The sequence below is a fragment of the Pristis pectinata genome, chromosome 4, assembly GCF_009764475.1.
Source record: "Pristis pectinata isolate sPriPec2 chromosome 4, sPriPec2.1.pri, whole genome shotgun sequence".
NCBI lineage: Eukaryota > Metazoa > Chordata > Chondrichthyes > Rhinopristiformes > Pristidae > Pristis > Pristis pectinata.
In genome coordinates, this window is record NC_067408.1 from 13,880,429 (window position 1) to 14,168,786 (window position 288,358).

At 40.1% G+C, this 288,358-nt stretch overlaps 3 protein-coding genes and 2 long non-coding RNA genes across 5 annotated transcripts; 1 reads left to right on the plus strand and 4 right to left on the minus strand.

Annotated features, from left to right (window-relative positions):
* Positions 1–27,303: 27,303 nt before the first annotated feature.
* Positions 27,304–28,562, minus strand: pou4f3 (POU class 4 homeobox 3). The gene is made up of 2 exons (XM_052014525.1): positions 28,443–28,562; positions 27,304–28,194 (listed from the first exon to the last, which is right to left on the minus strand). Exons 1-2 carry the CDS (start codon positions 28,560–28,562, stop codon positions 27,304–27,306), a joined length of 1,011 nt encoding a protein of 336 aa, XP_051870485.1.
* A 20,711-nt stretch (positions 28,563–49,273) lies between these two features.
* LOC127569944 (uncharacterized) lies at positions 49,274–54,009 on the minus strand. The gene is made up of 3 exons (XR_007956268.1): positions 53,860–54,009; positions 52,854–52,952; positions 49,274–49,497 (listed from the first exon to the last, which is right to left on the minus strand). It is a non-coding gene; the product is annotated as an uncharacterized LOC127569944 (long non-coding RNA).
* A 7,291-nt stretch (positions 54,010–61,300) lies between these two features.
* Positions 61,301–168,050, minus strand: rbm27 (RNA binding motif protein 27). Its single transcript, XM_052013296.1, has 21 exons — positions 167,652–168,050; positions 148,239–148,357; positions 143,227–143,363; positions 142,058–142,152; positions 139,859–140,061; positions 134,025–134,291; positions 133,195–133,449; positions 124,107–124,238; positions 114,482–114,631; positions 112,600–112,744; positions 109,206–109,365; positions 107,294–107,503; positions 106,532–106,675; positions 104,609–104,734; positions 103,187–103,261; positions 100,827–100,997; positions 97,083–97,187; positions 94,044–94,229; positions 83,430–83,513; positions 77,935–78,045; positions 61,301–64,996 (listed from the first exon to the last, which is right to left on the minus strand). The coding sequence occupies exons 1-21, from the start codon at positions 167,708–167,710 to the stop codon at positions 64,913–64,915; spliced, it is 3,018 nt and encodes a 1,005-aa protein (XP_051869256.1). The 5' UTR covers positions 167,711–168,050; the 3' UTR covers positions 61,301–64,912.
* A 6,997-nt stretch (positions 168,051–175,047) lies between these two features.
* LOC127569034 (uncharacterized) lies at positions 175,048–183,849 on the minus strand. Its single transcript, XR_007956133.1, has 3 exons — positions 183,740–183,849; positions 178,637–178,696; positions 175,048–176,843 (listed from the first exon to the last, which is right to left on the minus strand). It is a non-coding gene; the product is annotated as an uncharacterized LOC127569034 (long non-coding RNA).
* Positions 183,850–183,929: 80 nt separating this feature from the next.
* On the plus strand, positions 183,930–228,496 carry LOC127569033 (NEDD4 family-interacting protein 1). Its single transcript, XM_052013297.1, has 8 exons — positions 183,930–184,102; positions 193,157–193,247; positions 206,582–206,712; positions 211,960–212,047; positions 215,098–215,222; positions 218,103–218,169; positions 226,770–226,875; positions 227,810–228,496. The coding sequence occupies exons 1-7, from the start codon at positions 184,073–184,075 to the stop codon at positions 226,871–226,873; spliced, it is 636 nt and encodes a 211-aa protein (XP_051869257.1). The 5' UTR covers positions 183,930–184,072; the 3' UTR covers positions 226,874–226,875; positions 227,810–228,496.
* The last annotated feature ends 59,862 nt before the right edge of the window (positions 228,497–288,358 follow it).

The following is a 288,358-nucleotide window of genomic DNA, read 5'->3' on the forward strand; positions in this document are numbered from 1 at the left end:
AAAATAGTTTTTAACACTGAATCATGCTCAGTGTGTTTCTTTTGTTGCTGGTTTGTGACAAAATTGGGGGCTCGTCCGGGATTGTTCCCAAGGTTAACGAGTGTCGTCTGGGATTGTACCCCAGATTGACGAGATTTGTTCGAGATTCAATCCAAAGATTTTTGAGGGAGGTCTGATAAATTCTTTTTAATTGGCTTGTGTGTGTGGAAACCAGCAGCAATGGATATTAAGGCATTTTTGGAGTCACCAACCCAAAAGGGATTGGAGGTGGCGAAAAAGAATGATCTGATAAAGATTGCTACAAGGCTAAACCTTACAGAAGTAAAGCAGTCTATGAGAAAGGCAGATATTCAGAGACTGATAGCTGGCCATTATGTGGAAAAGAAGGTGTTTGAGAAGGAAGTGTTAAAACAGTTTCCTGGCAGTGAAATAGCAATTTCTGAGGCACAGGTGCAGCTGGCAAAGATAGAGGCTGAACGAGAGCAAAATAAATTAGAAGCTGAACGAGAACAAAAGAGATTAGAGGCCGAACGAGAGCAAACCCAGTTAAAGATAGAGGCCGAGCGAGAGAAATTAGAGGCCGAACAAAAGCTAACTCAGATGAAGATAGAGGCTGATCTAGCAATGAAGCAGATGGAATTGAAGAGGATGGAGCTGGATAGTGAGGAGAAGGAGAAACAGAGGCAGCATGAGTTACAAATGAAGCGTAGGAGTTCGGAATCTGATTCTGATGATGGTTTTTCAGCCAGCAGGGAGGTTCGATTAGTCCCTCCGTTTGAAGAAGATCAGGTTGATCAGTATTTCCAACATTTTGAAAAGGTTGCTGTGAGTTCAAACTGGCCAAGGAAAGGATGGGCTCTTATGGTACAGAGTGTGATTAAAGGTAAAGCTCAAAAAGCTTATTCTGCTTTGTCTGTTGAGGATGCAGCTGATTATACCAAGGTAAAACAAGCTATTTTGAAGGCCTATGAATTGGTCCCTGAGGCTTATAGACAAAAATTCAGAGACTTGAGGAAATCTGCAGATCAGACTTATATGGAATTTGCCAATGGAAAGAGAATATGTTTTGAACGATGGTGCCTGGCTAAAAATGTAGATGGGGATTATGATAAATTGACAGAATTGATACTAGTGGAAGACTTTAAAAGATGTGTTCCAGCTGAATTAACAACATATTTAAATGAAAAGGCAGTGGAAACTTTACAAGAAACTGCGAGGTTGGCAGATGATTATGCTTTAACCCATAAATCCAAATGGGGACAACCTAAAACCTTTCAAAAGAGTTACAAAGACAATCCAGGTAAACCGGAGATTAAATTGGGAGGTAATCAAAAAGGAAAGGATGAAAAGAAGCCAGGGCTGGAGAAACCTGTTGAGCGTACTTGTTATTACTGTAGGAAACCTGGCCACGTGATATCTAATTGTGCCCTTTTGAAGAAAAAGAAGGAAGCTGGGCCCAATGCTTGCTTTCAGGCAATTAAAAATCAAAAAGGTTTAGGAGATGCTGTTAAAGATCAGTCCTTGCAAGAGGGAAAAGCGGAAAAGTTGGAGGAGGTGAGAAAAGAATTCCGTTCGTATGTATCAGAGGGTTTTGTTTCACTGAATGATGAGTCACCCCAGGTGCCAGTGAAAATTCTTAGAGATACTGGGGCTAGTCAATCTCTCTTGCTGGACAGTGTTTTAAATTTTGGTGAAGAAAGTGACACTGGTGAAGTAAATCTAGTACGAGGCGTTACAGGTGAGACCATGTCTGTCCCTTTTCACAGGGTGATTTTAAAGTCAAAGTTCGTAGAAGGACCAGTCGAGATAGGGATAAGACCTAGTTTGCCAGTGGAAGGAGTTTCTTTGTTATTGGGAAATGACCTTGCAAATGGAGAAAGTGATCCTGTGGTACGGTTAACAACCAAACCAAGGATTGATGAGTCTGAGGATGATTCAGATGTTTACCCATCATGTGCGGTGACTCAAGCTAGAGCTAGAGAATTAGCCAAGACAGACAGTCCGATGCAGTCTGATGTGGTTCCTTGTGACAGTCCTAAACAGGAAGAAAATTTTGATGCCTTATCTGAGACTTTTCTGTCTTCACTGGAGGATCAACATCCTTATAGTGAGCCTGAATTTAAAGATTTGTCTTTGTCGAGGAAAGATTTTATGGTGGAACAGACAAAGGACCCTGAGTTGACAGAATTGAAAGAAAAAGCACTCTCATGTGAGGAGATTGAGAAAGTGCCAATTGGATACTATGTCAAAAATTGGAGTGTTAATGAGGAAATGGAGACCTCCCCATGTCCAAAAAATTTAAAACTCGGTTGGAGAGAGTCTGCCAGCTAGCGAGAGAGAATTTGAAAACTAGCCAGATAAGAATGAAGACATATTTTGATAGACGTGCTCGGCCTAGGACATTTGCAGTGGGGCAAAAGGTGTTGGTATTTTTCCCTAGCCAAAATAATCCCTTGCAAGCTCGTTTTTCTGGACCCTATGTTATTGAATCTCGAGTGACTGATCTAACATATATAATCAAAACACCAGATAGACGCAAGAAAACACAACTCTGTCACGTAAACATGCTAAAACCTTATTATGAGAGGGATTCAGTTGTGGCCTTGGTGGATGGTGTAAAGGTTGTTTCTAGAATGCCTGATGTTGATGTTGAGGAAGGCCAATTTAGACCAAATATTGTTCCATCGAAACTAAAAAACCAAAATATCATGGAGAACCTTGAAACGAAGTTGGACCATTTACAAGTTTCACAAAAACAACAGATGAGAGAATTAATTTTAAAATTTAAAAATCTGTTCCCAGATGTTCCAAACAGAACATCGATAATTACCCATGATGTTGATGTTGGGGATGCAAAACCAATCAAACAACACCCATATCGAATGAATGTGGAAAAAAGTAAACTTGTTGATCAGGAAATAAAATACATGTTGGAAAATGATATTATTAGACATTCTACTTCAAATTGGAGTTCGCCCTGTGTTATTGTACCTAAACCTGATGGAACTGTTAGATTTTGCACAGATTACAGGAAAGTGAATGCTGTAACGAAGTCAGATGCTTACCCTATTCCTAGGGTGGATGATTGCATAGATAGAGTGGGAAAGGCAAAATTTCTTACAAAGATTGACCTATTAAAAGGGTACTGGTGTGTTCCATTAACAGATAGAGGAAGGGAGATTTCAGCCTTTGTAACCCCTTCTGGATTGTATGAATACAATGTTTTGCCATTTGGAATGAAAAATGCTCCGGCAACATTTCAAAGAATGATTAATTCAGTGATTCATGGGTTAAAACATACAGATGCCTACATTGACGACTTAGTGACTGGGAATGATACTTGGGAAGATCACATCTCTGCGTTAGAAAGGTTGTTTGAAAGACTTTCCAAGGCTAACCTTACAGTTAACTTGGCTAAAAGTGAATTTGGCCATGCCACTGTGACGTATCTTGGTTATGTTGTAGGTCAAGGCAAGCAAGCTCCTGTTCAGGCAAAAGTTCAAGCAATATCTGAGTTCCCTATTCCCACAGGTACGAGGACTGTTAGAAGATTTTTGGGAATGGTTGGATATTATCGAAAATTTTGTAAAAATTTTGCTGATATTGCTCTTCCCCTAACTAATCTTCTGAAGAAGGGAGTAAAGTTTGTTTGGACAGATTCTTGTCAAGAAGCATTTGAGAAGCTGAAAGCCATTTTATGCTACCATCCTGTGCTCAAAACACCTGACTTTGAAAAGCCATTTTCATTAGCAGTAGATGCCAGTGATGAAGCTGCAGGAGCTGTGTTGTTGCAGAAGGGTGACCTTGATGATATTGACCATCCTGTAGCTTACTTTTCAAAGAAATTTAATGAGCATCAAAAGAATTATTCCACCATCGAGAAAGAATTACTGTCGCTTATTTTAGCCTTGCAACATTTCAGTGTATATGTTTGCACCGCTCAGAAACCATTGACTGTGTATACAGATCATAACCCATTGGTGTTTCTGAGCCGAGTCAAAAACAAGAACAGAAGGCTGTTAAACTGGAGTTTAATTTTGCAAGAGTTTGATCTCATGATAACTCACATTAAAGGCAAAGATAATGTGATTGCTGATTGTCTTTCTCGATGTTAAATGGGAAACATGTATCTGTACTAATCTGATAGTCTGTAGTTGTGTAGCATGATAATTATTAACATTACTAACTGTATGCGCGGTTAAATTTTTCTTGGAAAAATTTTTTTTTAGGTGGGAGGTGTTACGGACTCAGTGAAAGTCCCTTTAAGATAGAGAGTGTGTGTGTATGTGTGTGTGGGGCGTGCTTACATCAATAGAAGATAAAGGACGTAATGACGTTGTTGAAGAAGTGTCACGAACCAGCAACAAAAGAAACACACTGAGCATGATTCAGTGTTAAAAACTATTTTATTAATCACTACTTATGATAATACGTAAAATAAAAGTAAAAATGTTAGTATGTTAGAATTCAAAAATGTTAAACCTCGAACGTTAACCCCAAAACTAAACTCTTCGTGTGTGTGTGTGACAAAGTCCAAAACTCCCAGTTCCTGAATGGTTCTTAAAGTTCAGTTCCGCAAGCCATAAGGTGAAACATGAGCAAGGGCTTCTTCAACAACCACCGTTGTCTGAAGATAAGATGTAGATGTAGAAAAACTTAGAGAGAGTACATACGAAATCCAAATGTTCCACGATGGAACCCAAACGACACTTCAGTGTTTACTCGGTAGTGACTTCCTCACCCCGAAAAGCATCCGAACCGTGGTCGTCCACACACAAATACCTGTTTCCTTCTACAGGTCAGCAACAAAGTGAACTCCACCGGATTACTTCCAACTTCCATACATGGATTTCAGTGGCAAACACAGTTATCGTTTCTCATCCATCGATAGAGAAAACAAGCAGGCTGGTGTCTCTCTCCCTTCTCTCTCTCTCTTCTTCTTCTTCTTCTGACTTCTTCAACAACGTCATTACGTCCTTTATCTTCTATTGACGTAAGCACGCCCCACACACACATACACACACACTCTCTATCTTAAAGGGACTTTCACTGAGTCCGTAACAGAAGTAAGAAGAAGTCAGAAGGAGAGAGAGAGAGAAGGGAGAGAGACACCAGCCTGCTTGTTTTTCTCTATCGATGGATGAGAAACAATAACTGTGTTTACCACTGAAATCCATGTATGGAAGTTGGAAGTAATCCGGTGGAGTTCACTTTGTTGCTGACCTGTAGAAGGAAACAGCTATTTGTGTGTGGACGACCACGGTTCGGATGCTTTTCGGGGTGAGGAAGTCACTACCGAGTAAACACTGAAGTGTCTTTTGGGTTCCATCGTGGAACATTTGGATTTCGTATGTACTCTCTCTATGTTTTTCTACATCTACATCTTATCTTCAGACAACGGTGGTTGTTGAAGAAGCCCTTGCTCATGTTTCACCTTATGGCTTGCGGAACTGAACTTTAAGAACCATTCCGGAACTGGGAGTTTTGGACTTTGTCACACACACACACGAAGAGTTTAGTTTTGGGGTTAACGTTCGAGGTTTAACATTTTTGAATTCTAACATACTAACATTTTTACTTTTATTTTACGTATTATCATAAGTAGTGATTAATAAAATAGTTTTTAACACTGAATCATGCTCAGTGTGTTTCTTTTGTTGCTGGTTTGTGACAAAATGCATTGTGTAATGAATTGACCAGTATGATTGGTACGCAAGACAAGTTTTTCACCGTACCTCGGTATAAGTGACAATAATAAACCAATACCAATAAACCAATACCAATTTGGGCATCAATTTTCAGTGTTTTCTATCACTGTACAGCATCGAGACTTACAAATTATGAACAAGGTGTCAGTGTAAGTTGATCACAATCAATAAAGAGCGACATTGTAAAAACACATCTTTGATAGCTTCCCCTTTAAAACTCGGTCACTGTGCAGGGTGTTTGATTAATCCAGATTTTACAGCAGCCTACCCATCATGTTCTAATTTGTAAACCAGTAGGACCTGTGTGGATCACACCAAATATAAAAGAAACACCCAGAAATGTTTACATGAGAGAAAGTGCGTACTTAAAATATCACTGCTCAGGGGTACACTGAGCACAAATTTTTTGTAGGGTTCCAGAGGAGCCATTATAAGGATTATATTCAAGGTAGTGAGCACGTAATTATTGTGAATGATAGATCTTCTGCCATGAAGTATAGTAAATGAGATCGATTACCAAAACCTTGTATTAATCACCAACTTAAAGTGATCTCCCACCATAGCAAGACCTCTTAAAGTTTCTAATGGGTGGATTTGGGTAGTTTTTGCTCAGAGTGGTGGGTAGGAGGTGGGAACAGATAGATTTAGGGTGCGAGGGGTAAGATTTAAAAGGGACCTGAGGGGCAACTTCTTCACACAGAGGGTGCTGAGTATATGGAACGAGTTGCCAGAGGAAGTGGTTGAGACAGGTACAATGGTATCATTTAAGAAGCACTTGATAAGTACATGCAGGGGCAGGGCTTACAGGGATATGGGCAGAAAATTGGGACTAGATGGGTGGGCACCATGGTCGGCATGGACTAGTTGGGCCGAAGGGCCTGTATCCATACTGCATGTCCGTGATGACATGTCTCTATGACTCTAGAACATGTACAATGCATCCCTAATGGATGATGGGACTTTGTGGCATCAGATGAGGCCATATAGAGTAAGGGGGAGAGTTTCCAGACCACATCTGCAAAGAAGGAAGAAACCCTTACTTGCAACATCAACCATGTTTAGAGTATTACTGAAATTTTAAGTCAAGTTGAATTTATTGTCATGTGCACAAGTACAGTGAGGTACAGTTACAATGAAAAACTTGCAGCAGATTCACAGGGACATGGGTTCAATGGTCACCTACAGTGGTGGACACTCTGGCAATAGCTCAGATAAGGACTGGCTGTTTAATTTGCATCAAGCAGGACTTCCTCCTCCCATTAAAGTCTGTTCTTGCAGTCAAGGCCCAACCAAATTGCAAAGTGCACATGTTCACAGCACCAATGTCAAACCTGCATTGTAGCACAACAGACGTCACTGCCATGTACCCAGTGCACCTATGATGTAGGTATGGAGAACCATGATACAGTTTCCCATGCTTGATGTTCAGTTTCAAATCTGTTGTGCAGAATGTACAAAACATGCAACACAACCTCTACATTGTAAGGGTAATCACACTTCAAAAATATTTCTTACAGAGTCATACAACACAGAAACAGGCCCTTCAGTACATAGCGTCCAGGCCAATCATCAAGTACTGAGTTACCCTGATCTTATTTTAATTTCCCCACACTCCGCTCAACTCCTCCCAGTTTCTACCACTTACTATACACTGGGGGCATACATTGCAAAATATTACTTTTTGAAGGAAATCCTATTGATTTGCATACCACGAATCATCGTAATCTGCTTTCACCATCACAAGGGGAAACCTCTTCTACAGGAGACCACCACTTACTGAAATACTGTTGGTTTTGAATCTATCCTTCTTTAAGCACAGGTCTCCATCCTCCAGTTCTAGCTTTGAACAAGCTGAAGTAGCTTGTTATGGCACCCACATTTTTTAATATTATTCATTTATGGAATAAGGGTTTCAGTGGCAAGGTTAGCATTTATTGTCTATCCTTAATTGCTCTTAAGAAGATAATAAGGAGTTGTCTCAAGCTGCTGCAGTTTCTCCGGTACTCCCACTTGCTGATGAGTAAGGAATTCCAGGATTTAGAAACAGTGATGAGGAAGGTATGGTGATGTATTTCCAAGTCAGTGTAACTTTGGCTGATGTCTCCATGTGTCTGTTGCCCTCGTCCTTACTAATAGAGGTCACGGGCTTGGAAAGTGCCGTTGAAAGCGGTTTTTTCAAGTATTCACCATGGGGAGTATTGATTCATCAGCACAGGAATCTGCTAAGTCCAGCAGAGGGGGGGTTACATCTCTTCTCAGATTACATGTAGTTATATACACATGTCAATAATATTCTTAGTAATGTTCTAGTCTCCAAGACACACATGGTAATTTTTGACAAGATCCAGTTCTGATTTACATTGACTGATGGATTCTTTCTGAGTCCACATAAAAATGATATTAAATAAATTAACTGATAGTAAAATACTTTTCTCAAGTTTCTTCCATTCTTTAATTCCCTCGAAAATATTCTGAACGAAAATCAAGGTAGAACAGGGTCAGAGGTTAGAGGAGGAGAATCCAGTATTAAGCTATAATTTTCTCTTAGTGTGCCTAAAGATATGAGGAATTATATCGATGAGGGCAACAAGATTTGGGAATAGGCTTTCCTTGATACCTTTTTGGGTATAAGGATGCACTTAGGTAGAGCTTGTCCTCAGGACAGAAGGATTGAAATGGAAGCCATGAGAGAAAGGATTGTACCAAGTCTATGTAACAGATGTCTTGTTAGGGTAGGTGCCCATATCGATCCAAGTTTTCTCATTTCCATTTGTAGATGGCATGTCTGATTAGTCCAAGCAATGCATTCATCAATATACAAAGTACATCACAACTCAGGGATGGGAAAGTCATGTGGGAAACTAAGAGATTTCTTAAGTGATTCCCAGAAATTGCTTCATATTGACCTTCCTCCAGTGAGAATCCCAGACCTGTTAAGGGGAGTCAGTCCACCCTAGCTCTGGTTGCATGATGTTAGTTACCTTATGGTATGTCATTCTAGTGTCCATTGGGTATGGGGATGGAGGAGAGGGTGGCAGAGGGTTACTGATTGTCAGCAAAGTTCCATGTCAGCCATTGTTGATGTCTACGCATGTGCATTTTGAGTAACAATTGCTGAACAAGAGCCAAATAAGGAACCTGAATGATTTTGGGTTCCCAACACAGTACAATATAATCGAATGTAATGTCTTTAATGGCATCTCAGCAGCACTAGCTAACTGAACACAGACTGTGATCCTCTGATCTGAATAACTCAGTTAACCAATGTGTTAACTGGCTCAAACCATTACAGTATAAATTTCCTTTTATAATGTCAGCTTGGCTTAGTAGCAGCATTTTCATCCTTGATTTATAAGGTCATGAATTCAAGCCACACACAGGATACTTGAGTACATAATCCAAGCAGAAACGAGTGTAGAAATGGGAATTGTGCATTATTGGAGATGCTGAGGTAGATTTTCATCTCCATTACCTGGTTGGTAGACTGGCCAACTGGATTTACAATTTTTTTTTCAAAAATCTACCTTGCTATCCACCAAATCAGATATTAAATTGAATTTGTTTCCACCACTTCAGGAGGAGGTAAAACAACTCAAGTTACTTTTTCAAAGAAAATAGAACCCTCTTGGTGTCTTGACCAAAATTCAGTCCTTAATCAACACAGATCAATGAGTAATTCATATCATCACTGTTGATGGGATCCTCCTGTGAACAATTTGGCAGTCACATTTACATTCAAAACATTGTGGTTGCAACTTAATGAATGAAACATTACAGGGCATTCTGTGAAATGCAATATAACACAAGTCTTTTATTTCATTGTAAAATCATCTGTGAATTTACAAGTCAGTTTACAAAGATACAGAGTTAGAGAAGTATTCATAATTCAAAATTAATTTATTGTTAATTGAAAATTAAGAAAAACCAAAGGTGAAAACATTAAAAATGTTGCTATGGTGACTTTCTACATCAACCTAATTCCTGCTCAAAATCACATAAAATAATAATGAAAATAAATAGAAGAAACAAACATCTTCTGATTAATAAATGTCTGTCTATTACTTTACTGCCTTTTAATAAAACCAATTGTAGGTATTCACTATCTAAGAATTCCCTCTCAATGACAGGAGGAGACCTCGGTGCCTCCCTTCAAATTGATAAGATCAGTGTTGATGTCCATAATTAGGGAGCAAAACAAAAGCTGTCCACCTTATCTAGTAAATAATGTTGATAACTGGGTCCTGAAACATTAAAGGCCAGGATAAAATCAGCCCATTCTAAATACAACTGGAGTACTTAGACAGGAAACCTAATGAATAATGTTGTCCCCACAATATCACCAATTTAAAAAGCAGCACCCATTTCTAATTCCCAGGAATACATCTTTATGTGCTAAATATCTATCTGCATTATTATTCATCATCAAGACAAAGGACAGATTTGTCCTGCAATGTGCATCTTTGCTACACTGCCCACTAATCTCCTTTTTGCAGCCTGCAAATATCAAATGTCCTCAAAGTACTAGACATGCCATGCACATGGCAGCTAGATATTGGAACCCTGGAGTACAAGTGTGTGCACACCACAGCGACCACTGGGTGTGACACTAAGCTCAGGCCTTTCAGATGTTGAAAGCATGATCCCACTATCAAATAGCTTGGTGCAACCATTCTGGTTTGTTGCCTGTTTTAATTTGCTTCTGATACCAAGAGAGCCCCTATCGATTTTCTCTGTGCTTTTGTTTGGGTTCTGAATAATTAATGAGATAATTTTTCCATCAACATTATCTGTGAAGGCAAATTTTATGTAAAATGAAAATCAATCAAATGAATGCCATGGGTCTCTTTGCTTTGCTTTGCTGCTTTCATCTCCATGTTAAACAACTCCAGGGGCCGAGTGGAGACGATAAGGAATGCAGGGAGAAATCTGGATCATTAATTGCTAATAACACTTCATAAAATATTGGACAGTGTTAGGGTGCTGACACCCAAAAGCAGCTTCCGTGAGGTAAAAAGATTTATGTTGTGAGAAGTTTCATGATCAATTTACAAAAAGATCCAGCTTTAACTAGTTTGTGAGGGGGATGGGAACCAGAGGGGTAGGTCAGAGGAAGAAGGGGATGGGGAAAAGTCAGATCTAACATGTAGAGAGGCTTTGAGGAAGGAGAAGCAGAGTACGGGGTATAAAAGTAGAAAGGTGGATGGGCTAAAGTGCACTTACTTAAATGCAAGAAGTATCAGGAATAAGGGTGATGAACTGAGAGCTTGGATAAGTACATGGGATTATGATATTGTGACTCTTGCAGAGACTTGGCTGTCACCAGGGCAGGAATGGATACTGAATATTCCTGGATTTCAGTGTTTTAAAAGGGATAGGGAGGGGGGGAGAAGAGGGGTAGGGGTGGCGTTACTGGTCAGGGACACTATTACAGCTGCCGAAAGGGTGCATAATGTAGAAGGATCCTCTCTATAGTCAGTCTGGGTGGAAGTTAGGAACAAGAAAGGAACAGTTACTCTACTGGGAGTATTCTATAGCCCCCCCCCCCCCCCCGGTAACAGTAGGGATATTGAGGAGCAGATTGGGAGGCAGATTTTGGAAAGTTGCAAGAATAACAGGGTGGTTATCATGGGAGACTTCAACTTTCCAAATATTGATTGGCACCTGCTTAGTGCCAAAGGGTTAGATGGGGCAGAGTTTATTAAGTGTGTCCAGGACGGATTCCTGTCACAGTATGTTGACAGGCCGACTAGAGGGAATGCCATATTAGATCTAGTATTAGGTAATGAACCAGGTCAGGTGACAGATCTCTCGGTGGTTGATCATTTGGGGGACAGTGACCACCACTCCCTAACTTTTAGTATTGTCATGGACAAGGATAGGAGCAGAGAGGACGGGAAGATATTTAATTGGGGAAGGGCAAATTATGAGGCTATAAGGCTAGAACTTGAGAGTGTAAATTGGGATGACAGTTTTGAAGGGAAATGTACTGTGCAGATGTGGTCATTGTTCAGGGATCTCTTGCAGGATGCTTCTGCCTCACCAGGATAAATTTGTCCCAGTGAGGCAGAGAAAGAATGGCAGGGTGAAGGAACCGTGGGTGGCAAGAGAGGTGGAACAACTAGTTAGGAAGAAGGCGGCAGCATACATAAGGTGTAAGCAGCAAGGATCAGATAGGGCTCGTGAGGAATATAGGGTAGCAAGGAGGGAACAAGAAGGGGCTGAGGAGAGCAAGAAGGGGACATGTAAAGGCTTTGGTGAGTAGGGTTAAGGAGAATCCCAAGGCTTTTTTCACGTATGTGAAGAGCAGAAGGATGACGAGAGTAAAGGTGGGACCGATTAGAGACAAAGGTGGGAAGATGTGCCTGGGAGCTGTGGAAGTGGATGAGGTTCTCAATGAATACTTCTTTTCAGTATTCACCAAGGAGAGGGGCCTTGATGACGCAGAGGACAGTGTTGGTAAGGTTAATGTTCTAGAGCACTTAGATATCAAGACAGAGGATGTGTTGGGGTTGTTAGAAAATATTCGGACAGTTAAGTCCCCAGGGCCTGACGGAATATTCTCCAAGCTGCTCCGCAAGGCAAGGGAGAAGATTACTGAGCCATTGGCTAGGATCTTTGAGTCCTCGTTGTCCATGGGAATGGTACCAGAAGACTGGAGGGTGACAAATGTTGTCCCCTTATTCAAAAATGGTAGTCGGGATAGTCCAAGAAATTACAGACCAGTGACCCTTACATCTGTGGTGGGCAAACTGTTGGAAAGGATTCTAAGAGATAGGATCTATGAGCATTTAGAGAATCATGGACTGATTAGGGATAGCCAGCATGGCTTTGTGAAGGGAAGATCTTGCCTCACAAGCCTGATAGGGTTCTTTGAGGAGGTGACCAGGAAGATTGATGAGGGTAGTGCAGTAGATGTGGTCTTCATGGATTTTAGTAAGACGTTTGACAAGGTTCCACATGGTAGGCTTCTTCAGAAGGTCAGAGGGCATGGGATCCAGGGGAGCTTGGCCATGTGGATTCAGAATTGGCTTGCCTGTAGAAAGCAGAGGGTTGTGGTGGAGGGAGTGCATTCATATTGGAGGTCTGTGACTAGTGGTGTCCCACAAGGATTGGTTCTGGGACCTCTAGTTTTCGTGATATTTATTAATGACTTGAATGACGGGGTAGAAGGGTGGGTTAGCAAATTTGCAGATGACACAAAGGTTGGTGGTGTTGTGGATAGTGTGGTGGGCTGTCAAAGCTTGCAGAGGGATATTGATAGGATGCAGAGCTGGGCTGAGAAGTGGCAGATGGAGTTCAATCCAGAGAAGTGTGAGGTTGTGCACTTTGGAAGGACAAACTCCAACGTGGAGTACAAGGTTAATGGCAGGATACTGGGTAGTGTGGAGGAGCAGAGGGATTTGGGGATTCATATCCACAGATCACTGCAAGTTGCCTCACAGGTGGGTAGGGTAGTTAAGAAAGCTTATGGGATGTTGGCTTTCATAAGTTGTGGGATCGAGTTTAAGAGCCGCAAGGTAATGATGCAGCTCTACAAAACTCTGGTTAGACCACACTTAGAGTACTGTGTCCAGTTCTGGTCACCTCATTATAGGAAGGATGTGGAAGCATTGGAAAGGGTGCAGAGGAGATTTACCAGGATGCTGCCTGGATTGGAGAGTATGGATTATGAGGAGAGACTAAGGGAGCTAGGGCTTTACTCTTTGGGGAGAAGGAGGATGAGAGAAGACTTGATAGAGGCATACAAAATATTAAGAGGAATAGATAGAGTAGACAGGGAGCACCTCTTTCCCAGGGCACCAATGCTCAATACAAGAGGGTATGGCTTTAAAGTAATGGGTGGGAAGTTCAAGGGAGATATCAGAGGGAGGTTTTTCACCCAGAGTGGTTGGTGTATGGAACGCGCTGCCTGGGGTAGTAGTGGAGGCAGATACGTTGGTCAAGTTCAAGAGGTTGTTAGGTAAGCATATGGAGGAATTTAAAATAGGGCGATATGTGGGAGAAAGGAGTTAGATAGTCTTAAATGAGGTTTAAAGGTCAGCACAACATGGTGGGCCAAAGGGCCTGTATTGTGCTGTATTTTTCTATGGTTTCTATGGTTCTATGGTTTTCTTCTATGGTTTATCAGCTCAAAGAGAGATGCCCAGATGCTTGTTCATCCCCATTATTCATATATTCCGCACCTTAATTTTAAAATATTCACATTGATTCTCAAAAGAAGAAAGATCAACAAAAACTTACATAAACAAATGCCTTTTTCCTGCAGTTTATTGATCTCGGTTTTGTTTGCCTCCTCTGCTTGTGGCCTTTTCAGATTAGGATCTGGACAAGTCAGGACTGACTGGTCCCATTTTTGAGTGGGTTGGCTTTCTGCAAATTTGTGAAAAGTGAACAGGACATTGGAGAAGCAACCATTGGCCACAAGCCCTGGGTTGAGAGACTCACCCACTATCAGGTACCAGAAATTCCACTTGAGTCAATCTATCACAGTGGAAGTCAGGCCCACCTGCATTTTCAGAAGTTACCTGATTAATTGACATTATACACAATCCATACACTTTCAAAGCCCTGATTCAGAGCGTGTCCACTCTGGGATGAGCAAACTATTGGTTCCCTGTAAAGCTGCTGGGTTTAAAAGCCTGTAGCAACTCTAAGGGAAGGCATCATTTAAAACAGGATGCTGCCTGGCCTGCTGAGTTCCTCCAGCATCATTGTGTTTTTCATCTAGATTCCAGCATCTGCAGTCCTTTGTTTCTCCAGTTTAAGTGGAAACTAGTCAGTCAATATTTCAGGTCAGGACCCTTCTTCAGGACTGAAGATAAGAAAAGGGGAAGCGCAATATATAGGAGGGAAAAGTAGAGCAGTGATAGTTGCCCCAATATATAGGAGGAGGACCTATCACCACCGCCTGGCCTGCTGAGTTTCTCCAGCATCGTCATGTTTTTCATCCACTTAAACTAATCCTATTTATTCTCCCCACATTCCCAACAACTACCCACAGATTCTACCACTCACCTACTGTCTCAAGACAACTTACATGAACCCATGAACACTACCTTATTATTTCTTTTTTTTGGACTATTTTTTGTAATTTATAGATTTTTATATCTTTGCACTGTACTGCTGCCACAAAACAACAAATTTCACGTCACGTGTCAGTGGTAATGAATCTGATTCTGATTCTGATTCTGATTCTGACAGTGGCCAAATAATCTACCAACCCACACAACTTTGGGATGTAAGAGGGAACTGGAGCACCCGGAGGAAGCCCACACAGTCACAGGAGGAATGTGCAAACTGCACTCAGACAGCACCAGAGGTTGATATTGAACCCAGGTTGCTGGAGCTGTGGGTCAGCTACACTCCTACTACAAACGTTAACGAATATCCCCACTTCTGAACTTATGATGGAAGGAAAATCACAGATGAAGATTTCTGGGCCCAAGACATGGCTCTAAGTAATGTCATATTAACACTTAGTAACTGAGAAGCAGGAAGAATGTTCACAGATGAAGCAGTGAAAAACTACTGGCACCAGTGAAGTCAAATCAAGAACTTCAGAGGTACAACTACCCACTAAATGAGTGGGGACAAGATCAAATGCCTGCTCAAGGTTCACTCAAAACCGATTAGTATCTGTTGAAATGTGTTCAAACTTTATCTCAGCTTCTCTTTCTCTGCTGTCTTGGAAGTATTAGCTACCAGTGTACAGGTGCCAGAGGACCCACCTTTGGTTGCCCACCTTTGACTCACTTAAGTCATCTATGTCTCTTACCTTCTCCCGCTCTGATCCCCTTCCATCCCAGCCCAACTACCACCCTCTTCTCCAACCTTGCCCTTGGCTACAAGGCACTCTGCTCTCAATATCCTCTGTGGTTACATTTAGTGTTTGTGGATTTCTCTGTGACAGTAGCAGATATAGGAATCAGAGCAACAAACCAAGCATCAAGGCCAAAAACCTACTGTTAATATCATTGCTGTCTGAATGTTTACGTATTCTTAATGTTATGCTTAAAATACTCTTAAAGTACATTCAAAAGTAAGGAAATGATGAATTATTGATAGTGGCAGTTTATAGATATTCCGATAAAGATAAAACTCAGTGCTAAGCTACAAGACTGCAACTGCAGGCTATAAGGTTCAATAACAATTGGACAACCTTGAGAGAGAGTGCTTAGTGATTGTAAGGCGTGTGCTGTTGGGCTCTGCCTGGAGCTGGAAACAAGAGCAAATGAAACTAACATAGCCCAAGAAGATGAGGGAATGATCATTGAATCCTAACAAAGCAGCACCAGAATGTCCACAAAACATCCATGAATATAGCAATCATTATATCCCAACTTTTCCAGATATTTATCCGACCTAGAACAACTGTAGGTGCAAGAAATCCTACACAAGGTCAGGGAATACCTGAAGTCCCCTGCAGGATAGGCAGAGGGGAGAGAAACAAGAGTCAATGCTTCAGGTCACAGACTGTTCATCAGAACTGGAAAAGTGAGAGAACAAGTGTATTCAAATTGCAGAGAGGGGGGTGGAGAGAACAAAGGGAATGCCCGTGATAGGGTGCAGTTCAAAGTCAAGGTAACAATTACTTTAAAAAAAAGTAAAAAGCCTCCCTATAATGGCTGCATTCCATTCTCCCAGGTTACCCATTTCCTTTGTATCTGTTCTGTTGACAAGACTTTCTACATCAGTGCCTTCTTTTTCCTTAATAATGGCTTTTCCCCCACTATAGTTGACGGGGTTCTCAACCATCTCTCCCATATTTCCTACACATCTGCTCTCACCCTGTCTCCTACCAGCCTGAGCAAGGGCAGGGTTTTTCTTGTCCTCACCCTCCATCCCACTAGTCTCCTCATTCAATAGAACATCCTCCATAACTTCCACCACCTCCGACAGTATTCCACCACCAGACTCGCCTTCCATTGCAGCACTCTAATGAGATTGTTCCCTTCTGTGTGCTGCCAATCCCACCCTCACTTCTCTATCTGCCTCCTAATTCGCTCCAATGATGCTCAGCACAAGCTTGAGGAACTGCACCTCACATTCCAAATGGACATGTTACACTCCTTGGGATTTAAAAATGAGTTTAACAATTGCAGGTAAATCTTTTTATTCACAGATGTAACTGTACCTTTGCTTCAATTTGTTGCTGTATGATTTTGTTCCACTTGCCAGTTTGTAAAGTAATTGTCACCTTGACAACTTTGGTCTGCGCTTTATCACAGACACCCCTTCCATTCTTTCCATGCCTACCCACTGCACATTAAGACATATGTCATCTCAATTTTCCAGTTTTGATGGGGGCTCCTTGCCTCAAAATGTGACTCCATTTCTCTCCCCACAGAAGCTGTCTGTCCTGCTGAGTACTTCCAGAATTTTCTGTTTTTGTTTCAAACTTCAATTTCTTAATTCCTTTGGCAATCATTTCCATACCTTCGCAATTCACTCTGTAACTGGAAGCTGACTTGTCACCCACCCTCTTCTTCATTTAAGACTGTATCCTCTCAGTAGAGAGTCCATGCTTATGTTAAATATAGATGTATATTTATGTTATATAAATAAACTAACCTATTTAGTATATAGGCTTCAAGTTCCATGGTTTTGAAAACTGGGCAAGAATGAATTAGTGATGGACATAGTGCATAAAACTTGGTTTTAACTCGATCAGGAATTTTCATTTTAAGGTAAGTGGAAAATTCCAGCCTGAGGCTACTATAAAAGGAACAAATGATAGAAGTTCAGAGATGCATTTGCCATAAAATAGAGAGAAGGGAGAGTACTCTGGGACCCCAGTAAGCACATAACCAAAAGCCAATTCATTCATAATTAAAATACTTTCTAAAAAAAAGTCAACCACTGACTTTTATGAAGTTGGCGATCATCACTGATTACTCTTGGAACAAGTCAGTATTGGATCGTAACAGTTATGGGTACTGTATGAAGTTTTTACTATCTCATTGATTTCCTACAATTTTAAGTGACAATTGCTGAACAATCCTACTCCATCTATCTATGTGATTTTGACTGCTTCAACTAATTGCCAAATATTTCATTGAAAATTCTCTTAGCATATGTAATCATAAATTAAAATGTTACCGATGTTAGTAATTCAGAGCTATTTTCAAAAACAAAGGCAATATGAAGTGCAATATTTGAAATACTTGTCACAAGACATTTTGTTAAGGTGGACATCTTCTTAACTTAAAATTGTAGAGTGTAACATAAAAGACCTGGAAATATCATGAGAAGGTCTGTGGTACCAGATATTGACCCGGTACGAATCTAAATTGGTGTTTGTATTTCAAAAGTACAATGAGATTATAATGATCCCTTTCAGTTCAAAAAGGGGACAGATTTATTTCTAAATGACAACATGTGCAGTTAATGGCTCTCTGGAATCTGAGAAAGGAAAGGAAGCAATCCTCCAGACATTGAGTTCAACCTACCCCAACTGTTGGCAATTAGTGAGAGCAAGGAACAAATGGTGTAATGCAGTTATGGGCCTTCAACATGGTTGTGTGTGTAACAAATGGCCTAACACCGCAGGTGTATCCAGTACTAATCTAACCCACATAAATTGAGAGTAGCACCAATTTTGACTGTTACTGAAAATACCAAGGTAATGATAAATATTGTGCTGAGAATATCCTGACCGAATTAGCACAGTGTTGTCAGTGGTTCCTTGATAAACCATAACCCCCTTGACTATGAATACAAGACTGCTATGCTGGTAAGAGATACCTGTTGTAACATGAAGTGGCAAGGCTTAATGGTATATCTTGTAGGAAGTCTTAACATTAGAAACAGCATTTACTGTTCTTGTTGGTCCTTGATCAAGTTGGTTGCTGGTGGACCATTGAATGCAATAACTATACTGTAAAGGGTACTGTACTGCACCAGGAATATAGAATGGATCACAGACCTTTGATGGGGGGCATTTAGCCCATTATATCTGCATTTTTTTAAATACTGCAAAGCAGATGTAATCTAACTGCTCTGTTTTCTCTCTATGCTTCAAAACAATAATGTATTTGTATGTAAAGGGTGTAATTTTCCCTGCTAGAAACATTCTTTGTGGTAAAACATTCCATTTTCCAACAATGCATTTATGTTCAGCTTTCTCTTCACTCACCATGTTCCACTAATAACACCTTGTCAGCAACCAGAGCAAGTAAGTTATTTGATTCTCCCTTATTAAAATCTTTCTCAATTTTAAAAACGCTCAACTAAATCGCCTCTTAGCTTATTCTGTTTCAAGATCAATTTTGGTGCCCCATCTTTCCACATAACCAAAGTTGTCAATTCCAGGGGTCCTACTGATAAGTCTATTGCTGTGGATGTAATGCCTTCTCTACACAAACTTCCCTCAGTGTTTTAACTGTGGCCTGACACAACCTCATACAGAATTTGCACATCCGTTGTTCTCAAGCCAAGTTCCTATAGGTTTGTTTATGCTTTAATCTATTAGCATCCACACTTCTATTAAACCTTCTGCTTTAATACTGCAACTGTTCCAGCAATGTCTGTTCTATCTGACTAAGATTAATGCATCACTTCAGGGGATCTCCTATGCCTGAAATCTGTATTAACTTTTAAGTACCGAGTCTGCCAATTTAAATGACCATCTAAACTAACCGAACAAATAAACACAAAATAAAATTACTCATTCAGCTTTTTTATAGTAAATATAGAAGTCAAAAACAATTGCCTTATGATTTTGCACACAAGAAGAAAAACAGTTTACTTGACAGAAATTGATCCATAAAAGCATTGAATTAATTGGAGAGTACAAGTTTTGTAGAGTTATTGAGTCATAAGGCATGGAAATAGATCAGTCAGCACATAGAGTCCATCGTGACCACCAAGCAGCCTTTAAAAAGTGTTGTTGAACATCAATTCTGTTTCATGTAATTTAAAATCTAATCATGTGATGACTATTTCCATCTATATAACATCACGTTTTGCATCAGTGCAGAAACTACTTTGCATTGATGTGGCAACTTATAACTTGCTCAATCCATTCATAACTGCTATACGTCAATTTTCTTCCATTTCATTTTGACTCAAACTGTAGGGAAGTCATATTTGGTGCTTACCTCAGGGAAATGAAGAAAGACCACCTCTGAGGGACAGGCCAAGACTAGTTTGATTTCTGAAATAAAAACAGGAAATGCTGAAAATATTCATCATGTTAGGCAGCATCTGTGGAAAGATAAACAGAGTTAACGTTTCAGGCCAAAGATCTTTTATCAGACTCTCCAGAGTTCTCATGAAGGGTCCTTAACCTGAAACACTAACTCTGATGCTCTTTCCATGGATGCTGTCATTTCCTGCATTTTCTGTTTTTGTTTCAATTTTCCAACAGTTCATTAATTGCCAATTTCATTTCACACAATAGCTACATCGTGTGTAGGACTTTGTTGTCGCTGGTCATGTTTCAATGTATGTTATTGTGCATTAACGATAGTATCTAAGACATGAGTCATTGTCCTCCAGCAAGGATCAGGTGTTTATTAGTAATCACTTTCCAGCATCATCAATTTTTCTTCTGCCTTCTTTGCAACATTCTATCAGATTTCATTGCACAGTTCAGGCTCCACAAAGCTCTGAAAATAATCTGATGACTCAATGGTTTCCAAGAATGAAACTTTAAAGAAAACTTAATATAAAAATGATTGCAACCTCTTAATTTTTTTGCCACATTCTTACCTTTTTTTAAATAAAAAAAGAGATGAATTTGCATTGAGGAGATACAAGAGATCCTGAAAGATGTTCTAGCTGCCTACTAATAAGTGGCTAATTAGTTCCTCATATCACTTAAACACAGATACATCACATTTTTATTAGTCAGTTAAAAACCTTTCTAATGGACCATATAATGACAAATTTCAATTTGATTCCAGCAGGGGCTCTGGAAGATATCTGTCTGGAGGACTCTGTGCAATTAGCTGCCTTTTATATAAATGGATTGTGAATAAAAAAGAGCTACTTTTAGTGTTGATTTATGATCCACAGACATTAAATGCATGGGATAGATTATGATGGACTCAAGATAGTAGACAGGAACCAGAATGCCATGGAGATGGGAGAGACACAAAGAGAATGATGAATGTGTTGGAGAAAGAGGGAGAGTGAATGCTAAATGTTTTATAAAATGAAAGAGTATTGAATGTTTTATAAAGAGAGAGGGAGCATACTGAATGTTTTATGGAAAGTGTTGAATATTTTAGAAAGACAGTGAATATTGAATGCCTTTTGAACTAAAAATATTGAATATCCTATTGAAAGAGAATACTTATAGTCTTATAGAAAGAATATTGAATGCATCAGAGAATACATAGTGAATACACAGACAGAATATTCACTGTGATGTTTTGTAGGAAATGACATTGAATTTACAGCACAGAACCAGGCCGTTCAAACCAACTGCTCTGAGCTGGTTCACCTGCATCACAAGAGCTTCCTCCTTACTTCCTTCTTTCAGCACATCTTCTTATTTCTCTCTCGTGCATTTATCCTCTTCCCTTAAATTATCTACCTTACACAAACAAATTTCTTAAAAGCCAACCTCCAGGCTGATGGAGTTTATGTGTGGTGTTCTTAGGATTCAATATCATCCCACACCGCCAGGTTCAAGAACAGCTGCTTCCCTTCAACCATTCGGTTCTTGAACCAACCGGCAAACCCCTAATCACCACCTCAGTATAGCAACACTATGACCACTTTGACCAGTTTATACTAAAATGGACTTTGTTTTATTTTGTTCTAATTGTGTTTTCATGTAAAAATTGTGTATAGTTTATGTTTATTTTATATTTTTCTTGTGAATGCTGTTTATGTGATGCTATGTGCTTGTGATGCTGCTGCTAGTGAGTTTTTCATTGCACCTGCGCACACATGGACTTGTGCATCTAACAATAAACTCGACTTTGACTTTGAAGATCTATTAAAGTCCCACCAATGGTTGGTATTAATTATTTGTCCTTTTATATCTGTTCTTTTCTTAGTAATTCTGAACTGCTTGTATACCACGGCGGGATTTGTCCATACAAGGTGTATCTTTATGTTGAAGGCAAAAAAAAATGGGGAGGCAGGAAGCAAGTTTGCAGACAGGAATGTGTTAAGAGTGCAGACCCTCCCCTTCTGTGTTTGACGCCAATGGCTTCCAATATTCATTCTCTCTGGGAAAGAAAATGGAAACTTTTGTACTCTGTGTACCTTGGAGCACACCAGACTAAGTTTTCCAACAAAAATAAAGCGAAATCTTCCTGGATCAGGATTTTAACCAAAAGTTAGTTTGACAGAGGGTTGAGAAGGCTGCCACAATCTTATTAGTTTTCTTAATTATTTTTCTGTAAACCCTAAGTTGAACGCGGAGCAAAAAATAATCACCCGACTGAGAAGTCCTTCAATTCTCCTCGTACTGAGATAATCTTTCAACACAATTATTTTATACTTTGTATATTTGAAACAAGTAGCTCCGATTAAATCGAATCGGTAAGGGCTTTATCGAAATGTTAACCGCTATGTATATCTGTGAAACGAATAAACCAGGCAGTTTGGAGACCTGTTGATATCTTCACCATGCCCCTTTGACACAAACTAGAGGCACAAACAGGACAATGAAAATAACTCGGCGGAGCTGACCGTCCAATTCCTACAATCAAATCAAAACTCCACTAAGAAACAATAATAATGAGTTTAACTTAAAATATAAAATTTCGCTTGGTTATATTACCACCTGCAAACATCACACACACTGTTCAATGCATATCATCAGCCAGACACACAGCCTCCTGACACATTGACCCGTTCAGTATAAGTAATAGTGAAATGGTCTTACCACCACTGTCGGACCTTCCGCCTATCCATGCCGAAATCCTGTTGGAAGTGACTGTGCCTCAGATGCCCAATACGCTTTCTCTCTGTTTTATATCAACCTGGGCGATTAATATTGCATTAACCGTCTTCAACATTTTCAAAACGAGCAATATAATGTGCGTCCATTTATTATTAACAGCAATTTGATTAGGAACAAATATCTGTGGCAGGATTCCGGTTTGGGGAGAGAGAGAAAAGCGGGCGGATTCACAAGAATAGGAGACTGCAAGACAGAAGAGCACAAAGTGGCAACAACTGGCGTACAATAAGCTCAGATCATTTTTATTCCAGCTTCGATGCTGCCTCATTGAAATTCTCCAGTAAAATATTCACAAGATACTCGGGCTGTTACATTAATTTTTCATCATTACAATGCTTTGGGGATTCGAGAATAGAACCATTTTAGCCTCTTTTAATAGGAGGCCTTTCTTTCCCTCAATATTACAAGACAACGGTTCATTAAAACAGTTTGTTCCTTACACACCCACTTTACTTCCACAATGTAAATTCCAAAAGAAGAAGAAGCAAGCCAAAAAGTTAGATCCCAAGTGAAAGGAAACACAAACTTAAAACGTATGTTTTAAATAATGGGAAAAAAAGATGTGTTACTGGAATTTTACTGTCGCTTACTGAAATTACTCTTGCAATTTATGTTTAATCTTACCTAATAATATTGTTATTCTGTCGAACAATGCCTGCGCTCTGATTATGCGCGGATACAACGTCAACTCTCTCGCCCCGCTGCCAATGTTCAGACACATACTGCGTTTGGTGTTTCCCCCTCTGCTTTCTAGTGGCCTTTCTTTAGCCGCCAAGGCCTCTCGGTACTCAGTATAAGCGCCGAGAATCCAAGCCAAACAGTCCTGTCGTTGTCTTCCAGTTGATGTTCTCAGCTGGATGGCGTGTGATTCAAACTTTCCCCACTGAGCTCCCATCCACAGAGTGACATATAGTTTGCAACAAGGAAACATGCGGCCCAACTGGTCCGGCTCAGTGTTTATATGACAAGCCTTGTCTTCCCCCTGCTTCGTCTAACCCATCAAAACGTTCATCACACAAAGACCTCCATTCGCACAGCTGCGTTTCACCGTGTGAAGTGGTTTGACCTCGGCCCAAATATAGATTGGAAACGGGAAGATGAAGGAAATGGGAAGTGTAGATGGCATGCAGGCCTCTCCCGGGAATCTGGGGATGTTTGCGGGTATACCGGGGGTTTTCATCAACTATCGAGCATTTGCAGCCATCTCTGAGCACAGGTTTTACCTTTATAAGAACATCTCAGAACGTTGGGGAATCTCGGGACCAACAAGCTGATGGCCAGAATTTAAGTTTGTAACGGTGTCCGGGGGCATGAGATTCTCACCGGCCCATGCTAGACCCAGATCACCTAGAAATGCGCTTGCAACACAGCGGTGGAAGGGAAACGGTGCCTTCGGAATATTAATGTGTGCACCAGAGTGGACCGGCGCGTACTAGAACACAAACGCTTAGGCAAGGTCCAAACCAACTGTCAACCCCGCATAGAGAAAGACGGACCAACACAATGCAAGAGTGGAATGGACGCAATAGATCTGTCGACGCTGCAGCCTGTGCGGTTAATAATCTTCACCAGCCCTGGAGTTTAGTTGCCTAAAACTGATTCTATCTGGGACCCCAGTTTAACCACTACAGTGATGGAGAATTCAACTCCACTTGCCCGTACAGTTGACAAGACTCTGTCCATGTCTGTGAGATGTTTCAGAGGACCAGGCGTGACGGGCATCAAAATCCAAGTTATTCTTCTCTCCCTGTTACCGAATTTCTTTGGACTAATACATCTGTCCTGCTCTCCTCTCACCTGGGCATGAATGGGCGTCTCCAAAAGAACGAGAGAAAAAGCTAACAACTTATTCTTCGGGGAATCCTGAACATTTTGCTGATTTAATGGGTTGGTTTGAATTTGATGCCCCCAGGTTACTCGGGACATGAAATTCAAACCAACCCATTCAGGGGTGAATTTTTCATTCCTTGAATCCTGTACCTGTCCAAACCAAGCACCCCTGGCTTTTAAATGTTGGCAGTATGTGTGCCTTTCAATAATCCCTACCTGCGGTTAATCTGATTTCTAAAAGGAAGCAGAAACCAAACAAACATCAATAGTGTCGTCGGCGAGAGATATTCATTGACGTTGAATGAATTTCGGTCAACACAAACTGGCATTCAGGTGAAACCTCATACGATAACAAGTCATTGAGTTTGCGCCTTTTTTTTGTAAGCCGAATGCAAGAGATTCTTAACTTTTTGAGAACTGAGCAAAAATATTCTATTTTCTTTTGGCGAACAACGGCAAACTATGAGGTAAACTCTGCTTTTATTTTGAGTTGTATCACGTTGATCACACGCCTCAGAGGGACGAAATGAAATGGAATTTTCAGAAAATAAGGAACCTGGTTATTCGCTCAGGATAACACCCCAGCCGTCTGAGACCGCGCACAGAAAGATGCGGCGACCGACCTCGGAGAGCGTTTGAGACTGATGCAAATATGAATCCCGGGAACAACCGTGTGGGTTGCCAGAGTCTTTGAAAGAAACCTGTGAAGAGCGAATCATTTGTTACCGCGTGACAACAATTAACCAATACTCCACGGAAGACTTTAGTTCCATTAATTTTCTAGAAAGCATACATTCACCTCAAGGGAAACTTGAAATGTAACCTCGCCCCATTTTGCGCCCAGTTTCTCGATCACACCCAAAGCGGAAACGAGTTCACTTAATTTAGCTTTATTTAAATTCAGTCATCTACAGCAGTCCTTCAAGTCTTTAATGGTCAAAATTAAACAATATTGGTGAGTGGACAAGTGCATTAATAATCCACGTGGAAAATAACACGCATGAACAAGAAAAGTCTCTTTTTTTTATAATTTAAATAATAAAGCTTTTATTTAAGAAATATTCTCCAGAACAAAGACCGCACACGCTCAAACAAGAAAAAAATAAAGATTATAATGTGTTCGAAGTTGAGGGTGTTATTGCTAACAGCGGTATGATTTGCAATAAATAATTTATTTACAATATAGAGATTGTCTGAATAACATACACGCCTCCGGTTTTATTGTACAGGGTCACGTTCTGAAAGACCAATATACAGTCCAACGCCCTTGAATGTTATACCATCGTCCTAACTTTTGGGTTCTTCGCAAATCAGACCAAGCAGAAGCAGGGGAAATGGGATTGTAAGTAATAGGTCAACTCAATGGCAAAAGACGGTTCTCCTAAAAACATAACTTTTTACTGTATCGTTCCAAAGGTACTTTGGTCCACTCGATGCTGGCGACAAGCATTGTACCCAGCGAGTTTTCAATGATTAAGTTGCCACCTGCCAATATTGGTTTTACTTCTTTGTGGGACCTCTTCATTTTTGGAACATAGGGTGTCAACTTATGTTAAAGGATAAAGGCGAAACTACACATCTGCAGAGAAACGGCCTGAGTGCTATGCTGATAATACAGAAGGTGACCCGTCTCCCTCTTATAATGATCTCCTTAATTTCATTGTAGTACACTTTAATGCAGAAGAGACATCACTCGGTTAATATTTCAGCCGTGCAGAAACTGACTGTTATTCTGTAGATCAGAAATCACACGGACCGTTTAAGTAGACATATTCCCACACACAAAGTTGCAGGGAAATGGGAGGGGAATCGAGTCCGGTATTAAATGCATAATTTTCAATCTGTTTCCTCATACCTTTACCGGGTATCTTGCACCTTCGTCAGTAACAGTCCATGTAACTGTTTCAACAAATCGCTCTCATGCTCTTCAACTCGATCCTGAGAATCCTCTACGGGCTGCCCAGAATCCGAGGAACAGGCACTGTTCTAATGGGGAGATGGGTGGAGTCCGATCCGTGAATACTCCACACCAACACGTGCAGAGGCAGCGAGAACCCCAAATACAAGACTAACCTCCTCCGCGCACATCACGGTCAACCTTGGTATGCGGAGATCGTATTTAATGGAAAGCAGCCGGGCGAGCTTCGGGGAGATGGAGTTGCAGACGCTTCGCTATGCAATATTCATGCACGCTTGTCAGCAACTCATTAAACGAGAAGACGTGGCTGTAAAATTAATGGCGAAAGGAGAAGCAGAAATAAGTGCAGAAATCACATTGAGGACATATGTAGGGACCCGTCTCCGGTTATTCAGAGTGACAGACACACTGCGTTAGTCTCGCAGCTCTTGTTTTGGTTTTAACTCAGGAAACAAATAACATTAAATATTAATTTAGCAGTGCAATTATCTCAGCACGAAATAGCTAAAGGATACTAATAAAACTGAAGGGCTGGAACTCAGTTTCACTCGATTATCCGGACCTTCATCATTCCGTGACAACACTGGGGCTTTCCGTTTGCTTATGCTTTCGGAAGCGAGGAAGAAGTGGGAAACTCTAGACTTTCTTGGATCTAACTCGTGGTCGGAGGAAGGGAAGATCGTTGTTTCCAAAAGAAAGGCGAGCGGGGAGCAGAGACTTGCTGGAGAGAGGTGTCTGCCGCACACTGAACAGATTGCACGCAAGACCTTCCTTCCAAAATGACCCTCGTTACACACCGGGGCTTTCTCTGAGTTCGTTGTGATAAGAGTGCAGAAAGTTAGTTTGATCTAAAGTCCATGGCTTAAGTCCTTAGCGAAGACACTGAACATCCCTGCTTGTCGCTCCCATCCCACGCCAGCCAGTCAGTGATTTGCTGAGTATTTCATCCTCTTCTGTTTCTGTCTTTGATTGCAAAACCAGACTCTTACCACGTTTTTCTTGAGGTCTAACTTCTCTGCGATCGCTGCGATTTTCTCCGAGGAGGGACGGGGCTGGATGGCGAAGTAAGCTTCCAGAGAGCGCTTCTCTGGGGCTGCGATGGAGGTCCGCTTGCGTTTCCTCTCGCTGGAGTTGAACATCTCCGGCTTGTTCGCCTTCTCCCTGTAAGCGTTTTCCGCCTCCTCCAGCCACGTCTGAAGCACCGGTTTCAGCGCGATCATGTTATTGTGCGAGAGAGTCAAGGATTCAAACCTGCAGATGGTACTCTGGCTGAGAGAACCCACCCCGGGGATCTTCAGATTGGCCAAGGCAGAGCCGACATCAGCCTGTGTCACTCCCAGCTTAATTCTCCTCTGCTTAAACCTCTCGGCAAAAGCTTCCAGCTCCCTGGGGTCGGCTTCTACGTCGTTTAGGCACGGCATACCGTTGTGGGTGGCGAAGGAGTGAGGGTGACCCATGGACATTGCCTGGTGAAGATTCCCCATGGTATTGAGGTTGTGAGAGTGGGCTTGCGTGGAGAGCATGGACGATGGGTCTGGTCCTCCCATGCCTGTCAAACTTGGGGAGATGTCCAGTAGCTCGGTGTCCAATATCTGGTGGCCCGGGTGGACATGGTGGGACGAGAGAGTCGACGGGTGAGAGATGGCGAGGGTCGAAGAGGTGGAGCTGCAGGGGACGCTGCTCATGGTATGGTAGGTGATGTCCGGCTTGAAGTGGTGGTGACTCTTGCTGTGAGCTACCACATCCACCGCCGCCAAAGCTTCAGCGCGGGCTAACAGAGACTCATCAAAGCCGCCGAATATATTGCTCTGAAGCTGCAAGCAAGAATGCACACACATGCAGTCAGTGGGGAATTCTGTCAACTCAGTATTAAAAAACATTTTCGAAAAAAAATCTTTCCTCAAAGCTCAGGTCATAAAAATTAATATGAAGTCAAGAGACTTGGCTGAACAGACATGTGAAGAGGTACAAGAGCTACGCGATTGTTCTGGTGACATGAAAAAAACATTAAGGCGCGCCTGTCAAAACTGTGCCTTAAAGCGGTAACCATGCACATACGTACCGGTGGAGTTGGGAGGCAGACCCTCCTCATGGCCTCTGAGCTAGAGTGCAAACTCGGGTACTTGGGCTCCTGGAGAATTGGATGCATGCTGAACTGCTGCTTGCCGTTCATGGTCATCATGATTACACACCTTGCAGGTAGACAGCCTTGACATAGATGTTGCCGCCTGGTGCCTGCTCCTGCCAGCTATTTCAATGACACAGCCTCTTCCCCCACCTGCTCCTTACTCATCTTACCAGCAACAACTGCTAGCAGCGCGCAGGCGTGCTGCAGCCACGCACAAAAGCAGGGAATTAGCCCGAGGAGTCAAAACCTTTTCACGTTCACCTACACAATGTACCCTATCTACCTCCCACTGAAAACACCCCACAGTCACCTCTCCGGCCATACCTCCGGCTGCAGAGTCAGATTTTACACGACTCCCCATTAGTTAGCATCTAAATTAAAGCGGATGGGTCCCGGTAAACTGAGGGCGCAAACTTTAATAGGAAGAGAGTGCAAACTTCTTTTTAATTTAAGCCACTTCTTTTTCTGATGGCCCATTACGCACGCTACTTTAAATGAAAAATTAATCGGACGCAGTATAAGACTGAAATTACAGAAAGTTCTCAGAAGTACTGATCTCTCATGAAAGATTAATTCTGTTGTCTATTACACACGATTCGTAGTCTAAATAATACTCAAATCCTTATTATTGACATGCATACATGCAAATATGTGTTGTTTTCAGAAGCTTCTAATAACCACATCTTCATATGGCAAGTCTGACTATACCCAATGAAGGAGAAGTTGCGGGTTGGTGTCAATGATCATTTAACAGAGACCCGGCTTTGATTGCATGTCACTTACAATTGGATTTAGCACAGACTGGCCAAAATAGAGTTGAATGATTCGGTTTCACAAGGATTAAGGCGGGAAACTGACAAAATTTGACGTTAAAAAATCGCAGCTTTGTCGGGCGGTTGGAAGGCGATCAAAAAGAGGTCAGAGGACCCCAGGAATAGGATCAGAAACAGAATAAACAAAAAACTCAAGAAAAGTTCCATAGAGAACAAATCTTCTCTGCGTTATTAAATACATAACGCAACAATTTAAGGGAGATCAGGAATAAACAGAATTTCCTTTGACCATATCTGTATATTAAGCATTCATGGAGTCTCCCCTATCAACCGAAAACGTGGACAACAAAAATCCCCCTTTCATCCAACGAAATGTTTCATTGATGTTAAACCCGCTAACGGATGTTTTGAATGTACTTTGAGTATAAGAGGAGCCTTTTGCTCTTAAAGTCGAACATCAGCCCTTTGTCGGTTCTGCATCTCCAAGGCAACTCAGAAGTTAGTATAACAGCAACTGCAAGTCTTTTTTACATGCTGATGGCAACTGTAGAATCTATAATGAACGAGAACATAAAAAGAGACATCAAGCAAGCTATAGTAGGGGAGACGTACAAAAATATGTAAGTACTAAGTGGAAAAGCCGGCGTCTTAGGAACAAATAATGTAAATAGCAGTCCAAGAATACTCAAGCACAGGAAAACGCTCTTGTTGAAAGTCAGTCCGAATTTTAATGATTCTTAAAAATGCAAAATGAAATCGATTTTCTTTTGATTTTGATTATGATCAAAGTAAATACTGTGGACTTGTATAAATCCAGGTCGGAAGAAGTCTAGAACGTGTCAGTGTTGAATAAACAAATTTTCTTCATTGACTGAGGTTATTATCAAGTCCGATCTCCCAGTCTTACATACATGAACTGTACTCCAACCAATATTTTAATTAGATTTAAATTATGAATGAAAAATTATCCATAAATAAATAATTTATATGTTGAAATATTATTTAGTAGCAGCATATGCACGATGAAAATTATTTCATAATAGAATCTAGCACATAATACTAATTATATAGCTCCAGTTTTAAACAGGCTATTATGAAAGATAAATTGAATGCTCATTGTAAGGAAATTTTTAAAAATATTATCCCTTTCGCTTTTTAATGTTTGTAGGAATGGCACGATTTGAACTAAAGTATCTCCCCCGAGCGGTATGGTCCATGTTCTAAGAAGAATGAGCTTCTATTCCTTCCCTGATAGACTTAAGTGTAAATGTAATAAAGCAACGTTGTACTCTCAACAAGTGTTAACAGCACGCTCACATTCTTCGGGGAAACTTATTGACTGGCATTCTGTAGATGTAGAGTAATCAAACTAAAAATGCCCCTGTATTTGATTGTGTGGGATGCATTATGTTTTTAGTTGATGTGATTAGTCGCAATCCAATCCCTATATGTTGTTTCAGGCTGGTGGTTTTCAGCACAGCTTATTTGAGTCTATCCTATTTTGTCTGCCCGGCAAAGATATTCTTTCCGCTTTCTTCATCCTCTTGTGTGCATCACTACAAACGATCAATAATGATTAGCCGAACACCTAAGTATGTGAAACTAATTCCTGGAGGTTTTTTTTGCGGGGGAGAGGGAGGGGTTGGTGTGGGGAGGGACGTGAGGAGTAGCTGACTGCAGTTCATAGAATCAGGGAATTATGGCTTGGGAGAGACCGAGACAACCTAGTTCCACTTCCAACTATGAACAATTCTTTACTTGTGAAAATAGAATGTGTATTCCACCAACTGCTTGACGAGAAACAACTCGGCTTTATACAACGACTGAGTAAAGCTGCCTACGGAAGTCCGTCAAATAAATATTGACACCGTGCTGAGGACAGATGATTAAAAACGTGGTCAGAGAAGTAGATTTTAAGTAAAATCTCAAAAGGAAGATGAGGAGATTGAGGTTTAAGACTTTGGGCTTGATGCACAACCGTCCATCTTTATGCTTTAATACTAATGCTAAATAAATGGGCTGCTTTATTATTTATTTCAGGTAAATGGTTATTTTAAAGTCATGATGGTGCTAGTTTCGAGGTCAAAGTCTTCATTTCCCCTTGGCGACCGTTCAGATTTACTGCCCTTGAAGTTAGAAATTATGAGCGGGAGTATCCAAAGAAAGCAGCAATTTAGAACAATTAGGAAAAGGGATTAATAAATAATAACAATTCGAAAATAATTCGGCGCAGAGTACGGGGAGCAGCGGAACGTTGGGTTTAATCAGTGCCTGATGGCAGATATAGAAACAGACAAAACGCAAAACATCTTTAATATTACGGAAGTACTTCGCCGAATATCAGAAGATTCCTGTTGGAACTGGATTCGTTTTATGCCGCCAATTGACCCACGTCGAGAGGGTCCACGTAAATGGTGAATTGTCAATGACAGCAACATAATCACTTCGTTTAAAATGACTTCCCCCTGAATAACTTTGCCTAAACCCCATCTGTTCCCACCCAACTCCCCCCCCCCCAAAAAAAAAGTTATCAGAAACTGCAAAGCAACTTTTCTCAAATCATGAAAGAAAAACTGCTGGAAATCTAAGACAATAACAGAAACTACTGGATGAAAATCGCAGATTTCGCCCGACAGTCATCATTTCGGGTCAGCAACCCATTATAAGAACTCATTCGGCCAGACCCTTCCAACATTTCCTGTTTTGTTTTCTCAAATTATTCCCTGTTTCTGTTTTAAGAACGGATAAAAAAAACGAGCAAAATAGAGCACGTGGTTCTCAATGACACCCGCTCAAGTAATTAGAGAAAGTTGTTTCCCCACTGAGTTACTTTGTGAAGTATTTGCGTAAGAGTTTACTCTGGACCGAGTTGCCTCTGTGAAGGAATGAGTTCAACACACTTAAAACTCACTTCAGCACCATGGACAAGTCATCTCGTCTTCTCTTTATAGATTCTGGCATCCTCTTTGGCACCTGGGGGCTTTAGAGACGTTATTTGACATCCCCAGGCGGTGACAGGGCAGGCGAGTAAAGTGCCGGCGGTAGGAGAAAAACTGCAGCATGTCATCAGTCTCAGCAACCCCAACAAGTGACACAAATGGAACAAGAGCATAAGGGAGGCCATGGGGAAAGTATTTCCTTTTTGTCAACAGGCGGGGAGATGGTGGCGGGTGGAATCAGCGTCTTGTCGCATATATGCATGCAATGATTTATTATAAAAATTTAACGAAATCATTTATATTTCAGGGACCCTAAAGAGCTGCATGAAACTTTTATCTAAAGTGGCACAGTATTTATAGCAAGACCCTGTCTGCGGGAAGGTAATTAATAGTTGTATAAATTGCATTGGCTGCTTTTTCATTATTCAACGTTTTCAGATGGTGCCCCTGTAAGTGCGGAGAGAAAGCTCGGCGAATCTGTTGTAGAACATTTGGAGAAATTACCTGAAAGATCTCCCTTCTGAAAGCTCAACTGAAGTCAGAAATAAGACGACAGCAATAACACTCGGCCCAGAGACGATTACCATTCATCAGTACAAGAACGCATTGAAAAAAAAACATTATTTGCAGACAAGGGGGATTAACGAGATGCAAACGTTGAGCATCAGTGAAGAAAGGAGTGGGCAAATCGTACTTTGCGCAATAGTTTTCTAAATTACGGGTTAAATATCGCCGGAGATAAGCGAGTATGGCCTTTGAAGGGTTTGAATCTCCCGGATTAAATCAGAAATTCTGTTTTTTTACTAAGTATCCTTATATGCGCTGTAACTGGAGTGTTTGCAAGGGTGTATTGCAAGGAACTGGCACTTGCTTCCGTTGAGGGCAGCTTCAGTCCTGAGTCTTGAAAGAACCAACTTCCACTGTATGATAGAAGTGTGGGCGACAGGGCCGACACCGCCTGCTCAAACCCAAACGTGTTTCATTTTAATTAGGGCCATGAAACATTGATGAAGCTGGCTCCTGGTATTGACGTTACACCTCGAGAGAAGGATGGGAGGCTCGGGACAAACGATAGGACGGAAAGCGGAGCACACCTGGTGCCCGCTCGAACGCGATCAGAACAAGCAATGGTGTCACGTCACTATCCGACCACGTTCATTCACCTACTGATGCATAATTTAGCACTCCTCTGTTGCGAGATGAAATTCAGGCCCTTCTGAAGAATTGCGGGGTTCCTTCTTCCCCTGTAGACCCGGACACTGAATAGCTCGTGTGGAGTTGAGAAACATGGGGACTCCTCGCGCAGTATTGGGCAGAAATATTAAATCCGATCAAATATAATTAGAGCAAAATGATGCAGTGAACCTTTCCGGGAGAGGTCAAAACTGAAGCCGCCTCACATCCACTATTAAAGCGTCCCATAAACATGGGCAAATGCATTTGATTGCCGGAGTGAAAATCCCGTTCCCCAAAAACGGGAGGAGGAATAGAACCAAAAATAATTAGTTTGCATTAAATACTAGCAGCTTAGTCCAGGGCCACTTTGTAAAAAGAAAACCACTGATTTTGCAACAGTTTCCTTCAGCACCATTTGTCTGACCTCCTCCCTTCATGTTGACCTGCATGTGCCATATGAAATCCTTACTGTTGCTTTAAAATCCTCCCGTAGCCTTATCCCACAACCTCTATAACCACCTCCAGCTCCACAGATCTCTCTGCTTTGATTGTCTTCACTCAGTTCAGTAGCCAGTGCTCCACACTTTGGAATTGCCCCCAAAGAAATCTTGTAAGGCCTGCCTGGAGGTATCCGCTATGCTCACGGCTGGATCAACTCTACTCCAGTCATCTGAGGTGGGAATTACACCCGGTTGTGTTAAAATGAAATGCAGCTGGAAACCATGTCATCTTTTAACCCAATCCCGGCTAATCGTTACATGCGTGCAGAGAGCAACCGCAAAATCTTCGAGCCAGGATGTCGCCAGGGTTACAGTAGGGACTGCAACGGGTAAAATTTAACTTTATTCCAAAGAGGTATCCTCTTGCACAGCACATCAGCAACTTACAATTTACCAGTGACTTTATCTTACTGAAATAATGCGTTTTTCACCGGTGGATTAGAATCATAGCAGCAGGAACGGTTTACATGCCATAGGGAGAGTGCTTAGCCTAAACAGTCGTTCTTTTTAATTTGTCACCTACGTTCCACAAGATCATATATCCGCACAATCTTTTTTTTAAATGGAAACCCCTCCACCGACCCCAGCAACCGGCAATAGAGTCATTTCTCCCAGGCCTTTTGCCAATCACTTTCAATCTATGACCTCCAGCTCTTGACCCAGTTATGATGAGAGGTTGGAAAGGCTGGGTCTGTTCCACTGGGAATGAGCAATGGATTAAGGGAGTAGATGTAGAGATGATGTTTCCCTTGGCTGAACTGTCCATAATCAGGTGTCACAGTCTTTGAATAACTTTGAGGCAGAGGGAGATGGACATTCGATTAGCAAAGAGGTGAAAGGTTACTGAGAGTGGATAGGAATGTGGAACTGAAGTTACAGTCAGTTCAGACAGGGTCTTATAGATTGTCTTTTACTTGGCTCCTAATTCATACGTTCATTTGCATGTTTGTAAAATAAGGACTCGATCATTCAGAACAGATGAGAGGAACTTTTGGAATTCTCTGCCCAAGGCAGCTGTGCAGGCTCAGCTCCTGAGTATATTCAGGAAAGAGACGGAGACAATTGGGGTGTTGGTGGAACAAAGGGACATGGGGTTGGTGCAAGTAGGTGGCACTGAGGCAAAAGGTCAGCTGTGATCTCACTGAATGGCAGCAAAGGCACAAGGGGCAGAATTGGCCTGCCTTGCTTCTATTTCTTCTGCTCTCCTGTGAAATGTTGGGACAGCATCCAACAGCCATGTTACATGGACAAAAGCTTGGTCAAAGAGGTAGTTTTCAGGCACAAGGCTTTGGGGGCAATTCCAAAGTGTGAAGCACTGGCAGCTGAACTGAGTGAAGAAAATCAAAGCAGAGAGATCTGTGGAGCTGGAGGTGGTTATAGAGATTGTGGGATAAGGCTACGGGAGGATTTTAAAGCAACAATGAGGACTTCAGATGGCACATGCAGGTCAACATGAAGAAAGGGAGGTCAGACAAATGGTGCTAAAGGAAACTGTTGCATGATCAGTGGTTTTCTTTTTGCAAGCATGTTTTAAGAAGGTATAAGTTAGTAATGGACAGGGCAGGGCAGTTCTCCTTGATCAAGGTTTATCTCTCAACCATCATCACTAAAGTCAGAGTATCTGTTATTTGTTGGTCAGTAAATTGTCTGATACATTTCCCACATTGCAGCAGTGATCACGGTTCAAACCATCAATAATTATAAACATTTCTAAATACCATTTCAACTTTCTCTGAGAGGAAATTAACATGGTGTCATTTCCTTAAGGTATCAACAATTCAGCCTTTTCGAGTATAACCTCTGTTACTGAATATTCTTTCTAGAATTGGCATACTGTATATAACCACAACACTCTAAGTCCAGTCTCATTATAGACAGATGCAGTTTTAAAAAGGACCTCAATTGATATACATGTTATATGCAATGCATCCCAAAATAACCAAAGAACCAAGCATACATTTTTATTATAGATATCCTAAAATAATGTTCTTAATATACATAACTAAAAGTATGCATTAAATTAATTCAATTACTTCTGCATCACTGTGTAATGTTCCAAAATCTAGTTAAGAAATGGTTTAAAAATGTGCTTTATTACACTTAATGTGCAATGTTCTGACAGGACTGATCTTTTTGGCATTTCATATTTGTAATATCTGTCATGGTATTAATTAATATGTTACAGGCAGAAAAAAGTCAATAAAATTAATAAAGGGTCTGAGTGGATGAATTTATCATTTATGTCCATTTTTAACAGTAAGTGCAATGAAGGCTCCTCTTAATTCACATATAATTTTTCCACCCCAGATTATTTAAGTGTACAAACAGTCTGAATCCATCAATTGTGGAGAAGGAAGCAAATTCAAAGATTGAAGTTTACCCGAGGTTTTTAATCACACTTCACAATCAGTAAGCAATGCATATTCACAGAATTTTGTTTCATATTGGTAATGATTATTTAGAAAACTCAGGATTGAACAGATTGTATTAAATAGATTAATTTTGCATTTATAAATTGTTCAATAAATCAAATGGATTGTCTGAGGTTTTGTTACATCTGGTTTTGCACAGGACTGCATTTCTTCTGATGTGAATCCCTGCAGACTTGAACAAGAATCCAAAGACTGCTAGGTATTGGTGAAACCATATTGCCACAAGGAGGCTTAGAGTTCAGTAAAGGAAGAAATATTATAGGAGATGTATTTCTATACAATGGTTAAACTGACATAGAATGCCCTTCTCGAAACACTGGCGAAGCAGAGTCTTTAATATATTCTGAAAGGAAAGTGGATAAATATTTTAAAAAGGAATGTTTAACAAGGTAAACATTACACTGTTCTATTTAAAATTTAGCTTATCCCCTGTATCAATACACAAGATGGAGAGAACATCAGGAAAACATTTGTTTGCTAGGTTTAACAAGGTATAGGAGAGAACATGGAGTTGGAATGTTTTTTTAATGTATTTGTTCACTGGATATAGACATTGCTGGAAATATTGGCAGCTTTGATCATATCCAAATTAAGGAGGTAGTTCAGAGTCAACTACATTGACTGGGTTACAAGATTTCCTTCCCTGAAGGAACTGGGGAACTAGATAGGTTTTTACAACAACCTGGCAGTTTAATGGTTGCTGAGACCAGCTCTAACGTCAGTGTTAATTTAGTTACTTGAAGTTAAATTCCCCAGCTCCTACGATAGGATTCAGACTTGTCTCTAGATCAATGGTCCAGATCCCTGACTGCTAATCCACAATTTAACCACCACACTACTGTACCCCAATAATCAAGTGAATCGATTTTCCACATTGGTGGGATGGCCTAAAATCTCCTTCCTATGTGCTTTTAAACTCTGTTAAAAATACAGTAAGTAAATCTACATCTGTCAGATTCCAGAATTCTTGAAGGTTTTGTTCAGAAAGTAATTAAATCAGCCAAAGCCTGTGTGTGGGTAAATAATCAGTTTTACTAAATGAATATTTCTAAGAGAATTAATCAATTAAATGTAAATAGTTGGACATGCAAACATAGAAATTAGTCTTGCCATGTTTACAATTTAGTTAGAAACCTGCACCAAAGCAATAGATTGAGGCAATGTTATACAAAAGCAGATTGCAAAAAGTGCCAACACCAGTCTAAGGCCAAATTACCAAATTGAAGATTTATTACACATTATGCTGAGAGAGGGAGAGAGAGACTGACTTCAAAAAATTCAGGCAAAGAAATAAAGCCCTGTTCCATTACACAATGTGATCTGGAAAGATCTAGCTTTACTCAGACACTGAATTATTGATAAGAACCTGAGCAAAGCTACAGTTACAGAGACAGATATTCCTCTTCATTAAGGAAATTAAAGAACGCCATGGGTGATTTATAGAAGACCTGCACAGTTACTTACTTCTCAGCAAATTAGTAAGCCTTCACTTGTCTCTGGGTAATGCAAAATCAGTTTAATTGCATTTATGTAAATAAAAAGACAATTCTCCCTATCTTTTCCTCCTATTACTGCTTCCCCTCCAATCCATGGAAAATGGCTCATCCAAGAGGAAAGAAACGTGACCTATCACCCAGTTTTCCAGAGTGGGGGATGTGTCCAGCTGATAATAGTCATACTGACTGGGGTGGAGGTGATAGCATTGCCCCGTTTGCTACAGTATATATCCAGAGACAGAGAACTTTTACCAATAAGTGCGGATGTGGGTATGCTTTTTTAAAATAACTTCCACTGCTGAAGATTAGTAAAATGTCCCGTTAAAAAAAACTACACAAAAGAATATAATAAATAGGAGCAGGCCATGTGACTCCACAACCCTGCCCTTCCATTCAATAAGATCGTGGCTGATCAGATCCTGGTTTTAGCTCCACCTTCTTGCTTGTTCCTCAAAGTCCTCAACCAATTGAATATATTCAAGGGCGATATAGATCGTTGGCCGAAAATCTATATTGCCTTTGAATATATTCAATTGGTCTTCCCCTATGGTATTGGTTTATTATTGTCACTTGTACTGAGGTACAGTGCAAAACTTGTCTTGCATACCGATCGTACAGGTCAATTCATTGCACAGTGCAGTTACATTGGGTTAGTACAGAGTGCATTGAGGTAGTACGGGTAAAAATAATAACAGTACAGAGTAAAGTGTCACAGCTACAGAGAAGGTGCAGTGTAATAAGGTGCAAGGTTACAACAAGGTAGATCGTGAGGTCATAGTCCATCTCATCATATAAGGGAACCGTTCAATAGTCTTATCACAGTGGGGTAGAAGCTGTCCTAAGTCTGGTGGTACGTGCTTTTGGAGCAGAGAAATCCAAGGTTCACAAGCCTCAGAGAAGCTGCAGTGGGTGCATCCCTTACCCTGAACTCATGCTGTGTAGGTCTGTGCTCCCTCACAAGGGGAGGGGGGGCACCCACTCAGCATCCATCTTGTCAAGCCACCCTGACTTCAAAAAGATCATCTCTCATTCTTCTAAACTCCAATATATAGGTCAAACTTCTCAACCTGTTCCTTTCAGAAATCAACTTAGCAAGCTGCTCTGAACTAGCTCCAATGCAGATAAGACCCTCCTCTTCACAGTACTCCAGGTGTGGTTTCAGGCCCTACTTCCTCTTCTCCAGTAGTCCTTTGGGACTGAGGATGACTTGCTTCCACTCCACTTTTGCATTGGCTGATGAGGCCAAGGTGGGAACTGCAGACTCTTCAACAGTTGTGACAGGAGCTGGTTGATGGGATTGGGTGGTGGGAAGTTTGGGAGGTGGTGTGCTGCTTCCACACTTACACAGGATGTCTAGTTGTCTAAATGCATTGCCTTGATGTTCTCAATACCATCCCAAATGCTCCTCCATTTTGAGTGGCCATGGGCCAGAGATTCCCAGGGGTCAGTGGGGACCTTGCCTTTAAAAGGTCTGAAAACATCCTTAAATCTTTTCCCTTCCACCTAGTAATCTCCTCCCATGGAAGAGCTCAGGATAGAGTATCTGTTTTGGGAATATAGTGTCGGGCATGTAAATGATGTGGTCTGCCCAGTGTAGCTGACAGAGTAACTAGGGCCTCAGTGCTGGCGATGTTGCACTGGCAGAGGGCACTGAGATTGATGTTGGTATTGGTATTGGTTTGCTTTGTTTATATTTTAAGTGAATTTGGAGCATTTTGGATTTTTTGGTATTTGTCCAGTGTCTTGAGATGCCCGCTGTAATAGTCCAGGTCTTGGAAGCATACAAGATGGCAGGGATCACTGCTGTCCTGTAGATCATGAGTTTCTTGATCTTCAAATACCTTTTCCTCAAATCGGCCTGAGGCTGCACCAGCACCAGCCCATTGAATGTGATGGTGGGTTTCAACATCAATGTCTACCTTCATTGAGAGGTGCTTCCTGTGATATGGGAAACGATTCATGATTTACAAGGACTCACCATGAACCTTAACTGCCAGAGGACAGTACAGTCTGCATTATTGTAGCTTCACTACTAAGGCTCGGGAGCATAGCCACCATAAGCTGAATAGATTCCTATTAAGATATCTTTATTAGTCACATGTACATCGAAACACACAGTGAAATACATCTTTGTGTAGATTGTTCTGGGGCAGTCCACAAGTGTCGCCACGCTTCCGGCACCAACATAGCACGCCCACAACTTCCTAACCTGTAGGTCTTTGGAATATGGGAGGAAACCCACGCAGACATGGGGAGAACGTACAAACTCCTTACAGACAGCGGCTGGAATTGAACCCGGGTCGCCGGTGCTTTAACAGCATTATGCTAACCGCTACACTACCATGCCTGCCAATTAACTCTGAAGATTTTAACTCCTGTGGGTGAGGTGCAACACTGCAGTGACCAAGATCAGGAAAGGTGTTAGGGCACCGATGGAGACATTGGTTCTGTTGTAAATCCATTGGTTCTGTTGTAGATCCATTGGTTAGTATCACAGAGGGAGAGAGGACAAAAGGGTCTGTGATTGGGTGGAGAGCAGGAGAGAGCAAATGACACAGATGGAATTGGTGCCAAAGGGACAGCTGGAGGAGGTATGAATAAGAGACAACCAACAAAACTAGAAATACCAGAGAGAGGAACAAAAATAGGTGGAAATGTGAGGTACAAGACTTAAATGGCTAATTATCTGAAATTGTTGCACTTAAGATGAATCTTGAAGTCTTATGTGCCAGGAAGCTGAGATGAAGTTCCTTGCATTCATATTGAGCTTCATTGGAACAGAGTAGATGGCCCAACATGTAGAGTTCAAATGACAGCCACTGGTATTGGTAAATTGGTTTATTATTGTCACTTGTACCGAGGTACAGTGAAAAACTTGTCTTGCATACTGATCGCACAGATCAATTCATTACACAGTGCAGATACACTGAGTTAGTACGGAGTGCATTGAGGTAGTATAGGTAAAAACAATAACAGAATACAGAGGCAAGTGTCACAGCTACAGGGAAGTGCATTGCAGGTAGACAATAAGGTGCAAAGTCATAACAAGGTAGATTGTGAGGTCAAGAGTCCATCTTATCGTATAAGGGAACTGTTCAATAGTCTTATCACCGTGGGATAAAAGCTGTCCTTGATCCTGGTGGTACGTGCCTTCAGGGTCCTGTATCTTCTGCCTGATGGGAGAGGAGAGAGAATGAGCCGGGTGGGTGGGGTCTTTGATTCTGCTGACTGCTTCACCAAGGCAGCGAGAGGTATAGACAGTCACTAGCTACAGTTTGCTAACCTGAAATTGATTCATTCATCCCAACTCTCCTCTTCTATTAGTTGCCAATCCTCTTTCCACGTTAATTTGTTAATCACAAGGCCAAGGAACTCAAGAGTCAGACAGCATCTGTGGAAGCGAAGGGATAGTCAACCTTTTAGGTCGAGATGCTGCATCAGGGTGAAATTTTACTGCAGCCAGTTTCCTGGTTTGTTCCACTATTTGTTATTCTAGAAAAAAAATCCCAAATACAGTCTATAAACATCCTCAAGGCTGTATTTGCCAGTTTGATTTGTCCAGCTGGCATGAAGATTTAAGTCACCTGCAGTTAGAGCAGTAGATTTCTTACAAGTTCCCATTAATTCTTGATTAATACTCCATTGTTACGGTCAATAGATAACCCCTACAAGTGACTTCTTTCACTTGCTATTTCTCAGCTTCGGTCAAATTTGACTTTAAAGCTAAAATGATTTCTTGATACTGTATTGATCACATCCTTTAATAACAGAGCTACCTCACCTTTTTTTCTTTCTGCTTACCTTTTCAAGATGTTAAGTAGCCAAGAATAATCATTTCCCAGTCTTGGTCACCTTGCAAACACGTCTTTGTAATAAGTTATCACAGAATGCCCATTTCCTTCTATTTGTGCCATTAATTCATCAGTCTGGTTACAAATGCTGTGCAAATTTAGATAGAGGGCTCACTGTTACTTTTTACCCCCGTTCTGACCATTTTTCAAGTGCATTCTTATGTTTGTCCATGGTCTTCTCCTGTTACACCTCAGTTATCATTATCCATTTTGCAACCCTGCAGATGCCGTGACCTTTCTCTTGAACTTTCCAAGTTTCTTCTTGTGAGGCAGTCCTTCAGGATCAGGGATGACTGACTTCCACTCCTGTTTGGAGGGTTCTGAGGTGGCTGGTGAGGGAACTTGGGGAAACTGCAAATTCTTCTACAGATGGAACAAAGGACTGCAGATGCTAGAATCCAGATGAAAAACACGATGATGCTGGAGGAACTCAGCAGGCCAGGCAGCATCCAGACGGTACCTGACCTGCTAGGTTCCTTCAGCATCATCATGTTTTTCTTCTACAGATGGGGCAGGTGGTGACTGATGGGATAGTTACGTGGTTCACTCCTGCCAGGGCTCTGTGTGCTCCTGTTGCATGGCCTTGAGGTTCTTATTATCATTTACAAAGCACCTTCTCCACTTTGAAGTCTAAAGCCCAGTGTATATTCCATGTTCCTTCATTCACTGAGACAATTGATTCAGTTAAACAAGTATGGTATCTGGAAATTGGTTACCTCGATGCTTAAGCATATGCATATTCAAAAATGTATTTTCTCTAAAAGTAGTAATTCCAGGCAGAGTGGCTCAGCTAATAGAGCTGCTGCTTCACAGTTCAAGCACACCGGGTTCAATCCTGACGGCGGGTGCTGTCCGGACATTCTCCGTGACCGCGTGCATTTCCTCCAGCTGCTCTGGTTTCTTTTCACAGCCCAAACACGTGCAAATTGGTAGGTAAATTGCCCCCTAGTGTGGAGGCAGTGGTTGAATCTGGGAGAGTGTTGATGGGAACGTGGGGAGAATAAAATGATGGGATTAGTGTAGCATGTGCTTTATGGTCAGTATGGAGATGGTGGGTTGAAAGGCCCACCTCTATGATGCATGACTATGGCTTTGGATCTTCCAGAGGCTCTTGTTGCTATAAGGAGACCCACAAAGTCCCAGGACAATGTGATGAGAACCTGCCTTGAAATTGTCCAACAGAAATTTGGAATACCAGAATATTTTGTTTGCATTAACATGCATCAATTTCAAGTTATTGATATTAACTATTTTTTGGCTGTTCTGAACCAGGGTTTCATCACCCAAATAGTTTTGAGTTGATTGAGCTTTGTGAATTGACAAGGCCTGCAGGCTGAAAAAGCCAAGAGCCAACTTTGAGTCCCATTCTCCTTTCATTTCTGACCAGTGCTTAAATACAAACCAGACTGAGGATGAAAGCTTTCTCTGCGTGACAACTGAAATTAAATCAACTCTGATCTTAAGAGGGGGACACATCTAAAACTCCAGTTCATAACGAGGGAACATTATCACTTGAAGAATCCACATTGTTGGTGGAATCCAACATCCGTCCACACTGACATGCATATCCAATGCCAAGGCACGCTATATGGAGGAGTTCAGCAGAAAATCCCTCCGAGAGAGCTTGAGCCATTATTGGCCAGCAAAGTGGAAAAGCAATCCCTTAATCAACTCGCAATCAAGATTAAAGTTCCTAATGAATAAATATTTTATTTTCTCAGTTTGCCACATTTTGGCCTTATTCTAGTTCGTCACTGATGCGGGTTTAGAAGCTCAAAGATTACCAGAGGGGATTTTGAAACAATGGCATTTTAGTCCCACGGTCCATGACAAAACAAATGCATACATTTATTTTCTTTGAGCCTTTTAACTTTTTGTCAGGGTGCTGGGGTGACTTCACATAAGGTGGGGCAGGTACGTCTGGTGCTCGCAAAGATTGGCGTGGTCTTCCTTGGAATGGGGTCTTGGTGGAATGCAATTGCCAGCCTGCATTCCACAATTCCTGCGACAGATCAGAGAATCGAGAGTTCCAGATACAAGAACTAAAATGGGTGACCATCATACCTCGTCACTAGTCTTTTACTACTGAGCACATAAGTTTATCAAAAAGAAAATAAATCAAGGGTTATAAGCATAAGACAGTGAACTTCTGAATATTAAAAGTTAATGACCTTTAATGTAATTGCATTACATAAATCTGTTATGAAGATGTAGCTCTCCACAATGCTATGCTGTCACAAATCTTTCATTCCGTCTAAAGTGATTTCAGCCGGTGATTAAATTGCTGTCAGTGTTTGTAAATTCATGAAGGCCCACGCAGTAAAGTGAGAGTTTTTATAACACCAGGTGATGTGCGGTTGTGTTACAAGTAGACAGTATAGACCAGCCTCCCTCTGCTAGTCTGTCATTCCAGAAAGGGGGACGCTCGGTGTCACAGAAAGATGAGCAATAGCTGAAGCACTAATAGGTCAGCAACACTATACAGCTTGCGTCACCACAAAATGGTTTGGGCTTAAATGGAAATTGTGCAATACAATTTGGATGTGTGCTCCTCCAATATGGTGGAACCTTCCTGCCTCAGGAGCTTCTCCAGCTTAAATTATCTTCTTTGCAGTGTCATCAGGGGATGCAACATCCTGCTGCTCATCTTCTAACATTGCAATTTATTAGACATTTGTACGAAGAGGAGCAGAATCCCGTGTTTGCAACCCAAGGAGATCGGTGGTCAAACCAGGAGCAGCTGTGTAATTCTGGTCTGTCGGCCCAGCGTGGATCTCTCTTTGTAACCTTTGCAAAGTGGAAACGCATCACACATCTGCGGATTGGCCAAACTAGCTGACATTTGAAGGTAACACTAGGGGAGCACCCAATGAATGGTTTCAGTCACACTCCTACAGCTAAGCAGACTTGGGCCAGGTCAGTGCTTGGATGGGAGACCACCAAGAAATTCCAAGTGCAGTCAGCTTGCTGCTTGGGGCAAAACAAATGATCTGCCCAGAACAAATGTACATACTGTACTGCAGCCAGAAACAGAGTTGCCAGGTACCAGCAAGCATGGTGGACTATGTCAGATCTCTGCCCTGGCTACTCACAGTAATGCCGCACAACAGATCCAGTCGATTGACTACACAATGAAATGCATTGTCAGAACCCACAGTAAACTCTGTGCCATTTTAGGGAAACTGGATCTCCAAGATGAAAACAGTGCTTTCATAATGACAAACTTAAATCAATGGAAGGACTATGTTCTGTCAATGTGAATAAACAGCTTTGATTAGATAGAATGAGAACGACCGGCAGAAAATATTTTGTTACCCAAGCATAGAACCTTTAGATATTAGGAGGTACTTCCTTCCAGAGTTCAGTGCCCTATTCAGCAGAATTGAATAAATATTTCTAGAAACAAAAGAACTGCAGGAATTTGGGGAAAAGGGGACAAGAATAGAATAAAGCCAGTGTTAAGGATACACAGTGCTCTGCCACTTGTTGATTGCAGTCTCATGCTATGAGTGCAGATTCACTCCAAATGAAAGTAACTTGCATGAACTCCTGAGAGTGGCCAACATAACCATGTAGAAAAGGTACTGGGAGATCTGAACCCACAGTCATTATGGTCTCCTGCCAGGATGTTTGAGCACACTTTGTTGTCAGAAGATCTTATCATAAGGGTTCTGCTAAATGACCTGGCCGTGCTCCTTATACTTTACTCCCTATACACTCATGACTGTGTGGCCAAATTCTGCTCTAACTCCATCTACAAGTTTGCAGATGACACCACTGTAGTGAGCAGAATCTCAAATAACGATGAGTCAGAGTACAGGGAGGAGATAGAGCGCCTAGTGACGTGGTGTCATGACAACAACCTCTCCCTCAATGTCAACAAAAAGAGCTGGTCATTGACTTCAGAAAGTGGGGGGGTGGTTTGGTGCACATGCTCTTGTTTACATCAATGCACTGGCGAGAGGGTTGACAGCTTCAATTTCCTAGGAGTGAACATCACCAATAGCCTGTCCTGGTCAAACAATGTTGATGCCACGGCCAAGAGAGTGCACCAGCACCTGTACTTCCTCAGGAGGCTAAAGAAATTTGGCACATCCCCTTTGACCCTCACCAATTTTTATAGTTGCACCATAGAAAGCATCCTATCCGGATGCATCACGGCTTGGTACAGCAACTGCTCTGCCCAGGACTGTAAGAAACTGCAGAGAGTTGTGGACACAGCTCAGCACATCACGGAAACCAGCTTCCCCTCCATGGACTCTGTCTACACTTCTCGCTGTCTCAGTAAAGCAGCCGGCATAATCAAAGATCACACCCATCCCAGACATCCTCTCTTCTTGCCCCTCCCATCAGGCAGAAGATACAAAAGCCTGAAAGCACCTACCACCTAGCTCAAGGACAGTTCCTATCCTGTGTTATAAGACTATTGAATGGTTCCCAAGTACAATAAGATGGACCCTTGACCTCAAAATCTACCTCGTTATGATCTTGCACCTTATTGTCTCCCTGCACTTTCTTTGTAATTGTAACACTTTATTCTGCATTCTGTTACTGTTTTCCCCTGTACTACCTCAATGCACTGATGTATGAAATGATCTGTATGGAGGGCATGCAAAACGAAGTTTTCCACTGTACCTCTGTACATGTGACAATGATAAGCCAATTTACTTATTGACACAGTTAATTTTTTCACCTTTTCCAGGAGTTTGTACAATTTATTGATGGAATGGGACGGGAAGGGATTGGAGAATCTCAGTCTATGTAAACAACAATATGGGACCTGTTGGAATTCTTGTCTTTAATTTTTCCATGTTCAAATAATCATTGGTATAAAATGCAAGTTGGTGAAATAGTTAAGAAAAAATGGGTTAGAATTTCCATTTACTTGGAGCAGTTCTTGGGTAATCAAATTATGTGGTTATGGAATTGTGTAATATGTGTTGGATGTTCCTAATTTCAGACTCTAGTTGGGGCTCCTTCCCCAAACACTAGTGTTTATATTGGTCACTGGCTCACTTTATTTAAAAGTGCTTTAGTACAAGAACAAAATTAAATACATTTACTTAACAGTAATGATTGCTTAGTCATGAAGATGATCATTTTGCAGACCATCCCCCCCCCCTCACAGTTACCCTGGTATTAACAGTTAGCTGACAAAATTTCCTAGTAATCCAAAACTTGCCTTTAATTACTGCTACCATGGGGATAGTATGCTCCACATTTAATGATTAGTCACTTCCTGATGATTCCTTGGGTTGCACTACATATTTTTTCCATATGCTGGAAAATGCATTCTCATCCTCACCAGCAACACCCCTCTGGCTAACCTACATTACTAGCATCTGCTGATGCAAGGTAGAAGATTATGATCACGTTACTAAAGCCAACATCAAGTCATATTATATTTGGGGACTCTTCACCCTTGCTGCTTTGTTTTTCATTTCTCCCTCAGGTCATTGGACCATGTTCCAACTTCCTGTGTTCCACTTTCGTAACAGATTTTTCCTACACTATCACTGTCTCCTATTCATGTTTTTTTTTAAACATTTTTAGCAATACTCATGTTTTCATGTTAATATAATATTGAATAATTTAAGCATTTTTCTCTTTTAACACAAGCCTTTCAAATGGTGTTTCCCCTCTCATTGCAAGCACATTTCATTTCTTTCTCCTTAGTTTTGTTCTGTTCCGATTTAAATACCCTACATTATCAGATCCGATGAAGGTTATGCTCAAAACATTTTTCACAACATATGCTGATTATTTCAGGCATTTACACTTTTGTTTCAAATTGACTTTTTATTTTAAAGAAACAGGATTTTCAACCACAGCTTTTGGTTGTCAGTCTCTATATCTTCTCTAGATCTGCCAAAGATGATAGATATTCATCTCTGGGAAACCATGCAGTTCATTGATGGAATACCAAGATGAACGCAGCTCGAGAGGCAGTCTGTGATTGCCCACCCTAAACCACTCCTGTCTGCAGGGAAAACAACATCCTCCTCAAAGAACACATACAGCCAATGGCCAACATGGCAACTCTCCCTGAGGGTACCTGAAACTCCTTCCCACACACCTGTCTGAAATCTTGCAGCCCCTACTGGAACTTACTCCAAAGTCTACAAACTGCTGAGAACCTCTCAATGGTTTCTTGATCACAAGCAACAGCAACTGCAACCTTGTGACTGACCTTGTGAAGAAGTCCCAGGTTTTAACCTTCCCAAGAAAATCTGGACAATTGTAAATAACTTGAGAGCTGACCAGGGAAAATGTGGTCACTTTCTTCACTGGTGACACAAGAGCCCAGACTATGCAGTAGCCACCCCTATTGCTCACATACTGAAATCCTGCCTTACGATTTTCATTCCAGGTGGGATTATGAACATACACACTACCTTACCAGAAGTCATCAAATGGATCTTGACATTCAGCACAAAGCTTTTGGTTATCAGAAGCTTACACTGAACCAAAATACTAGTTACACTGAACTTGGAGTATCATGTACCATTGTGGTCGCCGCATTACAGGAAGAATGTGGTAGCAACAGAGAGTGCAGAAGAGATTCAGTGGGATGTTGAATGGAGGCCTGTAGTTATAAGGAGAGATTGGATATGCTGGGTTTATTCTCACTGGAACATAGGAGGCCGAGGGGGTGATCGTATAAAGGTTTATAAAATGATGAAGGGCATAGGTAGGATAGCTGGTCAGAATCTCTTCCCCAGGACAGAGAAGTCTGGAACCACAGGTTAGACAGGAGAAATTTAAAGGATATCTGTGGGGCAAGGTTCCCCCCCCCCCCCCCACAGAGGATGGTGAATATCTGGAATGGGCTGCCAGAGGAGATGGTGGAGGCAGATACCATTACAATGTTTAAAAGGCATTTGGAAAGATACTTGGATAGGAAAGGAGCAGAAGGGTGCCAGCCTTATAAGGGCAAATGGGAGTAGTATGGCCAGCATGGATAAGGTGGGCTGAAAGGGCCCATTTCAGTGGTGTACATTTCTGTGATTCAAATCTGTTTCCCAGCCACATGAATATTGTATATTTTATATATTGTCTATTACCTTTCTTCTTGATGCCCAGTGTTACATTTTGTTTGATAATGCTCCCATTGAAGCATTTTGGGGACATTTTAATTTATATGGTTATTCTATAAATACATTGCTGTTCTTGCAACATCTAATTTTTCTGCACACTTAGAAGGTTTTGAAATATGCGAGTTCCCTTATGAAAATATTGGCTGAAGGTATAAAGAGTTAAAAAAAATGTTAAAATAGCAACACTTCCGAAAAATTAATTCCAAGTTAAATACCAATACATGCGTATTTAAAAAGGTGAATTGAAAAATAGGATTCTAGGGCAATTAAATTAAATGCATATATTTTTGTTAAAATATATTAGATACATTGATACTGAGACTACATATAAAAATTTATTGAAATGTGGTTTAAACATATGGAGAACATTTCAGATCACTGATTAAAAATAAATCAAATATCAGTCCTTGCCGTTCCATCCTGATTTAAAATGCATCAACTGTGTCAAAATGTATATTACAATCATATCATAGTAACCCAAAAGGATATTGTTTTGGAACATGTAATCTATCGATTAACATAAATAAAGACCCATTCGGTACCTATGGTAATATTCAGGTTTAAAAGGGATATTGGTTTTAGTCCTTGGGGATCCAGGTTCGAAGGCAGTCACACACAAGCGCGAAGACCAATGTTTTCTGAAGGACGTAAATGAAATGAGCAACTGACAGCTTGATGGAATCCCTGATGGAAAAGTGTCCACAGTAAAACAACGTTCCCGAGCACTGCCGAAATAAATGTAGAAAAACAAATCACTTAACATCAATTCATCTGTAACATACAGGCCCAAAATACAGAGAAAACACAATGTTATTAGCAGTTTTACTACTTTGTAAATATTTTTCTCTTTTAAAAGTTAGTAATGGATAGGAGAGGTTTAGAGGGATATGCACCAAACTTGGGCAAGCCTAGATGGGCATCTTGGTCAGCATGGACTAGTTGAGCTGAAGGACCTGCTTACGTGCTGTATGACTAAGAGGCACAAATAGTCCTGACCCGAAACGTTGACCGCCTGCTTTTCTCCACGGATGCTGCCTGGCCTGTTGAGTTCTTCCAGCATCATGGTGTTTTTCATCTAGATTCCAGCATCTGCAGTCCTTTATTTCTCTTCTGAAGTGGCCATTTAAATTGTTATAACACAGAAGATGCTGGAGGAACTCAGAGGGTCAGGCAGCACCTATAGAGAGAAATGGACTGTTGATGTTTTGGGTCGAGACCTTCACCTGGACAGAGATATTGAAGGGAGATAGCCAGTTTAAAAGAGGTGGAGGGAAGGGGTGGAGCAAGAGCTGGCAGGCAATAGGGGGATCCAGGTGAGGTGGTTATATCACCTAGGAGTTAAATTGTCTTAAAACTGGTATTCTCCCACAGAACAGCAAGATTAATATATTGATACACATCAGGCCTTACTGTACTCTACTTCACTGGCCTGCCACACTCACACCCCACTTTTGCCCACTGACGTACTAAGATTTTGCAACCATGTAGCTTCCAGTCATCCCGAAGCCTTGATTCTATAGCTGTCTCACAGGTAGATTGGGTCATAAGTGGTGACCAGGTCCCTGATGTCCCTCTATTGACGTGCTGCTAAAGGCCAATTTCACTAATTTTATATTTCTGATAATTAGAAGCAGCTGAAATTAATTAAAAAAATAATTAAAAACACATTAAACTACACTTGATTAATTAAAGACATAAATATTCAGAGAAATAATCTGGGCTAAAATTACCTTCTAAATTAAAATCGGTGACCCCATCCAAATGGATGGGGCTGGGCTGGATAATGCAGGGTAACGTGGAGGGGCCAGATATGGTGCCTCAAACCTACTGGCTCATTAAGTTATGGAATGCGGCTGGACTTTATTGGCAAGTCAGGAGGCTGAATGAGGGATCAGGTGTACCCACTGTGCAGTGCATTGACACAGGAGCCTAGAAGTTCTGATGTGCATGCTGCAGGTAGCTAGGGGTTCTCCACTGACCTGCTGACTGTCCATAGGCACACTCCAGGCCAATGTACTCAATAATCTTGAACTGTCAGACCAAAAACATGCTGTGACAAAAGTAGCAAACAGGCTTGAGATGATAACACAAGAGAAATTAAATACCCTGGGATTTAATTCAGCTTTCTGGAAGGGGATGGAGAACATTTCCATAGTTTTCCCAGAATTTAGGAACACCCATGGTACGAGTCGACTATGGTATGAACATAAAGAACTGTTCTTGCCCCATGCTCTCCTTAGTAGCAGTACAAAAACTTTACTAGTAACTCAGTAATACTGGGATTCAAACATGGCAAACTTTTAATTGCTGTTGCACAAGGTTAGAAAAAACATTGGCGGTAGAAGACTCTTTATAGCAAAACTATAAACATATTTAAAATAAGCCTTTCATAGATTACAACAACAGAAATCAACCGCCCAGATGTTGCAAGAAACCATTAAACAAGTCTCCATCACCAGTTCTCACAACCATCACTGTTATAGAGGAAATATCAGCAGAGACCTCACAATGCCCAACCTTCTTAACAAGAACATGTTGCATGATAAGGTGTAGGAGGGAGGCTGGGGTGGAGGGAAGGAAAATGGATGGCTTGGGGAAGAACAAAGGGATAGGACAGAAGGAATTACATGCAAGATGAAAATACAGCATCTGAGACATCAGAATTACACATCGCAGTGACATTGACATGTACGATCAGCAACAATGTCAACTAGGGAAATCTAAAATATAAATAATATTGTATTTGTACAATGCCAGCAACATACACTTGTGCTAGGCATAGCTCAGTTCGGAGTGTTCTTGTCAGAAGGTTGTGGTGTCAAGTCCTACTCCAGAGATCAGAACACACAATCTAGGCTGTCAGTGTATTGCACAGTGCAGTTGCTAACTTACAGATGAGACATTGAACCAAGTCCCACCTATCTTTATGGTGTATTTAAAAGACCCTTGGCACAACTTTCAGGAAGAGCAGTGGAGTCCAACAATTACACTGATTATAAGACACACTTTATATGGTCATTATTAGTGTTGCTTTTGGATGTTACACTGCACACATTTCCTACTTACAACAAGATCTATGCTTCAAGAGTAATTCATTGAGTTCAATGTGCATTCTAATGTTTGAGGTGGTTGAAAAGGTCCTATGCAAGCTCCCTTTTAAAAACAATATCAACTGCTTCACAAGGAACTGAGCTGATACTTTAATTTTAAATGTCATTCCTACATCCCAAGTACAAATAAAGTCAAAAGTTTCAGGTGCCTGCTGTGACTTGAAATACAATTCTGAAATGACATGAGGAGACTCGAAAGGAAAACAAAAAGGGAAGATAGATTGGAGACACAAGAGACTGCAGATGCTGGAATCTGGAGCAACAAACAACCTGCTGGAGGAACTCAGCGGGTCGAACAGCATCTGTGCAGGGGAAAGGAATTGTCAATACTTCAGGTCAAAACCCTGCAGAGTCCTGATGCAGCAATTTGACAATTCCTTTACCCCACCCCCCTACAGATGCTGCTCAACCCGCTGAGTTCCTTCAGCAGATTGTTTGTTGTTAGGAAAGATGGATTTTCTAACAAACAAATCTACGTGGAATGGCGCAAGCTATTCCAAGTTATTCCAAGCAGAATATGCACGAGTTGTGGTTATCTAAACTTGTATATGAAGATGTACACCAGCTGCCTCGTGTCCCAGAATCCACAAGTAAATACTTCAGAGTAGAACTAGAAATAAACTTCACACATCGAAAATTTGCTACTTATTCCATGCAACAGAGAAAATGTGCTCAAACTGATTAAAGCAATTATTTTTTGGTATTCAGAGTATAAATATTTTCTTGTAGAACTACATGAAATAGGTTAATTGGCAGAGTTAACTCCAGAAAGGATGTGCACTGATTTACATCACATTCAAATTGGATCATGGCCTTTCTTTGTGGATGCACTAACACTTTCCAAAGCAAATAGCAATTTAGGCTTGAAAAGTTCTATGTTCAAGAGAATGACATCAGCCCTTTAAATTAGACAACAACAAATTTATATCTTTACATTATTTCTTTAGAGGTTTTCAAATTTTGTCACAAACCTTTGATTTGCCTTCATTTTCCAGAACTGGACAATTATTATCTTCCTTTTGATGTTTTCTGTAGTAAGCTTAAGATGAAGTCCATACTACTGCTAATAACTAAAAAAAAAATCACATCAACAAATCCCATTTTGCACCCTTGCCAGTACTTTTCATTTAAGATCAACAGGTCAAACTGTAATCCACATTATACAAAAAATGGAATTTTGGCACCCTCTGGTGGGCACTGGTAAAATAACAATTTTACAATGTTATTTGTAATTCCTTACAAGTTATGCATTTCTTACAAGAAAGGGTTATCACTAATAAGGATATTAAGACTGCTTCGAAATGAAAACTTATTATTGTTTGTTCGACTGCTGAGATGAGCAGCTGTATTAATAGCACAGCTTCTTAAGTCCCAAGTTGACTGTAAAGCAGGCTAAACCTCTAATGGTTTGAACAACCACCTGTCACCAGCCTCCACAGGGATCCAAAGGAACTGGTTAGAAAAATCATCAGATGTCACTAAAAAAGGGGTAGATTATAGTTATTTCACATGCTGTGTTGAAATGTCCACAAGTCACGCCAGAGAGCCTTTATCCTGAATTTTAATTCATTTTAATTTAAGTCATTTTAATTGTTCTTTTCAAAAAGTCTTTGATGATCAGTTGTCAAAGTATCCACTTTTAAAACAATAAAGGATTTGAATGGTTATTTGGGTGGGTGAGTGGAGTGGGTTGGGGACAGCAAAACAAGTATCAGTGGTTTGTGGCAGCACAAACATTGGTGTATAGTGTCAAATCCTTCATTGGAGGTCAATGTCAATTGGCATCAGTCTTAATGTGAAGCTCCTTCAACATCCCTTATTCTTCTTAGAGAATGCTCAGGACCTGAGGCTGTATTCCAGCGAACCTCTGCTCAACCACTTTAGAGCCCACTTTCATCTCTTCACTCATCTAACATCACAAATAAGGTGTCACACAAAGAATTGGCAGAAAAAGTTGGGCAGTAGCACATGGCTTACCTTGGCTGCTCTGGTGGCTTGTTTTTGCATGGAAAGAGTGTAGACTTTTTCTCAAGAGCATTCAGTCAGACTGTCATACAGCTGTATTTCTTCGTAGACCGAGAACCTTTCATTTTCCCAGGTTCAAAGCTCTTAACGCCAAATACTTCATCTCCAAATGCTGCTCTTGCTTTGTCCATTGCTGCCATTCTCGTTGCCCAGATTGCCCACTTCTTCATGTGCTGCCATAGCCATTTAAGCAAAGACAGGCTTTTATCTGATGCATTGGGGCCAGATCCCTTCTTACCACACAACAATATTTTCATCACCATGCCATCGCACCCAATTTAACCTCCCCATCACTGATCTTAGTTAACATTCAGTCCCACCTGGGGTAAAATTACTGCACCAGCCCCAGTTTTCTGCACTTCTTGTCAGTTTCCAGGCACTGAGGGTTGATACATTCATATTAACTCACCCCAAAATTCACAACAGGGATCAGGGCCATGAGATGGGTGGGAACCACATGTCATTACTGTTGATATCCACCACTTGATGGGATTTTGAGGCTTGTTCAAAATAAGAGAAACAGGATAACAGGAACGAAAGATAATTAAAAGGGACTCCACTAATTGGAATATATAAACAATAAGGGTCTCATCTAATAGGCTTTCATAATTATCAAAACATTAAGGAAAAATAGTGGCAACAAGGGAGCAGTGTAACAAACTACTAAGTGAGGAGGCTGAGAGAGTGTTTCTACCTGGAGTATTTAGAATATACTTTACAGCTGATGACGATTGAAGCAGAATTATGTCATTTTTAAAAGAAAATTGGTTAACACTTGAAAAGGAAAATAAAATGGTATTAGGAAAGGTTGGATTTTAAAGTTAAAAGAGTACAGATCCAGTTAAAAGTTAGCACAACCATTGAGGCAATATGGAAATATAAATGTGATGGTGACAAGCAGATTCACTTTTAAAGCAAAAAGATTGAGTACTTACTGTTACATCTGAAGACAATACAGGAAACTCTTTGATAAAAAGTAAACTTAACGTAAATATAAAAGGATACATTAGGGTCAATGGTCGGAGCTAGGGCACTCGAGACACCAAGCCTAAACCTGCAAAATCATCACAACACCAAATACATCAGTCAAGAGCTAAATTCTGGAAGTAATAGACACACACAAAAGATATTAGTTAATTACTTAAAACTATCTGCAAGAGATTGTTACTTGCCTTCTATGCTCCAAACCAATGGCTAAGGAGTCAGAAAATAAAAGTGAACCAACTCCACATCAGTCACTGAAATATAGTCAGGGAGTACTACAGCACAGAAACAGGCCCTTTGGCCCATCTAGTCCATGACGACCTGATCTTCTGCCTAGTCCCATTTATCTGCACCCAGACCCAATGCCTCCAAACGCCTCCCATCCATGTACCTATCTAAACCCCTCCTAACTTTTACAATTGAAAATGTTACAATATCATGTGGCCTAGATCTTCATTGTACGAAGTGTGACTTGTCACAGTTGTAGCTTGAAGATCAGAAATACTGACCATTTCCAATTTTCAACTGCTCTGCCAAAAAATGATGGTCAAGTTGCCTTCTGGAATTATTGGCATTCTTGATAATTATCCACAATTATAGTGGATAAGATTTTTTGAAGTCCTAAACGCAGCAAAGGCAAGATATTTTTCAATTTGGAAATGATGGTAAACCTAAAACATTACCGCTTCTGCTCATTTTAAATGTCACAGGGTTCAAAGAATCATAAAAATTATGGCACAGCTCAGGGATACGTGGCCTATTAAGCTAACGTTAACTAAAACAAAATGCTAACCAGACTAATCCCACTTCCCAGCTCCTCATCCATACACCCTATGGTCTACAGCCGATCTAGAGCTACTGTTCTTAAATGTCATAAGAGGTTTTCTCTTCCCCTTTCAGCAAACAGCTCCAGATGTTCATCATTCTGTGTCAAAAGAAGTTCCACAACTCCCTTCTAACCCCTCTATCAATTAAGTCTATGTCCCCTAGTTGTTGATTCATTAATCCTACTGTAGACCTACCGATTCAACATCCTGCCTTACATAAATTTACACACCTCGATTAAATCCACCCTCTGTTTGGTGTTCCAAAAAATCCTTTTTCACTCTAGCCAATCTTTCCTAATAATGGCAGGCATGGTAGCATAGTGGTTAGCATAATGTTTTACAGCGCTAGAGACCCGGGTTCAAATCTGGCCACTGTCTGTAAGGAGTTTGTACGTTCTCCCCGTGTCTGTGTGGGTTTCCTCTGGGTGCTCCAGTTTCCTCCCACATTCCAAAGACATACAGGTTAGGAAGTTATGGGCATGCTATGTTGGCGCCGGAAGCATAGTGACACTTGTGGGCTGCCCCCCAAAATCACCACGCAAAAGATGTATTTCACTGTGTGTTTCGATGTACATGTGACTAATAAAGATCTTATCTTATCAATTAAAATTCTCTAGGCCTGGCGACATTTTTATAAATCTTTGTAAAGTCTCCAGCACTTTAAATCCTTCCTATCATTTGAAAAGCAACGTACAAAGTATTCTAACCAGGGCTTTATACAGTCATTGCAAAACCTCCTTGTTTTTTTAATCTGTGCCTTGGCCAACAAATGAAAGTACCCCACGTGCCTTATCGACTGAGATCTGCAGCCTTCAGATTTCTTCCTCATCATCCGTCACATGACCAACTTTAGCATCACATGAAAACTTCACATCCACGCCTCCTAGATTTCGGACTAATGATTAAATGCCAGCAAGTTAAATGGTTGGAACACTGCTGTTGAAATGAGCCCAGTGAAATTCTGAATGACTTATTGCACAAATTATGTTGATATGTCTTTCAGCAAAACAAGCCCAAACACATTTGAATTCATATTCAGCTTTTCACTGTTGAATTAGAAATCGCATTTTTAGCATTCAATTGACTTTGACGGCCTTGCAGTTAGCAACACCCTTCCACAGCTCAACATTCACAATTTCTTGATCTGATTTTAAATGACTTTTCCTATTTGGAGAATAGGCACTAAACCCCACCAACACCCATCCATTCTGATTGTGGATTTGCTCCAACTCTACTGCAGCCCACCAACTACCCAAGATCTCACCTGGCAAAGGATCCAGTGAATCTCAGCATCCTCCTGCTCTACTGTTGGAACCCACATAGAATCCAGAAATGAAGCACAGACAGGAAACCACTAACACAGTTTCAATAGTGCTTGGCACTTCCACCTTGGTATGGGAGTCCTGAAAATTGTTGCTATTTGCATTAAGATACAGTGGCAGGTTCACACAGCACTGGCGGCAAAAGCCAGCAGATCTAGGGCCGACATTTCCTAGAACAGAACAAAATCTCAATACAAGTAATTGAATTGTAGACACAATGTTCAACAGTCTCATCTCATCCTCCACCAAGGTACATGTTGTGTAAAAGATTTCTATAATCATGGAACGACTGCCGTATTACAACTGTTTGATTGCTGCAATATAGAGTACTGTCAAAAAAAATTACAGGATTTCATTGTTAGGAATGAGTTTGTAAATGAAAGGATAATCAACAACTTTCACTTACGCAGGACCTTTAAGGTAGCAAAATGTCCCCAGAACAGCAATTATCAAACAATTGACCAAAAAAAGGAGTTACAAGGACCAATGACAAAGCTCAGTCAGATGTAAAAGAACGGCAAGATGAGAAAATATAAAAGCTATTCCAGGTCTTGGCCCCCCCAGACACCTGCAGTCTTGGCCACCAATCACAACCTGCATTATGACCCAATACTCTCCAAGGTGAAGTCTTAACATCAGTCAATAATAATGTGAATAATGAAATCCAAATGCTCAAATACAGTTACACATCTCTTCATGAGATTACAATTGAGGCTGCATTTGACCTATGCGCTTGGAGTGATCCAGCTTTGGAGTACTTGCCCCGGGAGCAGAGTTGAAATTACAATTGATAGCCAATGCAATTCAAACATTGACAGTAGGGCTGAGATTGTGTGGATAAGCTGATGCAAAACAACAAATGAAGGCGGCAAGGTGCTTAAGAAAACTGAAGCTGTATTGACTGGTCAGTAACTCAAAGTAGTATTTCATGATAGCCCCTAATGAGATATTTTAAGTTAGGGTTGACACTACATTGAAGTCAAAGTCAAGTTCATGACTTTGTGCAATGAAAAACTTACTTGCAGCAGCAGCACAGGTACATAGCATCATACAAGCAGCATTCACAAGGAAAACAAATTAAACATAAATTATACACCATTTTTACAAGAAAGAACACAATTAGAATGAAAAAAAAACATGGTCTATTTTAGTGCAAAGTGATTAAAGTGGTTGTAGTATTGCTAAACTGTAGTTATTAGGGTTTTGCTCGTTGGTTCAAGAACCAAATGGTTGAAGGGAAGTGGTTTTTCCTGAACCTGGTGGTGTGGGAATTCAGGTTTCTGTACCTCCTGCCTGAGGGTAGCAGCAAGAAGAGAACATGACACAGATGGTGAGGATCCTTGATGATAGGCGCCACCTTCTTCAGGCAGCTCCTCCTGTAGATGCTGTCAGTGGTGGGGAGGGCTGTGCCATGCCAGTGAGGAACTACTCTCTGCAGCCTGGAATTCTGAAACCTCCAACCTAATAACACTCTGAGAATATCTTCCTGAAGAACTGCAACAGAGCAATAACTTAGTTCACCTCCACCCATCTTCTCAAGAGCAATTAGGTTTGGGCAATTAATGCTAGCCTTGCAAAGACATGCACATCTTGTCCAATGATTAAATAAAAGCTTAAATCTCATTGGAAAAACACTACTTATGTATGTTATATATCAATGGTTGATATATTGATATATCCATAACCAATACTTGAAATATTGCGACAAAGACAAATACCATTAGAGCACAGAGATTCGGTACCATAACCACCATAGGCCCTTTGAGAGTTGGCTTCATTAAGCTCTAATAAAATTAAAGCCATCAGGTGTCAAGGACTGGAGTTAGGCTTCACGAAGGAAAACAGATGTGGTTGTTGGAGGTGAATCATCCCACCCTCCAAGACTTCACTGTACGAGTTGCTCAGTGTAGTGCCCAAGGCTTGACCACCTGCTTCATCTTTCTTCTCTTATCACCTTCCTTTCATAAGATTGGAAGTGACAATGTTCATTGTTTACAATTCTATTCACAACTTCAGAATCAGATTTATGATCACTGACTTGCATGTTGTGAAATTTGTTGTTTTGCAGCAGCAGTATAGTGCAAGACAGAAAATTACTGTAAATTACAAAACAAATAAATAGCACCCAAAAAAAAAGGAATATGAAGTAGTGTTCATGGACTGTTCAGAAATACAATGGCAGAGGGAAAGAAGCTGTTTCTAAATAGTTGAGTGTGGGTCTTCAGGTTCCTATACCTCCTCCTCGATGGTAGTAATGAGAAGAGGGCATGTCCCAGATGGTGAGGGTCCTTTAGTGATGGATGTCGCCTTCTTGAGGCACCACCTCTTGAAGATGTCCTTGATGGTGGAGAGGGTTGCGTCTGTGATGAGTCTATAACCCTCTGCAGTTTCTTGCAATCCTATGCATTGGAGCCTCCATACCAGGCTGTGATGCAACCAGTCAGAATGCTCTCCACTGTACACCTATAGAAATTTGCAAGAGTCTTTGGTGACATACCAAATCTCCTCAAACTCCTAACAAAGTAGAGCACTGGCATTCCTTCTTCATGATTGCATTGATGTGTTGGGCCCAGGACAGATCCTCCGATTTGTTGATGCCCAGAAACTTGAAGCTGCTCACCCTTTCCACCGCTGACCCCTCAATGAGGACTGGTGTGTGTTCTCCCGACTTCCCCTTCCTGAAGTCCACAATCAGTTCCTTGGTCTTGCTGACGTTGAGTGAGAGGTTGTCGTTGTAACACCACTCAACCAGCCGATCTATCTCACTCCTGTACGCCCCCTCATTGCCATCTGAGATTTTACCAATAACAGTGGTGTTTAATCAGCGAATTTATAGATGACCTCGCCACAGATGAAACAGCCCATGCTGCATGTAGCAAGACTTAGAGAACATCCAGGCATGATCGATAATGGCCAGCAGCATTCATGCCACAAAGGAGTCAAACAATGACCATTTTCAACAGCAGAGGATATGACCATCTCCAACTAGAGACAATCCAACTATCTACCCTTGATATTAAGTGGCTCTATTATCACCCTCTCCTCTATCATCTATGTGAATAAGTCAGAGGCCAAGTATCCTGTGGTGAGTGACTCATTTCCCAACACCCCAAAGCCTTTTCACCATCTCCAAAGAGTCAGGAGTGAAGTGGAATACTTTCCACTTGCCTGGATGAGCACAGCTCCATCAACATTCAAGAGACAAAATAGCCCATTTGATCAGCCAAAAATATATATACCTTGTTATTGGCTACAAGATGAACTCCAGTTATTCACCTTGAATAGTCCAACAGCATCATCTAAATGACAACCTCTACCACCGACGATGACAAGGGCAGTAAACACATGGGAACACCGTACTGTAGAGTCCCAAAGTCACATATCAACCTGAATGGGAAATACATCACCTTCATCAGCACTTGGTTTAAATCCTCAAAGTCCCCTCTTAACAATACATGGGTGTGCATTTTCTAGGACTATACTATTTGAGGCGACTCACCAGAACATTTTCAAGGATAATTAGGGTCGAGTAGTAAATGCCGGCCTAATCAGAGGTGGTCTCACCCTGAAATACAGATAAGTGACAAAATCCAAATGAAACAATACACCTTCTACATCAGCAGTGTTTGCAAAAGCCCTCCCCATCACATTCATCACCAGCCCCACAACTCCTATGGACCCAATGACTGCAATTAGTAAGGTTGCTACATAACCCGATTCCTCCAAGGACACTTCTTAAAAATCTCTTAAAGAAAAAACAAAAAGTACACTTGGGCAATGCCCTTAACCGTCATCTAACTAGGAGAATTAAATATAAATTAAAGGGCTTCAGCTATATTAACAGACCAGTCTGAATGTTAATAAACATTATGCCCACAGGGCATATTTTGCAAAGAGAATTTTGCTGTCACAGCATTAACTCTTGGTACAGTCACATCATAATGGGCAAAAGGCAGACTGTGCAGGCAAATGGAACTAGCCATTTCAAGGAACATGCATGATTCTTAAAAACTTGGATTCAACGCCTTAATCAGCAGTTCAATAACTCAGACTCATTATGTAGCCCTGCCACCTCAGAATTGAACTGGATTTTACTGTACGCATCATATTGTAATTGGTCTATGACGACTTTTTGTGAAATGAAAAGCTATACTTACCATACAAGTAGCAAAATTCAAGATGTTGTCCAACTGAAAAAAAAACTAAACAACACCAACACGTAGTTGGTTATAGCTCTTTTATGAATTTGGTTATTTTTTTGGAATGGTTTTTTTTGACTAATTTTTTTAAATCATTCTTTTTTTTAAACATTTTCCTTTTTTTTAAATCATTCTTTTAAACTTTCTTTTTTTGAATTATTCTTTTGAAACTTTTCCATCTTTTTCCTCCATATCCATATATATATATATCATTTTTAATCTTTTTAAACATTTTATATTGTAAACCATTCCATTGTGTGACTTTATTTCAAATGTGAACATGCCTCTATTAGAAATTCAGATACAATCAGTAAAACAGAAATGAAGACATAAATCCAAACGTATAAACTGTTACAAATTCAGCAACAATATCACCCAATGAAGTAACATTTTACTGAAGAGTGCAAGAAACTTGCACTGAATTCACATTTTAGCATAAACAACCTAAAAATACATTGATATTCTATGCGTTCACAATTCTGAATAACTATTATACAAGTATTTACTTACAAAAGAAAGTCATAGGATATCTGGTTGTCCCACCCCACAAAATAAAAGCTCTACAATGGTAAATTCTAAATGCCTAACTACAGCTATGAGTCCTCTTCAACACAATGCATCTTGTGTTAAGCCCAATCATGGCATGTTCCTTCAAAGTTCACATGGCAGTGACCACCTCAAGCCCCAGTGCTCCTCTATCCCTCCTCCCTCTTCATGATGGTAAATGCCATACATACTCTCCATTAAAAAGAAAAGTGCAGCCTTCCCTACATCACAACAGTGTTCTAAATGAACAGCACGGGACATTAAATTGTACAAGACGAGGACAAACAGGATAAAGCAGAGGCAACGAAAGAAAGTAAAACAAAAAAATAACAAAGGTAATTGGAATCTTGCAAGATAGCTGAGAGAACAAAAAAAATTTGACATTCAGGTTTGCTCATGTTTCAAAGGACCAATGCCAAGTTTGATCCAAGCTAAGTTCAAAGGATAAGTCTCATTTCCAGTTTTCAGTAGTTTTGTGAAATGTGTATGGAAAAGATGGGTGTTTTAAGTGTGTAACATATCTTACAGTGAACCAGTGGTGGTGTGACATTTGGTAAGGTAGATACTGTGGAATTTTTTAAGCTGTTGTATCCATAAGTTAGAGACAACCAGCCACTTTTTTTTATTTTAAACCTGACTCCAAAATTAAGCTCCAACCTTAAAATTACTCTTAAACCATCATCGGTTCATTCAGAGGAAGGGAAAGGAAGGCTATTTATGTCAGACCACATAATTTATACTACTTACATTTTCAGACACAGTAAAGTTACATTCGTCAGCAACAACCTCAAGAATCTTCAAGACAGTTGTGCAACATGCTGTAGTGTTCATGAATAGATATTGTTGAGGAATTTCTCTGCAGACTACCTCTGCTGAAACTGAATAAAGGTGGCTGCTTTTTGCAGGGATTTATGCAGTCACACAGTTTACATACATCAGACTTGGATTGTACAATTACAACAGTGTGATGGTAACTAGGTTAATCACAAGATGGCACTGTTTCCAGTTTTTCCTCATTATTTCATCATCTGAAATTGTCATCAAAAGTAATGGTCAAATTTCCTTGCAGCAGTCATATTTCTTTATATAAAAGAAACAGCTGTAGAACACAGATGTTACAGATTCAGGAGTTTCAGGATCCGCAAAGGAATTAATCCTTATGGTAGGAACCTGAAACTCCCACAATATAGACATTATGGTTTTCAGGACATAAGTGAGCTTAAACAAGATTTTACTTCATAAACCTCAAAAGAGCTGCTTGTAAGGTGGTATTCTGTTACCAACAACTGTGTTTTATTTCACTCAGATGCTGCATGTGATAACTGTTCTATTTAAAGCTGCATTTCCACAGAAATTGAAAATAAATTGGTTTACATCAGTTAAACATGCATCTACAAGTGCATCTTTATTTTAGTTTCAGAAAATTAAAACCCTCAAGCTTTTTAACGTTAACAGTACTTAGTGACTTTTTTTTGTAGTGTGCAGTTTTTTTTGCCTTGATGCAATCTTCAGAAATTCCTTATCACTTTAAGAGCTATTATTTCTGCAGTTTATCAAACCAGCAAAACTAATACGAGACAATATTTTGGAAGTTATCCCAGTGCAAGAAAAAAAATGCATGAAATTGTGCAAAAAAAAATTCAGCATCTTACTCTGCAATTCCCTACACCCAAATCCAATTTTGAAATAAACAGGGGTTTATATGTGCAATAAGAGAAATGGAATGAATTTTGATCGTGAACTTCTTGAAATATTGCCATATGGATTACTAATATCATCTCCACTGTGGATGATCTCAATGTAATTGAAGCCTCACAACAACAAACAGCCATTTTACTTGTACAACTGTCAACGGGAATTGTAGTTCAATCTTGAGGAAATAATTCTTCTTCCCTTCCATAGATCTTAATCTCTGAAGTCTGCTCAACCTTGACTGATCGGTGAACACTTAATATTTTAATAACAACTTGTAAGATAGGAATCAGGAATGGTGGGCCAGGAGACTTCTTGAAGATAATTTCTTCTGTAAACTTGACCCATTTAGTATCCACTACTAAAAGCAATGCTTATTTCCTACTTTTAAAGTTACTTTTTTTTAAGCAGTTGAAAAATAAAGAATAATCTTGCTCCTTTACCAACACTATCATGTCAAATCAAGGGAAAAAATACATTGATATATTCCCTTATCTGGTATTATTAATGTAATATCAAACATGGAGCAACATTACCATGTCTGATCTTTTAAGCTGTCCTGGGGTGACAGAGAAACCAAATAAAACAAAATCAACAATGCACAGCCAATGGAAGATTATGAAAAGCAAATTCAAGCAATGACAATGTTGAGAAATTTCCATTTTTTTAAAAAAAAGGATTTGATAAATAGCAAATTAATAAGATATCTAGTTTAGCATTTTAATCAAAGCAGTGGGATATTGCAGCTTTAAAATAGCTTGCTAAATATCTACCATTCACATAGCTCAGCTTCAAGGAATGCCATACTTTATCCAATTAAATACAGAATTGGTTAACAGATGCCATCTTGGTTCTACAGTATCTTTGTTGCTTACCAAAGGGACACTTTTTTTAAACCCACCACACAGCTGAGGAATAAAAAACACAAGTTGTTTAGGATCGTAAAGTGAACTCTCTCTCTTTCTCCTCAACTTTCCTACATGGAACTCAATATTTCAATTAATTCACTCTCCATCTGAGATGGATTTTGGTGTTTCAATTGTTCTTTCTTTTTTAAAAAAGGGGAAAAAAACACCTATCAAAATTTACTTACAGGCTTAAATGCTCTTCTGATCAAAAAAAAGGCAAAGTATATACACAATTTTAATATACATTCATACAAGGACTTCTGCGAAAGCAGAATATTTCTGGTTATTCCCTATTTCACCTATATTTCTCCCCCAAATCATTCTGTGAGTTACTTCCTTTGGGGCATGTATCCTAAAAGCACTGAAAGGAAAGAAACTAACTTTTTTTGTATTTCTCACCAAAATGCTGCAAACTCATTTTTCTTCTTTAAATACAATAAAAATGTTTCTGTAAAATTAGTAAATATATTTAAACACAAAAAAATTCACAAAAGTTCATAACGATAGTATGAAAATTCTAAATCCCATTATCGTCTCCAGGAGCGAGATTCGTCATCTTCCTCTTCATCGTCATCATCTTCACGAAAGAAAGGATCCACGGGCTCTGACGCCTTGAGAAGAGGAAGAAACAAAAGTGCTTAATGGCACCATTTTTGATCTGGTGAACTGTAGAAACCATTCACCAAACAAAAGTAATCTTATATGAAAGTTGGGCAAGATGGTTACATCCAAAGTTAGTTTTGACAAAAGCAAAATATCATCTAACATTTTTTTCCCCAGATACAAGCTAAACCAAAATAAAGCAATACATGCACTACTGATACGTATGTGTTTAATGTTATCCAAGGGTCACTTTATGCCCGCCACAGTTGAGAAAAAAAATACAAGCCATTTACCATACAATGAACTCTCTCCACTCAACTATCCAACTTTTCCAACTACCCAAATGCATAAACTGCACAATATTACCTGGCCATTGTTAGATGCTGTCTGTGAATGCAAGCTGTACACACTTAATAACTAGCAGATTACTGTGATGCATTTCTGAACTTGGCATTGGGGAATATAATTATGCAGTTCAAGAAACTAGTTTGCTAAAATAATGCATGAAATAACATCTGTATTATTCAAATCTCCAGCTAAATTAGACTTAATAACTCAGACAGCTCAAGTACAATTTTGTGATTGCACACATTTCTCAACTATACAATTTGCAGTTGAGGTCATTGGAAGGAATTTTGGTTCTCTTATTCAAGGAAGGATACACTTGTCTTAAGAGGGAACAGTACAAGGGTTCACTGGACTGACTTCCAGCATGGAAGTATTGTCCTATATGATGGGATTAAGTACTGATTAAGGAGGCCTATATAGTTTAGAAGTATGATAGATGTCAATGAAGCGTACAAAATTTGAGAGAGACTTGACAGGGTGAGGAGACTAGAACTGGGGTCAGTCTCAAATCAAGGGACAGAGACGAGGAGAAATTTCTTCACCCAGGTTGTTAACCTTTGGAATTCTCTTTCCCAGAGCAGTGTGAAACCTCGGTAATGGAGTATAATCAAGCTAGAGGTTGATGGATCCTTGGATAAACAATTTGAAAACTTTGATAAAAAGAGTTTTGGAAAATGGTATTGGGTTAAAAGATCATGAAGGATCTATCAAGAAGGATAGAATAGACATGAAAGGACTATAGTGTAGCGGTTACAGCACCAGCGACCTGGGTTCAATTCCGGCCGCTGTAAGGAGTTTGTACGTTCTCCTCATGTCTGCATGGGTTTCCTCTGGGTGCTCTGGTTTCCTCCCACATTCCAAAGACATACGGGTTAGGAAGTTGTGGGCACGCTATGTTGGCACCGGAAGCGTGGCGACACTTGCAGGCTGCCCCAGAACAGTCTACGCAAAAGATGCATTTCACTGTGTGTTTCGATGTACATGTGACTCTTATATTATCTTTATCTTATCAAAACATTAAGAGGAATAGATAGAGTGGACAGCCAGCACCTCTTTCCCAGGACACCAATGCTCAATACAAGAGGGCATGGCTTTAAAGTAATGGGTGGGAAGTTCAAGGGAGATATCAGAGGAAGGTTTTTTTTTTACCCAGGGTGTGGTGGGGCATGGAATACACTGCCTGGGGCAGTGGTGGAGGCAGGTACATTGGTCAAATTCAAGGGATTACTAGATAAATATATGGAGGAATTTAAAATAGAGGGATATGTGGGAGAAGGGGTTAGATAGTCTTAGGCGAGATTTAAAGGTCAGCACAACATTGTGGGCCAAGGGGCCTGTATTGTGCTGTACTGTTTTATGTTCTAGGACTACTCTTCATCCCCTGAAAGTGGAGACACATGTGGACAGGGCGGTGAAGAAGGCCTCTGACACACTCATCTTCATTGGTCAGGGCACTAGGTACAAGGGGTGGGATGTGAAGTTCCAGCTGTACAAGATGCTGATGAGACCACATGTGGAGTATTGCGTGCAGTTCTCGTCATTTAGCTATAGGAAGGATCTCATCAAGCTGGAAAGGGTGCAGAAGAGATTCAGAGGGATGTTGCCAAGACTGAAGGCCTTGGCTTATAAGGAGAGACAGGAGAGGCTTGGGCTTTCTTCCCTGGAGCTGAGGGGTGACCTTATAAAAAGGTATACAAAATCATGAGGGGCATAGGTAAAGTGAACGGTCACAACATTTTTCTCAGGGTAGGGGAATCTAAAACTGGAGGCATAGATTTAAAGTGAGGGAGAAAAAAAATTTAAAGGGGACCCGAGAGTCAACTTTTTCCACACAGAGGGCATTGGGTATATAGAACAAACTAGCTCAGGTAGACAACTTGGTTGGCATGGACAAGTTCGGTCAAAAGACCCATTTCTGTGCTGTATAACTCTATGATTCTACTGGTTATTAACTTTTCGTCAGAAAGACTTGTCAAAAATGCTTGTTTAAAAAAAACAAAAACAAAGTGACAATCAGGACAAACATTTTTAAAAATATGTGAAAGGATTATCCAGTTCCGACTTGAGCAAAAGTTGTACTGAGGATGTACTGGAACTGCTCCTTAAAATTACATCCTTGACTCAAATATGGATCTCTGCATTAACAAAATCCAAGAACAGCAAAGAATGTTTTGGCAAAGCTTCCCCATCTACCTTCCCGACTCCCCCCAAAAAAAGTAAGCATTACACTAAATCTTCATTATCCATGAAGGACAAGGGCATGGGCTTCTTCCGACAACTAAAAATGCAGATACCTCCAAGATCTTCTCCTTTGAACCCAATACAACACCTGAACTTAAGTTTTCCCCCATAATGTTCTAAAAGCACTTACACATATTACTAAACACATTAAAACTGTTTAAATACCTAAAAGAAAGCGATATTAGCCAAAAACCTACTTCCGCTTAAACTTATAAGCATTTGTAGGTGTTGAAAATCACAAGGTTCAGCTGTTGTCCATGAGAACAATACACAGCAGAGAGCCATTGACACAAGTGGACAGACACCCAATCAGCATATTTATACAGACAATGATTTGGTTACTCAGTGTACACGTTTTTAGATACATTTGTTGAGGGAAAAATATTGAGATGGTGCCTGGAGTCAACATCATGCAGATCTGTGGATAGCAATTCAGTGGATACTGAGAACTGGGTATATTTTGATGAGTTGGCCAAACACTTTCACTGAATATCTGTATTCAGGAGCTAAAAATCCACAGGGCACTCATGAAAGATGAAAATGCACTTGGGACGGTGTTAATTGGATATTTGAAAATGTTGCAAGGACAGGAAAATTATAGCTATGAGAAAGGATTAGATAGGCTGTGCTGCTTTCTGGAGGGGAGACTTAGAGGTGTCTAAAATTATGAGGTGCATAGAGTAAATTGGAAGGATCCATTTCCCTGAACAGATGGGTCAAAAGCTAGGAGGCACAGATTTAAAGTAATCTTTAGGATTACAGAAGAGGAGATGGAGAAAATTTTTTTCACAGAGATAGTAGCGGGGATCTGAAACTCAACATCCAAAGTGGAGATAGAATTAGAAGCCTTCATTGCATTTAAATAGTACTTGGATGCATGTGTAAAGTACCATGACCCACAGGACTATGGATGAAATGCTGGAAGATAGGATCTTTTTCAAGTGGCATTGACATGATAGGTGGGATGACATTCTTCAGTGTCATAAAGTTTCAATGATTCTATCATAGCACTGCATGCCACCATCGTTTGGAAAGGCAGCTCATTTTCAGAAAGCGATAGATAGCATGCATTGAAAGCACTTCTTTGTGCACCCTAAACTAGCAAACAGCAGTAGATTGTCATGAGGTACCAATGAATAGCAGGATGCACAGTGAGTCTCATTATTCAAAGCATAATCTCATCCCACTGGTCTCTGCAGTATGAAGGATAAAGCTGCATGTTTTGGAAACAAAATGCCTTCTCCATATGTTCCTCATTCCTTTCTTGGCCTGCTCCAGTAAGATTTTTTGTGCCCTTCTGCAAGCCAGTAGATCTCTCATTTGATGGTGTGGCAGTCTCCTCAAATTAAATCATGCTTGTTTTCTCACTTTTCTAGTTCTGATAAAGAGGTACTGACCTGATACGTTAACTCTGTTTCTCTTCCCACAGAAACTGTTTGATCTGCTGAGAATCTCCGGCAATTTCTGTTTTTATTTCAAATTTCCAGCATGTGGTTTTTTCATATTTTCCTATTCCTATACTTGGAACAATTAGCTCCAACAGAATTGTAACTATAAAAGTAAAAATGTCACTTTGTATCCAAGGCAGGGCAGGAATGAAAATACAGGACACAAGGCCCATCTTTAACTTCATTCTGCTCCACAAGAAAATTGCAATGTATGTTTTCCTGCTTAATTTGAGTCACTATTCTTAACTGCATCTGTTACAAACATGAACTTGGGAATTAGGGTGTCACTTAAGGGAAAATTTGGTGGATCATTCCCAATTTTATTTGTCTGGTTCTACCAAAAATACTTTTAACCCTGCTTTGTCAATTTTCTTTAATAATTTAAACAATATGGATGGTAGCAACTCTCCTGATCTCATCTTATTTTCACAACAAAAGCTGGTATCATTTTCTTCTCTTCCCTTGAAATGGCTTAGCAAGTTTTGAATTCTTGTGCAGATGTGCGAAAATATAGCTCAACATAACACAAATGTTCTACCAGTGCATAAAAGGATGCCAGTAGTACTCTTTTCTCTTATGGTCCATTGGATCTAAACAGCACAACATTCTACATAACTAGGTAATTACATCACATAATACAACTTTCTGATGAGCAAAAATAATGCTAACCTTGGCCACCTTTATATAAAAATCTCTAACTGTTCAGACACCGAATCTCATCTTTCGTAACATCAAATATCATGAACGTCGAACAGTACAGCACAGAGACAGGTCCTTCAGTCTACCAAGTCTGTGCTGACCACGATGCCAATCCAAACTAATCCCTACTTCCTGCACACGGCCCATATTCCTCTGTTCCCTGCCCGTTCATGTGTCTGTCTAAATGCCTCTTAAAAATTATCTGCTTCTACCACCTTCCCTCGCAGCATGCATGTTCCAGGCATCTACCACTCTATGTAAAAAAAGACACTTGCCTTGCATATAGTCTAGTATCTGATATTTCCATCCTGGGAAAAAGGCCATCTAAGAGATTGCCCCTCAACCTCCAAAGTTCCAGTGAAAACAATCCAAGTTTGTCCATCCTCTGCTTATAGATCCATCTCAGGCAACATCCTGGTGAACCTCTTCTGCACCCTCTCCAAAACCTCCACATCCTTCTTGCAGTGTGGAGACCAGAAATGCACACAATACTCCAAATGTGACCCAAGTAAAGTTTTATACTGCTGCAACACTACTTTAACTCAATGCAACACCAATCTTCTGGACCAGCTTACAATTAGGGACGTTGTCAAATGCTTTACTATAATCAAATATTGCCAGGAATTACTATCAGTGATTCTTTAACCGGGTCAAAAGGAAAGTTTTGAGCAGCATCATCTTCAATCAAAGGTGCTGAGGCAGAAGGATGTTTAATCTGCCTTGTTGATGGAGTTAAAATAAAAACAGGCAAGTGCATTACTATGGAAAATTTAGTTCAAATGGAGAAGGTCAAAATAATTTGCTGGTCACCTGCAAGAAATGACTTTATCCGCAAAATCAACCAGACATTTTTTGAAATGGATACCCCAGAACCAGACGGTGTGAGGAGAAGATGAGCTGACCAAAAAGTGAGGGTAACGCTGTGGGATTAAGTAACCCATGCCCAAGACAAAGCCCCAATTGTTCCAATCATTCCTTTGTAGCATCACCATGTTCTGTTTCTCAGCACCCAAATTTATATTAAGTATCTTTGCTGTGCAGTACATTCACACCCAGAGAATATGGAGATAAAAATTATATACATGAAACACAATGCTTTTGTTTGCATTAAATTTATCATAGCTAAATCTGCATTAACCGACTTCATTACTAGTATAAATTATCAAACTAGTGAAAACTAACAAAACAGAATAAACCATTATATATTTCACAGCATCACATGCCACTACTATTCATTTTGACTGCTGTTACCTTAAAAATAAAATGCAGCTATTCATATAACTTGTTTAAACCAAGATATTTTACCTTCAACAATCCCCACATTACCAATAAATATAAACATCAATTTAACTCTGAGAGACCATGCACCTCTGACAGTCGAACCATGAAAATTTACAACAGAGAGACAGTATTCAGCCCATCAAATCCATCCTAGCCAAGAAAGAGATTTCAGACCATCTCATTTCCCAGCTTTGTGGATTACAGCACATCACAAGTGAGATGTGGGGTTTCCATCTCAACCACCTTTCAGTCAACAAATTCCTTTCCTCAAGAGTGCACAGCTACAATCAGTATGATTGTGACTGAACGTCTCTAACTCAGAAAAATCCCGCTTAAAAGTGATGAAATTACTCCCAAGGTCCCCTTTTTAAGCCTTCTAGTTATTACCATTCACCCTAAGCTGCTCATTTTTTTTTTAAATACCTTGACTTAATATTTCCTCAACTTCCATTGTTCCAAAGTTAACAACTGCTGTCCATCCAACTTAAACTAAAAACAGTTAAAGAATATGTTAGTACTGTTACACTTCCAATTCCACAAAGACATTCCCAAGCAAGATAAAACTCACTGGATGTCAATATACTCTTCATTGGAATCTTGAAATAAAAATTACCAGCACACTCGCAGTAAGGGGTAAATTAATAGTGGCAGTCTTTTAACAACCAGGAGTGCTTCCATGTAAACTAGACATCTTAATTTACTTTACTGTATACATTTCAACTCACTGTTGAAAATACCAGTTACAAAAGACACAAGTAACATTCTGAAAAATAAGGGCTATAAGATATTTGACTACGTATAGAGAATAAATCACCCGAACCCACAAAATGGATGTCATTCCTCCAGAAAAATGATGTAATGTCTGTTAGAGTGATGTTGTGTGAAACTGATCTGGCGAAAAAGGGAGAAACAGATACATTCTGGTGCAGTTTAACTCATTTTTCTTTTCTATCTGAAAGTAATAGATTTCACCTATTCAAATCTTTGCATGTGCTGCGTCAATTCCAATCAATATACTTAAAAGGATAAATTGATTCAAATTATGCTGAATTCCAGGTTCACAGAACAGCAAAATACTTTCTGGAGAGATGGCAATGAAACCAAATCATTTGGAAATAAACTGTGGATGCTGGTGCAACCTTTGTCAGAACTGGTCACCGTCCAGTGTTTCTCTTCCCACAAATGCTGCCTCACCTGCTGAGTTTTTCCAGTACTTTGTTTCAAATACATTGGAAGTCTGTCATCCTTACCCCACTTATTATAATACCCCACTTTAACCAGCTTCATATCATTGATTTTTCCCCCATCATTCTTCGGTGAACAATACTCAAATTCTCCCCCCACCACCCACAGTTGGTTGTAGTGAAATATCATAGTAAATGCTTACAGTCTAAGTTTACTGCATTAATGCTTTCAACAATGATTCTTGTTATTGTTCCATAATATTATAGAATGGTAACAAAGATGTATGCCACTCATGTTAAACATGCAACAATAATTTCTAATGACAGTTCAATCATCCAGTATATTTACCCCAATGTCTGCAGCTCTTCAACCCCTCCCACCACCACACTATTTACATCAGTACTTTTTCATCACTGGCAGCTGAGAAACAAATCCCTGTGTAATGATTCAAGCTCATTACAGATACTCATTCTAAGGCTCGCGATCTGTTTGCCATTTACACCTGCTTTCAGTCTGGCTTCCCTCTTGGAGGGAATACAAAATATCAAGGGTTCAAGTGCACTCTTGAGTAAACAATCATCAAGACAGCTCAGTTTACTTAGCAAGCCAGTTCAGGATCTTGCATTATCAGTCCTTTGGAAACATAAAAGATCACATTCTTGAAGTAATAATCAACTTAGGCCAATGTACTCTGCATTTAAATTTTCCGGCTGTAATTTCTAAACATATTTGGTTTCAACCATCAGATCTCTGTATGCATAAGAGCTTTCAGAACATCTGTGCTCCAGATGTTGTCTTAAGTTGGACCTATCCATATACTAGGTGGTCCATCAAGTGATGGCACCAATCTTTCTTCCTAAATTTCCATTTCACTTATGATAATTTGCTAACAGTTCAAAACCCTTAAGAATGCACCGTGTTCTTCATGTTTTATTCCATAACGTGTATGGACTGCAACTGAGACGACCCATCAACAGAAGGCTCTTTTAAACATGAAATTCCAGTGTATGCTAAGTAAGTTTATTTTTTCCATCTCATTCCCTTGTAATTGACGGAGATAATATTGTGGTGAGTTTTGCAATGACATTCTGCTGTCTTCTCATTTATAATTTCAATTTGTACCTTTTAGTAAAAAATTCCCACAGATGTTATCAAGAAAAATTTAATATTGAGCAAATTAAGTACATGTTATGACAGGAAATGAAATGTTTTGTCAAACATACAAGCTTTAAAAGGAGAAAGATACAGAAGGGTTTTAGGAGGAAATTAAAGAGATTAGGGGCCTGGCAGCTGAAGGCACAGCTGACAATGATGCAGCGATGAAAACAGGTTTGTGGGAACATATGCAAGAAGTGAGAATTGGAAGTGTGCAGAAAATACAGGTTGTGCACATGTATATAATTAATTCCCGCTGGGAAAGGAAAAAAGCAATTTTATCCACCTTTCTTTTCCCTGTTCATGGTCATGAAGCTTTGTAGCCTCCACCCCAAGCATTTCTAACTTAGGAGCAAATCCTTTGCGTTTTCCATCAACCATTTATCAGCAGGTGTGCCAAATGCAGCATATAATTTGCGTCTTTCATTGCCCTGGTTTCTTTTCCTTTGGTTCTGATAATAATTTAAGTCTCCTTAGCCCTTAAATATTGATCTTCTTTGCTCCCAATCATAATAGGCATCTAGGCTGATTCAAGATTCTTACTTCAAATTCAGATTGTAAGTTTGCTTTGCTAAAGGAATCTTAACTCCTTAAATGCAAACCTCTGCATGTAATAACCAGGGCTCCAAGTAAGCAAAGAAACATTTAACAACAGGTCACTGAAGACAGGTAGCAGCCACTCCAAACATTTTTTTATGAACACACTAAACCATTAACAATTGTTTAAAGAGATAAGTGAAGTCTTTATGGGAAAGAAGGATATGGAATCCATTCAAATTCAGCACTCTAGAGGCAGTTCACAAACGATCAAATGGCTGAGATAGCAGTTCCATTCAATTCATTGTCCTCCTTGGCTTAAAAGAAAACTCTGAAAAATAATCTTCATTGTGTACAGCTACCAAAACCCACACTTTAGAACAATTTTTTGAGCTATAGGTTTTGGCAAATCACTGCCACCAGAAACTAGGTTTTGGTTTGATGATGTTTTTATTAAATAACATTAGGTATCACACACAGATCATACTAATACTTCAAAAACAGTGGCAAGAAAATATTTTATTTCAGGATTCTTTGGTACACATAGTTAATCTGCTACATACATACATGCATGCATCACAGTATCAGCTTTATCTTGCTTTCTGATGGGAAATATTTTGAGTGGGAGGGACAGGAAATATATGATGCTTGTATTTAATGCAGTCCACATTTTCCCTATTTACCTTTCTCTATAGTCTTTACTTTGGCATACAAGCCACAACACAGACCTACAAGAAGCGCTGGGCTTTGTTCATCATGTGCCTGATGTATAACAGCTATAGTTTCCTCATTCACTAACCTCCTTCCTGCTGGTTTCCCTGGAGCTAGAATCATACATAATATTTAAATAAAACCCTGCAGATGGGACTGGAAAAATCCTTTTCTATTACCCATGAGTAACAAACTAGTCTTATTTATTTCTTAAGTACCCCAGCATCTCAGTTGGAATTTCATTCGTCTTCACTGACTACTCAAACTATTCATCATTTACTAACCCATTAAAGAGTTTGTTCCTTTGAGCTTACACTGATCCATTCCTCAATTTAATATCCAAGTAATCTTTTGTTTTTGAAAAAAGTATTATTCAAAGGCCTAGCTCCAATTTGATGGACTATTATTCAAAACAATCAAAAATGTGCCATATGTTTCCTGTAATGCATTATATCTGCATTCCTGACCCTAAAATTGTGCTGTGGAATTCTGGTAGAACAGTATTAAGATTCTTGGAATTTCTCCTTCTTTCCTAAGTCAACAGAAAGTTGACTTAGTTCAAATAAATGATGCATCACACCTTCAAAGTAATGGAGTTGCAAATTAATGGAGACCAATATTTACCCTCATCTTAAACCATTGAAAAATCTAGATCAAAATTTTGTACTTTTATTGCAACTGAAATTTATTTGCCCAAGAGTAATACAAGAAACTCTGCTGTTCAGATGACGACTTCAATCCTACGTAGATTTATTATGATTTTTAGTCATTAATAAAAAATCTTCTGTTCCATCAAAAAGATAAACTTGTTTTCATTTTGCAAGTAATTTATTCCATACTGTAGTTCAACTAAGCTTGACAATCAAAATAATTCCCAATTACTGAATCAAGTGGCACAGCAGAAGTAATACCTTGATTCAACTACTTGTATCCTAATAATCAAGCCATAGAAATTCAAAGTAGCTTTTAAACTTGGTCCTTTGTCCCCATTCCTCACTGTCCTATAAATTGAATTTTCTGTGATTAATTATAGCATTGTGAATAATCACATTTTTGAGTTGCATCTAACCAGAGTTCTCAAAGCACATCTGAAAAATGTGCCCTTAAAACTAAACAAGCACCACTTTGTTAAGTGCTCATGATCTTTTCAAAAGTGAAAAGACTAACTCCACCAAAATTAAAAAAAAGTGCTTCTTACTCAAGACCCTTGAATAGTGTTTGAGTTGGGGAATTAAAAACTGCGAAAGAACTTCAACATACAATGAAATAAATTTGGTATCTAACAACAAATGTCATTACCTATATGAAAACCCAGCAGAGACATCTTGACAGATTCTCTGCAGAAGCAGCTTTAAGATTTGCTGATCAATTCTAGTTCAACAAATGGCAAAAAAATCTGTAGGTTTTTAACAGAAATCTCTATAGATCTATTCAAAGGCATGCATTCATCATTAAGAAACATGCACTCAAGACTTTTATATAAGTTCTGATTGATGAAAGGTCATCAATCTGCAATGTTAACCCTATTTCTCACTCCCCAGATGCTGCCTGACCTGCTGAATATTGCTACCATTTTCTGTTTCACTTCATATCCAGCATATGCAGTATTCTGTATTTTCAGTGATTTTCATAGCTTGGAGGCATAACATTGAAGGAATTAAACAGTATAATTTGTTATTACAGTTTGTTTCACAACCTTAGTTAAATTATATAACCAGGCTTACCTCCCCCCCAACCATTCTGAAGGAAATGGTTCTCACCAAAGTATTAACTTTTCTATTTTTTAGTTGGAAAGGTGTACTACTGGCAATGTTTGTATTTATTTCAGCTTTGCAGTGGTTCTCCTTTTTATCTATATTGACGTTCCATACAAATCTAAGTGTTGGGAATTTGACCACAGCAATTTAATATCTTTAATATTTTTTCAATGACCATAAACACATATCCTAGAGCAAATGAAGGACAGTGGGAAATGATTAGCAGAATGCAAATTAACAGAAAGCTCAAAGTTAATCAAGCCTTGACTTGTAATTGATTTTCAAAGAATAATCTGAAGCTTCCCAAGATTGCACCAACATTCCTAAATCAAAATGTTTTCCATCTTTCTCTTGTATGGCCAAATTTCTATGCAGTCAGGTGGAAAGTGTGTACAATAATTATGAAATATCCTAGTGTTCATGCAGGAGATGAATTTACTTGCTTCCCTGTTCACTAATTAGTTTCATTCCGGCAAAGTATATTGAGATATGAGGCAATGAAACATAGCTTAATTTATAAACCTGTAATAATGAATTTAATATAAGCTTATATTTAATGAAGTGTAAATGTCAAGAAAAAGACACTTGACCTGAAAAAAAATTCAAGGAAAACATTAGCTGACGGTATTGGCCGAAAACAGATAAACTATATTTTCTAAAAATAATAAGTACTGGTTCTTCCTAAGATCAGTCATGACCTTTCTTAATGACAGAACAGGCGTGAAGGACCAAATGGGCAACTCTTGCTACTGTATCTTATGTTCTAAATGTGGTTAAGAACTTTCAGGCAAGAATGAACACTCATATTCAAATCCTTATCAGTAAATGCTTGGTGTTATTTTAGCATGGAGTGCAACCAAAGTGCTTCAATTAGCTGTAGTGGCTGAAGGTGAGACACAATAAAGCAGGGCAGGTCCACACTCCCATACACTATAACATTGAAGTTGCAGAGATGCAGGGCTAGATCACGAGAGCATGTAAATAACCTTCATGCTCAAAGGATTTGTTAACAGTCACACTAGGTACAGACACTTGGGTGGCAAATGGAATGCTGTGGCAACCATAATTCATTACGAATTAGCACCTTCAAGAAAGGAAGGAAAATATATATTCTATTCAATTCATTCATGTGCTGTGCTTGCCTGAAGTTTAGCAGTAATGATAGCCCCATCAAATTTAACTTCTGGGCAAGTATCAGTTTTCTGTAGTGTACATGCAACGGCAACAAGCACAGATTGAAAGCTTGTGTCGGTAATCAGTACACACTGGTATCTATTCAAGCAACATTAGAATTTCCATGAGTAACCATTGTGCACAATTCAAGGTCCTCTCTCACCTCACAAACAAAATAAATTGAAATATAATTCAATGCATATAGTAATGCAAAAAACATTATATATAACTTGAATAACCTAAGGAGATATAATTTCTGGCATCTTCCTCCTCAGTCAGGAGATGTCCTGATCAGTGTGATTTGATTTAGTCTGATAAGAATGGGGATGGGGGTGGGGTGTGGAGGGGTGGTGGTAACTGACACTACTGTATTATTCCAAGCAGAGAGAAATTCTATGGCCAGTGCAGTACCTCTTCTTTTGTTTCCTCCTCCTCTGGTTCTGTTGATACTGAAGGTGCTTTTGGCTTGTACCAGGAGATCTGAAGGTTTCGACCTTTGAACTTTGTACCCTGATTTGCAGCCTGTGCATAATTTAAATAAAAATAATTTTAAATAAAAGTAATTGAATTAAAAAACACATTAACACGCTAACAAATTATTAAAACCATTAAAGTAAAATAACTCAAGCACTTACCTTTTCCAGAGGTCAATGTCCCGTTTGTACAACAGTCCTCCCTCGCATGAAGCTGAGGGACTAGATGCGAAGTGCATCCAGCCCCTCTCTTCAGCACAATGGTCCGACATTGGTGTGAATGGGGAATCCAGTGCTGCCGCTGTGTGCGGCATCTGATCTCCAGCTTGTCTCAGACTTTTGCGTGCATGCTCAGAAGTACGAGATTTACAGAACATAATGGCTGCGAGTGGATGGTTTCCTACAGAACTACTAGCTGCCGGTAAGCATGATTCAACCCAATGCTTCTTACATTCAGAGATACTTAAAAGCTATTAAAAGTGATGCAAATAATAAAAAAATGAAAATCACCTAAAAACGTACTTAAAAATATTAAACTCAAATAACTATTAAGAAAGGACTCTGCCTTTACATTCTTCTCTGCAGCCCAAAAGCTCCCATTAAAATCAATGGGGTCATAGACCTAGCCTGACACAGGATTCAAGAGCTGATTCCTCAGCATGAATACTGTGGAATTAAAAGAACATGGAGTTCTGTTACTGGATTCCACATGAAGCCCAGCAGTGGAGCAGACAGAAAGATTCAGCATTCCAAAGTTGTCAGAAAGTTTGGATTTCTGTGTTTAATTACATTTGTGCAGAAGTTCTGAACTTGTTTTGTTTGATATCATTCCCATTTACCAGCAAGCTCAACACATGTCCGAGAAAAAGTCAGTTATCTTTCTATTTGATGTTCTGCAATAGACCCAATGTACTTTACACCACTTATAGTGAACATTCATGCAAATGCGATTTGCAGACTATATATGGTGGCCAGTTTACCAACTATAAGACACAAACTTCTCATTCCCTCCCTGAACTACACTACTTACTTGTCTTGCTTGGTTTAACAAAGTAGTTAAACATGGTGCTTTGCCTACCCAAGTGTATAAAGCAATTGTATTAAATTCCTCTCCACATTTTTTTTAAAAAAAGGATGGACTTTAACCTGGTAGCACAATTATATCTTAAAGAATCAGTTGCACCAAATTCCATTCATGACAGGTATTAATTTTTGAACTTTTTTTTACCCTTTAAATTATATTAATGAAAACTATTGATAATATTGCATACCTATGATCTTACAAGTACGTGTTACTTCTTTCTTGATAAAGGTTTCCAGCATTTTCCTGGATTAGTAAACCAGATTGTATTTTCCTGATGGATGAACTGGGAGATCCACTCCCTACTGAAGGAGAGGACTGCTGCACACAAATCTGGTGATCCTGATCTGTACAAGAAATTGAGGTATGACCTTCGGAAAGCTATCAGGGATGCCAAGAGACAATACCAACTCAAAACAGAGTCCCTGACTAGCCGCCAGTTAAATAATTCCAAGCAAGCTTGTCACCAAGCTCCGAGACCTAGGACTCAACACCTCCCTCCGTAACTGGATCCTTGACTTTCTAACAAACAGATAGCAATCAGTGAGGATAGGCAGCAATACCTCCGGCACTATTATTTTCAACACTGGTGCCCCACAAGGCTGCGTCCTTAGCCCTCTACTCTACTCCCTATACACTCACGACTGTGTGGCCAGATTCTGCTCTAACTCCATCTACAAGTTTGCAGATGATACCACCGTTGTAGGCCATATCTCAAACAGCAATGAGTCAGAGTACAGGAAGGAGATAGAGAGCTTAGTGGAATGGTGTCATGACAACAACCTTTCCCTCAATGTCAACAAAACTAAAGAGCTGGTCATTGGATTCAAGAAAGGGGGCAGTGTACATGCACCCATCTACATCAATGGTGCTGAGGTCAAGAGGGTTGAGAGCTTCAAGTTCCTGGGAGTGAACATCACCAACAGCCTGTCCTGGTCAAATCACGTAGATGCCACAGCCAAGAAAGTTCACCAGCGCCTCTACTTCCTCAGGAGGCTAAAGAAATTTGGTTTGTCCCCTTTGACTCTCACCAACTTTTACCGATGCACCATAGAAAGCATCCTATCTGGATGTATCACGGCTTGGTATGGCAACTGTTCTGCCCAGGACCACAAGAAGCTGCAGGCAGTTGTGGACATAACCCAGCACATCATGGACACCAGCCCCCCCTCCTTGGACTCTCTCTTTACCTCTCATTGTCTTGGTGTAGCAGCCAGCATAATCAAAGACCCCACCCACCCGGGACATTCTCTCTTCTCTCCTCTTCCATTGGGTAGAAGATACAGGTGCCTGAGTTCATGTACCACCAGACTTAAGGACAGCTTCTACCCCACTGTGATAAGACTATTGAATGGTTCCCTTATACAATGAGATGGACTAGGACTTCACGTCACTTGTTGTGACCTTGCACCTTATTGCACTGCACTTTCTCTGTAGCTGTGACACTTTACTCTGTACTGTTTTTACCTGTACTACATCAACACACTTTGTACTAACTCAATGTAACTGCACTGTGTAATGAATTGACCTGTACGATTGGTTTGTAAGACAAGCTTTTCACTGTACCTCTGTACAAGTGACAATAATAAACCAATACCAATGATGTCAAACTATCTGAAAATCAAAACTTTAGCTGCTGGAAACCTGAAATAAAAATAGAAAATGCTGGAAACACTCAGGTCAGGCAGCGCGTGTGGAAGGAGAAACAGTTAGTGTTTCTTATCCAGGAGCCTTCGTCAAAACTGGGAAATTCCCAGTTCTCTTTCCCAGTTTTGACAAAGGGTCCTGGACCAGAGACATGAACTGTTTCTCTTCTCACAGTTGCTGTCTGACCTGCTGAGTATTTGAGTGGCAGTTCATAATTCTCTCCCTGTCTTTCCTTGAATATGAGTATTGTATTTTTCTACCTTCCAATAAATAGATTGTTCAATAATCAAAGGAATTTAGGAAAAATACCAATATATCAACTAGCTCCAGAAATCTGTCGGCTTTTAATCCCAATTTACACAGTATATTTCTTCAGTAATAGTAATTACTTAAATTCATCACTTTTAGATGCCTTCGTTCCCCAAAGTTTCTGCTACATTTATATTATCAGCAACTTTCTTACACATTATAATTTCCTCCATCTCTGCCTTAAAATGACCCACTTTTACTTCACCACTCTCTTATTTGCATATTTACAATCTAATTTTTTTTCTTGCTAGTTTATTCTCATTCTGTTACCTTTCTCTATATTTTCTGGTTAACCTTTGCTGGTTTCCTGTTAATCCAGTATCATCTTTAACCCCTTTTAGCTAAGGAAGGTTCATTTACCCCAGATTGTTTTTTAATTTTTCATGTAATGAAAAGATTTTATCAAGCTGAATGCTTCTAGAATTTTCTTTTATTTCTGATTCCAACACATGAAACAGCCTACATTTGTAGATGAATAACTGCAGGGAGAACAGCTTTATCCCAAATCTATCCTAGTGTTGTCAACAGGTAAATCAAAAATTTCTCAGAATGCAGGACAATAATTCCACCTCCAAAGTAAACACATTTGGTTCCATACCATTCCGAATAACATTAAATCACCTTAGATGACTAGAAAGAACAATTTGTCAAGCTAATATTTATGTATTTTAATCAGTCTGCAAACCAGGTTCAAATATAGCCATGTAGTTTAAATAGGAAATTTTACAATTCTTAACCATGTTTGCCATTTATGAATAACAAGCCTTTAAGCAGATAAAACTAATATTTTTGGATTTAAAGGCTTTATTTCAATATAGAAATACTACAGGAACTATTTTACTCTAGGATTTCAGACCAAATTAAAACTAAATTTAGTTCTCTCTTATTTTGTGTGAGAACAGTGCAAGGCTGACATTTATTGCCCATCCTTAATTGCCACTGAACTGCTTACTGTGACTTCTTGTCACAGTGGGGTTCAAAACTCACAACTCCAAATTGAAGTACATAGTACAAAAGCTTGACTGCAATTGTGTAGAAGCTAGATAGACTAATCCTACAGTACTGTCCAGAGTTTGGTCTCCTTGTTCAAGGACGGATAAACTTGCACTGGAGGTTTTCAGGAAAACATAAACTATGCAGATTCTTGGGGTGAAAGGATTATCATGAGGAATGATTAAGCAGGTTTGGCTTATACTCAGACGTTAAGAGTGAGGTGATCTCAGTGAAACAAAAAATTCAGAAAGGCCTGACAGAGTAGATACTGAGATGTTTCCTTTCATAGGGGAATCCAGAACAGGGCACAATTTCAGATTAAGTGGTGGCCCATTTAAAACAGAGGCGACGAAAAATTTCTTCCCTCAACAGAGTGTTGCAAGCCTTTGGAATGCTTTACACCCACAGAACAGTGGAGGCGAAATTGCTGAATATATTCGGAGCCAAAAGGGATTTATAGGGGTGTCAATGGTTATGAGTCAAGAAAATAGTGTCAAGGCAGTGATCTTACTGAATGGTTAAGCAGATATGTAGGAGCATTCCTGCTTCTATTTCTTATGTTAATGCAAGAACAGTACAGTATTAGCAAGGCTTCTCTACTTAACATTCTATTTGCCTTCTTATTTATTTGTGCTAACCTTCTATGCTTCATGTACACCCAGCTCCCTTTGTATTGCTGCATTCTATAGTCACTGTCCACATAGAAAAATTCTGCTTTTCTTTTTATTTCACCTAATAGGTTTCCCCAAATTATACTCCACCTGCCAAATATTTCCCTAGTTTAACCTAGCTATATCCCTTTACAGACTGTGCATCTTCCTCACAACGTGCTTTCCCAACTACCTCTGCAACATCAGCAAATTTGGCTGTAAAACCTGGTTCTTTCATCCAAGTCATTAACACAGATTATATATAATTAAGGCCCGAGCACTGATCTTGATGGCAATCAACTAGTTACAGCATACAACATGAAAATGACCCACATTTCCTGTTAGCTAACCAATTCTCTATCCACGTTAATACATTACCCCAATACCATGAGCTCTCATATTGTGAAATAGACTTTTGGGAAGTACCTTCAAAAGTTAAAATGCATTACTGTACATCTATTGGTTTCTTTTTATCCACCCTACTTATTACATCCTCAAAATCTCTAATGAACTTGTCAAAATATGATTTACCTTTCATTACTGCTTGATTGCATGAATGTGCAATCCATGACAATACAAAAAACTAATCACGGACTTTTGAAGTTTTTCCTTGGGACATGGAGTACAATAATTTTGCCCATCCTTGGATGCTCTTAAATAATGGAGTTAATGTGTCTCATGGGGTAATAGTCTGCTAGCAACAAATATTCAAAAATCATGAAAATAACAGTGCAGCTCAATCATGCTACTTACATTTTCTGCTTCAATTCTCGTCTTAAATGTTATTCTAACACTTAAAGGAGTATCCTCTTGGAAGTCTTCCACTTCTCCGAATTTCTAGAAAAAAACAGAAGAAAGGAACTTTAAGAAGTTAGATGGAAATAAATCGGTTTTACTTGAAATGTGTGAACATCAGTTTCTTACTTCCAAATAACAAAGCACAAAACTCAGTGAGCATTAACAGAACTAATTTTAAAAATTTCAACACTGGTTACAACTAAATCCTTCTGCAAGTGTAAAGCTTCTTCAAGCTCATTAAAAGGCAATGAATAGATTGCCTGATTATCAGCTTATTCTTAAGAGAAACTGAATTGATCTGTTAAAAAAACTGGTCTGGAGTGGGGATAAGGGGTTAAATGGTACAGCTTTGTATACCAGAAATGAATTCAGATTTTCATTGCTTCCTATTAGAGGACTGAGAAAATGTACTTAAATAATAGTCCATAACTGAGGTATCCCAATGGGCATATTATTCCATATAAATAGGTCTCTGCTTGCATTATAAAAGGCAAAGATGGTACCATGAACATATAAAACTAGTCCTGATGGAGAGCATGTGCTCATCTCAGAAAGACCAAACTGAACTATATTTCAAGATACACAGTGATTTCTTGCAACATCTCAAAAAGCAAAACATTGCAGATACTGGAAATTCAAAATTAAATATAGAAAATGCTGGAGATGCTCACCAGGTCACAACAGCTGATGAAAGGTCAGTTCCTCACTCTATATGTGCTGCCTGACCTGCTGAACATCTGCAGAATTTTCTGTTTTTATTTCCTTCAATAGCTGCTCTTCAACGTAACTTCCTAAAAGGGTGAGGACCCCCCCCCCCACCCCTCCCCTCCCCATAGGTTCATACTTCTGGCCTTTGAAAAAAAAAATTCATTTAGCAATTTTATTTTGTATTTTTAAGTTCTTATAGCTTTGCTTAATACTTGGTAACTCATAATGATAGCCCCACAAGCAACCAAAGGTTGCAAAAACGGTTGGGTTTAGTTTGCAAATACAATTAAACATACCTGAAGCCATATTGCAATTGGTTTAATGACAATTCCCACAGCATTAATGAGAGCACTTACACTGTTTAGCTCACTAATTCCCCTGTGACAACTCCTCTGTGGGACATCAGCATTCACTTACATAGCAAACTTCCATATATAAAAAAAGATAGGGAATGGGAAGATGTAAAATGTAATCAAAATTCACTGCAGCCAAATCTTGAAAAGGGATTCCACTTTTATTCATCAGCAGATTCCTTCTCCCCAGTGCTAAATATATGGTAAAGTCACATCACAAGTGCACTGAAAGCAATGGACCTCAAAAACATTCTGGGTGTGATGAAAGAACCTGGTGCAATCCTAACCAAAACATTTTAGTACAGCAACAAGACTGGTAATTTCATGGCAATATGGAAAAACTAACAAGATACAATGTGCCCACAAACTGCAGAACAAATCCAACCAAACTAAATGGATAAAACTGCTTTCATGCAATATTTACTGGCCAAAGCCTGATTATCCAACCTGCCAGGACAGCCCAGAGTTTGATCGTATTATAGCTCTGGTGCGAACACAAACAGAAAATACATGTTTTTCAGTCAGGCCTTATAAATGCCCTCTATATTATGGAAGTACTTAACCAACTGCAGCACCAATGTACTTTAGTGACATTGACCAATGGGGACTGACTAAAAACTCCCTCATGGTTGGAGTTACATCTGGCACAATAGACAAAAGTTATGGCTCCTGCAAGCTGATCATCTCAGCTCCAGTACCTCAATGCAAAATGATCTGAAGACAGCAATCCAGGCCTATCATCAGCTGCTTCAGTGATCTTTCTTTCAACATAAGTTACACAGCACTCCACCAAATCAATAACTAGCCATGCTTCAGGCATCTTCCAATTGTGTCCAATGGCATTACTGTTACCAATGAACAAAAACTTAATGATCAGTCACAAAATCCTGTGATTACTACACAGTAAGTCAGAAACATCTGGAGTTTTGGCTAAAACTCCTAAGTCTTTCTATCATCTACAAACCACAAAGTGCCCTGATTTGACCACGTATTGCATTTCTTCATTGTTATTGAGCCAAAGGTTTGGAATTCCCCATCTAATAAGATTGTAGGATCATCTTTACCACATTAAATTCACTGATTTAAAATATAGTAGCCAATCTCAAGGGTGATCAGGGATTAGCTGTAAATGCCAACCCTACCAGGAAGCCACATTCTAATAACTTCCCTGTTGCTCATGCACCCAAGTAAAACTCGTCCACCTCTTAATACTCTTTTGTACTAGCTCATTTAACTTTTCTCCTTACTTTCATGTACAATGGAATCTAAGAGGTCTGGCACAACTGGAGAAACCACCACTAATAATTAATTTCACAACTAACCAATTAACTGGTTGTATGACTCTTAATTCAGCTGGTTGAACTTTATTAAATATCAAAATTTACTGCTTTTGATGTGAAGTTGGTTTATCAGAATTGTGATAAAACACAATTCAAATAATTTTTCTACCAGCCAAATCTATGCAATGAAGTCTTTGATGCAAAGTGCAAATAAAGAACATTTATATGACAGTCTACAAATGCTCACGTGGCACTATTCCAAGTTACAGACAGCATCTTTATCAAGTACTGATTTTCAATTAACCAGGGATAGTGATAAAAACACTACAAACAATTGCAATGTCCTTTGGTTTCAGAACATGCAAGTGACAGCAAGGGGTTGTGGTTGCTGAGCTGGAGATGGTAGGGGTGAAGGAAGCAGGTCAGAGAAAGAGGACAAAAATCAAGCATGTTAGTTTGCTAGTTTCTCTATGAAAATATCAGTTCATAATACAATCCTTACACAATGATGGTTTCCATATTATATACAGATGCATTGGAGCTTAGCGTATTTCTGAAGACCTTACCCAAAAGACAAAATATTCTTGTACAGAATTTTGCCATGTACATTTAAGATGCAAGGTACAAGAAGATCTCAAAAAAATTTGATATTTTCAGAAAACAGTATTCATTGTATTCTTATCCTTCAACAAGAAATGCCTCAAAAAATTTTAATGTTAATTAGATCATAATGAAAACAATAAAATCTATCCACCTTAGAAGCACTCAACTGATTCAATTTTGTTAGGCAGGACAAAATAATACAGCAGTAAACTACCACACATCTTCTTTCATTGGAGGCACTGAAGAAATTTGAGAGTCAGTTCTTTAATAATTAGGTTCAGAACATTCAGCCCACAATGTTGTGCTGACATTTCATCCTGCTCTAAGATCTATCTAATCCTTCCCTCCCAAATGCCCCTCCATTTTTCTATCATTCATGTGCCTAAGGGACTCTTAAAATGTCCCTAATGTATCTGCCTCCACCACCTCTGCAGGCAGTATGTTTCACACACCCACCACACTCTGTATAAAAAAAAACTTACCTCTGACATCCCCCTTATACCTTCATTTAATCACCTTAAAAAATTATGCCCCCTCATGAAAATCTCTGACTGTCCACTTGATCTATGCCTATCATCATCTTGTACACCTCTGTCAAGTCACCTCTCATCTTCCTTCTCTCCAAAGAGAAAAGCCCTAGCTCACTCAACCTATCCTCATAAGACATGCTCTCCAATCTCCTCTGCACCCTCTGTAAAGCTTCCACATCCTTCCTATAATGAGGTGACCAGACTGAACTCAATATTCCAAGTGTGGTCTGACCAGAGTTTTATAGAGCTGCAACATTAACTCATGGTTCTTGAACTCAATACCCTTACTAATGAAGGCCAACACACCATACACCTTCCTAACAACCCTATCAACCCTAGCAGCAACCCTGACCCTCTATGAACATGGACCCCAAGATCCCTCTGTTCCTCCACACTGCTAAGAATCCTGCCATTAACCTTGTATTCTGCCTTCAAATTTGATATTCCAAAGTGCATCACTTCACACTTTTCCGGGTTGAATTCCAACTGCCACTTCTCAGCCCATGTCTGCATCCTATCAATGTCATGTTGTAACCTACAGCAACCTTCTACACTATCCACAACACCACCAACCTTTGTGTCATCAGCAAACTTACTAACCCACCCTTCCACATCCTTATCCAAGTCATTATAAAAATCACAAAGAGCAGGGGTCCCAGAACTGATCCCTGCGGAACACCACTGGTCACCAACCTCCAGGCAGAATATGCTCCATCTACAACCATCTTGTGTCTTCTATGGGCGTGCCAATTCTGAATCCACACAGCCAAATTTCCCTGGATCCCATGCCTCCTGACTTTCTGAATGAGCCTTCCACGAGAAACCTTATCAAACGCCTTACCAAAATCCACTCACACCACATCCACTGCTCTATCTTCATCAATGTGCTTTGCCACATCCTCAAAGAATTCAAATCAGGCTCGTGAGGCACAACTTGCTCCTCACAAAGCCATGCTGACTGTCCCTAATCAGTCTATGCTTCTCCAAATGCTCATAAATACTGTATCTCTGAATCTTCTCCAGTAATTTGCCCACCACTGAAGTAAGACTCACTGGCCTGTAATTCCCAAGGTTGTCCCTACTCCCTTTCTTGAATAAAGGAACAACATTTGCCACCATCCAATCACCTGGCACTACTCCTGTGGCCAGTGAGGACACAAAGATCATCGCCAAAGGCACAGCAATCTCTTCCCTCACTTCCCGTAATAACCTTGGATATACCCCATCCAGCCCCGGTGACTTATCTATCCTAATGTTTTTCAAAAGTTCCAGCACATTCTTTCCTCGCGTTGACATGTTCTAGCGCATCAGCCTGTTGTATGCCATCCTCACAAATGTCAGGGTCTCTCTCACTGGTGAGTACTGAAGCAAAGTATTCATTAAGGACCTCCCCTACCTCTTCTGACTCCAGGCACGCTTCCTCTTTTATCTCTGATCAGTCCTACCTTCATCCTCCTATTCTTCACATACGTGTAGAACACCTTTGGGTTTTCCTTAATCCTACTCGCAAAGGCCTTCTCATGCCCCCTTCTAGCTCTCCTAAGTCCATTCTTAAGCTCCCTCCTGGCTACCTTGTAACTCTCAAGAGTCCTGTCCGATCCTAAACCTTGGGTAAGTTTCTTTCTTCCTCTTGACAAGATATTCTACATCTCTTGTCAACCACGGTTTCTTCACTCTACCATCCTTACCCTGCCTCAATGGGACAAACCTATCCAGCACACCATGCAAGTACTCCCTGAACAACCTCCACATTTCCATTGTGCACTTCCCCAAGAACATCTGTTCCCAATTTACGCTCCCAAGTTTCTGCCTAACAGCATCATAATTCCCTCTCCCCAATTAAATACCTTCCCATATTGTCTGCTCCTATCCCTCTCCAAGGCTATAGTAAAGGTCAAGGAGTTATAGTCACTGTCTCCAAAATGCTCTCCCACCGAGAGATCTGAAATCTGATCAGGCTCACTGCCTAGTACCAGGTCCAGTATGGCCTCTCTTCTAGTCGGCCTGTCCATATACTGTGTCAGGAATCCTTCCTGGACACACCTAACAAACTCTGCCCCATCTATCCCCTTTACACTAAGGAGGTGCCAATCAATTGAAATCACTCATGACAACAACCCTGTTATTTTTGCACCTTTCCAAAATCTGCCTCCCGATCTACTCCTCAGTGTCTCTACTGCTATTGGGGGGGTCTGTAGAATACTCCCAATAGAGTGATCGCTCCCCTCCTGTTTCTGACTTCCACCCACACTGACTCAGTAGACGATCCCTCCAGGACATCCTCCCTTTCTACAGCTGTAATACTGTCCCTTGATCAGCAAAGCCACTCCTCCACCTCTTTTACCTCCGTCCCTGTCCCTTTTGAAACATCTAAAGCCCAGAATATCCAGCAGCCATTCCTGCCCTTGCGACAGCCAAGTCTCTGCAATGGCCACCACGTTGTAGTTCCATGTACTTACCCATATTCCAAGTTCATCACCCTTGTTCCTGATACTTCTCCCATTAGACACACTTCAGCCCATCCAACTGACAGCAATTTTCCCCTTTCAACTGCCTATCCTTCCTCACAGTCTTTCTGCATGCTGCATCTACTTGTACACTAAATACACCAACCTCTGACCTATCACTTGGGTTGCCATCCCCCTGTCAAACTAGTTTAAACCCTCCTCAGCAGTTCTAGCAAACCTGCCCACAAGAATATTGGTCCCCCTCCAGTTCAGGTGTAATCTGTCTCTTTTGTCCAGGTCACACCTTCCCCAAGAGATCCCAATGATCCCTACCCCAACTCAGCCACGGATTCATCTGCCAAATCAACCTATTCTTACCCTCACTGACAGATGGCACAGGCAGCAATCCAGAGATTACTAACCTTGAGGTCCTGCTTTTCAGCTTCCTACCTAGCTCCCTATATTCCCTCGACGGCCTCATCGCTTTTCCTACCCACGTTATTGGTACCAATATGTACTGTGACTTCTGGCTGTTCGCATCCCCCTTCAGAATGATGTGGACCCAATCCGAGACTTCCCTGACCCTGGCACCCAGGAGGCAACATACCATCCGGGAGTCTCTTTCACGTCCACAGAATCTCTTGCCTGCCCCCCCTTACTATTGAATCCCCTATCACCACTGCTCTTCTCTTCTCACCCCTTCCCTTCTGCACCACACAACCAGGCTGACTGCCAGACCTGGTCACTGTGGCTTTCCTCTGGTAGGTCACCTCCACCAACAGTATCCAAAGCCGAATACTTGTTATTGAAGGGAACAGCCACAGGGGTACTCTGCATTACCTGCCTATTCTCCTTCCTTCTCCTGACAGTCAACCAACTACCCGCCTCCTGCAGCTCAGGAATGACTGCCTCCCTGTAGCCATCATCTACGAACTCCTCATTCTCCCGTAGGAGCAAAAGGTCATCCAGCTGCATCTCCAGTTCCCTAACAAGGTGAATGCTGGAGATCAGATAGCACCTGTGGAAAGAGAAACTTAACATTTCAGGTCAAATACCCTTCATCAGAACTGAGGAAGGGAGAAAACAAGTTAATCTCGGTGGCAGAAAAGGTGGGCAAAGGGCAAAAGGTGGAACAAAGAGAATTTCTATAATAGGGTGAAATAATGTTTTCATTAAAGCCAGAATATACAAATGATAGGAAAGGAAGTGGAGAGAAATAGCAAGCAAAAATGGCCAGTCTTGATACAAAACAAAAAGAGCAAGTTATCTAAAGTTGGAATATTCAATATACAGTCTGGAAGTGTGCAACATGTCCAGACACAAGATGAGGCGTTATGCCTCAAGCTTGTATTGGGCCTCATTGTTTGTGACATCCTGTACTGTAAGAGAGGTCAGAGCAGGAGTGGATTGGGAATTAAAATGGCAGGTAATAAATTCAGGGACACTCCTGCAGACAGATCATAAAGCGATCACCCAATTTGCATTTTGTTTCTATGATGTAGAAAAGACCATATTGTGAACACCAAATGCAGTACACTGGATTGAAAGAAATGCAAGTGAATCAGTGCTTCACTGGAAAGACTCACTGGACTCTTGGATTGTGGGAAGGGAAAAGTGAAATGACCAAGTGTTGCATCTCCTGCAGTTGCACTGGAAAGTGCCAAAAGAGGGAGTAGCAGGTGGGGGCAAAAGAATGGGTCAGTGAGTCACAAAGGGAATGATCCTTTCAAAATGCTGAAAGGGGAGAGGAGGGGAATGTATCTGGTGGTGAGATCATGTTGGAGCTGGCAAATACTGCAGAGGACAATCTGTTGAATGAAGAGGCTGGTGGGGTGAATGGCATGAACCGGGGAACTCTATTCTTGCTCTGTCCAAGAGAAGTGGCAAGAGCATGGGTATGGGAAATAGACAAGATGTGGTCAAGGGCTCCATCCACTACAGTAGAGGGGAAACCACAGTTCATGGAGGAAGACAGTCTAGAGACACTCATACAGAATGTCTCATCAGAGCAAACGTGACTGCAACGGAAGATCTGAGAGAATGGAATGGAGACTTACAGGGTGCCAGGTGGGAGGAAGTATAAGCATCAATATGGTTTTGAATCTGTATACCTATTAGATACATATAGTTTTCACTACTTCCTCAACAAGCAGCAAAAAAAAAATCACAGAACTCTGCAAGGAATTATATACTACCACTGATTCAAATGACAAAATAACTCCAATTACACCAGGCACGGAAAAGTATGATTGACATAATCTTTCAATCATCTCAATAGTAAATTTATTGGAAATTTTCAACCACTAACATCAATTCAAAGCTAAATTCTCTTTTAAAAGAAAGTACAGGACAACCAAAATATGCAAACCATTCCCAACCACAGCAAAGTTTTCAGTCCAAAAAAATCAGGAGGGTAGAGTGGAGAGGGAAATCTACTATTTACAGCAGAGTTTTGTATTTCTATTTGTCAGCTGACTGCAATTAACTTATATTGTTTTCATATTGAATTCTGCATTTTTGTTCAACATTTGAATTAACAGATGTGGAATCCAGTTTCCTCATAAGCACTGGAGATTACTACAGCAATCATTATATTGTACAAAAACAGTAACTTTATATTGAGCCTTTTTCACATCAAACACCAGCAAATTCACAGTATCAAAGAAAACTGAACATTGAGCCACATGAGGTGAAAGTAGAGCAAATGATCACAAGCATGGTAAAGAGCAGAATGTTTTAGAGTAAAGGGACAACAAACTGAGAAAGGGAATTCAGGGAGTGAAGATGTTTAGAGCCAAAAGCACCAACACCAATGATAGAATGGTTAAATTTGTGGATAATCAGGAAGCCATATTGGAAGAGTGCAGATATCTCGGAGTGTTATAGAAGAGAAGGAAATTACAGAGAGAGGGAGGGGGAAAGGCCATGGTGACACACAAAAAACAAGGGTAAAATTTTTTTAAAATCAAAGCTTAACCCATCTGGGAGTCAATACTGGTCAGCAGGCACAATAGTAACGGACTTGGCTCTAATTAGAACAAATACAATGATTACCTCTAGATGCCATGGAAACAAAGCACAGGCACAGGTCATTCAAACAAACTACCCAACTCTCCTCCCAGATCCAATTCTGTCAGTGCATCCTACTATTCTTATTTCCTTCATAGGCTAATTTAACTTGCCTTAAATACACTTTCATAATTGCCACAATGACACTCGCTATTGCCAGTTGGGTAAATGAGGTTTCCTATTCAATTGCTTAGTGCCTACCCTATATAGATTACCTTTAATTTTATTTTGACCAATACACAGTGCAGACTATCAAAATATTTCCATAATTTAGAAAACCTCATCTGGTCACCCCTCACTATTCTCTCTTCAAAAACAATTCTTAGTCTAGTTTTCCTTTGATGGATATTGCCTTGCTGTTCAAGTAGCCTCTATCTTTTTTTACAATATAGCATCTGGAACTCCACAATGCACCAAATATGGTCTGATCAAGGATATGATAAAGTTTAGCTGTGTTGGTGGCACGGTTAATAATTGTTTATGAATACTTGTGTAGGCCTGAAACATGAGACTTCATAGAATCACAGAATAGTCATAGCTTCCTTCGGTGCTATTTGGCCTGTCAAGTCCATGCTGATCACATGCAAGAGTAATCCACCTGGTTCCAGTCTCCAAGACTCTCCACATAGCCTTGCAACTTCTTTCTTTTCAAATAATGCTCAAGCTCCCTTTTGAACATTGCAATTGAATCTGCCTCCATTAACTTGGCAGTACATTCTTGACCCTGACAACTTGCTGTGTAAAAACATCTTTCCACTTATCACTTTGATTCTTTTGCCTGTCAACATCAACCTATGTCATCTAGTTCTTGACCCCTTTGCTAATGGGGAAGAATCTGTCTGCTCCATCTTTACCCCTCATGATTTTAAATGCCTATCTGGACTCCTTGCAATCTCCTCTATGCCAAGAACAAGCCCAGATTCTCCAGTAATGCCATTTTCAACAAACTATCTACATAAATTCACAGGTCTGTTCTTGTACCCCTTTCAAAATTGTACCCTTGTGGTTTGTATTGACTTGTCTCATTCTTCCTACTAATCCCTTTACATTTCTCAGCACTGAATTTCACCTGTCACCTATCAACTCATTCATCACTATACATCTCCTTTTGGACAATATCTTATCCATAGTCCTCTTTGTTCCAAATTTGCAGATTTGGAAATCATGCCCCATTCAAGTCATAGTGGTTCTGGTAGTGCATGTGCCTTTTTTCAGTTGGGGTGGGGGTGGTGGTGGTGGGGGAGTTGGGGGAGAAAGGAAGGAGATGGAGTGGTAGAGGAATGCTGTTGTAGTATGCCTGTCAACAAGCTGTTATAGCATGCTTGTCAAGTTATCAACCTTATCCTTATTGGCTTAATTCAATGCTGAAAATACTGGTTTCCGAACATTTTAAGGGCGAGTCTAGTTTGGAACCCAATGAGAGTCACAGATTGGCAGGTTATCTCCAGTAGACAAGATTTCTAACACAAGGCACATTTTAAGAATTACAGATGCACAACTTACAAACACAGGTTACAAAAAAAAACAGCTAATTTGATGAGGGTGTTTAAATTTCAAGTTGTTTTAGGTCTAAACTTACCGAAAAATGTGGATTTAATTCATCTTTTTCCTCCTCTGTAAAGCCAAATACTGTTAATGTTTTGGGTCTGTGGTCAACCACCATATGCATCTGTGCACCTCTTCCCCTCACACTCCTGCCTCGACCTCTGCCTCGTGTCTGCATGGCTTTACCACGTCCTCCTGGAAGAATACCCAATCGTGCAGCCTGAAAGTAGACAATGGATTTACTTCTGTCCATTTATATTATGAGCAGTACTATTGTACACCTGGCACAAACAATGTGCATTTTTGCACAACATTTGCACTTCACTGCTCACATTGTGTATTCAGAATACAACAAATACTAGAACTAATCTGAAATGCTGGCTCTACATGGGCGCTGGGCTCACAGCCTTGATGCACTCAGTCACCCTTTCACTCACTGCCCCTTTTTAAATAGCCCCGCATGACAGGTTGGTCAAAGGTGTAAAGGCGCATGGGATTGAAGGAAGACTGGCAAACAGGATCCAAAATTGGCTCAGTAGCAGGAAGCAAAGGTTAGTGATCAATTGATGTTTTATTTGACTGGAAAATCAAGATATCTTTGCAGAACTTTTAAAACAGCAGGGACCAACTTCAGTCACAAATTCACAATCACATCTCCCACATCGAGGAAGAGGACGAAGTGCCAGAGGATTTCTGAGACATTGCAGTTGTGACCATCTTCAAGAAATCAGACAAGTATGAATGCACTAACTGTGGCGCGAGCTCCCTACTATTTATCAAAGGTAAAGTTATCACCAGGGTCCTCCTCAACTGCCTTCTGCCAGTGGCCAAGAGCACTCTCCACATCAAAAAAGATCTCCAAGAAAAATGCAGGGAGCAGCATCTCTCACTGTACATGGTCACTTTTGACTTAACAGAAGCCGCCTATTCTACCAACTGAGAAAGATGATGGCGTGTAAACAACGCAATGGCGTCTTAACAAACAAGTCCATAACAGACCTAATCTTAGCACAAACTAATTTGAAAGAAGGTGTACTGCCCAGTCTTTTCTCAGTCTTCCTTGCTGCAATGATGCACCTCACTTCCAGCAAGCTTCTCCATTGGACAAATGGCGAAACTGTTTAACCCCCTTTTCTAGAACAAAGGTCATCCCAACTTTCACACCAACTTCAATTACTGAGCTACATTCTGCAAACATTTGAGGCCAAATGTTTGTACAATTAGAGGCTAAGCATCAAGTCATAATTGACTCATTCAGTGAAGCATTCAAGAAAATGGGCCTTAACATCTGTAAAATAAATCCCTCTATCAACCTTCTTCTGGCATATAACACTGCTCCTCGACAATAAAGATGCATGATGAGACCCTGGGATATGAGTGACTTCCCACATTTCAGAAGTCACCTTTCAATGAAGGCAAACATTGAAGACAATGTGAATTTTATCATCAATATGCCAGCACAGTATTTTGCTGCCTAATATGTCATATTATATAAGATATTAGATTAGAAACATACCCACTTTAACAGCAAAACAATGGATTGATTGTCATGTCCTTCAGCTTTCCATGAACAATCTTGCTGGTAGCAATGGTGAAGGATTCTGCCTCGGCTATCTGAAACTTAGCCCTAGTTATAGAGTTCTAAAATAAACCAAGTCACACTATGGCTACTCTCTCTCATTTTTGATCCTTCTGTATTTGATTAACCTAATTTTACACGGCAGGATCATGTTATTAAGTAGTGGGAGCTTCAGATTATCTTAGACTTTCATATGTGCAGTCACAAGTCTGAGATGTGCTAAAGATCATCAATAAATAAAGTAAGTGTATTACTCACTCACTTCATTTCAATGTTTTTATTTATTTTCTAGAATTTTAACTATTTATATTTTTCATATTATTTAAATCTGATTGAATAGCTTTTTTTCCTTGCTTAAGCGAGGCCTTTGACAATTTATAAAACTTTGGCAGCCAACAAACTGTCAACACACAGGACACTGAAGACTATGGAAGCTGGAGCAGCAAACCATTTGCTGGAGGAACTCAAGTGGGTTGAGCCGCACTTGTCAGAATTGTCAATGCTTCAGGTGAAACCCTGCATCGGGACTAAGAGTGGAGAGAGGAGGTAGCCAGAAGAAAGAGGGAAAGAGAAGAGGGGGATTGGTGAGATGGGGGCCAAAGGTGGTTGGTGGGGGGAGTTGGGGTTGGTGGTAGTGAAGGATGACAGGCAAATCAAGCCAGGTAGGGAAGGGGCAGGGGTGGAGAGAGCAAGAGAGCAGACAAATTGTCAAGGTTTATTAGGGCAAGTGGCATACAACATTTGAAAACTTTTGTGTGACCAGGGGCATGTGAGCAGGTACGGCTGGTATTCATATTCCTGGCAGCAGGCTGGGTTATGACAACTTAGCTCATTAAGCTTCCAGCCTTTTACCTTATCAAATTCACAGTAATTGTGTTCAACTTTCAGAAATGCTTGATGCTTATAACTTTGCTGTTTTTTAACAATGAATATGGATTTTTGTGAACGATACTTTAGTTTGCTTTTCTTTCCCCATCTACAACTCAATTTTGTTATAAACAGTCAAATAAGAGCAAATCAATAGCAACAAAAATAGACATTAAATTTAAGTTATACATGCTTTCTTCATCCTTCTTTTGGAAAGGTGTTATGGAATACAGTACTTTTATTTTCTCAGAAGTCAAATCTAAGTTGCATAGGTTAAATGAAGAGGAAAGGTTCTATTCAATCCATCAGCACACCTTAAATCATAACCTCAAAATAAATGTAGCACTGTATCTTCTTCCCCAAATTCCCCACACCAATTTTTTTTTAATATAGATTGGTTAGGATACTGACAACTTAGTGCTAAAATTAGCTGCATGATTTGCAGTTGTGCTATAGATCCATGACTTTTCAGAACCATTTTGAGACCTTCCAAACTCATTTCACATAGCAACCTGGGGGTAGGTCTATTTGTCGTCAACCACAAGGTGATAGCAAGTAGACGACTCGGGTCACTTTATAAGATAAATATCTGATAGTCTTTGTTGACCTACTTAAGACAAACCTCACCTCCACTTGGAGCTGGTTCAGCTTTTTACGCAAGTCTGTCGTGTCTTCTCCCGAGTTAAGCTTCTTGTGGAAATCCAGTTCTGCATCCAGTAACTCCTTCTGTGCCTAGATCCAAAAGAAAAATTAAACATTATATATCAATCTTCTCCATAAACATGCATTCTTCAACCAACAGCTACCAAAATCAGCACAACCTGTTGATATAGTCTCTAACCTTTGGCATCAAATTTGCAACAAAATTTCTGAAACCACTTATCTACTCAAACAAATCCTTGCCTCCATCTTTGGTGTACTGACTCCCAATGAAACCATTCCCCTTTTTCATCCTGATCATATTCATCTCTGCTCCCTTGTTTGAGGGATACAGACTTGAACAGAAATGGCAGATGACAGTGTTATCCATTCATCATCAGATCTCCTGGACCACAAAAAGCACCTTTAAGCCCTGCTCTCCTTTGCTAAAACTGCTGAATATACCAGGTTAATTCTGGACTGCAATGATAACCCTACCTTTTTTTTCCAATATCCAAAGCCTTTATAAACCCTTCTCCTGTGTGTATCCTCCATCCTCACCTCAAACTACAAGCACAAGAGTTCATGGAATTTGGTCTCTTCCCTTCCTTCCCAGCTCTATCACGACAACTTCTAATGCTTCAAATTTGCATTTTTCTCTAGTTTCTTTCCCATCTTGCATCATGCCATGTTCAATTTCATCCAATCCTTGGCACACTCCTCCTTGACATTATTCCCATTGAGCTAGGGACCACCTAACTTCCCTTCCAGGCTGAGACAAAGAAAGGTTTGTTAATGTGCACTTGCCAGACTTTGTAGGAGCCAGCTGATCCAATATGCCAGTTAATTAAGAGTCAGCCTGTTGCTCCATCACCCAGCCCCATGCTCTGAAATGTCAGTTCCTAGAGCATGAAGGATTGTGAAGTACCATAAAGAAAAGCTTTCGCATACTCTTAATTGATCTCTCTTCAATTGTTGGCCTCCCTATGGATTTAGTCATCATTCCATTCCTTCACAAGATTATTCCATTTCTAACACTTTACTCTCCTAGTCCTTGTAGCAACTCAAGTTTCTGGCCATAGTATACACAAGTCCTTGTCTGATTGCCTCCAGTCAGGTTTTCACCTCTGCTAGAACATAAAATCAGCTCTGATCAAAGTCACATCATATATTTGTGACAATGTCAATCAATCTATCCTCTTGGCCACCTTGGAACAGACAGGGTTAATCATTCTACCTTCCTCTGATGCCTTTCACCACTCATAGCTGCACAACACCATTCTCATGTAATTTCACTCTTCTTTCCTAAGAAAAAATGTCATGGCTGCAGGATCAATAACAAGGGTTTCCCTTCCTGTGTCTACATGCTGCTTCTCATCTGAACAACATCTGAAAGCACAGCTTTCATTTCCATATACCGAATAACAACATCACCATTACCCCTCTGGACCACTCAACTATCTCTGAACTGTCATAGTATAGGCAGAACTGTCAATTTGATATTAGGAAAGACTGAAGCCTTCATATTTCCCATCACAAATCTCTCAGACTCCAACATGATTCCTTTCCCCAGCAATTATCTGAACCAGATTCAAACTGCTCCCAACCTTGGATTGTAACGTCATATTTGATCTTCAGATGTCATAATTGAGCTTCAGATCCCATACCATATTGTTACTAAGACTGCCTATTTCCAACTAAAATTCCACTTCTGCTTAAATTCATTTGCTACTTAAATCCTCATTTATCACTTTGTTATCTCCAGATGACTGGTTACCAACATAGTACTGCCTGACTTTCCTATCACTGAAAACTTAATGCTTCAGAAGTTTGCTGCCAGTGTCCAAAACTGCATCTGAGTCACCCATCACTCCTGTGCTTGCTGATGTACAGTGGCTCCTAGTTAAACAAGTACTTCATTTTGCAATCTTTATCATTTGTTTTGAAATCCCTCTACATTCCTTCCAATTCTATCCTCTGGTTTCATACACCCCAACAACCCTGTCTGTGCTCTAATTCTGGCCTGCTGAGATTGACTTTAATTATTCTATCCATGGCAGCTGTGCCTTCAGCTGCCAGTGCTCAAGTCTGAAATTTTCTCTCCAAAACCCTTCTTTAAGGCATTCATTAAAACCTACTTGAAAGAACAAACTTGCATTCATCTGCCCTAATATTATTTTGTTTTGTTTGATAACACTCCACTGAAGCACTTTGGTCTGATTTTGCTATATTCAAGACATTGTTTAAAGAAACTTCAAAAAGTACCTTAGTGAAAGAGAAGTGGGTTTAGAGGTATTGAGGTCATGAAAAGTACAAAATACGTTCCTGAGGCTCAAGTACATAACACTGCCTGCAACTTTAATGCAATATTGAGTGTGTACAGCACTATCTAAAGTGCCAAGCTTCCTCTTAACATCTCCATCAAAACTCCGCTTGCTCTCTCACAAGGACAAGAAATCAAAACATTGCTCAGGGTTATATATATTTAAAAACTAAAGCAGGTTGTCTGGTATTACCTCAATCTTTGAGGGACCTTGCCATTCCCAAAAAAGATTCAGCATTTCCTATAGTACAAGGATTATCCATTATCTATTCCTTCCTCACAAGGTAAAGGAGCAGAAGTAGGTCATTCAGCCCATCGAGTCTGCTCCACCACTTGACCATGAGCTAAACTATTCTCCCATCTAGCCCCAATTCCCGGCCTTTTCCCCATATCCCTTGATACCCTGACTAATTAGATACCTATCAATCTCTGCCTTAAATACCCCCAGTGATCGGGCCTCCACAGCTGTACATGGCAACAACTTCCATAAATCCACGACCCTCTGGCTAAAAAAATTTCTCTGCATCTCTGTTCTAAAACCATAATGTTATGTCTTGTGGTAACTCTTGTATCACAACAATAGTGAACCTTAATAGATGCCTTTTACTACTTCATAATTTTTGACATAACAGATCATGGGGAACAATCTGCAGAATTTCTTTGTACACCAAGGTGTGCCTCATTTAGATATGTCTGAAATATACTCTCTCAACCCAGGACGCTCAGTTTCCAATCTGCCCCTCTTAATCTTGAGATTTGCCTGAACGTGGACTGTCTTTTTGACTCACCCATTTTGTATCTAGTTTTATTATCAAGCTCCTTTAGGCCAGAAAATGAGATTATCAACATTAACTCTCTGGCATGAAACAAGCTTGCTTAAATGAGTTTGACATGAGGAAAGATCTCAGAAGCAAACAACACTGTTTGAACATACAAGCAGTATTTTTTTCCTAAATTGGTGAAGAGGAAACTTATCCTTTATCTGTAATGAATCTTAACTCAAGCTGGAGCTTAATGGGACAGTATTCAATAAAAAAAGTATTTCATTCTTAAAAAGCAGTAATTAAAAAATAAAAATCAGTCAGTACTATCAGGTAAGCAAATCAAGTCATTCACTGTGTTTTCTACGTATTCATTTCCCATTGTAACCATAACCAGTTCCTGTACAAGGTTGTAAAAAAACCTTAAGGAATGGGAAAAGGCCAACATGTCCAACTTAGACCAGTGTTCAAGAAATATAATTCCTTACTTCATTCAATAACACTCTTTTTTAATAACCTCCCAGAAAACTTGCTTCACAACTACTATTCTTCTAATGAAATCAATTTCAACTGGTTTCTTATTATCGACACAATTTTTTGTAAAGTAAGGCACTAGTTAATGATGCATTAAAAGAATTGAAGACTAACATCAGATTTAGATTTTGGTTGTGATGGAACTGGTGGTGTTGATGCTGATGTAGCTTTTAATTCATCTCGCAATTGTGATATTCTTTCCGTTAAGTCTTTAATTGTTTTCATAATTTTGGCTCTCTCCTCTGTTTTCATATTTTTATTCTTTTCCAACTTGCAAATTAATACCTGAAAGAGAAAAATATTCAAATATTTCTCAATCTAAACTAGATTATGTCAAATCAATAGATGCATCTCTGCAAAATAAACACTTCTACACATCAATCGTACAAAAGCTTATAAGCTTAACTCAATAATAGAATGGAGAGACAGGAAAAAAATTAGTAGGTCTAACATTAGACAAAACTGCAAGAAAAATTGTCCTTATTGTCTCAAGCCTACAACAATCTGCATTCCTCTGAACAATAGCCTTCTCACACAACCCACATTTCTTTTACTCATTATTTCCCAAGTGGACTTTTAATTTACAGAGGGATTTGGATGAATCATGGAAAGTTAACCTGCAGGTACTGCTAGCAATTAGGATGGCTAATGATAAGCAAACCTTTACTGCAAAGGAGTTAGAGTAAGAAAAGTACAATAATGGGTGACTTCTGAGAGACTACACCTGGAGCACTGGGGGCAGTTTTGTTTTTTTTCCTGACCCAAGGGGAATATGCCTGCTTTTACCTGGGAACGAGGCAGCTGCCTTATGAGGAGAAATCTGTTGAATAGGCTTATATCTTATATTAATTAAATGAAACAAAGTTTTCAGAGGGACTATTACAGTACATGATCAGAGTCCCTTGACATTTGGCTGGATGGACTGGAATTATTTTTAGAATATGGGGTCAGACACTTAGAACTGAAATAAAGAGAAACAATTTTTTGTGAAATTGTATAAAATGTGACACAGCAGAACAAAGCTCATTTTGTCAGACAGTCAAAAAACGAGCTGCCCAACCTAATCCCACTTTCCAGGATTTCAGGACAGCTCTTTAAGCAGACATACAATTTTTTTTTAATGTGGCGAAGATTTCTGTTCTCTATTATCTTTCCAGACAGCAAGTTCCAGAACCCCAACACCCTCTGTCTGATCCTTCCAATTCCTTTAGATCTACACACCACTGGTTTTTGACCAATCACATTAGGGAAATAGCCCATCCTATTTACTCTATTTCTATCGCTCGGAATTTTATACATTTCTCTTAAGTCTAGCCTCACTATATTATTAAATTCATTTGAAAGTTTATAAATATTTGAAATTTTTTAGCCCACAGGCTGTGGATGTTCAGTGATCCAGTGGGTGTTGGAAGCTGCATCAGAAGTATTTAAAATGGGGGTGGATAAGTATTTGATGGAGAAATGGCACACAAGAGGCCAGCATAGATCCCCACAATCATATTAAGTGGCAGGGCAGGCTTGAAGGGCCTAATGGCCTGCTCCTATTTTGTGTTCTTATGATCAAATATATTCAAGATGGTTTTTCCATTAACAACTAAAGTAATGGCATAGATCCAGAAAAAGAATTTGAATCCCACATGGCACTAAGAGAATTTAAATGCAAGTAATTAAATAATTCTGGAATAAAATCTACTGTTATTAATGGAACTACTGTATTGCCATATATAAAAACATCTGGGTCATTATGTTCTTAAGGGAAGGAAATCTGCCATCCTCAATGCCTGTCCTGCAGGCGACTCCAGACCCACTAATACGGCGAATTCTTAACTGCCCTCAGAAATGACTCAGAAAACCCACTCAGTTCAGGTGGTCAATTCGGGACAGTAAATAAATGCTGGCCTTGCCAGTTGTGTCCATAATCTATATACATATAAATGAAGAGAAAGGAACGTACAGATTCTTTGAATGGTGTTGATGGTTGAAGGTGTCACATGGCCTCGTTACTACTCCTAATTCTTATATCATCCTCTCAAAATGTTCTTTGAAAGCCACCAATGAAACTTATACACATCCACCCATTACCTTCTTTGGTTTTATGTCAAATTTTGCCTGATTATGCCAAATAAAGCTCAGAATGCTTTACGAAGTTAAAAAGACTATAATAATACACATTGTTGCTCTGTAAAGCATGCTGCCAGAACCCTCTATTTTCAAAAAATCCCAGATCTATTTCTGGATTTGTCTACCATCCAACTATTTAAAATCAATTATTGTATCATGCTACCTTTCATGTTTCAAATTTCTTCAAATGATTTCATTTTAATACTGTTCAAAAATATTCAGTCAGAAGTTCATTTAGTAGAACAAATTTGTGAAAATGTGGCTTGTTGTCATGTTTCCTTGCACAATAGAAAGTATGTGTGATTAGTTTGTGATGCCACCAATAAAATAATATATTTCACAAATACTCTTACCTTCTGGCACTCAATTTGTTTTTCCAGCATCTCTTGTTTTTTCTTCCTCATATCTTGCTGCAATTTCAAAGCTTCCTAAAATCAATAATGGGCATTTTTATTTTAACAATTTCGAACAAAATGTTTGTATTGTTCAACTGCAGTAAAACAAAAATGAAATGCCTAAGAAAAACACTTTCTAAAACAGAAATGTTCAACTTTTTCCAGATACTTGACAAAATTAGTAGAAAATAGAGGATCACATTATAAAAGGACTATGTTAAACTTATAACATAGCATGCCTGTATTCTGACTAATTCTACAGTCATTCTCTTCCCTTTCAGGAACACAAATCTACAATATCTAGGGAAAGTTACAAGACTATTCCAAATCTTTGGTACAAGGAAAAGAACTCATGACAAGGGCAGTTGGTCACACAACTCTTATTTTACTTTTTTTTACTTATTTTACTTTTGTAAATATCCCTTCATTTTTCCACTAAATTCCCTATTTTTAAGAACCTTCAAAATTTTCCTCCGGCCAGGATCTTATTACTCTGCCACAAAAGTTAATTCTCTTTCTTGCCTTTGCTCTTACAGCTAGGCTCCAATGGCATTTTCCTTTAATGACATTAAGCAATGGGTAATCTGATCAGTTTATTTAGATGAAGCATAATCCTTGTATTCTATCCTCCAGGATATTATTGGAGGAATGGGCCAGCAGAGACTGGATTGGATGAATAGCCTCCTTCCATGTCACAAGAGGAAAATACGAGAATAACGACCAATTTTCCATTTGTTTTAGGTTTTTATTTCTGAACCATTAATTTTAAGAATCAATGTACATAGAACGACCCTCTTTTCCTCACCCACCCCATTCTATCAACTTTGAACAACAGTTGCTTCTAGATTTTCACCTGTTATTTTTGTGTCACATTTGCCACAATTCTGCCTATTTGCTTAAAGTTTATTCATAATTTAATGATTCCATTTACTAAGTGGTAGTCTTTCGATAAAGCAGGTTTAGAACTACATTGTTTTCAATTTTAACTTATTACCAAATTCTTGGGTATACTGAAATAACTTTATTTCCTGTAGAAATAAAGATGCCATTTGCCGACTATCATTTAGGTTACAACCAAATACATTTCTTGTAGGAAGCCAATCTGTTATACATAATTTATTCATGATACAGAAATTAATGCTGTCAGTACTTATTATCCTTCAAAGCAGCTCATTGATGACTTTAACACTTCTAATATTACAGATGTCACTTGCTCATCTAGTCTGCAGAGATCTTTCAAAGAGAAACCTATCTGCCTTTACTTCAAATATTTAAGCAGCTCATTTTAAAAGGAGAAAATTTTAATCCAAAAGTGAAATTAAATGTGCATGAGATGTCCAAAAGATTTCAAAGTAAACTCCAGCAGTAATATCCAGGTACCTGTTTTTTCTTTAAAGCTTCTTTAGTTTCAAGTGCTTTACTGGATGCTACAGAAGACTTATGATTTGTCTTTGTGGCAGAGGAACTATAGCCTGCCTTTACCAGACTTGTGGGTGAAGGAAGTACCTAGGGAAAATCGGAGATAACGCAATAATTTTACAACTTTACTGTGTTACAATCTGTATTACACAATGTAAATCCAATACCTGTGATAGAACTACGAACAGGAAGGCAGCAGAGAATGTCCAATAATATTCAGGTGAGGTTCAATAACCTGTTGCAATATTAGTCATCATCTATTTCTACATTTCAGATAGAAGGCCATCAGTTCATGTAGTCTGCTCTTCCAAATGTAACTACTCCATATATTGTAATTTAATAAATATTTTTACTGATGACACACATTTGTTATTTTCTTTTAAGTATCTAATTCGATCACCTTCGCTAGACAAAATAATTTTCCCATCAGATTGCATATTCACTTTGTTATCGTTTCTTATAATGGACCCAGCCCCGATCTATGTGGCACACCACCGGTTACAGGACTCCAATCTGAAAAGCAATCCTCCACTACTACCTTCGACCTCCTTCCACCAAGCCAATTTTGTATCCAATTTACTTTCTCACCCTGGATCCCACGTATTCCAACCTTCTGAACCAGCCTATCATGTGGGACCTTGAAAAAGGCCTTATCCATATAAACAACATCTACTGCCCTGCCCACATCATCTACTCAAAAAAACCTCAGTCAAATGATCTCCCACAAATGAAGCCATGCTGACTATCCCTAACCAGTCTTTGCCTTTTGAAATGCAAACAAGTCCTTTCCTTCAGAATCTCTTCAGTAATTTTCCCACCACTGATGCAAGGCTCAGCATTCTGTAGTTCGCTGGCTTGTCCTTGCAGCTCTTCTTAAATAAAGGCACAACATTAGCCATCCTCCAGTATCTCGCAGATGGCTAACAAAGATACAAAAATCTCTGCCAGGGCTCCAGCAATCTCCTTGCTTGTTTCTACTCCACTGTGATAAGACTATTAAACGGTTCCCTTATACAATGAGATGGACTATGACCTCACGATCTACCTTGTTGTGACCTTGCACCTTATTGCACTGCACTTTCTCTGTAGCTGTGACACTTTACTCTGTAGCGTTATTGTTTTTAACCTGTACTACATCAATGCACTCTGTACTAACTCAATGTAACTGCATTGTGTAATGAATTGACCTGTACGATCGGTATGCAAGACAAGTTTTTCACTGTACCTCGGTACAAGTGACAATAAAAAACGAATACCATATCTCCTAGGGTACCCTAGGTCAGGCCCCAAGGATTTATCCACCTGTATGTGCTTCAAGACCACCAACACCTCATCCTTTAATGTCGATATACTTCACTATATCACTGTTCTCTTCCCTGAACTCACTATCTTCCATGTCCTTCTCCATAGTAAATACAAGTATACATTTAAGACCTTGCCCATCTCCTAGAGTTTTACATATAGATTACCATACTGTGGCATCAATACAGAGAAATTCTAGCATTTACTTCAAGAATTTTGAACAGTCCTGTGCAAAATCAAGTCAATTGGAATAATGAAACGAGCATCACCATCAAAAACTGCATTCTCTTCCTTTGCTATGTTTCAGTCTGAATTAGTTCAGAAGTGTAGCAACTATTTGTTGAGTTTCCAGTTCCGACCTCAGCCATGTGTTGCTGAAACTCACCGATGTTCATTCTATCCTGCACCAACCCTTCACTGATCAAATCTGTCCTTACTGACTTGCCCCAGCTCTTGGTATCAAACTTTTCAAATTTAGTATTTCTGTCTGTTTCATGAACCTACCCCCTCCTTATTTTCACTGCATTACTTTCTATAAACACAAGTTTTTGTCAAGAGGGAGAAACACAAAATATCAATTACCTGTGAAGCTTCTCCACCAGCCCCAAACTGGTTTGAACTGGATTGCAACCCATCAGGCTGACTTCCACCCACTGACCCAAGTCGTTGCTTTGCTGGTGTATTTGTCAGCACAAAAGACCCTGGACTTTGGTTTCGGTTTAAAATCTAAAACACAGGTAACAGGTTTAAGGCATTACAACACTTCTTCCTCCAAGCTCATCAACTTTTAATTTTAAATATGTTTCTATGTTCTTAACAATGCAAATTTTTTGGAAACCTGCTTTTAGAAAATGGTCAATGGGGATAACCACCCCTCTTACTTTATAGAATCTGAAATTTAATATCAGCTTTCTCAAACAAATGTTAAGACTGAATACAAACTGAATTCAGTAAAATTTTCCCTGCATTTTGTTTTATAAAGACATTTTTTAAAACCAAAACTACAATTTGATCACAGAATGCAAATGACAAAAGTCACCTTATTATGCATCAAGGTAACCCAAATTACATTTAATAAGTGGTCTCTTTACTATAAACCAGAATGGCGATTTCCTAGTTTTCTTTTAAACATCCAATCCTTATGCATAAAGCAGAGACAAACAGCCGAATAAAAGGCAGGTAGAAAAGACAAAGGGAGGAGGAAAAAATAAAATGAAGAAGTTAATGAACAGTAGAAGAGTGAAGCAAGGGGGAGAAAAACAAGGAAAAGAGGAGATGCAGGCCTAGCATTTCTGAGAATCCAACATGAAGGTTATATAAAGCAGAAAGTAAAATAAGTACCACCTTATGAACAGTGTTGTGCTGCGATACTGCTAACTGTTGCGCCTGTACTTCATGCTGATGCTGATGTTGAATCCCATTGTTCTCTCTGTGCCAATACACTCTAATAAACCTGTTGTTCAATACTGCTGCAGTACTGGAAATGGCTCGCTTTGCCTCCTCGTTCTGAGAGTACTGAATAAGAGCTGCTTCTGGATCACCTCCAAATGCAACCTGTGGGTTAAGTGGCAGGAAGAAACAATATACCGGATATAATACTGGTTTATTAACTTCTGCAAAAAAAAAATGTGTGTGTTTGGCATTCATTTGAGCAAGACTTATGTCATCATTAAATTAAAACAAAAAGGCTGAAATATTTTTTGTCATATTTTCTCTCAGCTGAAAAGGTTACCTTCTTAAATTATTCAATCTTCGTGCATTTCATTAGAACAATATCTATTGATTAACATGAAAATTCAACAGAATTGCTTGTGCAAAGATCACAAACAATGCAAAATCACAACAACCACAAGTCAAGTACAAGGCACAAGCTATTTTTCAAATCTGGAGGTAATTGATATGAATGACCATATTCTGGTGAGCCCATTGCAGCCGTATTTGGGTAACAGCAATTCACAAATCACTACCCAAAAGTTTGAGATATGGAATAAAATGGGCTCTCACTGAATTTGTGAAAAAGAAAGTAAACAAACCAAAATAAAATTATTTTCTCCCCCAAACTCATGTTTCCTGATGCAGCTTCATGTTACAGAAAACGCAATAAGGGGCATTTTCGAGGAAAGAAATCACTTCTCCCCCCACCCCCACAACACAGGGGCCACCTATACTATACCCAATATCAGTTAGTGAAACACATTAACAATTATCATGCAAACAACAAAGCTAGTTCCAGTTACTTGAATTATTATCACTTCAAAGTGATCAAAATGACTTAATAACTCAAATTGTTGAAAAATGACAAATGCACGATCATCATTACCAGTGCATAAGAACCTTATTTGTGACAAAAGGGAGAAATACCACAAGCTCCGATTCAACACAAATTAGTGGATGTTCATTCCGCCCCTTGTGCATCCACCATTCCGTCAAGACCATGGCTGAATGATATTTTTAACCTCAGGACTATTTGCCTGCATGAACCTCATATCCCTCAATATCTGCAAAATCTATTGATCTCTGACCTGAATATATTTAGCAATAGCCTTTTACAGTCCTCCTGAGCGAGGATTCCAAAGATTTGGATGAAGAAAATTATTTTCATCTCAGCCCTGAATAGCCAACAGTATTTTGACACTGACATCTGGTTCCAGACAGTCAACCAGGGAAACATCAGTTCTGCATCTAGCCAAATCCTGTCAAACACCTTAAGAATTTTAAGCATGTCAATCTGTCATTGTTCTAAGTCGAAATACAACCCCAATTTCTTAAGCCCTCCTCAAATAACAAACCCACCATCCCAGGTACCAAACTGGTGAACCTTCACTGTACTTCTATCTTAAGTCGATTTCCAAATCAGAGTGTACCCCTGAAATGAAGTAGTACAATGTCCATTGGCTTCTGTAGTTCTGAGATACCACAAGAATAATCTGAATGAAAAATACAACTTCTCATTGAAGTTAGTTTTGAGAATTTGGTATCAATGCACACTAATGAGGCAGAGCAGAAAATTTTGTTTTGCATATAGTTCAGATCTTGCCTGATTTAATGTACAAATGGAGGTCAAAAGTAAACAACTACTCCAATCACCAATCCTAAAATATCTTTCTGATGTGCAGTCTTTTACTTGACAGCACATAATCATGAAGATACAGAAATTGTCTAAAATCAACATTCTTTTTAAAAAAAAGTTGTACTGATGTCACTGCATGATTTAAACAGAAAACATTCATGACTTATTTCCTACCAGTTTTCTTACCTGAATGTTGACAATAGTACCAAATTTACTGAAGTGTTCATTTAGCTGGGTAATGGTGTTCATTTCCCTTGGGATCTTGCGAACCTCCAGCTTTGTGTTATCATAAGCGTGTTGAATTTTCTTCTGAAAACCTTGCTTGTTTTGATGGTTAAAATGTTGCCTGCCAATTTTTTTTAAAGAAAGTGTAGCATTTACAAAGTAATGCCCAGAATTCAAGACTTTCACACTTGGATAAGGATCAGCTTTGAACACAGGGCTATAATTAAATTTAGTTGTGTCAAAGTTAAATCCAATCCCAAATTTAAGTTTCGTATAAAGGAATAATTTGTCATTTTTGTTTTTACTTTCAAACTATCACTACTAAAATATACAACTTCTGAAAGCCAATACTGCAAAAGAAACACAAATTACAGATGTAGAAACTTCTAAATGAACCAGGATATATATAGTTCTACAAATTACAAAACAAAAATACTTTAACCATCTAGCAAACCAAAAGGTGGTACATTAAATCCAAAAGATTAGCAAGCATAGCAAATGCGCTGCATCATCAAGTTACGGTGAAGTGCAAAGACCAATACTTGAACTGAAATATTTGAACTAAGATTTTACCAATGCACATATTATGTCATGGTGTTTACATGCACTGTACAATCAGGGCATTGAAACTGCTTTCCACAGCTGTGACTGAGTATCTCAAAGGCATGTTGCCAAGATTAAGGACGTCACCTCAATCAAAAGACACAAGTGGAGGGGGAGGATTCAGTCACTGTGGTCCACATAGGGACCGATAGTGCAGATAAAATTAGGAATGGGATCCTAGGCAGTGAGTTTAAGTGAGGGTCAAAGTTAAAATGCAATATTGCATTGTTACCCGAGCCATAAACAAATTGGGAGAGTTGAAAGAGCAACTCAAAAAAGGGGTGTAAGAGACTGGAGTTATAATTTATGGAATGCTGACTACAGTGCTAGAAAAATTTTACTTTGCTAGGAAAAGCTTCATTTAAGCCAGCAGACTGCTATGTTTTGGAGAATCAAGTAACTCAGACCATAAACTATGGGTATGAGAGAGAGGAGTGTTCAAGGCAGAGGAAAGCTAAAGATTTAAAAAGAGGAAGGTCAGGGCTATGATTAAAACCAAAAGTACATGTGAAAAGAAGGGACAGTGGTTTAAAAAAATCAAAGAAATATGGTAAAGTTATATATTAAAATTAAAGAAAATTAGAACATTGAACTCAGATAGGGCAGATCAATGGAAGAAGTTACAAGGAAGGTCTGAAAAATAAAGGAAGAAATAAGCATAGTGGTGAGGAATGGTCTTGGCCCAGAAAAACAAAAGGAGAATCAATACACGTGGAAGGACGGAACACTCGGGGGTAGGAACACCCGCCCTCACACATCTAACAAACACAGCAAGTGTGTTGGAAAGAACATTAATCAAGACATGAGGTTTGTACCAAGGTTATATAAAAATCATGAAATTTCAATCTTCACACAGACTTAACAAATCAAGTTGCCAAATGTGGCTTGGAGGACAAGTTCATGGAATGCACTTGGGACAGTTTCCTTGAGAGGAATGTCATGAAATCAACTCATGAACAGACTGTTTGAAGAAATTCTCTTGTGTAATGAGATAGGGTTAATTAGTAATTTTACACTAATGGATTTCCCAGACAAATGTTATAACATGAGAATTTTTAAATATGGTTTGACAAAGTTTTGAACTGAAATAGAGCCAATTGTTTAGGATTAAATTAGCCAATTACTAAAATTATAAACATCACAGAAAATGTGATTAATCAGTGGCTTACTGAAAAGAGATTATGGTGAGCATTAGACCAAATGTGATGATGACAATGTTGTAAGACTGGAAATTTTAGACCCTACAATTACCCTGATGACCAGGATATCAAAGAGGAATAAGACCACAATGAGAATAAACTCACAAGAAATAGAAAAGATTCTAAGACATTCTACATTTGTTACAGAAGGTGTGTCATTTAATAAGGAGTCAATGAAGTTTGGGTAACACCTCAGCAGGTTGAGGTTGTGTTGAAGGACAAAATCAAGCAAAGAGCACAAGTACATATTTTCAAGTTGGTTGACAGATAGTAAAGGGGTGCCACAAGGATCAGTACTGGGGCCTCATCCACTTACACAATCTGTATTAATGAATGACATAAAAAGTTAAGTTTGCTGATGACACAAAGCTGGGTGGGAAAGCAAGGATACAAAGGATCTTCAAAGGGATGTTCAGTGGTAAAGTGAATGGGGTGTCGGGGTGGGGTGGAGAAAGCAGTATAATAAGTCGGTAGTGCACTTCAGCAAGAGGAACAGAAAAACACATTTTTTTTAAAAAAGGGTAAAAGCTGGTAAATGTTGACACGTAGCAGGAACTTGACATCTTAGTTCATGAAATGCAGCAAGGTAACTTGCAGGTTCATCAAGCAAATCAAAAGGTGAATGGTACATTGTACAAGAGTAAGAAAGCCTTGTTATAATTAGTCATACAGCACAAAAACAGGTCGTTCAGCCCACCATGTCCATGCCAACCAATATTCATACAGGAGTTTGTTGAGACAACACCTGCATTTCTACATGCAGTTCTGTCTGTGTAACCGCCAGATTGTTTGCACATCAACAGAAGAAATTGAAAGTGTTGTCATAAGAGGTGTCATCGAGTTAAAATGGCTTGTACTCACTTGAGCTTAGAAAAATAAAAATGTATCAGAGAGAAAAAAAATTTCAAGAGGGATTGACAATATAGTTGCACAGACACTCTTTACTCTGTTTGGAGAGCCCAGAATTCTGAAACATTAGGAAAAATGGTTGCTTATTCTGGACTAAGAATAGGAGAAACAGTCATAAATGAATTTTGGAAATTCTCTACCCTACAGGCCTGTGCATTAAGAACAAAAGTGGTGGATTTGTGAGTATGCAAGGGTCAAAGGAGATGGGGTTGGGCGTTGGAAAAATTGACTTTAAGTATAGGATCTCATCAAATGGCAGAGCAGGCTCAGGTGTGGAAGACAGTACGCTGTAGGTAAGGTCACTGGGGTTATTCCCATTTCTACTTGTGCTTCTCCATAATCAGATAGCCTCAACATTATCAACATTGTAGGTTAAAGTGAAGAGTATAAAGATAACAAATGATTTCACTTAAAAAAAAGTCAGTATGTAATCTGGACAAAACTAATAGGATGCAATACTTCTCTCCACTGTCTGCAGGACCCCTTGAAAATCATATTTGCCCCTTAACATCAACTGGTCCATTTAAATAGCTTAAAGAGCATTTCTACTCCATAACAGCTATATAAAAAAAATAACACTAGCCCCCTCTGCAAAACAAAAATGTGAACTAAAAACAAAATTGGGTGTAACAAAGCAACCTTACTTTTCCATCCAAAGTTTTTTCATTGGTGGCCCGTCTACAGCAACCACAGTTCTCTTCCTGGAATCAGGTTCAATGACTACACGTGAAGCATTGTTGCTGGCAGCTGCAGCTAGGCAGACCTCTGCTTGATTAATTTTTGTAGGTACTAAAAATGTCAAAAATAGAAGAAACTTAATATCCACATATATTCATTTATAAAGTGAAAAGTCACTGATGTTTCATCCTCAAAAACTGTATCAGTGAAATCTTTGAGACTGTTACTTAGACCCAGCCCCTCAGCATCCAATGGTGGCAGGGCCACAGATTTTGGTCTTTGTCCACAGATCCAAGCTTCAGTGCGTCCCTCAGCACGCCTGTTGTCAGCATTCTATTGTGGTCAACTCTCTACCCTGGAAGACCAACAGGCTTTGGGCAGAGTGATGTGCAACACATGGCCTGGAATTAGCTATGGGGATGAACCTCAAAGAACACTGCATCTCTATCCAGACCTTCTCGGCAAACACACAGTCCACAAGGAGATGGATGACCATCTCATCCACACTGCAGCTGCATCGTGGGGAGCACATGGTGGGACTGAGACTTTGGTTGTACATGAAAGGTCTGACAGGGATAGCCCAGTCAACTGAGGTTGCAGCAAATTCTGGGGATGAGGCATTCTGCCAGATAACTTCAACAGACTGTTTCTGGAATCATCCCATGTAATCCACTGTCTCCTTCTGCAGGGACTTCAGGGCATATCATGCAAACCATTGCCTTATTGCTTCGCGGTCAACGGTATTTTTCCACAGAAACATTTCTATGAAAAATTGGTGATACGACACAGTTCAACTGAGTGCCAATGATCCTTAATGTGTGCCCATCCTATGAAGCTCTTGGATGCAGATTGCTGCAACTAACTCTAGATCAAATTCAAGCAAGGCAATCTTTGAAAGCAAGATGCCCTGTAATAAACCACACCAATTAATGATTAACATTGAAATGAGTGGACAAAGATTTACCCCAAGTAAATTGAAAGTGATTTCACTTTGCTCAGGTCTATAAAAATCCTCCCAGGTTAAAGAAAACAAAAGTAATTTGCTCTTTTGAATTGGGTCACAAACAAACATTAGCTAGAGCAGCTAAGTTTAAGCAGTAAGCAGCAGTCAGACCCAAATTCAAAACCGTTAATGAGCTACAATAAATTGATGAGCTATCCCATAATGTGAGATAATAAAGTTTTCCTCACCCTCTTGTAAATGTATATGATAGTAAAAATACAATAACCAAATCCAATCCTAAATTCAATGACAAATGGATCACTAAACTGTATAACCCAATGGCTCTAATTCAATACTGCTGGATTTAATAGTTTATAATCTACTGCAGAATCTTTAATTATATGATCACTAATTACTTATATGCAGTTTTTTTTAAATTAATAAATGCTTCAATCAAAAGAGTTGTCCAGATTTACTTTTGTCCATTCAGATGAGGGACAACAACAACACAACTGAATTTATTTTTTAAAACTACATTCTCTTTGGAAACCTTGGCAACTGTAGCCTGTAACCAATTAGGAATTAATTAACATGTATAGAAGAATTTGCATAATCATGTTCAAAAACTGCCTTTATAAGAATATCGTGTATAATTATTTTACAATTAGCTTCATTGTTAGTTCATTAGAAGCAAAAATAAAACATTCCAACCCTATTATTATAATACTTTTAAATGTAGAAATACAAATGCAAAGGCTTGAGCAGGTTCGTGGAAACTTTTATAAATAACTGGTTGAAAATTTTAATCCTCCACTATACTTTAAATTCTGAGCCACCACCACTTGACAAACAATAAACATCTGAATAGTTAACATTCTTACAGTTTGTAGCAGGCAATCTTTTACCTCGCTGAGGACTATCCATGGTGCTGGATGTTAATCCAATCAAATTAGGACGCTCCGTCTGAACTCGTGGGATATAGTGTCGATATTGAGGCCTAGCACCACCAGTAATACTGGGTGCCTCAGGATTATACCCATCAGGCTCATAGTTATCTGAAATAGAAGCACCTCATTAATAAGCTTTACTCAGTGCACACTGCAATGAAGTGCAGAATTTGACAATATTGTATCAGGCTGTTAGGAACACAATTTAAGAAATATTAATCTTCAAGAAATTAATATACAAATTATATTGCTTGACATGCTCGCTGGTGAGATTGAAAATTATAATGACTCACCTAATTCATTAACTCAGCAACTTCTAATTTAAGTTTCGGTTCATTCTTATGAATTTTATTAAAGTTCTAAAAATAGTGCCTTGGATTTTGCAGTGAACAGGAAGATGATGAACTCTAAAGCTATCCAATAGATTTAATGGGGTGCAGAGAATTAACTCCCTCCCTTCTAGTTTCAGATAGAATGTGGCAACATTTCTCTTTTATTCATTAACAGAATATTGCCAATAATTCTGGTTTTGCCAGAAATGCCAATGTGACAGTTTACTAAGCAACTGCATATCTTCGGGTGAAGATCCACCCTTAGCTTAGGTAAGAAATACCAGGATTTAGACCCAACAATGAAGAGCAGCAACATGGTTCCAAGTCAGGAGGGGAGGAGAACTTGCAGTTGTTGTCTTCCCATGCAATTGTGGTCCTCAACCTTCAAGGTCTTAGATAATGACAATCAGGCTGGTGTTATTGGAAAAAAATCTTGCAGAGATGCTGTTGTCTTTTTTGGTACATATTGGAACCACAGTGAGCGGCATTTAGAATGGAAAAGGTGATACTCATTTTATGGGCTGTTTTGATCAGGATGGTACCAAATCTTCAGGAATACTGTTGGAGCCGCACTCATCTGGACAACTGGAGAGAATTCAATCACTTAACTGACATGATTTATAAATGGAACAAAAAGATTTTGGGGAAATCAGAAAATGAGTCACTCACTGTAGGGTACATAACTTTCAACCTGTTCCTATCACCACAGCATGTGTGCAGCAAATCAAGTTACCTTGGTCATTGATGGTGGGAGCCTCAATTTTTTTTAGACATTACTATTGCCAAGGGCAAGTTTGTCCCTCTCTTGTTGGAAATGGTCATTACCAGGCACTTGTATAGTGCCAATGTCACATGCTTCTTTTCAACCTATGCCTGAATGTTGTCCATATCTTGCTGCATGTAGGGATGGACTATTTCCAGTTCCTGAGGAGTGGTGCACAGAACTGAGCATTGGACAATCATCAGCAAACATTCCAATTGATGACCACACTCTAGTTGGATCTAGCACACAGCCCCAAGGAACTCCTGCAGCAATGTGCTATGGCCGAGATATCCAGTACTTATAACATTTTCCTTATGTCAGGTATGACTCTGGCCGATGGAGACAATTCCAAATTTATGATGCGTCTTTGATGTTCCACAGACTCAAATTGGCTTGATTTCTAGAGCAGTCACTCTTTTCAGGTTGTTTTACTTAGCTTGGACCAGCCTAAATCTGGAATCAAGTGGCCCTGGTGAAACTCAAACTGAGCAGTACAAGTAGACTATCAGTAGGAGCCACATGACAGCAGTGTCAATGATATCTTCCATCAATTTGGTGATGGAATGACAGCAAAATGATGAACAATAATCAGCAAAATGAACAAGTCCTTTTATGTGGTAGGTCACATGTGGCCATATTTGCATAATGATGGATAGATGCTATGCTAGAATGACTACAACATATTTAAGGAAACCTTAATGGAATAAAGAGAGCTCACAAACAGCAAAGAAAAATCAGAACAGTTAAATCAATCTACATGGGCTTAAAGGAAGAGATTCAAAAGATCCTTTAAATATTCTTTTTGTACAATGTGACACTGCATGAAAAATTAATTTTGGGGAGTTACAGTGCTTGTTCAGCAGGAATTCCTACTTTGTGTGGTCATTAAAAACTCAGTCACTCCAGTATGAACAAGTCTCAACACTTACGTTTGTGTTTTTTATTTACAGCAGATATCGTCCATAAGTATTTGAAGTTCACATTAATCCACAATTTTATGCAGACTTCATCAAATCGCCAATTTAATATTAAGTTCCAACAATTTATGCACTATGATTGCTCTAAAAACCAATGGAAGTTTGAAGTCCTGATCATTGAAAGTAGAAATAAAATGCTTCCATGTGGATGCCAGAAGTTGTTGCCAGTTTTACAAAGTAATGACAGTGAGCACCAGCAGATTCACCATCAACAAGCACAAAATTCAGGCCAAGAAATAAATCCAAGACAAAAATCAGATTAAATTCATGCCAACTGCACCTTATTGTGGAAGTCCAGCATAATGGAAGTGAGGGGCAAGCCTCAGGGGTGATAAAAGTCAGCTCCTTAACCATTATAATTATGCAAAAGAGTACATAAAAATCACAGGCAGACACTAACTTTCTCCCTTTCTCCCCAACCCCTCTATTGTACATACTTCTCCATTACATTTTTCCTTGTTGGCTCACCGGTTTGCATTTTACTCCCTTTTCTCCCCCCACATTCTCTCAGGGCTCAAAGACTGCAGGCAATTGCCATTAGCTCTTATGCTGTCTTTCTTACAAATTGCAAGAAACTTTGATTGCATGCCATGAAATTACAAGTTGTGCCTTAAAAGGACTATTTCTCATGAGTTGCTGGTAGCATGAATTAAGAGTTTATAGACAGTAGAATCCAATCGAAAGCAAGGATGACTGGCAACCTGATGTCTTCATAAAGCCCTGTTTCTCTGCAGGGAACATGTACACTCGATGCTTCGCTTCTCAGTCTGATCTCACTCTCCACTCACCTAGAATAAACTATGCCGCTGCTCTATATTTCTCTTGCAGTTTCTATTTCAGAGTTACAATTCTGCCAAAGGGTGCAGAAATAGAGAAACCCAGGCATAAAATGTGCAGAAATGTTTGAAGACAACAGGACAAGTTGAGAAAGCAATGAAACAACATCTGAGATCCTGTGTTTTATAAATAGATGCATAGAATACAAATACAAGAATATTCTGCTGATACTCTATAAAACCATGGTTTGGATCCAACTTCAGTACTATGTCCAATTCTGATCATTATAGGAAGGATGCAAATGCCCAGGAGAGGATGCAGAAAACATTTGGTAGAATGTTCCTGAGGAAGAGCATTTTCAGTTACATCGACAGACTGGAAAAGGAGCAGAGAAGGTTGCAGGGTGATTTTTGTTTTATTTGTTCTTAAGATGTGGATGACACTGGAAACACCGCATTTATCCTCCACAATAAATTGCCCCTAAACTGAGGAAGCTATTCAGAGTTAATCATATTGTTGTGTCTGAAATCACATACAGATCCTTCCCCACCAGCTTTTTAATGCCCCATGTACAGCTCATACATATGAATAAGCACATGGGATGGATTTGCAGTCCTGCAGGCAGCGGTTCTTGACATTAGCCAGAATTTTGCTATATTGAACCTAAGAAGAATACATTCCAGTTAACACTTTGATGTCCATTTTATGAATCCTATCAGTCCAGGCCAGCAGCAGCACCCTTTTTAAAACTATCAATAACATTTAACATCTTGTCTGCAATTTAAAAGAAAAATCTTTTAAAAGAATATTATAAGCTTGAGATAAGCTTGGGCTGAACTTTTAATATCAGCTTTATTATTAAGAATGCCAGAACAAGATTTAAAATGCTTCTCCAGACTATTCCTATGGGGCAACTCACCTTAACAGGCATTTTCTGCCATGTAGGACTTTGGTTCGCAGCCACATTTCTGACTATCAAACTGTTTGGATTACGAACAGTTCTCAGGAACAGAAGCCTGTTGTAACCTGGGGAGGACCTGTACAAGCAAGATCAGGTAAGGAAGGCAGATTTCCTTCCTTGGGGGACATTACCGAACAAGATCAATCTGTTACCTTCATGAATAACTTACTTTTCCAGCCTTTGTTTTGCAGAGTCCAAGACAACTGAAGTCAGTGACATCAACACATCACCTCTCGATAATAAAAAGAATTAGTATCCTAAAGGCTCCCATCATCAAAGCCTTGATAGGTCTGGAGGTGGGTGAGGGTGGTAGTTGGAAGCCATATCATTGATGAAGAACAGGTGAAGTTGCACATATATCATTACAAGAACAGATTTAAACCTGGGCATTCTCCAGTGAATGACTCACATCCTGACTTGCCAAAATCTTCCTACAATCAATGCACCATGTGAGGACTGTATGAATTCTCTCCAGTTGTCTGGATGAGTGCAGATCCAGCAACACTCAAATCTCACTGTCCAAATTAAAAGTCCATTTATTTGACAGCCTCTGCTCCACTTCCTCTGCTTCCAGCGTGTACCATCTACAAAAAATAAACACTTCAGCACCATCCAAAATGGCAACTTCTACCTTGAAGGACAAGGGAAACAGGAATATGAAAAGGTAGAATCTGAGCAAGAATGACAAGTAGCAGCCTTGGCAATATTGACATCAATGGACATCAAGAGGAGAAGATACTCCATAGACTGCAGTGACATTGAACACAGTGAATGATTGTGGTTGCTGGAGGTCAACCATCTCAGCCTCTCACCAACCCAAGAGTCCCTCACGGAAATGTCCTAACCTAATCGTCCTTAGCTGTTTCAGTGTTGACCTTCAAGGTGGTTCTGTTCACTAATGAATCAAATACTTAACAATACATCTCCTCAGATAAATCAGCAACTTCTGCCCACTTGCAGCAAGGTTTGATCAATATTCAAGCTTCAGCTAACAGTTGGCACCAAGTAAGCATATCACAGAGCCAGACAATGACCAACTTCCCCAAGGAAAAATCTAACCACTTCCCTTTGATATTCAACATAGAATTTGTGGGAGAAATCCTGCTTCACTATTTGGATTGAGATTTTTTTTTTGAGTTAACCAAGAAGACTGATGAAGGCAAGGAGGTAGACATCGTCTATAATGGACTAGTAAGGCACTTGACAAGATCTCACATGGTGGGCTGGTCAAGAAGTTTAAGATTAGTATAGATGGGCAAAAAGGTCAGCATGGAAGTAGTGGGTCAGCCCATTTCTGTGCTGTACAGCTCCATGATTCTATGATTAATTCCCCACCATCAATATCCTCAGAATCACAATTACATGGACTTCACTGGGTCAGCCACAAAAAAGTAGATCGCTGCTAGAAAAGTTGTCTAGAGTCCAGATTCTAAGGTGAGTGACTCCCCAAACTTATTCCACTTTCTATAACATACTTCAGAAACAATGAGTTGTAACACTGTTATCTACATGATAATGTGAAAAATTCCATTCATTTAAAGAAGAAATCCAATCTGGTTAATTACTGCTCAGTTGACTTTTAATTGCAAATGACAAAGGTGCCATCAGTGCTGTCAAGCTGTACTTACTCACAATCTGCTCAACAATGGCCAGGACCACCCAGTTCCAAACCAAATATGGACTAAAGAACTGAATCCAAAGATGAGGTGGGTGTCTCTTGGTATCAAGGAAGCATGCAACTAAGTGTGGCATCAAGTATTCTAACTACAAAATGCACCCAAGCCCATGACCTATAACACTACTGTACCAGTGCAGTAGTGACATGAAAACACTACCAGTGCAAATCCAAAAATATCAATTTGCAAACAGAAGTTAATCAGCGTCAATGGGAACACATTTCAATGGTTAGAGCCAAGCCCTGCACAGAGAAAGATTGCTGTGTTTGTTGGACATCAATCATCCCAGCCCCAGTACACCACTGAGAGTGTCCTGGGCCCAACCATCCTTAAGCTGCTTCAGCAATGAACTTCCTTCCAAAAGGGAAGAAGAGGGAATATTTAGTGCTAGCAGCATAATGTTCAATCTTCAGAAAATGAAGTAGTCTACATTTGTGTAAAGCGAGACCTATTCAACATTTAAGCATGGACTGATAAGTGGCAAGCAATATTTGCCCCACCCCCCATTGGTATTCAACACAAAAGTACCACAGAGAACCCACCATCAACCCACCATCAGGGGTCACCACTGAGCAGAGACTCAACTGGACAAGCCACACAAAAAGCAGATCTAAGGCCAGGTAGCCTGTTGCAAGTGAATCACCTCCAACCTCCAGAGACTCCAAAGCCCTTTCCACCATCTACAGGACTCAATGTCAGAGGGTGGGGAGGGGAGTAGCAGGTGGTGATAGAAAACGTTCTGCTTACCTGGAGTGACGTAGTTCCAACAACACTCCAGAATGTCAACACAATCTAGAATAAGGCAGCCTACTCGTTTGGCACCCCTATCTGCCACCCAAATATTCATTCTTTCCATGCTGCAGCATGTACCATCTACAAAATGCACCACACCTCTCAAACCAATGAACTAAAACAAAAACAAATAAATAAAAACATTTAAGAGTTCAACAATGTGCAGCATATAGAATCGGATTTGACTTGAACTCAATTCACGACCTTAAGCATCAACTCTCTTCACTGCCAGTGCACAATTCACCATCGTTTCTTGTACAAAACCCTTGTGCATCCATGACCTCTGCCACTCAGAAAAACACGTGCATGTGCCCAGTCACACCAACACCAAGTTCCCATCCAACTCAAACATCACACAGATTAGAAAATACATTTTGATTGGGAAAGAAAATAATATTGTATCAAAATCCTGCAACTCAGTTCAACAACAGTACCTTCAACATATGACTGCATAAGTTCAAAAAGCCTGTTCATACCTTCTCCTTTGAAAAGGTATGAATGTCCATACTTAATTCCTTCCCCCACAAGGAAAAAAATCTCTTCAGGTGGCAGAGATAAAAACTGATAACACTTCTGTGGAGGGTCTTGGGATATTACTTTAAAGACACTAGATAAATACAAGTTACTGTTGCTGCATTCCAATATTTTATTAAGACCTTGTCAGCTTTAAAATGATTTAGAAGGACATAGGGGAAATTCTATAAATGTGGAGTCAGGGTTGCACAGCATGGAAACAACTCCATCGGCCCAACTCACACATGCCGACCAAGGTGCCTTCCTGAGCTTATGCCGTTTGCCTGCATTTGGTCCACATACAAACTTTCCTAATCAAACCTGTATTTTCTTGGAGGGGAAACATTCCAGCTGCTCCTGAAGACTTCCCCAGTTTAGAACCCAACTCCTGCATGCTTTTCTCTCATGCTCAGATAATTCTATCCAATACCCATGCCTCATCATGGGTCTCATCAGTAGGTCAAAATAATCACAAGCTTGTTGGGACTCTTCAGCTGAATGCAAGATTAAAGTACAAGTCCAGGATTGTCTCTTTACCTCAGATAAGTTTTGCCTGCGTGGACCATAAATATCCTCAAAATGAAGCATCAAGCAGTTTGCAAATGCTGTGGGATGCTCCCCCTTTCACTGTTTATACCAGTTTAACCCTCTTACCAAGTCTCCCCCACTAAATCCCTCAACTGTTAAACTGCATACTTGATAATATCTCAAGAGCCTCCCCCCTCATTGTGGGGCTCAGGTAATGCTGAGATTGTGGCTAGACTGAGACAAGCCATCGTCAACTTTAATTTTTCCCCAATCACTTAATCCGTGAAGCACTCGTCGTTTGTCGACAATATCAAATAATTAATGTAGGACTGTCTTTGAGCTGCAACAAATCCACGTTTACCGTCTCACTCCCCCAAAGGATCTGAATACTGATTTTTGTATGGAGTCTGAGTTTAAGTTTAGAGAATAATAGGCTGTAGAAAATATTCCTACTTTTCCAACACCAATATCCTAGCTTTGTTCATAACAGGTGAAACTTTACAGGTACAACTAAATCAGAATAAATTCTGGAGCTATGAATCATGTAAAGGGTGCTATGTAGTGAAGCTGCAGCATGCAGACAATGCATATATTTATGCATGCTCAGAAGCCAGTCTCCAAGCCATAACTGACTCTTTCACTGAAGCACATGCCAGGATGGGCTTTACATTCAATATCCTGAAAACCAAAGCCCTCCACTGCACAACACCACCCTTCAATAATAAAGGTTCATGGTGAGACCCGGAAAGCCTAGACCACTTCCCACATCTTGGGAGTCACCTATCAACCAAGGCAGAAATGATGATGAAATTCATCATGTTCAATGTGCCAGCAGAGCCTTTGGTTGATTGAGGAAAGGGGTGTCTGAAGCACAAGACTTCATGGTTTACTGGTCAGCAGTGACCCCTGCTCTATTTGTTTTAAGACTTGGACTACCTATAACAGGTGAAAGACACGACCAAATTCACTGGAAGAAAAAGCAAGCCAATGTAAGTATCCTCTTCCCAGGTTAACGTTGCCAGCGCCAAGGCCTGATGGCACTCAGTCAGCTCTGTCAGTCAAGCCATGTTATTCACATGCCCAATACCAGATCCCCACAACAGAACTATACAGTTCTGTCACACAAAAAGATTACCAGGTCGACAGAGGAAATGATTCATGGATACGATCAAAGCATCCTTGAAACAAATGCAACATCCCCACCGACTCTTGGGAATTCCCGACCCACGACTGCTCAAAGTGGAGAAAAAGCATTTGAGATGGCACAAGTAAACTTTCTTAATCCAAGAAGCTCAGGACTCTTCCTGACTATTGTGTGTTTTTCCTATTAATACCCTAAAACACTAAATTTCCTTTAAATCATTACACAGTACTATAATAGATTTTCCAAGGACTCCAGCGAAAATTCCAAGGGAGCGCTGGAAACTGGGCCCTGGCGAGTAAGATGCCAAAACATCAGGATAATTGGATGCCAGATGGCTGATGTTTTACTACTTGAAGTCCATGCACAGAAAGTACAAAGTCCTGCTTGAACAGCAGGAGGAGTGCATCATCATAAACTACCCACCTGCCCCATTTGTGGAATAGTCCCCAGTTTTACATGAGTCTCATCAGCCACCTCAGGACCCAAAGAAAAGCTGGATTGGAAGCACATCATCCTCAATTCCAAGGGAATGTCTGAGAAGAAGATGCTTTCTTATGTGAACTCTGGTAAATTTTTTGATTTGACCAATATTCTGTATAATATAGCTTAATTGAAATTTCCTGATCATCTTTTTGGCATCGTCATGATGAAAATTCATCATATAATACATGTGACTTGCATGCATACGACCAAAGCATCAACAGCCCATGATAAAAAAAAGCTAACAAAGAATTGAAATCTCAGTAAGAAAGTGATGTAAAATTATGTAAAATTAAACATTGCTGGAAATTTGAAATAAAAAAAACAAAAATATCCAAGATACTCAGAAGGGCCGGCAGCATCAGTGGAAACAGCAGCACAAGTTAACCTTACTTCAATTTTAAATAATATTAACCTGAAACATTAACTCTGCCCACAGATGCTAGCTGACCTCAACTAGGTTCCAGCATTTTTGGTTTTCATGGAAGCATACAATTATTACAAAATACAATAGGAGCAAAGATATCTCGTGACATAGTTATATAAACCAAAACACTAACATTATTGGTTGTACATATCAAAGCACTTGAAATCAGAATTGCTATCATCCTGGGTTTAGGAGAAGTGCAAGGCAACTTACATTCTGAAGTTGCGTATGGTGGATACTGTGGTAAAGGTGGGGGCCGTAATCCGGGTGGTGGCAACGTGGGTACTGTACCAGTGCCAGAGACTTCAATACCATCTATACTGCTTTTTGAGATTGGATGTGGTCCTATAAAGAAAACATGGAACATATTTTCATGGCTTTCAAATCACAACTGTGGAAATGGATAATACAAAGCAAAAACATTCTCTCATTTATTTAGCATATATTTATCATGCATTATTTTAAATTCCTCTCAACTTCATCACATTAACCCCATTCACATTAGTTAGGGTGCTGGAAGATTGTGTGCAGTTGCACGAGTGGAGAAGTTTTACAAAGAAGGCAAAAGAATAAAGTCAATAAAATTACGTACATTAACTATATGACACAGCCAATGCAACTCAACAGTAAAATAATTCCTCTCTCAAATTGAATCAGACATTTTATTTAAATCATAACAGGAGCATCATCAGGCCATTTAACCACTTGAGTCTCTGTCATTCATTAAAATCATGTCCAATATTCAACCTCAAATCTCATTTCTTTAATTCCAGAAATGTGTCACTCATCGTCTTGGATGAATTCAGTTTCCATAGCATTCTCGGGTAGAGATTTCCATAAAATTTATTACCCACTGTGTGAATCTCTCCTCATCGCTATCCTAAATGGTCTACACTTATTCTGAAACTTTGACCTTGAGCTCTAGATTCTTCAAAGAAGTTCCTTTAAAGGAATTCTACTTTTACTCAATGGTCAGAGATCCAGACAGCCATGCTTTGACTGAGACAAAGATGTCTCTGTCAGGGAATTGAGCCCTGGTCTCACTCGCAAAAGGCAGAGACACTAACCACAATACTAATGAGGAACTTAAGAAACTCAGTGGCCTGAGGAACAGAAGCAGTTATGTACACTTCTAAACTGACCACATGTTCTGATATTGCTTGTGCAGGAGGCTTCCTTCACAAGTCTACCATTTAACAAAACACAGGAGGGAAGCCACGATATCATCCTTGACTGCCGTGTGTGAGATCACTCAGCCAGATCACAATGACAGGCGGCTGGCAGTTCTGCAAAGAACTACCAACTAGCTGCTGTGTTTGGGACTCCTAGATTTCCTCGCCTGCAATATACAAGCACAGAAAACGTCATAGGAAGGTACAGATACATCTGACCTCTTGCTGCACCCTTAGACTTTCCCTCAAGTCTGGGACATTCCATGACTTAGAATCAAAAGTTCTAATACTTTTTTCTATTTAACTGCTCAATTTTACGCTAACCAAAACTGGCATACCTACCACTGCCAAATTTAGTTGAAATGAGTCTGTCAACCACTTAAAAATAATTTTAAAAACTATCTTTAAATATTAAGAATATTGAATTTGCTTAAAATCAATTAAAACTGTTTGCAAAAGTCTCTCATAATCAAATGATGCTGGCTTTTGACAGCACAAGTAGTGAAAACTCCTCTGTGTGGTGTAACGTGCAGAGACAATGCCCAGAGGCCTGGGTGCAATGTGCACCCTGCTCTAATCAGAGGCTGTAGAATTTAAGCTTCAAGGTTGTTGGGCATCACGTGGCTGCAGAAGGGAACCCACAGCCATGGGGCTAGGGTGAGAGGCCAAGCATAAACAACAAAATGAAACTAATGTAATCAGACTCATTTTGTCCTCCATGTGTTGTTTATCTTATTCCCAAGGTACATTAGGATAAACTAAATGGCAACAGAGGGAATATTATGCAGCTTAGCCCATTTAGATAAGTTTCTCCCCCAGTGCAGTCTGTCAATCAGCTTGTGAACTCTTCACTCCACACAACAATTTTGGTAGCAAGCAAATTTGGGTAGAAACAGGCACTGGAAATGCTTGGGACAAAAAAAAAATGGTAAAACACCTGGTTTCTTTTCCTTTTATTGTTCAAGAGATGACATCTGTTTGCTACCATGCAAAATCATGAAGCATAGTTCTCGCCATCTGCCAATGCAATGCAAGAACATACAAAAAAAAGCAGCAAAATCAGGCCTACTGGCCTTTCAGAACCAACTATACATGATATTCCACCCTAACTATCCATAATTCCTCATTTTCCAGAGTATCCAGATTACTTATCAACCTTATTCTCAAATAAATTTAATGACAGGGCATTCACAGCCCTCTCCGCAGAGAATTCCAAGGATTCGTTATCCTTTGAGTGAAAAATTTATCACCTCAGTCTGAAAGGCTGACTCCTTATAATGTCATCCCTAATATTCTTTTCCATCTAGTTTTGTAACTGTCATCTCTCGTTCAAGAAACCTAACCAAGGAAACAACTTCTCTGCATTTAATTTTTAAAAACTTAATGGGCTTATGATTTCATTGAAATGTCCTTTCATTCTTCAAAACTTCAGGGAATGTAGGCCTGATAAACTCAAATCTCTAGTAACCTCATCTTGGAAAGTCTAGGAACTTCTGCCCTTGCATGCATCCTTTAATGAGGAGACCAAAACTGCATGGCAGGAGCAATGTCTCCAAAGGGCCTATATTATTGTAGTAAAACTTCCTTACTCATGCATCAGGTAGAAGATACATGAGCCTGAGGGCACGTAACACCAGACTTAAGGACAGCTTCTATCCCACTGTGATAAGACTATTGAACGGTTCCCTTATACAATGAGATGGATGCTGACCTCACGATCTACCTTGTTGTGATCTTGTACCTTATTGCGCTGCACTTTCTCTGTAGCTGTGACACCTTACTCTGTACTACATCAATGGAGTCTGTACTAATCCTGTGCGATCAGTATGCAAAGCAACTTTTTCATTGTACCTCGGTACAAGTGACAATAATAAACCAATACTTCAATCTACTTGTTTTAAAAAAAAGCTTCTGTATCATTGCTGTACTAACTGCCTACACGTCAACTTTGTTTATTGTTCAAAGGATACTTTTAAGTTCCTCCCTTCAGAGAGAAAAAAGTTTCAAGCAAAGTGCATAGCTTCATGGATCTCCACACTATATTCCAACTGGCACAAGTTTGGTCACCCATTTAGCCAGCTCCTGGATCTGCAGCTATTTACCATACCCTCTGCACCTTCATAACACTGTTGAACTTGTGAACATATTACATACAATTATCCTCAGCTCCATAAGAAGATGATGACATGCAATGCCCTCATTCAAGTCATTAACATAGATTGTCAACAACCGAGATCCAAACACTGATCCTTACAGTACCCTGCTAGTTATAGCCTGACAATTTGAAAATCATTTGTTTATTGCTTCTAACCCTTAACCAATCCTCTATTTTAATATATTACCCCCAATCTCAAGCCTTAAATCTGTGTAATAACCTGTGTGGAAACTTAAATGCTCAGTGAAAATCCAAATAAACAAGTGAACTGCTTCCCAAGTCATCTACCAGGTCAACATTCTATTGATTTCTTTTTTATTTACAGATTGTCAGACTATTTACCTTTCATAGCGTGGATTTGGCCTAATCAAATTGGCTTAGATTCTGTGATTGTAATGATAGCAAAATTAACAATGATAGGATGTTCATACTTCAACTGTTTAACACAAGAATCCAAAAGCAATTCGTCACAGACTATGACTGAAAGTTTACACCATAATTGAGGGAAATTAATGAACTGATTAAAAAAATCTGGAAAATGATAAGTTTTGTAGCACGTAATGCAAACAAGTTTTCTAGTTTATTCGCATTCTCACTGCTGGCTCCATCCCAATTTGGAGTATCCTTTGTGAAATTTAAAACTCATTAACCCTTCCACCTTGTCCCCCGATCCTCCAATACAAAGCTTCCTATTCTTTTAACAATAGTATAAACCTTTACCTATAACCTAAGGGAACTTGCCTATGGACATTGAGGACAGTGTTAAGGTACTCAATGAATATTTTCACCAAAAAAGTGATAAGAAAAGAAATAGTAGAGACACTAGATACGTTTAAAAAAAACACAAATTGACAGGCGGTATTAAAAAAGTTGGCTGAACTTAAGTCACTGAGATGCATCCTAGGATTCTGAGGCAAGCATGGGAGGGAAATGTTGGAAGAGGGTGTGCAAAATGGCAATCTTACTGCTCTCTGGATACAGATGTGGTGCCAGAGGACTGAAGAGTGGTGAACGTTACTCCTTTGTACAAAAAAGGGAGCAAGAATAAGCCCAGCAACTGTGTGCCAGTCAGTTTAACATCAGTATTGGGAAAGTTATTAGAAACATTGATCCAGTTCAGGAGTAATAGTTACCTAGAGAAAAATGGATTATTTTAGGCAAACCAGCATGATCTGTTAAAGGAAAAACTGTGTTTAATCAATTTGTTAGAATTTTTAGTGAAGTAACAGATAAGACTTGTTGAGGACAATGCAGTCAATGTAGTTTTGATAAGGTACTATAAACTAAATTGGTAAATTGATTTACTACTGTTGTAAATACTGAGGTACTGTGAAAAACTTTGTTTTCATGCCATCCATACAGATCATTTCATCACATCAGTGCATTGAGGTAGTACATGGGAAAATAATAACAGAATGCAAAATAAAGTGTTACATTGACAGAGAAAGTGCAGTGCAGGCAGACAATAAGGATCAAGGCCATAACAAGGTAAATTGTGAAGTCAAGAATCCATCCTTATTGTACTAAGGGATCAGTCAATAGTCTTATAACAGCTAGACAGAAGCTGCCCTTGAGTCTGGTGGTATGTGCTTTCAGGCTTTTGTATTTTCTACCTAATGAGAGGCGGGAGAAGAGTGGGTGTCTGGGGTGGGGCAGCGAGAAACGTAGACTAAGTCCATGGAGGGGAGGTTGGTTTACGCAATGTGCTGAGCTGTGTCCACAACTCTGCAGTTTCTTGCAGTCCTGAGCAGAGCAGTTGCCATACCAAGCCGTGATGCATCCAAATAGGATGCTTTCTACGGTGCGTAGAGAAAAATTGGTGAGGATCAAAGGGAACATGCCAAATTTCTTTAGCCTCCTGAGGAAAGAGAGGTACTGGTGCATTTTCTTGGTCATGCAGTCTATGTGGTTAGACCAGGACAGGCTACTGATGATGTTCACTCCTAGGAAGTTATCTCAACCTCAGCACTGTTGATGTAAACAGGAGCATGTGCACCACCTCCCCTTTCTGCAGTCAACATTGCTGTGTAACATTATCATCAAAGTTGAAGCATGTATAATAAAAGGGACATTGGAAACATAGATGTGAAATTGTTTAAGTGACAAACAACAAAACAGTCATGGTGAATAGTTTTTTTTTTGACCAGAGGAAGGTGATTAGGGGCATTCCCCAGGGATTGCTGGGAGGGACATTGCTATTTAAATTAATGACCTACACTTGGGGCTGCAAGCCACAATTTCTAAATCTGAAGATGACAAAACCTCAAGTATTGTGAACTACAAAGAGGATATTGATAAATTGCAGTAGGACATAAAACAGGCTGGTAGAATGAACAGATGCATGGCAAATGAAGTTTAATGCAGAGGAATGCACGGTGGTGCATTTTGGTAGGGAGAATGATGGTATATAGGAAACTATTCTAAAAGTGGTGCAGGCATAACGGGTGCATGGGTACACAAATTACTGAAAGTTGAAGGGCGTGTTGAGAAAGCAGTTAATAAAGCATATCCAATTCTGGGCTTCACATCCTTCCCTATGAGGTGACCAGAATAGAAAACAATACTCCAGCCAAGTCAAGACATGTGTTTTATAAAGGTTCAGCATGATTGCCCTGGATTTTAAACTCCATGCCTCTATATCAATAACATATACTAACCTTAATGTATGGAACATTGTTCAAGCCTCAAATGGAGTATTGTGTTCAATTCTGGTCATCTCATTATATGGATATGTGAAGGAATTAGAGAGGATACAGTAAAGATTTACCAGCATGGTTCTTGGGATGAGAGACTACAATTACAAGGATAGACTGCAACTAGGGCTGCTTTCTTTAGAGAAGGCCAAAAGGAGATCCGAGCAGTCTGAACCAAATGGATAGTGAGAGACTGTTCTTACACGTCAAAGTGTCGAGGGCTGGAGGTCTAACACAGGTATAAAATATAGGAGAAAATAATTAGTAGTAACACGAGGAAAGAGTTTTTTTTAAATGCAGCGTAATTGGAATCTGGAAATGTAGAGTATAGATGCAGGTTCCATTTTGACCTTTGAGGAAATTGAATAAATATGTCAAGAAAAAAAAATGCAAGACCACGGAGAAAAAGGCCAAGGGGTGGAACTAGTGAGCTGCTGCAGATGTGTGGGCCAAACAGCCTCATTCTGTGCTGTAATCATTCTATGATTTTATATGAATGTTATTTTACATTTCTGTTGGTGCTGGTGTTAAGTGACACAACTGACAGGTGTTCTTTTTTTAATTAGTCATTATGAATTACTACTTTAAGTGCTTGCCAATGCATATTTGCTATCATATCTTTCAAACTACTTTGGCCAATTTAACCTTCCTAACAACAGTGTGCCCTGTTCAGATTTAAGACCCTCTTTAAATAATTTTCAGAATTTTCTCTGATATTCATTCTTCCTCAAAGGTTCCTTTCCTACAAACTTCATACAATGGCATATTTTAACTAATTTCAACCTACTGATCAATAAACCATCTTGATTGTAATCCACAATCTCACTTTCCACACCTTTCATGCATTTTGCCAAATCCACATGAAGATTAAATATTGATGTATATGCTGGTCAATATAATGAGTAGAGCCGAAGTCCGTAGGAGAATACAGCATTTCCAAATGCTTTTTCTCCCCCACCTCTCTTCCTCCCCTCCCCTCTCCCCCCCACCTCACTGTCATTTCTTACCTCAAAGTAGATCCAACCTCATTACTTTTTTTCTTTCCCATCTCTTTGATCAAGTCTGATGAAAAGTTACAAACCTGAAAAGTTAGCGCCATTTCTCTTTCCACAGATACTGCCTGACCTGCTGACTGTTTCCAACATTTCCTATTTTTATTTCAAATTTTCAGCATCTGCATTGTTCTGCATTAATCTGATTCAGATGCTGTTTGAGGAATTAACATTGATCAGGTTAAAGAGATGAACTCTTCTGCTTTTTCAGAAACATGCCATAGGATCCTTTACATGTACCCAGAGAAAGCAAATATTAATATTCCCATTCGCACCCACTATAGACTGACCATTTCTTTACTTTTCCTCTCGTTATCCATTCTCTTCCACCTAGCATTATCATCCCTTTTGCTATTTAATCTCTCCCTAACTTTACCCTATGTAATTTTGAACCTTGTTTGACATCTCTCCACAGGTGTACCTAACCTGTGGAGAATTTCCAGTAAATTTTATTTAGAAATCTACAATCTTCTGACTCAAGAGGTAGGGTGTTATCATAGAGCCACTGATGGCACTTCGAACAGCATTTACCTACATTGTCCAAGGATGGAACTTAATATGATTGACCTTGATAACATAGAAGACAATGGGAAGGGAACTCTGGTGAACAAAGGGTTACTGGTTATATAGCTGCTGTAATAAGGCAAAAGCCATCTGCTTTCTGTGGAATGTGGCGTGATTGATAAGAAGTTACTGAGCTGTGGGGCTTCAAGGCCACAAGGAAACAGGGTTGTTTGTGACTAACTGTGAAAGATGTGTTAACCTGTCTGGCTGCACACAGCAACCTCAGCTTGACCAATGGTAGCATGAGCTGGTCAAGCATATCCAAATATGGTGCAGTAGGTGATCACCCACCGGAGAACAATGTATTTAAGTTTGTTAGCAGCCTATATTCTTTGAGTCAGGCCACGTGCAGGGAAGAGCAGCACTGACTGTTTGCTCCTCCATGTACCCCCACTCCCACTAGTTAAAATAATAAAGCATTAATTGTAAGTTCTTTGGTTCTGCTGTTATCTGATTTATTACAGCGCAGGTCGACTTTCACACTATTATATGGTCAAGCAAAAGAAATACATTAACAAGGATGAAATTTGATTTTATGGCTTTAAGCATGAAGTATTGCAGTTTTCTTTTGATCAATTACAGATTCTTTTTTATTAAATCACTTAAGGTTCCTAAAATAATAAAGCTATTCTATTTTCAAAGACCTTTTTCAAACAGTCTTTTGCTTGATTGGTCTTTTTGACAACAAAGACAAACTTCACAATATTTGAAGTTACATACTGACAAAATTAAAATTATCAAGAATAACTTTTGCAAGTTGCTAGAAAGGCCTCAAGATGCATCGGAATACCTTTATCATAAAAAGCATAAAAGTGCTTCAAATATATAAAAAAGATGAAATGCTACAGCGTATAAATACATAACAATTAAGTTCCTCAGTTGAAACAAAACCTTTGCCTGAAGGTGGTATTGACTGATGCTCCAGCATACCTTTTCTGTTCAGTTTGACTGAATAAATCGCAGCAAATCCAATAAAACTCTGACTTGCTGCCTATGCCTGAAGTAGCCCTATGTAATCACCTGTGTTATTTTTTGTTTTTCCAATTCTATGCAACAACATTTTCAGTTATCATGCAATGTTAAGTCAACCATTAAGTCTTTATTTGACAAAATTAATTCTCAATGCTTGTATATTATGTATTTACCAAAATGGTAATCCCAGTTCTCACATCATTAAATCTATTTTAGTACTCTCGTAATAATGAGAAGATTGTATTACACAAGGGTCCTTAAGTCAACCGAGAACATTAAAGAAAATCATTCGAAAGTTCTCTTCCATAGCCTGGTTATCCATAAAGGTCTAAGAGTACTAACATACAGATCCAGACCCCACAGTACTCCACTTCTAATGCAAGCATCATTTTCTACTTCTATCCTCTGCAAACTTTTTCTTCATACTATCCAAATAAACAACAACTAAACAATATGGATCAATTCCATGTTTCTGTGTTTCATAATTCACTGTACAGCATAAGAAATGTGATGTCATGATTTAAATGAATTGCTGTTTCAATGGAAGTGGAAGTATATATTCACACACAAAATACATTAAATGAACATAACTTTTCTTTTAAACTTATGAGCATCCAGAAGTAATACAGAATTCACCAAATATGATCAAGTGGTTTGCTGAATTGTTGTTTTCAAATGGAATATTGACCTTACCAGATACAGAATGGATACCAGGAGGAGGTGGCTGTCCAGGTGGTGGTATAGGAGGTAACCTCAAGCTTGGAGGCAGACCTGGTAGAGGCGGAGGCAAGTGATGGCCCGGCGGAGGCAACTGATGGCCTGGCGGAGGCAAGCCTGGAGGTGGTGGCGGAAACGGGATCATCCCAGGAAGAGTGACATCTTCCACTATTAACGGGTCATTACCATGATCAAAGAGGCAGAGATCACCACGCATACAGAAACCTTTCTCTGAAAATAAGACATTAAGTTCAGTATATCTGCAAAATGCATGCTTCCCACTGTCAAGCAGTGTAGGAAAGAGTAAAAAATTACCCTGCAACAATTTTGTTGTGATATTATGCAATTCACATTGCCCTGACTACATGGTTGCCTAATAATTTTCACAAAACATTAGTGTATGTAAATTATATTGTTAGTTTTTTTACTGGAACTGTAGAAAAGTGACAATTGTTCATCAGTACAGCTCTGATATTCAGCCTCGTGTCTCACTTTTGAAGTGGCTCAAAAATAGTTATTGATTGTCAAGAAGGGATTTAAAAACAATTACAATTTAGAAATAACCTTAGTTTCACTTGAAGAACATTTGAATTCAGTTTAGTACTTTGTAATATATCTGACTTTCATCCACTCTATTAGCTACAAGTTATTTGCAAATTTCTTACTTCGTAGCCATTAATCTCTTTTATAACACAAGAGTCTTAGTGCAAACCATCTGTTCAGTATTCACCCTCAAAATGAAAAGAGAGTCATTATTCAAAAACACTTCTGCAGCAGTAAACATGAAAATTGTGCACTTTACTTACCATCATAGTCTCTGCACCGGCGTTTTGGAGCTGCATTTCTACCGAAGGAATTTGTGCCCGTGTGGTTGTTATAGAAATTAGACCAGCTCTCAGTAGTGTTGTCAGGGTGGTGGACAGGAGCTACCACAGTTACTGCACTTGGAGCAGGGGGCCCTCCAGCATAATACTGATCAGCTGAACTGCTTACTGATGTACAACTAGGAACATACATGTTCTCCGTGGCCTCATTTCTTTCCAATTCAAACTTCGATCTCTCCTTATGCTGATCTGTTAATTTAAAACAGATTTTCAAATTAAGTGAATTGCTGAGAAATTTTAAATAAAAATCAATACCAAGATGATCTTGGAAGTTGCCAAATTGTACTCTGACAATGGCTGCTATATTTAAATTTTATATTCATAAAATCAACATATTCGTCAATTGTTCTCCTGAAATTACACTGCAGTCTTCCAAAAGATTGAAGGCAGTCCATATATTAATATCTGCACAGATCAATAAATTATGCTTTATACATCATATTAATCCTGAAATTGAGACAGAGTAGTATCTTGTACATACAACATTAAGACAGTGGTTACCTTGCCGTTTTTTCTTAATCCTGATATACATTTTCTTCAGTACCTTAAGCAATATTTCCAAATCTTGGTAAACAACAGTTTATGTTCATTACTGCTTATAAAATCGAAGTTCCTTCTCTCATCACTCATTCACAGTTACAGAAAACTTTGATGTTAAAAGAGAATGTACTTGCTGATCTTTATCCGTCACTGCTTTTTATCATCCTCTCACAATGGCAGGCACTTTCTAATGGAGTATAGCACCTGGTGCCCTTGCTGAGAATGAACAAGTTTTTGCAAATATAGTTGACAGTTTCTGGCAACAGAGACCTAAAGAAATAATCTGAATCCAGAGGGATTATGCGATTGCTTGCAATACACTGTTCCAAGTCTCTAAACATTACAGGATTTTTCATTCGTAGCATGCCATGTCACAGCCCACCAGTTCAATGGTTAAGTAACAAATGGGAGTTATGCAGGTGCATCTGTTAAGATCAAGGATCCAGTATTTAGCCTGATCTACAAAATTTCTTGGCTACCTTGTGAAAGTTACAGAGATACGAGTGTGAAACTGTGACCAGAAATAGCAAAGTCTGGAACTATTTCTAACCTAAAATACCCCACGGAGTCAATTATCAGCATGAATTCAAAGGTGGAAAACAATGACAGGTGCAGTGGAGAATAAATACTTAACTCTAGTCATCCCAGTATGTTTAGCATGAGCATCTGTATACCACACACCCTTGATCAAGTAATATGCATTTTCAAGTACTTGTCTGTTACTGAAAATATTTAATCATTTACTTAGACAATTTTTTAAACTTATTCACTATTCATTAGGTAGTCAACTAGATACATAGGTTATGTGTAAATAGAGATAAATTGAGTACTAGGGGTACTCAAATTATTTAAACAGTGCACTAAGTAGGTGCCAATCAATATTTGGAAAGTTGAAGTCTCCCATTATAATAACCCTGTTATTTTCACATCTTTCCAAAAAACTGCGTCCCAATCTGCTCCTCAGTGTCCCTACTGCTACTGGGGGGGCCTACAGAATACCCCCAGGAGGGTAACTGCCCCTTTCTTGTTCCTAACTTCCACCCATACTGACTCTACAGAGGATCCTTCTACATTATCTACCCTTTCTGCAGCTGTAACAGTGTCCCTGACGAGTAACACCACCCCTACCCCTCTTCTCCCCCCCCACCCCTTTTAAAACACTGAAAACCAGGAATATTCAATATCCATTCCTGCCCTGATGTCAGCCATGTCTCTGTAATAGCCACAATATCATAGCCCCATGTACTAATCCAAGCTCTCAGTTCATCTCCCTTATTCCTGATGCTTCTCGCATTTAAGTAAATGCACTTTAGCCCATCCACTTTACTACTTTTATAGCCTGTACTCTGCTTCTCCTTCTTCAAAGCCTCTCTACCTGTCAGATCTGACTTTTCTCCATCCTCTTCTTCCTCTGACCTACTCCTCCGGTTCCCTTCCCCCTCGCAATCTAGTTTAAACCATCCTGAACCACCCTAGCAAACCTGGCCGCAAGGATATTGGCCACCCTCAGGTTTGGGTGTAACCCGTCCTCTCTGTACAGGCCCCACCTTCCCCAGAAGAGATCCCAATGATCCAAAAACCTAAAACCCTCCCTCCTGCACCAACTTCTCAGCCATGAATTTATTTGCCATCTCCTCCTATTCCTCCCTTCACTATCGTGTGGCACTGGCAGCAATCCCGAGATCGCTACCCGAGGTCCTGTTCTTCAGCCTTCTGCCTAGCTCGCTAAACTCACTTTTCAGGATCTCATCCCTCTTCCCACCTATGTCATTGGTACCAACATGAACCACGACTTCTGGCTGTTCTCCCTCCCGCTCTAGAATCCTGTGGACCCGATCAGTGACATCCCAAACCCTGGCACCTGGGAGGCAACATCCCATCCAGGATTCATGCTCACTGCCACAGAACCTCCTATCTGTTTCCCTGACTATCGAGTCCCCTATCACTACTGCCATCTTCTTCTCCTCCCTTCCCTTCTGAGCAGCAGGACCAGTCCCAGTGCCATAGACCTGGCTACTGCTGCTCGGCCCCGGCAGGTCATCTCCCTCAACAGCCTCCAAAGCGGAAAATCTGTTACTGAGGGGAACAGCCTCCGGGGTCCTCTGCTCTATCTGCCTGTTTGTTTTCTTTTTCCTTTTCCCTCCCCTGACAGTCACCATTCTATCTACTTCCTGGACTCCAGTAGTACCTGCCCTAAGGGGGGGGGGTGACCGTCTCCTTATGTACAGTATCTACAAAACTCCCCCCCCCCCCCCCCCCCCCCCCCCCCGATGCTGCGTGGTGTTTGAAGCTGCAACTCCAGCTCATCGATTGTGAGCCGAAGTTCCTCCAGCCTCAAGCGCTTACTGCAGATGTGGCCAACGTGGACCACAGCAAGGTCCATAATCTCCCACATCAAGCAGCTGCAGCACACCACCATGTCCTCCATCTGAACTAATTCTTTTTTCCCCCTAGTTTTTCGACTTAAAAATTTATAACAGATAACAGGTAAGCCTTACCTTTACCTACCTACCAGCTACTGACCTGCCTCACCCCTTTAAGCCGAAGCCCCTTGAGCCAAGCCCGACCATTCTGCTCCCTCTCACTCCACTGCCTGCTCCGACACTGGCCGCTGGGTATGGTGGTTTGCTTCTTAAACTGCCTGCGCCTTACCTGCCAACGTCACGCGCCTGCACAGTCCAGCCCTCACTATTCCCGATTAAAAACTTATAAAACAACTTAAAAAACCTTATAAAATCTAACCCTTATAATAAAAACCCTATTAAAAATAAAAGAAAAAACTTATCGGGGACTTTTGTGCTGTGGTTGTAGGACCCATTCTCTTGTTTTCTTCAGTGAATGAGTTGTTGGCGACTTGGAACTTGGCCTGCAAACATTTGTGTACTCCAGATTTAATGAGAGAAGTTGGGCTGGCAGGTTCAAGACAACACCATCAAGATGAAGACGCAAAATGTAAATCAACTTCCAGGGGTGTGCAAATTTGAGAAGGATGCTCCAAACTTGCATGATTAGCAACATCAAGCACATTTGTGCGGTCAAAAAAGGCCTCATATAGTGTTTGATGCTACTTCTTCCATTTCTCTTTGAGCCATTACCTGGTAGAGGTGACATCCATTGGTCCAGTAGATTGGCAGGATCCCCTCTACGACCAGTGAGAGGAGACAAAGGGACTTCACAATTATCTACATTAAACTGCATAGTAGTTTGCCATTGATTTCTACCACATTAACCAACTTAATTGGTGTTCTTATTTTGGTTTCAAATTTCTGCATGGCTCATCTTTCCCCCACCCCATAAGTCTTGGATGTCTGCACTCCTAATAATGGCTTCTTATGCATCTCCAATTTTCATTGCACACTAAGAGCTGACTGTTTTAATCAACATTTAGACTGGGCAAGTCAAATTAGCACCAACAAGATATAGAGGATGAATTCTTGGAATATATACATGATGGATTTCTAGATCAATTTGCTAACTGAATAGGGAAAAGCTATTTTAGATTTAGTACTGAGCAATGAGAAAGTGTAAATAATAATCTTGTTGGAAAGGGGCCTAGAACATGAAAGTTTTACATAGAATTCTTTATGCTACGGTAATTCAATCTGAAACCAGGGTTTCCAATCTAATAAACTGCTATGACATATTGGGAAACTACATTAATAGGGTATGACAGGGGATATGTGATGTCTAACATTTAAAGAAATAACATACAATTTCCTTTAGGGAAAAAGAAAAAGCACCATGAAAAAGCAGTCCAACCATGGTTAATAGGAAAAATTAAATACAGTATTAAATCTAATGAAAAGTCTTAAAGTTGTCAGAGAAAGTAGCAAACCTGAGGATTGGGAGTGTCTTAGAATTGTAATGAGGGGTCACCAAGAAAATGATAAAGAAAGGGAAAACAGTGCGAGTAAATTGGTGAGAAAAAAACTGTATGAACTTCTGTTGGTATGCAAAAAAGAAAAGGCTAGCAAGAGAATTTATAAATGGAGAATAAGGAAATGGCAGAGGACCTTTGTCCATCTTTACGAAAAAAAAGACGAAAAATACTGGAGAACCAAGGATCCAGGCAAAGGAGGAAATTACAAGAATTTATTATTAATGAAAAACCGTTAGAGATGTTAATGGCTCTGAAAACTGATAAAATTCAAATGATCTGTTGACCTACATCCCAGAGTTTAGAAAGATTTACTATGGAGATAGTGGATGCTCTAGTTGTCATCTTCCAAAACATTTTTTTTTAAAAAAAGAGATGATTTTGGAAAATGGTTCCGATATATTAGAAGGCAGTAAAATATGACCACATTATTTAAGGAGAAAAGAAAAAAAAATAGGGAACTACTGACGTGTTGGCTTGACATTAGTAGTTGGAGAAAATGCTGGAATCTACAATAATAGGTGTAATAACAGGGGTACTAGAAAATAAATACATGCTTGATTTGAGATAACATGAATCTATAAAAAGGAAAATCATGTTTGAATAATTTACTGGTTTTTCAAAGATACACTGAGTAAATTAGAATGTATTTGAATTTTCGGAAGGCTTTCAATAAAGTTCCATGCTAGAGGTCACTGTACAAAAGGTAAAGCACATAAATTGGCTAATATACTAGTGTGGATTGATGCAGAAAACAATAATAGGAAGAAATAGGATGGCATGCTATGGCTAGCAGGGTATCATATAAATTGGCAGGTGCAAAGATACCTAGAAATTTGCACAGAATTGTTCTACTCCAGGTTAAACCAATTTATAACTGTGCAGCAGACTTTTTTTTGGTGGTGGGGGGGTGTTGGGGACATGTGAATGAATTTCTAATCCATTGTATATTAACACCTTGCTATTTAGATCACCCATACTATTGTTACCTCCTTTTGCACTGTCAATATTTGCCCGACTGCTCTATAGAAAGGTGCCTTGGAAAGTTTTCCTAATTAAAAAGAAATAAATGGGGCAGATACCTTGATTAAACTTTAGTCAACAATGAAATGAGTTCAAAGTAGAGAAAACTCTCAGTAAAAGCCAGACCCACATTAAAAAAAATCTAACTTTCACTAAACAATTGTTATTCAATACCAATATGAAGAATTATAATTCAGTGCTAATAATAGACTACTCACCAGAGTACAACACACCTTTCAAAATATAAAAGTTTAATAGGTGCAGTCACTGAAGTCTGGTCAAAAACAATAGACCCAAGCTACACAAGCTCACTTACCCCTGCTTGTGCTGTTGCTGCGGCCAAGGACTCGATTCCGGTCTCTACTGCGACTGCGACTTCGACTTTTGGTCTTTGACGGACTGTGGCTATAACTTCTGCCTCTTCGACGGTCATATCGATCTCGATAAAGATCTCTAGAATGGGGATATCTCTCAAAGTCTCTGCGCCGTCGTTCTTCACGTTTTTTCTCGTCGCGAGTTCTGATAAATGTTTTAAAAAATGATATTTTAAAAATTCATGGCCCTGTGGAGTAATACCCTTACAAAAATTAATACTTTAGCTCCAATGGCATAGAAAACAATTGAAATAGTCTATTTCAGTTATCTTTTCTGACATTGAAGTGTTGCAGAGTGTAGTGACCAACAGAAATTTCTGTTCATCTGAGCAACAAACTAAAATGATATTTGCAAGTTTCTCAATGGCATTGCCGGAAAAAAAGTGTTGGGGAAAAAAAAATAAAAAGCTGAGATTTACAAATATTAAATGAACACTACGGATGTTTTCTGGAACTAACTTACTTGAAAACACAGTAGATTTTGATGTTTACTGATAATACCTCCTTCTGTTAAAAGCATTTGAATCACTGTGCATTCAAATCTTCAATACCAAGACGCACATGCATTCCATACACTGGATGATATTAATTGTAACACATATTAGCAAAATTTTGTTCTCCAATGTTACTAAATGGAAATGTGCCGTGTGGTTTGAAATTAAAATCCACTATAGAAAATTAGTAGGTACATACAAATTGTACAAATGGCAAGGATACAATTTCATTCTAAATCATGGATTAAAAAGGGGCATCAACATCTTAAGAACAAGTAACAAAAGTAGTAGGCCATATGCTCTTCTCAGCCTGTTACATGGTTCAAATTCTTTAACACCACTTTCTCACCCTATCCCCAAAATTCATTGAGTGTTTCTGATCTCAATCTTGACTACACTCTACAACTCAGTATCCATTGTTTTCAGGGATACAGAAGTCTAAATATTTACAATCCTCTGGAGTTAATATATTTTAGTTCCAAATGGTTGTTTTTCTCTCCTGAAGCCACAATCCCTTGTCCAGACTACAGAACCAGGGAAATGGTGTCTCAGCACTCAGATGAAATTCATAATTTCAGACCTGCTTCTAGGTTGACTTGGATGTTTAAATTAGTAGGTCTGCTACCTCACAGCTCCAGTGATCAGATTCAATCCTGGCCTCTTGTGCTGTTTGTGTGGAGTTCACACACCCTTCCTATTACAACACAGGTTTCCTTCAGGTGACCCACCTTCCAACCACATCCCAAAGACACACAGGTTGATAGATTAATTGGCCACTGTAAATTGCCCTAAGTGTGTAGGTGAGTGAAAGAAGCTGGGTGTAATTGATGGTAACATGGGGAGAATAAAATGGGATTAGTGCAAGTGGGTGTAAATGTGTGGACTCGTAGATCAAAGGGCCCACTTCCATGCTGTCTGGCTCTGAGACTCTACCCTGTGTAGTTTGAAGAAGAGATCATGGCCTCAAAACTCTATCCATGTCTCTAGCATGGTCAAGAGATCATAGCCCCAAGACTCTAGCAAAATTGGACATCCTACAGTCTGATGCTCACCTATTCCATTCATTTAGATTGTTAGAAGCCAATTCCAAAAACTGATCCTTGTGACAGTCCACATTACATGATGTTATGTTATAGGAAACCATCCTGAAGATGACCCATTTATTCCCACTTTGTTTTCTAGCCATTAACCAATGCTCAATCCATACAAATCCTACGAGTGTAATAAAAGGCCCTTCATCTCCTTAATGTCTTAATCTTTTTTTTAAACTATAACATTATAAGAAAAAACACAAACTGAAAATAATGTGATTACCATTATCTATTGTAATATGGTGTCTTAAATACAATGTACATTTGTCATAAACAATAGCAATGAAGCAATTCTTCTTTGACTACCGCTAGTAGATTTGCTAAGGTTTTACGAGTAAATAAGGCAAAAGGGATATTTTTCCTGAGACTGCATTTTCCAAAACAAAACTACAAATGGCATAAAACATTGTTTTTAAATTTCATTCCATATTCCTTTACATCAAAATCTACATTAAGCACAAGTCAAACATAACACAAATCACTGAAATGTATGAAAACATAAGTCAAGCTCAAATTCAAGCACAAATTTTCAGTTAATTAGAGTCAAATTTCATACCTTGTATCAATAGGCCCTAATAGGGGTTTAAAAGGACTGTGACTTTTCTTTAATAAAGGTTTTCTACCATCTTGGTCCTCATCATAGAGGGGAACCTAAAATAACAAGCACAATTAATAAAAAAAATGTAAACCAAAATGCTCAGTACAGTCACATCATCATAAAAATGTATTCAGAAGACTCAATGCAACACATTTATCTCCCATAAAATTAAACGAGAAAATGATATGACTGCATCTATATTCCATATGTGTACCACTTTGAAAGTGGTCACCCTGTCTCTGACAATTCAAACATGACATGAAAGCTCAGCATTCATTTTATTACAAAATCTGACCAATTTTATGGACATTCAAGTCTGAAGCTATCGTCAATGCCCTAAATTTGTCAGTTAGTACATTTAAAATTTCTTTCTGCAGGTCCAAGAAAACTGCTTTGATTTCAATATGTGGTTGAGAACAGAAAACCAAAAATGAGGCAAAACAGCAAATCAGAAATAATGATACACCTAAAAGTAGCTACATAGATTATTAAAAATACTGCGCATCCACTTGTGTAGTACATTCGAACATGCAAGTGGATGCTAGCACCTGCAATTCAACGTGTAATAATCAGTGCTGATGTTCAAAAGATTAGAAAGGTAAACAGCTGAACAGTTTTGTTTTGCCAATTTATAATTTGCAGATTTTCAATACCTTAAGACACAATTTCAGGTAACATGAGTACAAAGTATTTTTCCCTTAATGAGATTTTCAAAGGTGCTTGATTCTTAACAGATATTTTCCTGATTTGTGCGCTCTTTCTCCAATCTGTTGTCTCCCTATCATCTATAAAACAACTCTTTGCACCCCTTGAGCTTTTGTTACCCCTTACATACTGTCACAATGCCTGGTACTAAGTAGCTCTGCAATTAAACAATATCTTACAGAAACCTGTCATAATCCTACTTGCACCCAGGATGAAGTAACTGAATAGCAAGAAAAATAAAGAATGTACATTTAACTCCTCTCCATGCCAGCTTTATTTTTAGTAAGCTCGGCCTTGAGACATGGGCAGAACTGGCAAGGTTGCTTCTAAACTGCAGATCTTTCTCCTAAAGGGCATTAATGGCACAGAGGATCACACTACTACAGAAACTTACTCGCAAAAGTAAATACATCATTACTCACTTCTTTTTTGTCCTCCCTCTCTTGCCACGTAGGCTGCATGTCCTGCTTCAAGGTCTCCTGGACAAGTTGTTCTGGTCGTGGCACGTAGTTCTTTGTGCTTAAAGCATCAAAAAGTTTGTCCACAAAGCCAACAGTTTCTATCAAATAATTATAAACTAATGGTGAAAATGCAGCATAGAGAAATCAAATCATTTAATAATTAACATTTGTAATTTAATTTCTATGGGCAATCTATACGTGAACATATACTACACTCATACAGAACTTGCTTGCTTATATGTATAAAGATTCTTGCAAATTATTGATAACTCCTTAGAAAAAAGTATTTCTGCCAACTTGTGTCAGAAGAAATCAAACAAAAAGGATGAATTGTAAAAGGACAAAGGTACATTGTTAGTCTTTTGCAAAATAAAATTACCCTGCACATCATCCAGCTGATAGTGAATAGCTCAGTCATAGCCCATTAAGAAGTGAGCCACAACCTAGCTCACAAATGAGACTTACTAAAACATTTTTTGAACAATTCTCATCTGAATTGCCCATTTACATGAGCCAGAATTTTTTTTTGCAAAGACGGAAGGAAAGGGGGAAATGAAGTTTAATAAAAACTGGAAGGTTCACACACACAATTTGAACCAAAATATTAGACAGTGAACAAAAATAAAAAAATTTCAGTAACTATCTAGCCTCTTACCTTCTGGACACACTATAAATGGAGAATATCTGACAATGCTAAAAGTGATTGAATGGTTCACATTAGTTACGAGTCACAACTTAAACCCTGAGTAGTAGAATTCATCAAACTATGAATGCTTCAACCATTTTTTCCAAATACCATCAGTTCCTTGCAATGCATGGACAAGAAAAGCAGGTAGGTATAATGAGTCAGGACTCAACATCTTAAAAATACAGGTTCAATTACTTGCATTAACTTTCAAATGACACGGTTATCACCCAAAAGTGCTACACTGCTGCAAATGCTTTGAGCTACAGACGGAATAGTTTTGAACTATCTTTCACATGTGATGGGAACTAATTAGAACATATTGACAGCATTCCTTATTACTTAATTAATGAATACATTAACTGGTCAAACTTTATTTCCAAACATAGATCCAGATTTTTTTTTGAAGATATGCACTTAAGTCACTGGGAGCCTTGATGCAAAAAGAAATTGAGTGCTTTGCCTCACGGGATGTTAAACTCCATACTTTCCACCATAACCCCACACAGGTAACAATTAGAAGTATATTTTCATTACTACCCTTCAAACCAAAAACCATGCCAGTGATTTTTCTGAATTCTTATTCTATTTCATGCACCTGCCACAAGCACAAAAATAATGGTTCAGGTTTCTTAGCTGCAACATATTTACAGCCAATGATTTTTACTGATTTAAAAAATATATTGTACTAACAAACCAGCATCGGTCATCCAAACCTAGACAATCAGTTCAGCACAACAGTGAACTCCCAACACTCAAAATTTTATGCTGCATCTTTTAACATTAACAAACTGACCAAGTCTATTAAGCAGAGATCAGTCTAGTAGGAACTGCATTCAGGCTTACACGTCATTTCAAAACCTAAATTTGCAGATCTGCCAAGAATCTCTGTGGTGCGTTCCAAGTACAAATTCTGAAAAATATAATGAATATTTTAAAGGTAATCCTCTGGATGGCTAGATTTAGTGTCCAAGTCACCCTCCTGCCTTAGCAGGAAAATCTGAGCCAGTCAGAGAAATGAATAAGGAAACAAGGGTATACCCCTTTTCATATCACTACAAACTAAAATATCCTCACAAATATCGTATGAACATGAAGTGACGCATTCCAAACATTAAATTGAGGAAAGGCACTATGAACCATGTACTGCAATTTAGGCACAGAGAGAGATCAGGGTTCACACTAATAAATATTCCAAGGCAGCAGAACAAATTGCTGTTAATAAAGCAGATACAATTTTCCCAACAAAACTATTCCATTATTGCCTTAGAGCCAACCGGACAACTTCCAAGCTAGGGTCACATAATCCATAACATCTGGCTGCCCTGAAGTCCATCATTATTCACACCCATGAACACACAATTGCCTTCTCTACCAGAAAACAGATTTAATAACAACCAGCATATCCAGGAATTAATAAACCATAAGTACAAGTTGTTCTTCAAAGCACCATCGCAACTCAAGGAGAAGCCAGTAGCTTTGATGTCATCATTACTACTGACTAATTTTGTTTTACAATTCCAGATTATTTTGAAATTAAATTCCATAGTAGGATTTGAACTCTGGTCTCTGCATTGATCACCCATTGGACTACTAGCCCAGAAACCGGACAGCTTTTCCACCATTATACGCTACTCTCAATCTTCGCTGCCCAGCATCTCTAGTGAGTTTCCCACCGCAGTGGAATTAAAACACAGGACTTGAGGAAAACTAGTCAACTTTTGTGGCCTCTACTCCAGAACAAAAATTACTTCAACTTCATTAAGAGCTCCAGTATACAGATGATGCTGACATATGTGCACACTCCACTGAGCTCCAAACCTTTGTTGATTTCTTCATTGAAAACTACAGGTCCTTTACTAACCAGCCCCTACCATATACCATACATGTCCCCCTACTCTATGGTTGTTCCATGCCAAGATCCCAGTCGACGTGGAACACTTCTCAGGATCTCGAGGTACCCTCACAAGGAGTAGACAATGTTGACAAAACCTACTGCTAAGACTAAGTTCTGCAAGCCAGCAATAAGCTTGTGGTCTAACAAGCAGCAGATTTCTTGTCCTTCTACATACATCAGAGACTTAGACAATCTATAGTCAGTACTTCAGAGCACTGGAGAAGACCACAATGCAGTGTCTGCAAAATCTTCCAAATCCATTGGGAGGATGGGCAAACTAATGTCAATGGATCGGCAAACTAATGTCGATGGCCTCCGCCTGGGCCAACATCCACAGCAGAGTCTCTGATCATGTTCAAGCATGTGAAGCATGAGCAGCAAAAATGTAAAGCAATCTAATCAATCCACTACCCATTCCTTCAAGCTCCACGTGTAGCATTCTATGCAGGATCCAAAAGACTACCTCAAATTAAAAATGTAAAAGAAGCAACTCGTCCTCCACAGCAGAACTACAAAGCTGGTCGTATTATGTACATAGTTCTTCAATCATCTGCAGATTCAAAGTGATGGCAGCTGGTAGGGTAAATGTGGGGAAAAAAGTCTTCTTACGAAATACAATAAGTGTGCTTATGATCTGCAACTCACTCCCTGCAAGAGCAGTGGGAAACACAAGTCAATTAAGACTTTCTAAAGGGAATTGGATAAACACAAAAAGATAATTTGCAGAGCTATTAGGAAGAGAGCAGGTTAATGGGAATCAAATAGGTTGCCCAATAAGGACCTGACATGGAGGAAAAAAAAGAGAAAAATGGCCTTGTTTAAAAGAATGTTCTATGCTGTAATGATTCTACAACATCCACCTGATAGGGCAGACCAGACCACTGTTTAGCGTCTCACCCACTAGACAGCACCTCCAATAGTGAAATAGTGTTAAAAAGCAAAGTCAACCGAGATATTGTGCTAAATTCTTTTTCTGAATGATTTCACAAATTTCTTATTCATAAGTTTCTATGTTGTTAAGACAAAACATTTGTGCATCTCAAGAAAAGACAAAAATGAAAGGGCTACAAAGGCATTTTAATGTAGCTGTAGTGCAATAACTGAACCAGAGCAGAACTCCAATTGAAGTACGTTTTATCCACAACTTTCACCAATCTTCACACAAGGATCACTAAAGCATCATTCAACAATACACGCCATTGTGAACAACCGCGCTTCCTCCAAACCTGTACTTTCTACCACGCTGAGTGCGTGATCTATGCATGCACTGTCAAAATAAAAACAACCCTTGAAGATCCACCTTTTCTATTGCATAGAATAAACTATTTAACATTGAAAGCCATCTGAAGTAAAATGTACTCAAATCTCACATTTGTATTACATGAGAAAGCAAGGTAGGAACCCGCCTCCTTACCCAGGGAAAAGTGACAAACTCAAAGAGAGGCAAATCATTAGATTCCAGTCAGAATTAATTCACTGCCCCAATGCACAATTTAAAATTAAGCATTAGAAATAATCAAGTCATTACATGCAGTCAGACTTGTACAAATTAAAAGTTGACCTCTAACTACAGCTACCATGTTTTTAGGTTAACGTGCATACACATAGTATTGTCATTCAAGACTCACAAGAATGGCAACGTCTTAACCCAATAATAAAATAAATGTACATTAAAATTGGAAATTTAACAAGTACTGACTTTAAAAGATCACACACATATCACATTAGTCATGCAGTGCCCAAAATGTTGAGTATGTGCTTAAATATGAAGATTTTCTGGAGGTTTAACATAAAGGTACAATAATATGATTCATTGACAAAAAAAAAATTTTTTTTTCAAAACAGCAAATGTGGATCAATAACAATGAAATGGCTACAACTAATTTTAACCTGGTTAGTAATCAGACCCTAGTAATTATGGAAAATATATTTGTACTGAAGATACTTGACATATATGGCTGAGAGTCAGGAAAAAAAGTTAGCTTCTCTATTGATTCTGTTGATTAATGCAGTTTAATGTGAAATTGGGCCATGCAGATTAGAAAAATCCTAAATTTTAAAAATGGCACAATAACTTAGATCGTTTCAATCAAATAAACAACAGGGGAACAACAATTTACCTCAGTGGGATTCTGAATCGGTGTTCACACCACTTATCTGCTACTGGAAGATACATCTTTTGACATCAGATGAGGACAAATCAAACATATAATTCTCCTAATCACCCCAATCTCAAACATGCACCCTCCTAGCAAGATTTAGATAATTCAGTTACACTTGCACCCTATGTTTTTTGTAATATATAGTCCAGTTGGATTAAAAACATTGGTAAACTGGAACTATTCCCTTTAAATAAATGCACAAGAAAGCAGGAAACAAAACAAATCTTACCTTTTTGCAGAAATACGTCCAGTTGATCAACGCACAAAGCCTTCAGTTCTTTTTCTGGCTTGTCTTTCTTAACTAAAGCCACAACATACTTTGCTAAAGCTGAAGGATCAGCGTCACAACTGCAAAATAAGAATTAAATTAAAAAAGTCACTCAAGACTGACACAAAAGGCTCGAGAAACTCAGCGGGTCAGGCAGCATCTATGGAGGTAAATGGACAGTCAACTTTTCAGATCGAAACTCTTCAGCTGGACTTCATCCATCTCTACTTAAGTGACTGATGAGATTTGAAGATTTTTCTTCCAAAGAGAGATCAAATGCAACTTCAGGTATTTACATTATAATGGAACAACAAACCACAAAATTAAAAATCCATGTACTCTTCATTCTAATATAATCTTTTCAATCTCATCCACAGAAATACCAGTCATCAGCACAAGAAAGAGCAGGTGTAGGCCATTTGGCCCCTCACACCTGCCCCAGCGTTCAATAAGATCATGACTTCTACTTCAGGGACACTTTCCTCCACAAACCCAATGTCCCTTGATTCCCTTTATATCTTAAAAAAAAATATCAGTCTTAAATATATTCAGCAACTGACCCTACCTCTCACAAACACACATACACACACCCACCCAACTTGAAGAAGTTTCTCATCTTTGTTTTGAATGGTCTGTCCATTGGCCCAACTCCAGACATACCAGGCAGCAAAAATAGCAACTCCACATCTCCCCCATTAAGCTCCTTGACAATTTTGTATAGTTCAATTAGATCACCACTCAACCTTCTAAACTCAGGAGAGTACAGGCCTGGTTTGTTTAATCTCTTCTCACATGACAAATCTGCCCTCCCGTGAATCATTCTACTAAACCATCACAGCACTCCCACTATAGCAAGTATAGCTTTCATTACATAGGGAGACCAGATCCTTATTCTAGTTGCGATCTCACAAAACCCTATAAAGTTGGAGCAAGCTGTCTCCATGCAATAAAGGCCAAGATACTACTTGCCTTCCCGATCGTTTTCGACCTGAAACATCAACTGTTTCACTTCCCACAGATGCTGCTGACCTGCTGAGTATTTCCAGCATTTTCTGGTTTGATTTTATATTTGCAGCATCTGCATTTTTGTTTTGATTTTGTTAACTTTTCATGATGCTATGGCAAGTACTGCCGCAGTCCCAGGCCTCAATTAACATTTATGTTAGACTCACAAACCAGTGTAGAAAAGACATTACCTTGCTCTAAGCAGTTTTCCCCACTTTGCTGTGGAGCACCTGAAATAGACTGATGCAGCCACATTACTGCAAGCTTTAAATGATAAATTTGGCAACGAATAAAACGGAAATTTATATATGAATTTTGGGTTCATGTGCAAAAAAAGGTAGTGTTATGGACTGGGTTACTATTGATGAATGTCCCTTTAAGATAGAGCATAGTGGTGTGTGTGTGTGTGTGTGTGTGTGTGTGTGTGTGTGTGTGTGTGTGTGTGTGTGTGTGTGTGTGTGTGTGTGTGTGTTGGCGTGGTGTCGACAACAGAAGATAAAGGACGTAATGACGTTTTTGAAGCAGTCAGTCAGAGTCAGTGGAAGAGAGAGAAAGAGACAGCAGCCTGCTAGTCTCTATCGATGGATGAAAAACAGTAACTGTGCCTGTCACTACAATCCACATTTGGGTTATTGGAGTAATCCAGTGGAGTCCACTTTGTCGTTAACCTGTAGAGGGAAATAGGTATTTGTGTGGACAGCCACATCTTGGATGCTTTTCGGGGTGGCAGATACTTCGGAACAAAGCAGTGGAGTTCACTTTGTTGTTGACCTGTAGAAGGAAGCAGGTATTTGTGTGGACGGCCACGATTCGAGTGCCTTTCGGGGTGAGGCAGATGCGGTGGAGTGGTCATTGCTGAGTAGACAATGAGGTGTCGTTTGGGTTCCAAAGTGGAACATTTGGATTTCGTGATCTTTCTATTTTCTCTCTACATCTACGTTTTGTCTTCAGTCAACGGTGGTTGTTGAAGAAGCCTCTGATCACGTTTCACCTTATGGCTTGCTGAACCGAACTTTAAGAACCATTCTTGCTTACTATCATAAGTAGTTATTAATAAAGTAGTTTTTTTTTTAAACGCTGATACATGACGCAGTGTATTTCTTTTGTTGCTGGTTCGTAACAGGTAGCAACAAATTACATTTTTCCCTCCTTGTGTTTAGATATAAATGATAGACCCAAAGTAAAAGATTAATACAAGATATGTACTGGCTAATCAGTGCATTGCAATCTCCCACAAACAGGAATATGATAAGGACCATATCACTTGTTTTAGTAACATTGTGAACAGCATAAACATCAGAAATATTATGGCTGCATGAACAGACCAGAAGTTAGTTATTTTACGACATGATTCCCAAATTACTTAGAACTACAAAGATTCAAAATCAGGAGTGCAATGGATTTTGCTTGGATGAACGCAACTCCAACACCACTCAGGAGTCCAGACATCATCCCAGACAAAGCACCTTCTTTACTAACAACCATCTGCCTCAGTGAATTCCTTCTAGAATCTACTAAAAACCTGGAAGCACCTCACCAAGACTTCTTTGGCATTTATCACTTCAAAAGGTGAAGAATCTAAAATCAAGTTCCAACCCAAGTCATGCAACTTCCTGACTTGTAAAAGTTTTCCTGTTTTTGGCTCAAAATCATGAAATGCTTGCCAACAACACAGCGCAACTACTCTTTGCACATGGAGTATAATAGTTCCAGAAGGCACCTCATCACCAGCTTCTCAAGGCAATTAGAAAATATGTATTAAATGCTGACACAGCCAACAACACTCAACTTCTAGGAGAACAAAATATATTGAAGTAAATTTGGAGCAGCATGTTCTTGTCGTAGTTACAGAACTAAGATTCTAGGTCTTAATCCTTATCAGAAGGGCTTGATAGCAATAATCTATGATTTAGTTATGAAAATACGTCCAAAATCACTGGACAAAATTAAGAATGAATGGGAAAGCAAACTCCAGACATCTTTACCTACAGAGACATGGAAGAAAATTCTTCATTTGGTTAATACATCTTCAATGTGTGCCAGACACTCTTTAATACAGTTTAAGGTAGTTCACAGGACCCATATGTCAAAAGATAAGCTAGCCCATTTTTAATCACCATATAAATCCTATATGTGACCGATGTAAATCGAATGTGGCTTCTTTGACACATATGTTTTGGTCCTGTCCTCTTTTGGAAAAATATTGGAAAGACATTTTTAGCATTATCTCAGATGTATTGAATATTGGTTTACAGCCTCACCCTATCACTGCAATTTTTGGATTACCAAGGATAGAGTCTGGCCATTTATCTGCTTCCGCTAACCGTATGATTGCCTTTTTTACATTAATGGCCAAACGATCCATTTTGCTTAAATGGAAGGATCAAATACCCCCTACTACTTTCCAATGGTTCTCTCAAATTATATCATGTTTAAACTCGGAAAAAATTAGGAGTGGTACTGTTGATCCTTTGCTTAAATTTGAAGATATTTGGAGTCCATTTATTCAATATTTTCACATGATATAGATCCCCGTTCAATAACTTTCCAGTTTAGAGGAACGGAGTTGACAACATAATATTGCTCTGTTTCTACTGAGAAATTTCAGTCCAGTCTTTTTTTTTCTTTTTGAAATTTTTTTTGTTTAGTTTTGTTTGATATATTATTTATAATTTTTCTTATTGATTTGGGGATTTTTTTTCTTTTCTTTTTTATATATGTAATAAATCTTTTTCTTTCCTTTCTTTTATATTCATTTATTAAGAGATTGTGGGATCTACAGATTTTTAAAAATATTTTATTGTTCTTTATGATTATCTATGCCATGATTGTTCTCCTGATCTCTTTGTATTACATGTACAAACATTGATGTTATATATTAATCTGCATTAATTTGAAAACTAATAAAAACATTGAAAAAGAAAGAGGATTTTGCACCATCCAGTTCAAGCAATACAACATGTTGATATCAAAACAGAAAACACGCAAACCACTTTCAAAAAAAAATCACAATAAAAAGTAATTTACCTGAACTGCTAAAATCTATTTAAAATTCAGAAGGTTTTCATTACTGCATGTCTTTTTACCCCCCAAACAAAGAAATTTTTTTAACAATTGTTGAGATACTCAGATCCTAATAAAGCATTTTTAATATAGTAAAACACCCTCAGGCACTTGGGCAAAGTGCAACATTGAGAACTATTTTAAATAATCTTCTCCTGTTCACGGTAAATTCCTTGACATGTTTGTTTTCACTAATTATGATCTTGCAGATTCCACAAATGTATATAGCATTGGCACCTTGCTGAAGTAGATATTATTCACGTGGAAGTGTTGACAGGAATATGAACACATTGTACAACAACATGGGGGGAAAAAAAAATTTGGATATAACGTCTGACCCTAACCTTTCCCAGCACTCACAAATGAGGGCTTCCAGCCAGGATTATTAAGCAGCACAGAAGGATCACTGGCCATTTTTTTTTTCTTCCTTAACATAGATTAAAGAATAAAGGCTATATAATCACTATGTAATAACAGACAGGTTCAGAAAACCAGCAGGGAGTGACAGACTGAAAAATATAGAGCTTCATCTTCAGAAATAACATTTTATTAATGCACCAACATCAGTGGACGTCGAAGTTCAATAAATTTTGGATCAACTGATGTACGTGGCTTTAAAATTCATATCGTTATCATTGAATTGATCTCTCATTAACAAACTCACCTTCAGACAGATATTAGTAAATTAACAACACTATCTTGCCCTAATAGTGCACATAGAATCTAAAACTGAAAAACATCAAACTGAAACCACAACTATGTTGTTCTTGTAGTTAATAAAGAGATCTGTTTTTTTTAAAGAAATACAGGCTGAGTTGCTCAGCCTTTCTGGTCTTTTCCGTTTCTATTTGCAACTTATCAAGTGTTTTGTCAAACACAAGTCTCAACAGTAACAGTCCATTAATTCAAAGCATTTAGCAGTAAACTTACACTGAATGTTCAACTTGCCTGGTAGACTCAAAAATGAATTTTAATGCCAATATCTGCTGTTGCCTGTGTCCGTAAAGTTTCTCCTATTAAGGTTCATTTAACAAGGCTACAGTCAAGGAGATTAACGACTTTGAGATTAGAGACTCACAGTAGGGCACTGTTAGTGAGACTTCACTTCTCAGTTTTCAGAATCTTAACATTTAATAAAGTGTATATTTCAAGAATGGCGTGTACCCAATGTACCAACCCATTTGCAATACAAATGTTCAGCTACTTGATGAAACAGGCATCTTTCCTGCCTCCTTCTTCACCCTAAGCAGTTCCTCAGAATAGAAGATGCTTCCAGTTCATTTCTATGGTTTCAAGGTGACCGATGAGGCCAGTGGTATCCAAAGACTTTTCCCACAAATAGGCAGGAAAGTCTCCAATAGGCCAGGAGGGTGGGTAGTTTCTGAGGCAGTGCACTCCTGCCATTTAAGCTGGGCTTTTGTGTATCATCAACAGATGGACTTGTGGTTTGCAATGCCATCCAAATTCTCCTTCTTCACTTTTGAGCAGTCATTGGCCAGGGATTCTCAGGAGTCAGTAGAGATGTTGTATTTTTCTAAGAAAACGTTGAAAGCTTTCTTGAATCTTTTCCTCTGTCCACCTTGCAATCTTTTCCCATGATACAGTTCAGGACAGACCATTTCCTTCAGGAATATGGTGTTCAGCATATTAAGAACAGGGCTTGTTCAACAGAGCCCACCAAGTCTAAAACCAAGTTTAAAAATGCTGGGGGTGTTAACATCTGGGAATGTTAAACTGATTTGATCACCTTTCTGGTCAATTTGGGTGATTTTGTAGACAGTGTCGGTGGTACCCTGCCCATGCCTTGAAGTACCTGTTGTAGTCAAGGCCTCAGAGCTATATGGGAAGGCTGAGATCATCATTTTCTGATAAGAGTATATGTTTTGTACCAGGTTTGAGGTGCTGACCTCAGAACACTCATATGGGAAACAAGAAGCAATCCACATTTTCCAAGGTCTCATGAACCATTATTGTTGGAGGACAGTCTGCAACAGAACCATAGTACAGACGGGGTCAAGCGATGCTATGTCATTGCTCCAACGACTATTTCCTCTCTGCAATGCCGTACCTCACCTCCACTGGAGTGGAGCTAATGTATATGACTGACATATTTAACTATCAAATTCATTTCAGTGAATGATGAGGGGATAGAATTTGCACTCAACATCAGCAAGAAAAAATGCTTTACTGACCTGTCTTAATTGTACCTCCTCTTATCATTAATGTTTAGACAAACCAGATGGCAGCAAAATCATAAAATACTACTGTTAAAAACATTTGTATTCCTGGCCCATGTTGGTTTGGTGCACACAAGTTAATTGACTCTTAAAACTTACAAAATTTTAACCACCTTAATTCAGCACATGTGAATCACACATTACAGTTATTAAATATCACAAGTGCTAAATCACACTTGCATCTGATGAACTGAAATACCAATAAAACAAAGCCAAATAGGTACAAAGCAAACGAACTCAGTCACAAATCAGCACTGAGGAAATAATTAACAAAAGAAAATAGATAAGTAATGAAGTTACTCAAAACCAGTTAAAAATTAAATGTTTCCTGTCAGCATTTCAACAAAATTAAGGCACCAAAACAGTTTGAGAGGCACAATATTTCCCAATGTGTTAAGCTGCCTTACATCCAGATTTCAATATTTTTATTTTTAAATTGCAAGATATTCTTGTATTTAGAAACAAGTATCTTTCCCAAATAAAATCAATGTCATGGTAGTTATGAGCTATGAATATATATCAGGCAGCTATTACAAAACCAAATTCAGCTCTGTGTCAGACTGTACAGAAAAATTCTCTTGGACAAACTAAACCACAATATCTTCAGGCACAAAACCAAACTAGGGTTCTGCCCCTCTGCCCCCTCCCACCACGTTTTAAAAGCATTTTGTTTTAAAGAAACTTACATAGGGATATACAACTTATATACAGGGACTGAGTTTAGGGAGAGGTTAGAGAGATGGAGTGTAGGATACAGAAAGGTAATCTTATAGAGGTGTATAAAAGGGGCATAGATAGGGTGAATGCACTCAGTCTTTTTCCCCAGGGTTGGGGCAATCAAGAACTAGAGGGCATAGGTTTAAGATGAGAGGGGTATGTATACAGAAGGAGCTGCCCGATGAAGTGATTGAGGCAAGTTCAATAACATTGTTCAAAAGACAGTTTGACAGGTAGAGGGTTTGAAAGGACATGTGAAACTCAGGCAAATGGGACTAGCATGGTCAGTCAGGCCAAACAGCCCGTTTCCATGCTGTATGATTCTATGACATACAGTTAGGAATTATAGTGGAGGCACAAGAGACTGCTGTTGCAACTCAGTGGGTCGAGCAGCATCTGTGGGAGGGAAGGGTTTGTCGACATTTCAGGTGGAAACCCTGCATCAAAATCCTGATGCAGGGTTTTGACAAGAAAGATAAGGTGGCACCTGTGTTAATATTTTGGGTCGATGATATTTCATCATCTCCCATTCATCATGAAAGGTCATCAAACTCAAACATTTACTCTGCGTCACTCCCCACAGGGGCTCCCTGACCTATTATTTCCAACCTCTCCTGTTTTATTTCATTTTTCTAGCATCAATAGTTTTTCTTTTGCTTTTCAGCTTATATCTTTATTTGGTCGAAGCTCATTTCCACATTCAGTGCAAAAATTTTTGAACTGCAGAAGCTGACAGCTTATATTCTAACTCATCATAAAACCATAAACATGTTACAATTTAAAATAAATCCAATTATATCCACTCACGATAGAAGACATTTCTGCTGTAGAAAAGTTGGCATCCAAGGCTCACTGGCAAAAACACATTTTATCCTTTAATAATGTTATGGATGCTACATAATATTGTTTTCATTGAATTTTATTTTCAATATTATTTTTGGATCTCCACTTACATTGGAATGCTCATTGAAATACCTATGAATTGATCTCCATAAGCCAGAGCAGTTAAGGTTGAGAGATTTTCTTCTTTGAAGGATATTAATGAATTACATGAATTTTTAAGAGATGTTTTCTTTGAAGATATGGTGGTGGAGGAGTTAAATTACTGAACTAGTAACAGAGCTGCTATTCAAAAACATATCTTTAAATTCCATCATACCACATGGTGATTTAAACTCCTGATAATTTAGATTTTAAAACAAATCTTGTCTTGATGACACAAAGAGTGACACAGTTCACCAATGTTCTTCAGGGAAGGAAGTCTGGCTTGGATTTGATCGGGTCTGCAAGTCACCCCAGACTTGTAGCCACATGATCGACTCTTAACAGCCCTCTCCAGTGGACTAGCTAGCCATTCAGTTGTACCAGACCACACTGTTTATGCTAAAACAGAAAAAGAATAAAATCCATTATTGACCTTGGCACTGAATTCAGTCAGTGCAAGGTTCTGGCCAGCCCAGTCAACAGCACATATTCCTCCTCAGACACTGTTTCCCAGATGTTTATAATTTGGAAAGCTGTCCCACAAACTAATAAACCAACAGCCTGCTACACTCATATTCACAATGCAATTTCACAGACAATACTCCACTATTCCATCACAATTCCACTTTGCCCCACCAGCAGGACAGATTCACCTGAGAGGGTGGCACAGTCTTATAAAAGGTGAAAGTGAGTAGCCTGAGTAATTGTCATCATCAGTTGCAGACCCCATGAAGTCTCACGGTATCAGGTCAACTACAGGCAAAGAAACTTCTCAACAGTTACCATTTATTACCCTCTATAGTAGAGGAATAAGTACTCCTGCTTGTTGAACATTTGGAAGAAGCACTAAAAACAGCAAGCCTACAGGATGGAGAAGGGGACTTGAAAGTCCATCACCAGGAGAGGCTTGGAAACATTATCACTAAACAAGATGGCCAAGTTGCTAAAGGCAGCTACCAGATTAGGTCTACAACAGGTAATGAGTTGACCAACATATGGGGAAAAAAAAACCTTTACCTTGTCCTTACCAATTTACTTGTGGAAGATGTACCTGTTGTAGACTTAATCTGGTAGCTGCCTTTTGGAACTTGGCCATCTTGTTTAGTGATAATGTTGCCAAGCCCCTCCTGGTGAAGGACTCTCAAGTCCATGATGGCATTTATAGATGGACCACCACAAGCCTACTTGTGGAGGCAAAATCCTGAATTCATGCTGAGAGCAACCTCCATTGTGTTGTGCAACACATCACTTGTGCCATGAGAGAAATTCACAAGAGACAGCAGCTCAAAACTAGTCACCTGTCAAGTGCCATGTACACCACCACAATCTGCAGCATCGTGGCCTGGCATATCCCTCACTCTAACATGACAATCAAGCCAGGGGATCAACACTAGTTTCATGATGAGTTTAATGATGAAGGCCATGGCAAGGCAGCACCAGGCATACCTAAAATTGAGCATCAGTCCGGTGAAACAACAGCACAAGTGGAATAAGAACTAAGCTACAAAAAAATAAGCATGCATTAGAGAGTGAAGCAATCCTACGACCACAGGATCATATTTTCTTCTTCAGCAGTCTCTCAAGATTGAGGCTGACTTACTTCTACTCTGAATTTGTAGGTTCTGGAGTGTCTAATGAGACCAATGTGGGAATTGCAGACCCTTCCACAACAAAAGGCGGCGGACAAGACAGTTGGGTAGGTAGTTTGTGAGTAGGTATATTTCTTCCGATGCTTATGCAGGGCTTCTGTGCTCCCAAAACATGGCCTTGAGGAGCTAAATAACACCCAGAATGCTTCTTCTCCATTTGTGTCACTGGAGTTGTTGCACTTCAAGTATATTGACAACATTGGCATGTACCTGACCATGTGGAAAATTGACTAGGTATATCCAGTTTGGAAAAGCATAGATCCAACTCAGCTTTCTACCACCAATCTACTTTCAATCATCAGCAAGAGAGTTGGAAGATGTCATCAACAGTGCTCTCAAATGGCCACTTACTCATCAATAGAGCTGAATTCCAATGTAGAGGTGAGAGTTTGCTTAATCATAAAGGCAGCATTTAACCAAGTATGCCATCAAGAGTTCTGACAAAACAGAATCAATAGTCATTGCTGGGAAAACATTCCTATGTTTGGAATTGTACCCTGCATAAAGGAAGACAGTTGAAGCTGTTGGAGATCAATTATCTCAGCCCTACAGCATCACTGCAGGAGTTTCTTAGGGCAGTGTCCTATTCCCAACCATCTTCAGCTGCTTCATCAATAATCTTCCTTATTTCAGGAAGTCACAAGGAAAGACGTTCATTGATGACTGCACAATGCTCAATTCCATTTGCAGCTCCTTGGCAACTGAAGCAGTCCAGGTCTGTCTGCAGCATGAGCCAGAAAGTATTCAAGCATGGGCTCATAAATGGCAAATAACATTTGCATTACCAAAGCATCAAGCAATGACCACAAGCTAAAAGACAATCAAACCACCTATCTTTGATGGTCAATGGCATTACTATTGACGACTCCACTTATCAACAACATCCTGGGGATCACCACTGACCTGGAATTCAAATGGCACAGCCGTATCAATACTGTGGCTACAAATCAGAAGTACACTGCAATGAATGACTCACTTCACAGAGTCTTTCCACCTTCAACAAAGCACAAGTGCATAATGTAACTCTCTCTGCTTGCTGGAAAAATGTTGATCCAACAACACTTAAGGAACTCCACACTATCCAGGACAAAGCAGTCCATTTGGTTGGTACCCATCCACAACCCTAAATATTCAAGCACCAAAAAAGAATGCAACACAGAAGTACAAAAAGCAGTATATGCAAGGGGACACTGCCCTCTGCAGGTTTCCCTCCATACCACACAACATCCTGAGCTGGAAACAGTCTTCCTTCACTGCCACAGTATCTAAGACCTGGAACTCCCTGTAGCATTAAGGAAGTACCTTCACCGTATGGACTACAATAATTTAAGGTGGTAACTCACCATCACCTTCAAGGGCTACTGAAATGAGCAATAAATGCTAGTCTAGGCAGTGATGCTCAGATTCCAAAAAAAAATGAATTAAACTGAAATCTAATATGGGTGCCATTACTGATAGCAGTTTTTTTGTTTAAATTCCAGACTGAATTACTTGAACTTAAAATTTCCCAGATGCTATAGTGGGAATTAAACTCTGATAAATCAACTGAGGTACCACGAAAAGTTATAATCTGAGCGTCACTGGGACAGAGGATCTCAGTGAACATTTTAGAAACTGTATGTACATCTCAATACAAGCCAGAATCAGAAATTATTTATTTTGTGATAATGGAGAATGAGAGAGCTGAACAGTATTGAGAAGGTCCAAGTGGAAGCAGTTCCACATGTAACACAACTTCAAAAGTGAAAATTAAACAAGAAGAAATCATGTGATCCATGACATTAATCATTTTGGAAGACAGAACTGCCACCTAACTTGATTTTTTTTTCCTTAGCATTGAGGAATTAGCCATTCAAGTCAATAATTAGAAGCTCAGTGAATAAAAGTGCACAAGAAAACCTTTGATAAAGTTCTGCTAGAATGGCAGCTGCACAAGTTTAAGGTAATGAGTCCCATCCCCCTGGGAAAAATCATTAGGTGTCCCTGTATAAGACAAAACATACTAGAAATTCAGGGAAGCTCATCTATATTGTTACTTTTAATTAAGCGAGGAAAATTTACTATCGCTAAACTGGAATAAAAAGAGGTTAGACCAGTGAAAAATTAAAGGATCACACTGTGCCCAATAGTTTCAGAAAGGGTCATGATGAAACATGTTGGAGCTCAAGAGATAGGGAACCCGACTCCATAATCTTCCAGATTCCAGAAATGTGAATGACAGCGTTCACAAGGCACAGATGAAACCAAATCTGTTTGCATTATGCATCAGCCAACAAAATCGTTAGGAAAACTTTAAACCTATCCTTTCCAAACACTTGAAAATCCTGCCATAAAATAGGCAACAAGATAGAGATTAGCAGCAGTTGTTTAAAATGGCTGTACAAATCCTCGATCCATGAAACCACGAGTCCAAATTATATTCCCTTCTGGGGGAAAAAAAAAATCAAAAAAAAATGCTGCAGATGTTGAAATTCTAAAGTAAAAACAGAAAGTGCTGGAGACACTCAACAGATCTGTGGAAAGAGAAACTTGATGAAGGGTCTCAGACCTGAAAGTTAACTCTGCTTCTCTTTCCATAGATACTGCCTGACCTGTTGAATATTCCCAGCATTTTCTATTTTGTTTTAATTTCTAATTCCCTTCTATTTGCAATTCTATGAGCACAGATGTACTATCCTCAATAATTTCCTGCAATTCCCAGTTTTGTGCCAATGATAACTTCTTTCCACCAACAGGATAATAATAAAATTTAAGACATGCCATGTTAAAATAAACTCTATTCAAACTAATCATGAAATAACTTGTTATTAAAATGAAACAATGATTAACTCCTTTTTAAATTAAAGCACCCCAGTTGCCTTGAAATAATTCATTAAAAGTCTACTTAATATACAGCAACTTCACAAAAATAATCTTCAACCAATTTAGTTCAAAAAGATTTCAAAGACCACACAATGGCTAATAGCCACAATCCAGATGGAAACGATTATTTGATACTGTAATTATTTCCTACATTTGAGTTTTCTTTATCAATGTCCTAATTAAGATATTATTCTTTGTTGGTTTTGCATTTCACAAGGGAGGCAAGGGGAAAGAGAGTTCCATTGACAGTTGTGGATATCCTTCTGATGTCATGGTAGATTTTAGTTCAGAAACAAGCTGTCTTGTATACTTTCAGGTATACATTGCGCTCATGTACACATTTACAATGCTCATCAAAACAGGTGAAAGAATCTTTAGTTTTCAAAGTTTATAAGCATTTTACTTTTGTATTCCTTCATGCAATGTCAGTACCTCAGACTAAAAGCCTCTCAATATCTGGATGCATAAAAATTAGAATTTCTGTCAGATATACTGAAGTGTCATGGAGAAAACATAAACTTTAGGAGAACTATACATATCAATTTGATGACTGTAACTATTATACAGATCCTTAAACTTAAGAGCACAATACAAAGCAGAGTCCCAACAAAACAGCGGAAGTATTGAGCATCCAGAATAAGACAACACTACGAAACTTATACAAGTGTCTAGCCAGCAACGATTACAATGTCACTTCTGCTACATGTTAGACATGGGGATAAAGCCACACTTCAATTCCCATTAACGAGCAAATGTAATAATCTTCCAGCCAACATAACTTACAAGCCTTGAAGATATGTCTTTGTCTTGCACGGTACTGCTGCCGCAAAACAACAAATTTCACGACATATGTCTGTGATAATAAACATGATTCTGAAACAGCATCACCCCTTGACAGATACCACTGTATATCGTTCTCTCCCCCCCCCATATATTTGCATGTACACAAGCAAAATCAACTGAACTTTGTTGTGCTGAGTTGTAATTCACATCACTTTAGATGCTGAATCAATTACTTCATTAACTAAAAGGATTCCACTTGTTTTTGTCTTTGGAGGCAAATGGTATGTGATATAGGGTAGATCAGAAGGTATAAAAAGACACAAAATTTAAAAGTGCCTTGCTTCCACTCTAATGACTGAGTTTTAAGCCATAATATACAACATTCAACCCGAGCCAGACAGTTCAGCTCAGCCTGCCTCAATAAGCCGCCTGCATTTGCTACTTCCCAAAATGCGCAAAGATACAGGTCAGAGAGGCAGATTAAAAGTATCATTCTTCCATAAACCCCCAAACCCACTGGAGAAATGAAGGGCATTTTGTTTTGTTTCCTACCTTGGCCATCTTTTGCATTACAACTTGATCCCCAAAACTGGAGCCCAATCAGCAAGGCTCCACACAGCTGTGACAGCTGGGTAAGCCACGTCCCCAACCCCCCACCCTGGCTTACCACCTAGCAAAAAAAACTTTAAAAGCCTGTTAATGTATCATACATTTAAAAGTATTGCTAAACATTGTCACTATGAAATTAATAATAATTAAACATGTTTAAAAATAGTTGAACTGATTTAAATTAACAATTATATACATCTAAATACAGATTACATCACTGAAACTTGCCCATCTCCCTCAAGCCATTTCCTCTCCACTGAGATGAATGGAGTCACTAAACAGGCAGGCAAAATTCCAAACAAAACTGCAGAAAATTGGACTGCAATTGGAATGACAGCAACATGAAACTGTCTGGAAATTTAAGATTTTCTAATTCGCATTTTAGATGATCAATCTGGCCCCTTCTGCAAATGAAATGTGTATCACTGCTTGTGGGAACATTCTGTGGCTAATCCTTCAGGGCAACTTGTGTTCCTCACTTTTTAAATAAGAGCTCAACTTCACTTCCTCACTTTCAGAAAATTTCACTGAGTGAGCAAGATTTGACACCAATTCAGTGTTCCTTCCTTGGTCATCTGATCAAGGTTCCTACTTGAGCAATCTTTTCTTTTATAAACACTGTACAAAATATTTAAGCTTGAATCATCAACACCTCAAGCATTCTGTAATGCAAGTCTTCCTCAGCTACAGGCACTTTTTTCCCCTCAATGTTATCATCATCTCAAATGTGAGGCTATTTTGACATTTGAACTTCAACATATGTATTCATTTCTATTAGAATAGAGCAATATCAATACAAGTAATGTTCTAGCATATACTGCATCCATTCTCATTAACTGCAGAGAGAGATCAGTAGCCTGCAGTCATGGATTTCAGGTGATTACCAAGAGAACTCGTGGCAACACAATTTCTTTCAGCAAAAGCAGGAAACTGCTGTACTCTGAAGTGCACTACCCAAGAGGATGATGAAAGCCAATTCAACAAATTCCATAAGTACTTGAATTTTGGGGAAAACTTTTAGGGTTATGGGAAATGAGCAAAGGAGTGGAATTAAATGGATGGCTCTATCAAAGAGGAGGCACTGCCATGACAGACTGCATGATCACCTTTTACACTGTAACAATCCAAGAATCCATAAAATAACAACATACAAGTGAAGTCAGTACTAGTATCCTTTAAACTCATTTCAGCCAATAGTATTTTTGATAAGGCAAGCATTCATTTCCCATCCCTGAAGTCCTGCAAAGGTGATGAAGGTCATTTTCAGCTGCCTCAAGTGATGAGATAAAACCAAATAGTTTGCTAGGCCCTTCAATGCAATTAAGTGTCAATTACTGTGATGCAGTATGGAAATTACACAGATATTCAGACCAGATAAACCATAGCAGATTTTGTTCCCCAAAATACATTACCAAACAAGTTCTGTTTATAATAACAGTTCAGTTCCTGCATGGACATTCTTTACGAGCACCATCCTTTCATTTACAAATTTGTTACTTTGCATCGGGGTTGAGGTAATATATTGGCACGGACAAGCAACTGGCTAACAGAAAACAAAGATAAATAAGTCATTTTCAGACTGTCAATCAGTAACCAGAGGGGGTCCACAAGGATCAGTGCTGGGGCCTCCTCTATTTACCATCTTGACCAATGACTTGGATGAAGGGGCCAAGTCTTCTGTAAAAAAAAATCTGCTGATAACACATAGACAGGTAGGTTAGCAGGCTGCAAGTCAGAAAAAGCACTTGCAAGGAGATATAGATGAGTTAAATGTATAGGTGAGATTTTAGCAGAATGCAAATAATGTGGAAAACATGGGGTTAACCACTTTGAAGGAAGAAAGAAAAAGCAACTTAAATTATTATTTAATTGGAATGGGGACTACAAAATGTCATGCTACAATGAAATCCTAATGAATGAAACACAGGGTCAGCATACAAAGAAAGCGATTAATAAAGACTAATAGAATGTTGGCTTTTATTGCAAGGGATACGGAATATAAGAGTAGGAAAACTTTGATGCAACTTTACATGGCACTGGAGAAACCAAACCTGGAGTTTTAGATTGCCATATTTAAGGATTGATATACAAAGCACTGGAAGCAGTGCAGAGAAGGTTCACTCAGTTGATTCTTGGATGAAGGCATTGACATGGGGAGAAAGGTTGAGCAAGTTGGGTCTGAACTAAATTGTAATTTAAAAAAAAAGAGGTGATCTTATTCAAACATACAAGATTCAGATTGGGATTGATTCTGATTGGGAATACAAATCCTGAGAGGACGTTTCTCACAGTGGGGGTATCTAGAACTAAAGGGCATTGCTTCAGGACGAGGTTTTGCACATTTAAGACAGAATTTCTCCTCTCAGAGGGCCGTGGCTCTTTGGAAACCTCAACTCCACAGAACTGTGGGGGCATAGTCATAGAATACATTCAAGGCAGAGACTGACAAATATTTGAACAATGAGTCAAAGGGCATGGGAATAGAGCAGCAAAGTGACATTGAGGGCGAGATTGGATCAGCCATGATCCTGTTGAATGGCAGAGCAGGCTTAAAGTGCCAACTAGCCTCCTCCTGCTCCCGTTTCAGATGTTCTTTTAAATCCATATTTTCTGGAATGTTATTTCTGTGATAAAGCCACATTACTGGAAACCCTGTAATGTCTTGCAAACTTTGAACTATAATAATGAAAACATTTAAAGTACAGTAAAATACCCACAGATTATCAAAAAAAACTCAAAATGGTGACTAAATATATGCATATACACATCCATTCAAAACATTTTGCTATATGGACATCAGAATTTCGATTGAAACATTACTCAAAAACATTTTCAAAATGGAAATCATCAAGAATTACTCAAATAATGAGAATGTTTATAATTCTGAATAGCTCCATGTCTTAACTAAACAACATGCAATATCTAAACTTCAAATTTAATTACAAATGTAAAGAATTCCCTCCTGGGGAGAAAGGGGACAAAAAAAATCAATAGAATTTACAATCTGAATATTATTAATTTCTTGCTTAACCTTAAATGCTGGAATGGCCTTCCACAGACAATAACAACTGTTGGGTTTCACAAGAAATTGTCCAACTGTTGTTCACGTCCAGAACCTCACTGTCAGCTGGCAATTCAGCAAGATAGTCATACAAGCCCTATGCAATTCTCACTTCATGTATCCACACATGTTCTATTCAGTGGGGGATGGCTGAATAACAATCAGGACTTTGCCCAAGCTATACAAAAACTGAGATCAACCACGACAACATCTTTATTTCAGTCAGAACAAAAAAAGTTTTTAAAAAATCAAACTGCAATTGATCTGTATAATTCAGAACATGTACACATTTTAACATTAAGGAAATCTAATTAAAATGCAACAGTAAAGTAAAAAAAAGTCAAAAATTCCCAGTTCAATTTTCCTTAAAAATTTCTATAACAATATTCAACATGAAAAATACACAGTAGAATGTACATTAAATTACTTTCTTCTTGGCTACATTTTAAATTTTATGGCATTTTACCAATGTTTTTTTTTCTGGTGCCAGCCCAGAATTGACCATGGCAAGAATTAAACTCATCATCTCCAAATTACTTATCTAGTACCACAAGATATTGTGGAGACCACCTCATAGTTTGGCAAAGTAGATCAGTAGCTTTGTCATAACATCAAACTCCAATGATGCGCTGAGGGATGAAAGTGGAAAGATGCAGAAACAGCCATCATGGGCCCCCAAAACAATTAAGTTTGCAGGGATGCAAGATTGATTATAAAATGATTCATGTTTTCAAATACATCCAGGGCCCCACACCATCCCCTCTCTGAAGTGTTCTCCACTCCCACAAGGTAACTAGGTGCCTCTGAAAAAGCTGGCCTCTTGATATGTCAGCTACCAAGGTCCTAAGCTCAGGCATTCCTTTCCTAACTCTCTACAGTCAATTGAGATACTTGTTATATTATACATTTTGACTTGGTTTGTGCTCATCAACCTTAATCTTTCTCTACATGGCTCCATGCCAAATTTTCTGTTATTGCTTTTTTAAAGCACCTGGGATATACTTACTACGTTAAAGGTACTGTACAAAAGCTGTGGTTGTTGGGTTTCAAGGTATAGTCGGATAATAGGAAAGAAACCTAATTCCTTTTTATTGCACTAAAAACACATACAACATACCAGAATTGCAATTAACATAAAACCAATAATATTTATGAACATCTTCATGGAACACCTAAACATTTTATTTAATATGCAATAGTAGATTTCCTGTGATGCTACTCTCAATGTTTAACAATACACTGACATAACATTACAATTGTTGCATAACTTCATAAAATTTGGTACCATTTTATAATTCCCTTATTTCCATGAATCTGTGTTCAAGATGCCTTCTCCCCAGTTATAATTCCAGCAAATAAAGAGTCTGGAGTTTATCAGAATTTAGCAGAGAAGGTAAGAGAAGTTGGCAGTAAAGACACTTGGAAATTTCCATCTTCACAGTGAAAAATAATTCAGATAACTGATTTCAGATTGCATAATTTTGCTCATGTGTGACAAGTACACTGATAACACCACACATACTTTCAACACCAAAAATTCATCCAAATATATAGTGTATTTAGCATAATATTTAAGGGGTTTCTATGCAAGAGAACTCGTAGTACTTTTCTTTAAATGCGACCCAAACACTACTAATTAAGTACATTTCAAATTTAGTCACTCCTCTAGTGCAGGGAAACATAGAAACAGACAGCCATATCCTATCTTTAGGGACAAGGTTATCGATTAAATGACATTGGTTGGTTACAAAGGTGCAAGTAGTTGTTATTGAGGTACTGACATCCCACAGATATTTGACCAGAACGTTAATAATGGGTATTGAAGACCTACACTACAGACAGTGATTAATAATAACATTTAATTTATTTCAAAGCTATCAATTACAGAATATTACTCTTTTATTCATGCTTTAGGTCAGTTCTTCAAATTCTCACATTCAACTTGCTGTGGCATGAGAACTGTACTTAAAATACTCTCCAGAGGTGAAAATTTTAGAAAGCAAAGCGAAACGCAATTTGAAACTCCGAGTAAAATCCAGTTAAATTTCTTTATCCGAAAACTGAGGACAATGAACTGACTGCTAGCCTAATTTACAAGGCAAGTGTTAAACTCAAGTATAAAGTTGAAAGAGTTTTGATTCATAAAAGTAATAAAGAATACGTTTCCAAGGAGTTAATGCATCACACGAAAAAGTCTGCCAAGAGAATATAATAGGTGATATTATTCTGCCTAGTTTTAATCGAGGTAAAGCAGAAGAAACGTGTGGCCTTGCAAGCCTGCCTCATGTGGCAGACGCAGGGCCTAAAAAAAGTAAGTACCCACCGCGCCCCCAATCATCCCCCCCCCCAAAATAAAACTGCACACCCCAGTATATTTGAATGAGGTGTTTAGAATAATACTCACATAGGGTCCAGCGCCCTTGACAACCAGGATCTGAAAGCGTCCAGATTCTCTATGATCATCTTCCCAAGGTCTCTAACCCAGTGCCAGCTTCACCATCAGAATGATCAGCCTCAGTGAAAGTCCACAAGCGACATGACAACAAACCAGGAGCAAGGCCGCAGCGCACCGCGACCCCACACACCGACCGACTGACGGAGCCCGCCGCCAATCACCAGCCCCCTCTCCGCCCCAACAGACCAATCAGACGGAGGACGGGGGGGGCGGGACAAGTAGTCGGGAGCGAGTTAGATTGGAGTCGGCGGCCTGTGTGGAGATGATCAATCGATCAGTCCAAATTTGGACTTTCTCCCGCACTCTTATTATAAAACAAATGTTGAAATGCGAAAGGGGAGGATTTTTAAAATATACGTGACAAAAATGCAAGGCGTTTACTGAGACATAATCGAGGGGAAAGCTCGACTAGGCCACACTGCTCAATCAAACCTGAAAACGTAGTGCAGGCACGTACTATTTGATAGGCAGTATTTTCGTCCAATCACAGTGTTCGTTAGTGGTATTCTCCTTTTTCATTGGATAATTGACCATAAGAAGGCGGGACGTTCGGATCTAACCGGACACCTTGCAGCCGAGAACGGTCGAGGGAGATAAAACCGTCAAAAATCGATGTGAACTTTATTTTTTAAGCCAATGCATGGGATATATTTAATGAAATACCAGAAAATTGCGATATAACGCAAGAGGTGCCGTCACAAAAATAGTCAGACGTGATTTGATGGGCACCACGCCGGCCCCGCCCCCTGTTCAATGACATCTCGCGAGATAATTATCGTCTCCTCGCGCCACGTGCACCATCCCAGGGCGGCTCCTCCCGGTATCTCAGCAACCAGAACTGTTGCAAACCGGAGCAGCCGCCGACAGCAGCGCAGGGCTGCAGGCAGGGGAAGCACTGAGCGAGGGCTGTTATAGTCAAAGACCCCACCTACCCGGGTCATTCTCTCCTCTTCCATCGGGTAGAAGATACAGGTGCCTGAGGGCACGTACCACCAGGCTCAAGGACAGCTTCTACCCCACTGTGATAAGACTATTGAACCGTTCCTTTACACAGTGAGATAGACTCTGACCTCACCATCTACCTTGCACCTTATTGCACTGCACTTTCTCTGTAGCTGTGACACTTTATACTATTATTGTTTTTACCTGTACTACCTCAGTGCACTCTGTACTGACTCAATGTAACTGCACTGTGTAATGAATTGACCTGTACGATCGGTATGCAAGACAAGTTTCTCACTGTACCTCGGCACAAGTGACAATAATAAACCAATACCAATTTATAAATTGTTCAGGGAAGCCAGTGCTAGATCCGTCTCCTGAACTGACTGTGAGCATGCCTTGTTGCATTCGTTCGTCCTGTAAAGATATCTTTATTAGTCACATGTACATCAAAACACACAGTGAAATGCATCTTTTGCGTAGTGTTCTGGAGGCAGCCCGCAAAAGTGTCGCAACGCTTCTGGCGCCAACATAGCATGCCCACTGCTTCCTAACCCGTACATCTTTGGAATGTGGGAGGAAACCGGAGCACCTGGAGGAAACCCACGCAGACACGGGGAGAATGTACAAACTCCTTACGGACAGTGGCCAGAATTGAACCCAGGTCGCTGGCGCTGTAAAGCGTTATGCTAACCGCTGCCTGCCAGTGTGCCATTGGCATTTAAATAAAGAGAAGCAACAGGCACAAAGGAAGGAGCGGGAGATTACAAATAAAACCACAATTAAGGAAATATTTTAAGGTCTAGATTTGATTTGTTTAGTATTGGTGTAAATGCACAGGTTCAATTCCGGCCACTGTCTGTAAAGAGTTCTCTTCATGTCTGCATGGGTTTCCTCCAGATGCTCTGGTTTCTTCCCATATTCCAGAGACGTACATGTTAGGAAGTTGTGGGCATGCTATGTTGGTGCTGGAAACGTGGCAACAATTGCCGGCTGCCCCTAGAACACTCTACGCAAAAAAGATGCATTTCACTGTATGTTTTAATGTACATGTGACTAATAAAGAAATCTCATCTTACAATTAGGTGTGGTTAATAAGATTGGAGAACTATGAATGCATATTGCCACTTGGGAATGTGATGTGCTGATCAGAGACCTGACTCCAAAAAAAGGGTGCATTTTACACTCGATGTTCCTTCACACAGGATGTTTAGGAAAGAGGGGTAGTAAGAAATCGAGAAGAAACATTGCAATGATGGAAAGGCAAGGGGACATATTTTCCTCCCCGATGCTAGCCTTCGTGTTGTGGGGATCCCTGAGGAAATCCAGTGTTGTTGTCGACTATAGTTGACGGTGACAACTGAGTCTGCACCGGCTGCAGCTGCCCGTGTGTTGTTCCGGTGGGCTCCCCATGGAGTCCATCGCGGTAGTACAATGGTACGCAGTTCTGCTAGGAAATCTGCCCCGGAGCATGTACCCAGTTTTGCCCAATGCAAGAGTGGCAGACCCCATTCAAGTGAATGGGAGGCATCTGGCTCCAGGGAGAGAGGTAAGTAGTTATGTTTTCTATTATTCATTTGTTAGTTTTGATTAATTTTTTTAATTTTTGGTGTGTGGACGTGATTTTAAAATATAAAAAACAATCACATTAATGTTAGTAATAATATTTTGACCTCTCCTGTTACTGAATATTTTGTGAATATCAACGATATGTATAAACATACCCTGATCTCACCGACAGCTTTGACAGCACAAACCTGGAGGTGGGGCTTCACCAGCTATCATTGAGCTTTTGAAAGTCCAGCCAGTTGCCAGTGCTGAGGCAGCCCGTATGCTCTTCTGGGCCATGCCTTGGTGCTGACAGCTGGGCTCCCAGCAGAGGTTTGCCGTGGCAACTACATTAGAACAAACAGCCTGACGTATGGGAGGTGGTCATTGGTTCTGGGGCAATGGAATATTTGGAGAGTCAAAGACAAAATCTATTTCCTCAAAATAAATGGTCCTGGGTGTATTTTATTGGTCACCATTAGCTGGAATGCAATAGGGAAAGAAATTTGTGATGTAACTATTAAGAAATGCAAAAACAAACAAGCGATAATGGGAGACTTCAGCTACATTGATACTAAAATCGGCATCAGTTGAGTGACGTGCAAAGGAATTTCAAGTAGGTGTTCGAAAGCATTTACTTCATCCATGTGGTTAATCCTAATCAAAGGAGAAGGCAATAATGCATCAAGTATCTAGGGGATTGAAGAGGCTCAGGTAGTGAGCACCTTGAAATGATGACCATAACACTAAAGGTTATGCAGAAGAAATAATAGGAATCGAAGGAAAAACATTGAACTGAAGGAGGCCGATTTTTAGCAAATTGAGAAGGGAACTGGACTGGGTAAACTAGCATCAAAGATTGAAAGCAGAAATGTAATGGAGCAATATGTGATCTGTGAAAGAGGAGATGGATAAGGTACAAACTGAGCAGTTTCACACGAGGCATAAAAGGAGGGCGACCAGAATTCAAACTGCTCAGAAGATAAAGGTGTTAGGGAATAGGATGGAACAGATTGCAACTTGAAAATGTATTGAACAACCAGCCTGAATATGAAGAATACAGTGCAAAGAGACAGCACTATATCAGCAGCTAACTTGAGATACTGAACGAGTACTTATCACACGTGTTTGCCAAGGAAGATTTTGCTGAAGCAATTGTACACAAGGAAAAAGCCTGGATATGGCATGTAATAAATATAGATACAAAGGAGGAAGGCATTAGCTTTGACTCAATTGATAAGACTGTAGTCTATTAATCTAAAGCATATCCAAAGTATTATGTGCAGTTCAGGTCACTGGATTGTTAATCATAGAAAGCTTATGATACAGCAGGACATTCAGCCCATTTTCTCCATGCCGGTCAAAAAGGGGTGCCAGTCTAACCCCACCATCCAGATCTCAGTCTGTTGCCTGTAGATTCTTCACATGAAAATAAATGTGGTAAGGGTTTCTGCCTCTATCATCTTTCCTCATCTCCCCCTTAATCCTTCAATGATTACAGTAATACTCTGATAACACACAGTCCAATTATTCAGAAATGTCGATGGTTCACTGGGTGCTGTTTCCTGTGTTCTCTTTAAACTCAGTAGGGCCCCATTTCCCATGCTCCCTTTTAACGCACAGCAGCCCCATTTCCTGTAAACTGAACAGGGCTCTGTTTCCAGCTTTCTTTAAATTTATCAGGTTTATTGGAAAATTTATTACACAACTGTGTAACATTTTAAAAAAGTGAATTAAACATGTGTTGGGGGTATTAATAGGAGCAATATACAAAAGTCTGGAAAATCAGCCAAAACAAATCCCAAGGATGCCAGATTACAGGAGTTAAAAATATTATCGTTTAAATCTTTCCCCCATTTTTTGACTCCTCAGCTAAGGGAACTAGGTCCTGATTTATCTAGGCGTCTCATAATTTCACATGCCTCAATTAAACCTCTTCTGTCCAAAGCAAACAACTATCTTCTCCAATGTTCTTCAGCTACACTTTTCCAATCAACAACCTTCTACCTCTCCTCTGCACCCTCTCCAGTGCCATCACATTTTTATGAAGATTTATAAAGACCTTGTACAGATTTAACGTGCCTTTAATGTTTAATGATTGAGGATTTTAAGAGCCATGGAGCTTTCCCTGGCTTTCTGGACTGTTAATTACTCAATTAACATCATCAAAATAGATTATCTTATCATTAATTGCGTGACGTTTTTGTAGGATCTTTCTGCATACAAACTGGTCACTTTTTTTGCTGACATTACAACAGTGACCGGTCTTCAAAATGTACTTCATTCCTGTAAAGCATCTTCTGATGTCTTGAGATTGCGAAACATTCTACCTTATCCGGTGGGAGGGGTGGGGGGGGGGGGTAGTGTCCAGTGGGGTGGGGTTCTTTGATTATGTTGGTTACTTTATGTTCATTTGGGTCTTGACACTGGTTTTCAATTACAACTTACTTGCATTCTAGCAAAATAAAACCTACTTTGTTGCAACTCAATGGTCATGATTTTTAAGTAAAAAGAGTAAAGTGCTCTTTAAAACTGTAAAACAGGTTAGACCACACTTGGAGTATTGTGTTCAGTTCTGGTTGCCTCATTACAGGAGGGATGTTGAAGCTTCAGAGAGGGTGCAGAGGAGATTTACCAGGATGCTGCCAGGATTAGAGAGCATGTCTTATGAGGATAGGTTGAGTGTGCTAGGGCTTTTCTCTTTGCAGAGGAGGAGGATGAGAGGTGACTTTATAGAGGTATACAAGATGATAAGAGGCATAGATCGAGAGGACAGTCAGAGACTTTTTCCCAGGGCAAAAATGGCTAACATGAGGGGGCATAATTTTAAGGTGATTGGAGGAAGGTATAGGGGGGATGTCAGAGGCAAGTTTATTTACAGAGAGTGGTGGGTACGTGGAACGCATTGCCAGCAGAAGTGGTGGAGGCAGATACATTAGGGACATTTAAGAGACTCTGAGATAGCCACATGAATGATAGAAAAACGGAGGGCTATGTGGGGGGGGAAGGGTTAGATAGATCTTAGAGCAGGATAAAATGTCGGCACAACATTGTGGGCCAAAGGGCCTGTACTGTGCTGTAGTGTTCTATGTTCTAATTGCAAGTCTTACTTCATCGTAGAAAGGCAATTGGTACTGAAATAAAGTGAATTACCTAGTCAGGGTCTATTTTTGAGTCGAATTGACAAGGAACAATCTTACAATCATTCTTGGGGTACAGTTGTGGTGATAAAGGATGCTAATATTGCATTGTTGTTTTAGAAAGGGGAGAAGGATAAATCTTCATTTGCCAGCTGGTCAGTGTAATGTCAGTGGTATAGAAACTATAGGAATATGAGTGAATAAAGTAGTGCCAAGATTAAACCATGCTGACTAAAATGATAAAGAGGATGAACAGGAGTAGTGTAATTTTTAAAATTAATTACCACATGGGGCTGATGTTGAATATCTGTACTCTGAATGAATCCAAAATTCAAATTCTCATGCATTCAGGATTCCTCCGGAAAGGTTTTAAGTTCTCTGGTTTTCCATGTCCTGCTGAATCATAAACTGTAACACAATAAATCATTTTTAAATGAGATATATATTTGCACATACAGTATATTCCACCTGGGTAGTCTACAACCCAGCGACATGAACATTGAATTCTCCAACCTCTGGTAAACCGGTCCCCGTCTATGCTCTCTTCTCTCTCCTCCTGATCCACCTAGCCTCCTTCACCCACACACTCTTCCCACTGGTTCCCCTCCTCCACAACTCCCATCTGTCCTCCCCACCTCCCTCCCTTGATTCCATGCTCCACATCCCTCTCCTGTTAGATCCCATTATCTTCAGTCCTTTGTCACTTCCACCTATTAATTCCCAACTTCTGCTGCTATTCCCACTCTCCCCTCCCCTATTTGCCTATCACCCCTCCTCACCTGGATCCACCTACCACCTGCTAGCTCTTGCTCAACCTTCACTCCACCTTTTTATACTGGCTATACCATCTTTCAGTCCAGATGAAGGGTCTTGACTTGAAATGCTCACTGTCCATTTCCCTCCATAGATGCTGCCTGACCTGCTGAGTTCCTCCAGCATTTTGTCTGTTGCTCCAGATTCCAGCTTCTGCAGTCTCCTGTGTCTTCAAATTGCCCCTGAACTGAATGGCTGGCTGGGCCTTTTTTGAGAGTAGTTAAGAACCATGTTGCTGTGGGATCTAGAGTCACAGATTGGCCAGAGAATACCCTAAAGGACAAGCAGTGAACCTGATGGGTTTTATGGTCACCATTACCAATGGTTATTGCCTTTTAATCCTAGATTTATTTAATTACTCCAGTTTAAATTTCCTTATTGCCGTGATGGTATTTGAACTCAGCTCTGTATCAATAGACCAGGCTGGATATTACTCCAGACCATAACCACTATGCTGACCATAAACTCTTTAAAGGCAGCTGAGAAATACTTAATGATATGGGAAAAGTTCATTCATAATATTTTTAAATTAATGACAGGTTCAAGGAAGTAAATTTTACACTTAAGATTGATATAAGATGTTATGAATATTTGCAATGGATGCCTGGGCATAAGTGGTGAAGTGAAAATCTAGAATCATTTAAGGAATAATTATTAACTGAATAGAAAGATGTAGGCTCATCCTCAATGGGATGAATTAAGGACCTTTCTCCACTTTGTGGTGGGAGCACCCAACATTTCTTCAGAATCAGAATAAGATTTATTATCACTGACAGGTGATGTGAAATTTGTTGTTTTGCAGCATTAGTACAATGCAAAGACATAAAAATCTATAAATTACAACAAATAAATAGTGCAATATAGTTTTAATATGAATTTTAATGACTTAATAAATATCCAGGATAAGCTTCCCTCAACATCAGAAATGTTTACATTGAAAGTAAGGTGATAAGAGAATGAATAAGATCATAACTGATATAGGAATTGAGGAGGGGCGGTGTTAGGCAATGTTCTTGAGATGGTCATTGGAGTTGCAAGTCATTTGGGGTTTTGAAAAATCTGACTTACAAACCAGAGAGGAATGCAATTAATATCTTTTTAATTTGTTAATTCTCTAAATGCAGGAATTGGTGAAGAGTGCTGCAGTCTTTGTGCTTTCCTAATTGCTGTGGAGTCAATACAATGCAAACTAATATACTATTGGGAGCAGATTAGGTAAGAATTGCAAGCTTCCTTGCCTGAAGGACTTAGAGTCATACAGTAGTAAAGCTTCAACTCTTAGTGAATATTTCATCATAATCTAATATATGAAAGTCAATCTCATTGGTTTTGGGAAATGAGGTCAAATTCTGAAATCCTATCATGGAATTTTAACTCATGTTTTCTAGATTACCAGTCCTGGCCCATTTAGCTTTCAGCCTATGCTACCACTCAATATGTCAGCTAATCATGTTTACCCACCTTTGTCACACACACCTTAATAACTTTGGTTTACAGAAATTTATCAATCTCAGCTTTAACATTAAGAGTTGATGGAGTAAAATTTAACATTTATAATCTCCTGCTGTGCTTTGCTTGTGGAAACTATTCCAACTTTCACTCCTGAAAGGTCTAACTCTAATATTTAGATTATAGTTACAAATCCACCAGACAGTGAAAGTAATTTCTCTTTATCTGCCATTTTAGCTCCCCCTTATATTAAAATGGGCTGATTTTCTACATTCTAGAAATACAACTATAGTTTATGAATGCTTTTCTCATAATTTACCCAGATAGAATTTCAGTAAACCTTTGCAAGACTACTTCCAAAGGTTAATTGGTCATTTCTAAATTTTGGATCTTAGAAATGCTAACAGAACTCCAGGTGTGATTTTGGATAGTTGTAGCATGACTTCTACCCTCTTGCAGCAGTGACACACATGAAGGGACCAAGTCTATTTTATCCAACTTTGATGGGGAAGCATATTGTAAGGAAGATTCAAAGAGTCAGCCAAAGGATATAGGTGAACAGCAGGGAAAAAAATGAAAAACCCTGTATAATTTGGGGAAATATGAGGTTCTCCACATTAGGACGAAGAAAAGCACACTGCTTACATGAAAAAAGACTACAGAATTTTGCTAAACATGGGATTCTAAGTGTCCTTGTACATGATAATTTTGCATGCTAGTATATTTTGTATATAGGAAGCGACCAGAAATGCAAATTAATACTGTCCTTTATTGCAGGGGATGGAGTATAAATGTAACAGTATTACTGCAGGTATATTGGACATTGATGAGACCACATCTGGAGTACTGCTTAGAATTTTAGTTCCTGTCTAAGGAGGTATATTCTTGCATTGGAGGCAGTTCAGAGAGGTTTCACCAGGTTTTACTCCTAGGATGAAGAGGTTGTCACATGAAGACATAATTACCACACTATTGTACCCATCTTTGAGGAAGCATGTTTTGTAATAAATACCAGAAATTATGGATTGTTTTTCTCATTTCTTAGTTGAAGAAAGGTGTGAATCATCTGTGGACACATCGATCCAAGGTTCTCCTACTCAGCGGCATGAGCTAAGCTTTTAACTTCTTTGCCCGTCACAGCACTAACCATGATCTTCAAAGCCTCAGCTACTTGAAGGGAATGCTCTGGGAACTGGACATCTCGCCCTTTCTTGGCTGTGGGAAAAAGTAATTATTCCTGTGTGTATGCCTGAAAGAGATTAAAATGGAATGTCAATTTCTATCCTTTATATTTGTAATAATTTTGAACATCTATTGTTCTCTTTTGAGGATTGCTAGTGCTATAAAATATTTTTTTTAAATGTATGCCTTGTTTATTCGAGCTTTAAAATAGAAATCTCATCAGGTGTAAAAGTTTTAAATTAATCCCTCAGTAAGATGAATTGTTTGATGAATCAAAAGTGCTAACAACTGTTATTTTTGGAAAATTGGTGGTTGTCATGTTTTGGGAATGTTTTGATTATTTGGCTCATGATATTTGTGCTTGGCAAAAATTGAGCCATTCAAGTTTCTCATGATCCATGACAAACCTCTCAGAAAATAATTTTTATTTGTGGATAAATATGTTGCATTTTTCAAAAATGAATTAATCCCATTGATCCTGCTGTATCTTTCTAACAGTACACTTGGTTTCATAATGAAATGCATTATTATGTAGCTTTGCAGCAGATATTTTAAAAAAAGCTTTTATTACCATTTTGAGGGCTGTTCCCTCCCTTTGCAGATATTTTGTGGTTATAAATAACGTTCTTGTGTGTGAGCTTCATGACTCAAGTACAGAAACAGCAAGCTGATCTGACTTAGGCCATCATTTGCCCAAGGATAGCTGGTTATGCTCAAAATTGGCTGATAAAGTGAAAAATTCCCCAGTGCAAGCTTTGCTTTCATATATTCCACAGCAGAAAAGCTTAGAGTGTGGAATTTAAAATCCTAGCTGATTTCAACATGGAACACATCTGCTAGATATCAAAGAGTAACCCTGGAACATCAGAAATGCTTAGGATATCTGTTTTCATTGAAATATGTGTATTGTGTTGATGTTATGACAGAAATAAACAAATCCATTACAATATTAGCCAAAAGCTTTCAATCATAATATGGAAGATATCTTCACTTATTCCCCTTTTCAGAAATCATTTACCCCTTAATATAAATTATTCTTTGGGTTCTTTTAGATTTTCAATCAATGGAGATCATTCATAATGATTTTAAACAATAGATGTTGAAGATGTAATTGACTGAGGAGAATGATTGCTTCTTAGGTTAAAGCCATCCTCAGTTTGTGCCCATGCAACTATATATTGTGTAATAGTGTAGTTACTTAATCATGACCAGAAGTGGTAAACAGTTCATTTTTGTTCTTCCTAGTCAAAAGTTTTTGAGGTCAATTATCTTTCTTTGAGAGCAGCTTATTCTGCAGTAGACTACTGATTAAAGTGGAACCATTTTGGTCTGTGTAATTAAGATAATCATCATCATAATCATCTCAGCATCCAGGCAGCCTCCTGTACATATTTCAATAAATAAAAGCCAAAAACAAGGCTAAAAATAGAGTTGCACAGTTGAATGGAAAAAGTGGAATTCTTACTGGCCTAACAAGTTCTAATATGTTCCAGTTATTCCATTTTTTGTGTTTCTGTTCATTTCTACCTATATGTTAAATATATTGGAAATTTTTTTGCAAATACTTTAGAAATTTATCTCATGCCCAGTCTCAAATACTGGCTCTCTAGGCACTGATAGGTTTGCAATGCTTGCCGCTGGGAACATCTTTTTTTTTCCTCACCAGTCACATATAATGCATATAATACAAATTGTACAGAATAGAATGTAGCCAGAACAGCCTCAGTTATACTTTTGATGACAGACCTTTAACTGGAGTTAGTGGCATTGGTTACTTCAGCATTCTGTGAAAACAGGATAAGGTGCTTTATTTGCAAGAGTCTTTTACATTTGGCATCCAGACGTACTGCAAAACATTACCTGTACTGTCTGTAGGGCACTGCATGCCTGTTGATACTTGCAGATCTCTACTGGCAAATCCTGTGGATACAGCATATAATTAATAAGCTACAGGACTCACAGACAGAAGTCTGGACCTTTAATCCAGCAATGAGCTCAAATCACACCCTATCACCCATGGAATATAGATTGAAGGAATTAAGGACACCTTTAACCTTTCCCTGCTTCAATCTGAGGTTCCCACCTGCTTTAAGCAGACCGCTATCATCCCAGTACCTAAGAAAAACAAGGTAACGTGCCTTAATGACTTCCGCCCAGTGGCTCTGACATCCACCATCATGAAGTGCTTTGAGAGGTTGGTCATGGCACGCATCAACTCCAGCCTACCAGAGAACTTCAACCCACTGCAATTCGCCTACCACCAAAACAGATCTACAGTGGACTCCCTCTCCCTGGCCCTACACTCAGCTCTGGGGCATCTGGCCAGTAAAGACACCTATGTTAGATGATTGTTTATTGATTACAGCTCTGCCTTCAATACTATAATTCCAAGCAAACTCATCACCAAACTCCAAGACCTGGACTCAACAACTCCCTTTGCAACTGGATCCTTGACTTCCTGACCAACAAACTGCAATCAGTGAGGATAGGCAGCAACACCTCTGACACGATTATTCTCAACACTGGTGCCCCACAAGGCTACATCCTCAGCCCCCTACTCTAATCCCTATACACTCATGACTGCGTGGCCAGATTCTGCTCTAACTCTATCTACAAGTTTGCAGATGATACCACCATAGTGGCCCATATCACAAATAATGATGAGTCAGAGTACAGGAAGGAGCTAGAGAGCTTAGTGACATGCTGTCATGACAACAACCTTTCCCTCAATGTCAGCAAAACAAAAGAGCTGGTCATCGACTTCAGGAAAGGGGGTGGTGCACATGCTCCTGTCTACATCAACAGTGCGGAAATCGAGAGGGTTGAGAGCTTCAAATTCCTAGGACTGAACATCAACAATAGCCTGTCCTGGTCCCACCACATACAGTAGATGCCACGGCCAAGAAAGCTCACTAACACCTCTAATTCCTCACGAGGGTAAAGAAATTTGGCACCTCCCCTTTGACACTCACCAATTTTTAATCGATGCACCATAGAAAGCATCCTATCTGGATGCATAACTCTTGGTATGGCAACTGCTCTGCCCAGGACCACAAAAAACTGCAGAAAATTATGGACACAGCCCAGCACATCACAGAAACCAGCCTCCCCTCTATGGACTCTGTCTATACTTCTCGCTGCCTTGGTAAAGCAGCTGGGATAATTAAAGACCCCACCTACCCAGGACCCCTTTCCGATCGGGCAGAAGATACAAAAGCCCAAAAGCACGTACCACCAGGCTCAAAGACAGCTTCTATCCCACTGTGATAAGACTACTGAATGGTTCCCTAGTACAATAAGATGGACTCTTGACTTCACAATCTGCCTCGTTATGACCTTGTACCTTATTGCACTGCACTTTCTCTGTAGCTGTGACACTTTATTCTGCATTTTATATTGTTTTACCTTGTGCTACCTCAATGCACTGTGTAATGATCTGTATGAATGGCATGCAAGACAAGTTTTTCACTGTACCTCGGTAAAAGTGACATTAATAAACCAATTCCAATTAAATCCAGAATTAAAGAAAAAAAACCATTCACAGGTAATTTGAGATAGACAATAATTGTTGGTGTTGCCAATAACATCCACATCTTGTGAACCAATGTTTAAAAAAAACTTTGACATACCCCAGACTTGAATATTTCCACAAACCTGAATTGTTTATATAGAGCCGTTATAGTTCTGTGAAGATTTGTCATTGTCATACTGTAATTGTCTGGGGCCTTGATATTACCAGGAGTATTGTGTACAATATTGGTTGCCTTGTCTAAAAAAATATACTTACTGTAGTGGGAGTGCAGTAGAAATTCACCAAACTAATTCCTCAAATGGTAGGTCTGTCATGTGTGGAGAGATTAGGGAGGCAAGGTTTCTGCTCTAGAGTTTAGAAAAATCCAATGTGACCTCATTTGAAAATTATAAAATTATTGAAGGCTCCACTGTTGATAGAGGGAGAATGTTTTCCTTCGCTGAGCAGTTTAGAGGTATGGGTCAAAGCCTCAAAGAAGAACAGTACAGCACAGGAACAGGCCCTTCGGCCCTCTAAGACTGCACCAACTATGATGCCAGTTAAATAATCCCAGCTACTTGCATGTGGTCCATCTCTATTCCCTGCTTGTTCATCTGTCTGTCTAAATGCCTCTTAAATTATGTTATTGTATCTGCTGCTACCACCCCTCCCCCCCCCCCCCCCCCCCCCAGGCAGTGCATTCCAGGCACCTACTGCACTGTGTATGAACAAAACTTCCCTCATAAACTTAAACTTTCCCCCAGTCACCTTAAACTTATGCCTGCTACTATCTGGTATTTCTACCCCGGGAAAAGGACTATATCTACCCTAATTATGCCTCTCATAATTTTATATACTTATATCAGGTCGTGCCTTATTGTGGTTCTAGTGAAAACAAACCAGGTTTGTCTAAACTCTCCCCATAGCTAATATGCTCCAATCCAGGCAAATCCTGATGAACCTCTTCTGCATCCTCTCCAAAGCCTCCACATCATTCCTATACTGCGGTGACCAGAACTGCACACAATACTCCAACTGTGGCCTTACCCAAGTTTTATACCGCTTCATTTCTAGAGAGATCACACGAGCAAGTAAGTGGAGAAGGGCCAGGAACAGGGGTGAAGTGGATGGATAGGATTCAAGAGGAGAAGAAAAAGGGAATGGATGATGGAATGGGCTAACTGGGAAGGAAGCGAGCAAGGAGGCAGGAAGCTGAGGGGAATGCGGACTAACATAGTGGGTAGACTGGGGGAGACAGGGAAAAGGAGTCAGAGGTAGAGAGAGTGAGGGAGGGAAGCTGAGGAAAATAGTGTGTGCAAGATTATATGTCGTGTGCATGGTAAGCGAGTGGTCAGAGTATGTCTGTGTGTATACAGAGTGTGTAGCAATGCCTGGACTCCAATTGTCTTAGGCCTACTTGCCATTGGACCAACACCTCCCTCTGTCTGGAGTGCGCTATGGTTACCCCACAGTAAAAGGAATCATGTAGAAGCCCCTACTACTCCTTGCTGGAAACAAGTCATCCTTGATCCCAAACCTAAGAAGTAAGAATCCAAGTTCCAATTTCAGGTAATCTCTTCCCCCTCTGTCCCTTTGCTCTCTGTCCCTGATCTACCCAGTTCCTCCTACATCCAACCCCACCCCCCTAATCACCCTGTTCCTTTCCCCCCTCCAACTGTCTGTCACCCACGCACTCCTCCCACTGGGTCTTCTCCCCTTGCTGTTCCCATCTTCCCCCCCCCCCCCACCTCCCCTAATTGGTTCCATGCTCCACCTTCATTTCCTATCAGATTCCACCATCTGCAGCCCTTTGTCGGCTCCACCTATCAGTTTATAGCCTCTGTTGCCATTTCCACTGTTCCCTCCTCACCTGGATCCATCCCACGGCTTGCCAGCTCTTACTCTGCCTTTTCCCGTCACCTTCTGATACTGGCCATATCCCCTCTTTCAGTCCAGATGAAGGGTCTCGACTCAAAATGCTAGCTGCTCATTTCCCTCCACAGATGCTGCCTGACTCACTGCATTCCTCCAGCAGACTTTTTTTGCTCCAGGTTCCAGCATCTGCAGTCTCTTGTGTCTCCAAGAACCCAAGTTGTCAGCAAGGAGCAAAGTTTTTGTTTCTTTCCCCCCCTTTACCCCTTTCAGTTTTCCCTTATCTCTCTGGCTCCTTTACCTTTCCCCTCCCCCCACCCTCTCGACTTACCCCTCACTCACGCCTTCCTTCTTCTGGTTCCCGATCTCCTTCCCTTTATTCCATGGTCTACCGTCCTCTCCTATCAGATTCCATCTTGTTCAGCCCTTTGCCTCTTCCACCTATCACCTCCCAACTTCTCACATCATTCCTACTTACCCCACTCACCTACCTTCCCCACCCCTCCCCCCCACCTACCCTCCCCGCCCCTAACCACCCCTTCCCCAACCTCACACCTTCCCCCAAACCCCACACCTTCCCCACTCGCACCTTCACTCCCTCCACCTTCCCTCCACCCCCAACACAGTCCCCATCCCCCACCTGCCCTCCCCCACCCACATTCCCCCACCACCCCACCCCAACCCACCTTCCCCAACATTCTCCACCTCCCCCACATTCCCTTCTTCATTCCCCCTTTCCCACCCCAACACGCCCTCCCCCACCCCACCCCCACATTCCCCCCTTCCCCACCCAACATTCCCCTCTCCCCCACATTCCCCACACACCCACCCCCCTCCCCCACCAACACTTGCCCTCCCCCACACCACCCCCATATTCCCCCTTCCCCACCCCAACATTCCCCTCTCCCCCACATTCCCCCCACCCCACCATTCCCCTCTCCCCCACATTCCCGACACACCCACTCCCCCACATTCCTCCCTCCCCCACCTCCCCACCCCTTCCCCCACCACACCCCACCTTCACCACCCCCACCCCTCAACACTCCCCTCACCACCACATTACCCCCCATCCCCCACCTTCCCCTCCCCATACCCCCACCCCTCAACACTCCCCTCACCACCACATTACCCCCCATCCCCCACCTTCCCCTCCCCATACCCCCACATTCCTCCTCCCCCACCCACTTTCCCCCACCTTCCCCCACCACCCTGCCCCATCTTCCCCCCCTCCCACCCACCCACCACACCACCACAACCTACCCCCACCACCCCAATCCCTCCCCACCCACAAACCCCCCACTCCCTCTACCCCCAACCCATCACCCCACCACCCTACCCCCACTACCCACTCCGCTATCCCCCACCACCCCACCTACCATCCCCCCATCTCTCCCACTATCCGCCCCACCCCTCTACCCTCAACCCCACCAACCCCCCACTCCTCTCTATGCCACCCCCATTCCCGTCGACCTCCCCACTATCCCCACCCCCTACCATCCCCCCACTATCCCTCCCACTACCCTTCACTCCACCATCCCTCCCACTTTCCCCCACCCCCATCTATCCCCCACTATCCCCACCCCTGTTATTCTGGCTCCTGCTCTCTTCCTTTCCAGTCCTGATGAAGGTCTCGGCCCGAAACGTCGACGGCTCCTTCCCCCGCCCCGTGGATACTGTCCGACCCGCTGTGCCTCCGGCTGTCCCAGCCGCGGCTGACGCCTGCAGTGGCGCTGTCGCCAGGCTGGTGGGCGCTGTTTCGCGTCTCTCCGGCGTCGGCACTCACATCCGGTGCGGCTGCGACGGGCTCCATTTACCGATCGGAGGGCGACATCCACGGGAGGAGACCGAGCGGAGTCCTTCTGCCCTCCGCCTCCTGGTACCAGCAGCAGGATCGCTCGCTTGCTCCCCGCGCCATGGCGGACAACAGCAACCGATATCAGGCGGTGAGTGGTCACCCGACTCGGCGAACGGTGCCCGGGGAGGGTCTGTGCCCCGGGCAGTTGAGAGAGGGCACCGGCGGGATTGCCCGGCAACACCGAGGCTTCGCACCGTCCGCTGGGCCTCGTCCTCTTCTAAAATAGATGGGAGCTGAAGGATTAGGCTGGGGACGGCGAAAGCCTGATGGCAGCCTTGGCATCGGATTTAATAGCCGGCTGTCAATTACTAATGTAGAATAATAGGAATCAAGCTATCTCCATTTGTTAGATTATATGTCACAAACAAAGGAGGAGTGCACGAAGCCCTTTCTGTTATGAAATGTTTGCAGAAACAAGCAGCATTCATCGTTGGAAGTGGCGGTCACACAATTTGTTTTCAGAATAGCGTCTGTGTTCAGCTCATGAAACACGGTCTGATTGAAAAGCCCTTTAAAAGGTGAGGTGGAGGTACGGTCTGTCTTTCCCAGACGTGAGCCCTATTTGCCGTTGGCAGGGCTGAATCAAGATTTCATAGAGTTCGGCAGGACTGGACGTGATGCACAAGGTGTCAATATCAGAGGGTGATGGAAAGAATGCCACTGAGAATCAGAAAAGTGACCGGAATTCAATAAAAATTTTAAACACATGATACCTTTGAGAGTGACCTACATTAAGATGTTACAAATTGAGTGGTTGGCACTCTCAGGTGGCATTTCACCTTAAAACCTTCTTCCCACCAGCATTGAATGTCTACTTATTACTGCTTATCACCTAAATAAATTGATAATATTAAGATAAGTGACTAATGGTCAATTTGTTTTTTTTTTAAAGCAAACCACATGGAACTAAAATAACATTAATACAAAGTTTTTAGTAAAAGGGCAAATACTAATTGAAGGAGAGTCTATGATCCAGTACAGGTTATCCATTTACCTGTACTATAAACAGTTAACAACTGATTAGATTACCTTTTTGAGTGACAAGTACCAGTGTTTATGTCATAGCTGCACTTTCCCCTGAAAGCAATGGACCCGTGAGTTATCTTAGGGAAATCTGTAGCAAAATTAGTTTATAACAAGTCAAACATGGCTGCCAGGTAGCACAGACCAATAAAAAAAACACCCCAAGCACAACTGTATGTGGACTTTGGTCTGAGTACACATGTGGTATTGTTACTGTATCTTTTAGTGCCAGTCATAAATATTTTAGTGAAATGCTATGGGATGTTTTATTTTGTTAAAGATACTTTTCCAATATAGAGGTTTCAATAACAATGAAGAACTTTCCTGAAATCAGACAGAAGACTTTTTAAAATTACTTTTATAATTACGATTCTTAATATGGCTTTTAGAATGCAATGTATATTAGTTGAAGAGATTTGGTGAAATTGTGCTAACTATGTGAATCCCATCATTGTTAACAGCTGTTATGACTTCCAAATCTTAAAAGTTAGAGGTTGAATAGAAAAGGATTTAGTGTATTTTGGCTCAAAACCAACAGTTACAGCTGGACAAATTGTCACAGCTGTAGAAAGTGATAAAATTGAAAAATGAGCTGCCCTTTAAAGAGTTTAGATTTAACATCTTTAGTTTAAAACAGTGAGAGTTTTGCATTTTTAATCATGAGAAGAATTTCAGGGATGTTTAGCAAAGTAAACATGTGACATTTGGTGTAAGTACAGCATACACTTTTGGGGGAAGGGAAAGAATAGTCACATGATTCATTTAAGTAGCTGACTGTGCAGCTTTAATGCAAGCTTGTGACCAGTTGTGCTCCTTTTTGCTGGAAACTTGCTGTTAAAGGCAAGTGACGTTTACACAATCTAGGGCAAAAAAAGGTCTTTCTTGTCAAAATCTGCACATGTATGATTAGAAATGAGGGGTAGGGTTGGGATGGGAGAATACTTCTGTATTTGGATTCATGCACTTCCCTGAATGAAATTCTACAAATTTCAAAGTAGTACAATAGAAATCTAACTGGAAATAATTTTTTTAAACCCTGCTTTTGCTCCCATGCAAAGTACTTCAAGATGATAGACAAGTGCTTCTGTTATTGCACTGATTGTTTCCTGAAACATCCACTCCATTAGTGGTTGGCAGCTCTGCTTATATTGATAGATAATGTACTGAACAATTATTTCATAAGTAGCAAGGCTACCCCTGGGGAAGCCAGTATTTTCTGCTTGCTGCTTGTCCATGGTGTGGAGAATATAGATCTTGCTGTGCAAATAGAGAAACTTCATTTGTTGTTTAGTTATTTTATTTTCCATCATAATAAATGCTAACAGAAACACTTCTCACGTTATTAGAATTTCAGAAATGACACCCATACCATTGCCTAAGAAGAATTTCATCCACTCTCCTCTGCCCAAAATCTTAGATTCACATTTTTGAAAATCCTTCACTAAATGCTTTAGCCTTTCCACCTAGCATTCTTTAAGACAATACTTAAAACTTGTGTGACCAGTTTCTTTCTCAACCTCAAGTGAGTTAGTCCCCAACTTTTTGTCGTACATCTGTGTCGCACCTTAGAGTGATTTTTGTTTTTAAAAAGGTGCCATATAAATGTAAACTGTTTTTAGGTAATGTTCTTATGGAAGTGTCCAGCGGGAAATTCCAAAATATTGACCCAGTGATAAGAAAGGTTATAAAGAGTTGAGTGCAAAGAATCCCAAAAGACCTTTGTCAATTAGCCAGGTTGGCTGGTGAACCCCAAGGGTTTGTTGTTACTTGCTAGTTTAGATTTAAGATTACACTTCACCACCTCTGAAGGTAGAGAATAATTCATCACAGAATAATAGATGAACTTCTATACGTGGGTTGTATTATAACTTACAAATAACAAAACAACATAGTGGTTTGAGGACACCAGTACACTGTAATAATCAAAGAAGCTGAGTGCACACAAGAGCACGTGCAGATGAAGGGCCTGAAATCTCAACTGTCATTTCCCTCATTGATGTTGCCTGACCTGCTGAGTTCCTCCAACACTTTGTGTTGCACACAAGAGCATGTCATTCCCATGATTTTCTTTTTGTGTATTCTAACAGAATATGGTATAAAAAAGTAACTAATTTGCACACCAATTATCTCAGTTAATAGTAGTAAAAGAACTGTATGTTAATAAGATGTGGTGCTAAACTATGTGATAGAGCTTAAGTTGATTTGAAATCCTGACCATCGCTGACATTGGGTTGAGGCTGCCTACTTTGTCATAGTTTCCCTAGTTCTCATCAGTACATACTCTGCACTTTACAGCATGATGTTTTGTCTGCATTAAGACATGATTAAGTGCATCCCACCAAACTTTTGTATGCCAGTTCTTGTTTTCTGTCTTGGAGACAGGTGCTTGCAACACTTATTGTTTTATATTTAGAGTTTCAAAACAAGTGAGCACTAAATGATGCTGGAATTTTGTTTTGTTCAAAGACTGCCTCTGTCCTGAGCTGATTGGTGTTTTTTTTTGACTGTTTTTGTTGCATTCTGCCCTGGAAACTGGAGTATTTTGTTTCTTTTTCATGTTGATTGTGGGTTGTGTAATTATTCAAATTTGTCCACAAAGACAGCAGTAATAATGAATCTCTCAGAACTTGCCTGATTTTCCCCCTCCTATCTCTCCCCCACCCACCAAAACATCTTCACTTCATGGAGAATTTGATATCATAGCCACTTTGCTACCCGAAACAAAATTTTTATTTTAACCTCTGTTTAAATAAGCCTGGTGATTTGGACTTAAAGTCAATTGCTGGGTACTAATGCCTCTTAAAATGCCTATGTGCATTCCTCTTAACAAGAAGAAAATCTGTTGAAGCTTACAGTGCACAACAATTATTCCCACATTTTTCCACATGTGAAGTTGTATAATGAAATTTTTTGTTTGTCAGATCTTTTCTTGCATGTCAAATGATTTCTGAAAATTGCATTTGTATTACAAACACAATAGAGTCCAAATGAGTAATCTGACTGTAGGCGTCAGTTCTAATGAACAGTTTGACTGCATGTGTTCTGGATTGCACAGTGGAACAGCAGTTAGCATTGCTCTCTCACGGCTTCAGAGACCTTAGTTAGATCCTGATCTTAGGTGTTGCTGTTGCAGTGTGCATGTTTTCATGGTCTTTTGGGATGCTGCTGGTGCTCTGGTTTCCTCCACATCTTAAAGCTGTGCTGGTATTTGAATTGGATACTGTAAATTGCCCCTTAGTATACGCAAGTGGCAAAAGAATCAAAGGGAAGTTGATGGATGAGTTAGAGAATGATCGACAGGGCTACAGAGAAATGGAAAAAATGCTACTGATGGGATTGCTTTGATGAGAGCCTGTATGAACTCTATTAGCTGATTGGCTTCCTTGTGTACCACAGTAATTAAGTATTTTCGCAAGGTGTGAAACAAGTAGCTTAAAATATCCTGTAAACTTCAAAACAAGTCATGAGACAAGGATGTATTACCTGGATTTGTTCAGTGCCAGCTACTGTGACAACGATGAAATTTCCTCAAATGACAGGGCGGAATTGAATGCCATTATTTCAGCTAGCTATTGTGCTGATCTCTCCAAATCATTTTGTTGTGGCATCATTTTTAATGCACCGTTAAATTGTTACAAATAATTTAACATGTGCTAGTCTAATAAATAGTTTGATAATGAACAACCAGCAATGGCAAAATGGCAAATAAGTTTAATTTGTAAATAAAAGGCCTAAGCAATACTTTTGGCATAATGCACAAAATTTCACTTGAAAGAATCAACTTCAGTTTTCATGATAGAATTTATCATAGAACATTACAGCACTGTACAGGCCCTTCAGCCCACGATGTTGTGCCAACATTTTATCCTGCTCTAAGATCCATCTAACCCTTCTCTCCCACATAGCCCTCCATTTTTCTATCATTCATGTGGCTATCTCAGAGTCTCTTAAATGTCCCTAATGTATCTGCCACAATATTCCACACACCCACCACTAAAAAAACTTACCTCTGACATCTCCCTCCACACCCCCCACATAGCTCCCTCCAGTCACCTTAAAATTATGCCTCTTGTCATCTTGTACACCTCTATGAAGTCACCTCTCTTCCTCCTTCACTCCAAAGAGAATAGCCCCAGTTCGCTCAACCTATCCTCATAAGATATGCTCTCCAATCCAGGCAGCATCCTGGTAAATCTCCTCTGCACCCTCTCTAAAGCTTCCACATCCTTCCTATAATGAGACAACCAGAACTGAACACAATATTCCAAGTGTGGTCTAAGAGTTTTGTAGAACTGCAACATTATCTTGCGGCTCTTGAACTCAATACCCTGACTAAAGGCCAACACACCATATACCTTCTGAACGACCCTGTCATTGACTTTAGGAAAGGGGACGGTGCACTTGCAACTGTCTACATTAATGGTGCTGAGGTAGAGAGGGTGAAGACCTTCAAGCTTTCTAACCTACCCTTCCACATCCTCATCCAAGTAATTATATTAAAAAAAACACAGAGCAGGGGTCCCAGAACTGATCCCTGCAGAACACCACTGGTCACTGACCTCCAGGTAGAAAATACTCCATCTGCAACCACCTTGTCTTCTATGGGTGAGCTAATTCTGGATCCACACAGCCAAGTTTTCCTGGATCCCATGCTTCCCGACTTTCTGAATGAGCCTTCCATGACAAACCTTATCAAACACCTAACTGAAATCCACTTACACCACATCCACTGCTCTACCTTCAATGTGCTTTGTCACATCCTCAAAGAATTCATTCAGGCTCGCGAGGCATGACCTGCCCCTCACAAAGCCATGTGACTGTCCCTGACCAGCCTATGCTTCTCCAAATGCCCATAATCTCCAAGAATCTCCTCCAGTAATTTGCCCACCACTGAAGTAACACTCACTGGCCTGTAATTCCCAGGGTTGTCCCTACTCTTTCTTGAGAAAAGGAACAACATCTAACACCCTCCGATCATTTGGCACTTCTGTGGCCAGTGAGGACACAAAGATCATCACCAAAGGCACAGCAATCTCTTCCCTCACTTCCTGTAATAACCTTGGATATATCCCATCCGGCTCCAGTGACTTATCTATCCTAATGTTTTTCAAAAGTTCCAGCACATCCTCTTTCTTCACGTCAATATGCCCTCACGTAACAGCCGGTTGTATGCCATCCTCACAAACGTCAAGGTCTCTCTCTCACTGGTGAATACTGAAACAAAGTATTCATTAAGGACCTCCCCTACCCCCCTCTTCCTACTCTAGGCACATTTCCTCTTTTATCCCTGATCGGTCCTACCCTCATCCTCCTATTATTCTTAAATGTGTAGAACACCTTGGGGTTTTCCTTAATCCTACTCACTAAGGCCTTATCATGCCCCCTTCTAGCTCCCTTAAGTCCATCCTTAAGCTCCCTCCTGGCTACCTTGTAATTCTCCAGAGCCCTGTCCGATCTTTGCTTTGCAAACCTTTGATACACTTCTTTCTTCCTCTTGGCAAGATATTCTACATCTCTTGTCAACCACAGTTCCTTCAATCTACCATCCTTACCCTGCCTCAATGGGACAAACCTATTTAGAACCCCCATGCAAGTACATCCACATTTCCGTTGTGCACTTCCCCAAGAACATCTATTCCCAATTTACACTCCCAAGGTTCTGCCTAATAGCATCATAATGCCCCCTCTCCCAATTAAATACTTCCCTGTGTCATCTGCTCCTATCCCTCTCCAAGGCTATGGTAAAGGTCAAGGAGTTATGGTCATGTCTCCAAAATGCTCTCCCACAAAGAGATCTGAAACCTGATCAAGCTCATCGCCTAGTACCAGGTCCAGAATGGCCTATCCTCTAGTCAGCCTGTCCACATACTGTGTCAGGAATCCTTCCTGGACACACCTGACAAACCCTGCCCAATCTATCTTCTTTACACGAAGGAGGTGCCAATCAATATTAGGAACATTGAAATCACCCATGACAACAACCCTGTTATTTTTGCACCTTTCCAAAATCTGCCTCCTGATCTGCTCCTCAGTGTCTCTGCTGCTATTTGGGGGTGCCAGAGACCTGGTCACTGCAGCTTTCCTCTGGTAGGTCATTCCCCCCCCCCGTATCTAAAGTGGTATACCTGTTACTGAGGGGAATGGCCATAGAGGTACTCTGCACTACCTGCCTATTCTCCTTCCTTCTCCTGACAGCCAACCAACTACCTGTCTCCTGCACCTTAGGAGTGACTGCCTCCCTGTAGCTTTTATCTATGAACTCCTCATTTTCCCATAGAAGCCAAAGGTCATCCAGCTGCATTTCCAGTTCCCTAACACAGTCTGTAAGGAGCTGCAGCTGGATGCACCTCATGCAGATGTAGCTATCAGGGAGACTGGATGTCTCCCAGAACTCCCACATCTCACAAGATGAACACACCACTGAACCTAGAGCCATTCTAACTACTGTAGCCTGGGGCCAAAAGAAAAATCAAAGAAAGAAATTTATCTTAGCCTCAAGTACTCCACTCCAACAATGAGCACTCCATTTATACCTACCTTCCTTTTATTCGCTGCTGTTAATTAGCCAATCAACTATTAACAATTCGCAAATGTGCCTCTTTTAGACTCTTGCAAGGTGAAACTCACAAGTACACACACAGGGACTCGCCTCTTTTCAAAGCTCTGGCTCCAAATTTATCCTTCCCAGAAAACTGCTGCAGGGTAGTTTGATTAGTTTTGTTGCCAATGGCCTTAATAATCAGAAGTTGTCCAGTGTTGTTATGTTTGCAATTGCATGCATTCTGTAGGATGCACAGTTTCAATTCAACAAGGTCTCAAGGTCTCATTACCTCTCCCACCAGAATAGACAGCCACCTTGTGGGAGTAAAATCACCTTAATGTTCTCTCCATGTTGCTGTTCCTGCATGATTGCGGAGAAAATCTCCTTGATCATGTAATGTTGAGTGGAAAGAATCAGCTCCAGAAAGACTATGCAATTTCAAGAAGGCTGCAAATTATTAAATTCTCATGGCAACTGGAGATTGGCACAAGTATTATGGTTGTCCATTTCTGGAGAACTAACAAGTAAATATGTTTCAAAACAGCAATGCTGCTAAAAATATTCCTGAATTTTTTAATAGTCAAGAAATAGCCATTTGATTTTTTTTCCCTGCACACCATCCTTTACCTCGCTGAAGATGATCACCATCAGTCTCTTGACTTTTTCTAGAGGGCATTTTTTTGATGTGATCTTTGATGGTGAACTACCACAAACTGATTGAAATTCAGCGATGCTGCAGACAAGCCAAAATCTGTCCTGTGATGTTATCCATGCCTGAACTGTCCGGAGAGGGTAATAGCCTATTGGTGTGAAAGCATTAAACTACCTTTATTATTTATGTTCCTCCTCCCATGGCTGAATTAATAATGTAGAGTCTCAAGCTAAGATCAAAATCCTACTGCTTTCAAGTCAAAAATGCCCTAAGGAATTTTTCCAAAAATAATTCCTGCCCAAAAGTCCTTGCATATAAATTTGTCAAAAGTGGTGCCTGCATATAAACCCAGAAGACCACAGATTGTTTGCAGCTGGCATGGAGCCAAAGGCAATGCAGTTGGCCTCTCACATTTGGATTGGACGAGATAAAATTAACCATAGTTTCGGTTGCTGATCACTCCCCATTTCATCCCCAGTTTTGGGAGAGAAGAGGATTGAACTTAACTGTCATCTTCATCTTCCAGTCAATATGACTGAGAGAGGGCAAATGGTGCCTATATAGATATAACCCAACAATGTCAATCCCTGAGAAAACGGTATTTAAGAAAATACTTTTTCTGCATACAAATGAAATATCTACATTGAATCACAGTTTCTATCTAATGCTACATTTAATTTTAGGAAAGGGAAGAAATAACTTATTAATTTTGTAGTTTGATTCAAGTAAGTTGGCATCTATATTGCATAAGGGAGGAGAAAAAGAGGTGGTTTTATGAAAATGTATTGCATTGAAAGTGGGTGAGTCATATGCAAATTGATTTTGCTACATGAGTATTTCCCAAAGTTCATTTTAAAGTTTTGTATTTTAGAGGTATATTGCTGAAGACCAAATTTTAACTTGTATCTGCTATTTTGTCTATGTAGTTGCAGAATGAGGAAGAGCCTTTGGAAGTATCAGAATCTGGGGCTGAGGCTGCTCCTCCACCATATAGCAGCATTGCAGTAGAAAGTGCAGGTATGTAGAAACGTGTAGCAATTGAATGAAAATTACTTTCTTCACAGTGGGTATGTAATAGCTCACCAGCTTTTCTTAAGGATCAAAATGATGATTTAAATTTTGAAAAATATTTGACCACAATAAATTGAGAACTAGTCTAATATTTATGACATTTCACTTTAAACTTCTCATGTTCACTTCATCCAAGAGCCACTTGAAGAAGTATAGGCTTATGATGGGGTTTCACCTACCAGAAATCCTCATGAAATTTCCATTAAAATGTTGTCTGTACAATAAAATTTCTTAGCCTCCATGCAAGCCTGCTGTCACCACCAGTCGATCCATCTTGGGTTTTCTCCTCTGCTTGCCATTTATTTTGGTGACGTTTTCAGAGATGGTGTCAGATCTTGTATGTAAAGCAATTAATGCCTCACTTAACCTCAGCTCCACCTTGTTTGGTCATTTCCACTGCATATATGTTGTTAGGGGTGCTTGTCTGACATTCAGAGTAAGCAAGTATTATGGGTGTGGTAGAGTAGTGGTTAAGTTACTGGGCTAGCAGTCAGAGTTAATCTTGAGACTACTGCTGCATGAGTTTAAATCCCACCATAACATCTAGAGAACTTAAAATTTCCAGGTAGTTAAATCTGGAAATTAAAAATGCAAGTTTCCAAATCAGAATCAGATTTATTATCATTGTCTTATGACGTGCAATTTGTTGTTTTGCGGCAGCAGTGCAGTGCAAAGCCATAAAATTACTATAAATTACAAAATAAATAGTGCAAAAAAAAGGTATAATGAGATGGTGTTTATGGGTTCATGGATTGTTCAGAAATCTGATGGCAGAGGGAAAGAAACTGTTTCTGAATCACTGAATGTGGGTCTTCAGGCTCCTGTACCTCCTCCCTGATGGTAGTAACGAGAAGATGGCATGTCCTGGATGGTGAGGGTCCCTAATGATGGATGCCACCTTGAGGCACTGCCTCCTGAAGATGTCCTCAGCGGTGGGAAGGGTTGTGCCTGTGATGGAGCTGGCTGAGTCTACAACCCTCTGCAGCCTCTTGTGATCCTGTGCATTGGAGCCTCCATAACAGGTTGTGATGCAACCAGTCAGAATGCTCTCCACCGTATATCTATGGAAATTTGCAAGGATCTTTGGTAACTTACCAAATCTCCTCAAACTCCTAACAAAGTAAGGCCACTGGCATGTCTTCTTCATGATTGCATCAATGTGTTGAGCTCAAGACAGATCCTCCTGAGATGTTGACACCCAAGAACTTAAAGCTGCTCACCCTTTCTATCGTTGACCCCTCACTGAGGACTGGTACGTGTTCTCCCAACTTCCCCTTCCCCTTGAAGTCCACAATCTGCCTTGGTGTTGCTGACCTTGGGTGAGAGGTTCAGTAAGGCTAACTATGAAATTACTGGATTGTTGAACAAAAACCCAAGTTCTCTAATGTCCTTCAGGAAGGATATCTGCTATTCCTACTTGGTTAGGCCTATATGTGATTCCGGACTCAGCAAGTTGGTTGACTCTTAACAACCTTCACAGTTCACAGATTTTTGGAGATAGGCAATGAAAGTTGACAATGTTAGCAACTTCCACATCTTGAGCGTTAATAGATAAATAAAACTTCAGGGTGGAAAAGTCTATGACAGTTTTCTCCTGTTAGTGTAATCGTGTTATTGTTATGCACTGTGCCACAAAATTTAATCCTTTTTCTTTCCACTGCTTCACTATTTGCAACAATATTCAAAGTTTCTGTCTCCATATTTTCTTCTTCATAAAGACAGGGTACTCCCATCCCTGTTCATGCCAAGACTCTAAAACCTGGCTTCAACACCTCCAGCTTTTATTGTTCCAGTTCTTTGATCATCTTCCTATTCACTACCACATAACCATGGAGCTCTTGATCTATCTCACACCAGTCCTATTAATCTTTCACATATATATCCTTGCTGACGCGTGATAGCTCCCAATATTTCCAATCTGAAATTTTCAATCTTCTGTTTTGGAGTTTATTGTATAGTTTATTTATTTTGCATTCTGGGCTTCTTGTGTTATGTTTTCTGTGTATGGACAGAGAATACTCTTCACTGTACTTGTGTTTTAAAATACTTTGTAGAAATGTTGTTGCTGTTTCATCACTCTACTTCTCTAGAAAAATAGCTGACCAGCAGCCAGTGAATCTGGATAGGAACCATTCTTTCAGTTGTAAAGATGAAGGCTTTGATTAAAAACAGAAAAACATTCAGCAGGGTAGACAGAATATGTGGAAAGAGAAACTGGGAGTTTACCAATTCTGGCTACTTGAAATGTTAACTCTCTCTTTCCACGGATTCTGCCTAACCTGCCAAGTGTTTGCAGCATTTTCTGTTTTTATTTCAGATTTCCAGCTTTTTTTTGATTTTCCAAAGTATTTGATAAATTGGTGTAGCTAAATTTCAAGGAAGAGAATTTTTGAAGAGGGAATTATTTTCTTGATTCTGTGCTCTTCCAGTGTTCTTTACAATAGATAGCTTAATATTTAAGTTTGCAACTGCTGCCCTTGATTGTAATTTTTATGACTTAAACTTTTTCAATTTCTACCTGAAGGTGAAGGTAAACCCAAGTTGCTGTTCTTTTCCATACTCAATTGCTTCCAAGTATCTGATTATCTTAGCAATCACTTGTTTCCCAACTTGGCAAGTTATAACCTGTTCTTTAAAACAAAAATATTCTACATGTACATGAACACAGTACCAATGCACCCTGTTAACTGTTTGTTTGCAAATTCAAACGTTGTAATGCATGAAGAAATCAAATAAATATTTCTTAAATTAATGTGAGATGAATACAAAGCTGTGTGTTATGATTGATTGCTATGGGAGTTGAGGGTCGATTTGTCCCAGGTATATTCAAGATGGTTTATTTTTGTACTGTTTGCACGATTTTTTTTTTGTTGCTTTGCTCTTCAATTTGAGAATAAAGACAGTAATGATACTTTGTATAATCTAGAACAGTACCTTCCTTATTAAAACTATTTCCAAATTCCAAATGCAGGTGACACCCCCCCCCCCCCATGTTATGGCCGTTTGGGTTACAGAAATTCACCCTTACGGAATTTACAACCCACAAATCACAAATTCACTCTTCTGGAATTTATGAGGAGAAAAAAATAAAGAAACACGAAATGCAAAAGAAACAACAAATTTTGTCAATTTTTCTTTTTAGTCACTCAATACTGCAGGTGAATAAAATTTGTATACGATGTCACCATGTCAATTAGGTTGGCAGTCACAGTTAAGTCTCTCCTTTGCCACACCCTCTCCAGTCCAAGGACCTGTGAACAGACATCTCAGAGTGCAGCAATGCTATGCTTTTCATCTGCAAGGTATTTTCTCTGACACGTGTCATTGTAGGGAGCCACTGTAGCCGTGGCCAGCTCCTTAAGGTAATCCCTCAGCCTTTTCTCCACCTCAACTAGGTCACTGTGCTTTAACCCATTACCTCGCAGACAAAACAAAGATTGGTGGTGTTGTGGATGGTGTAGAAGATTGCTGAAGAATACAGTGGGATATAGATCAGTTGCAGAAATGGAGTTTAATCTGGCTAAGTGTGACGTTTTGTACTTTGGGAGATCAAATGTAAAGGGACAGTGCACAGTTAATGGCAGGACCCTTAACAGTGTTGATGTACAGAGGGAGTTCGGGATCCAAGTCATTATTTCTTTTTGGTATTTTAGTTTGAAATGCAGAAATCAGGGTTACAGAACAACATGTGATAATACCAGAAAATCTGTTTTGGTTGTGCTGATGAGCATATGAATATTGGCCTAGTAATAATAGCACTTAATACCATTATTCTTTAATCAAGCCCCATGAGATCTTGGGAGCGGGTGAGAGTGATGCGCGAATTCTGAGAAATGAATAAATCAAAAAAATCTCATGGAAATCACCACTTGTTACAACACCATCTCAGTATTGCCGATGTGTCAACCTAGTTCTCTGTGCTCAGGTCTTGGAAATCCAATTTAAACCCACAGTATTCTGACTCGGGCAGTTGTAACCAACTGAGCTATGCTGATTTTTGTGTCGATGTTACAAATGCATAGCAAAGCTTACTTTGTAGTTTCTTTCCTCCAACCTCTTGTCCCTTCTGCCATTGCAAACCATAATTGACAAGTTTGTATCTGAGAATCTCCTTGTGATTGAATTATTGTATTAAAATAAATAAGAAAAAGTAACATGAATTTGATGACTAGTTTGCATTTGTAACACTTGGTTGTGTTTGTGTAGTTTTAAGGTCTGGAAGTGGTTTTGAGATTTCCATATTTTTTCACTTCCTTGTGTCTCATTTGCATGAAGACTACTGTACCCCTGTTGCAGAATTAATGTTCTGAAATTGCAATATAATATTTGCAACTCTGTTGTCCCTTGAAGACTAAACAATATTTACTAATATTGAATTTTCAGTCAAAATTAATTGCTGCTGCACTACACACAACAGCAATTTTAAGTAGCTTTGCAATTGGTGAAATGTTGAGAAATATTCCCTCATTTATATGCCTCCCTCACTTGCCATTTGCTGCAGCAGAAGACAAATGAAAGAAGCTGCATGTTGTATTGCCCCAATAAATAATCTGAGGTTAATTATAATGGTAAGAGGTAGTGGATTTGTAAGAGCATTATTAGGTCTAGAGCCACTCTACTGCACATTGGCAAAATGTTAGTAGTCTCCAGCAGTTTATCTTCCTGAAATGAAAATTTTCAGCTTTTTGAAAATTTGTTGCTTTCCTGAAGTCAGTAGCTTGTGCTGGAATTCAGATCCATCTGTAACTGCAGCTGTCTATAATTTACTCGAATGGCAATTCACCACAAGCTGACTCAGCAAATGTCAGCAGTATATATATATACACATGGATAGAGCTTTGCAAGCTAAGCATGGGCTCATTAAACATCCAGATACATATACTTTGCAACAGGAGACAATAAGTACAATGAGTAATGGAATCCTTGTAGATTTTTCTTTGCACTTATTCCAAAGCCTGTGGATCCTGAAACCACTAAGTGCTGTTATTGTTTTCAGTCAAACTTGACCTTGGGTCAGACCAAAAATCAAATCATTTTAACTTTTTTGTTCTATTCTGAGCAGTGCATTTACTCACTATACTAGAAAAACAGTTTAAAATGTCTTTTTTTTTGTACAGCAAATGAATGAGAGGAACAGTAACTTAATTTTAGTCTATACTGCTACTGTGCATCAATTGGAGCTGGGAATGCACCTTCTATATAATGTGGCCTCTATATGAATTAAGTGGCCTTAGTCCAATTTATCCATTTGCCTCAAGTATTTGTAATTAACTTTACAAAATTTGGATTGATAGCATCTGGTTTTGTTGTCTAAAGATCCTTTTGAACCCTAATAGGAAACAGTTGTTATCCAATTTCGCTCCATGGTAAGCATACTTTTCATTGTGTAGCACTAAAACAAATAACACTACACAGTTTCTTTGCTTTCAAGTGGTCTCCTCTTGTACCTTTATTGTGCAGAATATTCTTTAGCACCTCAGTAACAGTTTTTTGATCATGTGGTATTTATGTTGTTATGCTCATAATCCAAAAGTCTTGACTAATGTTCCAAGAATGAGTTTAAACTAATTTAAATTTGGTGCACAAACAATCTGAATGGAAAAACCGAGTATCAGTAAAATATGACATGTTCTGTAACAATCCCTTAAACACAGTGGATTCCCTAATGTTTTTAATGGAAATAAATGCATGTGTGTAATGAAGGGAGAGAAGTAACACTGCAGATTTTATTTTTTATTATTCTCCTGGCAAAATACTGCCTGATGAATTATTCATAATGTTTCATTGTAGTTTGGACTGTTTGCCTAAAAATACTGTATAGAATAGTTGTCCATTACACAATTCAAATAATACTTGGTGTTTAAAAGGTGCAAGTGTTCTTAATTTTTCTGAAAAGAATCCTGGAATGTTGTGTTATCTGAGACGGGCAAGTATCATAAGACCCTTCATTTGAGTAATATGGTCAGGATGGATATGTACATTCATGGAACTGACTAGAACAGGAAAGTCCTTACTTTCTATTTGCCTCTTCGTCTACTGGTTTTTCAGATTAGTATGTGGAAAAACCTCTTGGATGTATGTAAATGAGCTACTTCAATCTGAAGATAAACATCAAACACTGATTAGAGGCTTATGTTTATTAAGGTTTTACAGGGCAATAAACTTTGGTAGCGATTCATTTATACTGGATTGCAATTTCATGCCAGTCAAAGTTTGCAATGTAATGAACAGTACTTTAAACATTTCAGTGAGCTGGTTAGGGAGCAGCACAGACAGCAAGCAATGAGTTCAGGGCAAGCTCTGGATTTTTGTGCACTCTAAGTTTAATTCTGCTTTTTGGTGTTTACAGGTGGGGTTGCATTATTATAGGGCTGATAATCCAAAAATGTGTTTGCAAACTAGAAGTCGGGCAAGTATATGAGTGTAGGGTATGGTAATTGCGGCATGCTTGGAAGGAGCAGGTGACTCTATGTATCCGAGGTTGTGGCTGGGTCTGAGTTTTAAAAATTAATGTCCATGATTTGCCAACAACTCAATGATTTCATTATGTAATTATTGGGATGGGAAAAGGGAAACTAAATGGATAAACTTTTTTTGCCTAGAATTACTAAATTAAAAATATGAAGGGACATCTCATTTTCATAGATTTCCATCGGTCTAAAAGGTATCTAGTTAGATATAGTGCCAAAGGACTGTCTGTGTGAGATTTACAATCACTGCAGTACAGAACTGTGATGGCATCTGGTCTTGATTTACACCAACACAGTACAATATTTGAGGTCTTGATCTTCAGAAACACTTTTCCTCAGGTGGTTAATTTAATCATCAATGCTTGCCTTACTAGAATGTTGCTCATGAGATATGAGCAGTGGCGCACATTTTCTAGGGTCTCACCATGAACCTTTATTGATGGAGGATGGTGGTGTACAGTGGGTCAAGTTGATAAAGGGCTTTGTTGAATGTAGGGCTAAGATGTTCTTCAGTGAACAAGTTAATGATGTATTGGAGAGCAGCCTCTAAACGCATAAGCAAGAGTCATCTGAGTACTGCTGTCAACTGCTGAGGTTGGGGTGACCTTGATTCTGAGGTGGAGATGATATAGGTTAAATAGTTTTCCATTAGTCCTGCAGATTAGTTACCCACCAATGGTAAGCTAGTTAGTGGTCAGGTGTAGAAAGATGGTTTTAAAAGAAAAATTGGAGCAATCAAATCTCAGGGTCTTCTGGACAGCAATGATTCCCCTCCTCCTCCTCAAGTTTCTGAGACTTGGACTACTTACAGTGGGGAACCTCAAAGTATTAGAGAGTCAACGCCAATGCTGTCTCTGCAAATTCCTGCACTTCCACTGGCAGGACAAGCAAACCAACATCTCCATCATTGAGGCCTTATTACACTGGCACCATTGGGCAGGCCACGTTATTTGCATGTCTGACCCTGTATTCTGGAAACAAGCACACTATTTCAGTCTCTGTCATGGGAACAAATTACCAAGCAGATAGAGGAAAAGGTTCCAGGATATGCTCAAAACCTTCTTGAAGAAATGCAACAACCCCACTGATTCTTGGAATTTTTGGCCCATGTCCACTCAAAGTCTTAGATTCTTAGAGCAATACAGCACAGATACAGGCCTTTCGGCCCAATCAGTCCATGTCGACCATGGTGTCCAGCCAGCTAGTCCCAATTTGCTGCATTCGGCCCATATTCCTTCAAGTCCCGCCCCTCCATGTACCTACAAGTGCTTCTTAAATGTACCTGCCTCAACCACTTCCTCTGGCAGCTCATTCCATATACTCACTGCCCTGTACATGGGGAAAAGTTGCCCCTTAGGTCCCTTTTAAATCTTTCCTCTGTCATCCTAAACCTCTGTCCCCTAGTTCTTATAATTGTGGTATAGTATACAGGCAACCTCCGTATTACAGCTGTTTGGGTAACGGAAATTCACCCTTGCAGAATTCACAAATCACTCCCCAGAGATTTGAGAAATGGAATAAAATTTGCTCTCACTGAATTAATGTGGAGAAAAAAAGGAAATACATTTTTATTGTAACACTCAATTCTTGACGCATGTGCAGATGACAATGCTTTGCATTTTGAAAAGTCACAATAAGGACCATTTTCTATGAATGCCAAGCCACCCTCCCCACCCCCCAAATAACATGGGTCATCTGTATGCAATTGATGTTGATTGTTGTAGTAAAAGTGATACTTGACTAGTTATTGAACATAAAATTTGTATGGTAGACTTTGCTATGCAATTTTTTTCTAATTTTATTGACTCTGAATCAAAACCTCTCCCATCTGCTGTTCGAATTGTTCAAAGAAAGTAAGCTCCCATAATTATATTGCTTGGATGAGAAATCTTGATTCATCAAATCTCAGTTAACTTTTCAGACTTGAATTGCTTGCAAATTCTTAAAAAGATATCAACGTCTCTGGGGGTGCAAATCTATCTGTAGTTACCTCTTTTGGAAGGTTGAAATGTAGATTGTAAAAGGATGCTGAAGAGCTTCTGAGGAATCTACACAAGTTAAGTAAGTGGGCAAGGACATTGCTGATGGAATATAGTATGGAAAAATTAAAGGTCATCCAGAAAGATGGAGTTTTTTTCGATAGTGACAAGTATTGGTGATCAGAGGGACCAGGATGTCCTTGTACACAAATCACTGATGGTTAACATACAGTTACTGTAAGGAGGGTAAATGTTAGCCTTTATTGCAAGAGAATTTAGGTACAAGAGTAGAATCATCTTACTGAAATTATATAGGGCCTTGATTGTGTTGCATCTGGAATATTGCGTAGAGGTCTGATGTCCTTGCAATTGAGGGTGGCAGCAAAGGTTCACTAAATTGATTGCTGAGATGGTGGTTCGTCATATGAGGAGAGATTAAACAGACTGGGTCTCTTGAGCTTAGAAGAATAAGAATTTATCTTGTTGAATTGTATGGAATTCTTACAGGGATCAACAGGTTAGACGTAGAGTTTCCCATTGTGGGAAATTTCTCCCAGTGATCTCAAAATAAATGATAATTGGCCATTCAGGACAATTTACAGAGTGAATAGTAAATCCATGGAATTCTCTACCTCATAAGGGCTGGAAATGCTCAATCGTGACACATTGGTGCTGCTGTCTCACCATTCCAAAGACCTGAGTTTGATCCTGACCTTGGGTGCTGGCATTTGCGCATTCTCCTTGTGACTATGCAGATTTCTCCTGGGTGGTCTGATTTCCTCCCGCATCCCAAAGGTGTGCTGGTAGGTTAATTAGTCACTATGTTGAGTGACAGGAATATCATAGCAGAGTTGATGGGCATGTGAGGGAGAATAGGTTGCAGTGAAATAAGTGGCAGAATGGGACTGATGGGATTGCTCCCTCTTATGTCGAGTTCTGGTCGCCTCATTATAGGAAGGATATGGAAGCATTGGAAAGGGTGCAGAGGAGATTTACCAGGATGCTGCCTGGTTTAGAGAGTATGCATTATGAGGAGAGATGAAGAGAGCTAGGGCTTTAATCTTTGGAGAGGAGGAGGATGAGATGAGAAATGATAGAGGTGTACAAAATATTAAGAGAAATAGATAGAGTGGACAGCCAGCGCCTCTTTTCTCAGGGCACCAATGCTCAATACAAGAGGGCATAGCTTTAAAGTAATGGGTGGGAAGTTCAAGGGAGATATCAGAGGAAGGTTTTTTACCCAGAGAGTGGTTAAGGCATGGAAGATACATTGGTCAAATTCAAGAGATTACTAGATAAGCATATGGAGGAATTTGAAATAGAGGGATATGTGGAAGGGGTTAGATAGTATTAGGCAAGGTTTAAAGGTCGGCACAACATTGTGGGCCGAAGGGCTTGTACTGTGCTATACTGTTCTATGTTCAAGCTGAAGATTTATATAGATTTTTGGATATTAAAGGACTCAATTGATAGAGACATAGTCCAGGAAAATAATGCTAAGGTAAAAGATCAGCCATTATCTGATTATAAGACAAAGCAGGCTTGATGGGCCAGATAGCTTGCTCCTTCCATTTCCTTTTTATTTTAGAATTTTCAAATTGTTTGCTAGTTCACTTGCCTTGGTACTTGCTCTTTGTTCATTTTGACCATCTTTCACCTGCTGTCTATAATCAGCCTTAACAAACGAAGGGTGTTATGTTCTGTTTTCTGGGTATTCAGTGGTTAAAATTATTATATCTTGGAGAAAAGGCAAAACATAATATTTATTTACAAGATAATGTGGAGCTAATGTCAATTTGTGTCACAATTCATTATTCCATACAGAAAGCTTTTGGAAAAACAAAATGATTTGATGCATATTTTCATAACATCACAACATTTATATAACTGAGCCCTCTAATGTGGTTAGAAAACTAGTTAAAAGGATCATGCAGGTGGTGCTTTTGATACATGCTGTGTTCTTTCCTATGTGATGCATTCTATGCACATTGAGTGCTGAAATTCTATGGCTGAGCAAGAGAAGTCTGAGTTGCTCGGTCACCAGGTTCAGAACATAGAACACTACAGCACAGTACAGGCCCTTCGGCCCACAATGTTGTGCCGACATTTTATCCTGCTCTAAGATCTATCTAACCCTTCCCTCCCACATAGCCCCCTATTTTTCTATGATTCACATGTCTATCTAAGAGTCTCTTAAATGTCCCTAATGTGTCTGCCCTCGCAACCTCGGCTGGCAGTGCATTCCATGCACCCACCACTCTCTGTGTAAACCCCTGACATCCCCCTTATACCTTCCTCCAATCACCTTAAAATTGTGTCCCCTCATGTTAGCCATTGTTGCACTGGGAAAAAGTCTCTGACTGTCCACTCGATCTATGCCTCTTATCATCTTGTACACCTCTATCAAGTCCCCTCTCATCCTCCTTCGCTTCAAAGAGAAAAGCCCCAGCTCGCTCAAACTATCCTCATAAGACCCTCTCTTTCTCAGTACCCTCTCTTTCAGCACTCCCACAGGAGATTGAAGGAAAGGGAAGCTGAGATGGTAAGGAGTTGAGGGATGTTGGAGGGGTGAGGGAGATGTGAAAGGCCAAAGTATGACTCTGGCACCCATGTGCATGCACACATCTGTGCAGCAGAGTGTATTTCCAATTTTTGTGGATCCACTTGCCATTGAACCAAGACCACATGGTAGGTGGTATGCAATGCCAACCACGCATAAAGATGCCTATGTGTGAAATATTTTTCACTTCAGTGAACTGGAGTAGAAGCAATTCATCATCAACCACACAGAACTGGTGAAAGTGATGACCATTATGGAACTTGGCCAATACTTAATCACAATGGTAAACATTTGCCCATCTGCTTTGAATTTGCCTTCTTAAAATCTGATTAGAACATTTTTTCTTAATTGTTATCTTTCCAAAACAATTCAGTTTTAGGACAAAAAAACACAAGCCAGGATGACCTAATAACATATATATGGAAAACTCCAGACCAATTATGTACATTCATTCAGTATTTGAACTTACCCATTCCAGCATCCAATTGTATCTTGAAATCCTCTAGTATCTTTTGTTGCTTTACCTTGTATTATGGATTATCTCAGCTACATGATTTAAATACAGTTTTGCTTGTCATTAATTTAGCTTGAAGCCCTCTAATTTCATTAACCTGATTAGATAAAATAATGTTTAGTATTCTAAATTTACTTAATTCATACATTTCTATGATAAAGCAATTAACATTGCTTATTTCAGATTACTGAAATATTTTAAATGTGAAAATTACTAAACTGAATTGTTTTCTGATGGCTATTTTTTAATAGTTACTTAACTATTTAATGGTTTATTTTCCTCAAGATTACTCTTTAACTGTAAAATCTTAACTTCTAACTTTCATAGTTCATACCTGTACAACTTTAAACATTCTTATTCTTTTCAGCACCTTTTTGTGTGTTTCTTTTGAACTGCATAAACCAGAATTGCACAATTTTTTTTCTAAATGATGTATAATCAGATAATTTTTAAAGCCTAGGCCTAAGCTTTAGATTTGTATCTTGAAAGTTTGGTGGTTTTGTTTCCCTATACTTTGTTTCCATACCTTCATGTTCAACAGAGCAAATCGCTTTGTGCCATTCTTTTTGTTTCTTCAAAACGTTTATGTCCATAATTTTGGTCCTTTCGTTTTATGTTAATGATTCTTTCAGTTATCAAACTTCATTTCAATTTGAGCCATGTATTATATATCATGGAGGCTTAACTCTGAATCTCCTGTGGATTTTAGTTCTGGTTGTAATATTTCTTGTGACACTTTGACAAAGTACATATATGGGAAAAATGTGAGAACTTTTGCTTTCCATTTTATTGGAAGAATTTTCAAAGATATGCATTTATATGATGAATATCATGATCTCCCAATGCCCTCAGGCACTTTAAAGCTTTAAAATTTTTCTGAACAGTTGTGTCAAAGGAAATAAAATTGAAGAAAATTTTGGAAAGTGTGGCCTTCTTTCTGCTTGTTTGGTATCATATACTTTAACCTCTTTAACACCAAATGAATCTGTACCCAATGTCCCGCAAATATCCTCCAGTCCCCACACAGTAGGGTAGATGCCATGTGAACCAGAGATCTTTAATTTCCAGGTCTTTTAAAATTTCGTCCTCCTTATTGATATTTTCAAAGCTGTGAAAGCCATGGAGCTCTAGTAAGTTTGAAAAGATTCTGGAAGTTTTTTGCCACAATTATGCCTTATTATTTAACAGGTCCTTGAGGCCCTCTTAAGGTGGAAACACAGTGGTACAGGACTACAGTCATGTATGGACTCCTAGAAATATAAATGCCCAAAGAAAAGGATATTTTGGCACCTGTCAATTGAAGTGCTTGTAAAGGCACCATGGAAGGCATGCTGAGTCTTGTGGTTGGTCTAAGTATTCCTGTACAGTGATGAAAAATGTGGCTGACTTGTGTTTCATAATGTTGTTAAAGCGAGTTCAGCATAAAATGTTCGTTCCCAACCCAACTGTGGCTAGTACAAATTAAAACGTGCACTATGTGGCAACATGGTAAATTTACAGATTAAGCTAGAGTTATAAGGAAATGTAACGGAATATAATTGAATTTGAGAAATACCATGCAATATCACAGTGCCAGTGGCTGTGAAGAATCCTTGATACAATAGCTGGCTGCATTGTGTCTTTGGCAGGGCGCTAGAGTTCTTCTACAGTTCATGCAGGAAACTATGCAGAAGATGCTACAAAACAAAAATGGGACAAAATTTTGCTCTTGAACTGCATTGCTCTATGTATATTTTTAATGTTTTTATTTTCTCTAGCCTACTTTGATTACAAAGAGGATTCTGCATTTCCAAAGCCCCCATCCTACAGTGTAGCAACTACCCTTCCTTCATATGATGAGGCTGAGCGAACAAAAGTTGAAGCAACCTTGCCTCTGGTCTCTGGAAGGGTGAGTATCTAATGTGCACAAATATATCACTGCTTGGGCACCATGGACGAAAATATGTGTAGCTTGGCCTAATGCATTCTCTCTCCATTAATATCTTTCTCTGAAAAATAAAAACTGATATGCTGATCTCTAATCTTGTGTTTGATTTATACCATCTGTAACTTCATCCTGTCTTTAACAAGGTACATTAAGGTGGTCTGCCCTTTCTGTGAAGGTACCCTTTGTTCACTAATATGATAACTCGGACAGCCTTGGCAAGCCAACCAAAATTTAATTGATAGCTCAAGATCAATTTGAATGATATCAAGCATGTCATGGGGGAAATAGTAAAATAATCTTCACTTATAAGTCTGATTTCACTGATCATGAAATCAGACATATTTTAATTCCATTCCAATAACAAGTTTTCAAATACTTAGTCATTGGATTTAAGCCAAAAATTTTTCCTGTTTCAGTAAGATTTCTGGAAGCTTAAAGAAACACTAGCTATATTTTCTCCAGCTCTTGCACATGTTAGAACTTGTTTTCATCTGCATTTGTGAACAAAGCAAATCAATAAACCTGTCTTTGCCTGTACTATTTTAAAAACGGGATTCCGGTTGGGTGTTCTTCTTTTACTTACAGCATCTATAATTTTATTTTTGCAAAGGGCACAGAATTCTTGATGTAATCTGTATTTTTCAAGTATTGAAAATAACAACACAAAACTTTTCTGTGGTGCTATGAACTAATGTAGTACTGTTATCCTTGTATGAAAAATAATTGACAGATTTCACTATTTCTCATTGGTGTACTTAACTTCAATATATGATGCTACAGGAAAATAGCCATCTTTCCTAAAGACCATAGGAAGCATTTCTCCCATGCTGTATCTTCTAATTAAGTTTAGTTTGTCTTTGACATGAAACAATTACATATTAAACATTTTATCATAACTTCCATAAGTTTGTAAGTTTATTGAGAAGACTGGGGTAGGATGAAGACAGTTAATTTTAGTAAGTATTTTACCTTGGCTTTAGTGTTTCACAAACACAATGAATTCCATGAATTAGTTATGGCCATTTTGAAATGAGGTAGTGAATCAATGTAACTAAGAGTCAGCCTTATTACAATTTTGTTGATTCATAGGTGATTGATTCAGTATTGACTTTACTTTCATGACTGTCACTTAAATCATCCCCTTGGGCTCCTAAAATTGAATTTCAATCTCCCCAGCATTGTACTCTTTGAATTCAATATCAAGTCTCAAGGGCTACAATGTGTCTAGACAATAGATGAGGTGCTGTTTCTTGAGTTTTTGTTAGGCTTCATTAGTACAGTGTAGACGGTTAAAGATAGAGAGAACAGTATGGGACTGGGATGGAGAATTAAAGTGAAAGTAGAAAAGCTTGACCACCCTTGTGCAATGAACAGAGATGTTTTGCAAAGCAGTCACTCAGTCTGCATGTAGATTCTCCAATGTAATAAAGATCACATCGTGAGCAGCACATGCAGTACACTAAATTGGAAGAAGTGCAGATAAGTTGCTGTTTAACTTGGAATAAAAGTTTGGGTCCCAGAGTGGAAAGGGAAGAGGTAAAAGGGCAGGTGTTGCATCCCTTGCGGCTGCGTGGAAGAAATGTCAAAAGAAAGGTCGGTGGAGCTGGAAAAGGGAACCTGAGAATTTTAGAACAATCCCTGTTAAAATGCTGAAAAGGAAAGGGAAGATGTATTTGCTGGCAAATTACGGAGGATGATCTGTTGAATGTGGAGGCTACTAGGGTGGAAGGTGAGGATAAGGGGAACCCTATCCCTGCTCTGGGTGGGAAGAGGGGGTGAGAGCAAGGGGATTGAAGCTGATGCAGTTTCGAGCCCTCAATTATAATAGAATGGAAGTTGTGCAAAGGGAAGGTAAGCTGGGAGAATGAAAGGGAGTTCTTAGAAATAGTAGAAGATTTGAGTACTGACCTCTGTGGAATTCCTTTTATAATGATTTTCCAATCAACACATGCCAAATTGTACTCTTCTTCCTGATCAGAGTCAAATTTGGATCCAGCTTGCTACTCTCCCATGGATCACTTGTGCTTTTAACTTTTTTAACCGGTCTGCTATATGAGACCTTATCAAAAGCCTTGCTAAAACCTTTTGCTTAACAATGATTAACTACTTTGGCTAAATCCCTTCTCAAAATTGTAAAATTGGCTTTACCCCATTTGAGAACCTGTTTTACTTTTGTCCTTTTGTAATTGGTTTATTATTGTCATATGTACTGAGGTACAGTCAGAAGGTTTATTTGCGTGCTATCCAAACAGATCATTCCATCCATAATAACATCGAGGTATTTAAAGGAAAACAGAATCCAGAATATAGTTTTACAATAAACAATGCGGTGTATGGCGAGTTTCCAGCCAGTGAATGTTATACAGTGCCTCGAGTGGACGATGCAGTTAGACAAAGTGCAAGGGCTACAGTGAGGTAGATTGGAAGATCAAGAGTTCATCTTTGATCATATGAGAGGTCCATTTAAGCGGGATAGAAGCTGTCCTTGTGCCGGGTGGTAAGTGCTCTCGAGCTTTTGTATTCTTTGCCCAACGGGAAGTTGGAGAAGAGAGAATGACCCAGATGGGAGGCTTCCTTCGTCATGTTAGCTGCTTTCCCGAGACAGTGGGAAGCGTAGACAGAGTCAGTGGAGGGAAGACTGGTTTGCATGAGACTTTATTCCCAGAACTATGCCAGCTCTAACTGAATTATGATCCTTACCACGGAAATGCAATTTCCACTAAAATGCCCTCAACCTGTCCAGCTTCATTCCCTAAAACTAAATTCTGAAATGCACCTTCTGCTGTTGTGCTTGCTACATACTGACTGAGAAAAGAAGTTCTCCTGCATACAATGTGGAAATCCTGTTACCTATAAACCTTTTACACAATTACTGGTTAATATTTGGGTAATTGAAATCTCCCTCTATTACTTCCCTTGTGCTTTTGTGCTTGTCATTAATTTACATAGTTTGTCATCTATCCTCTTCACTGTTTGGAGGTCTGCAGTACAATCCCAAAGGTGTGATTGTCCCTTTTTGTTTATTCTTTAGTTCAACCCGTAGATTCTCATTTCCTGATCATTCAGTCCCCTCTCTTACCTGTTTCTTTAGCTAATACTGCCACTTTCTCATTCCTGTTTTAATCTCCTACGCTCTCTCCACTGAAAACTCCATAATCATGAATCTTCCAGTTCTGCTCTCTTTAAGCCACATTTCAACGATAACATTCTAGTTCCAAGTATCTATTAGTGCACTCAACTCATCTGAGTTATTCACTATACTCTTTCAATTGGGAATTTAACATTTAAGCTCAGTCAGACTTATTTTTGTGTGTATTTTTAATGTTTGTTTTCTCTACCAATCAAAATCTATCACTAATTTTCTGTATTTTGATTTTGCTTTATGGCACAACTCATTACTATGGTACAGCAAGAGCTCAATTTTAAGTCATTTTAAGGACTAGGGAATCAAATGTGGGTTCCCACTAGTTAATGCTACCCAGAACCACTTTAAATCAAAAAGATTGATTAGCAATTTTGGCATTGGCTAATCTTTCCAAGTATTTCCAGCTTCAAAAGAAATTAATCTCTAGGAGTTTCATGTGCAGAAGCAGCATTCAGCAACTTGACGTCTCCTGCTATCCATGAATTTTTTTAAATTAGAATCAGTTTTTAGATTCATGTTTTGTTTATCCTCCAAGTTTTAATCTATTAACTTTATAGGTTTTCTGTCCATTTAAGTATTTAAAGATTATGTTGTTACCAGATTAGATGTAATGTAACCAATATTAAAGAAATACCCTGTATACACTGAAAAAAGGTAATCTAAGATTCAAATGAAGATTGAAATTCAAACTAGTGAACATAATTGTTTCAAAAACATAAATGATCTGCTGAGTATTTCTGGACTTTTCTGTCTTTATTGAACATAATTGATTGTTTCCTGTAATAACACCAGCATCACTTGCATGGAGGTCCAAGGTGAAAGGTTTAAAACAAAGTTTTCAGAATTGTTGGCAGTCAACATGAAGAATTTAGTGAATACTTGCATATTCCATGTTTCCTTTTGACATAGAAGGAGGCCATTTGTCCCATTGAGTCTATGCTGGCTCACAGAGCAATCCCATTCCCCCACTAATTTTCCCCACAACCTATTCTCCCCAGTTCCCATCTGACTTATACTAGTGACTGATTAACCTACCGACCTGTACATCTTTGACACATGGGAGGAAACCGGAGCACCTGGCATAAGCCCATCCGATCACAGGAAGAACATGCAAGCTCCACACAGACAGCGTTGGAAGTCAGGATTGAACTCGGCTCACTGGAGCTGTGAGGCAGCAACTGCTAACTGTGCTATTCCCACCATTTAGCTGAGCCGCTGTGCCACCTCTCAGTTGGAAAAATGGCTCAAAACTACAAATCAAAAGAACTGTAAAATTATTTGTCTTGTATTAATAACAGACACACAAATTAACTGTTCAACATTCAAATTATCTCAAGATATCCTGGTAAACAGTAGCAAATCCAGTTTCAGAAGTGTTGATCCTCAATCAATCTTCTTGACTGTAATTTGAAGGTGAGTGCCACATGTTGGAAAGTCCTTTTTGTGTAGTTTTCCAAGAAGCCTGTATGGGGAGGCGGGGGGAAGATTGTGGAAGAAGGGGAAATGCTACACAGCCTTAAAGTAGTTGGTGAATGTTGTTGGGTATCCAAATGGCTAATTGCTGGTAATGGCACAGTTTGTAGAGCTGCTGCCTCAGAGATCCAGTGATCTGGGTACAATCTTGACCTCCAGTGCTCTCTGTGTGGAGTTTGCATGCTCTTCCTGTGACTACATGGGCTTCTGCCAGGTGCTCTTGTTTTCTCCCTTGTGTCAAAGACGTACAGGTTGGTAGGTTAATTGGCCAGAAGGGGACAACTGCCTGAAAGAAAACAAGCAGCAGGTGTTGGTCACAGAAGTGATGTCAGGTCAGGGAATTATACCTTGTGGAATGACTGAGAAATTTCTACATTATTGTATTGTTAATAAATAAAAAAGAAAATGCTGGAAATATTCAGCAGATCAGGCAGCATCTCTGGAAAGGGCAATGGTTAACATTTCAGATCTGAGACCCTTAGATTTCCAACATCTACAATTTCATTTATTATGTGGTTATTGTTTGCATGTTTCCAACCCTCCAAGAAGAAGAGGACAAATCTAAAATGTATTTCTTTTTACCCAAACAGGATGATGATTTTTCAGGAAGGGACGACTTTGATGATGCAGACCAGCTGAGGATAGGGAATGATGGTATATTCATGCTGACATTCTTCAGTAAGGATTATTTTAAATTATATTTGGACTAAAATATACATGTCTGAGAGTTGCATAACTAATTTGCCAACAGAGAGGTATTCTACATAAACATCAATGAAATGGCAAACACATGGATACAGAGTGGACAGTGCCATATGTAAAACAAAGGCTTTGTGAGTTGTCACATAATTTTGTGGTGCCTCTACAACTTGACAGAATAATACTAAACACCAAAGATCTTTGTAATTATACTGGTATAGAATTAGCAGCTCCAGTAATAGTTGCATTAATATTAGAGAGATTAATAGTTGTGAGAGTCTTAATTGACATCGCATATTGGTGCCCTTTTACCAATTTTCCCAGATGACTTTGTGACTTTTCTGTCTGGAATAGAAGAGACCTGTAGAACTAGTCCCGCTTCACCAATGTGTGCAAGTTATTGGAGTGGCTTTAACATTAGAGAATTGAATTCCTTCACCCAGCTAGGTGAAACAGAGTCGTGAAACTGCTTTAAATTTTAGGTGAAACCCAGATCTGGTGAGCATAAAAAGGACCATCTGGCCCTTTGAGCTTGCTCCATCTTGCATCAAGATCATGGCTGATCTTCCATCTCAATGCCATTTTCTTGCACTATCCCCATATTCATGGATTTTGAATTATCTCAATAACTGAGTCCCCACAACCCCCTGAAAATTCCAAAGATTCATCACACTTTGCATTTCTCCTCTTCTTAGTCCTAAACAGCCTGTCCCTTATTCTGAGACTGTGATACTTGGTTCCAGGCTCCTCAGCTAGGAAAACATCCTTTTTTCATGAAGTCTGGCAAGCCCTGTGATAATTTGTTTCCATGAGATCTTTCATTCTTCTAACCTCTAGGGAATACAGGCCCAGTATACTCATTCTTTCCTTGTACAGCAAACCTACACAAAACTGCACTCATTGAGCTTACAGGTCCTCCCCAGGTTATGGCACAGTTCCGTTCCTGTGAACTTTTCATAGAACCCTAGAACACTACAGCACAGAAAACAGGCCATTTGGCCCTTCTAGTCTGTGCCAAAACTTTATTCCGCTGGTCCCATTTACCTGCACCCAGTCCATAACCCTCCAGACCTCTCCCATCCATGTATCTATTCAATTTATTCTTAAAACTTAAGAGTGAGCCCGCATTTACCACATCAGATGGCAGCCTGTTTCACACTCCCACCACTCTCTGACTGAAGAAGTTCCCCTTAATGTTCCTCCTAGACCTTTCCCCCTTCACCCTAAAGCCATGTCCTCTTGTGCTTATCTCTCCTAATGTAGGTGAAAAGAGCCTACTCGCATTAACTCTTTGTCTATACCCCTCATCATTTTGTAAACCTCTATCAAATCTCCCCTCATTCTCCTACGCTCCAAGGAATAAAGTCCTAACCTGTTCAATCTTTTCCGGTAACTCAACTCCAGCAACATTCTAGTAAATCTTTTCTGCACTCTTTCAACCTTACTGATATCCTTCCTATAGTTAGGTGACCAGAACTGCACACAGTACTCCAAATTTGGCCTCACCAGTGTCTTATACAACCTCACCATAACATCCCAACTTCTGTACTCAATACTTTGATTTATGAATGCCAGGATGTCAAAAGCCTTCTTTATAACCCTGTCTACCTGTGATGCCACTTTCAGGGAATTATGTATCTGAACTCCCAGATCCCTTTGTTCCTCCACACTCCTCAGTGCCCTACCATTTACTGTGTATGTCCTACCTTGATTTGTCCTTCCAAAATGCAACACCTCACACTTGTCTGCATTAAATTCCATCTGCCATTTTCTGGCCCATTTTTCCAGTTGGTCCAGATCCCTCTGCAAGCTTTGAAAGCCTTCCTCACTGTCCACAACGCCTCCAATCTTAATCAGAATTATTCTGGTTTCGTAACCAGAGCAGTTCGCAAGTCGGAAATGTGTCCATGAACAGAGTTCCCACGTGGCAGAAGATGCCTGCAGCCCCGCAGTAGCCGGCAAATCCATACTGCTGGTCTCCCAAACGCTTGTTCTATTGTTGGGACTGTACATAAGTCAAGCGTTCATAAGCTGTGGATGATATTTATCCCCTTGAAGTCTCTCTACATCCTCCTCCCACCTAGATTTGGTATCATCAGCTAAGATAGAAATTTGATCCGCAGCCAAATTGTGAGATAATTGTGATCAAATGGCCTAAGCACTGATTCCTGCAGTACCTCACAACTTACAGCCTGCTAACCCGAGACTCCCACATTCCAAAGACATACAGGTTAGGAACTGTGGAAATGCTATGTTGGCGCCGGAAGAGTGGCAACACTTGCAGGCTGTTCCCCAGCACATTCTCAGTAATGCAAAAAGGTGCATTTCACTGTGTTTCAATGTACATGTGACTAATAAATATCTCATTTCCACTCTTAGCTTTCTGATCAATAACCAATTTCTCAGTCAAAGCCAGTATATTCCTTCCCTTTTTATTGATCTAGGCAGTAAGTTCTACTGTCAGCATGTCCTTCCTCATTTCAGAGGAGAAAGTGGATTGGTGAAATTATTGTGCATAAATGACAGTCTGGATCACCTTCATTGCCTTGAATCCAAAGACATTTACCTGTTACTTCACAATGGAGGAAGTTGGCCATGATCACAAATTCTTAACAGCAGTCAGTGGCAATTAAGCATGTGGTTTCTGCATCATGTGTTATTTCCCTAAAATTATGGACAGAATTAGATGTCCCTTTTCCAAGTGACATTGTGGCCACACTAAGATTCCTGCTTCCATATATTGTGGATGCACAAGGATTACGGAAAATACCAGTCACCTTTCTGCTTAGGCTGCTGACCCTGTTACCTGGTTGTGCATCTGGTTCAGGGTCAATCTGAAGCAGACTTCTGGTCAGAACTGCTTAATGCTGGTGAAATGGGCTTCAAAGCATTTAAGAGTCTATGGACCAGAACTTGGTTTATTAACCTTGGGAGGAAAGGTTATTGGGAGCATTCTGTAAAGGACCAAGAAGCTACAAGAAGTAAAATCAAATCTTATAACATTCTTTCTCCATTCCATTGTGTTCTAGTGGCATTCCTCTTCAACTGGATTGGTTTCTTCCTATCATTTTGTTTGACCACTTCAGCTGCTGGCAGGTATGGGGCCATCTCTGGATTTGGCCTCTCTCTGATTAAGTGGATCCTCATTGTTCGGGTAGGTGAAATGATTCCCCATATTGTGTTTTCCAATGTGGTTAGAAAATGTACAATAAAATCATAGTGAGTTTTCCTTTAAGTCACAAAATCCAAATGAAAATCTTTTAAGTAATATAAATTTTAGCATCTTGTGTTTTTGTGACCATCCAGTGTTCCACAAAGTATTATAAAGTCAGCTTCTTGTTGCCAAATCATGGTGCCTAACTAGGTTTCATGTTTGTTTACACAGTGTTATGACGTTAACACTCTGATTGGCACTTCCCATTCAATAGGAAAATTTCAGCATTGGCACAATGAAATGCCAGTTTCTTTGAAAGAAATGCTTTCATGAGAAGAAAGATGAAGCCATCACAATCAAAGTTTGCATTCTGTAAAATTGATGTTCCAGTTCTTGAATTATTTTTATGACTGAAGCCTTGCGTACAGCCTCAAAAGCACTTGGAATGTAGACAAAGATCAGTACAACTTTGGCCCACAATGTCTGTGCTGAATTTAAACTGATCCCATCTGCCCGAACATGATTTATATTTGTCCATTCCCTACCTGTTCATGTGCCTGTCTAGGTGCTTCTCAAATGTTGCTATCATATCTGCTTCTACCACTTCCACTGGCTGTGGGTTCCAGGGACTACCTCTCTCTGTGTTTTTAAACAAAAACCTGCCTCGCAAATCTCTTTTAAACTTCCCCTTTGCACCTTCTAGTATTTGACATTTCCACTCTGGCGAAAAGACTCTGTCTATCTAACCTATCCAAGCTTATCATAACTTTATATACTTCTATCAGGTTGTCCCTCAGCCTCTGATGCTCCAGAGAGAAAGATCCAGGTTTGTTCAACCTCTCCTTATAACTAGTCTGGGCAACAGTCTCCAAAGCTTCCACATCCTTTCTGTAATGTGGCAATCAGAACCAATGTTTTATACAGTTGCAACGTGACTTATTGACTTTTATACTCAATGCCCCGACCAACTAAGGCACGGACAGGCAGTTGCCAGATTACTTAAGGGTTCCGTTCATGAGAACTGTCTGTAAATCTATTTTTCTGTTGGGCAGAAGCGAACAATTTCTGTGAGGGGCGATTAAAATGAACATTTATTTATTGTTTTCTCCTATGTAGCTACAGTGGTCCAGAATCAGAATATCCCACACCCGGTGACCAGTTTTGATGACCTTAAAGGATCAATGAATGTTGCATTGTTTGATCAAGTATTTTACAAGCGTAAATAGAAGAAATTTGCCTTGTCAGGTTCCAAAGCAAGTTTCTTAAATGGTCTCCTGCTGTGAACTGGCAGCTGCATCCTTAAAGACAATGTATCTCTTTGATTACTGGAAACTTTTTTTGAAGACTAGTTGTCTTTTGGATTAACTAGCAGCTAGCCCTATTCCATAACTCCTGAAGATGTTTGCATTTCTGTAACTAACTTTTCTGTCTTGAAAAATTCTTTAAAAATTGATGGGAGAATTTGTGTAAAGTCAGATTTCCATAAGTCAGGTCTTCTGTAACCCAGGGAGCCCCTGTATGCCGTACACCTTCTTTACCACCTTATCTACTTGTGTTGCCACTTTCAGGGAGCTATGAACTTGCACCCTAAGATCCCTCTGTACATCAATTATTAAGGAAATAATTTTAGTAACTTCATGTGACAACAGATTCTCTTGAATTACTGCCAACAGTATGATGCAATCTGAAATAAAAACAGAAAAGTTTAATTTAGCATTGTTTTTGGCAGCAACGTTGTGGGCCAAAGAGCCAGTTCCTGTGCTATACTGTTCTACGCAAAAAATGCTGGAAACAGCAGGTCGGGCAACATAGTGGAAAAAAAAACGGGGTTAATGTTTCAGATTGACGATCCTGCATGATTTTGTTTTGATGAAGGGTCTGCAACCTGAAACATTAACTGTTTCTCTTTCACAGATGCTGCATGACCTACTGTGTGTTTCCTGCATTCTGTTTTTATTTCAGATTTCTGACATTTGCAAATTTTTTGTAAATTTTCATTTACTGATGCAATTTAAAGCCTTCCTTCCTTTGGATGGTTTCACATACTTCCCCATGTACCTTACAGATTAGAAGCCGTAGCTGGGGTCTTCAAGGGTTGTATGATCTTAGATTAACACTCATTGCACAGTCTAGGTAATTCTGTAAGTGTTATTAGCATTGCTCAAGTATTGCTTAGACTCTCAACAAAGTTACATTTGTCTTCAAGGGTTGTATGATCTTAGATTAACACTCATTGCACAGTCTAGGTAATTCTGTAAGTGTTATTAGCATTGCTCAAGTATTGCTTAGACTCTCAACAAAGTTACATTTATTTACTGAAATAAAATAACTGACATAATGGCATAATGCAAAATCTGAAACATTACCAGAAGTAAAAAATCAGATCTTTTAAGGCTATGTACTGTTCTGGCAGCATTGAGTATAAACAGTCTGTTTCCTGACAGTCTTTAATATGTTCCAGCACACATTGTGGTTCTGTTCCATCCAGTGCCACCCAGCTTCCTATGCTAAGACGGTTCAATGTTTCCCTTGCTCATTCTCTCTTTAATATCCTTAAATATCCTTTTGGTCTTTTGAAATAGTCAGAATTTCTGAGCAAATGCTTAGAAAACTCCCAAAGCTGTTTGTAGTGCAGTTATTATTGCAGTGTAGAAAATATATGTGATTTGAGAAGATTTTGGGTTTTGAGGAATGAGCTAGATGTGTGGAATAGTCTCTCGCTTTTCTACTTGTCCTGTTGAAGATAATGAGATTGCTATTTGATCCCCACAATTATTATTGATGTGTTCATTTGAAATCAGCAGAGCTATAATTAAAGGTATAAATTAACATATTCTGTTACATCTGTGGCCATTGTGTAAAAATAAACTTTATTTTCAGTTCTCTACTTACTTTCCTGGATACTTTGATGGTCAGTACTGGCTCTGGTGGGTTTTCCTGGTGCTGGGTAAGTGTCTGATTTCCCTTTTTTTAAAAGTATTAGTTTTGATCATTTTTAAATGGAGGAGTTGCAAGGTTTGGGTGATATTGTAATTGGATTATAAGAACATAAGAAATAGGAGCAGGACTAGGCCATTTGGCCCGTCATGCCTGCTTTGCCATTCAATAAGGTCGTGGCTGATCTGGTCGTGGACTCAGATCCACCTACCTGCCTTTTCCCCATAACCCTAATTCCCCTACTATGCAAACATCTATCTAACTGTGTCTTAAATATATTTAACGAGGTAGCCTCTACTGCTTCCCTGGGCAGAGAATTCCACAGATTCACTACTCTCTGGGAAAAGCAGTTTTTCCTCATCTTCATCCTAAATCTTTTCCACCGAATCTTGAGGCTATGTCCCCTAGTTCTAGTCTCATCTACCAGTGGAAACAACCTTCCTGCCTGTATCTTATCCCTTTCACAATTTTATATGTTTCTATAAGATCTCCTCTCCTGAATTCCAGCGAGTATAGTCCCAGGTGACTTAATCTCTCCTCATAGGCTAATCCCCTCATCTCCGGAATCAACCTGGTGAACCTCCTCTGCACTGCCTCCAAAGCTAGTATATCCTTCCTCAATTAAGGAGACCAGAATTGCACACAGTACTTAAGGTGCAGCCTCACCAGTACCCTGAACAGTTGCAGCATAACCTCCCTGCTCTTAAATTCAATCCCTCCAGCAATGAAGGCCAACATTCCATTTGCCTTCTTGATCACCTGTTGCACCTGCCTACTGACCTTTTTGCAATTCATGCACCAGCACTCCCAAGTCCCTCTGCACAACAGCATGCTGCAGTCTTTAGCCATTTAAATAATAATCTGATCTGCTGTTTTTCCTTCCAAAGTTGATAACCTTGCATTTACCAACATTGTACTCCATCTTCCAGACCCTTGCCCACTCACAACCTATCTATGTCTCTTTTCAGACTCTCCGCATCCTCTGCACAATTTGCTTTTCCACTCAATTTAATGTCATTAGCAAACTTAGATGTACTGCACTCGGTCCCCTCTTCCAAATCGTTAATGTACATCAGGAATAGTTGTCAGCCCAGCACCGACCCCTGCAGCACCCTGCTCACCACTGATTGCCAACCAGAGAAACACCCATTTATCCCAACTGTCTGCCTTCTATTGGCTAACCAGTCCTCTATCCATGCTAATACATTACCCCCAACTCCATGCATCATAATGGATAAGTCTTTTATGCGGCACCTTATCAAACACCTTCTGAAAATCCAAGTATACAACATCCACCTGTTCCACTCTGTCCACTGCACTTATTATATCCTCATTGGCTTATTAACATTTTTTCTCTACATTAGGAATCACTGTGGTGCACTTGAGACTTTTCATGGCAAAAGTAAATTCCTTTGACTTCAAAACAATAATTCTCACTAGTGTAGTAGCTTCTATGTGATGAACCACTCCAATGTTTTGTATGGATCAAAGGAGGAAAGGAGGGGGAGGAATAGAGTTAAGGGATGTGACTGGAGGGAAGGGATAGATCTTGAGGTTTGTGCCAGTAGATTGGCACGAAGGAGGGTTGAGAAAGTGAATTCCATAATGCTAGCATGTATCAGCTGAAGGTGGTGGTACACTGCTTTAAACAGATGCATCCAGAATTACTAACGTTGGAGTGCAGGAAAGTTGAGAATTCTAAACAGATTTCACTGGATTATTTAAGAGTCAATAAAAGTCATTCAGCATGGGAATGCAATACATAGGTTGAATGCTCAACATAAGGTGGTAACAGTAAGTCCAGAGATCAATTTCCCAGAGAATAGTCTGTATTGAAGATCAAAATCAAGATACAAAATGATGTGGCTGACTGTGTAGGGAGTTAATGGAATATATTTGCAGAACTAAAGAACTAGATTAATTCCAGAATTGTCTGCCATAGGGTTCTGCTTGAAGCCATAAAGCACAGCATGAGTTATATTAGCAAACTGTTCCTGTTACTGTACTAATATTGAGCTTGGATTTTTGAAGTAGAGTTCTAAATACCGCCATGGCAGTTGGGATTTTAAATTAATTAAATACATTTGGAATTTTTTCAAAAATCTACTATCAGTAATGATGAATAAAATTATAGCATTTATATTTAAACCGATCTGGTTCATTAATGTTCTTTGGGGAAAGAAATCTGCCAACTTTGCCCAGTCTGGCTCCAGTCTGATTATTGTAGTTGACCCTGAAATGGCAAACGAGTTATGTTCAGTTCAGGGATGGACAAATTAGAGATGGAGAATAAATGGTGGCCTTGCCAATGATGTCTACATCCTCTGGGGGTGGGGGGGGAATAAACCTGCACAAAGATGCCCAAGTGGGATGAAATAATTTAGTCTGTGTCTCCTTTCAATGTCACTAATGTGTCTATGTGCCCCTACAGTTGGTAATTGGAAAGAAAGATTTCTAAAACTCCTTGGAAATATGAGGGTTTTGCATGCTTCAGATTGTGATGTTATTTCAGTTTTCAGTACATTTCAACTGCTATTGTGCATGTAGAACAACATTTTGAGCCACAGATATATCCCCATAAGTGACGTGATTAAACAAAGATGTGCATGTCAGATGCTAACTATTGCAGTTTGATGTCAGTGTTGAGCTGAGCATTACTTCCATTAAAATTTTATGTCTTCAGTATTGTCCTCCTGGTCTTAAATAACCTATTGCATTTTTTTAACATCATAATAAAAAATCTGGAGATTGATTGCTCTTCAGAAAGCTTTGTTGATACTGAGCATCTTTAATATTGTACAGTGGTTAAAATGAAATCATTTCTTGCTCTCAAAGGAGGCTACTTCCTTTGTTTCTGTAGTGGAAAGAGAACAAATTCTACAATTAAGTTTATGATGTTTCATAATACTATCTATTCAAAAAATACTGTAATAATTCTGTAAATTGGCAGTCATTCCAGATTGAGCTTGAACTTTTTGAATCCTTTAAATGAAAAACTCACCAAATGAAGTAAACTAAAATGAGCGTGACCAAACAATCTTGTGAAATAAATGAGAAACACAGATATATTACTCCAATAGACTCTCTCACCTCCCTTGAGTACTTTCAAGTATGGTTTACTATTTGTAATTGTGGAGTATATCATTGAAATATTTGGGGAGAACTTTGTTCCTGTGAACTTTGCCTCAAAGGTTTGTCAGAAGCTTGATTTTAAAAGAAAATTACAGGCTGGTCCAATAGCCAAGCAACTTTATCTAGAATGCTTCTCATTACATCTTCAGTCACTGATCTCTGGTGAATTAATTAAAGGAAGATGGGGTAGATATATTAGCAGTTGGTTTCAGATTATCTCCTTTATTGGCAAGGGGTTGCAGTGGTGTTTGTGTTGAAGCAGATACTGACATCTTGCTTCTGTTTATTATTCAATGACCACTGTTGGAAGCCCATCTATGTGGATATTGGGTCATGTTGGGATTTTGCTCAACTGTAATGTCCTCTTCTTTTGCAGCTGCATTTGAAATGATTTTAGCAACATTCAGATGCCCAGAGAGAGTCCATGGAATGTACCAAAGCTTAAATTGAGAAGGAGAAAGATCAATTTAATTATTCCTAATGATTTGTAGTTATATATTCCAGTAGCTTTTGTGTACATTGAGAACGTGGCAATAATTTTGTTTGCAAAAACCACATAGTAGCATCTAGTCTTGGCATGTGATGATGTTACTAAGCAGTTCTGACATCTGACTAAAACTTCGTGTTGGCAATATTGGTCTCCTGGAAAACAGTACTTTCTGACTTTAACTCTCAAAAATTCTGTGTCTGGCGGGGGGGGAAGGGGGTGGAGTACAAAATTATATTGAAGGTAACTGAAGGCTGCATTCATAGTCCTTGCACTTTCCTGGAGCATCTGATGTAAATGTCAAATTTTAAAAAATAAAAACATGTTCCAAACTAACTTTCAGGATCTACTAAAATACATTATCCTGTGCATGATTCCAAACATAGATTTTCAGAAGAGAAAAACATGGAAAATAATAAAAGCAGCTGAGTTGAAATTTCTAGTAATGAACAATTAATGGATGTGTAAGTGGGTTGCTGTTGCTAATCTTGCAAAGGATGAGTGCAAAGATGCAGTTGAATGCAAGTTACCAGAGGGCTAAGATTTCACAATCATTAAGTATGTTGAAGACTGATACTATTAAATCCTTGGGAATGGAGAGAATCAAAGGATATCAGATATGAATGATAAAGTGGCATTGCTGTTGATCGATGCTGTACACTATATGCCTCAGTGAGTGGCATTCCACTTGGTCTGCCAGCTGCCTTTACCTAGAGAGGCAACTTAGTTCCCAAAGTATCAACAGAAGGCCTTTGCAGGCCCGGTCCCTGGAAATTCACTGGCAGCCATGCCCCTGGGCTGACCAGATTTCAAAACTGTCAAAAGACTTTGTATATCTTCATCTCTGACATTCAGAAGTAATGAAAAATCACAACATGTCAAGAATTAAATCATAGAACACTAGAAAACATTGTAAAAACATTTTAAATAAATATGTGAATGCAGTGTACACTTTCTTGAAACAATTACCTGGAACTTGTACCTCTCCCTTTGAACTTTTCCTCTTCATTGAATGAATTTACTGAACCCAGGTCCAAGGAGAGTTTTAACATACACATTTCACAGTGTAATTGCTGGAAGTTGGTGCTCCACTGGACTCCACAAAGAGTCTGATGTCGGAGTTCAATTGGAATGATATTGAAAAGCATCCCTTAAAGTTCAGGATTCTGTGTTTGTGTGTGATCAGCCTTCTGAGGTGTTCTGAATTTTTGGCTTGGCCCACTGAACAAAGTTGTGCACCACTGATGAAGTTGAGCCATGATTTAATTGACCAGGCTACCGGGACATTTGGCCCACTTCCCTTATTTTTCTTTTTATTACAATTCTACTTTGCCTAAATTAAAAGGAAAGGAAAGAAATAATTCCTCCCAGTTAATTCACACCTTGAGTATTTCAAATAACCCTGCCAATTATCCAATTGCACCAACATCTTTTAATCTACTTCCATACCTAATGAGGTTTTTTCTAAAAGGGAAACAGCTTGCATTTATATAGCACATTTTATGACACCAGGCCAGCCCAAAGTTCTTTACAGCCAATGAGTACTTTTGAGGAGTATTCCCTGTTGTCATGGAAATGTGACAGCCAATTTGCGTACAGCAACTCCCACAAACCACAAAATGATAGACCAGTTTTATTATATTGATGGGGAGATAAGTATATTATTGGTACTAGATGGGTGGGCACCATGGTTGGCATGGACTTGTTGGCCAAAGGGCCTGTATCTGTGCTGTATGACTCTATATAAGCCAAGAAAAAAGAGACGTCTGCTGCTGTACTTTGTAAGTGCACAAGATATTTTAATATCACAAGCCTTTAGGTTAGTGTCTGACTTGAAAGATGCTAATCTCAAACTGTGTAACATGGCTATAGTACAACACCACTGTGTCAGCTTACAATTTTGTCTTCAAATCTTTTGGGCGGGTGTTTGAAGATGTAATCTACTCTGGAGACAAGAGAGTCACCAATTGAACTACGGAAGGTATTTAAGTATTTTACCTGCTGATGATTTTTTTTTCCTTGAAGATTGCTCTGCGTTTTCTGGGTTCTACTGATCTGATTGACTTTAATATTCTTGTTTCTGGTTATCTATCAAATTAATATTTCCCTGAGCTTTTGTGTTAGCTCAGTTGCTAGATTAAAGAGATAATTCTTATCACTATTTTCTTGAATTTAGCAAAATTCATTTCCTTTGAGTGTTAAGACCACAATTGTAGACACTGCACAGAGGATGCAGAGAGTCTGCAGAGAGAGATGGATAGGTTAAGTGAGTGGGCAAGGGTCTGGAAGATGGAGTACAATGTGATAAATGCAAGGTCCACTTTGGTAGGAAAAATAGAAGATCAGATTATTATTTAAATGGTGAAGGATTGCAGCATGCTGTTGTGCAGAGGAACTTGGGAGTGCTTGTGCATGAATCACAAAAGGTAAATTTGCAGGTGCAACAGGTTATAAAGAAGGCAAATGGAATGTTAACCTTCATTGCTAGAGGGATTGAATCTAAGAGCGGGGGGGTTATGCTGCAACTGTACAGGGTAATGGTGAGGCTGCACCTAGAGTACTACATGCAGTTCTGATCTCCTTACTTGAGAAAAGAGATACTAGCTTTGGAAGCAGTGCAGAGGTTCACCAGGTTGATTCCGGAAATGAGGGGGTTAGCCTATGAGGACAGATTGAGTCACCTGGGACTATACTCGTTGGAATTCAGAACAATGAGAGGGGATCTTATGGAAACATAAAATTATGAACGGGATAGATAACATAGAGGCAGGAAGCTTGTTTCCACTGGTAGGTGAGACTAGAACTAGGGAACATAGTCTCAAGATTCGGGGGAATATATTTATGACAGAGATGAGGAGGAATTACTTTTCCCAGAGAGTAGTGAATCTGTGGAATTCTCTGTGCGAGGAAGCAGTAGAGACTATCTCATTAAATATATTTCAGACACAGTCAGATAGATTTTTGCATAGTAGGGGAATTAAGAGTTATGGGGAAAAGGCAGGTAGGTGGATCTGAGTCCATGGCCAGATCAGCCATGATCTTATCGAATGGCGGAGCAGGCTCGATGGGCCAGATGGCCTACTCCTGCTCCTATTTTTTACGTTCTTGTGACAGCTTTCTAAGTGCGTTTCTAAAGTAGATTCTAAGACCCCGGTATTTCCTCTGGTGATTTATGCTCCATAGTTATGCTTTTGTCTTACCATTAATTTCTCCCACTCACTAAAAGATACAAACCTACCATTGTTCAAGCTCCCTTTTAGATCTGCTTGTGCTAATTCTATTGCCTCCTTGAATTTGGTTTCTCATTCTCTTTCAGTGCATAACAATGTAGTATTCATCAGTGATAAAAGTAATTTGCCATTTATCTGCCACTTTTGGATCCTAATTGCAGTTACATTCTCCATCCCTACTGAAACCATCATATTCAGATTCTACCACTAACTCTGTCTAACTACCCAATCTGCTGTTAGGGTAAAGCTTGATGATTTAACCCAGTACCAATTATCAGAGCTCTGTAATCTCAGTAAGGTAACTTACATCCATCTTTGTTGTAGCACCTGGCTCTAACTTCCATCTTGTTACAGTTGAAACCTTTATCCACAGTTATCTCTTCAAGCCTCCTCACTACTCCTCCTGTGAAATCCATCTTAACAGCTCATGTCCTGCCACCTGTTCTTGCTGATTTATATTGGCTGGCTAGCTGTCACTCAGTATTACATTTAAAATCCTCTTGTGATTCATTCCTTCCAAGGCCTGGTCCAACACTTTCTCTGTAACCATTCTCCAGGCCTAATCTCCTGTCAGATAATTTGCTATTCTGACTGATCTTTTTTAATCTCTGCTCCACTAGCATGAGAGCATTCATCTATTACATCTATTCTACAGAATACCCTTCTTAAATTCTTCCATTATAAATATTCTCAAATCTTATCTTGAGGAACAAACACTGGGCACGATTTCTAAATAGCTTGGTGTCTATTATTTATTCTGTTATTTCTTTTGTCTCTTCCCTTGGTCCTGTGAAGTGTTTTCTAAATTTTAAGTACGTACAAGTTGTTGCTCCACTCTCTGTTTTGTCTGCAGATTTTATAAGCTCTCAATGAATTAACGAACCAAAATACTGAACTATGTGGTACTTGTACCTCAGCTCAACCATTTACTTATCCTTTTTATTAATTGTCCCATCTGATCTTAAATTTACATTAATTTTTTGCTTGGTTAAAAGCTTACAGAGCACAAGGAAGCTATTTGTTACTAGTCTTTTATTTGGAACTTTGCCACCGTCCAAATAAATTGTCTTGTAGGACCTTCCATTATGAAGCTGATGTGCTTTATCAGGCAGAAATCTCCTAAATCCATGCCAGAACACAGACAATGGAAAAATCAGCGTGTCATGTCCTCTGAAACAGTATTTGTATTTAGACACATAAGAGTCAGAGAGTAACAGCATGGATACAGGACCATCAGCCCAACACGTCCATGCTGACCAAGATGCCCATATAAGCTAGTCCCATTTCCCTGTGTCTGATCTAGATTCTTCTAAACCTTTCCTATCCACATACCTGTCGAAATGTCTTTTAAATGTTTTTATTGTACCTGCCTCAAACACTTCCTCTGGCAGTTCATTCCATATACTCACCACCCTCTGCGTGAAGAAGTTTCCCCATTGTAGAATTAACTTTGTATTTGCATTTTGCATATCTGATATCTGTAAATACAGTTCATAGAATTTTCAGGAAAATTTGTTGCTTAAAGAAAATTGTGATCTTAGTATTTGCACATTAGTGCGAACAGTCTAATATTTTAATTGGATCTGCATTATATCAACATTACATCATGTCTTGTGTATAAATCAAAGACTTACTGGCTGAATAGTACAATATTGAGGGATTTGGCACCAATACATTGAATTATGCATGAAATAATGATGACATAGGTTTTGTTATTTTTTAAGAAAAAGAATGTGCTAATTTTTGTTGCCTATGTTACAGGATTTCTGCTTTTCCTTCGTGGATTCATTAATTATGCGAAAGTTCGGAAAATGCCAGATACTTTTGCTTCTCTGCCAAGGACTCGGGTCCTTTTCATCTATTAAGGGTAATGTTCTGTGGCTTATCGATATTCAGTAAAGATCTTGCATTATTATAATATACTTTTCAGGTTGCAAAACGGATACCTTTCTGTTGTATTGAAACTCGCATAGCAATTTTAAACTGAACATATGAAGAAAAGGAAACTGTGTATGTGCTAAACTTATGGTTGTTGAATAAATTTGAATAAAATCAACTTGGATTTCGATGGGTTTTTAACAAAAAGCTCAGCATTAGAAATCTTGCAAAGAACTCGGTCAAACAAAGGTACTTGGGATTTGCTTTCAGGTTGATGACAAAATGAAAGGTCGTCAAAATGAAACATTCAGATGTTGTCTGACCTGCTGAGTTCGACCACTGTTTTCTGTTTTTATTTTAGATTTCCAGGATCTGCAGTATTTTGCTTTTAAATTTCATTTTAAATTCCTGTTTCAGTGGTCTTGTAGATTATTAAATGCAGTTTGGTTTCCTTTTTAAATAATCCTTTTTATTTGGAAAGTTGAAACTTTGAAAAGAGGTTTTATCTGTTCACTGTTAAAACCTCTCAGTTCCTTCAGTTGCAGTAAGCTGTGTATTCTGTCCAATCTCCCTTTCAGGAATGAAATGAGCTTGGTTTTGATTTAAGGCAGCAGCAAGCATGAGATGCTGATTTTTCTTATATTAATGTGACTGTTGTGTTTGTGGTTTGAAGTTAAATGACATGTAGAATGATGCCAGCTTTAAGCTGAAACATCTGAGTACCAAGTGACTGGAAGGGGGGAGTTGTACATGATTCATCTATTCATAGTATTAGATTATTCATCCCTTGTTTTATATAGCATTGGAAACTTCCATGTCTGACAGTATTGCTGTAATCTTCTTGCAGTTTTTTTTTCCTGTTTTGCCTGAAAATAGAATGGTCTCATTATAGTTCGGAATTTTTCTTTTCTTCCCCACTGCAGATGGTTTCCTGGAGAGTGATTTCCTGCATCCGTAGGTTGAACAGCTCGTTCACTAGCAACTGACACCTGCAGGAAGTGGACACAATCGGGACACAAAAGGAGGGACGTGGGGGTGGGTTGGGCGGGAGAAAATTCGCTGCATTAAAAAGGAAAGTGAGGGCAGTGTTTCATATCTATGTTTTTAGATGTACAATTTTAATAGTGAATGCTGAAAACTTGTAATCATTAAACTGTTCTAGTGGCTTCTGTTGAAGTGCTACCGCAAAACTGGTCTGTGATGTACTAACAATGCCTTATTCATTTGTAGTCATTACCTAGCATGCACTTTGCCCTTATAGCCAATAGAGGGCAAAATTGCTTTACTATTCCCTCCAGGTTTTATCATCAGTGGGTTTAAAGAAAAGACAACATAGTGTAGAAATGATGCTGGTCATGATATGTTTAAAATAATGTACTTCTTGAAGCTTACTATCTCTGTAAAATGGTGAGATGATATGTTATTGTCTGCAGAATGGCTCTTCTGCATTTTAAGAACAGATTAATGCACTTTGTGCTTTCTGTCAAGAAGTATTGGACTGTACCTTTGGGTTTTATTATATTCTAAAATATATGACTGTAAATAAATCAGAAGATCTAATAAATGTGACTTCTATAGGCGCTTTCAGAATCAGTGCCCGTTCAGTGAAACAGACAAACTCTTTTACATTGGGTTCTATTCTTCCACATTTCACCATTCATTTACTTCTCTTCTTATCCTAATTTGTTCTTTGGTTTCTGTTTGCTAGATATTCCCACCTGTGGTCTTGGCAAATCCTGACAAGTTTCACTTTTATGTTGTAGCTGGATGTGCAAGATTCTGTCAAGTAGTGTGGCTGCCCCAGTTTGCTCCTTTGCATGAATTGACATGTTGGCTACAATTAGTCTTGAGATCCTTTTTCCACACTATACACAACTATAAAAGGAAAATCAGCATGAGGATCCTACTGACTGATCCACCATCACTAAGTGCATGTGTGAAGGCTTGTTGGTTTGACTTTTAGCAATGTTCACTGAGTGAAACTTCTTGTCAGCATTTATGTCGAGCATCTTGAAGTTATTATGACACAAGGGAAGACATTCAGCATCAAGGTTTGAGTAGGAAGAATGGGTACTTTGGACAAGAGTAAGGAGGAAGACCAGTGCCTGTTGAATCAGACCCATAACTCAAGACCTTCAGTTGGAATGAAATTGAGGTCAGTGTTCTGAAACATCACTGTCCTTGTTACTGCTTTAATATCTGTGTTAGACTGAGCAAATACTGTATCTGTTGAGAATGAAGACTGCCACGTGTGTGGTTGAGCTAAATTTCCCAGCACTCTTGAAGCTCTGGATTCTCACTTATTTTTCATTTATTTTTGATATATTAACTACTGTATTTGAATAAATGCAGCTTTGAAAATGCCAGTCACCTAGATGAGAGTGATGTCTGGTGTGCAGCTCTCATCTAATATTATCCTCTCCTGCACCTTTCACTGATTGGCTGATGGCATGTCAATACTTTTCTGCAGGTCCTGCCTTTACTGGCTCTGGGGAAGATGTGTTTACAGAACAAAAACAAAAATCCAAACCAGTGGTACTTCCATACCAACTACTGCATAATTTATGCTGCCTGTTGAAGCCTCTCCAGGGTTAACTTGAATCAGAATCAGGTTTATTATCACAGACATATGTCATGAAATTTATTGTTTTGTGGCAGCAGTACAGTGCAGGACATAAAGACATAAAAATTACTATAAGTTACAAAAAAAATAAATAGTGCAAAAGAGGGATAACAAGGTAGTGTTTGTGGACGGTTCAGAAATCTGATGGCAGAGGGGAAGAAGCTGTTCCTGAAACATTGAGTGTGGGTCTTCAGGCTCCTGTACCTCCTCCCCGATTGTAGTAACGAGAAGAGGGCATGTCCTGGGTGGTGAGGGTCCTTAGTGATTGATGCCGTCTTCTTGAGGCACTGCCTCTTGAAGATGTCCTCGATGGTGGGGAGGGTTGTGCCCGTGATGGAGCTGGCTGCGTCTACAACCCTCTGCAGCCTCTTTCGATGCTGCACATTGGAGCTTTGTTCGGCCACCTTCCTAGAAGTAAACTTCGATTATTAATACAATGCCTGCTGAACCCCTGTAAGAATCATAGTCAATGTGGTTTTTGTGTACTTTTAGCAATGAATTTAAACTAACACCAACATAATTACTTGAATGGCGAGAAAGCTTTTAATTCATAAGGTGTGGCAATACTTGGCAAAACAAATATCCTGGAGATTCCACATCTACTTCAGGCTGAGGAAATATACTAAAGCAGATCGGCATCAGATCTGCTTAACCCTTGTATTTTGGAGCTTGAGCATTAACTATTGATCCAGGAGGAAGTTTGTTCTTATTTGAGCAAGATCATGTTGTTACAAGCTTTCCATTTTAACATGATGACTGGTGACTTTAAAATCAAGTATTTCAACAGAGAAACTTGGGGCCCTGTTGAGACTCTTAAGCCAACAACGGTTTGGCATCCATCTACATTGTTGTAGGACATCTTTGACCTGTGCCTGCTGCCCATCAGCATCGAGGTGGTGAAAATGTTAACTTGATCTCACAAACCTTGGATGTGGAACAAGAAAAGCAAGGCCAACATGCTTTCCAGTTCTCTGATAGAGTAAACCCCTGCCGGTACAACGGTGTCCGGTCAGTGCAGAACTGATTTGCCTGCAATGTTCATTTATACGGTGTGCTAATATGCTCTTGCATGTGGAATATGCTTACTAAAGGTTCCAGAACCATGGTGGTGGCACACCACCTGGCAAGATGCCATCTTCAGAAATCTGCAAAGTTTGCGGAGGAAAATCAATGATGCCATTGCTGAAACATGCATGAGATAAATTCCATGGAAGGAAATCTCAGAAAATTACGTAACTGGATAATAGAAACCCTGCTTAAGATTTTTTTGTTAATCCCCGCCCTTTTGGTTGCACGATTAGATTAATCATAAATAAAAAAAATGAAAGGGTATAAAAGTATTGGAGAATTTTTTATTCTAGTTGTACTTTAGCATTACAGAACCAGCTATGTCTTGGGATGGTTTCAAATGCTGCTTTCATTGCTGTATGAGCCCAGTTGTGTTAATGGAGTTATTTGTTCTCTGGTTGTGCCCCTGTTCACCTATGGTTTCATGTTTTATTCTCTAGCCCAGGAGTTAAAACAATTTATGCTTATCTGGATAGCTAGGCAGAGGCCTATGTTATCAACCACCATGTAAACAGCGAGAGAAAGCTTTTACTTAACTGAGACGGAGTGATGAGAAGCACAAAGTGCACCTGGTAGGATAATGACAGTTTCTGTGGAAAGCAAAAAGCTTTATTAGAAGCATGTGTTTCTCTAAGTTGGAACGATAGAGTACCCTAAGCTGCTTATTTTAGTCTGTTAGCACTAGAAGAAAATACATTTGGACTGAAACTATAGCTAATTATTTAATCTGAGTACCAAAGTAAGAGGAGCCTGTTAAAATTATGTTGAGGTGGGGGTGCACCTTGGTGTGTGCAGTTTGTGTATAAGGACATGCTTTTACATTGAATACTTGGCTCCCCAAATTTGAATTTGACAACAAATGAAAAGGTCTGATTTAAACAAAGATTTAAGAACAAGTTGAGCCCTACTTTGCCTTGTTGATCCAAACAATTGCTGTTCTATACTAACTCTTCCTCATAAACATTTAAACAAAATGCAGCAGCTCATATGGTCCCTGGTGTATGCTTCTCCTTACCTCAGCTCCTGTTCCCAGCCCATTCCCTAAGACTCTTAGCTCCCCTACAGACCCAAAATCTATCTTGCCGTTGAATACATTTAGTGATTAAGCATCCTTCACTCTCTGGGAGAGAGAATTCATGACCTACAAAGAAGAAATTCCTTCACATTTCCGTATTATGTGGATGACTCTTATTCTAAAGCTGTGCCTCCTGGTTCTAGAAAATCCTGCCCAGTGGAAAGCATCTCAGCATCTACTTTGCCAAGTCCACTCAGAACCTTGTATGGCGTCAATAAGATTCACCTCTCTAAATTCCATAGAAAGGTTGGACCTTTCCTCATAAAACAACTCCTTCATATCAGGACAACCTTTTATCCCAGTTTGTCAATGTCTCCACTTCAAAAATTTGCATCTTGGTTTTCAAGTGCCTCTTAGCCCTAACTTGTTCTCTATAACCTCCCGCCTTCGAACCTCTGAGATCTCCACACTTCTCCAAATCTGGCTACGTGAGCATATTTCTTTGCTGCCTAGACGCTAAGCTCTGGACTTCCCATCTGAATCTGCTGAGAGACGCAAGACATTGCAGATGCTGGGATCTGGAGCAGAAACAAACTGCTGGAAGAACTCAGTGGGTCAGGCGGCATCTGTGGAGGTAAAGGGATGGCCAATGACTCTATTCGCATCTCCTCAAAGACTCTCCTTAAAACCTAATTTTGACCAAGATTTTACCTGTTGCTCTTCCGTAACGTAGTTTAGTACAGTTTACCAGGATAGAGATACTGTATACAAAATTTGCTCAGTTTTTGCATCGTATGAATTTGGATTATTGTGTGCTATTGAATGTGTGTGTGATTTTGGAATTATTCCTGTGGCTCCTCCAAAGTGGAGAAATGATTGCTGCTGTAGAAGTAGTGGAGCCCATAAGCTTGAAGCAGTAATTATGCTTAAAAACTGAGGCAATTAACTAATTAAATATATCGACAAAATATATGAGGTGTAAGTAGTTCTTAAATGTGATAAAAAATTAGTTCAGTTTTTTCTCACGGTTGAGTGAGCCTGTCCAGGTATAACCAGAAGCTTGCATATTCAGTCTCTTGTAGGTTTCCAGTTAATGGAGATGTTATAAGGGTATCATAAATATATGTGTGATTATGTTAGGGAGGGAAATTATGATTAATGTTCAGTGGTCAATATTGGATTTAGAGCTTTAGGTTATGTAGATGTTATAAACCTACTTATTTTCCCATTCTCCATTTCCTCTCAGAAAAATGATTACTAAAACATACATGGATAATGTGGTCGTCTGGGAAAGACAGTGGAGGGCACCAAACATCCTTGAAGAGTTGAAAGAGTAGGAGATATTGGGAAGAAAGTAGGTGGAATTGAAAAGTCAGTTTCAAATTTATGTGTTGTGAATTGAGTTGTTCTTTGTGGTAAATCAATAATTAATGACCCACATCAGACTGTAAGATGCCTTAAATCATGGAAACAGTAGCATAGTAAACCCAAGTTGTAGTATTTAATTGAATTCTAATCCCCCAGGTAAACATAGTTAATCCAGGTATATCACGCCTCAATGCATCTCTCAGGAATATGATGCCATAAAGACTAGGAGCTTAATATGATTGTTGCATTAATGAAAGAGACTATGATAAAAGGAATAATATTGTATTTAATTTCTTCATGAATCCTTTGAGTTTAACGATTGAGTTGCCAGCAAATAAAAAAGTAGGAAGGGCCTGCATTGGATCTTTGGGTCATCCTGAATTGTTTGATTGGTTCTTCCTGTCGGTACATGTTGCTTCTGATTTCAAAAGAGAAACAATGTTACCCTGGGGTGCTGCTGCTCTGAACATTAAATACGCTGTGGTGTTTTTCTGGGGGAAATGGCCCACTGAAGTTCAGACCTGTATCACACAAGATTAACCACTTGCCCAGGTAATGGAATGTGGCTCTTTAGGCACTGGGAAAATAGTAACAGCGAAAGCTGCAAATCCCACTGACTGAACAAGCACAAGGAGACCCCCAACAAGCGACAAGAAAATTAGGTAATAAGAAAGCTAATCAAGCCAGAATGCATGTTGGCTGTGAACTTAATCCATATTCAGTGTTAAATACTGTGCAGTTTCTTAATTCATTTGTTCATTGACCTCTCAGGAGATGGAGCAGAAAAAAATGCTCTTCAGTAGGTATAACATCCATAGATGTAAAAGATAGCTTGTATTTATAAAATAATTTTCACAATCTCTGGCTTTCCTATAGGACTTTGCCACTAATGAAATGTTATCATAGTGTAGCCATTGCTATAATGTAAGAAATATGGCAGCCAATTTGTGCTCAAGTTTGCATAAACAGCTAAATGATAACCACTTTCTAAGTTGAGGGATAAATAATGAGGATATATTGCAGAGTGATTCTCTGCACTTTAAACTAGTGCTTTTGGGTATTCTATGCCCACTTGGTATTGGTATTGGTTTATTATTGTCACTTGTACCGAGGTACAGTGAAAAGCTTGTCTTACAAACCAATCGTACAGGTCAATTCATTACACAGTGCAGTTACATTGAGTTAGTACAGAGTGCATTGATGTAGGACAGGTAAAAACAATAACAGTACAGAGCAAAGTGTCACAGCTACAGAGAAAGTGCAGTGCAATAAGGTGCAAGGTCACAACAAGGTAGATCGTGAGGTCATAGTTCATCTCATTGTATAAGGGAACCATTCAATAGTCTTATCACAGTGGGGTAGAAGCTGTCCTTAAGTCTGGTGGTATGTGCCCTCAGGCTCCTGTATCTTCTACCCGATGGAAGAGAAGAGAGAATGACCTGGGTGGGTGGCATTTTTGATTATGCTGGCTGCTTCACCAAGACAACGAGAGGTAAAGGCAAAGTCCAAGGAGGGGAGGCTGGTGTCCGTGATGCGCTGGGCTGTGTCCACAACTCTCTGCAGCTTCTTGCGGTCCTGGACAGAGCAGTTGCCATACCAAGCCATACTTGGTACGTTTACACTTGGTATGTTTGTTGATGATTGCACAGTGTTCAATTCCATTCACCATATACCCATGACAATAGAAGATAATGGGTGATCTGATGAATTATCTGTCTGAAGATGCTTAAAACCGCAAGATATAGGAGCAGAATTAGGCCACTCGGCCATCGAGTCTGCTCCGCCATTCAATCAGGGCTGATTTTTTTCCAACCCCATTCTCCTGCCTTCTTCCCATAACCCTTAACCACCTTACCAATCAAGAACCTATCAACCTCTGTCTTAAATACACCCAATGACTTGGCCTCCACAGCCGTCTGTGGCAACGAATTCCACAGATTCATCACCCTCTGAAGAAATTCTTCCTCATCTCAGTTTTAAAGGAACGTCCCTTTATTCTGAGGCTGTGCCCTCAGATCCTAGACTCTCCCACGGACGGAAACATCCTATCCATGTCCACTCTCTCCAAGCCTTTCGGTATCCAGTAGGTTTCAATGAGATCCCCCTCATTCTGAACTCCATTGAGTACAGGCCCGGAGACATCAAATACTCCTCATATATCAAGCCTTTCATTCCTGGGATCATTCTTGTGAATCTCCTCTGGACCGTCTCCAGGGTCAGCACATCTTTCCTTAGACATGGGGTCTAAAATTGCTCACAATATTCCACATGCGGTCTGACCAATGCCTTATAAATCCTCAGGCTATTATGCTTTTTATTTGCTTCATCTTTGCTATTATGTTTTAATCCTCTCAAAATGAATGCTAACATTGTATTTTCCTTCTTTACCACCAACTCAACCTGCAAATTAACCTTAAGGGAATCCTGAATTAGGACTCCCAAGTCCATTTGCATCTCTGATTTTTGAATTCTGCACCTTTATTCTTCCTACCAAAGTGCATAACCCCACACTTCCTTGCGCTGTATTCCATCTGCCACTTTGCCCACTCTCCCAACCTATCCAAGTGCTTCTGCAAACTCCCTGCCTCTACGACACTACCTGTCCACCTAGCTTGGTGCCATCTGCAGGTTAGGAGCTGTGGGCATGCTATGTTGGCGCCAGAAGAGTGGCGACACTTGCGGGCTGCTCCCCAGCACATTCTCAGTAACACAAAAAGACGCATTTCACTGTGTGTTTCGATGTTCATGTGACTAATAAATAAATAATATCTAAACCTGGCCACAATGTTCCTTCATCCAGATCAGTAATGTATAAAGTGAAAAACTGCCCAGACCTGCCCTATTTGCAAACATCTATGTAAGTGCAGCTGTCAGTTAACATCACATCAGTCTAAATCATCAAAGTGCTGGAAACAATCAGCAGGTCAGATATTCCATTTGTTCTACCCATTCCTCCCCCATCCTCTCTGCGACTAAAAACTAACTTGGTTTCTCTTTTTCCAAGTTTTGATGGTGGGTCTTTGACCCGAGATGTTAATTGTTTCTCTTTCTATAGATGCTCAGAATCAGATTTATTTTCACTGACTTATATGATGTGAAATTTGTTGTTTTGGGGGCAGCAGTACAGTGCAAAGACATAAAATTACTATAATTTGCAAAATAAAGTAGTAGTGCAAAAAAAAGGAATAACAAGGTACTGTTCATGGACCATTAAGAAATTTGATGGTGGAGGGGAAGAAGCTGTTCCTAAATCGTCGAGTGTGGGTCTTCAGGCTCCTTGATGGTAGTAACGAGAAGAGGGCATGTCCTGGATGGTGAGGGCCCTTAGTGATGGATGCCGCCGCCTTGAAGATGTCCTTGATGGTGAGACGGTTGTGCCTATGATAGAGCTGGCTGAGTCTGTAACCCTCTGGAGCCTCTTGCGATCCTGTGCATTGGAACCTCCATACCAGGCTGTGATGCAACAAGTCAGAGTGTTCTCCACTGTACGTCTATAGAAATTTATAAGCATCTTTGGTGACATACCATGGTGTTGCCCAACCTGCTGAGCATTTTCTCCCAGCTTTCCAGCATCTGTTATTTTTTTGTTTTTCATTAACTGAATGGTATGCAATAGGTTCAAGGGGCTGAGTGGTCTCCCCCTATTACTATGCTTATGTCAGCCTGGAACATATAAACAATGACCTGATAGGTTGTGAACCTGTGTGTGAACATAACTTGTCAGCTTTAGGTGGGGAGAAATGCAAAGGAAATTTTAATGCTATCAAGAGCCAGAAACGAAAACAGAAGAATGTTAGGAGTACAGAACAGGTCCTTCAGCACCTGAAAAGAGGACAGTTTAATGTTTCGGGTGGAGAAACATTCCTCCAAACCGGGTCATTAAAATTAGCGAACACAGCAACAGTGACCATTCACTACACATGGAGCACAGACCGGCTGCTGTGCGGGAGAGGCTTAAACACAGACAGACATTTTTGTAGAGGAGGTGAGCAAGATCTAGCCCCAGGTGCATATGGATGGCGTGGCCGGGTGGTTTTAAAGGAGCCTAGTGTTCCCAGGGCACAGTTCACCTGCTCGTTAAGCAATTTGTCTGCTTTCTTTCCTTTTCAGAAATTTGCTTGGCTGAGTGTAAGGTGATAGTTGGCACCTCTTCAGGGAAATGGTGGAAACCCACAGGAATTTCAGAGACAACAGGGAGGATAATGGAAGGGGAAGGAGAAATTTGTGAATGAATGAATGAAATCTTTATTGTAGGTTTGCCTACTGGAAGTGCTGACATATGAAGGTCCAGGGTTAACCCTTTACATGGCTTCAACTGAGTGCAGGAGAGGGACAAGCAACTTTTCCCATTTACTGACAAAAAAGCCACATCATATCTGAGGAAGATATAACAATTTTCACAAATCTATCGCCAGATTATCAAGATGAGATTTAACAATGTGAGTAATGAGCTCCAGGGCAAGTTTAATAGATGTTTAAAATATCAATATAAAGGGAAACGGAGATGAAAGAGAGGCAGCAGTATTTGGAAATCTTGTCTCCCTATCAATGCTTTAAAAATTTTCAGTTTAACACAACTTAACCTGAAACAGCTACTCAAGTTATAGAGACCTTGAAATCAGAAAGCAAATTAATACTTGCAAACTCCTAGGCCAGTTGCCATTTTATTTTATCTCCTAGTACAAATGGCAGAAAGCAAATTAGTGAAGACTTTTGTTTTCTTAAATATTTGATGGAAGGCAAAATTTATGACAAGGTGTGTACTATCTGGCTTAAAAGGTGGGGTAAATGGAGAGAAAGTGACCAGGATGATAGCGTGAGGACTCGCCCAACATGAGATGTTGAATGCATCTAATTGTCCCTTCTCCCTAGTAAGTTTTCCTCTCTCTGCAAGGGATGGATATTTGCCTCAATAGTCTTTTCCTTTTTACATATCTAATAGAACCTCTTACAGTCTGCTTCATGTTTCTCCAATATTCTACCATGCCTTTGTGTAACAAAGGCTCCCATAAGGGAGCCAAAGGAATGAGTATCAGCAGTAGGCTATTTAACTGCAAGGTGGCGTCATTGTATTTCCAAGCAGAAATCATTGGGTAGTATCAATAGCTCAAAGTGGACCTTATTTGTGATGGGAGTGGATTTCTGCTTCACTCCCATCACAGATAGCACATAGTGCAGCAACAGTGCATGGCGACAGAAGGGATGGATATTGGTTCCAGTGGCAGGGTCATCCATCAAGCCATCTGAAGCTATCCAAACAAAAATAAGGAGTATTCCCTCACACTCATTATTTAAGAAGTGAAGATAGTTGGGTGGACACACAAGAAACTGCAGATTCTGGACTCTGGAGCAACAAACAGTCTGCTGGAGGAACTCAGTGGGTCGAGCAGCATCTGTGCGAGGAAAGGAATTGTCGAGGTTTTGGGTCAAATCCCTGCATCAGGACTGAGAGTGGAGAAGCGAGGTGACCAGTAATAAAGAGAAGAAGGGGAGTGGCGAGAAAGGATTCCGAGGTGACTGGTGGACTGAGGAGGGGTGTGAGATGACAGGCAGGTAGTGCCAGGTAGGGGAGGTGAGCGGGGGTGGAGTTGGAAGACAGTGGCAGGTGATTGAGAGATGGAGGCAGACAGAGAGAGGAAAAAGTGGGGAGAAAACAGATGGAGCAAAGTGGGGGGGGGAGGGGAGTGTGAAGATAGGAGATGGCTGCTGGAGGGAGATAAGCAGGAACACAAAGCACTACCAGTGCTGGATTCTGATAAGTAAAGGGGGTGAGAATAGGAACCATTATTGGTATTGGTTTATTACTGTCACTTGTACTGAGGTACAGTGAGAAACTTGTCTTGCATACCAGTCGTACAGATCAATTCATTACACAGTGCAGTTACATTGAGTTAGTACAGAGTGCATTGACGTAGTACAGGTAAAAACAATAACAGTAAAGTGTTATTGGAGTACAGTTGGAGCCAGATTGGTGGTGGGGGGGGGGCGGGTGGAGATTGGTGGCAGGATGGTAGGGCAAAAGAGTTGTGCATTTAGTTAATAGCTGGCCATTGGTGATGCCAGTATATTGGTGGAGGAGTGAAAGGGAAACAGTGGTAGTAATTGCACTATTCCTGCTGGAGATGGCCATTACTTGGTAGTTGTGTGTGGCAAATGTTACTGAATGTTGTGCATGTCCTGCTGTGGTCTGGTATGGGCTGCTTCAATCGTTTTAGAACAGTTCCTCAGGATCAAGAATGACTTGCTTCCATGCTGGGTTTGTGGATTCCCAGTGTGGCTGATGAGGCCTATGAAACAACTACAGACTCTTCCACAGAAGGGGCAAGAGATGGCTGACTGTTGGGCAGGTGGGTGATTTATGAGGTGAAGCACTCCTTCTGCTAAACACAGGGCTTATGTGTGCTCCCAATGAATGGCCTGGAGGTTCTCAATGTCATCCCAAATGCTCCTCCTCAGCTTCGAATGGCCATGGGCCAGAGTTCCCAGAAGTAATTTGTACTTCTCCAAGGAAGCTCTGAGCATGTCCTTGAATCTTACTCTGTCTGCCTGACAATCTCCTTCCATGACAGAATTCAGAACAGAGTGCCTATTTCAGGAGTCTGATGTCGGGCATGCAAGCAATGTGGCCTACCCATTGTGCCTGAATGAGAGTAATTATGGCTTCAATATGGGAATGTTGGCCTGGGGAAGGACAGTGCTGGCAGTATGTTTCCAATGCTTTGAGTTGTCTGATATGGGTAGTCCAGGTCTCAGAAGCATATAGGAGGCCAGGGGTCACTGCAGTCATTATCTAATATCTTACTAATACTTTAAAGTAATCCACAGACTGCTCTCCTACTACCTTATGAGAGAAAAACAGCTGAAATGATGCAGGCAAGAAACCCAGCAAAACCTCTCATTGTTACCACATTCACTTCCTGTGTCAGGTCTGATAGTTGTCTTGAAACCCACCATCTTTTGCTGGGGCTTCATGGTCCCACACTACATTGAATGCTGCCTTGGTGTTCTCTCAGCTACTGTTACCTCCTTTATTACTAGCTTAGAGATAGGTCTGGGGTCAGGGCTAACCTGATTAAGATGCACGGAGATTCAACTGTGATGCTTTGTTTTCAGCACATATTAGCTATTTGCCATCCAGAGAGGGGTAAGGTCTTTCAGCACCAGCTCAGCTTGCAAGCAGCTTCCACAATTAGTAATGCGATAATAAACCAGTATTACTTTTTTATCAACTGAACGATAAATGTTGCCAAGACACCAGGGATGTCTCAAGTGTTCTGCACTGAAGAAATGCCTTGGGTGCCTTTATGTGAGAACAGAGAGGTCCTTGGTTTAATGTCTCACACAGAAGACAACCCTGCAACAATGCAGCACTCCTTCATCCTCACACTGAAGCACCAGTCTGGTTTTTTAGTGACTCATTGACAATTGAACCGCAGATGGTATGGCCGGTATGTTCTGTTTTAGAGCAACGCACTTTCAGACTCCATCCAGCCCGCAGGCCATTTTTCATGTGTGGGATCAAATCATAATGCTGATTGTTCAATCACAAGGATCATCAAAATGCTTAGCTGCTGTACGATATTGTCAGTTGTGTGATAGCACTCTTAATGTCTGAGTCAGAGGCTGTGGGTTCAAATTCAGTTCAAATAAGATCCACTCAAGGGACCCAAGCACATGATTTAGACTGGGTGTTTCACTGCAGACCTCAGAAAGTTGTGGCCTGCTGGAGATGCTATCTTTTGTATGAGACATTAAACCGAGGCTTTGTCCTTACAGGTAGCATAAAAGATCTCATGACACTACTCAAGGGTGGTTGGGTAAATTCTCCCAGTGTCTTGATCACTGTTTATCATTCAATCAGCTCCTAATACTGGCAACATTGCCCTTTCATTTCATTGCTGTTTGTGTGTACCAATTAGCTGTCACATTTCAAAACTACTTGGTTGGTTGTTAGGCACTTGGGATATCCTCAAATTAGAAAATCAACAAATCTTTTTTTATACAAGCACATTTTCCATGAGATGAGGAGCAGTTGATACTGACTAATGCTTACTGCCTTGCTGTCACTAACCTCTCCATTGCGGACAATATTTCATTCTGGTTTCAGAGAAGTCAGCTACAAAATCTTCAGGATTCACATCAGATTGTTGCCTTACAGTCATATTTAATTAAGATCAGGGGCAGAACAACAGTTAACCCTTTAAGTCAGCTCTTTGACAAAAAGCTTCTTTCAGGCCATTAATTAACAGTAAGCAACCTTTATATGTGAATCAGTGGCTCTGAACTATAGAATACCATATAATAAAATATAGTCCAGATAACTACCCACTTCTTAGTAGTTCTCCAGTGGACCACTGACTTCATTGATACCCTGGTCTTAGCATTAGATGGAGTGGGAGCAGCAAATTCTGCAGTAGTAAATACAAAGATTTCAATATCAATAGAAGGACAGGAACTGCAGAGGTGAGCAGTTATGGACCATGACCAAGGCCAGGGATTTATAGACCACAGTGGATGGTCAGGCCTCATTTAATCACCTTCTTGCCTGACTCCCATTTGATTGCCTAGCCAGCAGGAAGGATTCAAAGTGTAGAGCCAGGCAGCCTCAGTTAGCTTAGGACACTTGGGAATAGACCTTAGCAGTCAGTGAAAGGAGGGCTTTGTGTGGATCAAATGAGGGGCAGGGGGGTAGAACCTTTACGTTAATCCCTCCCATGCTTTATTCCTAATAGATAGAAAAGGGTTAAAATCAGGGCATATATTCAAGTCCCTGATTTCCCTCCACACACATGCATGCACAGGACAGGAAACTCGAGGCCCCTCTCCAAGTGGACTTACCACAGTTTCTTGAACAGATTGCCTTTTGTAATAGCATAATATCAGGATGTACCAGGGGATAAAAGCTGGCTTTGCAGTGAAGTGCTGTGAGTAGATTTGGAAGAGCCAGCGCTAATCGTCTGCTTCCCAGAGGCGTCTCCACTATAGTTCTGCATCAATGTAATGGAACTGTACTGCTCTCAATTTACCTCAAACCCTGATAAAGAACTAAACTTCACCACAAAGCAATATGAATTATAAAATTAAATATGTTTAATGAATAGTATTCAATATTCTAACAGCTGTGTTTGATTTCAAGGTCAAAAGCTAATCTTAATGTTTCAAAAACACATAAACTTAACACATAATTCATGTTGCTTAAAGCCCCAGATTAAGTTAAAATGTTCCAATTCATTCTTTGCTATCTGTTGTTTTAAGTATAACCCAGAGTGATTTCAGTAATACGTCACACAGCATAGCACAGTAATCTCCCTGTTTTACTTCCACTGAATAAAAATGAGAACCATGGCATTTGGATTCTGTGCTTAATTGATGTGACTGCTTTAAACTCAGAATAAAATCACATTTAGTTCTGCATCTTGAATATTTCATATTTAAGAGATCTTGGAATACCTGTCCAAAAAATTCTGAAGATAGTAGAATAGTTAGATAAGCTGGTTAAGAAGGCATCTGATCTTAACTGGCACATTTCAACAGAGTTCAAAATTGCCATCAATCCAACTTACCTCAAGCATCTCCAGGCAGCTGATCCCTTGTCTCAATCAATACTAGACACTCTCTGGCAACTCATCAATGGAAATCTTGACAATGAGTGCCAACAAGGCACTTAATCATAGGGTGACATTCCAGTTGCTCACTCAGCGTCAACCAGCATGGTCAGGTTGTGATCCGGATTAGAAATCCTAGCAATCATTCCATTTCCAACTTGGGAATGTTGAGCTGTGTTCTGGCTCCTGGACCCGAAGTGTTAACTGTTTCTCTTTCTACAGATGCTGCCTGACCTGCTGAGGATTTACAGCATTTTCAGATTCCAAGCATCTACTGTTATTTTGATTTTCATTTAATTTTGAACTCTATTGAAATATGCCATTTAAGATCAGTTGCCTTTTTAAACCACATTATCTAACCTACAATCTTCAGAGTTCATTATTTTTTTTGCACTGTTTATTTATTTTTGTAATTTATAGATTTTTATGTCTTTGTACTGTAATGCCACCACAAAACAACAAATTTCATGTCATATGTCAGTGATAATAAATCTGTTTCTGATTCTGTTTTTTGGACATGAATTCCAAGATCTCTTTGTTCCTCTACAATTCTTGAAATCCTACCATTATCATATACACATACAAATTTGGAGCGGGACATTTAATAATATCATGGCTAATTTCATTTCCGTCCTCCCGCACTAAAGTTTCACCCCTTCTATTCCCTTGCCTTGTTTTTCTTTCCTCAATACAATGCCTCGCAAATCTCTGGACTGAATTCCATTTGCTGCTTTTTGTATCCACTTAACCAATTCACTTATATCTTCATGTAGCCATGAATTTTCTTCATCACAATTAATTATGCTGTCAATTTTGATAACATCAGCTCTGTAGTTCATAATATCAACTCCAAATCATGTATAGATACTGCGAAAATGTATAAGCCTAGTACTCAGACCTGTGGAACCCCACTGCCTACAACCTTAAGGTCATTAAAATGCCCATTGACCATTACCTTTCTACCATTGAGCCAGCATTTAATCCAAAACCACCTTCCCCCTTGGGCCCCTTTCAGTCATGGAATTGTACAGCACAGAAGTAAGCCCTTCAGCCCATCACAACCATGCTGACCTTTTTGCCCATTTACACTAACCCCATTGGTCTACATTTGGACTGTATCCTTCTATGCCTTGCCTATTTAAATGTCTGTCTAAATGCCTCTTAAGCATAATAATTGAATCTGATTTCATCACCTCCTCTGGCAGTGCATTCCAGATATCAGCCACTCATAGTATAAAAAATCTTCCTTCCTTTCACCTTAAAACTATGCCCTCTTGTTGGTACCCCTACTGCGGGAAAAAGATTTTGATTATCTACCCCATCTATGTCTCTCATAATCTTATATATTTCTAATAGGTCATCCTTTAGCCTCCTTCGCTTCAGGGAAAACAAGCACAGGCTATCCAATCTCTCTCCATTACCAAAGTCCTCCAATCCAGGCAACATCCTGGTGAATGTCCTTAGCATTTTCTCCAATGCAATACGTTCTGGACTATTTACTTTCTTTCTGATCGATCTGCAAAGTTGAATGTTGTCAAAAACCTTGTAAAAATTCACATGGTCTGCATGAAATGCGGTACCCTAACCACTTGTCTTTATTAACTGAAGCCGAAAATTGAAAGCCAGGAAGGTCATTTTAGAACTATATAAGACATTGGTCAGGCCACAACTAGAGTACTGTGTACATTTCTAGTCATTCTACTGTAAGATAAGTTTTCTTTATTAGTCACATGTACATCAAAACACACAGTGAAATGCATCTTTTGCGTAGAGTGTGCTGCGGGCAGCACACAGTGTTGCCACACTTCCAGCGCCAACATAGCATGCCCACAATTTCTTAACCTATACGTCTTTGGAATGTGGGAGGAAACCGGAGAACCCGGAGGAAATCCCCACAGACACAGGGAGAATGTACAAACTCCTTACAGACAGCGGCCGGAAATGAACCTGGGTCACTGGCACTGTAATAGCGTCATGCTAACCGCTACATTACCGTACCTGCCCCAGGAAAAGTGTAAAAGAGATTTACAACACTGTTACCAGGGCTGGAGAGTTATAGTTATAAGGAAAAACTAGACTGGGAGGAGATTTAAATGAGGCATATAAAATTATGAGAGGCCTAGATAGGAAAAACAGAAAAAAAATCTTCCTCTTAGTAGAGAGATCTGTAACTAGGAGGCAGAGATTTAAGTTAAATGTAGAAAGTGCTGCTTCTTCTTGTCTCCATCCACCAGAATAGAGTGGATATCCATGAAATGTGACCAATATTTATACTTAAATCAACATCATGAAAACACAATATTTGGTATTTGTCCTGATACTGCATATGAGATACTGTCACGTGCAAATTTAATTCTGCACTCAATGCGGCAAATGAAAAAAAAAATCTGAAATAAAAACAGAAAATGCCATAAACACTCAGCAGGTCAGGCAGCATCTGTGGGAAGAGAAACAGTTAATGTTTCAGATCCTAGACCCTCCATCAGAACCATTCTGACTAAGTGCCTAGGACCTGAAGCAGATCCTTAAAATTTGGCTTAAAATCTATTTTAAAAAGTACAGAAGAAGTTTGAAATACCTCTATCCAGAAAGGTTCAGAAGAATATGGGCCAAACATGGGCAAATGGGACTTGCTTAGATGGGAATCTTGATCTGCGTTGGACCAGTTGGGCCGAAGGGCCTGTTTCCATGGTGTGTGACCCTGTGACTCTATGACTCTATGTAAATGGGAATCTTTTTTAATTATGTATAGCAACCCAAAAATGAGAGAGAATGGGGAGTTGGCCTGGGCTAGAAATTTGTCAGTAGTTTGGGGCGGCACAGTAGCGTAGCGGTTAGCGTAACGCTAATACCTTGCCAGCGATCGGGGTTCAATTCCGGCTGCTGTCTGTAAGGAGTTTGTACGTTCTCCCTGTGACTGCGTGGGTTTCCTCCAGGTGCTCCAGTTTCCTCCCACATTCCAAAGACGTATGGGTTAGTAGGTTAACATGGGTGTAATTGGGCAGTGTGGGCTTGTTGGGCTGGAAGGGCTTGTTACCGTGCTGTATAAATAAAGTTTTAAGGTTTTTTACTCAGTATCATATGGGATTGTGCAGTTCTGTACTAGATTGCTTTCACACTAGTGCATTGTAGGGCTTACTTAAGTTCAGGGTAGTTTCTATTCATTTGCAAAAGAAACAGTGCACTGAAAGAGTTCACAATACAATACTAGAGCCGAAAGCCCAGCTCCTGTTACCATGTCCCTATGCTTCCAATCATCCTGTGAAGGGGAACCAGCCTTCCATTACCTGCACTCTGGACGCAATTGAAATTCCCCAGGAAGAAAGTACTGTGTTGCAATTGTACCACCCATTCCACAATAAGGAAGTTACTAGCTTGTCCAAACTCTGTTCCTGAATGGTTGTTAGAAATGATGGTCCCAGGATAATGGCTTTCAAAAGCAATATGATGTATAGAAGTGGATAACACTACAGGGGTGATTATAACACTATCGGGGCAGATGAAATCAGTCCAGTTAGAATCCTGATCACTTTAATTTAATCTTCTAAGTGGTCAAAAAGCAGACTTCGTTAGTGAGTAATATCCTGAGGATTCCATTAATCTCATTTTCTGACATTGCCTTCAGGAAAAGGAAACATCTGTGGTAAGCAATTTTTTTGGAAGGGTGAGGTGGTAAGAAAGGGACTAGGATGAAGAAGAGAGCTCCCAAAAACAAACTGTTACTGAAGTACAAAACAAGCTGCTGGGTGAACTCAGCTGGTCAGGCAGCATCTGTGGAGGCAAAAGGAAAGTCAACATTTCAGGTTGAGGCCTTGCATCGGGACCGTGCATGTAAAGGGAATATAAGACATAAACATAGGAGCAGAATTAGGCCATTCAGCCCATCGAGTCTGCTCCGCCATTCAATCATGGTTGATTTATTTTTCCCTCTCAACCCCATTTTCCTGCCTTCTCCCTGTAACCTTTGATGCCCTTACTAATCAAGAACTTATCAACCTCTGCTTTAAATATACCCAATGACTTGGCCTCCACAGCCGTCTGTGGCAATGAATTCCACGGATTCACCACCCTCTGGCTGAAGAAATTCCTCCTCATCTCTGTTCTAAAGGAACGTCCTTCTGTTCTGAGGTTGTGCCAGTAGCCAGTATAAAGAGGTGAGGGGGAGGGGTGAGGCAGGAGTGGGCAAACGATAGGTGGAATCAGGTGAGGAGAGGTTGATGGGCAGATGGAGCCAGGTGGGGGAGGGAAGGGTGGAAGCAGGAGGTACAGAAGCCTGACGCCCCACACCATCAGGTTCAGGAACAACTACTTTCCTACAACCATCAGCTTCTTGAACCAACCTGCACAGCCCTAACCCTACCTCAGCAATGGAACATGACACCACCTCTTGCACTACCATGGACTTGTCTTTTGATTTTTTTTGCACTAATGGCTTGTTTTGCACAGTCTTTTGTTTTCTCTTTGCTGTTTTGTATAATGTATGAATAATTTATGTATAATTTACGTTTTGTGTGTTGTCTGTACTTACATGCCCATGATGCTGCTGCAAGCAAGTTTTCCATTGCACCTGTACTTTACCGTACTTGTGCACATGACAATAAACTTGACTTGACTGGTTGCATCATGTTCTGTACAGCAATTTGAATGCACAGGAATGTAAGAAGCTGCAGAGAGTAGTGGACTCAATCCAATATATTGCTGTCAAATCCCTCCCCACCATCAGTAGTGTTTACATGAGGCACTGCCTCAAGAAGGCAACATCTATCATCAAAGATCCCCACCATCCAGGCCATACCACCTTCCCACAGCTACCATCAGGCAGGAGGTACAGAAGCCTGAAGTCCCGCACCACCTGATTCAAGAACAGCTACTTCCCTCTAAGCATTCGGTTCTTGAGCCAACCTGCACAACCCTAATCACTACCACAGTATAGCAACACAATGACCACTTTGTGCTACAATGGACTTTTTTTTGTTCCAATCGTGTTCTTGTAAAAATTGTGTATAATTTATGTTTAATTTATGTTTTTCTTGTGAATGCTGCTTATCTGATGCTATGTGACTGTGATGCTGCCGCAAGTAAGTTTTTCATTGCACCTGTGTATACATGTACTTGTGTACATGATAACAAACTTGACTTTGACTTGACATAGCAACAGAAGCTGGGAGTTGATTAGTGGACACGTCAGAGGGCTGCAGATGATGGAATCTGATAAGAAAGGAAGATGATAAGTGCAACTGGATAAGGGAGGGATTCTGGATAGATGGGAACAATCGGGGGAGGGGGGGGATTGGAGACCCTGTGGTTTGAGGTGTGTGAATTTACTGAAAAGCGAATGTCTTATTTTGGGATTTGAACTTTGGCTAGAAAGTTAAACTATTTTAAATTCAGCCATCAACCTTGTGGTGTACTGAGGAAGTGTAAATAGGCAACTCATGGAATTTTCCAATTTTCCTGAAATCTGGATTGCCTCACCTTCTGGCAGCAAGAAGGGAATAAATATCAATCACCGTTTCCTTTCACCTGCATTCAGTGGCTCTCACTGAAAACTGTATGGAGATTGACAATCACAGGATAAGAAATGATGCCCACGGAGACGAACAGCTTGCCAAAATTTAGTCAAAGCTCGCTTGTGAAAAGTAGTCACTGGAATTGTAATGAAACAAGATGTGGACATTTACAGCAAAATAAGGGAATGAATTTAAGGGGAACTTTCAAAAGAGAGCAGAGGCCCTCCCATGCAGTCAACCTTGAGGAGAAAGGACTTGTCAATTTTCTCTCAGTGTTGTGTTCCTGTTGGTATTGGTGAGGGGATCTGGAGTTTACAAACCTCCACCTAGTGGTGGTAATCTGCAGTGCAGGGGTGTCTGTGTGATAGATAGAAAGACTGGTGTTTATATACCACCTTTTTGTGACCTCAGGAAGTCCTAAAGCACTTCACGGCCATAGAAGTACTTTTGAAGTGTAGTCACTGCTCTAATGTAGGAAACAGGAGATGGTTTTATAATGGGAAATTACTCACGGTGCGCCTCCTAGAGGCATGGCAGAGTTGTTAAGTTCCAAAATGGAGTGCACAGGAAACAGCAAATTTAAGAAATCACCCAAAAGACTACAGCAACGACAAATTTATTGATCTTTGAGAGGAAGTGAAATTATTAGAGAGGCCCTGAAAGGATATGCATCGTCACAGGCTTTGTTCTGAAATATTTTTCAAAATGAAGAACACTACAGTCCTGGAATTAAAAATAAAACAAATTCTGATTTAATCCTTTGACAAATTACAGTTAAATCTAACTTAATTCCACTTGTTCTTTCTACAGTGTTGTTGATATATACATCTGTGCACCAACTCAGTAAAATTACTGAAAAATGTTCATAACTTATTTCCATTTTCCACTTTGAAGCATTTCTGGGTTGCAGGAAGGAAGGGTTTTATTGCAGAGAGCTTGGATGAGTTTACCAAATGGTGTTGGCTTTCTGTCAAACACCCACTGAAAGAACATCTAGTGTGGGGGTCTGGCTCTGGAGAGCTCTCTCTGTTGACGAGCTGTCAAACAGGGATTAAATAAAGATCAAGGATGGTTCTTTGGCCTCAGGCGTGGTTGAATGGAAAAGAATGAAAAATGTGAAGCAATCATAAATGAAAAATAATATAAAAACCTAATGTATTAATGAGCCACTTGGGAAATTTCCCAATTTTTCAATTTTCCAATTAGCCAGTTTCCTGAGTGTCCTGATAGGATCAAGGTAGTAAATACCAATCACGGTTTTCCATTGACAATCAGTTCTCAATGAATCCCACTGAAAAGTGTGTGGGGAATGGTGTCAGATCAAGACTGTAATTGATGCCTCCACTGTCAACTCAATTTCTAAAAATTATGGTCTAAACTCCCACGCACAAAGTCTTGGACTGTGGAAAAATAGAAACATGGGAGTTTCTTGGAGAAGGAAATACAATGACAAGGTTAAAGAAATACAGAAATGCAATATGAAAAGATAGACAAATTGGAATTTTGCAATTGGGAACAAGATTAAAAGTAACATGACAAGGGTCCCTTTGAAGCCTCATCGAGTTTATCCAGTGGGCAAAGAACCACACAGACCAGAAAGGATCCAAGTTCAAACTCAGGTCTACAGGGAGTTAGCTGATTTTGGCAGCAGCTCCTTCTATTGGCTGCAACACCCCTGGTTTAGGAAGGAGAAATCTGTCCAAGACTCCCTCTCTTCCTGACTATCTGATGACACCTGCTGGAAGTGTATGTAGCATGGAAGTATCAGGGGAAGATACGATTGTGCCAGGGCATGACGGCTTCTGTAGTTGAATAGCGCATCACCCTCACTGCCAGGGATTGCCACATGAACACCATGAGGCACCAGGAAAGCTTCTGGGATTGTCCCACAACAAGGAGCCAAGGCCTTTAGAAAGCAAAGAGGGAAAGATAATGAAAAATGAGAAAACCTTGTTTACTTCCCACAAATGACTGACAAAAAAAAAGCAAAAAGAATAATGTGAGGAAAAATAATAGATTATGTGATTAGAAGAGAAAAAAAGGTAAGAAAACAAACTATAACACACAGCCCCTCAGGGAATGCCAGTATACATTAATCCCTCCAGGGCTTTTCCCCTTGGATCTCCCTTCCTTCCTTCCTCAGTCTGTCTCTAATAGCTCCCTTGTTCCTGAAGGACAAAACTGGCCCTTTGTGACTACTCTTAGAGCAACATTAAAAACAGGAACAGGGAAATTGTAAACAGGCTGCTTCTGGCCTACAGGCCGAGGCACACACAACCTCGGCAGTGTGGTTTCTGCAGAGCAAAGAAACAGATCTTTGTTAGTTGGGGATTAGAGTGTGGGATTTCGGAGGCACTGCAAAAGGCACTAGGGGTGACTGAAGTAGAAGCTTTGTAAAAAGATACCTGCATTTTCTATCTGCCAACGGAAATCAGGCTTCCTATTTATACAATACATGTAATGTGATAACACTTCTGTGAGGGACTGTCAGGGGAAGCAATGGAACAAACTCTCTCGCTGTCTCTCTGTTCAAACTTGTGCATATATTAAATGCACAGCAACCTCCTTCTATTAGAAGAATGCTTTTAGCATGTCACAATATGGCATTAACACTTTGAAGACCAGCTCCCTAGATTCTTTTCTCCTACGTGATAGTGGTTTTGAGCTTAAAATATTCTGAATCTTTGCTTCATATTTTACTCATGAAAATAAAGGACATCATGGTTTTAAAATCTTTCTACTTTATGACATTCAATATCAACTAAAAATGTTTCTGAATAACACATAGTTTTGGAGAATTCCCTACCATACCCCAGTCACACATCTTAAAACTTCCCAACTCATGGATTGACTAACCAGTTTTAAATTGATTTCAGCATCTGTACCTACATCAAGTAGGTCAAGATTGATCAAACTCACTCTATCGTTATAGATAAAAATAAAGATAACTTTCTGCATGCGCTGAACTGCATAGAAACAGGCCATAAAATGACTAATAAGTTGTCAAAGAAATGCCACCGTTCAAGGCATTGGGATTAGTGTAGGATTAGTGTAAGTGGATGGTTGATAGTCGGTGAGGAATCAGTGGGCGAAAAAGCCCGTTTCTGTGCTGTGTCTCTCTATGTGTTTCTGACTCTGGACCTCAGGGCATCCATAAGCACTTTACAACCAATAGAATAGCAATGAAGTACAGCCACTGCTATAACATAGGTAATGCAACAGGTACAGCAAGCTCCCACTAATACCTGTAATGTGCTTAAACTTTGTTGAGTTGCTTCTCAGTAAGGCAGGTAACAAGGATAGATCTGCACATAAAACATCCGATATTGAGGTAGTCCAAGTAATAGCAGTGGCTGGTACAACAAAGTAGCAAAAATCATACCACATGGTACACACAGTTCTTAAAGGTACATGCATTCATCTACACATCTTTCCTTTAAAAAAGCAACTAATCCATAAAATCTACTTACAAAATTTACATGATTTCATTAATTAACTATTTACATACATATAATTACAAGTGCACATTCAACAATCATAAAATTAATCAGCATATAAATTTCCTTAACTTCTGTGATCTCCACTGCAAGGCTATTTTTGCCACTTTTGAAGAGTCCACCACAGAAGCTCTTCCTTCGGATGGACTTCTGCAGGCTGTGGGTAATCTCCTTGATGGTCGCCTGTGCTGACTGATCCATGTCTTGCCCAACAAAGGCTGTGTCAGACAACCAATGCATAACGCATCCTGGGCGTCCAGCTAGAAACTTATAAAGCCAAGGAATCCAGAAAATAATTCCCAATTTTTTTTTTCCAGTCTGTGTATAGTTTTTCTCAATGGAGGTGAGTGCACAAGGACCTGATTCCACAATATGGGTGTAGACCACACTCAGCCCGTAGCTGGAGGCATTGCATGCTAGCTGTAATAGTTTCCATTATAGACTGGGAGAGATTCAACGTCAAGCTTTCTTCTACATGGCCTATGTGCCCATCATTGCTCCTTACCCAGAGCCAGGTCCCACCTTTGTGTAACAACTTGTGCAGAGGACTCAATACGGTGAGCAAATATGATAAAAACTTGGAGTAGGACTGAAACATTTCCAAGAGAAGCTCAAGGTCAGTAACACGGGTCGATTCTCGAGCATCCCATCCTCTCCGGGACAGTTCTCTGCCCATTCTGGTCAACTCTGAAGCCCAAACAAACAGCTTCAGGCTGCATAAGTGAACCTTTGTTCCATTTCAGCTCCACAATGTGGTGCTGCCATGTCCCAGAGTCTTTAACCTCCATCTTGGTGGCAATGAGGATGTCACTTTGATATAATAGGCATCTTAGGACTCCCTTGTTTGTTACTAACTGAGTGATCTCTGGTCAGGATTTAACCCCATATACAGGTCGATTTCCAGGTTATGACAGAGTTCTGTTCTTGAGAACAGTCTGTAACCTGAATGGTTCACTAGGCAGCAATGTGGCTGCCTGGTAATATAATTACCAGGGCAGGCACGGAAGTGTAGCGGTTAGCATAACGTTATTACAGCCCCAGTAACCCGGGTTCAATTCCGGCCGCTGTCTGTAAGGAGCTTGTACGTTCTTCCCATGTCTGTCGTGGGTTTCCTCTGGGTGCTCTGGTTTCCTCCCACTTTCCAAAGACATATGGGTTAGGAAGTTGTGGGCATGCTATGTTGGCGCCGGAAGCGTGGCAACACTTGTGGGCTGCCCCCAGAACACTCTACACAAAAGATGCATTTCACTGTGTGTTTCGATGTACATGTGACTAATAAAGATATCTATCTATCTATCTTATAAATAATAACATAGGCCAACTAAGGGCAATGTATAGTTAAAGCAGGGTGTTTAACTCAGCCATCCAGATATTGCTGCAAACCGAGTTCCCAAATGGCAGAAGAAGCCTGCAGCCCCACAGCAACAAGCAAATTCATCCCACCGGTCTCCCAAACACTTGTTTATATGTATGGCCTGTCCATTAGGCGGGCATTCATAACCTGGCAAAGACCTGTAGAACTTGGCATAAGCAGATAATGTCGAGTCACTATGCAAGCTTGAGGAAAAGCATTGATAAATTCTAATGAAAGACCCTGGACCTGAAATGTTAACTGTTTCTCTTTCCACAGATGCTGCCTGACCTGCTAAGTGTTTCCAGTGCTTTTTGTTTTTACATGAAGGAATCTTGCTGTCTGAATTAGAGGGCCTGTGCTATAAGGGGAGGTTGGACAAACTTGGGTAGTTTCCTCTGGAGCAGAGAAGGCTGAGGGGAGACCTGATAGAAGTTTATAAGATTATGAGAGGCATAGGTAAGGTAGACAGCCAGTATCTTTTCTCCAGGGATGAAATGTCTAATACCAGAGGACTTGCATTTAAGGTGAGAAGGGGGTAAGTTCAAAGGAGATGTGCGGGGCATGTTTTTTACACAGAGAGTGGTGGGTGCCTGGAATGCACTGCCAGGGGTGGTGGTGGAGGCAAATACCATAGAGGCGTTTAAGAGGCTCTTAGCTAGGCACATGAATATGCAGAGAACAGAGGGATATGGACATTGTGTAGGTAGAAGGGATTAGTTTAGTTAGGCGATTAGTTACTAGTTTAATTAGTTTGGCACAACATCGTGGGCCAAAGGTCCTGTTCCTGTGCTGTACTGTTGTATATTCTATAATCTCTCTTGTGATCCAAAGAATATATCACTGTAGCCAGTCCTTCTCCGTCAATGTAGACCATTTTGTGTAATTGGCCAAAAATTTCCTCCCTGTGTCTATATTACATGCTCTCAGGAACATTCGTTTTCAGATGTTCCTGAAACCACTAGTTCCATGAACAAAGTGAATGCCTGAAACTTTGCATACCCTTCGTACTGACCAACTTATCTCCTGGACCGACTACCTGCCACCATCACTGGTCCACCTAGAGAACTGTGTACTCTCCTATCTTGCAGATGATCACTCCCTTGCTCTCTCCTCAAGCAGCAAGGTCCCACACTCAATGTCGAGAAGCAATTTTTGTTCTACTATTCTGCAGGGTGAGCAAGAAGAATAGATCAGCAAATATCACATCTTTTACAGTCAACACTCAACCTAAACAGCGGTAACTAGTACAACAATATATCAATACCACACGCTACATGCTACGTGTAATCCTTAATATTACATAGACACTCATACCAAATATACATGACACTTATAAATGATTGGATCATCTGCTCTGGTGATGTTAGTTGAGGGCTAAAGGTTTGCTATAACACTGGAATAAACTCCTCTGATCTTCAAATAAAGTTTTGGGATCTACCACGCTCAACTGAAAAGGCAGACAGAGGCTTCACTTTAATGCTTTATTTAAAAGCCAGCATCTCCAAATGTGCAACTGTCCTTTGATGAAGAGCTCATATGCTGGCCTTGAGCTTTGTGCTCAAGCCTTAAAATGAGACCTGAGCCCGCAACCTTCCAAGTGTGCTACCACTGAACCGTGGCTGGCACAAACCCTTTCACACATGTCTTTTAAGGCCAAAATGTTACATGAATTGCTCATTATTCATATAGAACTTGCATGATAAGAGTTCAATGAAAGTTCAGCCACTTGTTTGGAACTGAGCCCTGATGATCAGGAAAATCCCCAGGTAAATATCCCACCTGTGCTGAACCACCTGGTCACAGCAGTCCTAAAGATGGAATCAATCTGACCAGATGGGAAAAAGTTAGCTAAGCTTCCTGCTCCTGAGAGTATTCAATAATTTTCACTAAAACAGATAGCACAGGAGGCATTCAGCCCCTTGTTCATGTTCTAGCATTTGGTAAAATTCCAATTAATCCCATTCCCCTGATATATTCCCAGATCTTTGTATATGTTTTCCTTTAGATTTATCCAATGATCCTTATTGAATCTGTTTCCATTACAATTTTGGGCAGAGAATTCCAGATCATAAAAGTGCCGCACAGAAAATTGTTTCCTTGTGTCACCTCTGCACCTTTAGCCATGCCCCTTAAATCTGTCCTCCCAAAGCAGTTTCTATCAAACCCATTAATCATTTTGAACACCTCTATCAAATCTCCTCTTAAACTTTTCTGCTTTTGAGGTGAATAACCCTCACTTCTCCAGTGTCTCCTTGTAAATGAAGTGCCTCATCCCTGGTTCCATTCCAATAAATCTCTTCCTCACTCAACTCAAAACCTTGACATCCTTCTTAAATTAAACATTCTAGCTGAGCCACAACCAGAAGTTAAACCTAACCTCTTTCTTTTTGTCCTCTATATTAGTAATTAGTCCCGTGTAATATATTTTAACAACTTTTTACTTTGATTTTTCACCCCAAAAGCTTTGCATATATGCACTCCAGATCTCTCTGTCCCTTCACCGGATTTAAAGTCATGTACAACATGACAGAGAAGTCAGAGATTCAGCCCATCAAATCTATCCCAGCACCAGATTGATCCTATCTGGCCAATTCCCCCTCACCTTATACCCCTGAAGAACCTGCAATTTATTCCCTCTCACAAGTCCATCAATTTCCCCTTTTGATTATACTTTGCACGAATTTGTAGCCACCAATTAACATATCAGCATGTTTCTGGGATGTGCGAGGAAAGCAGAGCACCTGGAGGAAACCCACGTGGTCATGGGGAGAACATACAAACTTCATGTGGACAGTAACCGGGGTCAGAATGAAACCAGCTTCCCGGAGCTGTGAGGCAGCAGCACTACCTGCTTTGGCATCATTGTACTGCTGTACCACTTGGTTTATCCCTTCCTATCAAGAAGTGTGACTTAAGACTTCCCTGCATTAAGTTTTATTTGCCTTGTCTCTGTCCTTTCATTAGTCTGTCAATGTCCTCTAAATTGTTTACTACATTTTAGACTTTTGTGTAATGTGCAAACTTTGAACTTCTGCCCTATACAAGTCTAGGTCATGAACACGGTAGTGTAGCAGTTAGTGTAACACTATTACAACGCCAGCAATCTGGGTTCAATTCCAGCCGCTGCCTGTAAGAAGTTTGTACGTTCTCCCCGTGTCTGCGTGGGTTTCCTCTGGGTGCTCCGGTTTCCTCCCACATTCCAAAGATGGGTCAGGAAGTTGTGGGCATGCTATGTTGGTGCCGGAAGCGTGGCGACACTTGCGGGCTGCCCCCAGAACAGTGTACGCAAAAGATGCATTTCACTGTGTGTTTTGATGTAGATGTGACTAATAAAGATATCTTATCACAAAGAGCAGTGATTCTAATACTGACCCCTCGTACACCTCACTCCAGTCTGAGAAACAACTGTTTACCAGTATTCTCTGCTTACCATTCTTTAACCAATTTCTACCCATCTACCATTTAATTTAGTGGACTATAATTTTCCTAACAAGTTCTCTGTATTATGTAAATTTCATGCATGTGGACATGTAATAATGGGTGAGCAGAATTGGGCTTCCTCTACCCACCCACACATGCCGCTCCCACGTCAAGTTGTGGTAGACATTCTCTCCTTGGACTGACTCAGAGAGATTGGGTGAGCTACTGGAGGAAGCCATTGCCCACCATATCAGAGGAAGGAACTTAGGACTTAGAAGAGATGACACTGGAAGGTTTGCAGAAGTAATGCAAAAAAATACAGCATCCTGTTTAACTGTTAAAATCAGCTCCAAATCAATGCACAGCTCATCCAAGCACATTCCTGGACCAAGTACAGCAATGTTCTAGACCACTTCCCATTGAGTTCCATTGTATAGAATTTCTCCTCCAACCATAATATTTAAACAGAAAATTCCTGATCCAAGCACTAAATATTCCCCAGTTATCTGGTTTTCAAAGTTCAGACACTAAATACAGTCACTTGATTGCCAGATTTTATGTTATGGTGCCAATATAATTTAGAAGCCTTTTTAAATTATAGTTTCCTGTTGTTTTTTTTCCCCTCTCCTGCCCTCTTGACTCCTGACAGGGTTCAGTTCCACACATGCCAGCAGTTCTCTACTCCCTCATAGAAATAACCATTTTGTGTGAACTGAGCGGTCAGTGGGAAGTGGAGTGAGGGAGGGGTCGCCTTTGCTTGCCGGCATTAGGTACATGCACAAGTGCAGGAGTACTGATGTCAAGACATTCAAATGTGTGGAGCCGAACCGAACCAGCAGCTGACACTCACACACACATTAAGTGCCAGTAACCAATGGCTCATTTAAATGCACTGACACACACTCAATGGGATGCTAGCAATTGTTTAGCCGATAGGACTCTTGCCTTGAGTTGGATTTTCATAGAGCCATAGAGTCACAGGGAGATACGACATGGAAACATACCCTTTGACCCACAGACACAGAGCTGACCATCAACCATCCATTTTCACAACCTCCTTACATACTTAGGGGAATTTACAGTGGCCAATTCACCTACCAACGTACATGTCTTTAGGATGTGGGAGGTAGCAGGAGCACAAAGAGGAAACCTAAACAGCCATTGGCAGACTCCACACAGAGAGCACCTGAGGTCAGGGTTGCACCTGGGTCTCTGGTGTGGTGAGCCAGCGACTCAACTGGCTGTGCCACTGAGCTGCCTCCGTTTTCGTGGGTTCAAATTCCAGTTGTGATGGACAGGGATGAAGGAACAGAACTGTAGGTGATTACTGCCCTTGTCCTTCTTACTGGTAAAGGTCGTGGGTTTGGGAGATGCTGTTGGAACTGGAATTGGTTTATTATTGGCACATGTACAAGGTACAGTGAAAAGCTTGTCTTGCACACTATTCATCCAGATCAATTCATTACACGGTGCATTGAGGTAGTACAAGGTAAAACAATAACAGAATGCAGAATAAAGTGTAAGAGCTACAGAGAAAGTGCAGTGCAGGTAGACAATAAGGTGAAAGGTCATAACGAGGTAGATTGTGAGGTTAGGAGTCCACCTTATTGTACTAGGGAACCGTTCAATAGTCTTATAACAGCGGGATAGAAGCTGTCCTTGAGCCTGGTGGTACGTGCCACCAAAGCCTAAGTGAGCAACTATTTGTGTACCATTTTATAAATGATATCTAATGCAGCTATGGTGCATTGGTGGTGGGAGAAGTAAGTGAGGTGCCAGTTAGATGGGCTGCTTTGACCTGGACGGTGTCAATCTTCTTGGGTTTTGTGGGAGCTGCACTCATTGAGGCCACGTGGAGAGTGTTCCATCACACTCCTGACTTGTGCCTTGTAGAGGGTGAAAAGGCTTTTTGGTATCAGAAGGTGGGTGACTTGCCACAGCATACCCAGCATCAGAGCTGTTTGTGTGGCTGATCCAGTTAAATTTTGGGTCAATGCTGACCTCCAGGAGGAGCTTGCTGATGGAAATGATGTTGCATGTCAAGGGTAGATGGTTAATCTCTTGTTGAAGATGGTCTTGCTTACACATGAGTGGTTCAAATGTTCAGTGCTCATGCCTGAATGTTGTTTAGATCCTGCTGCATGCAGCCATGGACTGTGGTATTGCTCGCCATCCTTTCCCTGTTAGGCCTATGCATGAATCCAGACCCACAAAAAGTTGACCAACTCGTAACTGCCTTCTGGACTGCCTTTGCATGCTGCTCAGAAATAGCCAGATCCCATGAATGGCTTCCATTTACATAGAAAATCTTGGAAATACTCAGAAGCCAAGGCAGCATCTGTTGAGAGATAAGATTTCTTTATTAGTCACATGTACATCAAAACACACAGTGAAATACATCTTTTGCGTAGAGTGTTCTGGGGGCAACCCACAAGTGTCGCCATGCTTCCGGCACCAACATAGCATGCCCACAACTTCCTGACCCATACATCTTTGGAATGTGGGAGGAAACCGGAGCACCCGGAGGAAACTCATGCAGACACGGGGAGAACGTACAAACTCCTTACAGACAGTGGCTGGAATTGAACCTGGGTCACTAGCACTGTAAAGCATTACGCTAACCGCTACACTACCATGAACAGTTAAATACTTCAGGTCATCATAGAATCAGAATCATAGGATCATACAGCACAGAAACAGACCCTTTTGGCCCACTTCATCCATGCCAACCATGCTGTCTGCATTAGACCCTTATTCCTCTACACCTTTCCTATCCAAGCACCTGCCCAAGCACCTGTTAAATGTTGTCCTTCTGTCTGCTTCCACCACCTCCTCAAATCAAGTTGTCGATTTTATTGTCATGTGCACAAGTATGGTGAGATACAGGTACAATAAAAGCTTGCTTGCAGCAGCATTACAAGTTGGTGACAACAGCTCTGACAGCTCATTCCAGATATACACCACCCTCTGTGTGAGAAACTTACCCTCAGATCTTCAAATTTGTCCCCTCTCACCTAAAACTTGTGCACTCTACTTCTAGCCTCCCCTGCCCCAGTAAAAATATTCTGACTGACTGGCGGTTAGCGCAATGCTATTACAGTGCCAGCGACCCGGGTTCAATTCCCGCCACTGTCTGTAAGGAGTTTGTACGTTCTCCCTGTGTCTGCATGGGTTTCCTCCGGGTGCTCTGGTTTCCTCCCACATTCCAAAAACGTACGAGTTAGGAAGTTGTGGGCATGCTATGTTGGCGCCAGAAGCGTGGCGACTCTTGCGGGCTACCCCCAGAACACTCTACACTAAAAGATGCATTTCACTGTGTGTTTCAATGTACATGTGACTAATAAAGATATCTTATCTCTATGCCCCTCACAATTTTATAAACCTCTATAAGGTCATCCTTCTGCCTCCTACATTCCCCTGAGAATAAACCCAGCTTATCCAATCTCTTCTTATAACTACAGCTCTCCATTCCAGGCAACATTCTGGTGAATCCCTTCTACACTGTTTTTTTAGCTACCACATCCTTCCTGTAGTGTGGTGACCAGAACTGTACACAATACACTCCAGTTTCTCTGCACGGAGTCACTTGATTTGATAAGCATTTCTTGCATTTGCAGTTTTTTTTCCATTTTATTTATTCATTACCTTTAGCAAAACACTTTATGGTACTTCAAAGGATATCATCAAACAAAAAATAATGCTGAACCTCATAAGAAACCTGGTCAAACATCTTACATCAGGAAAGAGACATTGAGATAAAGAGATGTTTGAGGATAAAATTCTAGAACTTCAGCCCTAACAAGCTGAAGACACAACAGCAATGCAACTCAATCTTGGGTGAGCAAGAGGCTCGGATTAGAGGAGCTCAAGTACTTTAGAGGGCTGCATGGCTGGAGATGCCACCAAATGGGGAGAAAATGAAGAGGTTTTAAAAAAAAGGATGAGAATTTTAAAAACATTTCATTGCTTAACCATAAGCCAAAATAAGTCAACAAGCACTGGTATGGGGGGGAGAAGAGTTCAGTGAAAGTTGGGTGGTGGACCTCCAGCTTCTCTTTATGGTCAGTCCCTTGAGCCTTTGGGCTGCTTTCATTCCAGTTCTGTGGGGTCTGAGATGGCTGAAGAGTCCTTTGTGATATCGACAGACCTCTTAACAGGTGGATAGTATAGGATGCAGTCCACTTACTTACTGCTTGCACGTGACCTGCACAGGCTCCTATTGTAGAGATATGAAGTGCCTGAATTCTTCTTCTCCATTCTGATCAGTCACAGGCGAGAGATTGCAATGAGAGTGTGAAGTTGTCCAAGGAATTTTGAGAATATTCTTCAAGCAGTTTCTCTGGCCTCCTGCACAGCTCATGACAGAACTTGCAGTAGAATCCTTGCTTTTGGAGTTTGGTATCAGGCATGTAGATGATGTGGCATACCAACTGGAGGTGACTGAAGATGATCAGATCCTGGGTTGCCGATGATTCCAAAACATACAGGAGGTCAGTAATCGATGCTGCTGTGTAGATCAAGAACTTGGTGTCTGGTTTGAAGTCTTAGTCGTGAATACTTTTTCCTCTGCCGGCCAACTGTACCAAGTTTTCAGAGGGTATAGTTGGATTGGTCAAGAATAAAGAGAGCAAGGTGTGGATGAAGGTTTCAATTGCCACTGACTATCTGGAAATTCGCTTGAATTTTATGAAGAGGTAACTAAGTGTATCAGTTAGAATAATTCAATTAACGCGGTCTACATGGACTTCATCGAGGCCTTTGACAAGGCCCACATTGGAGTCTGGTCCAAAAAGTCAGTGGTGTACTGCTGGGGCCCTTGCTGGTTGTTATAAACATTGTTGCTCTGGGTGTGAATATAGGAGGTAAGATTGGTAAATTTGCAGATGGCACAAGAATTGGTGATGTTTTGATCGCGAGGAGGGTATTCTCTAGCTGCAGAATGATATGATGAGTTGATAAGATGGGGAGAGAAATAGAAGATGGAATTTAATCCTGAAAAATGAGAGGTGATGCATTTTGAGAGGAATAATAAGATTAGAATATACACAATGAATAGTAGGATCCTAGGAACTACTGACGAACAGAGCAACCTTTGTGCATATGCCCAAGGATCCCTGAAGGCAGCAACAGTAGATAAACTGGTAAATTGGTTTATTATTGTCAATTGTACCGAAGTTCAGTGAAAAACCTGTCTTGCATACCATTCGTACTGTTCAATTCATTACATAGTGCAGTTACATTGGGTTAGTACAGAGTGCATTGAGGTAGTACAAGGTACAAGATAACAGAATGCAGAATAAAATGTTACAGTTACAGAGAAATTGCAGTGCATGTAAGCAATGAGATGCAAGGTCATAACAAGGTAGATTGTGAGGTCAAGAGTCCACCTTATCATACTAGGGAAATATTCAATAGTCTTATAACAGCGGGATAGAAGCTGTCCTGGAGCCTGGTGGTATGTGCGGTTAAGAAAGCATATAAGATATATGCCTTTTTTAGCCAGGACATTGAATATAACAGCAGGGAGGTTATGGCACAACTATATAAAACATTAGTTAGGCTGTAGTTGGAGTATTGTGTGCAGTTCTGGTCACCACAGTATACGAAGGACATGATTGCAATGGAGAGGATGCAGAGGAGATTCACCAGGAAGTCGCTGTCTTGGAGCATTTCAGCTATGAGAAGAGACTGGATAGGCAGGATTTGTTTTCCTTGGAATGGAGAAGGCTAAGGGGAGGCTTGACAGAAGTATCCAATATCATGAAGAGGATAAATAGGATAAATAGTGAGAAACCTTCCCCTTAACAGAGGTTTGAGGTAAGTGGTAGGAGACTTAGAGTGGACTTGAAGAAGAATTATTTTTGTCCAGAGGGTGACCAAAATTTGGAATGCAGTACCTGAGGGTGTGGTGGAGGAAGTTACTCTTACAACATCTGAGAGTACTTAGATGAGCATTTGAAATGCCATGGCATAGAAATCCATGGGCTGTCTGTTGAAAAATGGGAATAGTATAGATTGATGGCCAGTACATGGAAAAGGGCCTGATCTGTGCCGTATGACCCTGTAAATCTATGAACGAATGTGAGGAAGAAGTGGAGTCAGGTAATGTTATGGAATTAATGATGGTTTTAATGATGGCAATAATGATCGTGTGGCCCAGCGTTCAACTTTGCATCAATCATGATACCAAGACTACAAATAGTCTGGTTCGATTTCCAATTGATGACGGGGAGAGGGATGGATTTGGTCATTAAGGAAGGGAGTTTGTTGCAGGCACCAAAGATGATGACATTAATGTTCCCAGTGCTTCAGTGGAGGACATGTCTGCTCTTCCAATACTGGATGTCAATTTAGAGACAGCAGAAAGCTCGAGAGAGCAAGTGGTGAGGTAACACTGAGTGTTAACAGCATTCATATGGAAACTGATGCCATGTTTTAGAACAGTGTTGTTGAGGGGCAGTGGGCAGATGAGAAGAGTCCAGGATCGCTCCTTGGAGGAACACCAGACGAGTGTTGCAGGCAGTGGAAACCATTGCCTGTGGCTTGGTGCCAATTGTTTACGATAATGTTCCTGTGAATCACCCTGGGATGTTTAGGATATTTGAGGTGCTCTATAAATGTAAATAGTGCCTGTCGTCATTATGACTGGTGCCAGTCAAAGGCCAGGGTTGCTTCCTTCTTCTTCACGGGTAGTGCAGTGGGATCGAGGATGCCTGTGCATGAATTCCTTTAACCTGGGATGGCTGTTGAACATCAGGTCTTGGTCCAATGGTAAGGAGGTGTAAAGCAATTGAAGAACAGGCTCTGTAGCCTAGACTTAACAAGCTTGGACATCACACTCTATTATGTGGGCACGCACACTCAAAGACAAAGACACATCCTGGATACACACAAACATACACACACACACACACACACACACACACACACACACACACACACACACACACATGCACAAACATTCACACACCCATAACAAACACACACACAAACACACCCACACATTCACTCACCCATACAAAAACACACATACACACGCATGTGTGCACACATTCACATTCACACACACGTGCACAAATATTCACACCCATACATGAGCGCGCGTACATTCACACACACACGTGTGCACACACACACACACACACCTACACACACAGACAGTGGCACACCATATTGCCCATGCTCTTTTCTACAGCCCTGTCCCAAGTACTTCCCTCATGTTCCCCATCGCCCCTCCCTTCCCTCATCCACCCACCCCAGTGTACTCAGTCACAGAGCTTCCACATGTTTTGTGGATGGAGAATTCCAAGATTCACTACTCTCTGTGTGATATAGTTACTTCTCATTCATCTGACAACACTCACCACCACGGCTGAAATCACCACCACTTTTGCTTTAAAAGGGAAATTGAAGGGTTTGTTTGATTCAGAATATTGAGATGAGAAAAGCTGAGTGCAATGACAAATAATGCAGCACAGGCTGTGAAAGCACTAAAGAAGGTTTTTGCTTCAGTTTTTACCAAGGAGAAAGTCAAGCTATTTGATCTGGAAAGGGAACTAAAGGGTTTTGCAGAGATAGGTTGTGGCACTATTCACATTACTACCCAACATGTTTGCTGAACAGCTTTGCAACCTTAAGGTAAATAAATCTCACAGGCCGGATAAGATGCATCTGAGGATCCTTAAGGAAATAAGAGAGGAAATTCCAAGGACTCTGGCACGAATCTTCCAGAACCACTGAATACCAGAGAGATGTCTGGGGACTGCAGAAAGACAGATGGTACTGCTATTTTTAAAATAGGTAGAAAAGTGACTCAGACCATTGATTTAAGTGTTCATTTTGGGTCAGGCTATTGAAACTCTTATTATAGATAAGATCATGGGCCATTTTTGTACATAAAAGATAGCTTTGTGGGCTCATGAAGAGGACGTCTTGCCAATTGGGATGTTGGCAAAGAAAATGCGAGTGGTAAAGCAATAGATGTGGCATACAGTTCTCCCGGAGAGGCTTGTATTAACAATAAAGTATGAGGCGCACTGCACAACTGGCTGGCACATAGATCCTAGAGAGCAGTGTGCAGGAGCGGTCGCAGCTTGGGGTCCTACAGGTGTGTGTTTCGGAGTTCCTTCGTTTAAAATTAGGCCTTCATAAAGGATGTGGGGCCAGGAGCCACAAGCACAATTGTTAAATTTATGGACAGTTCAAAGCTCATGATGGTTGATAGGCTCCAGTGCTGAACTGGATAAGCTGCAGGATAATTTGAATGGACTTCGGAATTGGGCAGAAGAAATACAATTTAGCAAAATCCACAGAGTTCTTCAAATGGGAACAACAATTCCAGGAAGGAACAATTACTGAAAAGAAAAGGAGATTAGAATCCCGATTGAAAATAAATTGGACCTTGGTGGAAATAAGCAAAACAAATCAGATGCTGGAATATAGTAAAATGTCAGCATTGAGCCAAATAGTAAGCTAATCTTTTGACTTTATTTTTCACTGGTCTGTCTGCATTTAGAAGATTTGTGTAGAGCTCAGGCTACCACAGTCCTAAAGAAATATCGCAACCACTGAAAGGATGTGGAGAGGGCAACCTTATAATTGACAGATGCTGGAGTCAGAATTTTAGGAATAATTGTCACTTAGGCATGTTCTCACTGAAAAAAGAGATCATGAGGGTGAGATCAGTTTGTTAGCTCAGTCAGAGTGCTGGCAGAGGCATGATGAGTCAAAGGATCTTCTTCAGTGTTGTATCCTTCTGTAATTCCATACTGTTACACTAAAACTTCTGGGGTTCAAAAGGTTCATAATCACGTTTTAGAGTACATAAATCAATTGAGTCAGGGAAAAATATATAAAAAATATGTAACTTATGAAGAAATATTTCAGTGGGGCATTGTCACATTGGATGCATCTCTTTAGATAAGATATCTTTATTAGTCACATGTACATCGAAACACACAGTGAAATGCACCTTTTGTGTACAGTGTTCTGGGGGTAGCCCGCAAGTGTCACCGCGCCTCCAGCGCCAACATAGCATGCCCACAACTTCCTAACCTGTACGTCTTTGGAACGTGGGAAGAAACTGGAGCACCTGGAGGAAACCCACACAGACACAGGGAGAACGTACAAACTCCTTACAGACAGCGGCGGGAATTGAACCTGGGTCGCTGGCACTGTAAAGCGTTATGCTAACCGCTACACTACCATGTTTCTGTCCCCATTGAAAAAACAAAAGTTGTGAGAACAGTCTCCAGGTTCTCCACTGAGTCAATCAATATTTTTGCTTTGACTTCAGACCCATCAATGGATCCATGCAACCACAGGAGATGACCTGACCTTTCACGTCTTCTCTTCCCAGGGACTCAAACAGTCTTTCCAGATGAAGCAGCCATTCACTTGCACTTCTTCCAATCTTGTGTATTGCATTCACTGTTCACAATGTGGTTCTTCTCTGCAATGGAGAAATCAAATACAGATTGGCTGGTCGCTTTGCGGAGCACCTATGTTCAGTCCATTGGAGTGACCATGAACTTCTAGTTGCCTGTCACTTTAATTCTCCATCCCACTCCCACTGATCGATCTGTTAAAACAGGAACAACACTTCATCCTCCATTTGGGCATGATGTAGCCTTCCAGACTCAATACTGAATTCTCCATATTTAGATAACTTGCTCTCTCTCTGTTTGTATCAGAACTATCAATTTTAGTCTATCATCCATCTGTGATTTTGTCTCAACTTATTCTCTTTCCATTTTCATAGCCTGTCTTGTTGAGCATGTTCCACAGCCCTACTGTTAGCAAAACTTAACACAGACAAAGAAACATAACCTGATTCTGACTGCTACATTAAATCATTTGGTCTCACCCTATCAGAGATACTCCCTTTGTTTGACCTATTCCTTCCCCACCTTCCCTGCTACTGAAAAGTAACTTGTTTTCTCTCTTTGCCAGTTCTGATGAAGGGTCCAGGACCTGAAACCTTAACTCTGTTTCTCTTTCCACAGATGCTGCCTGGCTTGCTGAGTGTTTCCAGCATTTTCTGTTTTCATTTCAGATTTCTGGCATCTGCAACCTTTTTGATATCCCACCAATGGTGACTTGCCCCTGAAATGGCACAGCAGGCCATTCAGTTCAAAGGTACATGCAATAAATGATGGTTCTGCCAGCAATGCCCAAATCTTAAAACCAATAGTAAACAAAAACACATGGCCATTCACTCATGACCATTGAAAAGGAATCTTGGCTCTCCCCAACATAAAGTCCACATGGGAGCACCATCATCTCAAGGGCTGCTATGGTTTGAGGAGCAGGGAGCCCACCTTCACCTTAGCGGCTTAAGGTGGGAAGGTCGACAAGTATGATGTCGAAGGTGTTTTCCCTATTCTAGGAGCAAAGCAACTCAGACCATCTGGCTCCATGCCATGCATGTGTCAGCCCATTTTTTGACTGGGCGTGTCACAGGAAATAGAGGACTCAAACTTCTTTGAAATGGTTTGAATTGTCAAATATGTTTGCCTCAGAAACATGACACTGGCACATTTTATTGCAACATTGGAAACATATTACAATTTTTTGCCACTGTGATGTATAGAGGAGAGGAATTTTACTTGTGGACAGGTATTGACAGTAACACTCTCACCTGTCCACTATGAAAAGAAAATCAGAAGTCACCATGGCAATATTCTATTCACAATGTACAGTTTCCAGTTTTACTTGCTGCATGCCCCCAAAAAACAAAGTAGAGCTTACAGCAATTCTTATTAGGTAAATTCTACTTTGACTTCTGTTAGGGAAACTCCACTCTTTCAATGAGATAATAAAATGTGAATATGTACCAATAAGCTTTCAGAAGCAAATACTTGGTATGAAGCATGTACAAGAAATCGAATAAAAAATTACAGATGCTGAAAATCCAAAATAAAAATAGAATATGCTGGGAACACTCAGCAGATCAAGCAGCAAGCACAGAAAGACAAGCCGAACTCCTCTCCCACTCTCTCTGCAACTTAAAACTGACTTGATTTCTCACTTTCCCAGTTTCGTTGAAAGGTCTCAGAAACGTCTACTCTGCTTCGCTTTCCACAACTGCTGCTTGACCTGCAAAGTGAGTTTATGAAGCGTGTCCTGTGCCAGTTTTAGGGAAGAGGTTCTGCTGAATCATCAGACATAGGGGAGGTGTTGTTTGGGGTCTTGCAAGGGTTAATGGCTTTGACTACTGTTGTTTCTCGTCCACATGAATGATTCAAATACTGAAAGCAAATACATTCTTTGCAAATAGGTTGGTTATTAGAAACCTTTGGGTTGGTTTTGCAATTGAGAACAAAAACAACAAATGAGATCTAATACTGATACTTATAAAGGAACACACAAAAGTTAAAAGTATGCATTATGCATTCAAAATGAATGAACGTGGATTAGCAGAGAAAGAATTGGAAAGTGACTTGAGAGGAACAATAAACTTATCACTTTTAATGCCTACACAATGGACCGAAGTAGTCTAAGAGCAAATGGAATGCTGGATGTGGAGCCGGAACTGGAAGCTGTAAGTCTCCTGTTGGTGTGCACTAGTCAGACTGCATTCGGTGCTTTATGCCCATTCCTGGTCCACAATTAGTTCATGTGTTCATGCCGTCAAGTCACCCAGAATCACTTACTGGTCAAATATTTTTGAATTGTAATCTTTGTTATGATGTAAGAAAAATTACAGACAATGTATGCATAGCAAGATCCCACAAATAGAAATTTGATAATGACTGGCTAATCTGATTTTATAATGCTGATTGAGGGTAAATATTGGTTTGGATTCTGGAGATAGTTATGAATTAGTTCTATGAGATCTTTCACATCCACCTGAGAGTGAAAATGGAGTCTCAAAGAATAAATGAGATATCTGGCAGTGCAGAATTTCCTCTGCGTTACTGCGGTGTCAGCCTAGAGATTTGTGTTCAAGTCACAGGAGTGGAACTGAAGCCTCAACCTTCTGACCCAGAGGTGGAGGCTGCAGTTTCAGAGAACAGCACCCAAAGAACATCAAGGCTAACCTCAAGTGTACAGCAAGCAGTTTATCACAGTGCTACCAATGATGAGTTGAATAAATCCGGGCATAATCATGAGGCTAGGCTGGAGGAACGCAGATTAGAGGGATGTACGGGTATAAAATTAAAATCTGACCCAACCTGAACCCGAGAGCTTTTTGCTACCTGTCCTGACCAAACCCAAGACATAAAGCCAAGTCCTGTTGACCTTGCATCAGGTAGCTGAGCTGTACGGTGAACCAATACATTGAGAAATACAAAATGAAAGCAGAAAATGCTGGAGTGCAGGAGTAACTGCTCAATGGCCATGAGAAGATATGCCCTGGGTCTTATATAAGGAGTTGGTGCAGAGCAGTTTGTGTGACTGTGGTCAGAATCCCAAGTCAGGGATGACCTGACACGACCACGGTTTTTTTTGTTTTTTATTTCAGATTTGCAACACCCACAGTTCTTTTGCTTTTCAGTTGAGAGGTCAGACCTGCTTTCTGTGCTACCTCCACTCTCTCAGCTTTGCTAGTTTAAGATTCCTGATCCTAGTCTCGGGGAGAGCAATCACTACCTTGTGATTCAGAAGTCAAAGTGCTACCACTTAAAATAAAATAGCCATGTTAATAACCGTATGCTATTTCAAATATCATGAACAGGAGGCCAGAGGGTGATCAATAAACCCCAAGCTGTCTGAGTACCTATTCAAGTCAGTTAGTTTACAGACATATTTCACATGCCTTGCCTTTTAGTTCAAGTCACCGCTAAAAAGTTGCAGCTTCAGTCATAAGGTAAGTGGTGTTCAGTCACCTATTTTTCAGACCTCAGTTCCTGGGGCTTCACTGATATTGACCACTCCCTGTCTGCACCTCCAGCCCCCTCCCCCCCAACTCCACCTCCCACTACGTTCAGGCGTTCTTACCAAGGTAGAGCTCTCACCTGACCAGACCCTTTTCCCATGGTGCCACCCAGTTTCCATGGTGCCACCCCTGCACTTTTCAGATCGGTGCTGCCCAGATCGATGGTAGCCAAGACTGTCTGCCAACCCAAGACTCAACAGATTGCATCCTATGGAGAGCTCAGTGCTGCAACAGATGTCCCGTTGGATGGAGGGGAAGCTGGTCGGGAGATAGGCACTGAAGCGTCAAAGCTCATTTGTCCGATAAGAAAAGCCCATGAGCCATCAAGACACCATGGTCCAATATTTTATATGGAGTCAGTGAGGAAAAGTTTGTGTAATTGTAATCTGAATCCAATTTCAGCGGATGACCTCACAGAAACAAGGTACTGTGATAGTAGTTGGAGAAATGGATAGCCCTCAACTTACTGAATTTAAGCCTGAGGGGGCAATATCTCACTGTGCATTTTTACCTTAACTTGCTTTGCACAAGCACTAAATTTCTCTCTGATAGTGCACCTTACTGGGGCGGCTGATTGGGTGTTTTAACCTGAATTTAATCTGTGGTGTTAATTAAACTGAAAGTGCATGATACTGTCACTCTCCCATCTTGAGCACAAACATATGCCAGAAGTGGAACAAAGAAAAAAATATTACATGTTTAAATGGCCTTTTGTACACTGTGTTCCAGGATATTTTCAAATGCTTCACCAGCTCCATTGTGTTTTGAACAGATTCCTCTGCAGAGTTGCTGTAGCTTATTGTTTGATTACCATGGTAACTTATTTTAGAAAGATACAAACAAATAGGTAACATCATTTCAACAAGTCTGTTTGAAGGAAACAGGATTTGCATTTATGTAAGCTGTTGGCCAGCATCTGTGGAGAGGGAAATAAACTCCTACACGAATAAAGGCTTATGATCTTTATTAACTCTGCTTTTCTCTCCACAGATGCTCCTGAACCTGCTGAGGTTATCTATTTCCTGCTTCTACTTCAGTTGGTAAATTCGAACCTACATGAATTTGGGAGCCAGCAACACATTCAAGGACTTCAGAGAGGGAGAGAAGATTGGTGACTGATGGTGCCACTGATCCACAGCAAGTTACGGGTTAAGGGTTGGATTTTTAAGGAAAAAGGTGGATATGGCAGGTTTGAAGGAGAAGGGGACAGTGAATGAGGTTTATGGTTTTAAGGGCAATCCTTCATGGTTACCAGTTAGTCAAGGTCGTGCCAGGTTTGTTGAAGGTTAATGATTTTCATCTTTCCAGACAGTAATGGATCTTCTGGATATTTCAAATACTTTCTGTCTTCCTCTCACAAGGTGAATTTGCCAGTGGGACCTGCACCCTGGCAGCACAGAGTCTAAGCTGCCCTCTTATTTTCTGCCCATTCAGATTAAGTAAAATGAGTGAAGTATTGCTAGACTTGTAACTTTCTGATGTGCCTGGCTGGTGATCAAAGCTCCATCCACAACACTGGAAACTTCTGACTTGACTCAGACTTTTGAAACCACATATAAGATATATAAGATATAAAATACTGTATCTTTATTAGTCACATGTACACCGAAACACACAGTGAAATACATCTTTTTTTGCGCAAAGTGTTCTGGGGGCAGCCCGCAAGTGTCGCCACACTTCCAGTGCCAACATAGCATGCTTCAACTTCCTAACCCGTACGTCTTTGGAATGTGGGAGGAAACCGGACCACCCAGAGGGAAACCCATGCAGACACGGGGAGAATGTACAGACTCCTTATGGACAGTGACCGGAAGTGAACCCGGGTCGCTGGCTCTGTAACAGTGTTACGCTAACTGCTACATTACTGTGACACATTTTTTGACTCGGTGCCTTTAAGAGTTCCACTATGAAGCTGGAGTGTGCAGAAAATAACACACCAATCAGATGCTACCCTTGTAAACTCGGCTGTGCTGTAGCAGCGGTCTTGTGGACAGGGCTTTATTTATCAGAAACAGTGCTTTGTCAGATTGGTTGAACGGGCAAAGATTTGCAGAGTTGCCCAAGGACCTTTGTCTACAGTGAAGGCTGTACCTCCAGATGGAGTTTCACAGAGTCAAGGGAATGGTGTGTGCCGCTCACTCAGAGCCAACCACTGAAGCAACCCACCATCAGGTGTACATCTGCTGACTCATGTGTTTTTCATTACCGACACCTTTTCAAGATAGAGTTCAGAGATGAAAAGATTCCCAAACCGGAATAAACTCAGAAACAGGTAATGGCCGCAATGCATATTTTTTTTCCATTAATGGCATTGCAGTAAACTCCTCAGTTGGATAAGGTGGTGAAGAAGGACAGGTGGATAGTGTAATGAAGAAGGTGTTTAGCTTGCTCACATACATAAGTAGGGGTATTGAGTATTAGAGTTGGGACATCATATTGCAGCTATACAAGACATTGGTTAGGCTTCACTTGGAATATTGTGTGCAGTTCTGGTCACCACACTATAAAAAGGATGTGGTAGTGCTAGAAAGAGTGCAGAAGCGATTCACCTGGAAGTTGCTTGAAATGAAGGGCCTTAGTAACAGGAGAAACAAAGGACTGCAGATGCTGGAATCCAGATGAAAAGCACGATGATGCTGGAGGAACCCAGCAGACCAGGCAGCATCCATGGAGAAAAGCAGGCAGTCAACGTTTCAGGTCAGGACCTGAAGAAGGGTCCTGATCCTAAACGTCGACCGCCTGCTTTTCTTCATGGATGCTGCCTGGCCTGCTGAGTTCCTCCAGCATCATCGCCTTAGTAGCAGGGAGAGATTGGACAGGTACATAGATAGGGAAGGTTTAGAAGAGGGACATGGGCCAAATGCAGGAAATTGGGATTAGCATAGATGGGCATCTGGATCAGCATGAACGAGTTGGGCCGAAGAATTGGTTTTGGTGCGGTACGACTCTACGACTGTATAGCTCTGTAACTAAGGCTAACTCTCCACTATGGTCTCTCTCAGGGACCTTCTGCAAGGTGTCTCAGCTGATGGATAGCTTCATTTGTCCTTAGATTAGAGTCATAGAGTTACACGGCACAGAAACAGGCCCTTCAGCCCAACTCATCCATGCTAACCAAGGTGCCTTCCTGAACTAGTCCCATTTGTCTGCATTTGGCCCATATCCCTCTAAACCTTGCCTATCCCCGTACCTGTCCAACTGTATTTTAAACATTGTAATTGTACCCAGCTCTACCACTTCCTCATTCCATTTACCCACATTTTCTGAACAGAAAAGATAGCATGCAGTAGACAGAGCTGAGGCATCCCACAACCAACAGATCAAAACTCTGTGGTCCTACCACACCTAGTCATGAATGGTGGTGGATGATCCAACAGCAGAAGAAACATCCCCATCCTCAACAACGTCAGGGCCCAGCATGCAAGTGCTAAAGAAAAGACTGAAGCATTTGTGACCATGTTCAGCTAAAAGTGCCGAGTAGATGATCCATTTCTGTTTCCTCCTGAGATCCCCCAATAGCACAGATGCCAGTCTCCAGCCAAATTTGATTCGCTCCGCATGAAACAGCTGAGAGCACTGGATGTAACAATGGCTATGGGACCAGACAACAGCCCACATTTTGTGCCAAAGTCCTGTGCTCCAGAACCAGCAGTGTCTCTAATCAAGCTGCTCCAGTAAACTCAACATTGGCACCTACCCAACAATGTGGAACATTGCCCAGGTATGTGCTGCTCATAAAATAGCAGGACAAATCCAATCTAGTCAATCATCAGTGAAGTGTTGGAAGCTGGACCAAAGAGCTAGATTCCAGAGGCAAGTTGAGAGTGATAGTCCTTGACATTGAGGCAGTGTTCAACAGAATGTGGCATCAAGGCACCCTGGTAAAGTTGGTCAATTAGTATCAAAGAGAAAACGCTCCAAATGTGGAGCCATTTCTCACATAAAGGAAGGCGTTGTGGTTGTTGGGGATTAATCACCATAGCCCCAGTACATCACTGTAGGCGTTCCTCGGGGAAGTGGCCTAGGCCCAACCATCTTCAGCTGCTTCATTAATGGCATTCCTACCACCTTAAGATCAGAAAGGAGATGTTCACTTACAATTGTACAATGTTCAATTCCGTTAGCAGCTCCTCAGAATGCAAACCAGCACATACCTGTATGCAACAAGACACATACAACATTCAGGCATGACCTGATAAGTGGCAAGTAATGCTCATGCCAGGAAAAGATCATCTCCAACAAGAGAGGATTGAATTACCTACCCTTGACATTCAATGGCATACCCATCACCAAACCCTCCACTGTCAATATCCCAGGGAGTCACAATTGACCAGAAACTCAACAGCTCCAAGCACATCAATAACATGGCTACAGGAGCAATTTGAGGCTGGATATACTGTGGTGAGTGACTCACATCCTGATGTGTCTGTCCACCTTTTAGGCACAAGTCATTATTGTGATTGTATACTCCCTACTTGCCTGGATGAAAGCAGCTCCAACAACTCTAAACACCACTCAGGACAAAGCAGCCCACTTGATTGGCATGCTATCCAACACCCTAGACATTCATTTACTCCACCATCAATGCAGAGGGCGTGCCATTCACAAATGCACTGCAGTTAGTCATCTGACAGAACCACCCAAAACTTCACCCACTATCGTTACAAAGGAAAAGGGCATGGAGTGCAGAGGAAGACCACCACCTCTGATCCCTCTCCAAGTAGCACACCATCCTGACTTGTCCTTCATTGTCACTGGATCCAAAACCTGAAACTCCCCACCCAACCATACTCTGAGTGTACCTTCACCAGAAGGACTGCAGGAGTTGAAGAAGGCAGCTCACAATCACCTTCTCATGGGGACTGATGGATGGGCAATAAATGCTGGCCTTGCCAGCAATGGCTAGATCCTGAAAATAAATGAAAATAAAGGTTAGGATGAAATAATCCCCTCACTTAACTCCTGAAGGTAAGAAGCTCCTAAGTGTTCCTGATGTTGATGAGATGGTGTTCCTGCATGTCACTTACCTTCAAAGGCAAAGGCAAAAACAAAAAGAACTGCAAATTGTGTGTTTTTATCCTCTTTGACTGGATAATTAGAACTATCCAATTATATCAACATATTATGACATTTCCACCTAGGTTAAAAGAAACCATAGCACTTGCCCTGTTTGTTCTGCCTGAAGTCAACAGTGAACATGATGTTCCGTTTATCAAGGACAGAGCCAGTGGAGATAAAATTGGACCAGTATCAAGAATAGCGAATAACAGTAACAAGAGCTATCTGATGCTGACGGTCTGTTGTTGTCCAAACACTACAAAAAATTACATGCTATGGTACAGTCAATAAGGAGGAGTTAAATTTCAGTGAACTGTTCTGGTTTCTCCACACATTCTGTTCATCAAAAGATGTCTATGGCATATGTCTGAGGCAAACTTAGGTCCAGTTTATTTTGATTGCTCCATGTATGATAGTCATTCAGATTTAATAAAGTTAAATCCAATGGCTTAAAATGCAACCAAAAAGTGATTTTTTAACTATTGGTAACATGAGCTGACACTGCCCATCCTGCATTTCCAGCACATCCTGCTATCTTTCAGTACATAATATATAAATTGCCCCATTATAACAGAGGAAAACCTGCGCACACAAGGACTGCCGCCCACACACCATCTGTTTCAGCTGGGAGGCCAGTGCACAATGGATATTAGCAACTCCTTGTGAGCACTTAGGCCTTCAAACGGCTGAGGCTAGGGTCCTTTTGCACATTTTCTGTCTCCTTTCCTTCAGCACCCCTCAAAAAATCTATAGTTACTCATTCATAAATTTTCTATGATTTTCTTTGCATTGTAGACAGTGAGGTCTCATTTCCTCAAAGCTATTTTCAGTCAAATCAAAAGTAATATCTTTTATACACTTTCATGACTTTGTTTAAAATAATGATCATTGGAGATCTGCCTACTTTGTTTATAATGTTGAAATAGTGAGCAAGCATAGTAAAATCTTTCTCCACTTTGTCCCATCAAAACAAATGGTTAATAATAAGTCATTCATTTCCGTCTAAAAATTCCAGACATACTTTTCCTGAGCTTTTGACTTGCAGTTCACTGAAATTTAACTTCACAATCACAAGATAAAATGGCAAAAATAAAGTCCTGAGATCTGGGGGCTTCTTTTGCCTGTTCCTACTTATGAACACGGTAAGTTACTCTGAGGTATCTACAGATGGCGAGGCCTTCTGTACTGTATCAGATAACTATTCTTCAGCTGAGTACTCAGATGGTGATTGGAAATTGGCTTGTAAGTATAATCCAAATGTGCTTCACTGTACAGAGAACTCTAGGTAGTGGTCAGGAGCAGGAATCTTGGCTAATATCCTCTTCTGAATAGTTTAAGGATGCTGAGGCCAACTGTGGTCCACCAAATCTTTGGCTGGGATCCGTCAGCTGGGCGTAGATCAGAGCTGGTGCCTTTCTTGGTTTGTTATTATTCAGTGCCACTTTGGGTGATGAATGCATTTACCAACTATTCAAGAAGGCCAACTTCCTGACATTTAGTTTAAACATTTAAGTCATATCAACTATTAATAGTAATAAAAGGTTAAAAAAAGCAACTCTAAAATTCACTGGTACAGAACAGTACTTTTGTGACTAGAAAAATTCTGAAAATATTATTTTAACCAGATAAAAATCAGAGAAAGAACATAAACATGTACTCGTCCAACAGTTATCAGTGGAAACAGGAAATCCTGTGCAGCCCCCATTATACAAATAACATCATCCATTCAGTCTGGCCAGCCAACAAACAGAATGTCATTATTGGACCTTTGACCGTAATGTTTGATTAAAAACAGCCTTATTTAACTTCTGGTGTATTTTGCACTACCTCAAGCTTCAGCAGGTTTGAATGGAAAATACAGTATTGAATAACTAAGTAAACCTATGAAAACATTCACTTATTGTGTGTGGTTAATACCTGCAATCGTAGTCTCATCGCTATTGAAAAAGAACTAGGATTAACTTTGACATCCTTTAGGCTTATTTTTCTCTTTCTGTTAATTTGTTTTTTTTGGAATATTTTTATTTGAACAATGGGTGCCAATGATCTCAACAGGATGAGTGGCTTGCAGGAGTCACTGAAGCAGTACTGTAAGTGTGTGGAATTGCCACAGATGCATAAAGCCATTTAAGAAGGAGTTTCAATCAATTCTTTTTTTCACGTCAACAGTGCAGGTTAACTCAGCTCTCCTGTGTACACAGCCTCAGCAATTCCTTAAAGCCACCTCTTCTCAATAGTATTGCGACTCAGCAGCTATGGGGGTTGGTACTGAGCTATACATGGCAGGGCATTTATAGAACCAGAACAGGAAAAACCAGAGATGCTCAGCACGTTGAGCATCATCTGTGGACAGAGAAACAGATCAACATGTTTTCATCGGGATGGTTCCAGTGCATTTTCATTGTTAGTGTCTATTCCCTTCCCAGACATCCAAGCGAGGAAGGGTACAGTGGAGCACAAGAACATGAGAAATAGAAGCAGGAATAGCCCATTTGGTCCTGCATGCCTGCTTGACCATTCAATAAGATCATGGCTGACCTTTTATCTCAGTAGCACTTTGCTGCACTAACCCTTTCTCCTGTGGTTCCTTTTATATCCAATCATCTATCAATCTATCTATCTTTGTTGAATATATTAGCAACTGAGTATCCAAAGCCCTCTTGGATAAGGAATTGAAAATATTTACCAGCTGCTGGGTAGAGAAATTTCATCCAACCTACGTCCTGTACATCGGTCCCTTATTTTGAGATTCATGGACCAGCTCTAAACAGTTGATCTCACACAGGTCAACAAGCTGGCAACAGGAACCTTGTAGTATCTTGATGGAAACCTGCGCAGATTCATACTTCAATTTAGTATTAATCTTATGCTGGGGACTGTAGGTACATGTATATTCGGGTACAGTCAGTTCTGATGATCTCCAGCAGTCTGATGTAACTCTAGTCTCAAGACAGAAATAATATGCACTCAGAAAAGGCAATAAAGAGCTGATAGAATCTGTGACACATCTCTGCAAGAGGTTATTTTTTTCAGAAATGAGTTAAAAATGATAATCATTGACAAGAAAAGTAAGGCACCGGTGATGGTACTACAATTACCAATGTTGGATAAGAAATTATGTAAATTTGGTCTTCCTGATTTTTGTTTAGAGACCAGACACTTAAAACTGTCCTTTGAAGTGTGGAAGATGCTTAGGTATGAATTCTTTAAAAATGGCGTGGCTGTTGCACACCAGCTCTCAGCTGTGGTTTTGAGAAAGTCTCGGACCGATAACAAGGAAGTCTAGCGTAAGTAAAGACCAGGCTCTATTGCATGATCTTAGCAAACATATAAAACGGGCATAATGAAATGACAATATATACTCGGACATGGATGAATACCAGTCTTTCGCACTTAATCAGACACGTGACACTTACTCTCTTGCCTACGTTATAGTCTGCAGCCATGAAAAATTTCAGGAGCAGCATCTATCATTGTGTATCAATTAAAAGGGATTATGGAGAAGACACCTCATATCTGGTTGACCTCAGACATTCATTCTACACCTGTACATGGTAACTTACAGACCATGGTCCTAACCCAAAGGCCTCTACACATCCAATTCCAGGGGTCAAGCAAGGGCTTGTCAACCCACCAATCCTCTTGTTAATTCTTTCTCACCACAGTACTGCAACTCACCTTTGATAAGCACCCCGCTGGAGTGAATTTAATCTACAGGGTGACTGAGAGACTGTTGCCATATCCAATCTAGAACCAAGATCACTTGAACCTAAGCCACTGAGTTACTGCACCAGGTGTTGTCGCAGATATACACACTCAGTTCTTCAAGACTTCGTTTATTCCGTCAATGAAATGTACGAGAGAGTGGACTTTTGACCAAGCAATCGAAAAACAGAAGTCCTCTACCTACTTGCCCCGCCATACAACACCACCCCACAAAAATTAAGATCTATAATTGAGAAATAAGTCTGTGAAATAAAATAATGCAACTCAAAGAATAACAGCTGGTTCCGTATCTTATACACAGAAGGGAGCTTATAGCTCATGTGGTGTTTGATAAGTGCTGCCCGTGCTAGGGCCATACTGATTAGTTACATTATGTTATTAATTAACCACTCTATGTATTTCTAGCAGTTTAGTGTTCTTGATGACCATTTATTCAGATGCAATATTTTTTAATAAATTATATTTATGTAACTCCTTTAAGCAGGATAACATTGGTCATTTTTCTTGCAACCAGCTGAAAAAAAATCATTTTGCAGTGAGTTGCTTTCATATTAGAAGCCGTTCTCAAGCTATACAAATTACAAAACAGAGGGAAAATATTAAAGTGTGGCTGTTGTGGCTTGAAACGTGGCCAATCTCTCATTCTTTAGACTATTTAATTATAAGGGTGGAATCATAGGATCTTAAAGCAGAGGAGGACAGTCAGTTAATTGTATCCGTGCCAGCTCTTTTAAAGAATTACCCAAATAGCTCCATTCTCCTGCTTTTTTCCCTTACCCTTTTACATAGTAAAGCTATATATATATATATATATAAACCATCTGAATATTTCACAAATAAAATGATTAACAAGTTAAGTGTTCATAGTTACTACGCCATATAATGAACGTGATACATAACCGACAGTTATTGCTGCTGCCTGTCATCATTGTTTTGCTAAAGCTTGGCTCCTGATTTCTTGGCCAAAAATTTTTAGCAATCTTAATGGACTTCAGAACCATCTCTTGCACAAGCAGTCCACTTAATTTTCCTGATTCCTTCCGTTCATAATTCCAGTTCCATCCAGAAGAGTTTTCTGAAAGGTAACACATTTTCCTAGAGCTTTGATATGATTCACGTCTAGTGGCCTCTGAATATATTTCTTGCCCTGTAAATGTGTCCTGTCTTGCTGAGATTTTTATGGAGCTAAACTGCATGACTTCATGAGTAACAATGGGTTGGATTATCCTCAATCCGGCCTGCTGCCCATGGTCAACCCCTGAGCGTTTCCCGTGGCCGCAGTAACTCCTTGTGCCCCTGCGGCACCAATCATCCAGGAAGCCACGGTTGTCCTGCAAAGCAAAGAGGGGTCAGGAGCAGAGAGTGGCAGATCATGAGACTCCACCCTGGACTGCCTTGACTGCCTTTTGACAGTTCACTACTGCCAAAGGTGCTTGAACAGTTTTAAAATATTTCTGACGACCAGGGCCTTTTAAAAACCGTTCAAATGGACTAATTAAAAATACAACTTAAAAAAAGATAAAATTACTTAAAAGCATCTAACAGTCTAGAAATTAATTAAAACATCAGGATAACATAAAAATATGAATCACTTTTCAGCACTTACCTTTCTATTCAAGGTCAGTGACCCCGTTTCAATGAATGTGCTAAGTATGCCAGCCTTGGCTAATAGAAAGCTCAGGGAACTGGGTGAAAAGTGCACCCAAACACTCCATTCAGGACTTTGGTGCTCCAACTCTGGACTAAGTCCAGTGGCAGAGCAGGAAGTCAGAATCATTGGCATCTGACCTTCAGTTTAGAATTGCCGGCAAAAAGGGAAGTACAAATCATGCCAATGTCACCGAGCGTCAACTGATTTTCAAAACTTGGAATGCTTCTCCAGGGATAAATGAAATGCTTTCATGTCGGTAGCCTCATTGTGCTCAGGGTGTCAGCTGTGCCTCAATTGGTGGAAACCTTACCTTAGACTCTGAGGTAAGATTCTTGTGAATGTTATGTATGTAATGCTCTGTGCCTGTGATGCTGCTGCAAGCAAATTTTTCTTTGCACTTGTGCATACATGTACTTGTGCATATGACAATAAACTCGATTTTGACTTTGAAGAAGTATCTAGCTAGTTAAATTGTCTTCTATTAGCCAGATGTTGAGCCCAATTGATCCTAATATTTTCTCTATTTTTAACCATCCTTGGGCAGAATAAAGATTTTAAACCTTTGTTTACTCTTTGGTGAAAGATTGGCACTCCATATAGTAAAGGCACGATGTCTCTCCACAGATGGGAATAGTGCCTTAATAAGTATTTGGAAAATGCTTTGGTAAGAACCTGAATTAGACAAATGGCTCACCCTTGAGAAGCACATTGGGCTTTCTACTATGCATGGATGCAGTATAAATGCATGGTGTTGTAGTTACTAAATCTTTGGCTCTGTGGCTTTCTTGTATGTTACACAAAACAAGACAGGTAGCAAATGTAGAGCCAGGTGGCATGGTGATTATATTGTTAGCCTAGTAAACCAGAGAAGTGGAAATCAAAACCTTCCTTGGCAGCTGGAAATTTAACTGATTAATTAAATAACTTAGAAATATAAAATTGGTATCAGAAATGTTGTAAAAATCCATTCTGTTCTTCTTTAGGGAAAGATATCTCCAATCCTTATCCACATATGAGATTCCAGGCTTCCAACAATGTTGTTTCTTCTCAATTGCCTTGTGAAATGGTTTGGCAAAGCTCTCCATTCAAGGACAATTAGGGATCAGCCAGCTATACCCACATCCTATCAATGTATTGAAGAAAGCATTGCTGCAATATTCCATGGATACTCACTGAACAAGGAGCAAACCACTGTTCCAATGCTGCCAAAGAGTAACTTGCTATTGGTGTGCATTGGATTTTTACTTCCACGATGGTATTTTCACAGAACTGCTTGGGGTTTCCAAACTGTTTATGGACTGACGCAAATGCCCTATTCCAGATGGTCTTCTACATTATCCTGTTCCCTGCTGTGATCCCAGTGGAGCCAGTTTGGAAACATTTGTGCTGCACTTAAAGAAAATTGGCAGAGAATCACATTTGGTTCATTAGTACCCATCATCTCCAATCAGAGTCCTTTCAGAAGCTTTTCCAGCAGGGGAAATGGCATCATGTCCTCCTGATGTGCACGTAGTCCCTTCAGAGAGCTCTATGGTCACAGTCCTCTTGCTTCATCTCTGCCACTGCCAAGCCTCTACCACCACTTGGCACATGTTCAATACATCCTTCCTAAAAGGAACCAGTTATTTGAGGGAATTAAACCCAGACCCAGTTCTGCTCAAGAACAGAGTTGATTAGCTTGTAGGAGAATCGCCATGTGGGGCTGTGTGGCCAATTTGACAAACTGAATTTAATTAGGTTTGGGGTTATGACATCTTTCCAGAGATAATAATATGTCAAAAAAGAGATTTTCACATCCCAGCACATCTCCTGACTGTGGGATTGAATGTTGTAAAAGTTGGTTTTGACTCATACACACAAATCCCACAACTTCCGGCAGCTGATGTTCCCAACAACATCCTTACTCTAAGTCTGAGGAGTGTTATACAGGACATAACCACAGGTTTATATCTAGGCTCTGATGCATGAAAACTGTTGTACTAAGCTCTTGTGATGGTTCGACTAGTAAATGCATCAGTATTTTGAACAGTACTGTCAAAGAATGGCCTCATTCCTTGGCATATTAAGTAATCCTTCACTTTAATGTTAGTACACCCAACCAAATATTGTTATTATTTGTGGCTATTGAGCAACCACCAATTAAGTATATGTCAGGTGATATTAGGGTCACAATTGGTGATAACTAAATAAATTGCTTACAAGTACTGTTAACATTTGCAACCAAATGGCAGCTTTAACTAGTTGTGATGGAATAACATTGCAACTTCAGTAATCAATGCCTGGTGAAGAGTCAGCGAAAACAAACTTCAAGGAAAATTGACCAATGTCAGTAACATCTGTCCTTTCTGATCTTTGCCTGTCCTGTGCTGCAATTTGTATATCTCCGTTAATTTTCCTACTGCCTCTTAATTGCGCAAGGAACATTGGCCAAGATATACTAAAGTATCCCAAAGATTGTGTTGGATTATTGTAGCGGTAGAACACATATTATTTTTCTCTTGAGGCATTGTGATTTCTTGTGGTCAAAAATTTGCCACTTGGAATGGAAGCTGAGGGGAGAGAAGGCCAGTGGTCATGCACCTGATCAGCTCCTAGGTACTGGGTTACAGTTGGTGCTTGGTTTGGGGAATGGCCTAGTGTTGGGGGCTGGTGGCAGATGCAGTGACCAGTTAAATGGCAGGGGACAAGAGCTTGGGTTCAGAAGTGGTTATTGGGTAAGTGTCTGGTGGGGACGGGGATGACTATCTTCGAGAAAGGAGACAAATCTGATTGCAGTAATTACAGAAGAATCTCTCCTGTCTGCCACACCATAAGAGTCCTTCTCAGTTGGCTCCTCCCAGTGACAAGGGAACTCCTCTCAGAGCCGCAATGCATCAAGAGGCACAAAGGACATGCATTTCACTGCATCACTCCTGAACAAAACACAGTGAGCAGCATGAGCCACCGTTCATAGACTTTTTGGATCTCAAGAAAGCTTCTGACTCTACATCTGAGAGGAATTATGGAGGATCCTCCTCAAATGTGGTTATCCTAAAAAGTTTATCCTTAATCTGCTTAATGAGGTCACGCAAGCTGTGTGCCTCACCGAAGGATCTACCATGGACTCAATCCTAATGAAAACTGTGATATAGTACCAATCCTCTTCTTAATCTTCCATCACCTCACCTTCCACAGGCTCCCCACTGGAGTGGAGTTAATGTGCAGAATAATCAAGAAATTGTTTAATCTTCAACACCTCCACTCCGGAATCAAGATCACTCCACTATAATCGAACTCCGGAATCAAGATCACTCCACTATAATCGAACTCCGGAATCAAGATCACTCCACTATAATCGAACTATAGGACACAGATGACGCCTGTACTGGTGTTCAAACCATTGCCGATTCTTTACTGCAGCATACTGGAGGATGAGACCATCCAGGTCATTCACCACTCTGTCTCTGCCACACAACATCACCACTTGGGCAACTAAGATCATGAGGAGACACTGGACAACGTGAATCCTGTGCCTTGGTAGACATTCCTCAGTGAAGGCAGATATTGATGATGAAGTACAGCACCTCCAAACCAGTGCAAATTAATACTGCCATCACACCATAATCTTCATCAGTTTGAGTCACGATAGTCTTCACCTGTTCAGTTGGATGGGTCACATCCTCTGCATGACTGACATCAGACTCCTGAAGCAAGCACTCTATCACAGCAAGAAATCTCCAGAAAGACAGAAAAGCATGCTTCAATGACACCTCCAAAGCCCACTTGAACAAAATGCAACATCCTCACAAGTCACAAGAACCCCTGGCTCAGAACCACTCTACTTGGTGGAGAAGCATCTGCAAAAGCACTGAACAGTTTAAATCTCTCCAACTGAATTTTATGAAGTTTAGATCGTAAAAGTAACAGTCGAAGTCATATGCAATAATCCAGACAAACCATTCGCCCGCTTACCCCATCAAGCATCACGTGCTACACCCTCCTGCTGATGGTTGCTCCCGGGACAACTCAGTCTAATTTTCCCTATGATGTTCCAAAAGGGCGTTGTGCAGGGAATGATATAATTTGATGTGCTGCTGATGCAAAAATCATGTTTGAGCTAAAAGTGCAGCTCATGTTAGGAAGGGCTTAGTCAAGTTTCCAGAGTGACACAAAATGATCCAGAAATGGTCAATATCATGTTTCACTCCATAGCAAGCACATTTTCAACCATGTAGCACTGAAGTAAATAGTGCTATGCAATTGAATTTCTGAGTTATCATTTTTGTACAACAGTAGGACACCATTCTTGTGGGAACTGCAGGTATAACCTTCCTGTTAACAATTTACTCTGTCCCCTAGATATCATTGGATGTGCAGTGAAAATTAACCCTGCACTCACAGTACTTTACAAAACCTGCCTTTTGTTCCAGTTTGTTAAGATTATGAACCAATAAGTGGGATGTTCTTGAGAGCAGCATAAAATATTCACAGTTAGACGATACAATCCGTGACTTGCTCGTGTCCATTTGTGCAGTGTTCAGCCAATACAATTCAATATTCTTAACTGGCACACCCCAGTCCCAGTATCTACCAATGACCTCCAGTGATCAAGTACTCGATCACGGTCACCAATCGTCAATAAAGCTGATGAGATACCAGATTGCACTTTTGTGTTTTTTTTAATCAATGAACGCTATGGAGTGGCATTGGCAAAGCTGCTTTTCAATGAACATCCCTGCCATTGGTGGAGAGTGAGCCTTAGCCAGTATGTCATGGCTTGAGGCAGTGTTTGGCTAATGATGACGGTCCCTGTGGTTTTCTCATGAACCCTTCCTTAGTTCTTTATGTGCAGCCAGCATCGTCTTACTTGTAATTACTTGTACACTGCCAGAGGTTTGTGCTGTTGAACTTTATTCTGGGTCTAATGTTCTTTTTAGGTCCCACTGCCTTTGCTACAACCTGTCTCTGATCCTCCACTGGAAGAGAGGGCTGAAAGCCTAAGTCCGAATTCTCCTCAACAGTTCTTGAAGTGGGTACCCACCATGACCCAAGTCTCAGATTGATCCCTTGTGACCTGTTGATATGATGTTCCCCCTACCCTGCACAGGCATTCAATCCTCACCAAATCAAAGGCAAAGCAATGGAAAAGAAGACCTGATTAAACAGCTGCACAACATATTATAGGTTATTCCAGCTAATAGATTTATCACAAGGTCGTTCCATATCTTTGAAAGGAAGAGAATATCATTCATGTGGTTCATTAAACATTTATTAAACAGCAACTGAACAAGCAAGTTCATAGAGTCATACTGCACAAAAAGAGGCCCTTTGGCCCACTGTGTCCATGACAAGCGTCAAGTGCTCGCCTATACTCATCCCATTTACCAGCACTTGGTCAAGTCGAGTTGAGTTTATTGTCATATACACAAGTACGTGTACGCACCGGTGCAATGAAAAACTAATTGGCAGCAGTATCACAGGCACACAGCACGAGAGTCACAACATTCACAAACAAACTGGAACAAAAGTTAAACGTAAATTATGTGAAATTATACAAGGAAGAACACAATTAGAACAAAAAAAAACCCAAAGTCCATTGGAGTGCAAAGTGATCATAGAGTTGCTATACTGAGGCAGTGATTGGGGTTGTGCAGGTTGGTTCATGCATTGAATGGTTGAAGGGATATAGCTGTTCTTCAGCCCGGTGGTGTGGGACTTCAGGCTTCTGTGTGTCCTGCCCAATGGTAGCTGTGAGAAGATGGCAAGGCCCGGATGGTGGGGATCTTTGATGATAGATGCTGCATTCTTGAGGCAATGCCTCATGTCCACACGTTGAATGGTGGGGAGGTTCATGGCCTTCCACGCCTTGGCTATTCAAGTGCTCTTTTAGCTACATCTGGGTGAAACCAATCCTCCTCAGGTCCCCTCTGCACCTCATATCCCTTGCACTAACCCCATGTACTCCAAGTTTAGACACGTATGCAATGGGGAAAGGTTTCTACTTGATCAATGTCCCTCATAATTTTATAAGCTATCAGGAATTTCCCACCCACCCCATCGCTCGAACCCACAACTTCCTCCGCTCCAAGGAGAACAAACACAGCCAATCCAGTCTCTAAATTACCAGAATAAATGATTTTCCTTTCAGTCTACCTGGGGATTCCTCAGGATCAGAGACAAAGAGGAAAACAGGAAATTGAGCAGGCAACAGACATAGGCCTGTGACTCTGATCAATGCTAGTAGTGCAAAACAGACTGGTAATGAATTGGCCTCCAATGTATTTAGTTATTATCAGTCCATTCTGTATTACAGTTTTTGGCCAAATTTTACTTCATTATGGACGGCTTAATAGATTTGGTTAGTCTAGTGTGAATCTGTTAACTTTCAAAGGAGGATCCTGTGGAGGCTCTGGCTAAAACCGGTAACTGAACATAGAACATAGGACAGTACAGCACAGGAACAGGCTCTTTGGCCCATGATGTCCATGCCGACTTTGATGCCAATCTAAACTAATCCCATCTGCCTGCACATGACCCATATCCCTCCGTTCCCTGCCTGTTCAAGTGCCCATATACAAGCCTCTTAAACATTGCTATTGCACCTGCTTCTATCACTTCCCTGGCAGCACATTCCAGGCACCTACCACTCTGTGTGTAAAGAACATGCCTCGTAAATCTCCTTTAAACATTCCCCCCTCACCTTCAAGCAATACCTTCTAGTGTTTAACATTTCCAGCCTTGGAAGAAGACTCTGACCATCTACCTTATTTATGCCTCTCATAATTGTATACCTCTATCAGGTTGCTTCTCAGCCTCTGGGGTTCCAGAGAAAACGATCCAAGTTTGTCCATCCTCTCCTTATTGCTGATACTTTTGAATCCAGGCAACATCCTGGTGAACATCTTCTGCACCCATCTCCGAAGCCTCCACATCCTTCCTGTAACGAAGCGACCAGAACTGCACACAATACCACCAAATGTGGCCTAACCAAAGAAATCAATGGGTTTCCCTATTTGTAAACTTGGGTGAACAGCAATATCGTACCTAGACATTGTTTATGGGGAGCAACACACAAGATACTGGAGGAACTCAGCAGGTCAGGCAACATCTGTGGAGGGAAATGGACAGTCGAAGTTTCAGTTCGAGACCTTTCATCTGGACTGAAAGATAGAGAGGAGACAGCTGGTATAAGGAGGTGCAGGGGAGAGGTGGAGCAAGAGCTGGCAAGTGATAGGTGGATCCAGGTGAGAAGCAGTGATAGGCAGATGGAGGAGGGGAGAGTGGAAATAGAGACGGAGGCTGGGAGGTGATAGGTGGAGGCAACAAAGGGCTGCAGATGATGGAATCTGCTAGGAGAGTGACGGAGGTGGGGTGGGCAACCAATGGGAGGAGTGTGGGTGATGGGAGAATGGAGTGGGTGGAGGAGGGCAAAGAAACAAATTCCAGCAACTGCAATCTCTTGTGTCTCCATTATTTATAGGGACTCTCTCACTTGTGAGGGTAGTCTAAAACAAGGTAACTAATCCAAAAGTATTTGCTCTTGTCTCTGGCCTCTTGTGCACCTTCGGTCTACCACTGGAACCTCTCCTTCAGATTATCAGCCACTAAAGTCTAAAGGCACTGAGTTATAGAAGGATACGGCGTGGCCACAGGCCCTTCAGCCAACCTAGCCCACACTGACCAGGAATCACTCATTTACACTAACTTTACATTAATCCCATGTTTCTTCTCTCATAACATCCTCCCTAAATCTGTTTCTCTGTCTCACTGATTTTTTTTTAAATTGTTCCTTAAAACACATCATTGTGACTAAACTGCAACTTAGAACAGTTGGTGTCAAATTTTGTTCTCAGTGAAGATTCATATTAAGAGTCTTGGAACTCATCGGTGTGTTAAGGCTGAATTATAAATGCAAACTGTGGTTGCTGCTGCTGATGAAAAATATCTGACATGTAACAAATGCATATTTTAAATATCCACATTCTATTTCTCTTCAAAATTCCAACATTCCAGAGTAAATTGATTAACAAAAAATCTTTATTTTGATTTATGGAAAGCATTACAGCCACACCCAAAATCATATGGGTTAGGTACAATTTTATAGAGATACAATTTCACCATTTCAAAATCACGACGTTAAAAACAGTATCTCAATAATTCAACACTGTTGTAACCCTACAATGTGCTTCATCTGCCCATGTATCAGCCTACAGAATGATCCATTTCTCAGAAGATATCTTTATTAGTCACATGTACATCAGAACACAGTGAAATGCATCTTTTGTGTAGTGTTCTGGGGGCAGCCCGCAAGTGTCGCCATGTTTCCGGCGCCAACATAGCATGCCCACAACTTCCTAACCTGTACGTCTTTGGAATGTGGGAGGAAACCTATGCAGACACGGGGAGAACGTACAAACTCCTTACAAACAGTGGCCGGAATTGAACCCGGGTCGCTGGCGCTGTAAAGCATTATGCTAACCGCTACACTACCGTGCCTGCTCTTCTTGAATCTTTTGTTTGCTTACAGGATGTAGGCATCGGTGGTAATGCTTGTGATTACTTACCATCTCCTTGCTGCCCTTGAACCAAGTGGCGTGCTTGACTGTTTTCAACAGGCAATTCAGAGTCAGTCAATTGTTCTAGAATCACATACAGGCCAGACCAGGTAAGGGACATTTGTGAACCATATGGTTTTCTGACCATCCATAATTTAAATTG

Excerpts from the sequence above, each read along its gene's own strand:
- pou4f3 (XM_052014525.1), bottom strand. The coding sequence starts at position 28,562 with ATGATGACCATGAACGGCAAGCAGCAGTTCAGCATGCATCCAATTCTC. Across the intron at positions 28,195-28,442 it reads TCTGCCTCCCAACTCCACCG|CTTCAGAGCAATATATTCGG; the intron begins GTACGTATGTGC and ends TCTTGCTTGCAG.
- LOC127569033 (XM_052013297.1), top strand. The coding sequence starts at position 184,073 with ATGGCGGACAACAGCAACCGATATCAGGCG. Across the intron at positions 206,713-211,959 it reads TGCCTCTGGTCTCTGGAAGG|GATGATGATTTTTCAGGAAG; the intron begins GTGAGTATCTAA and ends TTACCCAAACAG. Across the intron at positions 218,170-226,769 it reads GTGGGTTTTCCTGGTGCTGG|GATTTCTGCTTTTCCTTCGT; the intron begins GTAAGTGTCTGA and ends CCTATGTTACAG.
- rbm27 (XM_052013296.1), bottom strand. The coding sequence starts at position 167,710 with ATGATCATAGAGAATCTGGACGCTTTCAGATCCTGGTTGTCAAGGGCG. Across the intron at positions 103,262-104,608 it reads AAGCTTTAAAGAAAAAACAG|GAAGCTTTGAAATTGCAGCA; the intron begins GTACCTGGATAT and ends TATTGATTTTAG. Across the intron at positions 97,188-100,826 it reads AACCAAAATCTAAATCTGAT|GCACAGAAGGAGTTACTGGA; the intron begins GTTAGTCTTCAA and ends TTTTGGATCTAG.